This window comes from Marmota monax, unplaced genomic scaffold, assembly GCF_021218885.2.
Source record: "Marmota monax isolate L192 unplaced genomic scaffold, Marmota_monax_Labrador192_F-V1.1 WCK01_AAM20220418_F8-fsc00006, whole genome shotgun sequence".
Classification (NCBI taxonomy): domain Eukaryota; kingdom Metazoa; phylum Chordata; class Mammalia; order Rodentia; family Sciuridae; genus Marmota; species Marmota monax.
Window position 1 is genome coordinate 4,495,114 of NW_026693712.1, and position 288,358 is coordinate 4,783,471.

The 288,358-nt window shown below is 38.6% G+C and overlaps 3 protein-coding genes across 9 annotated transcripts; 1 reads left to right on the forward strand and 2 right to left on the reverse strand.

The window, feature by feature from the left end:
- Positions 1-7,987: 7,987 nt before the first annotated feature.
- On the forward strand, positions 7,988-60,197 carry Lmnb1 (lamin B1). The gene is made up of 11 exons (XM_046460158.2): positions 7,988-8,732; positions 33,877-34,033; positions 34,816-34,941; positions 36,801-36,971; positions 38,505-38,630; positions 45,881-46,101; positions 47,075-47,300; positions 48,904-49,008; positions 52,311-52,430; positions 56,412-56,519; positions 59,355-60,197. The coding sequence occupies exons 1-11, from the start codon at positions 8,374-8,376 to the stop codon at positions 59,394-59,396; spliced, it is 1,761 nt and encodes a 586-aa protein (XP_046316114.1). The 5' UTR covers positions 7,988-8,373; the 3' UTR covers positions 59,397-60,197.
- Positions 60,198-82,515: 22,318 nt separating this feature from the next.
- Marchf3 (membrane associated ring-CH-type finger 3) lies at positions 82,516-239,325 on the reverse strand. The gene is made up of 5 exons (XM_046460159.2): positions 239,104-239,325; positions 120,318-120,561; positions 117,159-117,363; positions 92,256-92,465; positions 82,516-85,970 (listed from the first exon to the last, which is right to left on the reverse strand). The coding sequence occupies exons 2-5, from the start codon at positions 120,503-120,505 to the stop codon at positions 85,812-85,814; spliced, it is 762 nt and encodes a 253-aa protein (XP_046316115.1). The 5' UTR covers positions 120,506-120,561; positions 239,104-239,325; the 3' UTR covers positions 82,516-85,811.
- Positions 239,326-262,200: 22,875 nt separating this feature from the next.
- On the reverse strand, positions 262,201-280,310 carry CUNH5orf63 (chromosome unknown C5orf63 homolog). Of its 7 annotated transcripts, XM_046460450.2 has the most exons (7): positions 280,234-280,310; positions 278,482-278,582; positions 275,071-275,302; positions 274,822-274,911; positions 266,488-266,608; positions 263,479-263,535; positions 262,201-262,848 (listed from the first exon to the last, which is right to left on the reverse strand). In XM_046460450.2, exons 5-7 carry the CDS (start codon positions 266,599-266,601, stop codon positions 262,672-262,674), a joined length of 348 nt encoding a protein of 115 aa, XP_046316406.1. In that variant the 5' UTR covers positions 266,602-266,608; positions 274,822-274,911; positions 275,071-275,302; positions 278,482-278,582; positions 280,234-280,310; the 3' UTR covers positions 262,201-262,671. The 7 variants fall into 7 exon arrangements, with proteins under 7 accessions (XP_046316406.1, XP_046316405.1, XP_058440190.1 ...); XM_046460449.2 differs by lacking the exon at positions 274,822-274,911 and having other exon boundaries at positions 280,234-280,309; XM_058584207.1 differs by lacking the exons at positions 274,822-274,911; positions 280,234-280,310 and adding an exon at positions 280,031-280,223.
- Between the last annotated feature and the right edge of the window lie 8,048 nt (positions 280,311-288,358).

Sequence of the window (288,358 nt, forward strand, 5' to 3'; positions counted from 1 at the left end):
TCTTTTCGGGACCCCTCCTGGAGAGGCCGGAGACTTGCAGAGCCGGAAAGAGGGGAAAGAGAGAGACAGGGGAAGAGGGAGGAAGGGGAAGGTAAGGTTCTCTCTAGCAGCTGAGTCTTGAAGGTGTGAGGACTAGGATTTTAGGAGAGCCACAGAGATGGTGAAGGTCTGGGTGGACTGTGATGTTCAGTTCTCTGTTATGTGTCCCTGGAGGTTACACAGTCCTTGCGGGAGACCTACAAAGCCTATGCTGGTAACTAACAGCCGGGAAGGGAAGGGAATAATTTTGAACCCAGGAGTCTATTCTGCCCTAGGAAGGAGTCCCTGAGGGCCACCGTAGCCTTAAAGGCTGTGGTGGGGTGTTTTCCTCCCCGCAGGTGGGCAAAGAGGTTTGCCGGACAATCAACGGCCAAATCCTCCTGACACCACCATTGGGTTTAGGACTCCAGGAAGGGGAAACTCACCAATCGAAGGCTGGTGGTGGATGGAGTTCTGGCAGTCGAGAAAATGGGTTCAGGCCTGGGTTCAGGCTATCCGGTGAGTGGCACTTCCGAAGGAAGAGGGACCCAAAAGTGGGTTTTAATCCTCTCCCGGGTTTCGGCACCAATGAAAGGAAAGTGACCACAACACTCGGAGCAACCAAAAGATCTTTATTGCAGCAGTGCAACAAAGAGAAAGGAAAGAAGGAAAGAGAGAGAGAGAAAAGAGAAGAGATGAACAGGGAGAGAGCAAGAGCAAGAGAGAAAGAGCAAGAGAGAGGGGGGCCTGGCAGGAGGGAGTTTTTATAGCCCAAATCTAATGGGGCCTCTGGGTCTGCAAGCTGCCTTGTTGGCCCAAGGGGGGGGGGTTAAGTGTTCAGCCTTAAGCAGGGTTGAATGTTCAGACTTGAGGCAAACAGGTGATAAAGGACCAGACAGAGGGGGGTTTGAGTGCGTGGGCTATCTTGCAGCCAATATCTGTTCAGCCTGCCCTGCAGACAACACAGTTCAGCCTGCTCTGCACCCAACAGAGGGAACCAGTTCAGCCAGATTTTTCTTCTTTTCAAATATGTGAAATCTTTTCTTATGACTTTTTTTTTGGTAGTGCTAGGGATTAAACTCCAGATATGAACTTATCATGGTATCTCCCATGCTAGGCAATATAATTGATCCTTTCTTTCTTTTTTATTTTTTAAAATTTTCTTGTAGTTGTAGTTGTAGAGAATGCCTTTATTTTATTTGTTCATTTTTAATGTGGTGCTGAGGATTGAACCCAGTGCCTCACGTATGCTGGGCAAGCACTCTGCCACTGAGCTACAGCCGCAGCCTGGCAATATAATTGATCCTAAAAGTTGAGATTGGTATCTTTAGCCAGGTCCAACAATGCTGTGTGGGAAGAATGGCACCCCAAAGTTGTGGTAAAAAGGAAGAAAAACACACTAACATCTAGTTGAAACTTCATTCTTTTATTTTTGTATATCAATTACACAAATACTATATTTTCTTCCCTCATTTGCTTTTTTTTATTAGTTGATCATGACAATACATTGATCTTGACATATCATACATTTTGAATCAAATGAGGTATAATTTCTCATTTTTCCAAGTGCCTCATTTGCTTCTTGAACTCAGTTGCATGATGTGGAAGAAACACTGTGCTTATCTTTTCAGATTGACCCAAAGTCTTTTTTTTTTTTTTGGTACTGGGGATCGAACTCAGGGGCACTAGACCACTGAGACACATCCCCAGCCCTATTTTGTATTTTATTTATAGACAAGGTCTCACTGTCTCACTGAGTTTCTTAGTGCCTAGATGTTGCTGAGGTTGACTTTGAACTCGCAGTCCTCCTGTTTCAACCTCCTGAATTGCTGGGATTACAGGACTGCACCACCACTCTGGGCTCAAAGACTAAGTCTTAAAGAGAAATTTCATGCAATATGAGAGACGAAGGCTAGTGGGGAAATATTTTATGAAGAGTCTCATTTTTATAGTTGAATAATTAAGGAAATAAATTAAAATATTTCTGTGTAGAAATAACCTATATATCAAGATAAATAAGTGAAGAATGATCATGTAAGAGGAAAGCCTTTAGCCTTCTGTACTGGATCAGATCCCATCAGATTAGAAACAGCTGTATATTACCTGTAAATCTTACACATGATACCAGTCTTTATTATTTTTACTTCAAGTACATTTTTATTAAGGTAGAGATGCAGATTGTAGTTGGAAGGGGTATACCTTTGTAAAATTAAAAAAAACTCAACAACTTAAAAATCAGGCTGGGAGCAGTGGTGCATGCCTGTAATCCCAGTGGCTTGGGAGGCTGAGACAGGAGGATATCGAATTCAAAGCCAGCCTCAGTAAAAGCAAGATGCTAAGCAACTTGGTGAGACCCTGTCTCTAAATAAAATACAAATATGGCTGGGGATGTGTGGCTCAGTGGTTGAGTGCCCCTGAGTTCAATCCCTATTACAAACAAAACAAAACAAAAACCCCCAAAACACAAAATCAGAAGATAAGTGCTAATTTTAGAAATGCTTTAAAGATATCCTTAAAATACTTTAAAGTGTTGTAAATGTTATGACCATATTTTGGCATAAAATAAGACTAAAATGCTAAGAATGCAAACTGCTTTTTTCTTTTTGGTACCAGGGATGGAGCGCAGGCACACAAGAGAAATGAGCCACATTTCCAGCCCTATTTTGTATTGTATTTAGTGACGGGGTTTTACTGAGTTACTTAGCGCCTTGCTTTTTGCTGAGGCTGGCTTTGAACTCACAATCCTCCTGTGATCCACTGGGATTACAGGCATGCTCCACCCTACCCGATGTTGCTTTTCTTTTTGACTAAACTATAGGTAATCAATAAGATGGAACTAAAGGAAGTAACTCAATCAATCCTACTATTGCCAAATATCCAGATCTTAACAAGCATATATGGAAAACATTTTGAGCAGTATGTAAACTTGCAAAGGATGTATTATTAGAACAATATTAAAGATAATATATGTACCATACTTTAAAATTCCTAGGCTCTTTTATTATTATTATTATTATTATTCATAATTTTTTTTTAATTTTAGGTGGACACAATATCTTTATTTTTGTTTTTTTTTTTATGTGGGGTTGAGAATCGAACCCAGTGCCTCATGCATGCTAGGGGAGCACGCTACCACTTGAACCACATCCCCAGCCCCCTAGGCTCTTTTTAAAACACAAAAATAAAAGCAGAGTTGTAAGAGATTTTAGACAGTCATTAGATCTTCTGCAACATGATTTATTCTTACACTTTTTAAAATTAATGTTTAAATTTATATATAACAGCAGAATGCATTACAATTCTTATTACACATATAGAGCACAATTTTTCATATCTCTGGTTGTATACAAAGTATATTCACACGAATTCATATTTTCATACATGTTCTTTGGATAATAATGTCCATCACATTTATTCTTACACTTTTTTATAACTTAAAAAGAATCCATTTTGCAAAGTACATTAAATGAAAAAAACTGGTTCAGTAAAAGACTGTTTTCAACATTCACTCTGCAAATATATATTGAGGAAATACCATTTAGCATTTTTTTTTTTTCATTTTGTATTTCAATCCTGGCTATCTTGTTTATATTGTATACTCAGCTATCTGCCAGCTGTCATTCTCCTGTCCTGTGACAAAAATGGGTTACTTCTAGCCTTCAGTCTCACCTTCCCCTTCCCTATCCTTTCCCTCTCTATCCTAGTCTGGTCCCCTTCCTCTCAGGTCTCTTGGGTATGCTATATATTTCTGTCCCAGATCCAAAAGACATACAGGAAGTAGAGCAAATGTCAAAATAGTTCTCTGTGTGTAGTGAGGTTTGTATATTATAGAAAGAATATGGATGAGGGAAATAATGGCATGCATGTTGAGGCTTGGTGGGGCTTTATGTGACCTAACCAATTATCAGGGTATATGCCCTAACAAGTAAGTAAAAAGTCTATAGGGAAAACAAGACATGGGGGAAATCATGATTATTCATGTAAATTAAGTATTTTCACCAAATTTAAGTAACACTTAGTTTACTGGGGGAAACTTTGGAGACAGTGGGATTCTAAGAATTATTTGAATAAAAAACAGGCTAGTTAAACTTAAGAGTAGGCATTAAGAGTAGGAAAGAAACAGGACATACTCCAGGTACAGAGTTAGGTATGAGTAAAACAGAATAGGGCAAGTGTACATTTAGTACCTGACCAAAAACGTGTGTAGTTGTCTGTATTTCAACTGAAAATCTGTCATTCTTTTTCATTGTTTTTGGAGAGACACAGATTACTCTTGGTAAGAGTTAATGTTAATACTCTATGATGTATTTATTGTTATTTATAGTTAATACTTTATGATGTGTAGAATAGTAGTTCTCAGACTGTGCCTAAACCTGAGTTACTTAATTTTGTAAAGCAGTAGTTTGCCATAAGTTACTCCATTTTGAGTTTAATTTTTTTTTAGAGAATTTTAATATTTATTTTTTAGTTTTCTGCAGACACAACATCTTTATTTGTATGTGGCGCTGAGGATCGAACCCAGGCCACACGCATGCCAGGCGAGTGCGATACCGCTTGAGCCACATCCCCAGCCCTTGAGTTTAATTTTGAGGTGAAATAATTCTACACTTTGTACAAGTAAACAACTACCATCTGGCATAACCATAAATCACAAACTGATAAATTGTGACAATAAAAATGACCACCTGTGAACTTATCAAATTAATCAGAAATGCATGGATTCATGGGCTTATCAAACCCATATAGGAAAAATCAGGCCCATGAGGTTATCAAACACACCAAAACACTGAATGAAGCACTCAAGGCTTATAAAAGGAGGAGCACCTGAAGACTGAATATGGCAGCACCCTGACCCCTTCACCTGGTCACTTGTCAGGAGTCTTGTTTGGGAAAAACCTCACAGAAGAACTTCTGAATCTCTGTCCTTGGGCTTTAGCAGAGCATGGCTTTTCTCCTGCTGGTGATAACCTCACATGTCATACTCCAAAATGACACTGTGAAACTGCCATGTCTGGACCTTGGCCTAGAATAAGTTCCTGCCTTTTGACAGCTCTATACCCTGAACAGTCTTTGACTGGCTCATAATCTTATCTGATGACTTTTGTATCCATATCCGCTCTTCACCTTTGCTGTCAGTTCAGTCTTCTGAACTCCTGTAGTTGCCTTAAACCTTTCTTAGCCTTTCAGTAACACACACACACACACACACACATACACACACACTTCTGTGACTTGAATGTTATATATATTAGAAATTAAGATTGAAATAAAAGAACCTATGATTACCTGGTTTATGACTACCGGGTGACCCACAGTATTTATTGACCTGCCACTGATGAAAGTGTTATAGTACGTGAATTTATTGTTATTGAATAAATTCTAACATCACAGAAAGACACAAACATACTTGGTCTATGTTAATGACAGCACGTTCATTAGAGTTACTACTTAGCCATGACATATTATATGTCCAACCCATTACATGTAATGTTTAATTTGATCTATACATCTTCTCTACAAGGTAGGAATCATTTGCATTTTCCTATGACAAAACCATGAGATAATTTCCTCAAACTTACAGTTACCAGTAGCAAACCCTCAAGTCTTTGAATCATATACATGTTGGTTTCAGGTAACAGAATGTATCTCCTAAAAGAATCTGAGGTTAAGGAACTTCCATCCAGCCATAACTACAAGGTATTGTGAGCAGGATAGATCATAGCCAAAATCAATTCACGTACAGTCAAATGGACAGAAAATAATTTTAAAATCAAAATAAAGGGGAGTAAAGAATGTAAAACATATTTATTTATTTATTTATTTTTTTAATTATTGGCAGACACAACATCTTTGTTGGTATGTGGTGCTGAGGATTGAACCCGGGCCGCACGCATGCCAGACAAGCGTGCTACCACTTGAGCCACATCCCCAGCCCAAGAATGTAAAACATATTATCAATGACTGGATTGACCATACCATCAGAATGGCAAGGACCTCAATCTAGTGAGAGTGGCAAGGGCCTCAATCTAGCCAATCCTGAGTCCACAACTTTGGACTGAGTACTTTCTTTCTTTAGGCCTCCTTTCTTCATTAGTAATTGATTCTTTTTTCCTTTGGTATGGGGGATTAAGCCCAGGGGTGCTTAAACACTAAGCCACATCCCCAACCCTTTTATTTTTTGAGACAGGGTCTTGCTAAGTTTCTTAGGGCCTTGCTAAATTGCTGAGGTTGGCCTTGAACTTGTGATCTTTTTGCCTCAGCTTTCCAGTCACTAGAATTAAACGTGTGCCACCATGCCTGATTAGTAATTTAGATTTTTAAGGTCACTTTTTAAAAATTTATCTAATTACTGAAATATTTACAAATGCCTAACACCAATTGGGCACAGTGGCACCCACAAGTAATCCTAGCTACTAGGAAGGGCAATGGCAAGGCCAATTTCAAGTTTAAGGTCAGCCCGGGCAATTTAATGAAACTTATCTAAAGACAAAAAAAAAAAAAAAAGCTGGGGATGTAAGTAAATGGAACAGTGCTGGCCAAGCTATTTGCAAAGCTCCAGTACTGGAGGAAAAAAAAAGTCTAACATCAACTTTAAAATCTAAGCTTTCCAACTCTACCTTTCAAGGAGGTAAAGGAATGAGATAGTTTAGGTAGTTTAGGTAACAGGGATAAAACTATTAATAAAAAGAGTATCATTCAGAGTTGAGAAATTTACCAACGATGGAATATGTAGTCTGATACCCTTCACTAATTCTATATACAGGACAACACCCTGGTGTGCAGTTCTGCCATTATTAAGGTAACTTGCTGTACTTACTCCATAGATGTGATGTGGTCATCTAAGTTACAGCCAGATTTTGGAGTTAATTAAAACACTGAATTCAAATGAAGTCCTGTTGCCTGCTGAATAGTTAATAATATTTAAATGTATGGATTTTTCAAATAAAAACAATCCAGGTCTCATACCATAGGGAGGGTTATGAGGATGAATGTTCCACGAAAAGCCAGGGTGCATAGTTCCAATATACGCTAACCTAAGTTAAAATATTTCAAAAAGGTTAATAGACTTTGTACTAGAACTAGCTGCTAAGAATATATCGCATGCCCTTTAAAGCAAAAAGTCATTTCGATTTTCCCAAGTTCAGGTTTTTTAGGTATTCTCCTTAAATGGATCACTAAAACAACTTGTGCGTGTTTACTAAAGTCATGCAGGTAATCATCTGCGAGCTTTTTTTTTTTTGTACAAACCTTGTTAGAAGTAGATCAGGGACGGCCCACCAGCATTAGTAACAAGTGATTTAAAATCAGGGTTGCTGTTTTTTTCTGTGATAAATAATCAGTCGCTTTGAAACACACACATCTCAAGTTTCATGGGAGGAGGTATTTCGATAGTTTTCCATCTTATAGGCTTGCATTTGGCCCGCAAGCGGCAGAGAACCTCGGAAGAAAGCGCCCCTTACATAACTCTAAGGCAGCGGAGCCTCCGGCCATTTCCCTCCTGTGGGGCGCGGGTAAGATTACAACGCCCGCGGTCCACCACGCCACGTCCGTGGTAGTTACGGACGTTTACATTTGAATTTCCCTGAACCGCGGGGCGTGGGCGGCTGCACGAACCCGCCCCGGAAATCTCCGGCTCTTTCCCGCCATTCGCAAGGCCAGCCCCTCCAGGGGTCCACAGGGGATGGGGAGAGGCCCGGCGCGCGGTAGGCCCTGAGCCCGGGGGCGGACAGTCCCGGGCGCCCCTCCCCTCCTCTCTCAGTGCAGTCCCGGCCACGCCCAACTTCGCGCTTCAGGTCGACGGTTGCCCCAGGGCCCGATTTTGAATTCACAGGCCCGGCCCCCGAGCCCCAGGAGCGCGCTTCCCGTTCCCCATTGGCCGGCGGCGGTCACGTGCGCGAGCCGCCATGTTGGGGAGTACGGCGTCCCTGCCCGCGCCACCTCCGCCCCCCTCCGCAGCTTGCCGGCCGCCCGCCCCTCGCTGCCCTCCTTCCCCCCCGCCCGCCTCTCCGCGCAGCCAGAGAAGAAACAAAGTGCTGCGGGCGGGAGACTCAGCGGCGGCTGCGCGGACCTGCTCGGTCTCCCGGTCAGCCTCCCCTCCCTCCTTCCCGCGTGTGCGTGTGTGCGTGTTTTCTTACAAAGGACATTTTACGATCGATTGATTCGTAGCGCTTCCCCTTTGCCCTTTGTGCTGTAACCCGCTGCCGCCATCCCAGGTGCTTCTCCCTCCCCACGCCGATCTCTGTACGCGAGTGCGGTTCGCCAGTTTGGGCTTTCTGTCCCGGCTTCGCCGCTGCAGCCTCTTCTTGTGCCGGTGCTGCCCGCTGCCTCATCGCTGTGCTCTCCTCGCCGCTCGCCATGGCGACCGCGACCCCCGTGCCGCCGCGGAGTGGCAGCCGCGCCGGCGCCCCCAGCACGCCGCTGAGTCCCACGCGGCTGTCGCGGCTGCAGGAGAAGGAGGAGCTCCGCGAGCTCAATGACCGACTGGCCGTGTACATCGACAAGGTGCGCAGTCTGGAAACAGAAAACAGCGCGCTACAGCTGCAGGTGACGGAGCGCGAGGAGGTGCGCGGCCGCGAGCTCACCGGACTCAAGGCGCTGTACGAAACCGAGCTGGCTGACGCGCGACGCGCGCTAGACGACACGGCCCGAGAGCGCGCCAAGCTTCAGATTGAGCTGGGCAAGTTCAAGGCCGAGCACGACCAGCTGCTCCTCAAGTGAGTGTTTGCTCGCTGGGGGCCGCGTTAGTTGCGCTGGGAGGGGCGGTTGCGCCTACGGGGTCCACCCCGGGTAGGGATAGCCGAGGCCAAGTGCCCACGCCCTTGGGAAGGGACTGGTCTCTGCCTCCGGAAAGAACTATTCTTGTGTTTTACGGAGGAACAGGGTCGTGGAGGAAGCTCGAGTTATAGTGATGGTGGAGCAGTGATGCTTGTTTCCAGGACGTGGGTACCCAGCATGGTCGGGCGAAGTCAGTGCTTGGGGCTGCCGATGAGTAGTGCGCGGCCTCGAACCCCAAACCTAAGGCCCAGGGATCCAGACTGCTCTTCATGCTGCACGGTGGCCCCGGTAGTCCCAGTGGGGGGAGCTGGCGCAGGGGCGCGCGCTCGAGTGCGCGCCCCGGTTTCCGGCCAGCGCCAGACAAAGCGTCTGGTGGGTTTGCAAGGCTGGGATAGCCGGCCACGGAGTCCTTGCTGCCCGCTACGAGAATGAATGAGCTGTGCGCGGGAGGAGGAAGGGGAGGGACCCGGACCCGCCCGGAGCGTCCGCGTCTCCCGGGGGTGGGTCCTGCTTTGGCGCGCTCAGTCTTGGCCCAGTGACATTTTTGCTAGCGCTCAGTGCCTTCCTTGGACATTCAGGGCGGGGTCTGATTGGCCCGCCTACTGCTAGTCTTGGGCTAGTTGGTTTTACTACCATGTTAGCTTTCTCTGGGGAAAAATGTCCTGCCTTTCAGCGGGGAGAGTTGTGGGCTCTTGGGTGCTTGTGAACTCGAGATTCTTTAAGCTGGGCTTTTGTATTCCACGGCCTTTTGCGAGTGGCGGATCGCTCACTGGTCAGGCAGCAATTCTTTCCCCCCAGATTTTGACTCCTCACGATGTAGTTGGTTTTTCCCTTAGAGACTATGCTAGGATTCCCTACCGTACTCCACTGTCACTGTGGCTGTCAGTAGGCCAGGGCAGGTGAAGGGGTGCTGTGTAAAAATGTTGTTTCAGTGAGGGAGAGCTTGTAATTATTTCATCTAAGGTGGTCTGAGTTTTCACAGATACACTCACAACACCTTTGCTGACTTCTAATTCCCCCCTTCCTCCGAACTGGGAATTGAACCCGGGGGCGCTTTGCTACTGAACTACACTCTCATCCTTTTTATTTTTTATTTTGAGGTAGGGTCTTGTTAAGTTCTCCAGGAGAACTTGCAAGTTGGTCTCCCAACTTGCTATCATCCTGCCTCAGTCTCCGGAGTCACTTGGATTACAGGCGTGCTCCACAGTAACTAGCTTTCCTTGATTTTTCTGATAAGCAAAAAAATGTCATCAGTAGGCAACAAGTGCTGATGTCACACTTTAAAGATTTTTTAAATTTGAGTCTAGTTAATGGTCTCTGCATCCTCACTGTCAGTTGAGAAATTTCTTTTTGACTGTTTATCCTTGAATTTCTTTGTTTCTCTGAATTTTCCTGTCTCAGTTTCTATATATTTTTATGTCTCTCATTAAGTGTTTTTTAAAGAATTTTTTTTTTAATAATTATTTTTTAGTTTTTGGCGGACACAACATCTTTGTATGTGGTGCTGAGGATCGAACACGGGCCGCACGCATGCCAGGCGAGCGCGCTACCGCTTGAGCCACATCCCCAGCCCTCATTAAGTGTTTTAAAACAGTAAATAAAAAAAGTTTTGTGTTTGTGATAAAAATAAAATTCTGCAGACTGACCATAGTGAAACCCTACTCCCCTGTTTAGGGTGTCATTGTGTTGCCAAGGTTGGGCTCTTGAACTCCTGGGCTCTGATACTCATGCCTCAGCCTTCTGAGTAGCTGGGCCTGCTGGCTTTTACTGCCGCCTTTGAGGAGGCAGTTTATATTTTTATTTTTATATCTTTGGGTATTTAGTTCCTAACTGAAAGAAAAAAATAATTCTTAGTAAATCAAAAACAAAACATAAATAAAACTAACTCTTGGGATCAATTTTTGAAATGAAGGATCAAATTCGCTCTTCATCTTCCTCCAATTTTTTTTGATACTGAATTTATTCAAATCTTACATGTCATTGATTTTAAGACTTGCCATTATTAATATGTGCCACTAAAAATGAAAAAAAAAATCAGGGCCAACTGTGTGGAATCCATTTTGTTGCATCTATCCCAATTTCAGAAATGTTAGATTACAACACAGATCAGATATCTCATGTACTAGGCACTGTTTTATATGTGGAGGATAGAGATTTTTAAAAATTAGCAAATATCTTAACATTGTTGAATGCAGTGGGAGTGATATCCAGTAAGCAAAATTGTCTTGTCTGATCTGAGGCATTTTGATGCTGGTTCTTTTATAATCTTTCTGTAAAATATCCATTGAAGATTTTTTACAGTGACAAGGCTGCCACCTGGCTGACAATAGTTGTAAATGTTAGGGATTAGAAAATACATGCTGATTTCAGCAGGATTAAGAAGTGAGAAGAATGTGTGTATTAGAATCAACGTGATATGGTGTGTGCCTCAAAAGCTGTCTTATTGCAAGAAATGAGATAATTAGATTATGATAGTTGTTATCTAATGAATGGATTTATCCATTTGATGGATAATAACATGAATGGATTATTGGGTGGTAACTTTAGATGGATGGGTTATGGCTAGAGGAAGTCAGCAACTGGGGGCATTCCTTGGGGATTATTTGTTTTGTCCCTGACTCTTCCCACTCTATTTCCTGGCCACGATAAGGTTAGCAGCTTCACTCACCATGCACCTCTGCCATGATGCTCTGCCTCATCTCTGGTCCAGAGCAGTGGAGTTGGTGGACTTTGGAACTCTGAAATCTTGAGCCCAAAATAAACTTCCACCTTTGAATTGTTTTTGTCTGGTATTTTGTTCATATCGAGGAAAAGTTGACTACACAACAATATAATGTATATAATGCTAGAGTAATAACATGCTAGGGAAATGAAAAAGCGGGTTGAAGGAATAGTGAGGTGAAGGAAGATCTGTGAAAGGTTGACAATTGAAAATACTCTCTGAGGGGGCTGGGTGTGGTGGCATTGGCCTGTAATCCCAGCAACTCAGGAGGCTGAGGCAAGAGGATCCCAAGTTCAAAGCCAGCCTCAGCAATTTAGTGAGACCCTATTTCTTTCTTTCTTTCTTTCTTTTTTTTTTTTTTAAGAGAGAGGGAGAGAGAGAGAATTTTTTTTAATATTAATTTTTTAGCTTTTCGGCGGGCACAACATCTTTGTTTGTATGTGGTGCTGAGGATCGAACCCGGGCCGCACGCATGCCAGGTGAGCACACTACTGCTTGAGCCACATCCCCAGCCCAGTGAGACCCTATTTCAAAAAATATTAAGGACTGGGGATGAAGTTCAGTGGTAAACTGCCCCTGGGTTTAATACCCTGATTAAACAATATCATCTTAAGATCACCATCATCATATTATCATCATCATCATCTCTGAGTTACCAAGCAGTGTTCTAGAACTCTTTTTCTTAGGTGTGCTACTGTGTGTATTTTCGTAGTGTCAGGATCAGGCATAATATTCTCTTTTATAAAACAAATTACAGTATGCCACATTTTAGATAGCTATTTGAACCATGTCATTTCTTGTAAAAAATTTTTTTGCTTCAGCATATATGCAGACTTTTTGAAGAAATCTAATCATAATATATGAATCTACTTTTCCTTGCATGTTCTGTTCTGAGGTATCTTATGCATTGATACCCTGGAATTTACATGATTTAAAGTCAGTGTCATCCTGGGTAACATATTTTCCTTTTACTTGATTTCTTTATTTTTCTTTGGACAACATCCTGAAGTAACTTAATTCAGAAGGAATGGCAGGAAATAAAACTTTCTGAGTCCTTTTTGTCTGAAAGTAACTAGGTTCATGCTTGATTGATAGTTGGGCTGGGTATAGAATGCTACTTTAACATTTTACGTCAGTGCCTGGAAAGTATCATTTTGGTATTTTCTGTTTCATTGTCTTGTAGCATCCAGTGCTAATTAGTAGTTTTGCTTGTAGTTGCCTTTCCCCACTTCCTGAAAGCTTTTAAGAATTTTTCTTTATCTTAGTTTTTTTTTTTTTTTTTTTTGCATTTAGGAAATGGCTGCAGGCTAAATAATAATTGTAGGGTTGTTTTAACATTCATATTCTTTGGTGTTCAGAGCTAAAATAATAAATGTTGTCAGTTTTGAGATTTTTTTTTTGTACATAGGATGATTAAACGATATCTAGGCTTATATTCTATCCTGCATCCTGGCTTTTAAAAATGGGTCCTTAATTTGAAGGCCTGTGTGTATGTGTTTATCTTGTTTTCTTTTAAATTTAGCTCTGCTTTTTTCCATATCTTTTTCTGTGCTCTTATTGAACCCAGTGTCTTGTTTTTTCCTCTATTTTTCTTTTATATTTGTCCACTTGCCAGCTTAGTAGGGACATTTTAAAAGCAGAAATCATACTTTTAGTCCCATAGAATTCTTTTTTTTTTAACAGATATTTTCCTTTTTAATCTTCTTGCTTATGTTTTTAAGTATCCAGTGTCGTTAAGCTGAAGATAATATTTGGTGTCTTCTCTTTAAACTCCTTTTTTTGCTAGGTGCAGGGACGCATACCTGTAATCCCAGCAACTCAGGAGACTGAAGCAGGACTATCAAAAGTTCAAGACCAGCCTGGACAATTTAGGGAGATCCTCAAATAAAATAAAGAAAGTATTACATTACTGTATGCAATTGTAGTGCTGTCAAAATACAGTCTTGAAGAGGAATGATGCTAACTACCTTCAGTGATTCTGCAAAAATGTTTAGAATAGCTGATCTGGTAAACTTTCGGGAGGAAATTCTAAAATGTTGATTCAGGATATATTTTTTTAATATACTTGTACTAAATATGTCAACATATATTCCATATAACCAAGAAAAAATAAATAAAACAAAAACCAAAAAGTGCTAGGAATATAGCCCAGTGATAGAACATCCCTGTTCAGTACCCAGTACTAACAAACAAAACTAACAAACTTCTGTTAATTGGACTATCTCTGTTTTTATTTTCTGGTCATTTGTGCTTTTTGTTACATTTGTTTTTTCTTGCTACTGATCTTTGTTTATGATCGTAGGCTAGGTAATGGTTATGTGTTACTGCTACTATTATTCTGTTATCTTGCTGTCTTCTAAATGGGAGAATAAATGAGGATCTCTTTATATTTGGAGTGTGCTGTTAGACAACTTGTTAGCACATAAAAAGGATGGTGAGAAAGGCCAAATGCAAAGCTGTTTTTCAGTAAATACCCATCTCAATTTTAGTCCTGCTTCAGTTTCCATATAGCACACTGTGTGCATCTGTGTACTTAAAAAAATAATTTATTTTTAATGGATAACATAAAAACAAAAATAAAACAAGGAGGGCTGGGGCATATATAACTCAGTTGGTAGAGTGTCTTACATGCCCAAGGCCATGGGTTCAATCCCCAGCACCACACACACAAATAAATAAATAAATGAACAAACAAATAAATAAATAAAAATACAGAAATGAAGGACCATGTGATATTTCAATTCATGTATAAACTGTATAATGTTTAATATTAAACATTTGTTTTCTCAAGTGTTTACAGTTTCTTTATGGCAGAAATATTTGAGATATAGGGTATGTAATTATCTCTGATCACTCTACTAGATTGGTGTGCATTAGCATACAAGAACTTAATACCTACTATCTAATGTAATTTAGTGCCCATTGATCAGTCTTTTTCTATCCCTCCCTCCCCTACTCTTCCCAGTATTTGATAACCATTATTCCACTAAACCTTTTTATATTCCGAATGTGAGTGGGATTGCGATGTGTGCTTTTATTTACATTTCATCTTCTAGAAATTTGTTAATGTCTGCTAATAATCCCTTTCCCATTTATTTTGTTGCTGTGGGTTTATTCCATATTGTATATTTTACTTACTTTTTATTTGGGTCTTGAGGGAAGACAAATGCCAGTGTAGTATCAAATCATCTTGTTACTTTTGCGCAATAAGGGAAGTGTAATTGGCAAGATGGAAAGGAAGACTCAATTTACTGTTGGTTTGAGTCCTTTCAGTTCTTGAGTTTGTTTAAAAATAATTTTCTATATATAGTTTTTAATTTGGACCTAATATTTATAATTAAGTGTAATTACCATTTAGGTGGATTTTTTTGTGTGTGTGTGTGGTCCTGGGGATTGAACCCAGTATTGCTTTAGCACTGAACTACATCCTAGTACTTTTTAGTTTTTATTTTGAGATAGGGTCTTGATAAATTGCCCAGGTTGGCCTTGAACTTGGAATCCTCCTGCCTCAGTATCCCAAACTGCTGGGATTATAGGCATATGCCACTGTGTTCAGCTGTCTGTCTTCTCTTTCTCTTTTTCTGTCATAAGGTGGGACTTAAGTGTACACTACTGATCTGGCTTGCTTTTAAATCTTTGAGCCTGTGTTTCCTTACCTATATAATTGGGATAAGGGCTAAGTAATAGTTTTCTAAATCTCAGTAACAGTTAAACCTTTTTTCTAACCTGTCATATGCTCCTCTCCTAGTAATGGGGGAATTTTTATCCAAATTAGCTATTTGAGGAAATCATGAAGCATTCAGGCATGTAAATAATGAATTTTTAAATTATTTTTTAATAGGGATGGGGGTTGTGGCTTGCTATGTATTTGGACTTACATTTACTCTGTTGGCTTTTTACACATTTATGTCATGAATGAATGAAATTTAGGAAATGCCCACAGGTTAAATAATAACAGTAGGGTTGTTTTTAACATTCATATTTTTTTGGTGTTCAGAGCTAAAATAATATATGTTAATCGGTTTTGAGATTTTTTTTGTACATAGGATGATTACACAAAAATTAAAAACTTTCGTTTCATATATTACTGTGTTTTTAGATATCACATTACTATTTTTTCTTTGTTTTTTTCCCTGTTCTTTTTTTGTTGTTGTTGTTGACAGTGTTAGAGATTCAGCCCAGGGCCATGCGCACTCTAGGAATGCACTCTCCCACTGAGTTACATCCCAGCCTCTTTTTTTTTTTTTTTGATGTACCGTTTTGCCCTGGTTGTATGAAGTTGATAACACATTTTGGTCTTAATATAAAAAGCCACAAAACTTCATATTAAATAATACTTTAATTTTCAGGAAAACAGCTTTATGATGCTATAACAGACTATCCGAATTAGTTAACTTACAAGGAGAAATTTTTATTTTGGCACAGAATTTTGAAGTTTCCAGCATATGAAAGATTGGCTCTGTTGTTTTGAGCCAGTGGCAGGTTTGCTCATCAAGATGGAAGTATGTAGTGGAATAAAAACCACTCACAGCTGGGCAATGGTGCTTGCCTGTAATCCCAGCAGGTCAGGAGACAGTTCGCAGCCAGCCTCAGTAAAAGGGAGGTGCTAAGCAACTTGATGGGACCCTGTCTCTATATAAAATACAAAATAGGGCTGGGGATGTGGCTCAGTGGTCCAGTGTCCCTGTGTTCAGTCCCAGTACCCTCCCCAACCCCAAACAAAACAAAACAAAAATCACTCACTTTATGCTCAGGTAGTGAAGAGAAGGAATAGGAAGAAAACAGGGTCCCGCAATCTCTTTTGGGGACATACTCCCCAGTGACCTAAGTATCTCCCACTAGGCCCTATCTCCTATAAGTTTTCTACCTCCAGTAAAGCTCCCCTGGGGGCCAAACATTTAACACATGGGCTTTTGAAGAACATTCATGATTCAAACTACAGCAGGATCAAACCCATAGAATTGGTGTTAAAGTCTTGGTAATAGGTCTTAAGTAATTAAACTGTCATGACATTTCCTTTCTGTGCTTTCAAAGGATGTTTGGTACAGCAAGATAGCTTTTGAAATTGTTTATTTAACTTAGGGGGTAAGACAAGGTAATCTTTTAGTGTACTCAGTTTCAAGGAAGTAAACACACAGAATGAAAGTTAAAGCACTGTAAAAATGTGCTGCCAAGTCTTTCTTTTTCTTGAGCAGTACTGCTTATGTTTATTCTTTATTGCCCAGATTATGTTACCTCGGATAGACCTGCATCAGAAATCCTTAGACTTATACCATCAGTTTGGTCGTATCATGTACACACAGAGAGAAGGAGCCTCAGGTGTCAACTGTATGAGGGAACCTTGTCTGAGTCCCCTAGTTATTTCTAGAATTCAAGAATTCTAAACAAAGTTTTAACCTTCCTTTTCAGTGCACATCTGTGATAAGGAGATTGTACTTTGGTAGTTGTATTTTGGAATTTCAAAAAAATAACTTGTTGATACAAAAATAGAAAATGAGAAAACACAGATAAACAATAAGAAGAAAATAAAAATCACTTAATTCCATCTCCCCAAAATAAAGAGTTTGAAGGTTCATACCCATGTTATTAACAAAAATGGGTTAATGATAAATATTTATAGATGTTCTTTTTTCATGTGACATTTTGTGGACATCTTGTCAATACTTGTGTAGAATATCATTTAACACATTTTAAAGATGTAACAGGATACCCTGTATTGGCCACTAAATTTGCTCTGATCAAGGAAATAAGCTTCACAGTGACTCAATCTAACCAATTTCTCTGAATCCACATGGTTATTTAGGAGCCTTTTTACTGATAATACCAGGTTTTTGTCCCCTAATTAATTCTGGTTAAATGTTATCGAATTTGTTAGTTAAATATTATCCACTGGATAAAGGCAATGCACTTTTACCTTTTTTTATTTTGGTACTGGGGATTTAGCCCAGGGGTGCTTAACCACTGAGCCACATCCCCAGCCCATTGTTTATTTATTTATTTATTTTTAAATCCTATGTATTTTTTAATTTTATTTATTTATTTTTTTTGTAGTTGGACACAATACCTTTATTCCATTCATTCATTTATTTTTTATTTTTTTAAGAGAATTTTTAATATTTATTTTTTAGGTTTTGGCAGACACAACTTCTTTGTTTGTATGTGGACACAACATCTTTGTATGTGGTGCTGAGGATCGAACCCGGGCTGCACACATGCCAGGCGAGCGGGCTACTGCTTGAGCCACATCCCCAGCCCCCCCATTGTTTATTTTGAGACAGGGTCTTGCTAAGTTGCTTAGGGCCTCACTAAGTTGCTGAGGCTGGTTATGATTCTCTAGCCTCAGTCTACTCAGCCACTGGGATTATGGGCATGTGCCACTGTGCCTGGCCACTTTTATCGATTTTTGATGCCATCAGGAATGGGTGAATATCCTTGTCCTGTTTGGAATAGTTTAATATTTTTCTATAGGTTTTTTTTTAAATTGACCATTTAAATTGTTATATTTACATTGCTAATATAAAAGAGAAGATTCTACACTTGGATCACTTGGATCATAATCTTAGGTTTCTGCTGATAGTTTTGGTTTAGACCTGGGTAATAAGCAAGGCTTTCCTTAAATGATATGCTTAGTTGGTCTTTAAAATTTTTGCACTTATTTCATTTTTATTGATCATAGAATTGCAATAGGGGTTTTAGATCATCTGATCTAACCAATTGATTTTATAGATACAGAAAGAGTGGCCTAAACAGATTAAAAAACTTGTGCAAGATGCAGGAGGGAAAAAGAGCAGACATTCGGGGTTAGGAGTGTTGGTCAGTGGTAGAGCACTTGCCTACCATGTGAGAGTCCCTGAGTTCAGTTCCACCCTACCTTCTCCCACACCTTCCAAAGAAAAGCTGACATTTATTTCTTGCCTGTTCTGTTTGCTGCAGTATACTAGAGGCTTTACAGATAATATCTTTTAAGCCTTCTGATAACCTTACTCTGGACGAGGAAATGAAGCTCAGAGAGGTTATTTTTTGTCTGAGACGACTTAGCAGATAAATGAATGGTAGAACAATCTGAATCCTAGCTGTCTCTGTAACATTGTGATAGAGTTTTTACATATATGGACTCATTTAATCCTTATGGCAGTATGGTTCTGCAGGTATGATTCTGGTTTACTGACATGAAGCAGTCTCACAGAACACTGTAACCTGTGTTTGGGACATGGAGGGAGGACATTTGGTTTTCAGGTCCCTTTGGGTACTACTTTTGAAAATGGTATTAAATGTCTGTTTTTCACATTGTTAGTCCATACTCTTCAGAGAGGTAATTTTGGATTTGTCAGGAGGGTGCAGTAATTGAAATGGTGTTTGAAATACTGAGGGAGTCATTTGCTAGTAAGGAACAAGTGAAGATGAATAACTAAAAGAGACTTCTTTTATCTCTTCTTTAAAAAAAATCTCCTTTCCCATTTTATGCCATGCCTTAATTCAAAAGAAATTAAAACCTGTCTATAAATCTTTAATACTCGTGACAGAAATGTTCTTTTATTTTTTTCTTCAACCCATTTGCCAGACCTTGAACCAGATGCTGGGACTACAGAGATGGGACACTCAGATTCCATTATCAGGTTGTTTATCATGGGGGGGGACACAGAAACCTGACCCTACAGTATTGTGGTACTATAGTGCAGTACCTGGGTAGACAGTGTTGCCCCAGGTTTGGAGGAATCTACTCAAGATTAGTGAGTTAGTGGTGTTTGTTGGATTTTATGGTGGAGGTGTCAGCTGGCAATTTGGAGTACTTGCAGACATGGAAAACATAGGGGCTAGATAGAATAAGGAAAATCCACAATGGGGTTGGATGGGATCATGCTAAGTAATAGAGCAGTAGGAAGAGTTGAGTGGGAGAATGAGGAGTTTTTAGTTTTTTAATTTGGTATGACCTAAAAAATACCCATGGTCTATGCCTGGGTGATGATTATTGACTGAGAAGAGCAAAACCACCACCATAATTGAGGGAGAATGAGACGAAAGAGATCTTGTTCAAGAATGTTGCCAGTGAAGGAAAGGAGGTTGGCTTTGAACTTGTGATCCTTCTACTTCAGTCTACTGAGCCACTGGATTACAGGTATGTGCCACTGTGCCCAGCAGCTCTGTTATTTTTTAATATATGCAGAAATACACAACATTAACATAATCTCTAACAGAACTCTGAAATATGACTAGTGTTTCTTCTTACTTTCCATCACCTATGAAAATAGCATTTTTTTATTCCGTTTACTCAGTGTTTTATAATATGGACTTTTTATGCCATTTGTTAAAATATCGGTCATTAAAACTATTAGTTTTAGTTTATTAATGAAATAATTTTTGAAATCTTGTTTTCCTCCCCAGTCTAGTTGCCTTGCAAAAATATTAATTATTTGGGTGTAGAATTCTAGGTTGTGAAGGATACTTTCTTAGGATTTTTGAAGTCATGTTGTATAGTTTTTTAGGTTTTGTTACTGTAGAAGTGGTAATAAGTGAAAAATTTTAAACCTTACAGGATCTTTTGGTGTAGTTTTAAATTTCACAAGGGTATTCTTGTTGTAGATCTTTTTTCATACATTGCTTTGGTTATTTGGCTGAATTTTTTGGATGTGGAAATTCTTGTCCTTCAGTGCTTAAGAATTTTCTTGAATTACTTTATTGATATTTTCTCCTATTTTTATTATATTCTGAGATGCTTATCAGTCAAATGGTGGGCCTTATTGATCTTTTGGTCTCCTTACCTTAAATTTTTTTTCTCTTCTAATAGATGTTCTAAATTTTCCCTTCCAAATTTTACTGTCATTTTAAAAATAGCTTATTACTCGTTTTATATCTCTATATCATCCTGTTCTTATTTAAATTTTATGGATATAGTAGTTTCTCTTGCCTCTTCATAGCCACTGTGTGCTTCAAGTTAATTTCCCTCCTTCCCTCCCTCCCTTCCTTCCTTCCTTCCATAGAGGTTTATTTAACTCATTGTTCTGGAGACTGGGAAGTCTCAGAATATGGCCCTAGCAGCTGTTCAGCATACGGTGAAGGATTTTTTGCTTTTTGATGTCTTTTGATGCATCATAACATGGCAGAGGGCAGCATCACATGGAGAGACAGAGATCCAAGTTAATTTCTTTTTCTGTTTGTTGATCTTTGTAGGTTGAAAACAAATGGTAAACAATATGAAATGTAGGCCCTTAGAAAAAAAATTTTAGAAGGGCTTGAACAGGAATAATGCCTAGAATATTGTATAACTGACCTTTGGGAACTTTTATGTCCAAGTACACCTTGAAACAATTGAATTTCAAAAAACAATGTGTAGCTGTGATTCAGGACTAGGAAGCCACCACTGTTGATACTGGAGAATGGACAGTGGACCCTATTAGAGAAGAATTTTACAGACTATATTCCTTATGAATATAGGTGGAAAATTAAAAAAAAAATACAAGCTGAGTATTCTTAGACTCTGGAAGTCCAAAATCTGAAATATCTGAAATCTGGAACTTTTTGAGTGTAATGGTGCCCAAGAAGTTTTGAATTTTGGAGCATTTCAGATTTTTGGATTTAGAGATTGTCGACCTATAGTTTATGGAAATATTCCAAAATATGAAAAAATTCTAAATCTGGTATTCTTCAGAGTATTTCAGATAAGGGGATACTTTATCTGTACTAGCAAATGAAATCCATTAGCATATAAAAAGAATTATACAGTTATTAAGTAGGATTTATCCTGGAAGTATAAGGTTGCTTCAGTTATGAAAGTCAAAGTAATACACCATATTAATAGAACAGAAACCATATGTTCAAGATGTGGGAAAAACATTTGACCAAGTCCATTATGTTTCATGACTAAAATTTCCAAAGTAGGCATAAAAGGAAACTTTTGCTAAAGAATCTCTATGAAAAAGACAAGTGATATTTTCTGGTAAATATCAAAGGAATAAAACAAGAATGTGTACTCTCATTTCTTCTATTCAACATTGTCCTGAAAGTTTTAACCAGAGATTAAGACTAAAAAGGAAGTAAAAAACCTTTATTTGCAAATAATCTTGTATATAGAAAAATTTAAGGAATCTTTTAAGAGCAAAAACAGAGAGTTAATAAGTTTAGCAATGTCAGTATACCATAGATACATATATATATATATAGTATATATTTTATATAATACAAATATATAATTTATATACATAAAATCAGTTGTATTTGTGTACTCTGGCAGCAAATAATCCAAACATGAAATTAAGAAAGCAATTATAGCATCAAAAGGAATAAATTACTTAGAAATAAATATTATGGGAATGAGAGACTTACACACTAACTAGAAACTTAACATGGCTGAAAAAAATTTTATAAGGTTTAGATAAATGGAAAGACATCCCAGTTCATAGATTGGAATATAATATTAAGGAGGCAGGGGCTGGGGATGTGGCTCAAGCGGTAGCGCGCTCGCCTGGCATGCGTGCGGCCCGGGTTCGATCCTCAGCACCACATACCAACAAAGATGTTGTGTTCGCCTAGAACTGAAAAATAAATTAAAAAAAAATATATTAAGGAGGCAGCTCTCCTCAAATTCTTCTGTAGATTCAGTGTTATATCTTACTAAAATCATAGCTGCCTTTTTTGTTGTTTTGCAGAAATTGATAAGCTGGCTGTAAAATTCATGTGGTAATGCATGGGAACTGCAGTAACCAAAAACCAAAGTTGGAGGACTTACATTTCCTGATTTCAAGACCTAACTAGTTCTACAGTAATATGTGTGATACTGACATAGGAAAAACTTCATGCTTTTCTGTCCTTCATGACTTGTTTGTCAGCAGAAAATTTGATGCAAGGGCCTGGAATGCGATCCCATGCATTTCTATATTGGTCCCGTGCATTCCTGTATTTCTTCTTTGTCGTTTATGTATGAATTTGGTTAGAGAACCTAACTGGCATTCAGCATCATAGCTGCAAGAGAGTCTGGGGGAACTTAGAGAGGTGACTTTCTATTGTATGAAAGTACTACCAGGAGGTTAGAATTGACATTGGTTGAACCAACACACAGTGTCTAGATTTCTGGAGGTTCTTATGAATGAGGTTTCTTGATTATACTTCTTTGAGGTGAAGTATGGCTTCACCCAGTGTCTGGCTTAGGATTCAGCACCCTTGGATTGGTTAAGTTGTTTTTATTCATGATCTGCTTTCTGGCCTTCTAAAATACTGTCACTTCATTTTCAGTTTTTCTCCTCAAGAATTTGTACTTTTTAAAAAATATTAATTTTTAGTTTTAGGTGGATACAATATCTTTATTTTTTATTTTTATGTGGTGCAGAGGATCGAACCCAGTGCTTCACACGTGCTAGGCGAGCGATGTACCACTTGAGCCACAACCCCGGCCCCAGGAATTTGTACTTTTGCTGTTTTAATCAGGTTTCTGAATGGGTAACAGTAGAGTCGGGTTTAATGTGGCATTTGTGTCCCAAAACGACTCATGCGTTATTGAAATACCATGTACTTTTCTTCTCTCTCTCTCTTTTTTTTTTTTTTTTTAAAAAAGCACTCTACTGACTAAGCTATATTCTCAGCCCTGATCTGTAATGTTTTTTTTTAAAATATTTTATTTATATTTTAGTTTTCGGTAGACACATCATCTTTGTTTGTTTGTGGTGCTGAGGATCGAACCCGGGCCGCACCCATGTCAGGCAAGCGCGCTACTGCTTGAGCCACATCCCCAGCCCCACTTTTCTTCTCGTTCCTAGAACTTATCAAGATATTTCCAGACATTTGTTTCATTGATTAGATAATTTTGTGTAAATAATTGATAATTTGGAATCTCTTTGTGGACTGGCTAGTGTCAGATTTTGCTTTCTGTTATAGCTACAAATTCCCCAACACTCTGTAAACTCCCTTAAAAGAATTATTAACAGTAATTTGTAGGAGGCTGTTTTTTGCGGAAGGTTGAGTTCCACACAATCCATCAAGGAGTAGTGAAATTACAATTGATACTAGTATTTATGTTGCTAAATAAAATATAGGCTTGAAAAATGTAAAAATGGCTGTTAATTATAGGCACAGAATTAGTCTTTGTGACCACTATATTCAATCATTATATTCCCCTTCTACACTCCTTATTCTGCTTTATTTTTCTTCCAAATAGTGGTTATTCTTGACATATGTATTCGTGTTTTGTTTTTTTTTCCTTTTTAACTGCTTTATTAACTTTATATGTTTCCATTCAAATGGGTAAAACCCTACTGCTGTCAGAAACTTAGGTTGGGTGCAAAGGCTGTCTTCAACCAGAAGCTGGCAACGCAAGACCCACTCGACACATGGAAATAACATAAGGTTCATAGCAAACAGATCTGTAAAGGCATATCAGGAAAATGCAAGGAAAAGAAAAACAGGGGTATCACAGTATTAATCTCATGGAAAATGGACCAAGTCAAGGCATAAGGCAAAATTCATTATGCTGGTCATGGTGATTAGAGAGCTCTTCCAATAAGAATACATAGACAGTTCCTCAACTGCAGCTCCCTAAGTTTTCTCCTGATTTCTCTCATCTCCTCTCATTTCCATATCATCTCCATCTCTACGCATTCCATTATTGATCTGCCTATTGGGTATGGTGGGCATGTCTCTATTATTTCCTGCCGGCTGGTGGCTTCACCTCTTTCCAAAGGGCGGCCTTCCTCTCCATTGCACAGGCTGCTCCATTTCTTCATTTTCCTGGGCCTATCCTTGTCTTCTCAGACTCCAGATTCTCTCCACCAGGTGCGTTGCCGCTACACTGGGCACCATAGACCTGGGCCCCCCCGCCGTGCACAATGCAGGTAGCCAAGTGATGACTGTGCCCTATGCTGCCTCGCTTTTGTATTTGTGCATTTTGTGACCTTTCTCACAAGAAGTTCCATAAGGGCAGAAATTTCGCATATTTTGTTAACTGCTGGTATCTAAGCTTCTAGGTCAGTGCCTGCACATAGTAGGTAGGTGACCAAATACTGGTAGTGGTTGTTTTTAAATGAATAAGTCATTCGTATTAGTACTTAAAGTGTCTATTCCCCAATTCCTGTGCCTGTTTTTATTAGAGTGAATTTCTTGTTTTCAAAGAAAAGGTTCTGTGGTCTACTTTCAATCTCTTTTACTAGTTTTCCTAATTTTAATCTGGTTTCAGTTAGGGTTTTCCTGATTCTGATAGGGTTGTTGGTTAATTTTGTTGACTGATCAACTACTAGCAATAGCTTTGGAGTTTGTGCAAAAGCCTCTTAGTATTTTTGCATATGCCAGTAGCAATCTTTGTTAATAAGAATTGTGATCACAAGATTATCTGGAAGTTTTGTGTATTACATTTGTTTTAATAACAGGGAAGTTCATTAATTTTCTTTCATGAGAAATGTTGTAGATCAAATCCCCTTTCCCTTTGGAAGGGATGGTAATTGGATACTGTTGAAACTGATCAGGTAATGTTGGAGCAAATGCATATTTAATAGGAACTTTGAGCCTATTATTAAATAAGATTATTTAGTTTTAGGACAGAAGATTTTTCTGTAGGCATATTAATAACCTTTATTTTAAACTCAAAGTTTATTTTTCTTCGAAAAGTTTGGACCATGACTAGATAATAAAGACCACATAGATTCTGAGCTATGGGTATGAAGAGATCACCAGGAACAGATTTGATAGTCACTTGAATAAATGTACTTGTGTTGAGTGGTGTTCAGCTGCCACCAGACAGCTGTTCTAGAGAACCTTATGGTAATATAAAACATGAACAGAGCTCAGACAGCTGTGCCTAATTGGCCTGGCTTTATGTAGAGCATATCTGTTTGAGGAATTTAAAAATCCTTGTTTTGTGGAGATTAGGAATAATTTTGTATAGAATGGTAGCTATTATGTTTTTGTCTGAAAATGAAAAACTGAATCGTATTTCCTTTTCATCCCCCAGAATTTCTTTTTCCAAAGTAGAATTGTCCTAAAGCAAAAAGTAAGGAGTGGAAAAAAAAAAAAAAAGTAAGGAGTGAATGTCAAGTTAAGAAAGGTAGCTAGCGGGCTGGTTGTAGCTCAGTAGTAGCGCGCTTGCCTAGCATGCATGAGGCAATGAGTTCCATTCTCAGCATTGCATACAAATAAATAAAATCAAGGTCCATCAACAACTAAAAAATATTTTTTAAAAAAAGAAAGGTAGCTAAACACAGGCAGAGAAAGCCCATTATTGGCTTGGCATCTGTTTCTCTTTCATCTTCTCTAATAAACTCATTTCCATTCAGGAGATTACAGTATATGCCTCAGAAAATTCTCAATCTGTACATTTGTTGATTCTCTTTTATGTAAGATGACAATCTGTAATAGCTTCTTTTTTAAAAATAAATTTTGTAGTTGTAGGTGGACAGTGTGTCTTTATTTTATTTATTTTTTATGTGGTACTGAGGATCGAACCCAGTGAGTGCCTCACATGCTAGGCAAGTGCTCTGCTACTGAGCTACCGCCCCAGCATGTAATAGTTTCTTAAATGCTAGAAAGTGATGTAAGTAGCCAGAGAGGATTTAGTGGAATTCAAAACTAACTTGAGAGTTGTTTGTTTTCTGGTTTTTCATATTATTGGTTTGTCTGACATATTAAGGCAGGAGTAAAAATCTCAAGTAATTGTATTTCTGTTTTTTATCTTTAGAAACAGGAATGGCTCTTGTCCAGTTTATTTTTTCAACTGTGTAACTTGAAAGTTTATATTCTTAGATCCATCAGTCATTATGTCTTGAATGAATTTTTTTTTTTTTTTCAGGAGAACATATATATCAGTAAGTTTTTTTCACTTAGCAAGCATTTGACGAACACAGATTCTTGACCTTGTCTACTCTTTTGCATATGTGGTACCATAAAAATCTCTGGGAAATTTCATGCACATTTAATATCTAGAAGTTAGCTTTATACTTTATTCTAGGCATGTAATCTGCCAAAAAAGGGACCATTTATAATTTAGGTCTTTGTGTGTGTGTGTGTGTTGCTGGTGATTGAACCCAGGGCCTTGTGCATGTGAGGCAAGCACTCTACCAACTGAGCTATATCCCCAGGTCTTTAATTTTTTAATGTGACTTTTTGCGCATACATTGTTTTTAAATTTTTTTTTAGCTGTCAGTGGGCCTTTATTTATTTTATGTATATGTGGTGCTGAGAATTGAACCCAGCGCCATAGCACTGAGCCACAACCCAGCCCCATAGCACTGAGCCACAACCCAGCCCGCACATACATTTTTGTATATGGAAATCAAAGAACAAGGACAAAAGTACCTGAGGAAAAATGAAATTTATGACTCTTTTAAAATAAGCAAACCAAACTGAAGCATGTCTATAGGTCCTGTCCTAAAAGTGAACAGATTCTTTGCCTACAACTACATTGTGAGTGATTAAGAGAAACGCTCATTCTTTTGTGGTTGTGCTACTGGTCAAACTAGAAATTTCTTTTTTAAAAAATATTTTTATTTTATTTTTATTTTTAGTTGTAATTGGACACATACCTTTACTTATTTATTTATTTATTTTTTATATGGTGCTGAGGAGTGAACCCAGGGCCTCGCACGTGCTAGGCAAGCGCTCTACCACTGAGCCACAACCCCAACCCCCCCCAACTAGAAATTTCATTCAGCTAAGCATTTGTGTCAGGTGTTACACAGTAGGACCAAGAAAATGTTAATAGAACGATGATAATTTGCCAATACCTAATTTAAACTATTTTGTATTGAGCTTCTAATTGTTCTACATATTAGTTCCTACAAGTTTTGTGATTGATTTCTTTTTATTCTCTGTTTAACTGATCTTTTTTTAAAGAGTTTATGGTAATGATATGCTTCTTAATTAATTTTCAAGTAGTTATTGTGTCATAACTTACTAGGTCTTAAATGATTTTCAGCATATTATTATGTATGTGGTATGACTGGGAAAACTTGTTCTCTACAGTTATTTTATATAGTAATTATGTATTTCCCGAAGAGGTTCATCGAACATTTCTAGCAGTTCTGTAACTGGGTGCATTTTCTAACTTCTACTTTCTTAGAGGTAGGACCAGTCTGAGGTACACCTAAACAAATGAAGAACATAAAGAAAGTGAGACTGAGTTTTTCCAACAGAAGGGGTAGTACAGAGGGCAAAGTTTAGACCCTGAGTTCCACAGACAATTACTTAAGTAGAGAAGCCAAGGTTAATGTCAATGTCAAACTATAGATTGAACAACCAATATGGTCAGAGCAGTAAGGTACATGGTATTGATGGTGGTAAGAGATGGCAGGAGAAATTTAGAAAGTGATGGAGTAACCTATTGCATCTGTGTTAGTCTAACAGGACTCTGCAAAGGATAGATATGTGTCCCAGACAGTTAATGGTGCTAGGTCTTATTGGGAAAGTACACCATAGTATATCACTAAAGCCATATCTTACTCTTTAGTCATTACTGGAGAATGTTAACAGGAATGTAAATATATACTTTCTAGCTGCTTATTTCTTTAATGGTCAAATATTTAATTAGAACTGCCTGCTTAATGTGACTAGTGTAATTCAAGCTTATTTGAAATGAAAGCTAACTTTGCTAAGGGAGGGAATTCTTAGGATATAGTTTTATAAAGCTGTTTGTTTTCCTGGTTGTGTGTTGTTGTTTTTTTCTTGTGTAGAATATTTAAAGGAAATGGGAATACTTTATGACTTATTCAGGAGTGCACATATTTGTAGCATTAGATTCACACTGAATTTAAATGAAAACACTAGAAATTCTTTCTCTGGAGGTAGAAATAGTTTAGTCAGGCAGGTCAATGACACTGAACAAAGCCAGTCAGGAAATATAGTCAAAGAAAATATAGTCAAAGAAAAATGTATTCTAACACCTTCAGTAATAACTTCTAATGACTTTGGATCCCTGTTTAAATTGCTTTTTGTTTCATGACACTGTCAGATATCTCTGCATGTAATAGCTTCAGAAAATTAGTATGTGTATGTTTCAGGATGTCAATTCTGCAGGCTTCTGCATTCTGACCAGTTATCTGCTGATAACTACATTTGGGCTGTCCACACTGTATTCGGTGATGAGAAGCAATACAGTTACAAACCTAAAAGATTATGTTCAAAATATTAACTCACTGTATGACCTCCATAATCTTAATCTTGTGGACATAAAACTCATTGATTCAAGGCTATTAATCTGATGGAGACTTGGGTGTAGTCGTGTGTTCGTGTGTGGATTTAACTTAGGGGTGCAATCTTAACTACTGGGCTTCATCCTCAGCCCTTTATATTTTTAATTTTGATATAGAATATTGCTAAATTGCCAAGACTGACCTCAAATTTGTAATCCTCCTGTTTCAGCCTTCCTACTAGTTGATATTACACCATGTCCAGCTTGAGTGTAATCTTAAGAATTTTTTATGATTCATCCATTCTTGGAAATTGGTAGGGTGAGTTGTTAGGGAGGATATTTCAGAATGTGACTAACAGAGAATATATAAGTATCAGTTACTTTTTTTTCCTTGAAAAAGACATGATATTTTACATGGGATGAAAAAAGCAGAAAACGAGGACTGTTGGGATAAACCCTGGAGGGAGCTTTCTAGGAAGGTGTGTGTGGAGGGTTCTTTCTCCCCCCCCCCCTTTTTTTTTTTTGGTGTTGAGAATCAAACCTAGGGTGTCAGAAATGCATGCGCTGTCACTGAGCTGTACCCCCAGCCCCATGTTCTTTTAACAGTTAACAAAATGACAGTAATGTCCAGGCTTTCTGTTTCTGTGTAGAAGATATAGAGATAATAAGAATGGGCCTTCCCCTGAAAGAGTTCTGTCGCTTGGAGTAGTAAAGCACATCCAGAAACATAGGAATTTGTATGATCAGTGTAATTTTAAAGTGTGTGCAAGGTGTAGAAGTAGTAGTCGTCAACTCTCCTCCCTTTATTAGCTTTATGAAACATTAATTTTTCGCCACTGTTAATGTTATGGATTCAAGGAGGAAGAAGAGAAATGTATGTACACAGAATAATTTGTACAGCTGAAGGGTGTTTGGGATGTAAGGACAACTACAAGAACTATTTGCCCTAAGCTCCCTTTGCAGTACCCCTTACAAGTCCTTCCTTATTGCTTTACTTGAGCATCTACAAGATACACCTTTATGTCACCCAGACAGCTAAATACCTAAGTGTAGTGATATAGGCTAGTGTCTGACCTACAGCAGTAGAAAGGTATTCAGGGTCCAGAAAAAGAAAGAAAAATCTCCTAAAATGCAAAGTATACTCCACCAGGAACCCTGTCTTATCTATCTTCCTATCTGGGTAGTACATAGTAGATACTCAATATTTCTTGGATTAAATAAGTAAGTTTTAAAAATTTAGGGCCTAGACTCAGTCCTTCTTTCTCTGCCTTCAAACTCTCTGGTGTACTTGTGTATAAAATATTATTCTGCATTTTGGGAGGGGATTAGAAAAACCAAAAAGTTCACTCACAAAGTTATAGGAGAAGAGACTATAAATTACTTGGCATCACAGAAAGTGGCTTGTGTTGGACAGTATAATGCCTGCTGTCTTTCTGTGCAAGAAGGCCATGGTGGCTTGTAGGGCAGATCTAGGTTGATTGGGGTCAGAATAAGCTTCATCCTCAGTAAACAGAAGATACTTTTCTACTGATAAACTGTTACATTAAATATGACTTTAGGTTTTGCTCTGAACTTTGTATTTGTATTTCTTGCTGTGGTTTGTTGCTTTTTCTTTTTTTCTTTCTTTTTCTTTTTTTTTGGAGCATCTACTCTGAAAGAAGGTGTCCTGTGCATTGTAGTAGAATGTTGAACCAAGTGCAGTGGAATCCAGATGTCTTTTTTTTTTTTTCCTGCTAGGAGAGATAAAGCAAGAAAGCTTTAAAGAAGAGATGATGTTTGTTTGGTCTCAGTTTTGAATGATAGGAGTTAAATGGAGTTAAGAATTAGAATAGATGACACTGGAGTTGGGGAGAATAAGATCCAAAGCCAGAAGGTATTCAAGACTTGTGTCCTGAAGGTCTCTGCAGGTGGCTATGCCATGCTACATACACTAAAGAGCTTGGACATTAGATAATCAGAAGTTTTCAAACCACATGCAGAAAACTAGGACTGTTGGGATAATGATTGATAGGATACCATACCTGCACTCTGTCTTTAATCCTAGCATCTCCATGCATAAACAAACACAAAATAAAACATGCTTTTGAAAGTACTGTTATTGGCTATTAAAAGGTTTTATGTTAGAAGATTTATACTTTTTGAATCATAAAATCTTAAAACCTCAACTCTTTGGCAGGGGGATATCGTGTGTTTTTCATGGTGTTACCTGGTTTAATTTGTTTTTTACTAATCATGTCATGCCTTCTAACAATTTATTAGTTCCAGTTTTCACTGTAGTTGATTTCCATAGTTCAGATTTTGAACGATGAAATCTGAATTGTTGCTGGTCAGAGATTGGCTTCCAGAGTCAGATATTTACCTCTAGTCTAGTTGGATATAAGCAGGCCCTGATAGGAGTTGTGATTGTTGTAGTCCCTCAAGACAAAGGAATTAGGCCAATTTCCAGTTCCTCCGTGGGAACCATTCATTCTTTTCTTGTGTACAAGTGTTCAGAAATATTCTCTGTGTACATTGTGTGTATTGATATATATATACATATATATATACATATATGTATATATATACATATATGTATGTATATACATATATACATACACACACACACAAGATATTTTTTTCCCCACAGAAGGAAATTTAAGAGATGGTTACTTTCCTTTGGAGGCACTTTTCTTTTAAACTGCCCCCCCACCACCATTATTCGAGCTTCTAATCACGTACATGTTTTTAAAAACCTAACAGTTGGTATTCGCTGGGAAGTATACTTCTGTATAGGGGGAAAAAGCCAAATAATAAATTCTTTGCAATTGTAAATACATCTCCAGCCTCTGATTTATATCTACCTAATTTGCTCAGCAAGGTGGAAGAGCTTTAAGGTAGCATTTATAATGGAGCAGTTTATATTTTCATAGACTATCACTGTTTTAAGTGACTAAGAACTTGACATTAAATAGACACTGTCAGCGTTGTATGGCTGAACTTCAAGCTCTTAGAAAGTTTCAACTGCTAGCACTAAGAAACTCAAGGTACTCATCCATTTCAGTCCTCCTCTTCTTACCTTATTTTGTTTTGTGAAAGAACCATATTTTAGTCATCTGGGTGCACTGCCCGATTAATTTTTTGACTTCTTGTATTTTCTACACTGTACAAAATGTTGCACAGTATCTTTTACTTAGTGGAAGATTGAGTCTCAAGCTATATGCATGTACTACCCATAAAATCAGTGTGATTCAATAAGTACATGAAGAAGATACTTCATAAAATATACCCATTTTTACAGAACACTGCAGTAGTCTAATATCATCGTGATATTTTGTTCTCCATCATTCTTGGTAGGCTGTCGGTCCGTGGAAAGCATAGGTTTACTCTGCAGTTATGAAGCACCACATTATCGTCTAAGATTGAAACACTAAATAGCGGTGAAGCAGAGATTTTGTAATTTTTAAATAATTTTGAGCTAGTAGCTTTTGTTAAGTATTGTGCAGTACTCAACAAAATACAGTTTTACTTTAAATCATGTATTATGCTATGTATCCTATTCCAACTCTGGCCACTTTATAGTGGAATAAAATAGTGGCTCCTTCACAAGATGCAATTCTATTTCTGTGGAGAACCCAGTGCTTGAATGAAGTGGTGAATAACCATTATGGCTGTAGGTTATGATTCTGTGGTTTTCTTTAACCTCTTCTAAACTAGTTTTCAGTGAAAGCCTGCCATCTTGTGGCTTTTAGAAATATGGGTTTTAGTAAAAAGATCTGAGATTTTAGTTATATTATGATACCAAAATGTGTAAGAAGTCTTTAAGTTGTATTTTCTTACCATTTGGTTGATTTTTTAAAAATTCATTTTCTTTTAACATTACAAGACTATTTTAATTTTTCTATTAACTAAAAAATTTCTTTTTCAAAAGTCAGTAGTAGAAGTAACTTCTACATTAGCAATTTTACTTAAGAACAGTTATTGAAAATTTGATATTAAGACTTATTATATAACTAATGATAGTTACTTGAATGAGAAAAAAAATCTGTCTTTTAAAATAAAATCATTGGACAAACTGTATCCAAATGAACTTGTAATTTATAATGTAGAACCCAATTTAATAATAATAAAAACTAATACTAAAGAAAAAAAATCTCAATTAAAACGTCATTTTGCCTGGCATGGTGGCACATGCCTGTAATCTCAGTTCTCCAGAGGAGGCCGAGACAGGAGGATCTCAAACCCAGCCTCACAGACCCTGTCTCTAAATAAAATACAAAATTGGGCTGGGGATGTAGCTCAAGTGGTTGAGTGTCCCTGAATTCAATCCCTGGCACCAAGGTCAATCAATCCATCCTAATGTTTTTTTCAATATTTTTTTGTCAGCATTATATGGCTGATTGACCTTTATTTATTCACGTATTTATATGTGGTGCTGAGAATTGAACCCAGTGACTCACACATAGGAGGCAAGTGCTCTACCACTGAGCCACAAAACCTAGCCTTCCATCCTCATTTTTTGGTAGTTAACAATATAAAATAATTTTTCTACAAAATATTAGGAAGGCTCTTATTTGTAGTTAGGGAAATTTCAAATCACTTCATATAAGAAGTGGAAGTTGCTTTTAAGCTTTTGGGGTCAGTTAAATTCTAATTAACATTTACACTCACACACACAGTACACGTGTATCTTAATGTTATACCACCAAGCAAAAAACACATAACAAGAGAATTTCTATATAACTGATACATCATTAAGGTATAAAATTGCTTCTTAAAATAACTTACTTCTGACTGGGGGCTGTAGCTGAGTTTTAGAGTACTTGCCTAGCATGCACATGGCCCTGGGTTTGATCCTTAGTAATACCACCACCAATAACAAAACAAAAACCCACAACCAATACTCACAAAAATAACTTTTCATTCTCAGGTAATTAATCTAATTTTATATCTTGCCTGTCTCCTATATATCTTGCGTTTGTGTTGTTGTATTTAAAATAAACTTCTTTTTTCAAAAAAAAAATCTTTTTTTAATGTGTCTCTTCATAGAAAAGGATGAAATGTGTTCTTATTCAGACAACCAACACTAGTAGTAATGTGACAGTGAAGGAGAATATTGTTATCTACCCAAAACTCTAGATCTAACGCCCTGAATTGCTTTTCTAATAGGTTTGGATAGCCCTTATTTAAACCACCTCTTTTATTTTTCCTTTTAGCAGGCAAGGAGAAGGATTCAAAATCAGGGGTATAATTTGATATCTGTGCTTTTTCAAATGTATTACAGTTATGCTAAGAAAGAATCTGATCTGAATGGTGCCCAGATCAAGCTTCGAGAATATGAAGCAGCACTGAACTCTAAAGATGCAGCTCTGGCTACTGCCCTTGGCGACAAAAAAAGTTTAGAGGCAGATTTAGAGGATCTGAAGGATCAGATTGCCCAGGTAAGGTAAACGCTGTGAGCCATGTTTGGAAGGTTAATTACCATGTGTCTTAATCCTTGGTTTGATTGATTTTGTTTTTAATATTTATTTTTTAGTTTTAGGTGGACACGACATCTTTATTTGTATGTGGTGCTGAGGGTCTAACCCAGCGCCACGCGCATGCCAGGCGAGCACACTACGGCTTGAGCCATATCCCCAGCCCTGATTGATTGATTTTTAAAGGCTATATGTTTATTTTGGAATTTTAGTTTTTTGGGGGGTTTTTTTGGATCAGTTACCTGAAGAAAGTTTTTAGGTATTTTAACATGTAAAGCTCCCTGAAGAAAATTTTTAGGTATCTTAACATGTAAAGCTCAATCACCTCTCAGTCATTCTGTGGGGGTTATATAGATCTTGCCATTCTTTCTTGTGTAGATGCTCTCAGAACCTATTTCACGATTGTACTAAGATGTGAGGTGAGGAAAGAAGATGTTGCAATGCTGTTTCTTGCACACAGGAAAATATCAAAGTGGTTAACTAAAAATCATTGGTTTGATTTTAAAAATAGGAGTGATAGGTTTTTGTTCTGTACTCTATTGGCCATTTTAACAGGTGATCTGTTTGGTACCCTGTAAGTGGGATCAGCAAATGAACCCAAAATTCTGTGGTAAAGGTTAAAATATGGTAATTATACCTTTATAAATGTATAGAAATTGTAATATTTGATTCAATTCATATATATTAAATTCATTGCTAAATGATTGCTGTGTAATTTTATCACATTTTTTTTCCCCTTGTAATAGTTGGAAGCCTCTTTATCTGCTGCCAAAAAACAGTTAGCAGATGAAACTTTACTTAAAGTGGATTTGGAGAATCGATGTCAGAGCCTTACTGAGGACTTGGAGTTTCGTAAAAACATGTATGAAGAGGTAATTATATATAATTTTACTTTTAAGAAAAAAAAACATGTAAAAGTACAAATTATTTAAATATGATTTATTTCCCACAAGAAATCTGGGAAATCTAATGATGAAGGGATAAGATTTGGGAATAGGAGAAATTTTGCAGGCAAACTGTTCAAGTTGTTGATGCCAGAAAGACTGCATCTGGGCTGGGCGTATAGCTTGGAGCACTTGGCTAGGGTGCAGAAGGTTCTGGGTTGGATCCCTAGTACCTCTATAATAAAAAAAGAAAACAAAATACTGTATTGAGGAGCATAAGCTGTTAAGATAAACATATGCTGTCACTTCATCTGAGTTATAAAGGCTTGGTCACAGCTGCTAATTACTGTCAACATGTTAAACATTTGCATTAGTTATCTCTTGCTGCTTAAATAGAGTACTCCAAAATTTAACAATCTAAAACCATGGGCTTAAGTGGTGGTTCTGTTGCAGGGTCTCCTGAGGTGCAGTCAAGCTTTCAACCTGGGCTGGAGAAACTGCTTCCTAGGCAGGAGGTATCAGTTCCTTGCCACTTGGTCTCTATAGGGCTACTCATGATTATGCCTTTCCCCAAGAATGAGCCATGAGAGGGAGAGTAGCATGAGACCAAGAGAGAAGCTTCATTATTTCTGTAACCTACTTGCAACAGTGACAAATGTACCATTTTCACACTGATTAATTGTGAGGAAGGGGATTACATTAGGATGTGAATACCAGGAGGCAGCAATCATGGGGACCCATCTTGAAGTCTAGCTACTCACAGCAATTATAGGTACATATGAGAATTTTTAAATAGCATTTATAATCCTTAGCTTCTGTGTCAAGGGTGGGTAGATGCAACATATGCCAAATAGAGGAAGTAGTAAAATTGAAGAAAGGGAATGTATATTTCCTAAAAATTGAAAAAGGTTGGGATTAGTAGTGTCATTTTGAAAATAGTAACTATCAAAGACTTAAAAATAGGAATTCATGGGCTGGGGATGTGGCTGAAGCGGTAGCGTGCTCGCCTGGCATGCGTGCGGCCTGGGTTCGATCCTCAGCACCACATACAAGAACAAAGATGTTGTGTCCGCCGAAAACTAAAAATAAATATTGAAAAAATTCTCTCTCTCTCTCTGTCTCTAAAAAAAAAAAAAAAAATTATTTTTTAGTTTTCGGCAGACACAACATCTTTGTTTGTATGTGGTGCTGAGGATTGAACCCGGGCCGCACGCATGCCAGGCGAGCACGCTACCGTTTGAGCCACATCCCCAGCCCAATTCTGTTTTTCTTAAATGATTTGCTTAGTCTCCATCAATATAGAAAATGGATATTTTGTAAAATATGGTTTTCTATAACCTATTATTACTAGAAATTTTTAGAAAAAAGTAGGATTGTTTCAATTTTATTAGGGGTAAAAGGTTCTCCTTTTTTGTCCTTTATCACTCATTTCATGTTGTAGTAATAAACTCAAGTGTCTGAAGTATTTTTCTTTCAATTTAGAAAAACAATTACTGTTCAGTGTTTAATATAGTATACTGTCTAGTCATCCATGATTACATGGCACTTTAAAAAACTTTAAAAATCATTCAGGAGGTCATTTCATGCTTTTAGAGAATGTTTTGTTCCTGTGAAGACATAAACAGTTCCTACAGCTTGATGTACTACCATATCTGTTATTAATTCCATCTCAAAAATCTCTCACCTGAAAACTAAGGCAGCAAAGTACATCCACATGCCTGTTCCAGGACAGACTTGAGGAAGTTGGTGTGTAAAACTTCACATGGCTCTAATATCCCTCAGATTGTACCATTGCAGCCATGGTAAATGATTTATTTGATTTTTGTCATTTTTTTTTCTACCCTCAGGAAATTAATGAGACAAGAAGAAAGCACGAAACACGCTTGGTAGAGGTGGATTCTGGACGTCAGATCGAGTATGAATACAAGCTGGCTCAAGCCCTTCATGAGATGAGAGAGCAACATGATGCCCAAGTGAGGCTATATAAGGAAGAGCTTGAGCAGACCTACCATGCCAAAGTGAGCATTCTTCAGAGAGTTTGTTTTAAAATCCAAAGTCAGTACTTGACAGTCACCCTAAAGTGACTGTTGTTTGCTTTGTTCTGTTTTTCTTAAATGATTCACTTAGTCTCCATCAATAAAAAATGGGTATTTTTTTAAACTGTGGTTTTCTATAACCTATTATTACTAGAAATTTTTAGAAAAAGGTAGGATTGTTTTAATTTTATTTTTGTCCCATTTATCACTCATTTCCTGTTGTAGTAGTTGAATGCAAGTGTCTGAAATAATTTTTTTTTCAATCTTTATTTTTATGTTGTGGCTGAGGATTGAACCCAGTGTCTCACACATGCTAGGCGAGCAAGCCCTCTACTTCTGAACCACAAACCCAGCCCTGAAATAATTTTCTTCCAACAACAAAGTACTGATCATGCTGCCCTAACATCCATTTAGTAGTAAATGAATGTTGGACGTCTTCTGCTTCTGATTTCCATACCATTATTATACATAGACTGTGACCACTATACTTTGGCCTTTTTTTGTACAAGGCCAAATAGTCTCTGATATTTCTTCCTCTGTCATTATTATTTATATAAAAGGTATTATAGAAATATTGTACTTCTATTAGCCAAAAATAAAAAAAAAAATAACAATCAGGCTTTGCTGGTAAATGATTTTACCTCATGTATTACTGGGGATATAGCTCAGTTGATAGAGTGTGCCTCAAATACACAAGGCCCTGGTTCAACCTCCCAGCACCAAAAGAAAAGAAAAAAGATTTAATTAAAAATAATTATTAGGGGCAAACTTAGAAAATTAGAGAGATAGAGTCTTTGAAAGTAATTTCCATTGCATGACCTACCAACTGTTCATATTGGGTTTTAGTCATTTTATGAAGTAGCATTTGGCTCATGAAAGAGAATAAAATTGTCCAACAGTTACTGAATGCTGGGCACTGTGCTAGACAGAAAAGGAGCTAAATTAAGGATCAATCAATCACACACTGTGTCTTAAAGGGAGCCAGTGAGGAGATGTAGAAACATGTTCCTGAGACACACACATGCATACATGGTAGAATGTTATGGGCATTTGGAGGAATGGGGTATTTACCTGAGGGACTGTCTTTGCTTCTGAAGGAAGCATTTCTATCTGGTGTGAAATAATCTATTCTGTATTGGATTTGGTGGCTTAGGGATATGTGATATTTTCTTACAAACATCATCACCCTTGCTACTACCCACTTTCTTTATTAGCAGTGTTATCCTTGTCATTAAAGGTTTAGTGGATGAAATATTGAAGTACTGAACTTTGGGGGGCGACCAGATACATTAATATTGTTAAATAAAACTCATATTTTAGGAAGTGAATTCAAAAGTCAGACAGACTTAAGGTAATTCAAACCACGTCAGCAAACTTCATGATGCTTTTCCTGTGTTTCATCAGCCAGTTACCAGCAGGACTTAGGTTTAAAATGTCTTTAGGTGAATTATGCTTCCTCATTTGTTAGTTTTAATTTACTTCTTAAGACTGACTGTGACTTGCTGTGTCTTTTAGCTTGAGAATGCCAGACTGTCCTCAGAGATGAATACTTCTACTGTCAACAGTGCCAGGGAAGAACTGATGGAAAGTCGAATGAGAATTGAAAGCCTTTCATCTCAGCTTTCTAATCTACAGAAAGAGGTAAGTATCTTCCTCTGTGTAAGACCACCTCTACAACAGTGGTCTACCTGCTTTGCCTGCCTTCTCTCTGTTTGTCACACATGATGGTGCTATTTTGCACTCAGGTTTTCATAATTTTCTAGATTTTTTTGTTTTGCTTTGCATAAGCATCCGCTAAGGCAGATGCTACTATTCCAAGTTAACATATTACATGAAGCTAAGGAAATTGCTAGTTTCTTCACTGGACCTAGGACCTAGGACTTGGGTTTTCTGCTGTGTTCAATAGCTTCATCTTTACAGGGTGCTATTCTTGGCACATTTCCCTCTTTTTTTGGTCATGATGAGAAACCACAATGAAGCAAACCATGCAAAAGTGGATAGTGAATGCTTTGTGTTTCTAGACACTCTACTTGTGCTTAAAATACTTAATTAGGATCATGGGAAGTAGCATTAATATCTGTATTGGTGGGGCTGGGGATGTGGCTCAAGTGGTAGCGTGCTCGCCTGGCATGGGTGCGGCCTGGGTTTGATCCTCAGCACCACATACAAACAAAGATGTTGTTTCTGCTGAAAACTAAAATGTAAATAAAATATTAAAAAAATATATCTGTATTGTTTAAAAATTTGGTGGCTTCATTCATTCATTCATTGGTACACACTAATAACATGACTCCATTGCTACTTTGACTCGCTGCCTTCCAGTCCATGGTGATGTGCTTCAGGTACAGTTTTAGCAGGTATGGACATGGCTTTAAGTCACTTCAGGATAGGGTAAAGTCAATATGGATCCAGAGGACATAGACAGCTGTGTAAATATACAGCATGATTTGGTGATTTGTTGCTCACTTTAATCACTTGGGAAGTAACTTCTACTTCCATTTTTCTTAAGGGAGGACATCTTGTTCTGATTTTTCTTTTTTTGGTACTGGGGATTGAACTCAGGGACACGTGATCACTGAGCCACATCCCTAGCCCTGTTTTGTATTTTTTATTTAGAGACAGGGTCTCCCTGAGTTGCTTAGCGCCTCGCTTTTTGCTAAGGCTGGCTTTGAACTCATTATCCTCCTGCCTTAGCCTCCTGAGCTGCTGGGATTACCGGCATGCACCACAATGCCTAGCTTATTTTGAATTTTTTACATAGGAATAAACTTGATTGAACTTTTCTTTTTTCGTCATTTTATTTTTAGTATAAATCTTCTGATTATAAAACTGAGCACATTTATTGTGTGAATTCAGAAAACAGAAGATGAGTTACATAAATTAGGTGATGTAAAAAGTTAACATTAGTTTATATTGTCAGAGATACTTTATTACATAATATAAAATTTTGAATTAATTTAGAACTGTATTCTCCTGGTAGTATTTAAGGGTTTTCATTTAACATTGGAGCTAGAAGGACCTTATAGTTCATTTTGGTTCAACCACAGACCTGGGTAACTTAAGTGACATATTTAAAGGCTGTAGGCTAATGTAGGTTTTTTCTTGGAGTCCCAGTTTTCCCTTTATACCTTGCTTAGATTTTCTTTAAAGAACTTAACAATTTATTTTCCATAATCTGACTTATTCTTTCGTATTGCTACAACAAAATATCATGGGCTTCGTAGCTGGCTTATAAATAGCAGAAATTCGTGGGTTTTTTTTTTTTTTTTTTTTTTTTTTTTACAGTTTAGAAGTCTAGGAAGTTCAAGTCACTGCACAGTAGATATCTGTTTGGGGGCTGTTTGCTGATTCTAATGGTGCTGCCTTCTCTGTATATCCTCAAATGAGCCCCTTTGGGCACATTTTGTGAGGGCCACCCTTCCTAATCAGGAGGGCTCTCTTCTCATGATATAATCACCCCATAGGCTTTATTCTTAATACCACTGCTTTGGAGTTTAAGGTTTTAACGTGCGAGGCAGGGTGATGTAAACATTCTTGGGCTGAGTTGATACTGCTTTTTTTCCATATAATTAATTAAGTTCTAGGTATTGTCTTTTCCTCTGTTTTACTTTTCCTTATTTTTTTGCTTCCTTGCTTGTTGGTCGGTTTGGCTACTGCTTAATCCACTTGATGCTATTTGGCAAAATATAATCAGTTTCTTCTTGAGGTGGATATTCATTGTATAGATGAAGAGACTAAGACTTGTCTGTGGTTAAATAGCAGTAGCCATGTCTGAAACTTGGTAGCCAGTTTCAGACCCAGGCTCAGGGTCTTTTGCCTGTTTGCCTGCTAATTGTGTTCCCATCCTTACAAGTTTTTTTTGTTAAATAATGTCAGGGCAACTGCCTGGCAGTTTCTAGGAGCTAACTCAATAGCAAATAGAGAAGCCACACCCCCAGCCCAGCCCTTTTTATTTTGAGACAGGGTCTCCCTAAGTTGCTGAGCCTGGCTTCGAATTTACGATTCTCCTGCAGCAGCCTTCAGAGTTGCTGAAATTACAGCAATGTTCCATGGCATGTTCCATGGCACCCACCTCAAATAAAAAGTTTCTTGAGTCTTTTTTTCTCTTTTATTATGGGTTGTAGATTTTATGATAAAGAACATATTTTGATGAATGTTTCATTATTTGGAAAGTTTATATTTAGGAAAAAAATCATCCAAAAGAAAAAGTGATCTCTTAATATTTTCTCATTGTTTATCTTAATTGTTTTTGTTGTTGAGTCATTACAGTTTCATCATGCTGTCTGTTGGGCCATAGAGTTTCCTTTTGGTTAGTTATATGACTCATGTTAGTAAAGTACTTCTTGAATTTTACTTAAAAAATGAGATAGCCCTTAAAATATTGGTTTTATAAGATATGTAGATGGTAGCACTTATGTTTTAGAATTAGGAATTTTATACATTGTAGTATTGTAGTATTTGTAGTATTTCTAGATTTCAGATTTCAGTGAAATTAATTGGTTATTCAGAGTATGCTTGCCTTGCAGAAGAGTCTACGATGTCATTTCAAAGACCTCTGTTATTTGTTTTTCTGATACCCATGTTCTGCAGACTTTTATTGCAGCTAGACCAATATAAACCAGAATAATTATGTTATACATTATTTTTTCAAAATCTAAGATCACTAGAAGTCAGTCATAAAATTTTATTGTTAAGAAAGAAGATCTTAGAGATTCTAGTTTGATCCCTTCATTTTATGAATGTGGAAATTGATTTAGTGAGCTCTAGTGATTTAGTGAGAGCTTGCCAAGGTCTCACAGGTAGTATACATGGCTGATTGGGAAAGCATCAGGGTCTAATTACTCATACTCTTCCTTATATTTCCTTTACACAAAGTGTATATGTATATTACACAATAAGTGTAGTATTCAGTGTAGAACTTAACTATTTCTATTTAAAATACAAAAAATTCAGAGTAACTTTAAACTTTGTTACACCTAGATTTTGATTTTTACCTCTTTTTTTCATAATTTTAAAAAATATTTTTTTTTGGTAATTGTGTATGGACAGCATGTCTTTATTTTGTTTATTTTTATGCAGTGCTGAGGACCAAATCTAGTACCTCACACATGCTAGGCAAGCGCTATGCCACTAAGCTGTTCCCCTATTCCTGATTTTTACCTCTTAAGGTCAAAGGTAGTCAAGTATAGTGACGTTTGGGGGTTTGCAAATCTGGGCTCACATTACCTCTGAATCTTGAATAGTTTGTTTCTAGCCAGCTATCCTTGGATTTTACCTTGTGGCCCATTCTGTCCTCTGTCTCCCAAAAGAGTGAAGTAAAGTGAAGAGATTGAATATAAGACCATGGGAGGAGGAATGGATTTCTCATTATGTAGCATGGTTTTTGCATATGCAGTTAAATGCAAGTTCTCTAAGGCATAAGGACTCTTTATAATGTATAGTATCAATCTTTTTTTGCTTTTATTGGTGCATTATAGTTATACATCGTAGTTGGATTCATTTCAACATAATCATACATGCATGAAGTTTAATTTCTCCATTTCAGTTCCTGGTGCCTCCTCTTTCCCTGCCCTTCTCCCTCCTCCATTCCCTTTCCTCTATGCTACTGGTTTTCCATTTATGTATTTATGTATGTATGGACGAACGTACGTACATATGTATTTTTTGTTTAGTACCAGGGATTAAACTCAGGGGTGCTTTACTACTGGGCCAGATCCCCAGCACCATTTATTTTTTGAGACAGGGTCTTGCTCAGTTGCTTAGGACCTCCTTAAGTTGCTGAGGCTGGTCTTGAATTTGCTATCCTCCTTCCTCAGCCTCCTAAGTTGCTGGGATTATAGGTATGTGCTGCCATGCCTGGCTTTATCTATTTATTTTTATTTTTTTTCCTTTTATGGGAAAATGTCAACTTTTTATTTTATTAAAATTGTAAACATTTGAAACCAAAAAGAAAAAGGTGATTTTATGAACTCAGTATCAATTTATTTTTAATTGGTACTTTATATGTATAGTATCAATCTTAAAGGAATTCCTGTTTCTAATATAGAATATCAGATGCTACTCGGAATTTTATTAATTTATTGATCAATTATTTTTTCAAATAGTTTTGTTATTTTGGCCTAATTTTAGATCTACAGAAAAGTTAGATTCATAGTACAGATAGTTCTTGTATATCCCTCATCTGGTTTCTCCCATTGTTAGCATCTTATGTTACCATGAAATGTTAAAGCTAAGAAACCGAGAGTAGTGTGTCAATACTGACTAGACTCCAGACTATTTGAATTTCACCAGTTTTTCTATTATTATCCTCTTTGTGTTCCAGGGTACTTCATGCCTCCCTAGTCTCCCTTGGTTTTGATAATGGCTTTTCTTGTTTTTCATGACCTTGAGTCTTGAGGAGGACTGATCAGTTGTCCTATAGACTCTTATCCAGTCTGGGTTTGTCTGGTGCTTTTCACATGATTAGAACCATGTTATGGGTTTTAAGTGTCGGTCTGGTCACATCATATCAGGGACGATGTGATGATAATCACTGGTAATATATGGTTACAGTAGCATTTGCCAGGTTTTTCCATTGTAAAAAGAGTATTATTCACATTTCATACTCTTCTTGGGAAGCAAGTCACTAAGTCCAGCTCACCCTCAAGGGTGAAGGGCAGGAATTCAGCTGTACATCCTGGTGAAACTCTTATTTATCTTCCTCATTTATTTATGTTTGCTTTTATCGGTATAGACTTAATGGGCATTTATTTTATATTTTGGGTTTTAATTTAATAGTACATTATTTCATTGGTTTAGATTGTTCCACATATGGAAATACTGTCAGGTTAACTATTGTGTACTATTCTCTTTGAATACTTCTTACTGTTTGGCACTATAAAATGTTCTAAGGATCACTGTGTATTTTCTCTGCTTCAGCCGTAGAGTTAGTTATTTGTTTCTCCAAAGAGCCATGGTTCTTTTTATTGGGAAAGGTATTTGACATTAAGATCTGGGCTGAGTGTATACTGGGGTGTCACTGTTTCTGTGTCCTCTCATAGACAGGACTAAGGAATGCATCTATGTATGCTAACCCATGTATTCATATATATCTGTAATTGTTTTTCTGTGTAATATATGTATTTTTATTAAGTGAAACATTTATTTTTATTAAGCTAAGATGTATGTCTTGAATCTATTACCACAGGGTTCAGTTTTGAATTTTTCTTTTGCTTATTTGTAACTTTTCTCTCAGAGTGAGAAACCTGGTTTCTGCCATCTATTTGCTTATTTGTTGAGTTCCACTGTGTAAAACTGTTCAAATTTTTCATCTATACCCTTGTAAGGAATGAATTTACCACCAGGAGTGCAGTATTTATTACAGTGTGTGGGTCCCTTTGTCTCTAGCTTTCCAGATTTAATTTTTGCACAGTAGGTGCCCTTTCTTTCCTGCTGATGCAGCCACTTGTGATTCTGAGATCTGAGCATCACATCAAGTTGATTACCCTTGTCAGTTTTTGAAGCCACTGAGATGAATTCTGTCATGGAGAAGTGCAGGAGAATAATTACCCAGTTGAGTTACAGGTTTATAAGATGAACTTCCTGGTATAGGATATGTGATTTTTTTTCGTTTTTGTACCAAATATAAATTTTCTATATTTACAATAATATTTTACAAATTACCCACTATCGTGTTCTCTGTGTGCTAATTAAGCATGAGATATCATAGAAATTTTTTTGTTATATTTATTTATTTTTTATTTGTTCTACGTCGTTGTACACGACAACAGAATGCATTTTCAATTCATCATACAAAATGACGTGCACCATTCATGCAATCATACGTGTACCTAGGGTAATGATATCCATCTCATTCCACCATCTTTCCTACCCTCATAACCCCTCCCCTCCCCATCCTCCCCTTTGCCCAATCCCAAGATCTTCCATTTTTCCCACCCCCACCCCCATCATAGATCAGCATCCACTAAACAGAAAAAACATTTGGCCTTTAGTTTTTTGGGATTGGCTTACTTCATTTAGCAAAATATTTTCTATCTCCATCCATTTACCTGAAAATGCCACAATTTTATTCTCTTTTAATGCTGAGTAATATTCCATTGTATGTGTGGGTGTGTTTGTGGGGGCAGGGTGTGTGTGTGTGTGTATACATGGTATCACAGTTTCTGTATCCATTCATCTATTGATGTTGGTTCCACAGTTGAGCTATTGTGAATTCAGCTGCTGTAAACTTTGATGTGGTTATGTCACTATAGTATGCTGATTTTTAAGTCCTTTGGGTATAAACCAAGGAGTGGGATAGCTGGGTCAAATGGTGGTTTCATTCCAAGTTTTCTGAGGAATCTCTACACTGCTTTCCAAAGTGGTTGCACCAATTTGCCGTCTCACCAGTAATGCAGCATGAGATACCATAGCAATTCTAAGGAGAAAATGTATAGTGCCTTCTATGTCTTTGGTTTCTAAATATTTCTCAGCAATTATCCAAAACATACTTTCACCCATCTTGAGCTTTATTTTGTGAGTGAATTTTTCTTTTTAGTTCTTTAAAGAATTTATACTTTTGAAAAAGGGCCTTCCCTAAGTCAGACTTGAGATTTTACCAAAATTATAGGTTATATTTTTGTTTGATCAAATACAGAGAAATTGTATATATATTTACAAACTTTCATTTGGGGACTGTTTCTGTTTTGTTAGTTAGCCAAACTCTCTTGAGATTTGTTTTACATTTTAGAAACTGGTTTTTAATTTCTAAAAATCAAAATATCTTAAATTCTAAGGAATTAGAGATTACATGGGGCCGTTTGTTTTCCAAGTCCAGGAAATGTTTAAAATAGCTGCCTTGTGCTAATGTTGGAATGTTCCTAGAAAGTAAATGTGTTCCTTTGAATCTGAAGTCTAGAGCATGTTTGGAAAGGATTCAAGAGTTGGAGGACTTGCTTGCTAAAGAAAGAGACAACTCTCGTCGCATGCTGTCTGACAAAGAGAGAGAGATGGCGGAAATAAGGGATCAGATGCAGCAACAGCTGAATGATTATGAGCAACTTCTTGATGTTAAGCTAGCCTTGGACATGGAAATCAGTGCTTACAGGAAACTCCTAGAAGGCGAAGAAGAGCGGTAAGGAATTCAAAGTTCACCCTGCCTTATAGTCTGTTTTCTGTTCCCATTCTTTTTATTTAAGGAAAAGTAAAATGAGGATTAAAAAAAAAAAAAATTAAGGCAACATAACTTTTTTCTTTCTTTTTTAACACCTAGATATAAAAGGTAGTAATAAATCATATTTTTGCTTTGGCAATAGAACATGCTGATTAAGCAGTCTTGGTTTATTATTATTATTGTTACTTTAAATGTTGGACAGTGTCAGAATAGACTATATCCTTTGTGATTTTAAATGTTTTGGTAACTTAATATGTTGTAGAATGTCATGTATGCTAAAAGAAAGCTTGTACTTGTATTTTAGATCTAGTTTTGTGTGTAAATCCTTCTGGTACCTATTCTCAGAAAAGAGTTTAAAAGAAAGTGGCCAATATAGGTTAAAAAAACCAGTCAATTCGATGTTCTATACATTTTTATGACTACAAAAGAATACAGGTATGAAAAGAAAAAGACATACATTTTATATAACATTGGTGGGGGTTAGATGGGATGACTTTTCCAGGCCCATGTTTTCCACGATTCTTGCATTATGGTTACATTACTTTTTTTCTGAGCAAAAACATTGAAATTATTACTTTTTAAACAAAACTGGGCATCCTAGCATAAATAAATGTTATCTTAGTTAAGATGTTTATATAAGCTTTGTCTAACAGATTGTCAGTAATATTTTACTTTAGAAATCAATGTACAGGATATTAATTGTCCTTTTAAAGTTTTTTTTTTTTAATTTTTTATTGTTGGTTATTCAAAACATTACATAGTTCTTGATATATTGTATTTCACCCTTTGATTCAAGTGGGTTATGAGCTCCCATTTTTACCCCATATACAGATTGCAGAATCACATCAGTTACACATCCATTGCTTTTAAAGTTTTTACTAAAGTAACCAAGGAGCTTGTATCTCATGAAGGGAATATTATTTTTTCCTTTTAGATTGAAGCTCTCGCCAAGCCCTTCTTCCCGTGTGACAGTGTCCCGCGCATCCTCAAGTCGCAGTGTGCGCACAACTAGAGGAAAGCGGAAGAGAGTTGATGTGGAAGAATCCGAGGCCAGCAGTAGTGTCAGCATCTCTCATTCAGCTTCAGCCACCGGGAACGTGTGCATCGAAGAGATAGATGTTGATGGGAAATTTATTCGATTGAAGAATACTTCTGAACAGGTAAAAGAATAGACCCATTTCTTTTTTCCTTTTTCTAGCAAGGCTTTGCAGATAGCTGGGCTGTTGTGCAATTGTAACAGCTCTTCATCTTATATTTGGATTCAGTAAGTCTTCATGGAATGCGGTTTCCCTCCTTTTTTTTTTTTTTTTAAGTTCAGGAAATAAAATAAAAATTACAATGGGAGGCTGAGGAATATAGATGGTGCCTTTTGTTGTTTCAAGCGTTTCTTCATTAACCCTTCTTTACAGAGCCAGGACTTTTTTTTCACAGTTGGTCATTTTGTCACAGTGGTCTTCTCAAGGATGAATTATTTCTCTGCCCTAGCCAGATTTGTGAAAATGCAGGAGGAATTGGGGTGAAAATAGTGGATATTCTTTCACAATATTAATGAAACTTTTTGAAAGAAGGAAGTAGGAGCCCAGGCTCAGATATATTAAATGAGTATTTTTCTCTCTAAATAAATGAATGAATGGATGTTAATGACTTAATTTATATAAAAAAAAATAGTATGAATCCCTATTTTGAAGTTTTGTTTAAAAGTGAACATAAATGTTTTTAGCTAGTAGGATTTCTGAAGTTTAGAGCTGAGGCTTTCAGGAATTCAGTAGTCCCTGGCTTGGGCTGTGAAGGTGTGAGCTTATGTCAGAGTCAGTTAAAGTTTGGGGATGCAGTGGGATGGATGCCACTTCCTGAAGCATGTGTTCAGGGTCATCTAAAAGTCTTTGTAAAAATCACTTTTTCTCACTTGAGATATTTAAGATTTCCTGCATGTAGGTAAATAATTTCACTAAGTAGAAGAGCACTTGCAGTTCCAGTACTAAGGCACTAAGGCTTCCTGATTACAACTTTAAAAGCTAAGAGTAAAGTAGCTTCTGTTGCTTTAAAGAAGTCACTCTACTGTTCTTCACAGGCCATAGCAGCCAGGTATGGAGCTGTTTTGGAAGTGACCGTCAGCCTGGTTTATTCTTACTGATGAGTTTGAGATGAATATACATTTCGCTTCTGCTCCTTTTCTAGTTTGTCAGGCAGCAATGTGTAGCTGGGAGCTGGAGTTATAGCTGTCACTTAGGTCTGGTTCATTGAGTCACAGCCTGAGTTCATTGAGCCCCTTGTGTTTGAGTCACATTGAGTTCATTGAGCCCCTTGTGTTTGAAGGTAAAAGAGCCGACTGTGAGTGGAAGCGGCACAGACAAAATAAAATAGATTTTCTTCTTTCTGTTTCTAAGCTGTGTACTTATTTTAAAAATGTAAAGTCATCAAATATTAGATATTTATAATTGCTATTATTATGGCTAAATTGTACTGTGAATTTAAAAGATCCACCTGGTCTAGCAGGGAATATGACCATTTAATTGGTTGGGTTTACACTTTTCTTCCAGGTTTGTCCTCTTTAAAACCTTCATAGTTAACTACTGTAGCGTCTTTGAAGTTACTGTTGTTGAATGACAAAACTCAATTTCTTTTTGCAATAGGAAAATATGAATCAGAGAAAGACAGCCACAGGGCTGCCTTAGTTTAAAAACCTGTCGATTCATGTATTTGATTATTATGTAACTTTCTGTATATTTGAAATAACCTTGTTATGTTTTGTACTGCGAATAGGATCAACCAATGGGAGGCTGGGAGATGATCAGGAAAATTGGAGACACTTCGGTCAGTTATAAATATACCTCAAGATATGTGCTGAAGGCAGGCCAGACTGTTACAGTAAGTGAATTTAGTCATCATTTAGTTTAACTTCGTTGTCTTACTAGAAAAAGTAGTTCAAAAAATTTGTGGCCTAAACAGAAGTGTTTTAGAAGTGGGCTTTAAAACAGCTTTGAACAGGGAGTTGGGTTGTAGTTCAGTGGTAGAGCACTTGCCTCACATGTGTGAGGCACTGGGTCCAATCCTCAGCGCCACATAAAAATAAATAAATAAATAAATAAAATATTGTGTCCATCTAAACTAAAAAAATATTTTAAGCAGCTTTGACATTATTAGGGCTTTACAAGTGTTAATTAAAGATATTTAAAATTCTGTCTACTGAAAGTGATGAAAAAATTGACCTTTGAATTCTTTTCTCTTGTCTCTTCCAGTAGATATAAAATAGCTGTTTCTCCATGGATACTTACAGCCTTGTGTAATTTAGGAGATATTGTTTGGCCCAGATGGTTGGGAAGTTAAAACAGTAATTGCCTAAAACAGCAATCACCTAAATCACCTTGGACAAGCTTCAGTGTCATCTGAGTAGTATTTTGGTGTCCAGGCTCCACCTAAACCTTAGCTATTCCTGGGGTCCGGGTATGGACTTGTATTTTGAAAAGTACTTCTGTGTTAGACACTCTTGTACAGAATCACTTTGTCATTTTGTTTTTGCATAGTATTAGTGTTTCTAGATTTAGAGTGATATGCTAGTTGATATTCTGACTCTCTTGGTGTGTTCTAATATACTACATCTTTATTGCTCAAATACTATTAGCTCACTTTTTAAAGAAGTGTACATCTTTTGGGTAAACACAGAAGAATCCTTTCCTTTGACTTAGTAAGTAGATTTAACAAACAATAAAATATACTAACTTTGATACAGCAGCCAGAGAGGCACTATTTTCATCCCTAAATAGTGTAAAGGAGTCCCTTTAAAAAATATTTTTTATTTTGTTATTTTATTTATTTATATGTGGTGTTGAGAATTGAACCCAATGCCTCACACATGCTAGGCAAGCACTCTACCACTGAGCTCAGGATCTTTTTTTTTTAAATGGAATTCTCTTTTAAAAAGTTTTAAACAGGGCTGGGGATGTGGCTCAAGCGGTAGCGCGCTCGCCTGGCATGCGTGCGGCCCGGGTTCGATCCTCAGCACCACATACAAAGATGTTGTGTCCGCTGAAAACTAAAAAATAGATATTAAAAGATTCTCTCTCTCTCTCTCTCCTCTCTCCTCTCTCCCTTTAAGAAAAAAAGTTTTAAACATTTGTTTTAAATAACGTTTATATTTTTGATTTATGCAGACCTTAGTGTTGTAGGTCAAAGCCTTAAAATACAGGTTAAAACTGCCCAAAAGATGCCACTTTGAAAATATCAGGTGCTAATTTTGTAATTATGGGTAAAAATCTGAACAAATATTCTAACTATATGATCTTTTCTTATCTTTATTATATTGAGAAAATTGCTCAGTCCTAGGAAAGCTACATAATGTGGTGAAAATAATCTGACAGTTTAATTTAAAGAATTCAGATTTGAATGTTCTCTTCTCTCTAAAATAATATGAAGCTGTTATTCCAATCATTCCCCCCCACCCCCCACTGGGCATACTATCTGATGGACTAACTAGGTAGATCTTATGGGTCTCATGGAGGACTCATTTATCATATCAAGTAATGTACTTTTTTTTTTTTTCCTTCAGTAGCTCCCAAAAAATGAGATAAGAAGCTTTTGGTGACACAGTAGTAATAGGTGATATTTCTATAAAATTGTGCAAGTCTAAAGCAAAGATCAGTTTAAAATTCTAGAATAGAAGCAGGAGAAACCTATGTATAATATCAAATTTTCTTGTAGCCATATTTTTAAAAGTAAATTAATTAGAACTGTTTATTTAACCCAGTATTTCTAAAATACTATTATTTTAATGTGTAATCAATACACATAAAAATTACTGGTAAGGTATGTTACTTTCTTTTTTCTAACTAAAAAAGTTTTTGATGTGTATTTTATTCTTACGGCACATTTCAATTTGTCTAGCCACCTTTCATATACTCAGAAACCCATGTATGGCTACCATATTGTTCTAGGACATACTAGTCTTAGGTTATTACCAACCAGATCACTGAGGTCTTATGATAACTATCGTCATTATTAACACGAAAGCAGCTATGTAATTCTGTATACATTAGTGAAAAGTATTGGAAGAAGTTAGGAAAACACATCTGTATAATCTGAGAGATGGGTCCAAACCAGTTTTTTCATCCCAGTAAATGTTCCTTTGAATGCTAATAGATGCTCTGGAAACTTCAAGTGAGCATCTAAAAGGTAAAGGCTTTTTCCTAATTAGTAATTCATAGATTTTTCTCCCCATAATTAAATATACCTGCCTTTGCCATCTCCAGCTTTCCTCTTGTAATTATAAAGTCTTTTTATGTTATGACAATTTATATATTTAAAATTTTTCTACTTATTTTCATGTGATCTTTATAAAAGATCAGATCTGGTCATATCCCTGTGGCTGAGGACATTGGGGCTGATTGAAATGTAGTGATTTGTCTAGTATTCAAGTCTAGGTTTTCTGACTGCCAAGTTTTCTTCACTCTTCCTATACTTTCCTGCCAACAAATACTTAAAAAGGGGGGTGGGGTGGGATTTTATGCTGATGAGAAGGGAAATATATATTTTTTTTCTTTGTCTATTTCAATAACAGTTATATTTTCCCTTGAACACTAGGGTGATTTATCAATTTTCTGCATTCTTTTTGGAATTCAATCTTCAGATAGTCTGGGGTATTATTATACTGTCTCTGTTTGAGATATATCAGTTTTTATATGAGTATTGTAGATGAGCTGTATGCTACAGAAGGTCTTCTTAATTCCTACTGTTGACAACTGGAGGACACTATAGGAGGGGGTCAGAAGGCTCTCAATGTAAGGATGGCTCATAAACCTGTGGAATAGTAGAATGCTAAGGCTGCTGTTATTAGTGAGCCAGGATCTGTATATGGGTAATCGCTTCCTCTTCATAATAGTCTCACCTATTATAGGTACCATTTATGCCCCATTTTATGGATTTTGTGGTGTGTAGAGTAGGATGGGAATGTTTGGCAGCCTCACTTCACAGACCAGTGAATCAACAAGATCATTTATCATGGAGAGGCTGAGGCCTTTAGAAACTCTGCAAGTTCTGGATACACAAGTAGTTAATATAGCAACTTGGAAGCTGGGGCAGGGTTCTCAGACTTTTAGAAGTAGGAGTTTGTTGCTGTCATTGACATGTGAGAGAGCTGGGGTTCTTCATGTATTTTGATATCTTTTGTCTTCCAGATTTGGGCTGCAAATGCCGGTGTCACAGCCAGTCCTCCCACTGACCTCATCTGGAAGAACCAGAATTCTTGGGGCACTGGTGAAGATGTGAAGGTTATATTGAAAAATTCTCAGGGAGAGGTATGGCCTATACTGCTATAATGTTGGATTTCACCAGAAAGTTTATTGTATGATTCCTTCTCAGAAGTCAGATTGCAAAGTGAAGTTACTGTTGCTTAAATGATACCAGGGCTGCTAAGTAAATCAAAATTACAGATTTTAGAAATAAAATGAGTACATCATAGAGTACCAATTATTATTAGTACATGCTCCAATTGTGTTCCATTTCTGTTGGTCTCTACTGCACAATTGTGTCCCATTTCTGTTGGACTCTGCTGCACATTGGCTTTGTGACATTGAGCAAGTTACCTCACTTCTGAGTTTTCTCACTTTAAAATAGATAATTAATGTGACAGTATAAATGAGATGTTAGTATGAACCAGACAACCTTCAAAAGTGCTTGGAACACTATCTGGCAAGGTACATTCAACTAGTAAGTACTTGATTAACTTTTTTAGTGGCTCTCAGAGTGCTCATGAAACAGTTTGAAGACTGAGAGGTGTACCTGTGATATGCTTTCAGTTCGTCAGTCCTAGAATTCTTATGGAAGAACCTTATCTCCCCACACTGCCTTGTAAACACACACCCCCCCACACACACCCACACACACACACACCCTACTGATGTTACTCTTAGAAATGCTTCTTTATAATAAAGCAGCTGTTGGAGCTGGTAAAGAAAGGCTTCATCCCTGTCTCTACCCAGCTCCCAAGTAGAGGGGACAACAAGAAAGAGTTTGAGGTCGCCATTGTTACCGCCAGAGACTAATGAGGAAGGTGGTACTCAGTCAGCAGGGGCAGATTGTGTAGGTTCTGGTGAGAGATGTAGATCTCACTCTCAGTGCAAGTAGAGGCTTTTTGGAGGGCTTTTAGAATGACATGGTAAGATAAATAAGGAGAAGAAGGAAAATTTGCTGCTGCGCAAGTTGTTAGGAAATCAAAGAGGAAGAAACTGAACAACTAGTGTTATGAGGTTTCAAATTGAAATGTCTAAGGATATATTTTATAAATAAAGTAAGAAAGTAGGATAGGATTTTGATTTGTTGTTGCAGGACTAAAGAAGATTGGTCACTTCCAGTCTCTCAGCCAGAAACTTTTCTGTGCAATCTATCTTAACCTAATTAATAATAATAATAAAGCACATGATTCCTTAGATCCATTATGATTCTTTGAAAGAAGGAGAGATAGAAGCATATAAAACAGAAAAAAGAAAAAAAAAAAAGGTTCTCAAAAAGTTTTCTGAGTACCCATCTTTCCTCAACTCATTTGTCGGTGAGAAAAGAAAGGGGAAGAAAACCCAGTTGCAGACCTGCACACTCAGCTCCCACAGCACGTAGATCCCACATGTAGCACTGGCTCAAAAGGCTCATGATGCATCTCAAGACTATTAACCCCAACAAGAATCTTAGGAAACAGCAACCTGCTCAACATCATTAATTATAAATTACTTCAACACTACTATTTTTAATGTAAGCCTTCTGTTAAGTACTTTTCATTTGATAACATTTAAAAACCAATTAATCCAATGCAGAGCATCAATATGGAATATGAGTGAACTAAACAATCTCTAAAAATCTAGATAGAAAAATAATCAAACAAATAACAATTTAGAACCAAAATGTTGTCGGGAGGTTTAGATACAGGAAATTGTTGTTAGTCAAGATGGTAATGGTTACACCCCAAAAACACGCCCTCAGCAAGGTGCCCAACCCTTATCAAGTAACCTGGACAGACACATAAGCAGTCTTACATGTCTGATTTTACTCCCCTTATAAAATGTATTGCTGGCCTGCATCTGCTCAGCACAGCACACTAATATGTCCAGAGATGCACTGATGTCAGCAGGCAGCAGCTAGCTGTGCTCACCTCCTCACATCTGTGAATTCATTAGAAGCCTGAAAATCAGCCACAGTGAAAGTGTAGGTGAAGAGTTAATTGTCTGTTATCTATTACTTTTCCATGTACATAAATAATCATTTGCATACACAAATTTCAGTCATATCTCTATTGTGGAAGGCACGGGGATTTGCTTTTTTTTTTTTTTTTAAATTTCCCTTATAGAAAACCATCTGATTTTACTGTGGTGACATTCACTGTTTTTAATCACCTGGCACCCCTCCCTCTGTCCAGATAAGAGCCCCCAATTTTATCTGGATGCCCGTCTCCTGTCAAGGAGCACATGTGTCACAAGGAGCCAAGTATTAACTAGTCATAGAAGAGGGAAGAAGGCTCAAGCTCCAACTCCTCCTCCTGTTTAAAAGGAGCATGTAACCCAGATTGGGTCAGTAAGAGGAAAGCCCAGGATGGGAACCTCACAGGAGATGCTCATTCCCACAGAAAGAATGAGCCAGGTATGATAGTACACGCCTGTAATCCCAGAGACTTGAGAGGCTGAGGCAGGAGGACTGCCAAGTTCAAGGCAAGTTTGAGCAATAGCAAGATCCTGTCTCAAAATAAAATATAAGAAGGGCTGGGGTATAGCTCAGTTGTACAGTACCCTGGGTTTAATCCCTAGAACCTCTGAGAGCTGCTGACTGTTATCCTGCATCCTCAAGGTAGGCAATCCAAGGAGAAACAACACAAATCCTTGGGGCACTATGTGAGTCACTAGATCAAGTCCACTATCTCCATCTTTTATTAGGTAAGGCCAAAAATTTCCCATTATTTTAAAGCCAGTTTAACTTGGTTTTCTGATACTACTAATGCCCCAAAACAAGGAAAAAAAATAAACAAACCAATCACCTGTAATCTTATAAAAATGTGGTCTTGTACCTACTAATAAATGTGGTCCTACAGAATTAAATGAATAAATACCAAATGTGTATCTAATGATCACAGAAATAAAAACTATTCACAGTTCTCTCCTCATTTGTGACAGAAATCACTTAATACAGAGCCTAACAAGCAGAAAGTAGTAGACATTTGTTAAAAGAATGAACAAACAAAGCAAATAATACTCAGTGTTTACATTAGGAAGGGAAGCCTAAGTTTGGTTAGCTGTATAGAAATATCATCAATAATACTGTGTTCAAGACATAGTCCATCATGATAACTGCTACTGCACTACAAGTATCCTCCCATATGTCTGTTTCTAACTTGGAACACATTACACATAGGAAAAAAAAAATGGTAGAGATGATGAAGAGATTCCATGGTTCACAAAAGCCTATTCAATCTCCAGGTATGTCTATAAACAGTGCTTTTGGATCTGAGCAAATCATCGCTCTTAACTATGTTTTGAGAGACACATAGTTCAGATGTTCAGGTTGTCCTGTGCTTAAACAGAAACACTGCTGCTTGTGTCCAAGTCAGCATTCTTTACAGGAAAATGATCTGTGTTTGAACAGAAATAGTTGGGAATAGTTGCTTTCTTTTATACCTGTAGCGAAGGATAGATCTATTTCTGTACTATTCTAATTGGGACCTCACTAGTATGTTATTAGTAATTAGTGCTTATTCTTGATTCAGTTTCCTTCAAGAAGAGCCACTTGCTGAAGGGATGAAAAAGGAGCTTGTCCTTTTCATCTCACTACTCGGGTGGTTGTTTTGCTACCATGGTCCCTGAGATCACAACAGTTGGCACCTAGCTTCATTTTATTCAGCATTTATTTAGCATCATCTCTTTGCTAGGAGTTAAGATCTTGAAGCTGAATTTTTGTTGAGTTCTTTAAAGAATTTAGTGTGCCAAATAATTTGCACAGAATTCTTAGTAACAAAATGGGATAAAAAGCATTGGAAACTTCTCAGCAGGTATTTTAAATTGGATACCAGTAGGTCCCCTGAAGGGAAAATTTAAGGTCTAAGAACTGCTATTAATTGTGTAAAAATTCTAGTTCAGTAGCTAACCTCCTAATAGAGTGGTTTTTTTTTTTTTTTTTTTTTTTTTTTGGTTTTTTTTAAAATAAACCTTGATATGGGAATGCTGTTTTTAAGCAAAAAAAAAAAAAGGTGGGGAGGGTTCCTCTTCCCCTGCATCTTTGTGATTAAACTGTCTTGTTTTTAGGAGGTTGCACAAAGAAGTACAGTCTTTAAAACAACCATACCTGAAGAGGAAGAGGAGGAGGAAGAACCAACTGGAGTAGTTGTTGAGGAAGAAATTTTCCACCAGAAGGTATTACTGTAATTTTACATTTAATTTTCATTAATAGAATTACATGAAAGTCTGTTGTGGGTTGCCCCCATTGATAAACCAGAGCAGTGATCTACCAAGTGGGGGTTATACCTCCCGAACTGATGAAAATTCAAGTACTTTAGGTCACCGGTAGAAAATATATTAGCACACTTTTGTTTTTTTCCCTCATTTTCAAATTTTCATCTTGTTTTCTACATATATGATAGGGCATATAAATTACTTATAAATGTATATGTATAAATGGATTGGAGTGCTTGACCTGAAACTTAGGTACTATTGGGTTCTGTGATTGAAAAGTTGAGGTCACTAAATTAGAGCAAGGATCTGCATATAAACTGAAAAAAGAGTAATATTCAGCTTCAGTGTGAAACAAAATTCCTGCTATATTAAGTTTCTAATTATCTAATTGCAAGATAGATTTTGGCTGATGCTAGGGTTTTTGAGAGCCCTTGAAATAAAGAAACTCCAGATTTGGTTTTAATTAATTAAATTGGAATTATTAATAATGAGATTTCAGTTTATATTCTCAAGCTGTTTGAGTCTAAGTTCCTACCCTGAAACTAAGTCTTATCCTGGTAAGACTTCATCTCTGTGTCTCCAAATTTATAATCTAGGTTTGCTTAGTTTCTTTAGCCCAGTCCTACTCTATAAACAAACATTCTCTAATGTGTTTAGTCCCTAAGGTTGGGAACCACTTCAAGTGGGTTATATGAGATAGAATGATTCTTTTTTCCCTAGATTTAAAATGAAGTTTATTCACATGAACTGGTCTGTATAACTGAAGGATCTTAAGGATCATGTTCTCACTTCCTGTTTTCTTTTTTTTTTAATTCTAATTCATTATGTATGACAGCAGAATGCATTACAAAGATTGATTTTTTTTTTTTTTTTAAACCTGGATGCCTTCTTCTATATTTTGGAGCAGTATTTAAGAACAGATGCTTTATAACTTGGCTTTATTAAGGAAACAAACACAAAATCATAATGACTAGACGTAAAATAACATTGTGAGGTGTTTCCAAGTTCCAGCCCAGTGGTCTACATAGGTAGCAGATCAAATACTGAAGAAGGCTCTCTAGGCCACCAGTGTAGTTGAGAACAACACTGGAAAATGGTACTTGTTTGGTATTTTGAAGGATGGAGGGATAATTGTTATAGGAAGAGACAGATGATGGTGTTTTGAGGGTGTTTTTGAACTGTCTGCTGCTACTTATTAACAGACCACCCTAAACTTAGTGATTTAAAAACATTGGTTTCTAATTTCCCATCGTTCTGCTGTGGTTTGACTGGGCTCAGCTGGTAATTCTTCTCTAGGTGGTGGAAGATGAGTATTAATCATCTAGTTGTGTACAGATGGAAGCTTGTGTGGGGTTAGAATATCCTCTGGGGCTCTTTCTGAATGTCTTCTCACGATGCAGTAGTTTGGCCTAAGTTGTTTGAAGTATAGAAGCTGGTTAAGAGGGTGAAAGTGGAGACCACCAGGTGTAGGCCCTGAGCTGGTACAGCTCCCTTCTATCATTCCCTCAAAGTGAACCATAAAACCAGCTGAGATTCATGGGAGGGGTAAATAGTTTCCTCTTATGGGAGGAGCAGCAAAGGCTTTATTGTGATCTTTAATTCATACAGGGAATGTTTTAAAATATATTCACCAAATGTTTCTGTCTATCCAGTTGTATTTTGGGCTTTGTGTATGAGAGAATGTTAGTTGAAATGAAGTTGAAAGGTTGGTGTAAAATTGACATTGTGTGGAATGCTCGGGCATGTAACTTCTGCATAGTTTAGAGCAAAGGAGAAATTGAGACCTATAGTTTAGAATATCACTGGGCAAACAATCAGATACTGACTCTACGAAGGAGATACCACAGACACTCAGGTAGTATGTAAATAGTGATGCATTAAGGTGAAAGAAAAAGTCAAAGATGTGTAACCTTTTTTGTTTGTATGATTATAGAAAATAATGTCAGCAGAACAGCTCTTTTGACTGCACATTGGAGGGTGAATCCAAAAGCCTTTTGAATTTTTGAATTGACTAGAAGGGTTTTGGTGGATTTTTTTTTTTTTTTTTTTGTACAAGAGATTGAACTCAGGGGCACTCAATCACTATTTTGTATTTTTATTTAGAGCAAGGTCTCACTTGAGTTGCTTAGCACCTTGCTTTTGCTGAGGCTGGCTTTGAACTCCCAATCCTCCTGTATCAGCACCTGGAGCTGCTGGGGTTATAGGTTTGCGCCAACTGCGCCCAGGTTTTGGTGACCTTTTAAGAAACCAGTTTTAGTCTAGTCAGTAAGTTTTATTGTGAGGCTGTGAGGAATTAGCAGGTCACAAAGAAATGGATAGGGAAGCCTTTTTGACTTCACTTTTGAGAACAAATCCAGTGTAAATGTTTTGAAATACCGAAGTTCCTGTGAAGCATATCATGCACTGATCTCATTTGCTCATTTTTCAAGGGAGATTATTGTATAGTGATTTTTCAACTTTTAGTTGAATATTAGAATTAATTTACAGCTATATATAGATACCCTTCCTCAGTTAAGTGAGAAATTCTTGTTTAATTGTTCTGAGACTCAAAATCAGTTTTTTGTTTTGTTTTTTGAACTTCTGTGCAACCAGAGTTGGGAATTGCTGTTTTGTAATCTTTTGGCGTATTCTAGAAAAGTTGTTCTTAAGAGAAGGTTATAAAGGTAAGTGAGAAGTGATAAAGGGTCCATTTGAAGTTAGGTAATACAGATTCCTGTAGTTTAAGATTTTTTCTTATTTTAGAATACTGTAATTTGTTTTCTTAGTACTACTTTTTTCTTCTGTTTTTCTTATCAGGGATCCCCAAGATCATCCAATAAAAGCTGTGCAATTATGTGAACTTCTCAAGTCAACTGTCTTCCTCAAGATAAAGAAGTATGGTAATCCTTACCTATATACAGTGCAGAGCCTTCTCAGAAGCACAGAATATTTTTATATTTCCTTTATGTGAATTTTTAAGCTGCGAATCTGATGGCCTTAATTTCCTTTTTGACACTGAAAGTTTTGTAAAAGAAATCATATCCATACATTTTGTTGCAAGATGTGAATTATTGACACTGTACTAACTGTGTACTGTTTGGTAAGGGTCCCTAAAATTTTTGGACTTTTTTTTTTAAAAAACAAAAACCGTTTGTGTGTGTGTGTGTTTCTTTCTTTTTTCTTTTAAAGTTCTTATGAGAAGGGGAGGGGAGGTTAAATAAACCACTGTGTGTCTGGGCATAATTTGAAGATTGCTCCATCTAGATTAGCAATCTGCTCTTGATTATTTTCTGCTATAAATAACGGTGCTGTGAGGGAGGGGGAAAGCATTTTTCAATATATGAACTTTTGTACTGAATTTTTTTGTAATAAGCAATCAAGGTTACAATTTTTTTAAAAAACGGAAAAGAGAAATTTTGTAAGAAGGCAATATTAACATGATCATCATGTAAGCACTCTGGATGAAGGATTCCACAAAACTTTGTTTTATGGTCACTTCTCTTAGATTCTTAATTTCTAAAGGGAATCGGGATGGGGCGGTGGGCTGGGGGGCAGGGCTTCTCTGTTATAATGAATTAGTTGTGTTTTTTAAGATAGTGTAACATGCTTAAATTTCTTATGTGACATTAACAAATAAAAGAAAAGCTGTTTTAATATTAATCTACTGTCCTTATTAACCCTTTAAAAACAGATTTTGAGAAGAGAAGAATGTTCCAGCTTTGCTTTTGTTAAAAAATAGTTTAGTTTATTTGAACTGAACTTTTCTTCTCTTTAAGGCTTTGACAGTTGAGAAAGATACACACAAGTGAGCTATTTTGAGGTCTTCCCCCTTTATAGTACTCTGTTGACGATTATAAAAACAGTAATAACAATGATAGCTAATGTTTCTGAGCTAGACATAGTCAGTGCTTTGTTACGTTTTTTTACTTTATCAACAATAGGCTTTTCAATTTTTCTTTACAAAAATCAAATAGTGACAGTGGGAGAAGAAAATTCCTATTAAAATAAAAATTTAAAAAAGCCTTAGAATCAAGTTTTTACTGTCCTTTAAAATAGGAAAGAAAGAAATTAGTTTTAGAGGATTAACTAACTGCAAATGATAATGAAATACAAGTGTGCTGTGAGAGGTGGTTTTGTGTGGTGATGATTAGGGTGTCATTCATTGTGAGTTTGGATTTTTTTTTTTTTTTGTCTTGATTGCTGTAGCAAGTGAGTTCATCTTGTGGGAAGCAGAATGTCTGGAACCTCTCTAGAATGCACAGATGATATTTCAGAAGCCAACCCAGAGCCAGTGTTTGCTTTCCTCTTAAAATATTCCTGCAGTAAGCTCTGCAAAGACTACCAGCTTTCACTTGAAAATAACTCACAAAGCCCCAAATTACAGTGCTCCACAGATTTACTGCATACTTTGGTGCTGTCGCAGACACAAGATAAATGCTGGGTTAGAAATTCTGTCTGGTGAAGCAGATAAAATGATAACTTCTCAACACAGATTTATCTTCTGAATGAGAATGGTACATGGCCAAACTTGACTGTGAAACATTTTGCCACAAGATGGGGTTCTTGTCATCAAAATATATTCTAGGTGTTTTAATGCTGGGGAAATTTGGTTTTAAAAATAAACACATTAATTAGGCATGAAAAGGAATTGACAGTTTATTGCAGTTGCATAGGTTGTACTCCAGTGAACTTTAGGTTAAAAACCCAGAACTCTTTTAACATAAGTAGTTTGGTGCTCCTGGTGTGTGGCAGTGGATTGTTGAGTCTATGTGGACTGACAAACTCTGAACTAATTGAGGTTTTCTGAAATTGATAAATTGAGCTGCACCTAAAGCCTTTTCCACAGAACATGGAAAGCTAGAGAGCCGGAGGACATGTGGCCTGGACATGAGGCCTCTCTATCCTAAACTTATATCTCTACATCAGTGGTGGTTAGATAGACAGTGGAGATAAAAACATAGTTAGGTATTTAACTCTTATAACAAGCATGAGTTCATTCTGTTCCCTTGATTTGTCTTCTGTATTCCAGTTTCAGCACTGTTTAGATAGATCTTATTTTTAAGCCTTGTATTCAGGTCTCATCTCTATTCTTCACTAAAAAAATCCTGGATATTCTTATTGAATATTTTTTCACTCTTGTTCTCAACAGTTCCTCCCATCTTTTTAGACTTATATTGAACCCATCCTCTTTTGTTAATTCTAGATTTCTTTGTGCTATATTCTTAGTAACTCCTTTGTATTGATTTCACTGATTCTGTTTACGAACCTGTTCTAACTCATCCTTTGACCAGGCCACTGAAGTTATCTTGGTTCCCTATTTTTCTTATTATTCATTCATCATTTATCTATGTATCTATCTATCTATTTATTTTTAGTTGTCGATAGACCTTTATTTATTTATACGTGGTGCTGTGAATCAAACCCAGAGCCTCTTATATTTATTTTACAATCTCAGTAATTCTGTTTTCTTGAGTTTTTAGAGGCTAATTTTACTGTTCTCTGCATCTGGCCACCACTCCCTTTTGGTGGTGCCCTTCCTTGTGGGGTTTTTAGGATTGTGGACACACCTAAAGCAAGGGCTGGGTGTTTCATGATCAATCCATGTCCCCAGGGTTTTATGTGACCCATGGTATATGACTGTAGAGGAATTGGAGGGTTTCTTGTGTCAGAGTCCTGGTAATTGTTATGATGTGGACCATATTTGTTGTTGTTTTCTCACTTCATGTTAGGGTAAATCTACTTGGGTACTTGTGCATGTATGTTCTCTGCTTTTCACAGGTCACTTCTACACGTTGCCCCAAACCCCAGCAGTGCTTGGCCTTTGCTTCAGGCTGGTTGGCATCGTTCTGGTCGCGTGAGGGTGAGGGAGCTTGACCAGGTTCTCTGACTTGTGCAGTCTTACCCTGTTCTCGGTTCTCTCTTTGCCAGAGCCCAAGGCCATGCTTTGCAGCCCCATCCCTTAGCTCCTAAGGCTTATATTTCAAATTTGGAGTTCTTTTTTTATGGCACCTGGATATTTCTAATTGTTTTTAAGCTTGGTTGGTTCTTTATTCAAGCAAACATCTTAGTACTATTTTCTGAGTCCTACAGTGGAAGGAAAGGATTGTCCATGTCAGTGTAGTCTGTCATGTATATCTCTTTTTGATTTCAGTTTCTTACTCGTCACCCTTTTCATCACATCTTAAATTACAAAGAAGTTTATTTGAATACCCCTTCCTTTCCTGGCTAAAATACATTTTAAAGAGAAATTGAAGGTTTTTTAATCTGTATCTTCTGGATCACTGGTATAAATACCAGTATGGTTATGAAGTTTAGGAGGTACCACCAGAGGGGCATGTTTCCTAGGAGTCCAACTTTTGAGTCCTTGAAGCAAGGGTGATATTTACACGACAAAATCCAGAATTTTGAAATTGGGACTCTCACTGCTTACCAAAACAAGGTAGAATCTAGAATTTCATTGGGTGTTTTTTTTTTCCCCTGCTTTCTTGAAGTGACATTCAGAGCCAAATTGATGAGAATGAGGAAAATATTTAGGCAAAATAAACGCAGAATTCACACAAGTCATATTTTGAGTCAGGGACAGAGGCTTCACATTAATAAGCATTGAAATATGGAAAGAATAGTTAATGAATGGGGTATGTTTCTGGGAGTGGATGCTGCTTGGCTGTTTTGGAGGGTCAGAATGAGGGCAGAGAACAGTCATAGACTGGACCAGCAGCCAGTTTGCCTGGGAGACATGTACTGGGCCCAGAGTGTGAAATCTCACTTCCTACCTCCTACTGATCACTTCCACAGTAATCCTTTTTTGTTCACTTTTAACAGCACAGTAAATCCTTCCTCTGGTGACATTTCTCTAGAGACAAAATGCACCTCTCAGTCTAAGGAGACAGCCTGTCCAGTAGTTTAATTAGTTTATAACAATAAAACATGTATTCTCCCAGATTTATTATGTGAGTGCTTCCTCCAGCAGTCTGAATTGGAATTCTAGGTTTAAATGCCAGCCAAGTTTGCTCTTAGAGAATGCAGATCTTGTTCCATTTCAGTGGTTTTTATACCTACTGTGGCTCTGTATTATTTGAAATGAGCTGCAGGCAAGATCCTAAAGATTCATCTGCATTTTTATGTCATTTTCTTAAATATTGGAGTAGTTGTTTTTTTTTTTTTTTTTTTAACAGTCCTCACTTTTTAAGCTTTATTTCACTAGCACTTGCTCATAGCTGGTGGCCCTAACTCTCTTGCCACCTCCCTCCTTGGGTCTGTCTGTGGGGCCAGCCTTATGGGACAATTGCAGTAGAGTAGAGGTATCTTTGCAAGGGCTTGGTTTTCCTCAGTGTTCTGTGACTCACTCTGAATAAGTACTGTTCCATTCACTTGCCTGTTTTCACAGTCCCCTTATGGTCCTGAGTCCCATGACATACGTTTCGTCACAAGGGCTGGCCAGTGTCTGCTGTGAACACATAGAGGGGGACACAGATGTCTCCCTCTGCAGACTGCATGTCACCTCTGACAGAACTGGCTTTCTAGCTTGGCAAGTGAGTGTGGTCCCCAGATGGCTTGTTGCTCAGCCAGCTTCCCAAACTGAGAGCCAGACCACTTGTTTTTCCCTTCTTATTTTCTCTATACTCTCCATTTTTGAGTCAAGGCACCTCCTGGCTCACTGCTCTTGGACAAGCTCTACTTTTTGACTTAGACCCTGGCATGAGCTCTCTCCCAAGGTCGTGACTCAGCCTTCCTCTTGGCCGCCACCTTCCCTTCCTTTGTTTCAGCTGGGCCTGAAATTTTCCTATGAACTATTTTCTTAGCTTCCTAGTCAGCTTCCTCTTTTTAAGTATTCATCCTGCTAAGAGATAAATTGTTGGGAAATTTGTAACTCTGTAAACAAAACAGAGTTAAAAACCATTCTATGTCATAAAAGAGATAGTGGGCCTGGACTCCACCCCAAGAGAAGTTGTCATGTGTCACCAGGAAAAATCATGAGTACCGTCCTCTTGAGAGGCTTGCTGTGGTGTTGAGAGCATTTTGCCAGAAGGAATGGTTGAAAGGTGACGCCATGGAGCCATTAAGATGATGATAATTAAGCTGTGTATAATTGCTGTGACTGGAAGATGCTGGATTGAAACAGGCTGTGTATTCAGTTGTATATAGACCCCTGCTGTCCAGCAATAGGGCGGCTCCTGCTGCCTTGGGTGCCTGCTACTTTTGACTGAGTTTTCCCGGAGTTCTTACGGAGCCGAAGAGAGCTGAGAGAGTTCCCGGGGGGTGCGTGTGGAGTGCCGGTGGAGTTTGGGCAATAAAGGAGTTCCTGGTTGAACCTACAAGTGCCTCGCGGTGGCTCGGTTATTTTGTGCCCAGCCAGACTGCGGCACTGTGGAGAATGTTGGGGTGCCAGAGGCGGCGAATGCTTTGTGTGACTCAGGGTGACCCCATACCAGAAATCCTGAAGGAAGCCTGCAGCAGGGCTCACCATTGTGTTGTGCAGCTGGGGGAACATTGGGAACTCAACTGAGAAATGGCAGGAATGGGTTCTGGAGATGGACCACTATCCTGACACCTGCAGGATGCACAGAGTCACACATTGGTCTTCCCTACACAAGGAACTCCTTGGTTCTCACATAGGAAGGCAGGAAAATAACCTATTAGCCGCCAAGAGGAAGGAGGTGGGTGCTGGGGTTGTGGCTCAGCGGTAGCGCTCGCGTAGCATGTGCAAGGCCCTGGGTTCAATTCTCAGCACCACATAAAAAAATAAATGAACAAAATAAAAGATATTGTGTCCAAGTGCAACTAAGAAATATTAAAAAAAAAATAAAGGAAGGAGGTGGAAAGGGAGAGTGACACAATGTTTACTGAATTCTCACAAGGCCAGGTAGCGTGTCAGGCTTGTCCCTTCAAATGTCACCTTACCTAAAGCTCACAGACCCCCTTAGGTAAGTGATATTATCCTTGTTTTGGGATGGGATAACAGGCCCAGAGGTTGTTATTTATTCACTCATTTACTCATTTATCAACCATTCACTGAGGGGGGCTTTGTTTTGCCAGGCACAGCCTAGCAAGCCTTAAGGAATATCTTGAGGAGAGAGCCAGTTCTGTTCTTGAGGAACTCTGCTTGGTCACACATTGCCATGTCTTGACAGCTCTGCCTCTTTTGCTCCCCCAAGCAATGGTCAGGAAATAATTAACCTAGCTAGTTTTCTAAAGCAAATGGTGCAACTCATTGTCAAAAATGGGTGCCAACGATTCCAACTGTCACATTATCCTCAACTCCCTGTTTGAAATCCATTGTTTCTAATGTTCTAACTAATGGCAAATATAATAAATACTGTTTGCATGGTGCAGTATAGAAAATGTTTTTATGTTATTAGCTGATTTAAACCCAACAGCCCCTGCAGATAGACTTGGAACTGCAAAGGGACTCTCTTTCCACAGCCCAAGTTCTTGCTCAGTCTTTCTTTTGCTGTTGCAGAAAACAGCTTTCAAAAAAGACAAAGCCACAGCTCTGAAGAACTGATGTTTCTCAAATTGGCAGGATACACTGTCCTTGACATCAGGGAGGTAATTAAGCGTTCTGATTTAAGAGGCTGGGGTGCCCAATAAGTAGTTGAAAGTAGTTTGGGTCTCAGTGAAGTAAAGTGTTAATTGTCTATCTGGGAATTGTTGAAAGTAACCCAGAGAGTGTGCAAGTGTTCCCAGTTATCCTCTGGGCAGTAGGGAAAAGTTACGAATAACAAGAATTATTGGAACTGGTGATTCAGCTCTGATTAGAAAGGAGATAAAATTCTTTTTTTAAATTTTTTAAATGTACCAAGTATAGTCCTGGGTGATGTCCCAAATTTGTACTTTCTCAGACAGAGGGCTTCTCCATAGACAAGTTTCAAATAGAATAAGTCTCAGCATTGTTTTTGCCTTTGAACTAGCTCAGGGAATAGAGAACCCCTGACAAAAAGAGCAGTCAGTGACACTAGGTTGCTGTCACTTAGTGGTGTGACCCAGAAAAAGCTAACATTCCTGAATCTCAGTTTCCTTATCTATAAAGTAGGATTAAAAGTCCTATTCTGGCAGGCACAGTGGCACATGCCTGTAATCCCAGCGGCTCAGGAGGGTGAGGCAGGAGGATCAAAGCTAGCCTCAGCAAAAATGAGCACTAAACAACTCACTGAGACCCTGATTCTAAATACAAAAAAGGTCTGGGGATGTGGCTCAGTGGTTGTGCCCCTGAGTTTAATCCCCTGTACCCCCCCCAAAAAAAGTCCTATTCCATAGAGTTAATAGAAATAAATTAGAACATATAAACAGAGCATACCAATGTAGTAAGTTGTTTACAAGTTGGAATATAAAACTGATTAACTTCAGAATTTTTGTTAGGGGAATTAAGATGGGAAGGAAGGTGAGCCTTTTATAAAAGGCAGAGTTGTTAATTACTATTGGTTTGTATAAGTCTGCAAGGGCACAGTGTGTGGGTAATAGTTATTTCTCCTTGAGCTGGTCAATTGTAAGACAAGGGCTGTTGTTGAGAATACCAGAAGTACCACATTTTACTCATTTCATGAATAAATACAAATTCAACAAACAATTAATAAGCACCATGCTGTGAACTGGCAGTACAATGTTGAATAAAAGGAAATCTTGCCCTGACCCTGGTGAAGTTTACAGTTCATTGCAGAGACACATGTTCATCAAATATTCACACAAATATGGAAAACTCCCAACTGTGGGATGTGCTGTTTTGAGAAGGTGCCACACACATCAGGTTGCTGGGGCACTGATCTCATAGGACTGGGCCATTGGGAAGGATTTGTCTAGCAGGAGCTGAAGTTTCAAAGATGACAGTTCTTGTGTTCACAGTCAGGACTAGCCTGACCAGTGTCCTGGAGCCCTGGGCCTGTTTTCCCGATGTCCCATGTTGGTCCTCGCAGTGAAACTCACAGGTTCCAGAACTCTAGGGCCCAGGTCAGTCCAGAAGGCTTTCATGGGGGTAGAGCCTGCCTGGGGTCTGTCACACCTCACCCAGCCAACTGCAGGGGTTCACTGTTCTCCGGGACTTGACTCTTCCTGCCCTAACTGATGGGTTTGGGGTGGGAATATGCCTTAGTAACTTGGGAGTTTGGGGGTCTAGAGCTCCCCAAAGATAGGTTTGGTGTGTTGACTTCAAAGAGAGACCCTTACCTGAGCGGTCTCAACCTTCCCCCTCTCTCACCCTGCACCCAGATGGAAATATGTTAAGGCAGCAATAACTTTGATGAGTAAGATCTGTTTCTTTTTTTCTTCATTTGGAAATTGAGTATATATGAGGGACAATGACTTTTCTAGTTAAATGCTTTCAAAAGTGCACCTGGATTTTTCAATTTTAGACAAATGTCAGCTCACCCACAAAGCAGTCTCCATTGTATTTAATTATTCCAACTCATTTTTCAATGTTGTGATTTCATTTCCCTTTACTTTACACATTTTAATCAGGTGGCTTACTGAGTGGAGGTCCTATTTTTACTAGAGCCTTCTGAATTTCTGGCAAGCAGCCATTTGTGAACACTGTCAACAGTTGTGACAGCTCAGTCACATTGGCACCTTTGCCCCTATTTAATACTAACGCTAACTGACTGTGGAGGTGCCCCCCGTTTGCCCGGGGCTTAAATGGAAAATGGAGAGGATTTCTGGAATATGTTTGGCACTCACTTCCGAGTTTCACATTGAGACCCACATTGGCTCGTGCCAGTTGGCCACCCTCCTCCTTTCGGCACTTCCCAGCACACAGGACCTGCATGTTCTGCCGCTGGAAAATAACTCTGTGCTCCACACACGAGCTGAATACCAGCTCTCCGTCTGATCCGTAGAACTGAGATGACAGGATCTCACCTGTCCACGATGATAGCTTAGTTTTATTTCAGATTTTCATTTAAACAAACAATTTCAGCCTTCGCCTGAGACACAGGATTGAAGTGTCAATAGGCAAAGCCTCTGGCATGCCAAAGCCACATGTGACCCTGTAGCAATCTTCTTTGTTCTCTTCCTTACTCAGGCTGCTAAGAAGAAATGACTATGGGCCTTTGGCAACTCTTTCCCAAAATGCATGATGGAGGGTTGGGAAACACTGAATTATGAAATAAAGGAAAGCAGCTCCTTTCGTCATCCTTGGCACCTGAATTGCAAGCTACAGTAATGACATCGGCTCCTTAATGGGGAAAACAGAGGGTGCCTTGCTCTTCAGCAATTTGTGTTCCCATGTGTGTTCTTGAGCAGCCTGATGGGGATGACTTTGGATGGTCATAACAGGGAAACAAGTTAATGCTCACCGATAATGAGGAAACTGACAGGATTACAGAAGTTGGCTGTCTGCAGAGGCTCTCTGTTCCAAGAAGAGACAGGAGGGGCAGGAAACGCTCGTTCATGGACTTGCATCACATGGCAAATTGTTCCGTCTGGGCTCGGTGACCCCTCTGATATTCAGAAAAGCTAACAAGAGGTGGTGGAGACAGATGTGTGCTTTGCTCAGCTCCAACCGCCAGCCCGGAGGGGTATCCAACCTCTCTCCTGCCTCCCCCACCGTGCGACTTGCTTCACCCACTGCCTTGTTCTTTCCCCTCCTCCAGCCACCCTGTCGCAGGCACTATCTTTAAGCAGCCCTGGCTGATGGAGCCATGTGGAGCTGGGACTGGGAGGGTGGGAGGAGGAAGAAAGTGAAGGGAGGGCTTCACGTTGGGACTGGCTGATACCCACAACCAGTGCTGAGCCGCCCTGGGATTCTGTTAATGCTGTGTATCTGTGTCACAGGTATTTTTAATTTTCCTGGGGTGGGGGTCTTTACTTCAGAATAGCTTCTTAAATTAAAGGAACCCCATTTTTTGTCTTATTAATGCTCTGTGACCCACAAGGCACATAATCTTTGTCCCACATTGGGGTGTATCCCAGAGCTTGCACATGCACTCACTGTGACCCCTCTGCTGGCCACTAGGGTGAGGCTGACACTCTGGGGCTGGGAAAGTTTGCTCAGGGCAGACCTGCCATGTGCACAGTGGCCTGGCATTCTAAGCACCTTCCATACTTCATGTATTAACCTGGTGAATGCTGAGGCCAGCTAAGGCAGCTCACACACATTCAAACTAGGCTGTGTGTGTACTAGTGCATAGACATGCCTTGTGTAGGCAGAGATGGGGCTTCAGGGGATCTTGTGGACATTGTTCCTGTCTGGAGGGGTGGGGTGGCTTGTCTCACCATAGCAAGCTGATTGTGGCAACCTCCTCAGCATCCTCCAATTTCAACAGGACATGGGTTTTGTTGTTGTCGCTGCTGCTGCTGCCACCTACTCCCCACCCCAACCCACCCTGTACTGGGGATTGAACCCAGGGCATTCTATCACGGAGCTACATCCCCAGCCAATTTCATCTTTTAATTTTAAGGCAGGATCTGGCTTCGTTGCTGAGCCTAGCCTTGAACTTGGGATCCTCCTGTCTCAGCTTCCTAAGCAGCTATGATCATGGGTGTGTACCACCATGACCAGCTGGATTTTGTTTTCTAATCAGATGCCCCAAGGTGAGCAGGCCTTCTGTCCCTGACTAAAAGCATTATCCTTGGCATGGAATCTTGAGTCCTCTGATTTCCACTTGCCTTCTCCTCTTGACAATTAATGCACAGTCAGCCCTGACATACTTACACTCCAGTATGACCAACATCAAAATATTCGACATTGGTGCACATAGCATCTCAGCCTAAAATGACCAGCCTTGAATCTACAGCCTGTGATCCAAACCCATCCTTAGTTTCTTGTGCTAATGCAGAAACTCTCAGTCCTCCTGCCTGAGCTGCAGCCCCTCTTCTCAGCAACCTGCTCTCTGCAGATCTCTTTTTTTGGAGAGAGCTTACGTCTGCCAGCTGTGTCCAACTTTTTTTTTTTTAAGTAACATTACAGTAGAAAAGTTTAATCCCATATAAAAGTAGAGAGAATAACAAGTACCAGGTATCTATCACCCACCTAGCTTTGAACAGTTATCCAGACATTGTCAATATTGTTTCATCTCTACTCCCTTTACCCCACCATCCACTGGATTATTTTAAAGTGATTCCCCAACATTTCATTGCTCTTTTTTTAGAGTTTACAATAATAGAGTTTTACTCTTCAAAACATACTAAAAATAATAATACACATATGCAATGTCTGCCACACAGTATACTTTTTCTTTCAACTCTCTAGCTTCATTGAAGTTTAGTTGACAAAAATTTTGTATATTTACAAAGTAAAACAAAGTGATATTTTGATATATGTATTCATTGTAAAATTATTGCATCAAGCTAATTAACATATCCATTGCACATTGTGTGTGTGTGTATGTGTGTGTGTATATGTGTGCGCGCGTGTGCTGCAGGCACAGTTCAGAGGATTGAATTTAGGTGTTCTCTAAAACTGGAATGCATTCCTGGCTCTTATTTATTTTTAAAATTTGAGACAGTGTCTTGCTGAGTCAGTGAGGCAGGCCTTGAACTTCCAGTCCTCCTACCTCAGCCTTCCTAGTAGCTGAGATTATATGTCATTGTGCCTGATTCACATACTCATTTTCTGTGTGTGTGAGAACCTTTAAGATCTATTGTCTTCATCACAATACCTCATCCAAAATTATACTACAGAGCTGTAATAACAAAAACAGCATGGTATTGACATCAAAATAGACATGAAGACCAATGGAACAGAGTAGGAGGCACAGATAAACCCACATATTTAAAACTATCTGATACTTGACACAGGTGTTAGATATTTTTGACATATTTGTTAACCTTTTTAACAAATAGTGCTGGGAAAACTGGTTAGCTATATGTAGAAAAATGAAACTGGATTTCTATCTCTCACCCTGCACAAAAGTCAAATCAAGGGCTGGGGCTCTAAGCTCAGTGTAGCTTGCCTAGCATGTGTGATGCACTGGGTTCAATCCTCAGCACCACCAAAATAAATAAATAAATAAATAAATAAATAAAGGTATTGTGTCCATTTACAACTAAAAAAAAAAGTCAAATTGAAATGGATTGAAGACTTAGGAGTTAGAGCAGAGACTATGCAACTGTTAGGGGAAAAGCAGGGTCAACACTCCATCATATTGGTGCAGGCACTCACTTCCTCAAACAAAACCCCTAAACCCTCAAGAAATAAAACCAAGAATCAATAAACAAAAGCTTCTGCACAATAAAAGAAACAAGAGTTAGAAGAGAGTCTACAGAATGGGAGAAAATCTTTGCCAGCTACTCTACTGATAGGGAATTAATATTCAGAATATATAAAGAACTCAAAAAACTTAACACCAAAAAAACACAAAAACAAAAACCACATTGCCCAATCAATAAATGGGCAAAGGGGACTGGGGTTGTGGCTCAGAGGTAGAGTGCTTGAAAATAAAGACATTGCGTCCACATATAACTAAAAAATAAAATATAAAAAAAATGGGCAAAGGAACTAAACAAACTTCTCAGAAGAAGAAACACAAATGGCCAAAAAATATGTGAAAAACTATTCATTTCTAGCAATCAGGAAAATTAAAATCAAACTACACTAAGATTTCATCTTGCTCCAGTTAGAATGGCAATGACCAAGAATACAAACAATAATAAATGCTGGTGGGGTTGTGGGGAAAAAAGTATGCTTGTACATTGTTGATGGAGCTGCAGACTAGTACAACCACTCTAGAAAGCTGTATGAAGTTTCCTCAAAAAACTAGAAATGAATATGACCTAGCTATTCCACTCCTCGGTATTTTCCCAAAAGAACCAAAATCAGAATACTATAATGACACCATCACCTCAATGTTTATAGCAGCACAATTCACAATAACTAAATTATGGAGTCAACCATATGCCCATCAATAGATGAATAGATTAAGAAACTGTGGTATACATATACAATGGAGTTCTACTCAGCCATAAAGAAGAATGAGTTCATTACATTTGCTGATAAATAGATGGAAATGGAGAACATCATGCTAAGTGAAATGCGCCAGACTCAAAAACTCAAAGGTCAAATATTTACTTCTCATAAGTGGAAGTTAGAGTAAAATAAAGGAGAGAAGGAGGGAAGGACGGGATATCAAAAAAGGAAAACCATGTAGAAGAAGGAGATGGAGAAGCAGAGTGGAGAGATGGAAGAGGGGAGGCAGTGCAGAATGAATTCTTTCAAAAACCATGTTATGTGCACATATAAATATAGGAACTTCACCTTTATGTGTAAGTAAAAAGAACCAATCAAATATAAATAGATGAGCAAAGGAAATCCAGCAGAGTAGAGGAAGGAGAATGAGAGAGGGGAGGGAGGAGAGGAGGGCAAAGTGGGGGAATCATGAACTGATTTAGAATGTACGTATGATTTTGTTGGGTTGAACCAAACACTATGTATGACTACAAAGCTCTAATTAAAAAAACAAAAACAAAAAAACCAAATCCATCCTCTTAGCAACTTTTGAATATTCAATACTTTGTGATTAATTATTCTCCAGGCTGTCCAGTAGATTTCTAGAACTTATTCCTCCCAATCAAGACTGTACCCTTTGACCAATATCTCCCTATCACCCCTTCGGAACTTAATAAAACCCTCAGAATGTGTAAGGAGATGAGAACCTTAAAAAAATGTAATCTTATTCTAAGAGTAATTCCCTAATATTCTCAAATATGTTCAAATTTCCCTAATAGCTTCATGGTGTGATTTTAGACTTTTCTTTTGTTTGAGGATTTAATTCTATAAGTTAAATTGGTTGATGCATTTTAGAGTCTTTGAAATCAATTATCCAGCCCCAAATATTAGTGATGCTACTGTTGAAAAATTCTGCAATGTTATCATTTAATGATAACATTTCTTTCCTTTTTCTTTCTTTTTGGTACTGGGGAATGAACCCAGGGTGCATAACCACTGGGCCACAGCCACAGCACTTTTAATTTTTACTTAGAGACAGGGTCTTACTAAGTTGCTGAGGCTGACTTTGAAGTCAGGTCCTCCTACCTCAGCCTCCCTAGTTGCTGGGATTAAAGACATGCACCACTGCATCTGGCTATCCCTTTATTTTTTAGTTTTTTGGCAAATGAGTAGTTAGCAGCTTAATTAGATGCAGATTCAATTTTTTGGCAACAGCATCCCATTGGTGTTTCTGAGCACTTCCTAGAGTGTCACATCTGGAGGCCCATAATATCACAAAAAAACTTTCCTCGTTTTTTTATGATATTAAGGTTAGTCTGTGGGTTTAAGTGTCAAGGGTAGGTTCCTTCTATTTTCAACTTCTCCATGAGTTACTGCTTTCAGCATTCCTTAATGATCATTAGGAAAATCATTTTTTCATATAGATTCTATTATTATTTTGGTAGTTAGGTGTACTACTTTTCTAAAGAAGAATTTGCTTTCAATATGCCCCCCAATTTTTTTTTTAAAGCAGTTACTAGAATAAGGATCTCATTTTTTAGTATGCTGCAAAGGTGACTGATGAGGTTTGTTTTTTACAGTGTCATTGTGAACGCAGGAGGGTTTTTTTTGTTGTTGTTTTGTTTTGTTTTGAGATGGGGTCTTGCTATGTTTACTGGCTTGGCCTCCAACTCTCAGTTCTCTTGCCTGAGACTCCCAAGTAGCTGGGATTGCCGGCATGAGCCAACACAGATTTAACCTAGATGGTATGTACCAATTCAGTGCATTCCTTATTTCTTTCAGTGTTCATATCATTCCATCTCAGTCTCCTGGGAGGCCATTTATGTTGCCTCCTGTGTCTTTTGGCCAGGACACTCTCAGCTGCAGAACTGAAGGCATCAGATATGATCGGCCCTGATGACTAGGCAGGGGCAGCAAAAGAAAGGTCAGTGATGGGGAAAGTCTGGTGACATTTTGTGCCTTGGCAAAGTTAATTGTGGAGTAAAACACTTGCCTGGGCTTCCTGTTTAGAGAGCAGGCAAACAGTTCCAGCTTTATACTATAAAAGTAATGCAACTCACCCATCATTGGTGATGTCCTCCTTTGTGGCCTCCTTGGCACCGGCTGCTCTGTGATGGGTGTCCCGTGGAGTCACACTCCAGGAGTGTCCTGACATGTTGTCTCACAAGAGTAAGATTGATGTTAAAAATGTCCTCATGTCAGCAGATTTTGAGTCCTCGCAGAGTAAACACAGTTTTTATGTCTTCTAAGTGTTACTTGTTTGCAGCTGGGTGAAAGACCCAGCTGCCTCCTTCTGGCACTATGTAACAGAGGGAAGAGCTGTGTCGTTTCTTCTTTGTGCAGGACCCAGGCAGTGCAGGACTTTCCTACCACGTGCTTCATTACCCTCTGCAATGAATACAGTCTCCAAGAACCAGGGAGCCAGAGGAGGCTGCCCAGAATCTTAAAGGAGAAAGGACTTGGCAGATTTCAACACTATCATTTTCAGCAGCCCAGACCTTTACTTTCCAATGAAATCTAGCCCAGATGTCCCCTCTGTGAAGCAGAGGGAAAGCAGCTGGGGACCACAGCCAAGGTTATTGGTCTTCTCCCCATGACCTGTCTCCTACAACAACTCCAGGGCTCTAAGAAGGAGTTTTTGAGGCATACTGATGCAGAGAGTATATCAAACTCACCCTGACTCTTCACTCCCTCTGCCAGTCAGCCCTAAAAGAGCTGAATAAGTGAGAGAATCGTTTGTGGCTCTAAGAAAACCCAGGGAACACTGGGGCTGCCAGAGGTGTGGGTGAGGAAGGGTGGGATGCCATACCTGGGTGGCAGGCATGGCGGGGAGAGTCGTGTGTTTTCTCTCTACTGTGCTATGCTTATTTCAAGAAAACAGAAAATAGCAGTGTCAGCCCAGTGCCATCAAGTCACTGGGATAATATTAATGCTGCATTCCATGCAAGCTGGGGCAGGTGCATGCAATGTGTGTGGCAGAGGTACAGCTATATGAGTTCCCATTTCCTCTATTCTTCAAAGGAAGCTGATTGCAGTCCATTTAGATGGGACCTAAAAAATAGTGACCAGGATAGAGGTATGCAGAAGCTCCCTGAGGGCACGGTCACATGCTAAGGTGTGGAAGGTAGAGAGTGGCTGAGTCCAAATGGCAACACCAGAGGATCTCCCCACCTAGGTGTGTGCCCATTGTTTCTGCTGACCCACAGGGATTGTGCTCCTCACACCGTAAAACCACATCACTAGCCATGGCTGTCAAGATCCCCAGGAAAACATGATATCATAGGGAAATAAGATGGTAGATTTAAGACCCAACATAATAGCAAAATAAATTTAAACAGATAAATCCACTAATTTAAAGATCCTCAGATTTAATTTAAAAAAAAGAATATTACCAGTATGTTATCTATAGGTTACAAAAATATTTAATATTAGCATCAGATAAAAGAGAACTTCAAAACATCAAAATGAGCTGGATGTGGTATCACATGCCTGTGTGTAATCCCGAAAGGGCTGGGGCTGGGGATGTAGCATAGTTTTAGAGCAGTTGTGTAGTATGTTTTGGGCCCTGGGTTGAATCCCCAGGACCCAAAAGACCAACGACAAAAAATAAACACACACACACAAAACAAAAGAAAGCACCAAAATTGGACCATAGAACACTATATTTTAGTAAGAGGAATACTATATTAAGAAGATACAGTGATGAAGATAAACCTATCAATAGAGACTCAAATATATAAAGCAGCTACTAACAGGACCAAAGGGAGAAATATACAAATCAAAAGTTATCAGAAAATTGCATATTCACCTCTCAGAAACTGATAGATCGAGCATCAAAAACGTGAAGATAAGAAGATGTGAACTGCAAAATAAGTTGTAGCTTATTTACTTATATATACATATATATGTAGCATGTATATTTGCATATATACATAGCACATATGTATATATATTTGCAATAATCAACCATGTGCTAAGTCACCAAAATAATATAATTTCAGACGAAATCATAGTTCTCTGATCATAATATAATAATAATTGAAACACAAAAGAATAGCCCTCCCCACTTCACTACTTTACCATTTGGTGAAAACTAAAAACTCAGTACTAAAGGACTCAAGTTAAAAAAGGAAACAAGGAGGGGCTGGGGTTGTGGTTCAGTGGTAGAACACTCCCCTAGCAAGTGGGAGGCCCTGGGTTCGATCCTCAGCACCACACAAAAATAAATAAAATAAAGGTATTGTGTCCAACTACAACTAAAAAACAAATTAAAAAAAAAGGAAACGAGGAATTTTAAAATAGAACTAAAATTTAAACAAAAAAATTTCAAAAATTGTGGTGGATAAAAATAGGACTTAGAACAAAAATTTAGTTTTAAATCATTTATCCTAAAACAAGCAAGACTGAAACAGGATAAGTGAAAACAATAAGAAGAAGGAAGAAAATAATAAAAATAAGGCTAAAATCAATAAAATAGAGGACAAAAGATGGCTAGAGGAAGAGAAGATTAGGAATGTTCTAAATTTATTCTTCAAAAAGATTACCGAATACACCAATAACCCATTCTGCCAGACGGAAGGCTAGGAGAAGATGGATAGAAATAAGTAGAAGACCAGACGAAAAGGGAAGTAACTGCAGACTGAACGATGGTGCTTCAGAGTCAGACTGGGATCCGGAGGCTGTCCCCATGGAGGGGTGGCCAGGAGTGAGTGTCAGAGCCACAGCGGTGAGGGCGGCTTCCAAGAGGGGAGGGGACGGTGGCTGTGGAGATGGAAGGATGCTTACAGGCAGACGGATTGATTAAATAGGTAAATAAAGCCGGGACAACCAAAGGCAGGCTCCTCACTTTAGCAAAGGGAGATATAAATATGGAAAAGGAAAAGACCAGATTCGACTCCGTGGTATTGGATTGGAATTGGTGGTGTCAGTGTGAAGTCTTGTTTTTCAATATAGACAAAGAAAAATCTTATCTAGGGTTGAAAGAATGGCTGCAACATTTTGTGTCTTACTACATAGGATTAAAAGAGAAAGTCGCAAATTTTTCAATGTTATTAATTACATTTCATTAGTATTATTTAAAGTGCTATTTTAATTTTATTTTAAATAAAAATTTAAAGAACTCAGCATCAGAAATAGAAAGGAAATAGAAAAACTCAATGAAATCATATTTAAAAAGTATAGCAAATATCAAATATAGCAAATATAATAGTGGAGAAACTTTGGACACATCCTTTAAGCCTGGGAAATCAGCAAATACGCCTGCTGACCTGGCTGCACTGGAAGAGGCCTGGAGGGCCTGACACTGCACTAAGACAGGAAAGAACAGACTAGAAGGGGATAAATTGTCAAGATGAACAAACTATGAGAACTAATACAGAGTTCAGCAATGATACAGCATAACTAGTTCTCCCCTACACCAACACTAACCTAATGGAGAACATCACAAAAAATAAAATACCATTTATAATTGTAACACTATCTATGAAATACTTAGGAAATAATTTAATGAGGACAAATATTTTATTGATGATAAAGATTAAAACTCTACTATAGCACCAAAAACTAAACAAACAAACAAAAAACCAGCTTAATAAATTTGTTCTGATCATCATATGGAATCACTACAAACTATGAAGATGGCAGTTTTCATGAATAGTAAATAAATTTACTACAATTCCAATAAAAGTTCTATCAAGACTTTTTGATGACTTACCAATTCTAAATTTCTACCCCAAAACAAAAAACTGGATAACAACTAAGACAGTTTTGAGAAAAAGGAGACTGAAGTTGTCAGGGGATTGTGGGGAGGAGCTACCTGTTCATTCCTATGGATATTGAGACACAGTGGAACCGCAGTAAGAAAGTGAGAGACGGGCATGGTGGCGCACGCCTGTAATCCCAGTGGCTTGGGAGGCTGAGGCAGAAGAATCGCAAATTCAAAGCCAGCCTCAGCAAAATCAAGGATGCTAAGTAACTCAATGAGACCCTGTCTCTAAATAAAATACAAAGTAGGACTGGGGATATAGCTTAATGGTCGAGTGCCCCTGAGTTCAATCCCCAGTACCAAAAAATAAAAAATAAAATAAGTAAGTTAGTGAGGTAATTCAGGAACAGTCATAAATTGAGTACTCAAAAACAGACCATGTTTATGTGGAGCAAAATATATAAGATACAGGTTGACACTATAAATGAATGACCAAATGGGACACTGATGAGCAGATGGTGATGGAAAAATCAGTAGATGGTGAGGGAGATAAAGTTGGGTCCCTATCTTGTATGATAGAGATGCACTCCAGATAGAGTAAAGTTAAAGAAAGAAAATAAGTGGGGAAAAAAACTTTGTGACTTTTGGAATGAGACAGGATGTCTTAAATAAGATCACCCATAGTACAAAAACCAGATTTGACTATGCCAAAATTAAGGATTTCTGTTCAACAAACATAGAGTAGACAAAGTTAAGAGAGATAAACAAATGAGAGAAGACTTTTTAGCACATCAAACTGAAGAGACTAAAAAAGGGAAAGATGGGGAAGCCAACAGGAAATATAAAGAAATGTAAATTTGAACAGACACAAGGAGAAAGACACAGATTCATGCTATCAGGTTGACTAAAATGAATCAAAAACAATAATAGTGTTGGAAAGAATATGGAGAAATGAGAAAATGACCACTATTGGGGGGCATCTAAAGAAGTACAATCCTGGAAAATGATACAAAAACTGTGAATTTAAATATGTCAACATCCATAATCCAGCATCCCCACTCTTGGATGGTAATCCAGAGAACATCTCCCATGGGACCTAGGTAATGTGTATTAGGATGTCCATCCCAGTGTGTTGATTGGGTCAGGGACTTGAAGGTAACATTAAGGGAATGGAAATGGAAAGTGGAATTCCAAATAGTCATCAGAAGCAATGAGCTAGATACACATGCAGTAACATAGCTCAGGAAGCTGAGGCAGGAAGATTGTAAATGCCAGGCCAACCTCAGGAACTTAGCACAGCTCGAAGCAACTTAGTGAGACCCTGTCTCAAAATAAAAAGGGCTGGAGATGTGGATCAATGGTAAGGCACCCCTGGGTTAAATCTCCAGTACAACAAACAATCCCCCCACAAACACAGTTATGATACCTTTTATGCAAATTTAAGATATATGCTCAAAACCAATATATTTTACAGAAATATACAACTGAATACATTAGTTTATGGGCTTCATGGTGGAAGGAGATGAATGTGGAGATTAGGGATGAAAGGGAAAATATTTTATAGCTAGCCACTCAGAAACATGATAGCACAGAGCCTGGACTTCCTCAGCTGATTGCCTGGGTCCAAATCGCAACTTTGCCCCTTACTAGGTTTGCTACTTTGGGCAATTAACTTCTCTCCTTGAACTCCTCCATCCTTAAATTAGTCTGGGTAGATTAGCTTCTGCTCATCCCAGTCTGTGTGAAGCTCCTACCACATCAAGGTCTGTGGTTGCTTTGACCAATAGGATGCAGAGGAAGTGCTGCTCTGGGAGTTCCAAATCCCGGAGTTGAAGCAGGACAGAAATATCTTACCTCTTCTAGACTCGAACAACAATGAGAAAACCCTTAAAACTGAGATGGCACGTGGAAAGTCAGGCCACATGGAAAAGCACCCAGGCCATCTAATGATATAAGACCCCCAGAAGAGGCACTGCCCGGGCGAGTCCAAGCCGACCCATGGAACAGTGAGATGCACTATGGTTGTTTAAACCACTGAATTTTGTTATTATAGCCTTAGGTAAAATTGTTATGAGGATTAAAGTAAGAAATTTTCTAAGTTCTTGGCTCATGACCTGTACGGACAGATGGTGAAAAAAATGTGTCATGGAGCTTCAGATAGCTGAACACATGGGGGTTCCTGCAAGGAGACTCCTTGCTCCTTTCCTCATACCTTGTCCTGTACATCTCTTCATTGGGTATTCATTGTTCTCCTTGGTAATATTCTTTATAATAAACCAGTTAAAAAAAAAAGGCTGTTCTTAGATTTCAGAGTACAAACTGATTGATGCTTCCAAACCAAACTGATACCCTGAAACAAGTCCAAGGCAAGAATGATTCACCTAGCACCCAGGAGCATGGGACATGGAAACATCATTCCCCCATCCACCAGGGATTGAACCCAGGGTTGCTCAACCACTGAGCCACATTCACAGCTCCCTTTTTAAAAATTTGAGACAAGATTTTGCTAAATTTCTGAGGCTGGTTTTGAACTTGTGGTCCTCCTGCCTCAGCCTCCTAAACTGCTGGGATTACAGATGTTCAACATGGTGCCCAGTGGGAACATCTTTCTCAGGTGTGGTAAAGCAAATTGAATGAAAAGTTTATCGCTTTCCATCCTACCACCACAATAAATACATACATACAAGAGAAATTTGTTCTGGACCAAAATGTATATGATTAACTTAATTATTTGTTTATTCATTTCCTTCATAAGGAAACTGTGACCCCGGTAGGTGAAAAGTGTATTTTAAAAACAAAGAAACTGAATCTTACTCTGTTGTCTTTGTGCACAGAATTAGAGCCTCCAAGAAGGCTCAGGATGTGATTTCAGTGACTCATGATCCCTCATTTCTGGGAACCCAGACAACTGATAGACATTTGTTTTTCTCTGTAGTACCAGACCCAGAACTAGCATTTTTTTTTTTTTAATGTGTAATGATTTCTCAATAGCCATAGCCTCCAGTACCAGGAAATGTAAGAAACAACAAAAATATACACATCATTCAAAGATCTCAAGTCAGTAATCTCAACCTCCAGAAGGGTCTTTAATAGTTCTTTTTGCTTTCATGAACAATGCTCAATAAATATTGGTTGATTATTTAAAATTCGTCCCTTTTCTTTTTGAAAAGGGTTTAAAACAATTTGTTTATAGTCTTCAAATTGATTATTAAAATTTTTCTTCGAAAGCCATGCTAGAACAAAATAACCCAGATGGTGGCAACAGTGAGGAAAAGGAGGGAGATGGGAAGGTCTGCCATTCATTTATAAACTATTGGGAGCTAAATTTCACAAATCTTATACAAGGACTGTATGAGGTAGGTAGTATCATCATTTTACAGAGGCAAAATGGAGGCTTTGATGATGGATCACTTTTCCACAATTGGCAGCAGGGACACTAGAGAGTCAGGAGATGAATTTGGGTAGACTGATTCCATAGCTGCTTTTCTTTTTTACCCCATCACATTGGGAAGCAGAGTCGGAATCACCCTGGAATGACTAAAAGAGCGGGAAAGGCAGGATGTCCTAAAGTCAGCTCCTAGACACAAACTATTGTGAAGCCAAGAAGGTGGATGAAAAAGCCCATATTTCTGCAGAACTGACACATTTTGAGGGAGATAGCAGTTGCCAAGGCATCACTACCCAGGTGCCAATTTCTTATGACTCTAATAACCTCGTAGGCACCAGGCTTCATGCAGTCAGTCTGCCAGTCAATAGATCCTCTGTGTGCTTGGCCAGGAAGGGCGGCGTCAAGCCAGGCTGTCATGGTGCCAAACTTCTTTCTTCCTAAAAATCATTCTGAACCCTGTCCCCTCCCACTGGCCCAAGTCCCATCCCACATCAGTCTTCAGATTCACAACTCTACATTTCTCATCTAGCACTAGGGACTACAAGCTGTGTGGGTGATCTTTAGGCAGTTTCCAGGAACGCTCTGGATTGAAGTAGAAAGGAAGCATTTCCTGATTTCAATTCCTAGCTGTCTTTCCTCCTTGGGTTCTTTTGGCCTTGGACATTCCCTAGTATGGGCAACTCTGTAAGGTGTGTAGAGTGTTAGGGAAAGCCAAGGGCATTCAAGTATGAGGGAAAGACACAAGGCGCAGGTGCAGACCCAGAGATGGCCAATGACATTGCCCGGTGGGGAACAAAGAAAACCCCTGGAGGACAAGGAACCTGTAGCCAGCTGCTTGCCCAAGTATGGTGTTGCCTGAGCTGTGGTTTCACTTCCATTTCCTCCAGGCCCCAGATGAGTACTTTCACTGAAAATGAAAAGACTGTGGCTACAGTCCAGATGAAAGACAATCTGTGGCAAAGCCCCAGCACTTGGGGCAGGAGGGACCAAGACAACAAAAGACAAATCAGAGTAATTTCCAAATGGTGCCATTTATTTATTCTCAATTGAATTTTCAGCTCATCTCAGTGTCTGCTCTCACAGTTCTCTGAGGAACTGTAGAACTTCTGTGGATGCTCCTCCCCTGAGACAAGCACAGAAACAGGCACAAACTTGGGGGGGGGCATGAGCATACCAGGCATGTTTTAGTTGTCAATTGCCCTCTCTGGCTTTACTGTGATGCACATTTGTCTTCACATGACAGTCTCAAGAAAAATGAGTAGGATGGTACCACAGCAAGGAGTATGGAAGAGATGCAGTGAGACACCAGGGTACTTACCTGCCCCCACTCCTTGTCCCTTCCTCTGCTTCATTTTTTTTTTTTTTTAAACATTGCCAGGGATTGAACCCAGGGCCTCACACATGCTAGGCAGGTGCCCTGCCACTGAGCTGCATCCCCAGTTCTTTCTATTTATTTTGAGACAGCATCTCACTAAGTTGCCCAGGCTGGCCTCAAACTCAATCCTCCTGTCTCAGCCTTCCTAGTAGCTAGGATTGCAGGTGCACATCACCAAACCTGTCTTTCTGCTTCATTCTTTTTTTTATTTTTTGAGAGAGAATTTTTAAATATTTATTTTTTAGTTTTCGGCGGACATAACATCTTTGTTTGTATGTGGTGCTGAGGATCGAACCTGGGCCACACGCATGCTAGGCGAGCGCGCTACCGCTTGAGCCACATCCCCAGCCCTCTGCTTCATTCTTGATCTTTCAAAAATAAAGAAGCAAAGGAAGAGAACAAGTTAGCAAGGATGTTGACATTCTACTAGCAACTTTGTGATAATTAGCAAAAGGCACCCCCTTTTCCTGGCACATGCAGCCCTTCTATGCAGCAGGGCATGAAGGCAGCCCCCTCCCACGCTGTGTTGGCTAGGTACCTTTGTGCCTATGCTGCAATTCCCTAAACTCTCCCACCTTGAACAACCTCAGGGTTAAAAGACCAAGAAGAGATTGAATGCCACCCAGTAGTCTTCAGAATTCCAGATGGGCCCTGGTATTGATGGAGATCAGAGCCTCTCACTAGGAGGTCCAGGATGGTGACCTGAGAAAAAATGTGCTGATGCTATTCCTGGCTGCCAGGGGTGTCCTGCCCACCACCCCACAAGCAACCTACCCCTTCCCCCTTGGACTCTGCTTTACTTCCCAGGATGGGGATGCATCTATAGGGAAAAGAGGCATGGCCAAATATAGGATTAATGTGCTACCCTTTTCAGCACAGGAACCCCAGAAAATTGGCTGCCTACCTGTGATAGTGGTTCTCTGCAGCCAGCCTCAACAGATATGGATTCTGATCCATGGATTCCTTAATTCTTGGAAGAAGCAGGGAAGAGGCAGGGTATGGTACTCTAGGGAAGGTTGCCATTTGGTTGAGAGGTTGCCACTAGTAGAGCACAGAACGAGGCTGGGTGACCGTCATTTATGTATTACGGTGCCACAATTACAGGCTACCAAGTTGCACTTTTTGCTCTGGAAATTTAATGTGTGACAGCTGCGTGCAGCCAGTGGTGTCCAGCATTTTTAAAAGGTCAATTAAGAAACGGTTGATGGTGCCGCAGCTAATGACAGCCCAGAGGGGTGAGCAGGGCCGCGTAAACAGAAGGGCCGAGATGTATTTTACTGGAATTGAAGTGTCGAAGTGAAGCGTAGTGGGGAGGAAATCTATTGTCACAAGCCATAAAGCACATCTGAGGTTTGCGGGGGTGAGCAGTACAGCTGTTTTCCCCGGGCAGCCCGGGGAGCAGCCTGTGAATGGAGGGCTCCGTCCGACAAAGGGGACACCTGCATCAGCTCCATCAATCTCCAGGCAAAAATCATTATCCTCGCTGCTGCATGTTCCTTTGCACTTTTCGCTCTCCCACTTGGGAGCATAAGGCGGACGCTGCATTGATACTCAGAATGTGGGTCATGTTCTAGAAATCCATATTTTAAGCGTGCCCGGAAGCTGGTCCCGCCCTCTCTTCGCGGCGCGCGTGGGTGGCGGACAGCCCTGCAAGAGCCTCTGCAGCCAGTATCCTCCTCGGAAGACACGTCCGCTGCCTGGCTTCAGCACACACAAAGCAGGCTAAGCGTCAGACCCTCTGAGCTGAGATGGATGAAAGGGTGAAGCCCTTAGAAAAAGTCTGTTTCGGCCTGTGACAGAATTGGCTCATGGTTAGGAAAGGCACTGTGTGGGGTTTAAAAAAACATCAGACAAAGGGGTCTTAGACTCAGTGCACCGCTGCTAGGACAGGCTTTTTTGTCACATCTACCTGTCAAGCTACAAATTCAATACAGCAATGAGAATGCTAATTGATATGCAAAACAGGTCTAGGGTTCCTAGAAATGTCTAATGATCCACCAATTCATTAGGAATGCAGAATTAAGACATGCACTCAATGAAAGGGGAGGGATAACACCAATCTTTTTGCTTTTCCTTTTTTTTTTTTTTCTTTTTTAAACCTACTTTGGGGAAACTTAACAGGTTTTACGATTTAAAAAAAGAGTATTGCAATCAGTAGGGTTTGTCTTTCACACACTGGATATTTATTATTAGAAAATAGCTTCTATGAGCTGTCAGTACCAAACAGGTTGAAAGGAGGTGCTTCTCACCATAATTTTTTTTTTCTTCTTAATGATATTTAAATAAACAGCTCACTGTGTGGAGAGTTGCCACGCCTTTTTTCCCTTTAAAAACTGAATAATTAAATGAGGTTTAGTACAAAACATCCTTTAAACATATGACCTGTTCTGTAGTCATTATGGTGTCTCTTTGAGTAAGAGACATGAAAGAGATGAAAAATACCACTCAAGCTATCAAATTACCCCCAAAGAGTCCACAGTAGAAACCGGGAAACAAACTAACCCAAATGAAACCCATCCAAACCAAGAAACCAGTTTTTACATTGGCTTTTTGATTTTGATTATCATCTAAGTTTAATATATATTTTTATATATATTTTGAAATAGTAATAAAAAAGGAAGAATTGAATTGCATCCTTAGCAGGACAACCTTCCTCACATGTTAAAGAGGTGTTCAGAAAATTCCATAGAGTATCTGCTAAATAAACATGTTTGGCAGCTTAGCAAATATCATATGATTGCAGCATCCACGATTTGAAGAAAAACAGCATTTGCCTTCTTCTGGCAGAGTTCATTGCTCGGGCGATGTGCTAACACAGCTCTGGATGTTCTTAGACCCACAAGGTTAAGGAAGGGCTTGGAGGTGGCTCAGTGCATGGCCCCAGTGCAGAAACTTCCAAACCCAAAACACGAATCAACCAACCAACACAAACATCAAACAATTGTCTCCTTTGAGTTCCTCTTGACCGAGTGGAGGCCCAGCAAGGACTGCTGGTTAGAAGGTACGTTGACAGACTTTGGGATGAGGAGAATCACCCTCTGATTGGTCCGACGCCATTCGTTGTACAATCGACAGTGGTACCTAAATGACACCTGGATATGGGAGAGGAAAAATAAGAGAAGGTATACAGGTAGGCAGAAGTTGATAATCAATCCAAGAAATAATATTGCCACATAAAGCCGCTTCAGAGGCTTGCAGCCTTGCAGTGGGGCAAGAACTCTGGGCACAACAGCTCCAGCAAGTAGTTGAGTGCTGGGATATTAATGGCCATCAACCAAAGTGCTCCATGTATGAACATGACAGGGCTTACATGATGGCTTCCCTTTTCTCTCCACATAGCTAATCAGGATATGAACAGGAAAATAAAGCTCTTTCTGAGTTTGGATTTATTTCGGGGCCCCCCAGACCTTAGTTGTGAAAAAGGTTTGCTGGAGGCAGCAGGACAGACTAGGTACACCACCAGCCCTTGTCCAGCTGTGTGACATGGTCAGTGTACCTATCTGCTCCACCAGCTTCCTCTGTTAAATGGGTAATACTAGGGATTAATATAGTTTCCTGCAGGTTAGACATGCACTACAAAGGATCCCATTTGCACTGTGATACAAAGGACATCCTCTGTACTGGGCTGTGGACAAACTGTAACAACTGTACTTGGTGGCCCTGAACATGGCATGGAGCACTCTATGTGCTGTGCTTGTTTTTCTCTCCCTGTGCAGCAGGAGCAACTTGATAGAAGGCTCTGTGTTGCATGCCCAGCACCTATCACAGTATCCGACATTTATATTGCTCAAGAGAGTTTGCTGAAAATGAATGAATAAATGAATAAAGATCTTAATATTTCTGATTGCAACACAGCTTCAAACTAAAGCCTTTCTTACATTATACCTGATAGTGTAAGCAGTGAGTCCTAAGGTCAATTGTGACATAACTATACCACAAAGCACTTGCTTTTTATGTAAAAAAGCTGGAATGACAAACTTTGACTTGTTTGTTTTGGAGAAGGCTGGCATAAACTGATGGCCTGCCCAGGAAATTCAAAGTCTATACTTTTGAAGAAGTATTTTAAAAATGGGAGTAGATTCCAGTTTGAGTGCATCCAGATGCCTAGTAGGTGCTAGCAAGGAAGGTGTCCATGGATTCAGGGTGACCAGTCACTCAGGCCTGGACTATGTAATTGTCTTAGGGTAGGTGGGTTGTGTAGACTCTCAGTATGGGTCCATGGGAGTCAGAAAGTGGGCTGAACTGATGGTTTAAGCTCAGCATTTGTAGAAGTAGAACAGAGAGTAGACTTCCATCAGAGGGGCTTGGCCTTCATGGCTGAACTATGAAATTCAAGGCTACTCGCTCAAACCTGAGGCAAGGAAGCAGAAGACATAAGCCGAGAGCCAGAGAGATTGGGTATGAACATGTATGCTCTTAAACTCACACAGATGTCTTTTTCCAAAAGCCCTGAACATTCTAAAGTAAATCAGTTTTTTCTTTTTTTGTTAGGCTTGAGTCTCTCAACTCTGTCCTGCTGCTATTCATGAGTGTAAGAGGGGAAGCTCGGAAACCCTGCTTTCAGGGCCAAGTGCAGGAAGGAGATGGAATGAAGACAAGTGCTAATGAAGTCTGAAATCTGGAAATATTAAAGAAAAGCTGGGTTTCAAATCAAGAGGCCCTTCTTTACCCTGCTAAGATTCTCTGCATACTGGGCATTAGTAATCTGAGAAGCTGTGGGTACATGCAGGAAGCAGGCCTCAGATTCTGAGGCCTGATACACAGAGCTGGAATCCTCATTCTCCATCTAGTGGCTGCCTGACTTCGTGGAGTTATTTGTCATCAACAAGCTTTAGTGTCTTTTTTTTTTTTTTTTTTTTTTTGTAAAATGTGAATAACGACATCTGAGATAAAGCATGTAACACACTTAGACAGCCTTGCACATGTGGTGGTGTTCTGGACCTGAAAAAGATGATGACAATTTTGTGACTCTTCTTTAGACACAGAGAAACTGAAAAGAGAGAGATTGAGCTGTTTCCTCTTAGGCCTTACTTTGAGTTGTGGTCATGGGCCAGCAATAGGTTGCATCTCCTGGGAGCTTATTAGATTATCAGAATTTTGGGCCCCACCCAGACCAAAGGAATAAGAGAGCGCATTTTAACAAGATCCCATGGTGATTGGCATGTACATTCAAGTCTAAGAAGCGCTGCTTCAAGTATTATTGAGATTCAAGGACTTAGCAGGTTTCCCTGTTCCTTGGCCAAGATTAAAAAAAAAAAAAAGAAGAAGAAGAAGAAATAAAGGAGGAAAGAAAGAAAGAAAGTGGCTGGGGCTGTCACTCAGTTTTAGAGCACTTGCCAGCACACATGAAGCACTAGGTTCCATTCTCAGCACTACATAAAAATAATAAATAAATAAAATAAAGGGATGTGTCCATCTACAACTAAAATATTTAAAAAGAAAAAGAAAGAAAGCCACTTGTATCAACAACCAAATGAGATCTTAATAAGCTATTTAATTGCTATTAACTACCACAGTCTGCAGGCAAATTCAGTCACTGAAGAAAGCATCATATGAAGACTAATTCTTATCAGGGAAAATAAAGGAAGTTGAGCACAAGGCAGAGGAGACCACAGGTCTGCATTGCCCTGGGTTGATGGCTGTCCCTGTCTCTAGATGCTCCCCCACTCCCTCCCTACAATGCAATATCATAGGCAAAAAGGAGGCTTAATGTAGAGAAATAAAGAAGCAGTAAAGAAAAAATAAACAACATAAAATTTAAAAAGACACTACAGGGCTGAGGTTGTAGCTCAGTGGTAGAGTGCTTGCTTAGCATGTGTGAGGCCTTGGGTTTGATTCTCAGCACTGCATATAAATAAACGAATAACATAAAGGTCCATCAACATCTAAAAAACATTTTAAAAAAGACACTACAAACAAAATGTTAGGAGTTTTAAAAGATAGTTTTGAATTTTCTGAGTTTTTTTTTTTTTTTTTTTTAGGAGAGAAGAGAAAGAAAGGGTATAGGGCCATCATTTTAAAAATGTTACGTCTTATAGGATGGATTTCCTCAAGTTTATTCATGTTTGTATCTAAAGGATAGTTACCAACTTCCTATCATGGGAGAGTCTGTTTACAACGAGTTGCAACTACTATGAATGGCAGAAGGGATAGGAAATGTTAATATCCATCTTTCCCCATTAGAGAGGTGACTAAGGCTGTGGTGAAGGTTTGCTGTGAAGTCACAGCCAACTTTGGGAAATCTAATTACATTTTTCGATTCTGCCCTTTCTCTCGAAAGTTATGATATAACTTAAGTATATGGATGGGGCTGGGGTTTTAGTTATTTGCCTTCCCTGCCATGGGCCCAGCTTGCTTCTCTCCTACTATATTGTGGAAGAGAAGAAGACTGGTAGTAAATTTACCATGGAGAAATACTACCAAACCTTCTCTGGCTACCTGTAGGAGATGTGTCGAAACCACAGTGAGGCTTGTTGGGACAGTGTTCTACTGGATGTTTCCCCCTTCACAATAGGAACTTAAAGGAGTTAAGGGACCAGCAGTCTGCCTTTGAGGAACCAGGCCATCCATTCATTTTGGTCCATGCTGGGTACTGTCGGCGTCAGTGGTGTGACAGAAACACTTTGGGCCCCATGGTGCATTGACTTGCAGCCCTATACTGGGGCCAACACCATGTCCATCAGTGTTATCATGCTAGCATGGACTCGGTTCCCAGTAAACTCTTTCTGTGTCTGTTCATGGACTTCAGGTCATTTGTTACAGGAACAGTGATGTTTCTGGGACACTCTACCCTGAGCTCACAGGGTAGAAATGGGTGAGGGCCAGGCCTCCTGGGTTCCAGGTATGCTTCTGGAACACCAAGTTTGCATCAAGATGGGTCCTGATGGCCACATGACAAAGTCCAAAGGCACTTGGAGGCATGTGGCATGACCACTTGTCCCTCTTCACAGCACAGGGTGGCAAGGCCCTTCAAGGAATTGCTCCTCTGAGGAGCCTGGCTTGGACTGACACTGTGTTTGTTTATCTAAGACATTGTCAGAGCATATTCTCCTTAAGCTTGACAGCTTGTTTACAATGGGTTTCTGCCGGAGGGCAGTTTCCAAGTGCTGTCAGCTTCTGAATTACGGCTCTTGCCAGGGCTGCTCAGTACAGCATTTATCTGGGAAGGAATTATTCTTTAGTAACCTATTGCTGAGCTGACTCCACAGCACGATTTTCACACCAGTCAAAGGGGAGAAATGCCTTTCTTTCCCTCCTGCTACTTTGCATTTTATAGAGGGCTGGGGAAAGGTAGGAGTGGGGGGGTGGGGAGGGAAGTCACAGGGTGACAACCCCGAGCCAGCACTATGTTAGGTGCTTGGATATATGTTCTCAGGTGTTACCCCACTTAATCTTCATGATAACCACTGATCCAGGGGTTATCAATTATTTCTTCCTTTTTTTTTTTTGTATAAGAGGAAGGATGAGAGGTTAAATATCCTATTTGAGTTACTAAGATATTAGGATGCTAAATCTTAGATTTAAACACGGAGCCTCTGGATTCTAAATGCATGCCTTTTTTACTATGCAGCACCATCTCTCAGACACATTTCTGAAATGAAGTATGTTCTTCTAAGGCAGCCTAGTCTAAGTACCTTTTCCACCCAAACCTTCCTTTCACCTGAGATAGGAGATGAAATAGGTTCACATCCATTGTTCCCTGCCTTCCCACTTTTCCTTCTTGTTAGGAAAGTGTGTGGCTTTATAAAGCAAGTTTTCAAAAAGACCTTAAATTGGTTTTGAAAGCCCAGCATGTAGGTCTCACCTTCATCCATCCTTCATCACAGGAAATCTTCTAAGAAAAATTACAGAGCAGAAAAAGTCTAAATATGGCAAAAACTTATACATAATTATTATTTCCCAAAGTATTTTCCTATGTATTCTTCCATTTCAATCTTACAACATGAGGGGAAGTTGGCCATATGGTCATTACTGCCACCCCCACTTTATAGAAGGGGCCCCTTAAATTCAGAGAGGTAAAATGACTTTCCCAAGATGGTGTAGTCAATGGAAAGATAGATGTATTTAGACTATTTAATTTCTTATTTCTAACCATTCTTTCATCACAATAGAAGCTTCTGGATCAGCTTCATTGCTTGATTCACAATGAAGTAGGACACTTCGGAGCATGGACTTTTAAGGGAGGGAATAACAGTGTCATTTGGGATTTCATTAACCTGGAAACAGGATATCTAAGTTAACTGGAAGACTCAGGTAAGTTCTTTGCATTAGAAAACTCCCAGCTTACCAAGGCTCAAGTCATGTCCCTCTTCCTGAGACTAAAATGTGTCCTCTTGCTGTCTGAACACTCTCCTGGGAGGGGCCAGACAAGGCTGGCAGTACCACATGATGAGTAAGAGGGAAATGAGAAGGGTCCTTGGAGTAGCAGCTGATGGAGACACAGGGAGGGAGGAAGTGTGAGCCTGAGAAGCAGCTTCCACATGCTGACACCGTGCTATGGGATATGGCAAGGTACACTTTAGACAGGAAACACCGATTGAATAACAAAGGAACGTGCTCAGATTAGAAATGAGCGGGCACAGGAGAGTAATGCCAGGAAGCAGGGCACCAGGTTTCTGAAAACATTCAAGAGGAAAGTGACGTCCTTCCCGCAGCTCCCACAGGGAAGCATTAAGAGAGAGCAAATGTTGTACTTTGTGGGTGCTGCCAACTGTGCCTGAGCCATCAACTTACTGCATAAAGTTAAAAGAATGAAAAAAAAAAGATGTTTAAAAATTCTTCCTCATATACAGCAGGAACACTTATTGGGAAATGGCTTTTCTTTGGTGGCAGCTTCTCAGCTAGATAAATTAGTGCTTTTATGGGCAGCAGAGTAAATATCCCAACACAGGGAATAATCATCAGGCAAAGTGCAGCTCCACGCCCAACAAAGACTTTAGGCTGTGTTGGGACATAAGAAGAAAATAATCAGCAGGGAGGATTCATGATCTGTGCAGGCGGGGGCAGCAACAGCGGCCAAGTGCATCATTCACAATATACTACAATCCCAGCAAAAGTGAGAAACATAAACAAGAGAAGGAAAGTGCCATTTTTCATAACAGGAGGAGTCCGAGACTACTGGAGGAGAGAAATGTCCTAGGTGCGTGTCTTTGATTGATGGATGCTCAGAAGTTGGGCTTTTTCTTTATTTGTTCTGTTCTTCCTTGTGGTGCAAACCCACGCATACATGCATATACACTCACATGCAGAAATACATCAAATCACACACTTTGTTCAGCATTTGAAGGTCTGTGCTCTACTGGGCAGGTGAGATATGCTACAGCTGGGAGGCTGGCAGCTCCAGCTGGCCTGAACCCCCAGTCATGGGCCATACTTACTAGTGTCCAAAAGAGGTAAATAGTGAAGAGTGCGACAGTGAGTGCAATCAGTCCGACGGCCTCCAGCCGACTACTAAAGTGCAGGTGGTCCACGGCGCCCCGCAGGCACAGCCAGCCTGAGATGGTGGCTAGTGGGGTAATAAACAAGAAGCACACCATGTCTCCAAACAGAGTCCGCTTCTCATGCTGGGGGCCAGGGTTTCTGAGCCACTGCCAGAAAAAGGGAGACAGAGAAAAGCAAGGGAGAAGGTTAATGCCAGTGTAGAGTGGGGACACACTGTTCTGAATTGTTTTTGCCCTCAGAATCTGGGAAAAGGCACTTCTGACCTGTTCTGAGATAAGAAGGAAACATTAAGAGCTCATTGTCATGCCTCTTCCCCTTGAATAATAATTATTATGGTAATAATAACAATGATAGTTTACAATGTTCTTTTTGTAGCTGACTTGCTTTTTGTGAAAGAAATTCAAAGGCTACTATTCTGAATCATAGTGATCACCTGTGGAAGGCAAGGTGGAGAAGGTGTACTCTCTGAAGGTGCTGTGGTTTGGATGAGTGTCCCCAAAGGATCAGATATAAAGGTTTGGTCCCCGGGTGGAGGGTTGGAGAGGTGCTTGAACCTTCAGGAGGTGAGGCCTAGTGGGAGGTGGTTAGGTCATTGAGGATACGCCCTCGAAGGGGACTGTGGGACTCCAGTCTGATTTTTGTCTGCTTCCTGGCTCAAGATGTGACCACTTAGGTAGGCACAGTGGCACATGCCTGTAATCCCAATGGCTCAGGAGGTGGAGGCAGGAGGAATGTGAGATCAAAGCCAGCCTCAGCAACAGTGAGTGAGGTGCTAAGCAACTCAGTGAGACCCTTTCTCTAAATAAAATACGAAATAGGGCTGGGGATGTGGCTAAGTGGCCAAGTACCCCTGAGTTCAGTGCCTGGTACCAAAAAACAAAACAAAACAAAACAAAAAACAATGTGACCATTCATTCTGATGCATGCTCCTGCCATGACATGCCACCCTCATCGGAAAAACAAACTGATGGACAGGATCTTGGACTTGAACCTCTAGAACCATTATCCAAAATAAATTGTTTTTCTTAGTAAGTTAATTGCCTCAGGTATTTCATTGTAGTAATATAAAGCTGACTAATACAGAAGGTGAGGGAGGCTGGCAGCCTCAGATGAGGGTTAAGAAATTTGGTCATAGGGCCAAAGCCTTGACTCTGGGACTATGTGCAGAGAAAGGTTAACTCAGCAGGCCTGGGTTGTTCAAACTCTGCAAATCCCCAAGAAAGGCTTGGTTCTGGAATGGCTCCTAAGAAAAGAACATTGAGTCTTTGTAATTTCTGCCCAATGAGAGCTTAAGGCCTTGAGCCACACAATACCAGTTTGATCAGAAAGTTCTACTAATAATGTGATTTAAGTTGAATGGCTGTTTTTGTCTTAGGGGTCAGGAATCTCAGCACCTGTGGTCCGTATGGGTATTGTGTGCTATGGGACTAACCCAATAAAAAGCCTGGATACCAGGGCTCAGGTGAGCTTCTTTACCTGTACTATCACAAATTGTTGCTAGAAAAATTAAGTATTTCCATGTGATTCCACTAGGAAATGACAAATGGAAATTTGTGCTGGTTTCTCTCAGACTTTGCTCCAGGCACTTTCTTCTTCCTTTGCTGCTTTTAATTTGTGTCCTTTTGTTGTAATAAACAATAACCATGAGTATAACAGCTCTTCTAAATCTTATGAGTTCTAGAGAATCTTGAGCCTAAGGGTGGTCTTGGGGGGCCTCACACAGAATGAGACTCACCTGACTCCATGAACTCAGTAATGCCCCTTTCTTGACTTCTAGGACCCTGAGCCTCCTCAATTAGGAACCCCTCTGACATCCTGATAGTGCTACCATCTTGAATGAACCAACCCCAAAGAGGATGAGGAAAACTGCATGACTGTTGAAAGACCAGAGATGAGAATTTCTGTAGGAAGGGAAACAGAGTTGTTGTCTTCCCACTTGGTAACTGCTGAAATGCTTCCCTTGATCAATTTCTACAATGGATTACAATGTTATCCAAAGCTTACATATTATTGTCAGTACAAACTAATAATAGCCTTGTGACTTTTCCTTAGATTTGTGTTAACATACAACCCCAGATAACTGGTATCACTATTGTACTGTCCATGTAGTAATGGCAGAGCCCCCAAAGTCCTGAGAAGATATGAGATCAAACAGATGATGGGGTGGGGTGGGACCCATTGTTGGTGCCCAATGGGAGCATGACAGGCTGCTAGAGGAGACACACCAAGTAGGCAGGGCAGCAACTCCTGCAAAACCATTGGTGGGAGGGAAAGGACAATGATGGGCATGACAAGGGCAAGTGGACCAACTGGAAAGGGAAGGGATCATGATTCTCAAGGACATAAAGAGGAAACAGAAGAGCAGCAAAGAGGGCAAACAAGTTGAGGAAGGGTTGATGGAAGCCTCATGAAACGAGCAGAAGAGAGAGGAGGTAAAATGCTCAGAAGCAAGTTGGCTGGGCAGGATCCTTCCCCGGATGTTTGGATCCCCAACATACCAACTTCCAGGAATAACCTACCAAAGATGGGCCAAAGAAGTCAATTTCAGCTCAAAACTGTACATGAATAAATATTAAGACACAGATAAGCAGCTGTTGACATGTTTGTGAATGTAAATACAGCATTGTAAGTATTTAATATAAATACAAAAATTACCAAGTACAAATATATTGACCTTGCCCTGTGTTGTCACACTGCCTCAGAGATTTCAGCAGCTTCAAAGAAATTCAGAGAGCTGTTATTAATTAACATTTTTCTTGACTAAATACAAGGAATAGCGCCATGAAGTGAAGAGCAGAAATAGGGGCATTATTATCCCAATTTTACAGAGACTCAGCAAGGTTAAATGATTGCTCCAGGTGATTCAGAGGCTGAACTGAGGAGAGGATTAGGATCTCTCTATTCTTATTCAGATGTAGTATTAGTGAAATATTTGAAAACTGAAATTGCAAGACATTAAAATTCTTAAAATGAAGGTGCCCAAATTGTAGCAATTCAGTTCCCTCAGAGTTTGAATTTTCCTTGGAGGCAGAAGGAAGTTCAGGCTACTCACCACTGTGCCTCCATTTTATAGAACACAGTAGGTTCTTAATAAATATGCCACATATGTGCACAGACACACTAACCTTCTGGGCTACAGCTTCCGTTCTTTTTCTTTCTCCTTTTTTTTTTTTTGGTGGTACTGGAGATTGAAACTAGGGGTGATTTACTACTGAGCCACATCCCTACTTTCCCCTTTTTAAATTATGAGACAGGGTCTCACTAAATTGCCAAGGCTGGCCTTGAACTTGCCATCTCATACCTTAGCCTCCTGAGTCACTTGGATCACAGGCATGTGCACCAAACCGGCCCTTCCTTTCTTTTGCTTGGGAATTTGGGACACATTTTATTAACACCAATGCAATACTTATCTGTATTACTTATCTTGACAGGGCCCAATGCAATGATTCAGTTATGGAAGGAGATAATTATGAATCACTATTTACTCCCATGTAAAATAAATGTGCAGAGGCTGGGGGTGTAGCTCAATGGTACAGTGCATGTTTAGTATATATGAGGTTCTGGGTTCGATATTCAGCAGACCCCAAAATAAATGTGCAAAAGACAAGCTAGAAATTACAATAGCTTGTTCCAACTTTCTGATTGTTTTCTATTGGGGGCAGCTTACTCCTTTTGTTGTTTGTTGCTAGTCAAGTTTAGGTATGGTGTTCCTAGATACTATTATATGAAATCTGTATTTTCTTCAGAAGCCTATATGTTACTTATTTCTCATACAAATGCAGGCCTGTGAACAATCAGAGGTAATAATTGATTTCTGCACTGTTAGTAGGATTGTAAATTAGTATTAACCACTATGGAAATCATAGTGGTTGTACTAATTTAAGTTCCTTAAAAGCCTAGGCACAGAACCACTATATGATCTAGACATACCACTCTTCAGCATTTATTCTAAAGAATTAAAGTCATCATACTATAGTCATCCATGCATACCCATGTTTGTAGCAACATAATTCACAATAGCCAAACTATGGGACCAGCCTAGGTGTCCATCAATGGATAGATGGATAAAGATAATGTGATACACACACACACACACACACACACACAATGGAGTTTTATTTAGCCATAAAGAAGAATAAAATGATGTCTTTTACAGGAAAATGGATGGAACTTGAAAACGTTATGTTACGTGAAAAAAGCCAAACTCAGATAGTCAAGTGTTGTTTGTTTTCTCTCATATGTGGAAACTAGAGAGGAAAAAGAAAAAGAAAAGTGGGGTGAGACAGGGATCTCAAGAAAATCAAAGGGAGATGAGTAGAGTAGAGGAAAGGGACCAGGAGGAGAAAGGAAGGGAGGAAAAGGGAAAATACTGGGGAATGACATTGGTCAAATTATATTGTTATATCATGTGTATGTATGGATATATAGCAATGAATCTCATCACTATGCACCAATAAAAAATAAGGAAAAATAATCTCTTGTTAAGAAAAAACATTGTCCTGAGCCATGGTAAGGACTACTGACAAAGTACCTAAATACCTTGGATACAGGATATTTATTAAAGTAGAGTAAATTTGATTACAGTTTCAATTTCTAACAATATGAAATTATCTGAATAAATTATGAAATTTACTTTAACTAGAATACCATATAGTAATTTCAAGTGATAATGCGCATTTAATATTTATTAACAAGATATATTGCTGAGTAGAAAATAAATTCTTCTGGACAGAATGTGTACTTTGATCCTGTGTATTTAATGATATATTTACACAGACATAGAAATTTATATTTACATAGATGTAATATATTTACATAGACAACAACCAGGGAATACTTGGCAAAATAGTGGCTATTTTTGGTGGTGGTGAAGTTATGAGTATACTTTAACTTTTTTGGTATGTATCTTCTTATTTTTCTCAAATGAACATGAATAATTTGTGTAAATATGTGTGTGTGTGTGTGTGTGTGTGTGTACACCCTTCGTCTATGTAAATCAGTAATTTTATAAAATTTTCTTAGGCTGCTGTTCTGTTCTTTGTTAATTCCTTTACCAAACTACAATGAGGTCTAATTTCTGGGTACTTAATCTCAGGTACATTATCACACATTTTGTCCTAATTAGTAATAAAAAATTGATTTCTTCAATTACTTTTCTATTACATTTCTGGTTATTATATGTCTTCTGCCTCTCTTATTGGTTATACTTAATTATTCAATGAGTATCATAGCTGTTCTGTAGTAGTCCCCATCTCCTGAGTTCTCAGTAAAGGGCAGGCACAGGTAGAAGGTCAGCTCATTTGTGTCTTCCTGTTGGGCCCCACCTGTATAACAGTGGTGTCCAGTATCGCACCTGCTGAATGGATGACAACAGCCTGTTTCCTCAGCCCTTAGTATATGCCAAGAATTATCTTACATGCTATATGTAATAATTTATTTACTCCTCCTCCATAATCTTTAAAAGGGGTATTATTATTAGCATCATTTTATAAATAGGGAAAATAAGGCCCAGGGAAGTTAAATAATTTGTATAAGATTGGCCTTGGCTTTGGTCTAGATAGTTCAGCTCCAAAGACTGTGTTCTTAACCACTATAGTACATTATCATTTTTAGTAAAAAATGGGATGGTGGGTAGGTGGAGGGAGAAGGGATGATCATGTTCTTCACTGTTCTTATCCCTAGGAGAATTTTGACTTACTGTGGTTCTCTTAGGATGATACCAATTATTTCATCCTGCCCCTTGTGCATAGCCATTGCAACTAAAATGCCACTCTTAAAGAGCCTTTTAGTTTAACCTCAGTCCTCATCTTATACTTGGTAGTTGGCTGTATTTTAAAAGCCAAGATCACTGATTAAGAATATAAATTTGTATGGCATCATTCACCAGGCAGGCCCACCCATGTGGCTGCCAGGGCTCTGTGGGCAGCCCAGGCCATCCTTCCTGCCTCTTATTCTCTTGTTCATCAAAAACATGAAGCAGACAAAGATCATGCTGTTGAAAGCTCTGGCAGTGAGCTGCCTATTTTTCTATAGAGGTTTCATTCCAATCACTAACTTGTTCCTGAACAAGGAGGTTGATCTATTCTTGGAAATAAGTTCAACAACCAACCAACCAAACCAAACAAAAGCCCCAATATAATTAGCAGGGCCTGAACCAGTTGAGGGAATTAAAGCAGCATTCTACCACCAATGACACAGCATCATTCACTGGCTGTAAATGTGCATTCAAGGTGAGCAGGCACCAGCCAGAGACTGCTTTCGGGGTGGGTTGATTGTGGCTTCCATCTAATTACAGTGTCAATATGTTAAATCCCTTACTGGAGGGTCAGGTTGTGTGGGGTGGTAGTGGTGGTGGTGTGGTGCTACAGGACATTAGATTCTGCCTTCCAGACTCTGAGTCAATCAGTTTAAATCCCTCAGGTGGACAGGACATCATGCAGGCCAGTTTGCACTAGAACCAGATTATACTCTGGTGGCTAATAGCTCTCATCGATTATATCCTTCCCCATGAATCTCCTTAATGAGAAACCATCATGAGAATGAAAGAAACTGATAAAAGGGAAACCATAACAAATTTATGGAGCTGGAATTAAAAAAAGAGAAGGTATGGCCTCACGGTGTTTACTCACTTGGGTTTATCTGCCTGAGTGTCTCCTGTTAACCAGACACTGGCAGAGTTATTAACAAGCACTTGCCTTTCTTGGGCTGGGTCTTATTCTGGAAGCCCAACACATTCTGCACTAACTTGCATTGCTTGTCTGCAGTGCTGGGATATGAAGAGGGCAGTGTGATGATCAGGAGGAAGTGATAGGTTCTTACATGATTTGAAACAATGCTTTTTCAGTTAACTGAAACAGAGCACAGAACAAAACCAAACTCCTCCCAGTGTTTAAATCCCTGAATTCCACAGTCTGTCAGTGAGCTTCCAGGACAGCTAGAGTCACACAGAAAGAGATTCTGACTCCAGGGGATCTCAGGAGATGCTTGCTCTAGATATCCATCAAACCCTGCTTGAAGCAATGCACCTCACATGAAAACTACCAGAGGATCTGCTCATGCACTGGCCTTGCTCCAAAGCTTTAGATGTGCATATCCAATAGCCCATTCAACATCCTCATTTAGATGACTAATAGACTACTCAAAATAAATCTGCCCAACACAGAGCTCTCGATGTAGCATGTAACTCACAACCCTTAATTTCCAAATCTACTCCATATCAGTGACAATGACAACTCCACCCTCCCATATGCCCAGGCATTCCTGTTTCTTTTCAGTCTTACCCCACACCTCAGTAAGTCCTGCTGGCACGACCTTCAACACACATCTGCAGTTCATGTACTTTTCTCCCACTGCTACCATTCCTGTCTAGGTCACCATCATCTCTTACCTGGAGGCAACAGGTTCCCTGCTCCCATCCTGGTCTCCCTACAGTTCAATCCTAAACCAACAGTCAGAGTGAACTTGTAGAAATAGAAATCACATGCTGTTCCTTCTTTGATCAAAATTCCCCAATGGTTAGAATAAAGTCCAAAGTCTGGACTGACTCTGGACTGGCCTGACCTCATTCCTTCCCACCACTCTAATCATGCCTCCTACTAGCTTTCCCTTCTTTTTTTTTTTTTTTTTTGGTACTGAGGATTGAACTCAGGGGTGCTTAACCACTGAGCCACATCCTCGGCCCTTTTTATATTTTATTTAGAGACAGGGTCTCACTGAGTTGCTAAATGCCTTGCTAAGTTGCTGAGGCTGGCTTTGAACCTACAATCCTCCTGCCTTAGCTTCCTAAGCTGCTGGGATTACAGATGTGTACCACCAAGCCTGGCTTCCTTCGTTTTTGACTGGTACCTGTGGCTGTTGCCATATGGAGAACAGGCTTTGCCCATGTTCTTGTACAGCTAGCTCCTCATCATTTAGGTCTCAGCTCAAATAGCCCCTTCTCCCTGAAAGTGCTCCTTACACTTTGAACACCACCCAGCTGTATTTTCTCCAGTGCACACACTATTCTCTGAGAGGATGCCATTCATTTGTCTGTTCACTTGTCTGCTTACTGTTATCAGAAAGCATCACAACAGCAGGGGCTTCATTCTTGCTCAGCTTTCTTTGCCTTGACCTAGGAACAATGCTGGAACACAGTAGATGCTTAATGAAAATGAATGAATAAACAACTGAGTTGCTAGCGGCCCTGGCCAGAAATGATCTTATAGTATTACTTAGATGAATTAAATTGATCGGAAAGGAGAGATTGCTGGTGTGTAAACACCAAGTTATCAAGTTCATTGCTTTTAGCTTTCTAGACTAGAGAAAGCATTCCACATATATATTTGTTTTCCAAGAGAAGAATCTATACATTGTTTTGTTGCTACTAGGTGAAAAGCCTTTAATTTCTATTTTTTTTTCTTGAATAAAAAGGACTGTGGCATACTATCTTTCCTTCCATAGGTCATGAAATTGCCTGAGAAATCTAGTAAATTTCTAAGAACCTTTGACTGTTTCAGTTACTATTTTTTTTTCCCCTAGAAGAAAATTACCCTGAAATATTTGAGGAAAATACCAAATGTCCTTTTTAAAAATTATGCAACTCTGGTTTCACCAAAAATCATGTGTCCAGGGCTTATCATATGCTAGTTTTACTGAATTTAAAAACCTCAGATAGTGTTATTATTCCCATTGGATCAGGATATTAAGGCCCAGGGAGGTTAACAATACTTTGTTCAAGGTTCCATGGTGGAAGAACCAGTATTTGAAACCCTCAGCCTAATCTCTTTCAGGGTTTCCTTCAGTTTCTTTTGTACTACCTAAAATCATTTTTTTTTTTAAAGAGAGAATGAGAGAGAGAGAGAGAGGGAGACAATTTTTTTAATATTTATTTTTTAGTTTTTCGGCGGACACAACATCTTTGTTTGTATGTGGTGCTGAGGATCGAACCCGGGCCGCACGCATGCCAGGCGAGCGTGCTACCGCTTGAGCCACATCCCCAGCCCCTAAAATCTTAGTCTTAGATAAATTTGGTGAAGTTGCTTTGTGCAGGGAATAAACATGGGTTTGGAAGCAGGAGATGGGACACAGTTTCCAATTGCTGGTTCTCCCAAATGCTATGTGGCCTTTATCAAGTTCTTTCATCTCTGTAGGGGAGTTAAAAAAAAAAAAAGAGATAGTTTCCTTGAAGTGAGGAAGGTACAGCTTTGAGGGAGGTGTGAAGGACCCTCTCTAATTGTCAGAGTGATGCCACAGAGCTCTTGAGTTTCCCTTTCAGCTCAAAACATCAGTTCAAATACAGAGTACATGTATCATCCTTCAGACCAACCCTCTTCAAGCCCGAGGCTTGTGGACCTACTTGCTTACTTGACATCTCTCCATGTGCACAATACACAGCTCAGACTTTACAAGGTCCACGATGGAACACTGGATCCACCATCCACCAAACCTATTCCTCTCCTGGGTGGGGCCATACCTGCATGTGGCTACAGGAACACCTTGTGGCTCTTATAAACAAACTTAGTACTATCCTTACTTCTCCCTTTCCACATCCCTCTGCCCCCAATATTCAAGCAATCAGCAATTCCTATCATTCTTCCAGCATATCTTGAATATGTTCACATCTCTCCAATCCCATCACTCTTTTCCAAGAACCCCTCAACTTTCATCTGAACCACATAATATTCTCCTTACTTTCTCACTCTTCCATTCCTGTTACCCTAAGGCCAGTTTCAATAAAGCAGCAAGATACACCATTTCTCTTGCTTATAGTTCCACATTTTCTACAAAGCCCTGGATGATTCAGTCTTAGGTATTTATTTGTACCCTGTAGTCCACAGAGCTCTAAGGGATCCATGGTAGGAGACATAGAATTTGTAATTTTGGATGAGATAAGAAAAAAAAAAATCTCATTCTTATTATCCCCACTTCGAACTGAAATTTAGCATTCATGGGAGTTGGGGAAGGGAAGAATAAAGGTTCACTGTATGTATTAGCCTGGTGAGGTGGTGCACACCTGTAATCCCAGTGGCTTGGGAGGCTGAAGCAGGAAGATTGCGAGTTCAAAGCCATCCTCAGCAACTCAGCAAGGCATTAAGCAACTTAGTGAGACCCTGTCTCTAAATAAAATACAAAATAGGGCTGGGGATGTGGCTCAGTGTTTGAGTGCCCCTGAGTTCAATTCCTGGTGCCCCCCCACCCAAAAATAGTTCATTGGATTAGACAAAAGGTAAATGAAGGGAAAGGAGAGGGGGATAGAAATAGGAAAGACAGTGAAATGAATCAGACATAATTTTCCTATGTTCATATATGAATACATGACCAATATAACTCTACATCATGTTCAACCAGAGGAATGGGATCCTAATTACAATAAGTTATATTCCATGTATGTATAATATGTCAAAATATATCTACTATCATATATATTTAAAAGAACAAATTAAAAAATGATCTAAGAAAAAAAAGAAAGAAATTTAGCATTCCATTGAGTTATGAAGAAAATCTCAGTGAAGTTAGCAGTTCCTGTGACTCTGTCACTAATAATCACATATATTCTATATCACATTATTACTGTTACGGATATTTTGAAATCTTGCTACTTCAAAGTTGGGTATTATATTGGCCACAAAATATGTTAATAATGAAGCACTTATATTTTATACTGAAACTTTGTCTTTTAAATATTTTGATATTTATTTTAATGTAATTGATTTCCTTTTGTGTTCCTATGCATTTTATTTTATGCAATTAAAAATATGATTCTGAGAAGGGCTCCAGAGGCTTCGATAGACTGCCAAAGGGTCCATGACAGAAAAGTTTTAAGCACCTCAAATCCTGCTCCTTTGATCTCTCACACTCATCTGCAGTGTTTCTTCCTGTTTCAGAATACCTAAGTAGTTCCTGCCTCAGAGCCTTTGTGGAGGCTGCTCCCTCTGCTTGGAACTCTCACCATGACTGGTTCCTCCTCCTGGGTCATATTTCCACTTTCTATCACTTCTTCACAGGGGCCTTCACAAATCACCAGACATATAACCTTGCCCCAGTCATTCTTTACCACAACAACTTGCTTTAGTTCCTTTATAATTTTAACTACTGTCAGACATGATCTTGCTTGTTTATTTACTTATTCCTTTTTTGCCTTCCTCCTTAGCAGATAAACTCTATTAGAACATGACATTCATCTGGCCTGTCTATAGCTACATTCCCATTTCTAAAAATATTGAATTTATGCTTGATAAAAATTAGCTGAAGAAACAAATCCTTTCAAACCAGAGAATCACTTTGGGCAGAACTCAGATGAGTATAACTGAAAAACATACATATGTATGTAAGATCATGCACCCATACTCTTCCCAGAAAATATACTAAAGTACTTTTTGCTACCTGCGCATACATTGCAGTTGCTCTGGCATTCACAGTTGTGATTTGGCTGAAGCATAAGTCATATTCAAGAGCACCCTGGAGACTTGTGACACTCCCTGGAGAACTCAGGCCAATAAGCCAATTAATGGTCTATAATGTGTCAGATATACTGTATTTGTGACTGGAAACATTATAATATGGCTCTAGCATTATTTAAACAAGCACTACACACATCTACACCAATGGTTTGAAATTTTTCAAAGATTAGATTAGCGGCACAGCAGGATTAGATGGCAAAATAATTTCACATATTCACTTGCAGTTTCAGATATAAGCAAAATGGGAATCATCTCTATTTTAGATCATCACTGTGTAGAAGTGATCACAGCCAAATGGAGGTTGCTTATCTGAAATATGAGAATATAGTGCAGAATTATGTGGCATATGTGATCAACGTAATGCCGGAAATATAAGAGGAGATAAACAGCCAAGCGAGGATGAACAAGAAAATACAAATTTCCATGAGAAAATTGATAAGAAAATGTACAGTGCCAAAGTAGAAATTACTATTTACTTTAGGAACAGTGGATTCATACTGTGTAGTCTTTTATAATCACAAGTAAAAGCTCCCACTCCCCAATCCTGCTTCACCTTTACCCTTATTAGCCCCCTGACCATCCAGACCACACAATTACTGGTGTTCATTGTCCACTCTGCTGGCCTGTTGTTGGAGCTCAGGCTTCTGAAAATCTAATTACCTCCAGCAGAAGCATGGATTGTGGGGTTAAGGTACCAGGGCAGTGTACCAAGTGATAGCCCTATATGGAACACTGCACAAAAGATAAGAGATAAGAAATGACACAAAAAGGATAACAAATTCTTATTTTGATAATTGAGGATGAATACAGGAATAGAGAAGCAGAAATAAAATTCAAAGCCAGGTCCTCAAAATGCAGGACCTGCATTAAAAATCTATGTCCCTCAGGAATAGTGAGAATGTAATAAAACTATCCAAGTAGAATGTGGTAGAAAGATTCAATGAAATACATGTGTAAGCTAGAGGACAGATGAGGCTTTCCCTCCACAAACTCCCAAAGTAAGCAAGAATGAGAGGATGGGCTATAATTTCTGCTAGATGGAAAGGACCAAAAGAACAGGGAACTTTGAGTTTCATGACTTCTCTGGTTCATTTTTCTGCCAAAAAGATACACAAATATATGAGAGGGTCTTGTGGACACTGGACACATCCTAGCAATGAGTAGATTTGCACTCTCTCAAGGCTCCACTTAAGGCCATGACTTTAGTTCATGAGCTATGGCAGTGGTGGCACCTCTTTATTTTTGTTTGAAACTCTGTCCTCAAATTCAAAGGGAGCTTTTCCATCACACAAACAATTTGGAACATGCTATGTATTCTATACTCACATTGTCTAAGCTGCTCATGATTTTCAAGATTTCAGACACACCTATCATTAGCTTCCTCAGATCTAGGTTAAAGAATCTCTTAGGGCTGGGGCTGGGGCTCAGTGGTAGCCACCTGCCTGGTATGTGTGAGGCACTGGGTTCGATTCTCAGTACCACATATAAATAAATAAAAGTAAAAATCTATCATCAACTAAATATATATATATATATATATATATATATATATATATATATTTTTTTTTTTTTTTTTTTTAAAGAAGAATCTCTTTCTTCCTGTCTAGCCATCCACTTTCACTGCTTCTCTGGAGTTCCTGGATATCTTTATTGGGTATGGTACCCAGAACAGCAGACGACTAGGGGAAGATAAATCCTTCTATTACAGGACAGGATAACACTATTTCCATCATATTTCTTATCTTGATTATGTTCTATGTGGTTCAGTGGTTGAGTGCCCCTGAGTTTAATCCCCGGTACCAAAAAAAAAAAAAAGTTCATTGGATTAGACAAAGGGGAATGAAGGGAAGGGAGGGTGGGGGTTAGAAATAAGAAAGACAGTAAAATGAATCAGACATAAGTTTCCTATGTTCATCTATTCCTGAGGTCACAGCCCTCATGATACAGTCACTTCTCAAAGCCCCCACCTCTGAACACTGCTGCACTGGGGACCTAGCCTTTAATATATGAGCTTTTGGGAGACACCTAAGATCCAAAGCCTAACAACATTCTTAAGAGGTAAGCGGTAACAGCTCAAATGACATTAGTCATGACATGGGGAACTGGTACTTTCAGAGGGACATGCAGGAGACTGGCTGGATGAACAGTTGCTGTCTGTGGGAAAGTTCTACTCCAGCTGGGAGACACAGAGATATTTTGAGCTTGAGTGATTCTGAAACATACACCCTCCAGGTGTCTCCATGACAAAACCAAGCCAACCATGAAAGAACTCAAGTTAATAACTAGCCCAGTCTCTGTATATGTGCATAACTGAATCACCGAATCTTCCTTTAAGACTAGCAAATCACACTCTTTGTCATGGTGCACATAGAAGTATAATGTAGTCTTCTCATGGAAGAGGGAATTGGCAATGAAGTGATGATAGCTTCTCTTACTTTTCAAGCTTAAGATATATTAGAGCATAGAAAACACTTTTTAAAAAAGTCTCATGTCCCTTTATAGTTATGTAACTATTTTTCTAGATCAGGGGTCCTTGATGTAGGGTGTAGGGCTTCAGAAGACCTGACACCCCCCTACCCCTCTGAACCTGTATTTGACCACTGTTATGTCTGCATTTCAAGGGGAGGGAGTTCAAACTTTTATCAGATTCTCAAGCATATCTGAGACCCCGGAAAGGGTAACAGTCACTGTTTCAGAGCATTTCTGAAATAGCTGAGGATATTCCTTGGTCCATCACAACTCTGAGGTTTGATGAATTTGAGAATATGGGCAATAGGACTTGATTGCCTTCTGTGAATCATTATTTTTCCTTAGACCCTGTTCACCACCCCACCTGAAGTAGAAAATCAGTCAGGAATAAAATGTAAGATTAAAAAAAATTAACTGTATAGTTTAGATGGTATAGGACAGTAGAATGAAATTAAAGTAATGGGCCTAAAGGAAGAAAAGGGTCCTTGTTGAATAAGAAGGGCAAAAATTCAGATAATATTAAAAAAATCAATGTACAAATGGTTTTACATAAAGAGTAAAAAATGAACATGGTTTCATTACATAAACTGTGATAGGGAGAAAGCCAAACCTCAAGAGGGGCAGAAACCATAGACATCCCTGTGCTAGTTTCCTCATTTCTAAAATGGAGATGTTTGTACCTATGAAAAGGAGAGCATTACTGAGCAAAGAACAGCAGCACAGGTGAAGGCCTCAGGAGGTAATAAATGGTAGTTGTAGGAGGTGTATGTTAAAGTAAATAGAAGGTATCATTATAAAAAGTATAATTGTATTAATGAAGGTTAGGATACATTTTCTATAAAACCTGAGACTGGAGCTTGCAAACTCTATGTTAAATGAAAGAGGCAAACTGCAAAGAACCACATACTTTGGTTCTTCTTTACGGGAAGTGTCATGAACAGGTAAATCCACAGAGATTGAAAGTAGATTAATGGTTGCCCAGGGATGGGGGTAGGAAAATGGAGAATAAAAGCTGAGGTGTGTGAGGTTTCTTTTCAGGCTGATGAAAATGTTCTAAAATTGATTCTGATATGATTGTACAGCTCTGAATACACCAAATGCCACTGAGTTGTACACTTAAAATGGGGAGTTGTGTGATATGGTAATTATTATATCTTAATAAAGCTGTTAAAAAAAACAACAACCTGACTCTGGAAAAGCCTTTGGTTAAAAAAACATATGAAGCATCCTGTCAATTTTCCTAGGGACCACCCCGCCCTTTCATCTTGCACAAATTCCCTTATACAGGTATTTCCTTTTGCTTTGCCACATCTTCATCTAACAGGGTGATTTTTCAGATATGTACCAGGTGTGTCTTACAAGCAGCTGACAATGCGTATATCCTGATAAATGAATGACTTCTGGGGTTCAACATTAAAGTCATAGATTTTAAGGAGATGAGTCAGTGTTCAGAAAAATATTGGAGCCATTTATTACTTCCATCTCTTATGACTTTACTCCCATCACTGCTGGCTGTGTAAAGTAAACAGCAAGCCTTTGCAACTAGGCGGATTGTGAGGAAGAGCTGCATTATTTTCTAAGATGGTGGCTATTTTCCCTTCATCTCCCAATTTCTGCTTTTACTGATTCTTCTAAGATTGAAGTCCTTAAATGTCTATAAATTCTATTTTACAACTTTCCTGCTGCTCCTACTTGCCCAGATTTCATATTAACTATATTAGCCATTTTTCCTCAAAGCCCTAAAAGATTTTGAACCTCACTACTTGTTCCAACTTTCTATTTCTAACAGCATTGCTGGAGGTGAAGCAATGACAAAATAACAAGTATAAAATATTTGTTTTCTTCTCCTAATCTGACCTCAATTGTCACAAACAGATCCTTATACATTTTCATAAGCAGCACATCTAAGGATTAAATTTATTTTTCAGAATCCCAAACTAAACCCTTAAGAAGTCCTCCCCTTTTCGCATTATAAAAGCACAACATAACTTTCTTCTCACATATCCTTCACAGTGTAAATCTATCTCCCTAACTCAGTAATAATGGATTGCAAAGAAACAGTTTTATCCGAGACAATCTCACAGGGCCCCTATCTCTTCAACAGTGGAGGGAGGCAGTGACCAAGCATGGCACCCAAATATATGATGGGGGGGTGGGGGAATGAAAAGGAAGACAAAGCTGGAGGACTCAGAGATCTGATGGAGTCTCTTCTTATTTTTCCGCAAATCTGCTGCATCTGTCAAAGACAGCAAAGCAAAGAATGGAGACAGTTATACAAATAATTCAAAGGAAAAATCAGTGTTGTCCTTCATGGGTTACAAAACAAGGATTACCAATCTGAATGACTTCAATGACAGTCTTTAAAGAAATGTACCTCACAAGTGTGTTCAGCCACATTATGAGTGATTAACCTTTCCAACCGTTCATGAAGGAGTGACAAGGCTCTTAACAACTTTTGAGTTCACCAGGCTTCCTAATAACATCTCTCCTTTGGGAGAATCTCAGAAGATATTGGTGACATAATGACCCAGTAAAATAAAAACTCAAATGCAGAGAAAGAGTAACTGACAAGAAGACAAAAAGAAAGGATGGGTAAAGTCTCTTGGAAACTAAGAAAGATTTTTGGTTTATCATAGGCTGTTGTAGCCCAAAGTTTTTTTTCCAGTTATACTACAGTATAAAGAGAATCATTATATCTTTTTAGAGCACTTTTTATTTGCAGCAAAACTGAATGGAAAGTACAGTTTCCATAGGCTCCTTGCCCCTATCTTGAGTATCTTCCATTCAAATATCACCCCACCAGAGTGGTACACATGATACAACTGATGAACTTATGTTGATATCATACTGAATAGTGTCAACTGCCCTAAAAACCTTCTGTGTCCCACCTATCTATCCTTTCCTCCTCCCTAACAGCTCTGGAGTTAGTAGACAAAATCAATGCCAAGAGGAAACCTGGGCTTTCATCTTAACTTTTTTCACTCTCCTCTTCCTGACATACATCTTGTCCTGTGGAAAGGCTGGTAGTTGGTAAAGAAGTCCTTGGCTCTGTGTGTGCACACATGTGTCAATAAGCAAAGGAAGGAAGAAAAACCAAGAGGCAGAAAGGATGAAGCTAAGTTCTGTGTTCTGAATGTTTGTGTCCCCCAAACTCACATGTTAAAATCCTGTCAGCTGATAATATCAGGAGTTAGGGTCTTGGAGAAGTGATTAGGTCTTGGGGTGGAGCCCTTATGATTGGGATAAGTGCCCTTATAAAGGAGACCCTAGAAAGCTAGCCTTTCATTCCAACACACGAGGACATAGCCAGATGTCAGCAGCCTGCAGCACTGAAGAGACCTCACCAGAACTGGACTGTTCTCACACCCTGATCTTGGACTTTCCAGCCTCCAGAACTGTGAGAAGTAAGTTTCTACTGCTTGTAGCTGCACAGTTTATAGTATTTTGTCATAGCAGCCCAACTGGACTAAGATGCCAGGGAGAGTAGGAAGAATGTGGACCCTGGAGCCACACAGATCTGGATTCTTTTTCTGCCTGTCCTTTACTAGTTTTAAGGCCAAAAGCATTTAAGATTTCTAAAGTGTGACTTTAATATGTCAAAATCATAGCTTTCTTATCTACAAAATGGGACTTCTTTGTCCTTATAGGGATACTTGAGACAGTGAAGTAAGGTGATTACATGAAGTGTACAGCATGTAATATTTCCCTTTTGCCTACGAAATGGGTAAACATAAAATTCAAGAAAAAAATAGGGTATGAACATCTTAAAGCTAAAAATAGATGGATTCAAAGTAAATTAATGCCACAGGATTAGAGTCAAGATCCATGACTATTGTGGAAAATGAAATTCTTAGCACAAAAGGTGATAGCAGGGTGCCATTCATAAAGGACCACTGACCTCCCACTGAAAATACTTCTCCATGTCACTAATTTATACAGCAATACAAATGACCACATTCATATTGGCAATATCTATTGCATAATAATAACTATTAGGCAGAATTGAACTACAATGATGTACTGTTCACAGTAACTCACAGTATTATTTTTTTAAGACTGTATGTTCTTTCTTCAGAGTTAAAAGTTACTCGTTGACAAAACTGAAACAGGTAACTTTTAAAGAAAAGAAACTCTTAACATGGAGTGCTATGTATATTCTATAACTTTGCTTCAGAAATGAGTACAGGGCTCCTGCAATTTATGTCTCCCTTTGGTTCCATGAGGTGCCTGCACCTTGCACAGGGCAATTTCTGAGGGTTAATTGTGCCTTGCTATTTTAGCGGGATTCAGGAAAAAGATGATTACCAGTGGTAGTCAGTCAGTGACATTTCACTGCTTTTTCCAACTGCCCTTTACAAAGCTCTTCTGCCATCAGCCCAGGGACACCATCACCTCCTCCACCCAACTCCCAAGTAATATCTTTTAATTGCCTTTCAAAGACACGAACCCCTTGACAGTCAACATTTGCTGCACTATTTATTCTTACACTTGGCATTAACTAAAAGGGTCCAGAATCTTTCAAGATTGCCTGTTTTATTTTATTGACTTCCTCTTATTCTTGGCCAAGAAGATATGCTTAAAGAAAACCTGGGTAAATTTTATCTCATATTTGAGAATGTGTAAGGAATTACTGAGTTTCAGAGACATGTTTTCTCTGCCCACCAAGAAGCTGTCCTATGAAAGGTCTGAGGCTCACAAAATGCTAACATTTGCTAGTTCTCAGTATGAGGAAACACACCTATTTGTCCTCTATTTTTTGAAACATAGAATAATTAAAATAAAGTCATGTGTAACAACTCTCAGTGTTTGGTGTCTTTGTAATTGTGTGTGATTTTATGTGTGTGTGTGTGTGTGTTTTGTCTTTGCAGGAGTTCTCAGCTGGGGCAACAAAGAGAGCAGCTACTGACTGAATCACATCCTCTTGAGAATGTGGATTCTAATGCATGTTTCAACCCAAGTTAACTGCAAGGATCAGTACAATTGAAAATAAAAGAACCTGCTCATGTAATTCTTTTTATGCAGGGAACTGAATTTTTCCCTCCAAATTAATCCTTTACCAGCAATGGATAGGCTGCAAACACAGGCTCCGAGCAGACAGCTCACTTCCATCTGGCACGGCCATGTGAACACTTCGGTTGGCTTGCTTTTTTAATGAAGTGATTTTTAATGAAGCAAGCTGTGAATTTAATAGATACCTTACAACTGCTTCTTTGTAGCTAAGCTTTAAGTAACGAAGCAACTGCCAAATTAGACACCAAAACCAAGAGAAAAATTCAAGGCTGAACAACTGCAGGATCAAGGATTGCTGGGGTTCGGTCATCACTTGTGTCACCTCAACTGCTGACACAAAGGCTGGTGCCACAAGTCCATATGGAGGTAGTGTGCTCTGATGGAAACCCACTCAGTGACCTTGTCAGAGGTCAAGGAAACACTTGGCTAGCACCAGAGCACACTCAAGTGCAAGGTAGAGTAATCATAGTTATTCCTACCAATGTCCATGTGAGTACACTGTCTCTTACATTTACCTTGATTTTATTTATTTATTTATTTTTACCTTGATTTTAAATCAACCCTTTCAGCTTCTTGTAATGTGGGGGATAACAAGAAGGAGATCATTAGGTTCCATCTATAATTCTCTAAAAGAAAAATTTTTTAGAAAGAAATGCACAGAGAACTCCTTTAAAGGTGGGAGAAATTATGCAATTCAGGAGTCTCACAGGTCAATAGTAGGCAGTGGGAGCCAGGGAAGAGGGCTGAGGGTGGGGTGAGCAGCAGGCAAGGCCTTGAAGGATGGAGGAGTGCACGAACCACCTAATGGTCTTCTCATTCTTTAGTTAAAAGAAGTATCCACCCAATAAAACACATCTATCACATGCTACGATCATGGTCTAGCCACCTTATTTGCTAGGCTGTACTCACAGGTTGGAGTGAAAAAAGAAGCTTATTTGCCTTCCTATGAGGAATGCAATAGTGGGCCTCACGCCTGTGCATCTCCTTGAATCAGTTGATATCCTTTATGGTATAATTCCCTAATCACCCCAGTGCTGTGAGAGTTTGTTGATGAAAGTGAATACTCTAAAACAAAAAGTTCACGTTTTTACTTGGATGAATATTAAATTCAAAACCAAACACGTGAATTCCAGTGTATGTACCCATAAATATGTAACAAATGTGTCGGGTATGCATGTATGCATATGCCTCAATCTTTCTAATAACTTGGTGTCAAATCACCCAGTCTCAGAGAGGATAACACCCACACAGAAAGGTTTCTTCAAAGTTACCAATTTCTGGTCCCAGACTGACTCCAGAATGGCAGGCAACTGTCATCAAACAAGGAAATGAGTCAAATGACCTTGAGAAGGTGTGAGGTGCTCTATAAGATTTAGGGCCTCGCCTACAAAAACTTCACCCAAACGGTCACTGTGGTGAAATTTTCATTGCACAAATGGAATGTGACAATTTTCAGAGTTAATGATGATTAAACAAGTTGAAAGTGAAAGGCAAACTTCTCAGGCTGGGGGAGGCTGGCTGTTTGATCATCCCATGGTGAAATGAACTTGCTGTTTGACCACAAGCAATAAAAAGTTGTCTTTGGTTTCTGGGCTGTAGGACAAATGAGAACCAGGTGTGGGCAGATTTTTAAATGACTGACATGACTAATTGACTTTTCCCTTCTTACCAAAGGGCAGGCTTATTTGTAGTGAGCATTGCTTCTCAATATTTTTACCCTGAGATAAACATGCATCTTTTTTTTAAAAGTATATCAGTCAAACCTGCCTATTTGGGTTAAGGATTAGGAGTATCGCTACTTTATTTCTCATTTTTACTCTTTTAATTGCTTTAATCATTACTTTGTTTACCAGCTGTATCTGCCTTCTCATTAAAGCAAGAAAATTCCATAACATTTAATTTCAAAATCGATGTGACAATAACAGCTCTTGTTGCTAGAGGAAGCAGTTTTAAAAGTCATTTATAAATTTTATTTGTCAGCATCTAGATGCTAACATTGGTTGGAATTACTTTAACACCTCCAACTCGCACTTTTCAGCAAACCCTTTCAGCCCTCTGTTCACACAGCCCTTGGATCCCCTTTACTTACTTTCCTAAGGCACTCCTTGTCTGTACTCTGCAGCCAGTTGTTGGATTTTAACTGATGAGGAACACGGGGCTGTTGCATATACACAAGCTGCCAAGGTTAGTCTTTTCCCCCCAACACGGTTGAGTTTCTATTCATATGGCCAAATCAATGGGCTGGTTTTATAAGAATCTCCATACTGGATATCCCCTCCCCACTTTGCCACTGACCATCTGTGTGTCTCAGTTAGTTTCTCTGAGCTTCACTTTGGAAGAGGGCAAGCAAGAAGCTCTCCATGACTTCTTCTGGGTCCTATAAGGCTAGAAGTTCTTGTTTAAAAAAAAAAACAAACAAAAAAAACTACATTTAGCCAGCACAGTGGCATATGCCTATAATCCCAGTGATTTCAGAGGCTGAGGCAGGAGGATGGTAAGTTTGAGGCCAGTTTCAGCAACTTTTTGAGACCTGTCTCAAAATAAAAACATGAATAGGGTTGGGGATGTAGCTCAGTGGTAAAGCACCCCTGGGTTCAATCCCAAGTATGCCCCTCAAAAAGAAATCTACACTTTAAATAGGTACCTTGTATGGTATGTAATTTATATCTCAATAAGTTGATTTTATGTCTGTCTGCTTACCTCTCTACCTACTTACCTACCTTGCCTGCTAACGCATATGGCCAGGATGTTTTTAGTCTCTTTTGGTGGTTGCATACAAATTTTATACCCTAAATAGTTTCTTGCTGCAACATAAGCTGGTAAAACAAGAGCTGGTTTCAACCCAAGAGAGCTACGCAGCAGTCATCTAGTTTAGTCAGATGTGGATGAATTTCTGTCCTAGTCCAACTAATGCAAATCTCATAAGGTCTGTGTCCAATCATGCAAAGCCTGAAAGCATTCAAAACGTACACAGCGAAAAGGAAGAGCAGTTAAAACAGACATGCATTTCTTACCTCCACAGCTAGCTTCTCTCGTGAAGGCTACGTGGTTTTTGTTGATGATGGAAAATTGCACCCTGTGGCAATTTGTAAGATGAATTATCCCCAAGAATAATGACCCACTAGAACATAGTAAATAGATATCCACTAACCATAAAAGGATTCACTGAATGACCGGCCTGGGTGGTTTTATGGTCTCCTTCCTGCTCATTTTTAGTTTTCTCATTTCTCTCTGTAAGGTGAACTCTGATACCATTCTTTTATAACAAATGGTAAAATATGGCAAACCAATAAAAATACCAAGATTCATCCCCCAAAATGTGTGTCCCAACTACAGCCTATTGCCATGATTGCATTTCTGATTGACCAGTTTGCAAAGAACCTCATCTTGCTATGTGCAAATAGCATGCTGGTAACATTTCTTTCTAGTGATGGGATAGTGCCACTAGGCTTCCTTGAGACACGAGTCGGTAGCTTAGTAGCCTGGCCCAGAAAACCCATGAAGTTATAGATCAGCTCAACAATGTTGTGATTAAAATGAAACAGCCAGGAAACAGTGAAAATCTGGAAAGCAGGCTTTATAGGCTCTGATCTTCCTCTGATGAGGGAGACATGGTGATTTTTCACAGAGGGGGTGATTAGATTTCCGTATTCCTATTTCCTTTACACAGACCCAGCTGATTGATAAGAATTATATGAACAATTTAAAAGCTGTTCTCTGTGAGTCAGAGGTTTAGCTAAATTGAAACCAAGTGTTTTCACACGTATCAGTTACCCAGAATAATAGGATGTAAAGCCAGGGAGATGAGGATTAAGGATTTTCCCTAACTTTTTTTTATTTATGAATTTTTTGAAGTCACTAGAAGAAAATAGTTGTGAAGTGTGCCCTGGATTCAGTATAATCTCCAGCTACACAACAGAGAGAAAGTGCCCATGAAGCAGAGAGAACTGCACACAAAGAAACCACTTGACACTTGCTATTTAATAGATTCTAGACTTCACTTAACTCCTAATATAGCTATATAGATAAAGATGTAGAGATAGAGATATATAGATAGGTATTGGATGTAGGTCAGGAACTCTTACATATTTATGGGTACATACACTGGAATTTTTTGTTTTTTTGTATCGGGGATTGAACACAGGGGCATTTAACCTCTGAACCACATCCCACCTTTTTTTGTTTTTTATTTAGAGACAGGGTTGTTTATTTATTTAGAGACTGAGTTGTTTAGGGCCTCGCTAAGTTGCTGAGGCTGGTTTTGAATTCGTGATCCTCCTGCCTCAGCCTCTCGAGCTGCTGGGATTACAGGCATACACTGGAATTTTTATCAAGTGAAAATAAAAGTCTTCACTGGAGAGGGACCAGTAAAGAAGACCTCTGGATGCAATCCATTTAAAAGGATTTCCTCACTCTGGGAAGCCAGCTGCCCTAGAGAGGCTGCAATATCGAATTGGGAAGATTCCAAGAAGCTTCTGGAAAGGAGAAATAGACTTCTTTTTACTTTTGCCATTGGGCTTAAGAAATTATCACCCTATTTGTTTATTTTTATTCAATTACATTTCCCCTCTGCAGAAGGGGTTCTGAAATGTTAACTCCCAGTGAATCTGGAATGGGGTCAAACTCCTGATGGAAAATTTACAAATATGAATTTCTGAAAGTGGATGTCAAGTGGCAAGATGGCTAAATTTAGAGGTCATTTGATCCAGCATTTGCTGGGGCAAGTCAAATAAATTTTGTGCTGTTTGGCAAGTAACTCATAGCTAAAACAAGCCCCAGTTGCAAATCCTGATTAAAATTTCAAGGTCAAAACCAAGAGATGTATACACAGAGCTCTCTAGAGCTTTTCAGGTGCCTTGGTGCCAATACACTTATTTAGCGGTCTCTAAGAATGGCTTCTTGATCTCTAGTTCTAGTTCTAATTTCAGGGGTCCACTGGGTTAGCTGCTGAAATAATATTATGAGCTCGTCTGGATCATAGACACAATGTCTTAACCCCTTTCAGCTAGCTCTGCCTCACAATGCACTAAAATATTTAATATTGCTAATATCCAGCCTTTAATTTAGTACCTGAATTTGGGGGTAGGAGGGAGGGCAGAAATAGTATATATTTTTTTCTACTTCTCTGATTAAATTCAGATAAGACCTTCAAGAATAGTCCTGTGCCTCCAAAAACACAGAAAAGAATGTCTTGTCATTTTAATGGCTGCTGGGTTGATAGCATCACTTTTAAGAAAAGCAATTCCAATACTAGGTTATTAGCTGAAAAAAGCTTATGCATGATATCCCAGGAAGGACATTTTTATTCAAACACTTGAATATGTGCCCTGAGTTATTAAGTGTTTTATACATATTAGCTCCTTTCATTCTTATGGCAAAAACAAGGGATATGGTAACTTACCCAAGGCCAAAGAACCCAGGAAGTGTGGGTCTAACTCCATTGTAAATGCAGCTATATTTTCTCCTGAAGACCTGTTGGGATATGCAACCTGAATGCCCATTTATCTATTGCTCCACGTTGGTCAGAGGGTGTGCAGAGAGGTGTTCAATTTGTTTGTTCCACTTCATAGGTATTGAAAAACGGAGACCATGTCACTGAACGTTCCCTTTCTCCTTACACTAATTTCCTCTATTTTTGGGTCCACTTTTGTGGAGGTCACCCTTCTACTGCTGGCTCCCAGTAGAATGAACTGACAAGTTGTCCCTCCCTGTCTGCTTCTCTCTCTCTCTCTCTCTCTCACACACACACACACACACACACACTCTCTCTCTTTCTCTCTCTCACACACACACACACATACACTCACACAAGAGCTATTACTGTGCTTCAGTGAAGCTGTACAGGGTTTGTGATCCAGGCATAAAAGCAGACATCATTTGCTCATTAGAGCTAAGTTTTCAGGACGTGCCCCACTTACTGACCTCCACTAACGGCCTGGGTTTGCGCTCGACTGCAAACCTGAAGTGGCAGAGTTCACAGTAGCTGGTGTTTGAGGACGACAGCCAGTGCTCCAGGCAGCTCCGATGAATTGTCCCCAAGGTCCCCGTACATTCACATGGAGAGAGCAAGTCTTCTTGGCTGCTGCCCTCATGGCAGATCCTGCACATTGGCCGGTCATTGAAGGGGCTGCAAGAGAAGGAGGGGCACCTGCTGGTCACTGGGCTGTGACCCACTGCCATGTGGATGGCCTCTAGCTCTGTGTTGTTCGGGCCCTTCCCAGTGGCAACTGCTCAAAACAGATACTTGCTTTAAGACCCTTTAGATTTTTACACTTGACCTTGGCAATGGGGCCAGTGGTCTTAGGTACTCCAGAGTACTCAGGCCATCTACTTTTACCAATATAAAATTAGCCAGTATATAAATATAAAAATATATAAATATAAAGGCCAATATCAAAGAAGCCAGGTGTGGCCTAGGGCCAAAAATGAGTGAAAATGAACAACATGTTATTTTTGTCTTGAACATAGATGAAGTTCAGGCAAACTACCAATCAAAAAATAAAAATCATTCCTCACCATAAAGAACAGAAATGGTTTTGAAATGATATCAATTGTAGTTTCTAGACAAATTACATCTTTTGAACCGGCCAGGACACTTTTATATACCCAGAGGTTCCTTTTGTTTCTCTTTTTAATGATGTGGGAGAATGAGAGGAGCAAAGTGAGCTGGCAACAAACCCTGAAGCCGCCACAGAGAAACGTGGACAAAGTAGAGTGGTGGGTGGCCCTTTGAGCTTTTGGAAAATGATCTCTGGGATGCCAAACACACTGAACTGAAATAGAGTAATGAGTATGTCCTACCAAGGAGGCCTGTGCATAGAGTGCTGCCTTTACTTTTGGAAAAACCATTCCTGCATGGTGTGTGAAGGCAGTATAGTACAGTTAGTTGTCTCCAGTGCAGGCTCTGCAACCCAACTGCCTGGGCTAAGACCCCAGTTCAGAGGCTTATGGCCAGCTCACTTTGGGCAGGAAACTTCATCTTCCTGTACTTCCGTTTCCTTATCTCTAAAATGGGCACTAAGAATGACGCCTTCCCTGTGTGGTGATTTTGAGGATAAGAAAAGATAGTGCAGATTAGAAACTTAAAATAGGGACCAGCATATATTAAGGCCTAGTTGATGCTAGCTAGTGTCACTCATGGAAAAACTCAGGCCCAAATGAAATAACATGGCTGCACCATGAAGTCAGTGCCAGTGAAAGGATCAAAGTCAGATAGCTTCACTTCTCAGTGGGTATTTTGTCCTCTGAGAAGTCTCTGATCCATGTTTTCTTCTCTCTCTCTCTCTCTCTCTCTCTCTCTCTCTCTCTGAAGTTCTGCCTCACAAATGCTAAGCAAGTGCTCTACCAGTGAGCCCACATCCATATCTTCCTATGTTGCTTGTGCTATGCTTTGTTGGGCTTTAGACTTTAAAATATTATCATATATGTGACAACCCTAGAGCCAGCCTCCTTGCTCAATTCCCTGTCTCTCCCACATACTCCAAAGATGACAGGACCAAGGCCTATGCCACATCATTCTCTTCAATATAATTTTTGATCCAATGGAAAACAGCCATGGAAACAATGCTGTTTCCCAAAGGTCTTCTGGGAATGATTCTGAGAATACGTGAAGAAAAAGACCTCCCTCCAACTTGCATGGAAGACCCACTTGTGCTGGGGGGAGAAGAAAGGTGTCAGAGTTGACTTTTTCCTCCTGTTCTCCTTCATTCAATTTGTGCCATGTACATGCAAAGCTCTGCAGCCCTCTTGTTTGCGTTGCCATATAAAGAGAGAGCAGGGATGCCTGACGGACAGAAACACACTCATTGGCTCACAGGTCTCAGTCATTTCACCTGTAGCCTGCTCCTCCTGATCAACCAAGGTGACTGATGGCTGCCAGGGTGACTGGTGCACACCCAGTGATCCAGTCTCACTTCACTCCATCCTGTTCTGAGTCTTAATCAATTGTTGGAAATTTTCCAAGTAGTGGAAAAAATGTCTATTCAATATGTTTCTATTTCTTTGCTTTGTGACAACTGCATAGATTTTAAATAGAAGGTTTTCAGACATTTACAGCATGCATGGGTGTGATTCCATGTGTGAGGGCTGTGGTGCTACCAGTAGTCCTACTGCAGGTACATATATGGTCCTGTGGATCTGTGCCTGCACCAGAGGGGCAGTCTTATCTCTCTGTCTGAGGCAAATGGTTAAGTGTGAATAACTGGTCCTAGGTTTCAGGGTTAGAAGTGTGAGCACTGGCATTAGTGGGCAAGTCTGGTGGTGACATACACTTGACATTCATAGGTCAAAAGCCTATGAATTTAACCATTCTGAAAGAAATTTGGAGAAGTCAAGGTGCACCCATCAGCCTGGGAACCCACGGCTTCCAATCTGCCTTTGGTCAATTGCAGCACAAGAATAGCCCCCAGGGTCAAAGTGCCGGCCTGTATAAGCAGTCTCTTGAGTTGTTCAGAACTTTCATTCACCCTTGCTTTGGTTCATCATAGGGAAAATAGCCGTGGAGGTTTTAACAATAGCACTCCACATCAGATTGTATGTGAAGGGTTGGGGACCACAGGAGCAAAGGAGGGGACAAAAGAAGAGGTCCCCACATCCAGAGAGTAAACCTGCATAGTGTGTCCACCCGGCAGTGCTGATCTGCATCATGCACCCTAGGAATGTCATTTCAAAAGTTGTGCCCACAAATCCGATGACTGGCTTAGTCACCTGAAATCAGATGCCTTGTTCATTCTATTCTAACAAAGGGCTTCTGAAGACAGTAAGAGCATAATTACCATAGCAATGTCAAAATAATAAATGTAAACAAGCAACCCTGCATCTTGTGGGATCCTTTCCTGCCTGGCTCTCTGCAAGTGTGACTTTAAGCAAAACACTAGACAACGTGAATCTCTGCTTTATATCTGATTGCTATAGAAACAGCGATGACAGAACTTGTGTAGTCTTTTTTTTTTTTTTTAACTAGTACCTCCTCTCACCTGACACAAAGACCTGAGCACTATTTACATTCCCTTTAGCATTTTCCATCTGACAAACAGTTCTCCAGATCAATTACAGATTCATTTATTTTAATTGTGGTACTACCTCTGGGTGGCAAGAGTCCGCACTACTGTTGACAGCAGCTGCCCGTCCTTGGCTGAAACTTGCATGACATACTGTGGCTGCCCATTCACTAGGCTGCCACAATCCTCCACAGTCTTCACCACGGGTGCAGCCGAGCTGGTGCAGTCTGGCAGGACTTCAGGCAGGTGACTGCAGCGGCTGGTTGTCATGGCAACAGACAGCAATTACTCTGCTAATGGCTTCCACATTCATAGAGGATTTCCATCTAAGAGAGATCAGAAAACAGTTTACTTGGGCAGGGTGGTTAATAGAAAATGGAGAATTATGGGTCACCAACATCATCATGTCATTATTTAATATAAATAACAGGGCATCCCAGATGTGGCACTTATCTTATTGCCCTTTAATACAAGTGTGCATGCATGTGCATACATGTACACACACACGGCCCACAAGTGGATATGGTTATAAACAAGACAAAAAGCAAGGTGGTGTATACAAACATTCAGCAACCCTGTTTTCCATGAAGTGACAGATGATGGCTCTGAAGCCCAGATTTGAAGAGAAGATAGCAATTCCCTCGCTCTACCAGAGAAGCAATAAAGTCTTTGTTGACACTCTCTAAAAGTTGCTAGAATCATTATTAAGACTGTGTGCAACTATTTTTTCTTGTAAGCAATTTATCTCCATGCAGCTTCATTCTAAGATACTAGGGTTAAAAATAGAGAAAGAAAAAAAGGAAAAAGCAAATTTGGCTAAGTAGCACATCTAGAACACTGCTTGTCAAACATAAATCATTCAATTATTGTATCACCTTTCTGACTTTTGTCAAATCCATGTCCCATAATTCAATATCTACTTAAAATTAAAACTTGAAAATTAACTTCATTTAAAAATTTAACTCTTAAAGTTACTCATGATATGATTTGCTTATTTTATCTTTTTTCAAATGGATGTTAAAATAAATGCATTAGCATTGATTTTTCTGTTTGTGTACTTCCTAAAATTGAGGGGTACATGCATCATAAGAAAGTACATGGAAGAACATAAGAAGGTGATAAATGAGCTCTTATCACCAATTATAAATAATCTATTATTAATAAGGGCTTTACCTCCCCAGTAGACTCTCTCATATAAACTATAAGGAATTCTGTTCCTGAACTGTGTGGTGCAGGGCATGGGTCATGACCTCAAGTTCAAAGTGTTAAGACCCCCAGGGGTGAGGAATTCCACTGCATTCAATAATAGGTCAGCATGTGATGTATAAGAAATGGGGGCTTCCGAAGAAACTTGCTGGAGGAATTGTGTCCAAAGGTGAGATGACACAATGTCAGGGCTATGCATGCCCTTTCTGCCAGCCTGCTCACCTCATGCTCCATATGGCCTGGGCTCAGTAACAGTGGCAGGATTGGTTGATGGACTGAGTGCTTGTCAATAACTAGCCTATGTGGTCAAAGCCCTGAATCTAACTAACTAAAAATCTTGTCTTCCCCCACTCCCTAGCCCCAAGGGGATATTTGGAATTCCTCCATGGGTAGTTTCCTCCCAGATATCTGTCTCTACTTATTACATTTTATTTGATTCCTACAGGTCCAGAAAACAGGATCTCTCCAACTTCCAGAACAATGTGCATCAACTAGATGTTCTCAGGGCGATGAACTTGAGTGGACAGTTTCCCTCCCAACAAGCACATGTCAGGCAGGCTGGACTTCTGGAGATGACTGGATATGAGCATAAACCTCCTGCTGATGCTGAGGTATCTGGCCAGCATCACTCTAGCAGCTTCCTTTTCTGGTCCTCCCTGCTGCCAGAGTCCTTTCAGGGTGAGTGTTTTCCCCAGCCCAGCAGCCTTTGGAACTGGCAAAAAAGTGGGGAGAGAACTGTAGCTACTGGTCTTGGTTGAGGCCTGTTGCAGGGGCACAGGCAGGATCACCCTGCCCATGACATTTTTACAAACCCAATACTGAACACCCAGAGAAATACAATCGGTTAGCTGGGATAGAGTAGGGTTTTGTTTTTTAAATAAGATTTGCTGCTTTATATTACATTGCAAATTCAAGAAGTATGCAATATAGAAAATACAGAAAAGCACAAAGAAAACAATGAAATTCACCCATAATCCCATCATTTGGATAAACAGTACCTTTTTTGGGTGGATGTCTTTTTATATTTTTGGCAGAATCGGAAGGGTGAACTTTATTTGTAGTTGGGGTCAGAGAGTCTTTTTTTTTTTTTTTTAATGAACTATGGTAGCTCTCAGGCCAACAAACAAAAGGATGTTAAAAGATGGCACTCTTCTAAAACCGTGTATAATTCTCCTCCTCCGGCCTACCCTGACAAAACCCCATTGACATGATTTTAAATTCTCAAAATGCCTCACAGTCACAAAGTGTAGCTTCCTGGCACAGCTCTCTTGCTGCACAAGGCAGCCATAGATTAAGAGCCAGAGCGTGTTGGCAGGAAAAGCAGACACAGTGACCTTCTTGCCGAATGGAATCACTATGTCTGGGCGCATTCTGAGAGTCTATATTCAGGTTTTGCATATCTCCGGCTCAGAGGGCCAAGTGCTCCCTCCCTATTCCCAGTGGAACTAGAAGTGGGTAGAGGGGGTGCCCAGTGTGTCAGTGGGACCCAGGGCTGTCAGCAGTCAGGCTACCCTAATCATATACATTCATTCACCTGTAACCTAGATTAAGTCCTCATCAAAGAAAGTAGTTTTAAATGTGTGGCCAAAATTCACAATAAAATGCCCTTTAAATATTCCAGAGGCAGAGTTTCTCTTAAGCTAATTTTATATCTGTAATGTCACTTATGTATGCTATATTTCATTTCACTTCTCAGAGAGGCAAAAGGGATATTATTAGCTACTGATCAGTTTATTCCATTTGTGGTGGGTACCAGGCACTGAGTTCAGCATAAAGGGACACAGGGCATCACTATCTTGCCTTCTCTTCCAAGAAAACCCCACCTCTTCTTCTGTGCTGTGTCTGCAGAATGCTGCACCCAAGATCCTCTAAGTCTTCACTCAACTTAGGGTCTAACCGAAGTGATATTCCAGTTCAGCACTCCCTGAAGAACTTGCCAGCATGTCTGCTGTATACCACACACCAGAGTAACCTTGAGATACAAAGGCTGGTGTGCCAGCAATGAGTCCCAATAGTCCTAAAAGACCATGCTTTGAATTTAAAACACATGGGAGGGATTACATAGAACATGACACTCTTGGTCACAGTGAGAATGGACGAGTTGATTCTAATCCCAGGAGAACAGATTTAGTCACCTACTCAGGTGGAGTCAGAGGGAAGGGAACACTTTGTGCTGTGATCTCAGTGAAAGGGAAGCCCAGAGACTGAGATGCAGGCAAGGGGCAGGCAGGAGTGGGCCTGCAGGCTGCATGCACCAATTGGCATGCATATGTTGCACCTGGGGCAGTGACAAATGGGCCACTGCATATTCCTGTCTCATTCAGAGCCACCTGGGAAAACAGCAGGCTGTTGCCTTGGATGCTAAAAAGAGCTGAGCTGTCAGTTTGCAGTCCAGCACTGGTCTTCATTGAGTTTTCTGCAAAATTTCAAGCACCTTTCGATTGCTTTCTTATCAATACTAGTGTATTACTGCTCTTGTGGGAAAGCAGCCTCCTAGTTCACTCAAGAATACTTCTCTCTGGGATTCCTCAGGATAAAAACACAGTGCTGGGAGAAAGTAGTATATGTATAAACTTAAAACCTCAAACCACACTGGCAGGACAGGTCCTTTGTTGGCCAAGTTGACACCTTGTACAATTTCTTTCTCAGACTGAGAATAAAACATGATTTGGCATTGGCCAAACTCAACTGCACAACAATGGGAAATGTGGGAGTAGGTGGATGAGAGGGAGACAGTGAAAACAGAGGGAGTGGCTAAACAAATGAAAGCCTGAACAGAGGATTGTTAAAGACTTGTCTGTTAAACTGTGACCCCTCAAAAAACTGAGTACAGGTTTCACAAAAGGAAGAGATTAACTAGGCTGCAGCTAATAATTGCCTAGTTTCTGGAACAGGCTGCCACTGGTGATTTCCATGGCAATGTGGCTGGCATCATGAGGACATGTTCTCAGGACATGGAGGGAAGGGAAAGAAAGCACTTGAGAAAGCATGCCCTGCTAACCTCTGCAGACCCTAGGCCTCAGCAACCTTGAACTTCCATGATGATCATGAAGTTAAGGGAAAAGCTCTGCTTTTAGAGGCATAACCCCCAAACCTTTACCCTGGTTCACTACTCACCAGGGTAAGTCATTCTGCCTCTCAGACTTTTCTGAGCCATCCCACCTGGTTGCTTGTAAAGCCTAAAACAATATGTATTAGTCAGTTTTCCATTGCTATGTCAAAATAACTTATAAAGAGGTAACTTATAAAGAAAAGTATCTGGCTCAGTTTTGGAGGCTGAAAATCCCAACAGCATGGTACCAGCTCTCACAAGGGCCTCCATAGCTGCATTACATCATGGTAGATGGCATCAAGGTGCAAAAGAGAATGATCACATGGCAAGAAAGGAAGCCAGAGAACTTTTGGGGGACAGTCAGGCTCACTCTTTTATGATAACTTACTCGTGTAGGAACTGAAATCCTATGAGAACTTGTCTGATTCCTTCTGAAGGCAGGACCTCCAATGACCTAATTACCTCCCATGAGGCTCCTCTTCTTTTTTTCTTTGCAGTACTAGGATTGAACCCAGAATCTTGCATATGCTAGGCAAGTGCTCTACCACTGAGATATATTCCCAGTCCTTTGTAAATTTTGAGATAGGTTCTTGCTAAGATGCCATGTATTTTAGTAGCTTTTTTTGTTGCTGTGACCAAAAGACCTGACAACAACAATTTTAAGGAGGAAAAGTTTATTTGGTGGCTCATGGTTTCAGAGGTCTCTGTCCATAGCCAGCTGACTTCATTCCTCAGGGCTTAAGGTAAGGCTGAACATCATGATGGAAGAGTGTGGTGGAGGGAAGCAGCTCACATGATGATCAGGTAGCAGAAAGAGACTCCACTCACCCAAAGGCATGCCTACAATGCCTACCTTCTCCAGCCACACCCTACCCATCTTCAGTTACCATTCAGTTAGAATCAGGGGATTAATTCACTGATGGGGTTAAGGCTCTCATAACGCAGTCATCTCTCCTCTATGCCTTCTTGTATTGTCTCACACATGAGCTTTTGAGGGATACCTCATATCTAAACCATAATACCCAGAATGGCCTTGAACTTTTGATCCTTCTGTCTTAGATTTCTGTAGGCTCTACTACCTCAACATCATTGCCATCCTGAGGACCAAGTTTCCAACACATGATTCCTTGGGGGACAAACATATCCAAACCACAGCATAAGATAATATGTGTGAACATGCTTTGTAACTTGGAATGTGCTATGCATGCATAAGTTTGTATTTTATGCTACATTAATTGAGATTCCTGCTCTTTTTCTAGCTGCCATCTCATTTCTATCCTTTTTTTGGGGGGGAGGGGCGGGGGTGCTGGGGATTGAACCCAAAGCCTCATGCTTGCTGAGCAAACACTCTACAACTGAGCTACATCTCCAGCCCTCATTTCTATCTTTTAAAACCATCTTCCTGCATGGTGGTCAACCTATCCCACACTGCACCTTTTGTGCCACACTCGAACTCCAACATTGTACCACTTCATCTCTTAGCTAGGGAGCCTCATCCTCTCATCCTTGTTTACTCAGTTCTCATTCTCTCCAGCCCCATTTCCTTTAGATCTGAAACACAGGTTTCATGCATCCAGAAATTAATAAAGATTAAAAAAGCTTAATAAAGACATATGATAAAAACTTCTATGATGTTGGAGATACTTATAGCAGCTACCTTCATCTTTACTAACCTTGCAAAGGATACCACCATTAGCTTACTAATCTTTCATGTGATGAATACACTAGAAAATAAAGTGTAAGCCACTCTCAATTTCTTTTTCAGGTCTACTTGTATTAGAACAGCATTTTTAGTGCCAAATGAACTTTATTCTCTTTGTTGCAGTTACAGAGGGGAAGTCTGTTATCCTGGTACCTCTGTTTGGGTATAAATTTACCCAAAAGGTTTAAAGGTGGCAGCACAAGCATGTGTGAGTGATGGCTGGCACTAATCTGGTCACAGGAGACACCTGGGTGGTGGTCTGAGCAGGCCCATGCTTGTAGTGGCAGTATAGAGCAAGACAGGCCCTCTAAGTTCAACTTTACTCTCCAATTCCAGAGGTTTTAAGAAATGTTGATGAACTATAGAAATGGCCCCTAAAGTAATAAGGAATTACTAATCAAGAGGCATAGGATTTCAGTTTAGTAAGATAAATAAGGCCTAGAGATCACCATAACCATAATTAACAATAATTATTATACACTTAAAAATCTGTTAGGAGAGGAAAAAAAAAACTCTGTTAGGAGAGTAGATCTCATGTTAAGTGTTCTTACATAATAAAATACAATTTAAGAAAAAAGATGAACACTCCTCAGGTCCAAATATGTCTTGGAAGGGTCCTCTGTTGTCTCTACAACCAGGGTTGGTCAATAAAGCAAAGAGGCAAATTCATTTATTCACTCTTCCAACTAAATACATCTTCAAAAAAATGCTTTTGGGAACTTACTACTATTTCTAGTGGTACAGGGTCTAGCCATCTCAAATCCTACTTTATATTTCAAAGGGAAAAGTGCAGGTTACCAATCTTGTGTTCCCCCAGACCTCTTCTGGGGGTACAGAGCCATGTGGACCTGATACCTCTCCAGATGAGATCTTGATAACTCAAGGAAAACCATGGGATGCTCCAAGTTTGGGGGGAATGACAGTGCAGAGCTGTGGAATGGCTGGGTGTCTTTGTGCTCCCACAGAGTTCTGGGTCACTAACACTGGTCCAGGATTCAGAAGCTTGGCCTTAGCTTCACATCAGTGGATCTGCTTCAGAAAAGAGCTGTGCATTGTTCCCTTGCTTTCTGGGAGGGACAGCAACACAAGAAGCACAGCTTCCTCCAATGAGACCAATGAGTAGGTAACACAAGGCAGTCAATGATGGAAATGGGGAAAAAAAATGTGATAATGGCCTGCCCAGGAATTTTCTCAGGCAAGTTAAGATTTGCAGACTTTGAATTTTAAGAACAATCTCTGAGACTAGGAAGGCTCTTTGATAGAACATTTCCTTGATTCTCAGGCAATGTTAAAACCAGACAGTGCATTGCATGGCTGATGAACCAAGAGTGTCCTGACTGTTCAGAGCAAATGAGAAGAGGCAGGAAATACACAGTGACCTTCCTTTCCAGTGAAAATAGAACAAATGACTAATTTCAAAACCATTAACATGTAAAAGTGGCATATTTCTTTTGAGAACAGGACACAAAGGCTCTCCAAGGAGATTGCTGGGACATGATTATCAGCAACATTGAAGTTTTCAAAAACACACCAAGGAGGCTATTCACTGAGAATGTGTAGCGGCAAAGTAGCTGCTTCATTAAACTTAAATAGCCATGGCAGGGCTGTGCTTACAGACCCACGCTTCCAAATTATACGATTCTTTCCTGGATGCTTCACTGACCTTATTATGTAGAGCACAGAGTTTGTCATTCCAAATAAAATGACCATCCAAGTCTTTATAAACATGTCCATCAGGCTCTTGATGAGTCTGAGGAGGGAAACACTGGATGGGCCAATGAATTAAAAAAAAAAAAAAAAAAAAACTTCTCTTTTGGTTGTCTCATTATTTTCTGCTATGTGCTTGTTGCCACATTTATAGTGCATAGTGAGCAGGTGAAATGCCCCCTTTGAGCATGAAGAAAGTTTTGAGTGGGGGTAATGGCATTTCTTGAGGAATATGCAAATACCAAAGATGAGCCACAGAAAGGGGGAAAAAAACAAAAAATAAAACCAAAAACCAGACCAGCATAAGGCAACTTGGATACAGAGGAAATTCCCAAAACATATATCCAGTGTACTATTTTGAAGTTATATTCAGTTTATTATCATTTCCCCTCCATATAATTAATTTTGATTCTCAGCCATAAGAACTTTTAGAAACATCAGACAACTCTTTTTTTTCCCCATTTAAAATTACTATATTTTCTCTTCATCCAGGTAAAATCCTCTAGTTCTGCTGAAGGCAAATCAAGTACCAATTATCATATTTATACACATTTTTTTCCCCTGAAGAAGTACTCATGAAATTAATTCAGATTTTGGAGGCTATCCATTTTTTTCCATTTAATTTTAATTAGATAGATGAAAATGGCAATTAAAAAATCCCACAACAACTCTGTGTGTTCAAAGATATAGTGACAGCTGAATTACACTTGTAAATAACAACTGGCTCCTACACACAGAGCCCCACTGAGCCAGGGGAGGGGGATGAAGTGGAACCACATGCAAGAGTGCTGGGGGCACATCAGAAGGTTTAAATATCCAGTTAAAAAATATCAAGGCAAGCAGGAAAAACAGAATGAGATATTCATGGGACATCACTTAGGAGATAAATAAAAGTACACTCTTCAAACGATACTCCGAGAACCCAGTGCCAATTAACAGTTCCTTGTCCAGTGTGTGCAAGGAAAGGTAGGCAAGGTACAGGACGCTCGACAGGGTACCTGATCATGCAAGAGAAAGACATCTCATCGACAATGAGACGAAACACACTCTAAGAACTGGGAGTTCCTAATTTGTTGTTAGGCTCATGCATATGATCTATCAGCATGCAGATGAATGCCTACCGCTAAGGAAGTTGATCTGGGACTCGTCAAGTTGTACCTCACCTTCCTCTGCATAAGCAACCCAGTATTAGCTGCACAGACGTGCTAACTCCACACTCCAGGACAGAAACGGCTGCCGGCTGATTTTTAGCCAGGGTTCCTGGGAGCTTTTCTCGTCCTTATTTCACTGAGACCATGGGGAGGTTGCAATCCCAGACTTTCACAGATCAGTGTCTACTCCACTAGGGTTGGATGGCCAGGCCTCTCTGTGTGTTCCCTGAAGTGCTCTCAGAGTCTCCAGGATCCTTGAGACATTTGGCTGCAATCCTCTGCACTCATGCAGGAGGTGATCATGGCTACGCAGCTTGCCAAGGAGCATTACAGCAAGGGCAGAGTGAAGAGCTCTCTTGATTTTGCTTTTTACCCTGTCCTCGGCATAACAGATTATAGATGGACTCGCTATCATATACTTCACATTACCACAAGCCCTCAAATCATCAGTTGTTCTCCCATGTGTGCTCTGAAGATAGACCTGTCTGAGTCTCTGGGTGTTCCTCCCTTGCCTTTTTATATATTTCTCTGTTTTGACTCAGAAGCTTTCTGGGAATCTTGGGAGGAGACAGCACAGAGCTCCAGTTATGAATCAAGGAGTCCTGGCTTTGAACTGCCACCCAGCTGCTTATCAACAAGAGGCAGTTATTTGATGCTCCGACTATTTCCCCTGACACTGAGGACCTGAGGGAGGTATTTGCCTGGCATACAGGGGGCTCTCTGTAATGGGCAGCGCTTATGACTACAGTGCAACAGGGTTGTCTCACAATAGTGGGGGCCAGGGCAGGAGCCTCCAGATTCCACCTCTAGGTTGCCTCACCTAACTCACATGTCTCTGCCATCCTCCTCACTCACTGTTACAGTCCCAAAAAAACATCTGGGGGAGGGAGGTCCAGAACCATTAATATTTGCTTGGACAGTCTTGTACAAATATAGATTAAAAAATAAAATCACAGAAATGTCCTCTGGGACATTTCTTGGTCTTAGAAACTGGTCTCCTCTCCACATACACACACAAAGAATCAGATTTTCTTTTTTCTGGGATTTCTAAAATGGGTACAGTCTTTTTTTTTCAATTTTAATTTTTTTTTTTAGTTATAGTTGGGCACAATACTCTTATTTTATTTATTTATTTTTATGTGGGGCTGAGGATGGAACCCAGTGCCTTGCTAGGTGAGCGCTCTACCCCTGAGCCGCAACCCCAGCCCCAGGTCCAATCTTTTTAAATAATCAAGATACCAGCAAGTACAAGAATACAATAACACCTAGTCAATAACCCAGTTACCTGAGGTCACTTCATCACTTGATCTCTTCACAATTTGTAACTTGGATTCTTATGGACCATGAAATTGGCAAATAGGGTCTCTTTCTGGATTATGATACTTATTTCCTACTCATCTCAATGCAAAGCACTTACTAATCTCTTCAAAGGAACCTCCAAGGCATTCTATGGCTGGACCTGTCTGCCTCTATCTGCATTATTCCCCTGCACCCTGGTAGAGTGGCCTCTCTTACACAGACCCCACCTGTGGACTTGTGGAGGGTGGGCTCCATCTGGACTTCCTTAACCTGAGGATTGGCGAGCTCTCTCCCCATCCTCCAGGGAATCCAAGCGTGTAAGCCTGTTAGAAATGCTCCAGTGTGTCAGCTTACATAGTGGGCTGTATTCACATCAGAAGGTCCCCTAAAACCTCTTGGCCTTGCAGAGAAAGGTACTGAATCAAATATCTGGTCTATTCCTTTCCCTATATATCCAGTCCTGCCAAAAATAATAGGTGGGCTTCTTAAAACTCAATTCAGCCTGTTTGACAGAAACAAAATAACTTGATATTGACACTGAACTACGTAATTATCCAAGACAAAACAACTAAATAATACACAGAGGTCTACACTTTTAAATTTTCACTAATGGTAGTTTTCCTTCAGAAACAGAAAAAAAAAATTACACTATTAATGGCAATAGTGTGAGTGTATTTTACTATTTTCATGGCACTATTCATTTTCCATTTTCTAAGCACTTAATAAATACAGTGGGTTTTTACTGCCTTCTAGGGTGAAAATAACAGTTCTACCCCCATGGAACTCATTCATTTGCTTTATGGGCTAAAAAATCTCTGGCGTGTCACAAATTAACACAATGTTCCTGAGGACTGTGTTTTATTCTTGAATCTCCAATTTCACTAATAAATGTGAAAAACACATGTAGTCCCTAGAGACCAGCCACTGCAGATGCTGAAGAAAGCAAGTTATTCCAGCTAAGATCAGCACTAACTTTAACACTAGAGACAATTTGTTTCCCACGTTCTCTTTCAAGTGCCTGATATCAGGCAATGAATTCATTTATAGTGACAACCCTGCCCCCCAAATAAATAAAATCAACAGAGCTAGTTTTGTCCTTTTTTTTAAACACAGGGATCTTCAAAACCTAAAGAAAAAAAAATTGAATCACAGAAAGTGACCTTTTTTTGATCACAGCTCCTATGTTGTCTAAAGGCAATTGGGCTCCTGCTACAATCCCGAAGAAAGATTTGCTGTTTCTCTCTTTAATATTTTTGTCATGCAAAATGTCAAACAGAATACTATAGAAAACCCACATATGCCCATTATCCCTCCCTAATTTTTTAAATTTATTTTTTGGGTACTGGGGATTGAACTCAGGGATACTTTTCCACTAAGCTACATCCCTAGCTGATTTTTTTTTTTTTTTTTTGGAGACAGGGTGCTAAGTTGCTAAGGCTGGACTTGAACCTGTGATACCTCCTGTGTCAGCCCCCTGAGTTGCTGGGATTACAGGTATACGCCATTGCACTTAGCTGCCACTCGTTTTATCTTTCTTTCCTTCTAAAAAGATTCTTAAGTAAATCTCAGAAATAATGTCATTTCACCTCTACACACTTCAATATGAATTTCTAAAAATATGGGCGTTTCCTATATATGTCATTATATTATTATGCCTAACTTAAACTAACTATTATCTAACTATTACTTAATACCCAGACTGTATTCAAATTTCCTTGACTGTCTTGAAAAATTTTGTATTGGTAGTTTGTTTAAATGACTCAAACAAGTTGTGTATGCATCACATTTGGATTTATATATCCCAAGACTCTCACATTTCATGTTGAAGAAATTCATACATGGCTCCTCCAGAACTCTGTCCCAATATCCATTCTTGATTTGTCCACTTACTTGTGGTACCATTTAACTAGTTCCTCCATTTCCTGAATGTTCTGAAACTGTGTGGATCATATTGATTGATGTCAGGTTCAACCTATAATGTTTCATAGGTGGTGGACATCAGGAGGCAAGTAAAGTATGGTCATCTCACTTTTAGTGGGCTCAGGGAAGTTTCCATTTTGACATTTCTAAAGATTTGCATCCATTGATGACAGCTGTCTGAATCAATAATTTCACTTGTGGGCTATAGAAATATGCTTTTCCAATTCTAACTTCCCTTCCACACTTAGTAGCTGGAATTCTTTTGTAAAGAAGAATTTTCCTTCATCAACCTGTGCAATGTGGTTATCCTGAATTGCAAATTGTGCGAAAAAGGCATAATCACTGCTTAATTCTTTCCTATGATTGCCAGTCTTCAGAGTGAAAAATTGGTGTCTTACTTACATCCAATGTTAATTGAATTGTTTTTATTATTATTAAATGTCCACCTGCTTTATTGAAAAAAAAATTAAACCACTACTTTTATAATGAAGCCCTCTTGTTGAGTATAGAGAACTGATTTGTGATTTCAAGAAGTGCAAAATGAGGCGAGGGCATGGTCCCTGCCATCTCACAGAAGGCTTGGTTGGCAGTTGGTGCCATTTTCTGTAGCTGCTTTGGTATCTAAGACTCTTGTCTCCCTGGTTGACACAGTCTTCTCTTAGAGACTTCTGTATTTAGGGATTCCTTAGGAATAATAAGAACAATTCTAAAACATCCCTTCTTTTGCTTCTTGCACAGAACTTTGGTGTCCCTTGCCTCCATAGATCTCTGTTTTCATATTATTTACTAGATACACTTGGAGGCTTGGCCTAAGCTCACGGAAGGGGGTCAGCAGCACTAATGCCTCTGTAGACTCATAGGCAAGGCCACCCTGCCGGGATTGCTTAGGCTTTGTCTGTGATTCACCAGGAAGCCAATCCTGCACAATGAAGCCTACAGGTGCCATCTGGCAGGGCCACACCCCGTGCCAGCACCATGATGGTGACACATTAACATGCTAGTCAAGCTTCTACCTGGGTAAGAATCTGTACATATATGAGAAACGTCTCACTTTTCTTCTTCGTATTAATAAGGGTACAAACATTTAGGCTGTTCAAAGGTGTTAACCACAGAGGCATTCATAAGCTGTCCTTAAGGACGGCTGACAAGCATGTCTGAGACTGACAGAAATCCAGGGTCTTTCTTTTCTGTTTTCTAAGAGCAGAGAATTTTTTCTTGGGGGTACATTATCACCTTGTTTTACAGACAGGCATCTGTCAGTTAGACATTAAAACAGAATGATAATGGGAAGATAATGTGCTGGTTCTGTCCACACATTTCAAGAGGGAAGCACTTGTGAAAATGTGTATTTTGGGAAACTGAGATGCTCATGCCCATCTGCATTTTTACTGAACTTGAAACTGAATGAAGAATAGAAAAGCAGTGAAAAAAGGAAGAGCAGAGGGATGGAAGAGGAGATGTCTACAGGTCCATCACCTGTGGGGTCCCTGATCTAAGGGCAACACGTGCCAGCGAAGTTGGAAAAGAGGGAAGTCCTTTTTTCTGTCTTCACTAGAACTCACTGAGAGCTGCTTAAACACCTTCCAAGGTTCTGGAAGTGGAGGACTTGCACGCGTTATGAAAAAGCACAAATACTTTCCTTTGAAACAGAGGCTAAAGAGAAGTGCAAACTTTAAATAAACTGCCCAAAGCAATTTGGTTTTTACTGAGAATCTTTCTTGTGAATGGTTCTGTATTGAAAAGTAATACTGTTTCTTAGATATTTGGATCTTAAGTCTCATTTTCAGGTCATGTCCTGACTTCTTGACTAATGAAAGAAAAAAAAAAAAAAGCACCCTCCAATCCCACCCCATCATAGTCCCTAGGTAAAGCCATCTTTATGCTAATAATTTACTACAAAATCATACCATACTAGAACTAACCACTGAACCTAGGGACAAACTGAAGTGTTATCCTAACTGCACTATGAACACAATGGAGGAAAATAGGTGCCACTGTATTAGGTGGGAATCATCCACTTGACTGGGGTAGAAGCCACAAATCACTAGCTTCAGCAGCAAGAAGTGATACATTTTCCCTTTTAAAAACAAAGTGGGAGAAAGCTATTTGGTACAACGATTGGGCATGTAAGCCCTGGAGTCAGACATCTTGGGTTTGAATCCCTTTGATTTTCCATCTATCATTTTCCTCTAGCTGGGGATAAAATGATGCCCATCTGAGATTTGATGACCAGGTGAAATAATGCATATGAAGTTCCTTGCATAGAGGTTGGCACACAGCAAACACTGCTGACTGCAATTACTGTGCTAGGGCTATAGCAACCTCCAACGTCTCCAGGGTACCCTGTTGCTTTCAGTATTTCTGTGTAAGCCAACAAACATTTATCACAACACTGACATCTATACGGGAGGCAACACAGTACTTTGAGAGGCAGAATGAAGGAACAGAAAGAAACATGTTTAGGATTAGGCATACTAAGCTTCCACCACCTCAATCTTGGATAAGTTACTTCTCTGCATATCAATTTGCCTATCTGTGAATAAGGAGAAAGTGTCGTCTTTACAGTCCTTGTGCAATTATCCCACAGTGTATTTAAAGTGTCTTGGTGCTGGGTGAATGGTAGCTCTCATTATTAGAATATTATATAAGGAACAGGAGAAGGACAGAGGTGGGCCTGACGAATCCTGCTGCTAGATGGTGTGATCCTGGGCTGGAGAATACTGGGGTGAACCTGAGTACACATACCCAAGCACACTGGGAGCCTAAAGAAATCAGGTGTTACTGAAAGGTGAAAAATGTAGAGAATATTATCTTGAAACACAGCATCTGTACAATGCAGAAGAGAAAATGGTCTCCTTTTGCTTTTGCCTTTGAGGGTATACATAAAGCTTGGGGGAGCCCAGATGCACCACTGTAGCTCCTGGAGCTTTCTCTTTATCCTGAGTTTGACCAAAGCCAGTTACCATTCTGGCCCCAGTTACTCTGAAGCATTTAGTACAGATACAGAGGAATAAATGACCCTGTTCTTTTCAGGGAAGGAGGTGTCTTTGCACTTTTCTAACAACAAAGGGGAGAATCAAACTCTGCTTTCATCTGTTGATATCAACATTTCTAGAAACCAAGTACTCCCTTCATCTTGTTTACACAGTGACAGAGAAACGTGTGGCTTTTAAAAACAAAACAAGGATTTGCTCAATTTACAACTGCTGGATATCTGGGTCATAAGTACCTGGATGCTTGAAAGAGGCTAGAATACACTACATCCTGATTTTTATTAAGTTCTATTTTCAAGGTGACATGAAATATGCATCCTGTCTGCTAGGGGAGAGAATGCAACCAAAGCTTAATCCACAGTAACAGTGCAGATGCATGCAAACGAAGCTTGCTGATTTCTCCAGCTTGGTCTATTCACAAATTGGACTCATTTCTTAGATTTACAAATGATGATCACTATGGTAAATTCGATAACAGAATTTTCTGCTGTAAACATGGTATTCTCTACAGTACCTTTTTAGAGTCCTTAAGTGGTTTTGATGTACATGAAACTAAAAGCTGGGAGAATTAAAAATTACACAAATAATGAAGATGAGTTCCTAGGTGAATTACCCATTACTGGGGAGGTTTTTGGATATTTTCATTAAAAAGAGTAAAGATGCCATCTAAAGATACTTGTGTTATCTACAAATGATTGTAAAGTCATTCTCTTTATTTCTTTCTAACTCCCATAAGCCTCTTTTATTAGTTGCAAGGAATAAAGCTCCAGTCTGCTTCAGTAAACTGCATTATTTTTTAAACTGCAGAAACATACGTGGTTTCTTTACATGAGCAATCTTCTCTAATGGCAATGCAGTCATCGAGAGACTGCACTAAAAGGCACATTTCCCAGAACTTCCCTCCACCTGACAGCCCCTCTCTACCTTCTTTTCCTATGATATGAGGACCTACTTTTTTTCATGAGTGCCTTTTTTTCATGGCATATAATGGACACTTTAAAATTTTTGCTGACTCACTGAATGAATAAATGAATTCACCAACTTGATGTCAAATTTTGGATCTAGATTCAGTCACAAATAGGGGTAATACAGACTCTCTATTTAGAAATATTCTTCTATCTGACTTAACTTTTAAGCAGTTTAGCATCCCCTCTGCTGTTTGATGGCTGCCTATTTTTTTCCCTTAAACCTCTGGTGCCCTGATTCAAAACTCACTGCTGTATTTTCGCACTGTGGGTAAAATGGTTGGTTAGAGTTGGAATGGTATCATTACTTCCATATTCAGAAATACTATGAGTGACTGGGCTTTTATGAACTGGTTTTAGAATCTAAACACCACATAACCCAGTTTCTATTTATGTAAGAACTACTTTCTGTTTCTGAATGATGTGCAGTGGTGGCAAAATCATCAGAAATGGCTAATATTTGAAGGAAAATATTTTTGTTGTTGTCATTTCAAATAGTCATTTGTAGATGCTGGTTGGGATAGACAGGCCAAGCAAAGGTGGCACAATGGTGCGGGTATGATGAACAATTTAATGTGTCATCTTGACTAGATCACAAGCTCCCTAGATATTTGGCCAACTATTATTCTGGGTAGTTCTATGAGGGTATTTCTGGATGAGTTCAAAGTCTAACCCTTAAATTGATAGACTGAGTAAAGCAGATTGCTATTCCTAATGTGGGGAGTCCTCATCCAATCAATTGAAGGCCTGAGCAGAACAAAAAGGCTAAGCCTCCCCTGAAGACGGAACTCCTCCTGACTGCCTGCCTGCCTTATACCTGGGACATCAGCTGTTACCTTCCTTTGAGCTCAAACAGAAGTATGGGCCCTTCTTGAGCCCTAAGCCAGCTGGCTTTCATACTAGAATCACATCAATGACTTCTTAGGATCCATGCTTGCTGGCAACAGAGCTTGGGATATATCAGTCTCAATCACATGAGCCAATTCTTTATTTTATATCCATATATATATATATATATATATATATATATATATTAAATATATGTATGTGTGTGTGTGTGTGTGTGCGTGCGCGCGCATGCACAAGCATGTGCATACTCTTATTGATTCTGTTTCTCTGGAGGAATAACAAAGAGCTAATAATCTAAAAAGTACATATGTACATATGGCATATGTGGGTATGTGTATGCATATATGTATATATATATACACATATAAAATACATACATACATACACATAGTCATGTGTTACTTAACAATGGGGACACGTTGTGAGAAATGTGTTGTTATGCAGTTTTGTCAATGTGTGAACATCATAGAGTATATTTACCGGGGATATAATCATATGGAACCACTGTTGCATATATAGTTCATTGGTGACCAAAATATTGGTAAGCTAAACAAAACTTTACATGCATATATAGCTTTAAATTTCATAAATGTAAGCAAATTCCTAATTATCTTCTTGGTGATGCCCAGGTTATGTTAAAAGTAATCTTTTTATACACTAAGAAGAGTAGATGACTGGGGTATGATGAGCAGAGGTGACACAACTTCTTCTGAGCATGAGTGATGAACTCTTACACATATGTCTGGTGATATCAAAAACCTCAACATGGACATTCATTTCATTTCAGGAACTAACTTACTTTCCTTCCTGCCTCCCTTCCTTCCTTCCTTCTTTCCTTCTGCACTACTGGGATTGAACCCAGGGGTGGTCTTCCACTGAGCTACATCCCCAGCCTTTTTAATTTTGAGACAGGATCTTGACATATTGCTCAGGCTGGCCTTGAACCTGTGATCCTCTCGCGTCAGCCTCCTGAGTCACTGGGATAACAGGTATGCCACCTTGTCTAGCATTAACAATCTATTTTTAGGACATAACATTTGAGTTTTTTTTTGAAGGAATCTATTTTAGGAACATGATCAGAAATGCATACAGAACTTATGTGCAATTGGCAGTGCTTTTTTATACTCTGCAGTGTTTCTTTCTCGTAGCACAACATTACCCAACAGTTGGAGAAAGGTTAAATAAAATAGTATATCCATATCATGGATTATTAGTAGGCTAATAATATTGCTTTTGTAATAAATGTTTAATGTTTCTGGAAAATACCATATAAGGCCATGTGAAAAAAAGGACATACCCCCCAAAAAAAAAGGGGGGGGGACATACAAGTACTAATCCTTATAATTTCAACTGTAATTTGCCAAAGAGAGAAAGATGGTATACCGGTATATGAGCAGTGGCTCTCCCTAGATAATACATGAGAATTATTTTACTTTTATTGTTTATGCTTTTTGCATTTTTAAAATTTTCTGAAATAAAATATATTTTTTACTACATTGAGAAAAAAAAGGTTGAACAAATAACATTTTATAACCCTTAAGAAGGGAAGCATATTAAACCACTTCCAGAGAAAACAAACAATAAATACAGAAATCGAACCCAAACAAGCCCAACCCAACCACAAAAAGCACATACCCTCATCATAAATAAGAGCGTACTACAGGGATACTGCTACATGGATGTTCATAGCAGCACAATTCACAATCGCTAGACTGTGGAACCAACCCAGATGCCCTTCAATAGATGAATGGATAAAAAAAATGTGGCATTTATACACAATGGAGTATTATACAGCACTAAAAAATGACAAAATCATGGAATTTGCAGGGAAATGGATGGCACTAGAGCAGATTATGCTTAGTGAAGCTAGCCAATCCCTAAAAAACAAATACCAAATGTCTTCTTTGATATAATGAGAGCAACTAAGAACAAAGCAGGGAGGAAGAGCAGGAAGAAAAGATTAACATTAAACATATACATGAGGTGGGAGGGAAAGGGAGAGAAAAGGGAAATTGCATGGTAATGGAGGGAGATCCTCATTGTTACACAAAATTACATATAAGAGGTTGTGAGGGGAATGGGAAAATAAATAAGGAGAGAAATGAATTACAGTAGATGGGGTAGAGAGAGAAGATGGGAGGGGAGGGGAGGGGAGATAGTAGAGGATAGGAAAGGTAGCAGAATACAACAGTTACTAATAGGGCATTATGTAAAAATGTAGATGTGTAACCGACGTGATTCTGCAATCTGTATTTGGGGTAAAATTGGGAGTTCAAAACCCACCTGAATCAAATGTATGAAATATGATATGTCAAGAGCTTTGTAATGTTTTGAACAACCAATTAAAAAAAAAGTTATTCTTAGAATCAATGAAAAATAAATAAATAAATAAATAATCCAAAAGGCAATCAGAGGATTTCCTTTATTCTGTAGGTGCAGAAAGGACATTACAGATCTTCAGGGAAGGAAATTCAACAACCTCTCCTCACAATAGCCTGCTTCAGGAAACAACTGGGTGAGTAGGGAGACCCGTGGGTCAGGCCCCAGAGGCCCCAGGTTCTTGGATGCTGACTGGCCATGGGATCACCCATGTGTCATTTAATCTCCTTCAGCTTCAGGTCTTTCATCAAGAACACATGAGAATCAGTCTCTGAGCTACAGTGGGTGTTGTCAGAATAAAATGAAGCAGCAAATTCACAAGTACCCCCAAGAGCAGAGCACTATGGCAATTTAACAACTGGTTACCAGTGGTCACCACAGGTCATGGCTGAATCCTCCAGTGACTCCTCTTCCTTCCTTGGTAGCAGCCACAGATATCAACAGTAGAAAGACAAAATGACCCAGCCAGGATACTCCCTCTTTTCTTCCCTATATAGTTCAATATGCCTAAATTAACATTTGGTGGTAGTTGTTGTTTTTTTCCTTCTTAACCAGAAATATGCCAACTTAAATTAAAAATCCATATACTTAACAGGAGTCGTATTCTTGCTAGAGAAGACAAATCTATACACAGGACCTAGCTACAATAATCTGCCAAGCTTTTATAAAGCACCATTTATCATCTGTGTTTAGAATTTATACATCCAAATTGCCTGGCCAGATATTGTATATCTAAACACGTGGCCTTTTGAAAACTGGTATGTAGTATCACCTTGCTTGTTTCATAGTGAGGAAACCAAAGCAAAGGAATCTAATGATTTTCTTAGCACCCTAAATTACTGGAAGAACAGGATGAACTCTACTTCTGACCCCAATTTCTCTGACTTGCTACCATTATTATTATTTAGTACTGATTAAATGCCAGGGGGCTCTTAGTCATTCTTTTTGGGGTAGTGTGAGAAGGAAGAGTAGGCCAAGAGGAACAAAGAAATAAAAACCTTCCCTCAATAGGTTAGAGTTAACAAAGTAGGTTATTTATCCAGCAATGACAAACATATACCACAAAAAAGCTTCCCGAGTTTCCTAATCACACTGAGTAGGACTGTAGCCTTAAGGGAAAATACAGGCCTTTTTTTCCTTTTCTCCTTTTGGCAGTACTGGAGGTTGAACCCAGGAGTGTTCTAATTCTGAGCTACATCTCTGGTCCTTTTTAATTTTGTTTTGAGACAAGGTCTCTTGATAAGACTCAAATTTTGAAATAGGAAGAATCTTGGTATTTAACGCTTGGGCAAGACAGAGTGTAAAGGTTGCAGGATTTCATGATTAAATTTTATAATATATCATTGTAGCAGGTACCACTGACATTGATGAGCACCTCAGCTTTTTTCAATCCACATTTTGCTAACTTAGAGGAGAATATAACTCTCAGCTCTGCTGGGCTGATTCTATATAATTTCATTTTTGTGTTTTTGAGAGTTAACAGGTAGGGCAAAGAAGTAGAAAATCATATTAAGAAATCCCTTAAAGCTGACTCACTCTCCTTCACATTCCCAAAGTCCCATGCTGTGTGTGCAACTTCATATCTTTGAGCCATCACACATTTTTCTAGGCAGCACAACTCACTCATTTCCCATCTTCTGCAATGATTTAATCACCCGCACCCCCCCCCCCCCCCCGCCAGCACTTTAGAACTGTAGGCAAGAAAGTTCTGCGAGCTGTCCTACTGAATTACAGAAAATTAGAATCTGATTCAAGGGAAATAACTTCACATGCGCATTACAATGAAGAAAATGTGATATTTCCTCAGTTTTGCAGAAGCCAAAATAAATAATTTTCCTTACCTCTTACACATAACAAGAAAATCTATATCATTTCCTTCAGCTATTAAAATAAGGTATTTTGGAGTAAAAAGGGGAGTCTAAGATTGTCCTCTCATTTAATGAAAATGAATCCTGTGGATATATGAACCTCTAAGGTTGCAAATGACTATTTTTCTTAGAAAACCTTACAAAGGTTGCCAGAAGTTTCTCCTTTCTTCGTTACTATGTAATAATAGCATGTGTACAAATTCCTGTTAGCATTGATTCTACAATAAGTATAACCTTGTGCTAGGGTTGGTTTAAACAGGTGACCCACCAGTTAAACACTGGTATTATTATTTATTCATTGACAGCTTCCTCCCCTTGGGTATATCTTCCCTATGTGAAAAGGTTACCATCAGCATCTCACTCCCATAATACTTTTCTTCGTGCCCTTTCATTTGAAAGAAAGGATTCCCTAGGTGGCATAAACTTTGGCCAGGGCTGTCAAAAGGTCTAGGAGTGCATGGGATGGGAGAACACATACTACACCCCTGGCTACTACTCATTCTTCATTTATTTCTCACCCCTACCCTTCCTATCATCTGTGCTGGATGATCAACCTTCACTTTGATTCCTTTTGCTACACGGTAGGGTATTAACAAATAAAACTGAGAAATATAGTATCTTGGAAGAACTGAAAAATTACTGTTAGCGATTCTGGGAAATAATTTGTTATAATTTTAACACCAGAGATTCTTCAGGATTAAAAATACGTCCCAACTCTTAAAACTTCAGTAGAAAGGAAATCCAAATACTGTAGATTTTGTTATTCATGATAGCGTTCAATAAATTGCTACAAACATTGGATGAGTGAAAACTAAGCATTGCTCTTAGAGGAAATACAGGGTTAGGTTCCTGTGAGCCACTGGACAGCAATCCAATGATCAACACATAACCTTGTTTTATGTGGGTCCCTGCTTGAACACACTTTATTTAACGCACGTTGATTCATTATCATTGTACTCACAGCCAACAGCACTGTAACTTGTGGCTGGACAAAGTTTATCTAACACATGGATTCTCTCTGTGAGGCACTTCACACAGCCTTCTTGAACTCATGAACACTGGACAGTGCTTTAGCACTGCCCTCGGAAATCACCAACCAAAGCACAAAACGTGAAACCTGTGGCAGTGAATGGACTACAAAAAGTTTTTTTTAACCTAACAAAGATAAAACGAGAAGGCAGAGTGTTGCTAGAATGTCCATGTGGGATGGCTCCAATTTTTGCAACTTTGTGGATGTCCACAAATGACTGTGAAACTGTTTTGAGTATTGATTTGGGGGTTATAAATACATTTTAGCAAGTAAGGATATTTGCAAATATGGAATCCATGAATAATGAGGATTCTACCTTTATCCAATAGCACATGATGCTTTGTTTATCCCCCTTTGTCCTAAATTCTCTCCTATTCTCCTTTTCTCTTAATGGCCTCAATCAATCTTCTATGATGAGCACTGAGAAATATTTTTATGCTACATAGTTATCATAATTACAGTGCAACTGTATATTATTTTTTCAAGTAAATAGAAGTTAGAAGCTTTGATTTTTCAAAAATTAATTAATGGAATATGGGTGTAGAAATACATAACACGAGTTCACAAAATTTCCTCCATTTTCCTGTCTTAAAAAATGGGAAAAGTTTTGAGTCTGAGTTAGCACTAAAAAAAATTCAAAAGTTACTTTTATAATCCAGGTAAAACTACCATTAAATGCATTATAACTTACTCAGCTTCAGAAAAGGGTCTATTCAGAATTTAATACAATGATGAACAATTACTAAGAACTCTAGAAAAGGAAAGGTGCTAAATGGAATATATGCAAAACATATGTCCCTGTCCTTTTAAATGCTTTTGTGCTGAATTGCATTTCAGGAGCTTTCCAACACTGCAGGTAAGATCAGAAGTTCAAATCAGGTTTTTAAAAGTTGTTGACTTCTCTAAACTGTGGTGGAAAATCTTGACACCATTTACCCAACAAGGAGGTGTAATAAATAGAAAAAACTAAACTAGGTGGGAAGATTCACACTTGTTAGAAACAGTTTTCAGAATTGTGCTTGGGTTTTCAAAACTTAAGCCAAAGTATGTTATACATGCTAATAGTGCCCCAAGGAGTAGAATCTGAATGAGGCAGGACTGATTTGTACTTAAGTCTAGAGCAACATTAAAATAAGATTCTGGCAGGATGACTGTTCATGTTTGGACCTGACCCCTGGAAAGTATACTCATTCATTCATTCACTCATTTATTTGTCAGTTTGTAAGCAAGCTCATCATGCAAGTGTGTGCCTGGGGCCCTTCTGCTGTTAGAACTGCTATCATGTACCTTGATCCCATTGCTACCATTGCTTCCATCTAAGTCAGACATTCCAGCATTCAGCCTGTGGAAGAGGTGTTGGAGGGAGATGAGAGCTGATCCTGTGAGGTATATGCATACAGTGTAGGTATCTCATATCCAATGATACTAAACAGTTCATCTCAGTTACTTGAAGCAGCTCTGTGCAGTATATTATTATTCCTGGTTTATACAATGGTGGTGCTGTCTAGAATCAAGGTGCCATCTTCCTGCTTAGTGCTTCCTACCTAAAATTAACTCATAACCCCACCACAGCTATCTTGGAGACTGAAAAGAAGCACTCTTGAGCATTCTAGCTAATCATATTGTGGCTTTAAAAAATGGTATTGCAACAATTTCCAGCATTCCCCACATGGTTTAAGAAGCAATAAAAACCTTGAAAGCCTTCGCATAGCCACTGTAGCATTTACTGATTAAATACTAACTCTTTAGGGGATCTATCTATTAGTTATTCTAGGCAGAAGTCAGCAAATCTTTTCTGTAATGGGACAGATAGTAAATATTTTAGGTCTTGTGACTATATGGTCTCTGTCACAACCACTCAACTCTGCTATTGTAGCATGGAAACAGCTCCAGGCATTAAACAAATGAGCACAGCTGTATTTCAATAAACTTTTAATTTTGGACACTGAAATTCAAATTTTATGTAATTTTCATGTGTCATAAAATACTAGTCTTCCTTTTAGTTTTGTTTAAAAAAATTTAGGAATGTAAAAGTAATTATCTTGGTCTGAAACTGCATATATAGTGCCTGCCCTATGGGAATTTACCATTTAAAGCAATGAACATTGATGCAAACATGCAAACACAATCCGGAGAAATAACTACACCTGACACTGTAAGATGATGGGTTAAGGTAAATCTCTGATGCTAGATTTTTAATATCCTTATAAGTTTTTATTGATGACTGTATTTTGCAAGGGATGTTTTAGGCCATTTAAAGTCACTGGTGAATTTACATAAAGAAGAAAAATCATCAGAGTTCTTGTCATCTCTCATTATTAACTGTACTATCTTGGGGCAGTTTTCTGACAACTGTTTGGAAATTTCTTCAGAAACACTGCTTACTAAAACATTCCCAAACTCAAATGCTAGATAGCATCGTATCCCCTACTGTATTAACAGCACTGTTGGCTAGGTTTTCCTTTCCTAGGGTTTACATCAAACAAGGATGTTAAAATGCCTCAGTGTCTTTTTCTTTTCTTTTCTTTTTTTTAGTGGTCCTGGCAATCGAACCCAGGAGCTTGTGAATGCCAGGCAAGAACTCTACCAACTGAGCTATATCCCTAGCCGCCTTAGTGTCTTGTTGAGAAAAAACCAGAAAGTTATTAAAGAACATAAAGACAATATTGAGTGTTCGCTATATGACAAGCTATGATCATAGCATTTAGCCTGTACCTTCTCATTTAATTCTTATAATGATTCCTTGAGACAGAGACTATTTTTTTTCATTGTTATTTCTGTATAAGTAGGAAATTACAGCACAAAGGGGTTAAGTTTCTTACCCATGGTCATATATCAGAATTTAAACCTAAGCAATGAATTCACATCTCTGATCTTTACCACCCAACATGCATTATATCCATAAAGTATTCAGCCTTCCCTGCATCTTTCCCCTCCATCTTTCAGTTTTTTCATGTGTCCAACTATCTGCTTTTATACTCTGAGTAGGTATGTGGTTATGGGGAGCTGTCCTGACTAGTAAAGGAAGGTGGGGCTGGAACTTAGGAGTCCTTGGTCTCAGTTCAGGGGTGAGCTGTGTGGCCCTGGATAGATCACTTGACCTCTGGGAGGCCTAGTTTCTTCGTCTGCAAAACAACACTGACCTCCTTACGGATGTGACCAAATAATACAATGTATGTAGAAGTATCATTATCTATAAGGAATGAGTAATTGTTGATCTTTATTTTTATTACATGGTATTTTCCTTGCCTTTTTCATTCTGTCCACACTTTTTATGAAAAAGCAATACATTTGACTTTATATCTTACACACCTTTCTGTTGCCTGATGCTTCTTTTCCCATTTCTCCTTTCTTTTTATTCACTAAGGAGATATACAATGTTCAGCAAAGCAAGATGACCCCTCCTTTTCACTGTACTCCCAACAGAGATGACAAGACGTACAGTGGTGCAGGAGTCAGCTGGTACTGTCTCATCCTTCTCTTCCCTACTCTGCATTCAGTGAAGCCAAATTGATGGCTCAGAATTGGCAATAGTGAGAGTATTTATGTTATGGAACCGGAAAATGTTATAAATTACTTCCCTTCTCTTCCATCCAGAGAACTGGTTATTAAATATTTACCAGCACACCTCTTGGATTTGGAAATAAAATAATAAAGTATCACAAATGTTAAGAAGGAGATAGTCCATAGTGGCCTGGAAGCATGAGAGATCATTTACCATAGTTATGGCATGTAGGCAGTGGCATTCAGAAGTGTCCTGGAAGAAATGAATCTTAAGCTGAGATGTCAATGATGAAAGGAGTCAGGCAGGTAAAGAGGAGGGAGAAGAGAGTTCCAGGTAGAGGTAACCACAGGTGCAGAGACCCAGAGTGTTAGAGAAACAGCAGGCAATTTCTTATGGCTGTGGTGCACAGTAGAAGGGAGGAGAGAAGAATGAGGCCCAAGAGGTAAGAAGTGCAATTTGACCCTGAGGACAGTGGGTGGCTACCAGTGGGCTTTGAGCAGGCAGGTTAAGTGTGGGGTTCAGAGTCAGAGAGATGGCATTTGAATTCTGGCTCTTCATCTGGGTGACCTCAGGGGAGCCTCTGGCCTCAGATGACAGCTAAGCCTCCCTGTAAAGTGGGGGTAATTGTAGCACTCACACCTCCTGGGGTGGTTGTGAAGGTGGAGGTAAAGATCTCCTCACATGCCTGGCTCCTCAGTTGTCCCGGAGGCATCTGAGCACAGAGCACTAACCAGGAAGCAGAAGCACATGTTCTGCAGGGGTGGGGACTTGTCTGCTGCCTTAAAACTCTGCTTGTCTACTGGTCCAGGTCAGTTTCTCACATTCTGGATGCTGACCCATTAGTTAGCGTTGAAATCTAAGTTTAGTAAGTCTTGAGCAGCACTTCAAAAATGGAGTAAAATTGAATAAAAATCACCAGAGTCCACTGTACGTTTTAAGTGTAAGTTTTATGGAAGTGTGAGATGGCTTGCCTTGAGAAATATATTCCTGAGGACCGGCGTTAAGAAGTGTGAAAACCCCTGCTTCAACAGGAAACCTCCTACAAACTCTGGGGGCTGGAAGAGGACAAGACAAGCAGAGCCAGCCTGCCCTTTCCCAACCTCAGGAGCCAGAAACATCTCAGTTAGGGATTCTTTCCTCTGGGTTTCCAGGACTTTTTGGTTTCCAATTAAAATAAATCGATCCTACCTCCACCAGGTAAAAGCCTAGGCTTTATCTGTCCCCTCTAAAACCAAGAAAGAGGAAAGCTCATAGAAGTGGCCCCAAAGGCCAGAGAGGGAGAGGGCTTCTTCTACATAGGGGTGCGCATGTTTGGGGGATGGGAACTAAGGACTTGCAACTCCCCTGTTTGGACTAATACTAGACCCCATTGTGAGTCAAAGTCAGTTACTGGAACCATGAAAGGCAAGTTGCTGCCCAACCACTTGGCACACAAAGGAACTAAGCATGTGAAATTGACTTTTAGTTTGGTGTCTCCCAGAAAGATAATTCTATATGTGAACAGATTTTAGAATAATTTATTTTCAACATATGTCAAAACATATCCAGTTTGCCCTTTGGAGTTGCAAAAATTGTTTGGTATTTCTTTTTTTCCTTTTCAGTTTAAAAAGTGGAAAGTAATGGCAGAGTCCTGGTCAGTGTTTGGCAGAAAAAAACAAGCACCCCATGATGATTTAGTTTCCTCAGTCACCACAGGGCTCACTCCCCAGGCATATGCAATTGACACTAGATTAGCTGCCGACATTTATTGACAAAGGAATTAATCTTCACCAATGATGTTTTTTTTAAAGCCCATTCTTTACAGGGAGCTGTGACAGACATCAGGGCTCCTTTACTTTCCTCTTTTCCCTCCTGATAAAAGTGGCTAAAAATAACCTCTTAAACCCTTGCTTGATTCCACTGTGGAAGGTGCAGGAGAAAAGAACAAAAGAACATGGCAGGAGGAGGGGTGGGAGCAGGCAGAGCATAGAGGATTTTTAGGGCAGTGAAACTATTCCAAATGGTACTATATGATGGACTCATTACACATTTGTCCAACTCCAGAGAGTGCACAACACCACAAGCAAGCCCTAATGTGAACTATGGGATTCAGGTGATGATGATGATGTGTCAGAGTGGGTCCATCAATTGTATGCATGTGCCCATCCATTGGGGGATGTTGATGATGTGGGTGACTGTGTGTACGTGTGTGGGGTTATAGTTATATGAGAAATCTCTGTACCCAACTCTCAATTTTTCTCAATTTTCAAATCCTTTAAGAAAAAAGTTTTTAGTTTTAAAAAACTAACCCAAATAAATTGAATATATTCACGGAAAAGCTTTTCCGTGGTGAGGGATCTCACGTGCCAATTCAAAATCACAGGCATTGAGACCACCCTTACACAGGGTGTGGGAGTGTGGGAATGGGGCAGCCTAAGAACAGGACCTCTTTTTAATGATCTGCAGGTACCCAATTCCTGGCTTAACTTCTTTTTCCTACCATACTTTCCCCTCATCAAAAGCAACTTTTAGTGGAGGGAAAAACGCAATATATACTTTCTAGTCAATGAAACAGTGCCAAGGTAGGAACTGCCCACTCCTTTTTCCCAGACCTTATCAGGAGCCTTTCTTATCCCAACCCCCGATAGGCCCCGGTCAGGCTCCACTGGGTACCTCAGTGGGACTGCCCATTTTCATAGTCTGTTAATAATTCCTATTTGAACATCAGTGCGTGAATCACACAAAGGAAAAAGAAAGCTTTACCCCTGATAAACTTCCATGCTCCATGGAGAAACAATACATAGAATGAAAATGCATGGGAGAACCAAAAGCTAAAAGTAACCTCCTGTTGTGGCCCTGGAGTCTCTGTTACATGAAGTTCTGTATGATCTTTCAGCTAGATCTTAGGGGAATTATTTCTTAAGTGCCCATGGATTCATCAACTCTGTGTCAAGGAACTTGGTGATAATTATAGAAAGACTGGTGTACAAACAGGACAGAAGCCACAAGGAACTCAGAATTGTGGGTGTACCCTCCATGGGTTGGTGCTGTTGTGATGTTATAAAGGATAGCTTAAATATCTCCATCAGGCAGAAGTGAGCTAAGAAAGGTGTCATGGTGAGAGCAGGCTTCTTGGACAGGTGGCAATTGTGTGCATTTTTCTAAGTGGGCCTTTGTCGGCTTACAGCTGTGGAGGTGGGGAAGATGAACAATAAGGGCAGCTAGACAGGACAGAGGATTCTTCCCATCCTGAAGAATAATCTTGGTAATTAACAAGGCTTATGATATAAGCATAAAATTTTTTGAACAGAATTTTAGCTTTATTCAAAGGAAATCCCAGTGGAGGAAATACCTTAAAAAACATTGCTTAGGAGGTAAACATAGTTACAAATGCTTTCACTCCTACATGAACATATGTTAAAGAAAACAAGGCACTTGCAAGATAATAAATGATGTGGAATCTCAAATTAATCCTCCCTAGAGGATTTAATTATCTTATGAAACTGATTTCCCATTAAAGATTATAACACACAATCATTTGAACCAAGAAAAGTATGGGGACATTGCAATGATTGGTGTATTTACAAATAGTGTTTAGAGTGGTACTGATGGAACAGAAAATATAGAATGTTTTCTAGGACAGATCACATTCAACACTGTGAGCATCCTATTCTTTGATCTCCACTCCTACCTTTCCAGTTCATTCCCTCAAGTATCCCAACTCCAAAGGTTGAACTATATCCCTTTGCAGTCCTGGGTCAGGGAGTTGGACCTAAGCTGTGAAAGGGAAATACTTTACCTCCCTCCCTTCTAGCCACCCTTCATCTATTACCCAGCTACTGACACAGGGGAGTACCTCTCAGGAGGTCCTGAAGGGACAGACACATGGCAAGCACATGCATTACCCCTCACTTCCCTTCTGGTTGCCAAAGGAATCATAGAATTCCCAGTATGATTCAAGGGCAGATGTTGTCAGGGAGTTGAGATCAGACAAGCAAAGGAAATACTCTTAAAGCATTTCCTTCCTTAGTTACAGAGAACAGTTAGGTTGGGGTTAGGTGATCTGAGAAGGGTTGCAAAAATTCCTGGGACCTCAGGGAGAAACAGCAATGGGCAAGAAATAGCCATGGCAGAAGTAATGGAGATAGCTTTTGTGATCCTACTGTCATCTCTTAGGAAGGGATCCTAACTGGGTAGACATAATTTGTATATCTATATAATGTGACACTATATTATGCATCCTATTCTTTGACCTCCTCTCCTGCCTTTCCAGTTCATTCCCTCAAGTATCCCAACTCCAAAAATCTTTTTCTTTTTTTTTTTTTTTTTGTACCAGGGATTGAATCCAGGGCACTTAACCCCTGAGCCACATCCCCAGCACTTTAAAAAAAAATTTTTATTTTGGTACTGGGGGTAAAACTCAGGGGCACTCTATCAGTGAGCCATATCCCAGCCCTATTTTCTTTCTTTTTTCTTTTTTTTTTTTTAATATTTTTTAGTTGTCAATGGACCTTTATTTATTTATATGTGGTACTGAGACTTGAACCTAGTGCCTCACACATTCTAAGCAAGTGCTCTACCACTGAGCCACACCCCAGCCCCCTCAGCCCTATTTTCTATTTTATTTAGAGACCGAGTCTCACTGAGTTGCTTAGTGCCTTGCTTTTGCTGAGGCTGGCTTTGAACTCACGATCCTCCTGCCTCAGCCTCTTGAACTGCTGGGATTATAGGGTGTGTGCCACTGTGCCCAGTTCCCAGCCCTTTTTAATTTTTATTTTGAGGCAGGGTCTTGCTAAGTTGCTGAGGCTGGTTTTGAACTTGTGATCCTCTGCCTCTGCCTCCCAAGTTGCTGAGAATACAGGGGTGCCCCACCACATCTAGCTCCAACAATCTTTCGACTCGCTGGGACCTTTGATCAAGTGATCCATTGATTTTCATTTTCTCTGCACCCCTTTATGTAACCTCTATTCCCTTCTGACTCAGTTTAATCAAGTGGTCCATAATTACAGTCAATCTCTTACATGTACTGTCTAGTCTTGGCAAAACTATGATCCAACTCTATCACACCTATGCTTGCACTCGTGCTACTGAACACCGCTAGAGAAAAACAGACTGTGTTTAACAGATGTGCTTTCAATTCATGACTCGGGGATTCATGCTGCCAGCAATCACTCCTCACTCCATTCATTTACACATTCTCACTCTCCTTGAAAAGTTCACAAAGACCTTTCTCCCCTCAAACCTCAACCTCTTCTCCCCATCCTCACTGGAAGCTGATAACCTGGCTTCCCACTTCATGGAGAAAGTGAAGCAATCCAAAGAGAACTTCCACAGACCCCACCCATAACCCCTCACCTTCATAGATTCTATACCTCCACCTGTGACCACATGTGAATCATTGTGCTCCTCCTCCATTTCTGTGCTAGATCCCATCCCCCTATATGGCTGTGTACAGGACTCTAGCAGCTCTCAATCTTTTCAACACAATCAAATTTCTCCCTTTTGGGACTATTTTTCATACCATATAAATATGTGGTTATTCCTCCCATCCGAGAGAGAGAGAGAGAGAAAGAGAGAGAGAGAGAGAGAGAGAGAGAGAGAGAGAGAGAGAGAGAGATTCTTCTTTTGCCTCATGTATTCTGTAGCTAATCACCTAATTTTTTTTTTTTTGCTCCCCTTGGAAAAAATATCTCCTTAAAAGACAGAGTTTCTCCATTTCTTTCCTCTTTTTAAGTTTTATTGAGGTACAAATGAAATACTCTAAAGTGCACAAACTGAAAATATATAATGTGATCAGTTTTGACATCTGTATATGTCATAAGACCACAACCACAATCAAGAAAATAAATCTTTCTATCACACTCCAGAATTTCTTTCTGCATCTTTCCCTTCTCTCTTATACCCATTCCAATCAAGCTTCTGGCATGGACATGCACTGAAACCACGCATCAAAGTCATGGGTTATCTCACATTGCTAAATCCAAGAGCCAGCCCTTGGTTCTCATCTTATTTGACCTCTTCACAGCATGCCACCTAATTGTTTTCTCCTTCCACTGTGGAATACTTTCTTCACTTGACTTCTGGGACATTACACTTGATTGGTTTTCCCCCTACCTCTCACCCATGCTGCTCACTAGTGTCTCCCCTTCTTACTAATCATCTTACACTGGAGAGCCCCATGATCCTCTTCTCTCCATCTACACTAACTCCTTTAATGATCCTCAGCCAGTAGCATGGTTAACTCCAAATTTATATCTCTATCCCAGACCTCTCTCCTCTACTTCATACTCATATGCCCAGCTGCCTATTTAATATCTCCATATTGCTGAATAGAGTCCTCTCAAATATGACAAAAGTAGAACTCCTGAATCCACCATCCCCAACAAAAAATTGTTCCACTTGTAGGTATTTTCATCTCAATTGATGGCATTTCCATCCTTCCAAAAGACCAGGCTATCAGAGACTTAGTTATTCATGATTAGTTTCTTTCATCCCTGCCACCAAAATTCCATCAGAAAATCTAGGTGGCCCTATTTGTAAAACATATCTAAAATCTAATCACTTTTACTACCTCCATTGCTTCCACCCTGGTCTTAGCCACTGTCATCTCTTGCTTGGATCATCATAATGGTCTCTGAATCTTCTTTCCCCTAATATCCATTCTTCATATGGAAGCCATATTGATTCTTGAAAAAAAAAATCATCCTTCTGTTCCAAATCTTCCAATGGATCCACTTAGAATAAAAGCCATAGTTGCTATTATGGCATAAAAGGATGTACATATTCTAGCCCTTCCCTCATTATGCCTTTATGTCTGACTCACTGGCTCCACTCTGTTTCCTGGTTTCCCTGGTATGCTTTTGCACTGGCTGCTTAAAGTGCTTTCTCCCTGGTGCAGTCACTTTGGAAAAACATCTGGTAAGAAATTAAACACAGAGTTACTACGTGACCTAACAATTCCACTCCTATTTATATATGCAAGACAAGTGAAAACATATGTTCCCATAAGAACTTGTCTGTGAATGTTCATAGCAATATCGTTCATGATAGCCCCAAAGTGGAAACAACACAAATGCTCATTGACTGATGGATAATCAATATGTGGTATATCCACACAATGGAACGAATTATACTGATACATGCTATGACATGGATGAAACTTGAAGGCATTATACTAAGCAAAAGAAGCCATGCACACAAGGCCACACATTGTGTAATTCCATTTACATTAAGTGTCCAGAACAGGCAAAGCCTTAGAGACAGAAAATTGGTTAGTGCTTGCCAGAGATTGGGTAGAAGGGGCAACGGGACATGACTGATAATAGATACAGGATATTTTTTGGGAGGTGGTACAGGAGAGGAGATGATATTTTAGAATTAGTGATAAAGGTTGCATAACTTTGTGAACATGCCAAAATCCACTGAATTATATACTGTAGGAGGATGAATTTTGTGGTATGTGAATTACATCTCAATTGTACAAACTCTTTCTCTTCAGATATCTGCCTGGATTACTCCTTTAGCTCCCTCAAGGCTTTATTTCATCCAACTAGCAAATCTCTCCACCCTACTACCATATTTCTCCATCCCTTATATCCTTTTGCATCTTTTAAGTCACTTAGTATGTACCAGCTTCCAACATATGTGCTTCACTTAAGATGTTTATTGTTATTTATTCCCATACATTTGTTCAACAAACATATGAAAAAATGTTTAACATCTCTATTAGTTAGAAAAATGCAAATCAAAACTACTCTAAGACTTCATCTCACTCCAGTCAGAATGGCAATCATCAAGAATACAGGCAACAATAAATGTTGGCGAGGATGTGGGGGAAAAGGCATACTCATACATTGCTGGTGGTGGGCCTGCAAATTGGTATAACCAATCTGGAAAGCAGCATGGAGATTCCTTAGAAAACTCGGAATGGAACCACCATTTGACCCAGCTGTCCCACTCCTCAGTCTATACCCAAAGGACTTAAAATCAGCATACTATAGTGATACAGCCACGTTAATGTTTATAGCAGCTCAATTCACAATAGCTAAACTGTGGAAGCAACCTAGATGCCCTTCAATAGATGAATGGATAAAGAAACTGTGGTATATATACACAATGGAATATTACTCAGCGTTAAAAGAGAATAAAATTATGGCATTTGCAGATAAATGGATGGAGTTGGAGAATATCATGCTAAGTGAAGTAAGCCAATCCCCCCAAATCAAAGGCTTCTCTGTTGATGCTGATCAAAAACAGGAAGGGGGGAGGAATGGGAAAAATGGAGGAACTTTGAGCAAAGGGGAGGGAGGGGAGGGAGGATGCATGGGAGCAGAAAAGATGGTGGAATGAGATGGACATCATTACCCTAGGTTCAAGTACGACTGCACACAGGGTGTGATGCTACATCATGTACAACCAGAGAAATGAAAAGATGTGCTGCAATTGTGTACAATGAATCAAAATGCAGAATTAATACCAATACTTTTCAAGTTATTTCAGGAAATAGAAAAAGACGGAGCTCTGCCAAATTCATTCTATGAGGCCAACATCACCCTGATTCCGAAACCAGACAAAGACACTTCAAAGAAAGAAAACTACAGACCAATATCTCTGATGAACCTAGATGCAAAAATCCTCAATAAAATTCTGGCAAATCGGATACAAAGGCACATCAAAAAAATTGTGCACCATGATCAAGTAGGATTCATCCCTGGGATGCAAGGATGGTTCAATATAAGGAAATCAATAAATGTTATTCACCACATCAATAGACTTAAAGATAAGAACCATATGATCATCTTGATAGACACAGAAAAAGCATTCGACAAAGTACAGCATCCCTTTATGTTCAAAACTCTAGAAAAACTAGGGATAACAGGAACTTACCTCGACATTGTAAAAGCTATCTATGCTAAGCCTCAGGCTAGCATCATTCTGAATGGAGAAAAATTGAAGGCATTCCCTCTAAAATCTGGAACAAGACAGGGATGCCCTCTATCACCACTTCTATTCAATATAGTTCTCGAAACACTAGCCAGAGCAATTAGACAGACGAAAGAAATTAAAGGCATAAAAATAGGAAAAGAAGAACTTAAATTATCACTATTTGCAGATGACATGATTCTATACCTAGAAGACCCAAAAGGGTCTACAAAAAAACTACTAGAACTAATAAATGAATTCAGCAAAGTGGCAGGATATAAAATCAACATGCATAAATCAAAGGCATTTCTGTATATCAGCGACAAAACTTCTGAAACGGAAATGAGGAAAAACACTCCATTCACAATATCCTCAAAAAAAAAAAATACTTGGGAATCAACCTAACAAAAGAGGTGAAAGATTTATACAATGAAAACTACAGAACCCTAAAAAGAGAAGTAGAAGAAGATCTTAGAAGATGGAAAAATATACCCTGTTCATGGATAGGCAGAACTAACATCATCAAAATGGCGATATTACCAAAAGTTCTCTATAGGTTTAATGCAATGCCAATCAAAATCCCAACGACATTTCTTGTAGAAATAGATAAAGCAATCATGAAATTCATATGGAAAAATAAAAGATCCAGAATAGCAAAAGCAATTCTAAGCAGGAAGTGTGAATCGGGAGGTATAGCGATACCAGATTTCAAACTATATTACAGAGCAATAGTAACAAAAACAGCATGGTACTGGTACCAAAACAGGCGGGTGGACCAATGGTACAGAATAGAGGACACAGAGACTAATCCACAAAGCTACAACTATCTTATATTTGATAAAGGAGCTAAAAGCATGCAATGGAGGAAGGATAGCATCTTCAACAAATGGTGTTGGGAAAACTGGAAATCCATATGCAACAAAATGAAACTGAATCCCCTCCTCTCGCCATGCACAAAAGTTAACTCAAAGTGGATCAAGGAGCTAGATATCAAATCAGAGACTCTGCGTCTGATAGAAGAAAAAGTTGGCTCCGATCTACATATTGTGGGGTCGGGCTCCAAATTCCTTAATAGGACACCCATAGCACAAGAGTTAATAACAAGAATCAACAAATGGGACTTACTTAAACTGAAGAGTTTTTTATCAGCAAGAGAAACAATAAGAGAGGTAAATAGGGAGCCTACATCATGGGAACAAATTTTTACTCCTCACACTTCAGATAGAGCCCTAATATCCAGAGTATACAAAGAACTCAAAAAATTAGACAATAAGATAACAAATAACCCTATCAACAAATGGGCCAAGGACCTGAACAGACACTTCTCAGAGGAGGACATACGATCAATCAACAAGTACATGAAAAAATGCTCACCATCTCTAGCAGTCAGAGAAATGCAAATCAAAACCACCCTAAGATACCATCTCACTCCAGTAAGATTGGCAGCCATTATGAAGTCAAACAACAACAAGTGCTGGCGAGGCTGTGGGGAAAAGGGTACTCTTGTACATTGCTGGTGGGACTGCAAACTGGTGCGGCCAATTTGGAAAGCAGTATGGAGATTCCTGGGAAAGCTGGGAATGGAACCACCATTTGACCCAGCTATTGCCCTTCTCGGACTTTTCCCTGAAGACCTTAAAAGAGTGTAGTACAGGGATACTGCCACATCGATGTTCATAGCAGCACAATTCACAATTGCTAGACTGTGGAACCAACCCAGATGCCCTTCAATAGATGAATGGATAAAAAAAATATGGCATTTATACACCATGGAGTATTACGCAGCACTAAAAAATGACAAAATCATGGAATTTGCAGGTAAATGGATGGCACTAGAGCAGATTATGCTTAGTGAAGCTAGCCAATCCCTAAAAAACAAATACCAAATGTCTTCTTTGATATAATGAGAGCAACTAAGAACAGAGCAGGGAGGAAAAGCAGGAAGAAAAGATTAACATTAAACAGAGACATGAGGTGGGAGGGAAAGGGAGAGAAAAGGGAAATTGCATGGTAATGGAGGGAGACCCTCATTGTTATACAAAATTACATATAAGAGGTTGTGAGGGGAATGGGAAAATAAACAAGGAGAGAAATGAATTACAGTAGATGGGGTAGAGAGAGAAGACGGAAGGGGAGGGGAGGGGGGATAGTAGAGGATAGGAAAGGTAGCAGAATACAACAGTTACTAATAGGGCATTATGTAAAAATGTGGATGTGTAACCGATGTGATTCTGCAATCTGTATTTGGGGTAAAATTGGGAGTTCATAACCAACTTGAATCTAATGTATGAAATATGATATGTCAAGAGCTTTGTAATGTTTTGAACAACCAATAAAAAATGCATTTTGCTGTCATATATACCTAATTAAAATAAATAAAGAAATAAATTTTTAAAATGTGTTCATGTTTTCTAAACTCACACGTTTTGGATTTAGGCAGATTTGGGATCTAATTTTTGTTCCATGTCTGACTGGCTTTGCAAGCCTGGGCCAATTTTTTAACTTAAATGACTCTATTTAACTTAGATGACTCCATTTCTTTTTCTTTTTCTTTCTTTTCTTTTCTTTTTTTTTAATATGGGCATCCTAACAGTTTCTTTGGATACCTTTGAAGATTAAATGAAATAATATACGTAAAGCATCAGCACAGTATCAGGCATGTACTAAGCACTCAGTAAAGTGTTAGTTATTAGTATTATTCTTTTATAATAAACATGGAGTTAAAAGTACCAAATTATATGTAGTACTACTTGCAAAATTTTTTTTCATGAAATATTTTGAGACATTCTTTGACAAAAGTAACTTCCTTCAAATGAACAATGAACTTGAGTGGACAACCTCATCTTGGTTATTATACCACTCCTCGCCTCACCCAAACCATTCTGAGCCCACTTATTTCTCTGTTGTCTATGTTTACAGGATTCATCTCTTCCCTGCTAATTTTGGACCATGTTTGATGCATCTGGTTAAGAGTAGATTAGATGTACACAATAGTTCTGTCTGTAAGGCATTGACCTTTAATGTTTCCATTTGAGTTTTTTCGATATTTTTCTCCATTGTTCAGCATTTCCTCTAGATTTTTCTGTTTTGGCACAACTGTGAACCAGAATCCCAACTCTCTAAGAAGGATACAAATGTTACTCAACAGCTTCCCAGCAAGTCAACATTTTTTCCAGTAGGACTTTTCATTGCAGGTGGAGAGAAGAGAGAGAACCAAGATGGGAAGTGGACCTTAAATTTTTAAAAATCCCCCTATCAAAATTTGTTACTGAAGCAGTCTATACTCATGATAATGTAAATCCAATCCTCAAAGGGGGAAATAGTGAAGGCTTGGCATCTCCAGTTCACATACCATCCCTAGTCCCAGTAATTTCAAAATAATTCTTAGTTTTAGTTCTTCTCTTAATGCTTCTAAATCCTCTCTTGATTTAGTGACTTTACATGGTATCTATTAACCTATGTTAAAAAAAATTAGAAACTTAGCTCTTACTTTTGTTCCTTTCTTTCTCAATTCCCATATTTTTTCTTTTAAGTTCTTTGCTATATTGGTCAGATTTCTTTTGTGACAAAAGACCACAGATAATCAATTTAAAGAAGGAAAAGTTTATTTGGATCACAGTTTCAGAGGTTTCAGTCCATTGTCACTGGCTATGTTGCTTTTGCCTGTGGTAACAATTACATCTTGGCAGGGGAGTGCAGGGAGGAGAAAAGCTATTCAACTCATGGCAGCCAGGAAGCAAAGAGAAAGTCAGGGAGGGGCCTGGGTCCTAATATACTTTTCAAGGGCATTCTCCCACTAACCTTACTCTCTAGGTCATTGGGTCACAGGCTCCACAACAGTATCACTGGCTGGCATGCACACCTTTAACAGGTGAGTCTTTTGGGGTCATGTATGATCAAAACTATAATGTAACTTTACAACTTTAAATAATATGCCTACATATTTATTTCTTAATTTTCCATCAATTTAGGGAAATATCTCTTAACCATCTCCAAATTTTTGTGCAAATTGAGGAAACAGGCACTTTTTTCCATTGCTCCTTTCTTCTCCCAGCACCCAGATTCTCTCAGCCATATAATCAATTTTACATTCTTAAAATTTATAACTTGAGTTGTTTGTAATCATAATTGTCTTCCAAAGATTCTTGAGAAAAAAACAATTCCAGAAATGAAAGAACATTTCAATATTATGCTTCTAAAGGTATTATTTACTTGAGGACCAAGTACTGTGGTTGAACCCTAGGAGAGAGACTCTGGGCTCTTTAACTACACTTGAAAGGGAATGCTCCAATCCTCAAGGTCAAGCCTTTTTAATTTTATTTGACCAATTCTTCAAAATCAAAATATACTTCCATTTGCTTCATAGTTGGACTTTGTATTTCTTATGGAAGATTTTGTTTTTCCTGACAGTTCTCATTGCCTTTGTTTTCTTTCCCCTTGTTGATGAGAGAAACTGTTTGCCTGAATGCTAAGATCACAGCTACAATCAAATCATTGTGGGAAATCCAGATTCTTCTTGATGACATGTTCCTGCTGCTTTCTGACTTTGTGTTGTAATTCAGATATGTTGCTTTCTAAACCTGCCAGTACCCTACAATTTTTTTTCATTGTTCTTTGAGATTAGGTTCAATATTTTCTTGAATGATGTTTCTTCTCTCTTTTAGTTTCCCTGTTTCTTTTGCTAGAGAACATTCTCAATTGTTTTTTTTTTCAGAAATCATTATTCCAAAGATATTAAAAAATCTTTATTTTGGCTTTATATTAACTAATAGCTTGATAGTATATAAATTCTATGTTCAAAATAATTTTCTCTCAGAATTTTAGAGTTATTCTTTAAATGTCATATTGCTATAAAATTTGGAAGTAAAACACCAGTTTGATTATTTTTTTCAATTCCTTCAGTCTCCTCAAATTTTTTTTGGCATTTAAAATTTCATGAAGATTTTCCCTTATAATCTGAAGGCTCTGCCCCCTCTTCAGTTAAGGGACATGTTCTGTTATCTCTTTAATTGCTATTTCTTTTCCTAGTCTTTGTTCAATTTTCCTGTATCTCTTAGTAACCAGATGTTAGACTTCTAGGACTGGATATCTATGACCATTAAATTTAAATTTTCTCTTGTATATTCTCTCTTTTTATCATTTTCCTATGGTTCAAGAGATTTTTTACTTTATTTTAGATCTAGTAAATGGATTTTAAATTTCACCCATTATATTTTAAATTTCTACTGTTTTTTATTGCTTATTCCCATTTACATAGAGAATTAAAAAATAAATTTTTCTTATTTTATGGAAAAAATCTTCTTATTTAAAAATTTATTAAGTAGAGAAGATAATATATTTAAACTCTGAATATTTATAAAGTTTACATTTCAAAATTTGTGCTTCAGGCGAATTTTCTTATTCTTATTAAAAGAAATAAGGCCATTATTTTAGTCAGCTTTCTAAAGTCACTATGACAAAATACCTAAGAAAACTCATCTTAAAAGAGGAAATGATTTATTTTGGTTCATGATTTCAAAGGTTTCAGTCCATGGTTGGCTGGTTCCACTGCTTTTGGGCCTGGGGTGAGGGAGAACATCATGGTGAGGAGCAGTGGAGCAAAGCTACTCCCATCATAGAGGCCACGAAGAAAAGCGAGGGAGAGAAAGAGAGAGGTGGTGGTGAGGGAAGAGCCAAGATCCCTACCCTTCAAGGGTACATTGCAAATGCCATAAGCCAACTCCTAAGGATTCTACCACCTCCCAACAGCGTCATCAGCTGGGACCAAGCCTTCAACAGATGAGCTTTTGGAGACTTTCAAGATCCAAACTATAATAGCCACAGATGTAAACCAAGTCTTCCTTTTGTTTCTTAGCTTCCTTCTTTCCTTCCCTTCCTTTATCTTTCTCCTTCCTTCTTTCTCTTTCTTACCATTCTTTCTTCTCTTCCCAGAAGCAATCACCATTGTAAACTTTGGTTTATTTCCAGTCCATGTTTTAATATTTTTACCACTTATACAAGTAGCTATAAACAATATATAAGATTGTTTTATGTGTATTAAAATTGTACCATAACATACATATTCCCAAAGCATTTTGTTTCCCAAAGTTTCTGAAATTCATCCATGTTGATACATACAAATCTATTTGAGTGTTCCATCATATTCGTTCATTCAACAAATGTTTATGTGAATCAGCAATGTTCTAGGAACTGTTCTGGTGGCAGAAGACACAGCAACGAAGAACACACACACACACACACACACACACACAAAATGTGAACATGCTCTAAGGTTATCTTACTTCCATTAAGAGACATTAAGTTTTGCCATGACCGGAAAAAAAAAAAAAAAAAAAAAGCTTTGCTGAATGTTCTTGTACAGGCCTTCTTTTACACAAGTGCTTTTCTAAGGGCTATTTCTAGGGGTAAATCTGCTGAGTCATAGATAACATTTTGAATTTACCAGGCTTTGCCCATTAGCTATCTTTCTGAGGTGGTGAACCAGGGCACATGCCCAGCAAGCCCAGAAAATTCTCCATTCAACTCATCCTGCCCAACAATTGAACAGTTTTGCCTCCTATTTTTGCCATTATGATGGGCGAGGAGGGGTACGTTTTTGTTTTAGCAGGCATTTCTCTTAATTGTTAGCAAGGTTCAGTATCATTTCTCACTCATATTTATTGGTCCTTTAAATCTCCTTCTCTGCGTATTACCTGAAGGTATCTTTTGCTACCCATTTTCATAGTCAGTTGTTTCTTTTTCATAGTGATTTGTAAGGATTCCCCATCTATATAGTCTGAAATGAACATATTTTCTGCTTTATGTGTTAAAAATACATTTTTCTAGTCCAAGGTTTGTCTCTTAGTTTTATTTATGAGGACTTTGCATAAGAGTTTTACTTCTTAATGTAATCTTTTCCTTTATGAACTATCCTTTTTGTGTACTGAATGAGAAATAATCTCTTCCCTGCAGTCATAAAGATATTCTCCTGAATTTCCTTCTAATAATTTTAAAGTTTTATTGTCCACATTCAGGCCCTTAATACATCTAAGATTGTATCCATCTGTATGAGATGAGACTATTCTTTTTCATTATGAGAGATAAATCATTTATTAATGAATCTTTTCTCACCTATTTTTTCTACATTTTTTATTAGTGTATTACAGTTGTTCCACCCACTTTTAATGGCTAGTCTATTCTATATCATGTTCCTCTATATATTTTGGTGGATTGTCCCTGGGGGTTTCTACACTGTTACAATGAATAGTACTCAGATTTTTGTCAGAATCTTTTTTAAAAAACAATTTTCTTATGTTCTCTAAATTGCCCATCTTTTCCCCAAATTTAGGACACCTCTTAACTTCCACTGACCATATTTTTCAACCAAACCTCTTTGTTCACAGATGAAGAAATGAAGGTACAGAATCTTACACTTCCCGTGTAGGTCCATACAATAAGGCAGCTGGAAAGCTTGGACTAGGGCCTTAATCTACATTCTAGTCCTCTCTCCCTCCACTGTCACCCCCCTCCCAAAAAGTATCCATTTTCTATCAAATTTTTATTTCTACTAGTAGTTGAATGAAACTGCCCATTTCACCAAATCTTTGCCAAGACTGGGTTTTGTCATTTAAAACATCTCTACAAATTGGCAGACTAAGGCTATTTTATTATTACAGCTTCTGGACATAAACACTTAAATAAGTATTAAATAACAAAATTTTTTTAGAACTTCATTATGTGTTTCTTGGCCATAGTATTTAGTTTTTATGATTTGTCTAGACATGTCTTTTTTCCATAGTTTTCTATTTTGTTGCCGTTTTCTTAGTAATGTTTAAGAATTACCTGTGTATATATTAAGGATAGTAACCCTTTGTCATGTATTTTTAGCTTTAAAAAATTCCCGTCATTTGTTTTCTAATTTCGTTTATCATCTACTTGACAAACAGGTTATAGAAGTTAAGCCTATTGATAATTTTCTTTTCATTCTTTTCTTTTGTTCTTATGATTGCAGGTGCCAGTAAACAATCACCCTAGATTTTCTGTAGGTTTTATGATTTCATAAATTCTTTAGTCTATTTATAATTTATTTTGGGGTATTATGTGATGTTAAAGTTGATACTGTGTTTTAAATGGGTTAACCTAAATAATAATATAGAAAAAAGTAGACCTTGAAAATATTTAGTTTTCTCATCTAGGAACATAGTATTTTTTCAAATTTTCTTTTGTTTGCTCAATAAAGTATGTTAGTTTTCCAAATATAGATTTATTACTGAATACCTTAGACTCATGTAAAGGGATATTTCCATTATGCTTTGTAATTACTCATTGCCCAAAGGCAGGAAAACTATTGATTATAGTTTATTTTGTATATAGATTTTTTTATTTTATCAAATTTTTATTTATTACATTACTTTCTATTAACTATTTTAAGTTTCTAGGTAAACTGAAATATAACATAAAAGTCATATTATCTTTCTCCTCCTTTCCCCTGATTTTTGTTTCTTAGATGGGCTGTAGCTTCAGGATAATAATGAATGGTCTTGATGAAAAGTGACTTCTGTATCTTTGTTTTGTTTATGATTTTAATGAGGTGCCTCTGGTTTACCATTAAGATGCTCTATGTTGTTTCTCTGACTGAGGCATTCTTGATTTTATTAAAAAGTTAGTTTAATAGATGGTCTAATTCATTTACTTTTCTTGAATTTTATTTTATTTTTTTTTTATTATTTTTTTTTTTAAATTTTTTTTTATTGGTTGTTCAAAACATTATAAAGCTCTTCACATATCATATTTCATACATTAGATTCAAGTTGGTTATGAACTCCCAATTTTACCCCGAATACAGATTGCAGAATCACATCGGTTACACATCCACATTTTTACATAATGCCCTATTAGTAACTGTTGTATTCTGCTACCTTTCCTATCCTCTACCATCCCCCCTCCCTCCCCTCCCATCTTCTCTCTCTACCCCATCCACTGTAATTCATATCTCTCCTTGTTTATTTTCCCATTCCCCTCACAACCTCTTATATGTAATTTTGTATAACAATGAGGGTCTCCCTCCATTACCATGCAATTTCCCTTTTCTCTCCCTTTCCATCCCACCTCATGTATCTGTTTAATGTTAATCTTTTCTTCCTGCTCTTCCTCCCTGCTCTGTTCTTAGTTGCTCTCATTATATCAAAGAAGACATTTGGTATTTGTTTTTTAGGGATTGGCTAGCTTCACCAAGCATAATCTGCTCTAGTGCCATCCATTTCCCTGCAAATTCTATGATTTTGTCATTTTTTAGTGCTGCGTAATACTCCATGGTGTATAAATGCCACATTTTTTTTATCCATTCATCTATTGAAGGGCATCTGGGTTGGTTCCACAGTCTAGCAATTGTGAATTGTGCTGCTATGAACATCGATGTAGCAGTATCCCTGTAGTACGCTCTTTTAAGGTCTTCAGGGAAAAGTCCAAGAAGGGCAATAGCTGGGTCAAATGGTGGTTCCATTCCCAGCTTTCCCAGGAGTCTCCATACTGTTTTCCAGATTGGCCGCACCAGTTTGCAGTCCCACCAGCAATGTACAAGAGTACCCTTTTCCCCACATCCTCTCCAGCACTTGTTGTTGTTTGACTTCATAATGGCTGCCAATCTTACTGGAGTGAGATGGTATCTTAGGGTGGTTTTGATTTGCATTTCTCTGACTGCTAGAGATGGTGAGCATTTTTTCATGTACTTGTTGATTGATTGTACGTCCTCCTCTGAGAAGTGTCTGTTCAGGTCTTTGGCCCATTTGTTGATTGGGTTATTTGTTTTCTTATTGTTTAATTTTTTGAGTTCTTTGTATACTCTGGATATTAGGGCTCTATCTGAAGTGTGAGGAGTAAAAATTTGTTCCCATGATGTAGGCTCCCTATTTACCTCTTTTATTGTTTCTCTTGCTGAGAGAAAACTTTTCAGTTTAAGTAAGTCCCATTTGTTGATTTTTGTTATCAACTTTTGTGCTATGGGTGTCCTATTAAGGAATTTGGAGCCCGACCCTACAATATGTAGATCGGAGCCAACTTTTTCTTCTATCAGACGCAGAGTCTCTGATTTGATATCTAGCTCCTTGATCCACTTTGAGTTAACTTTTGTGCATGGCGAGAGGAGGGGATTCAGTTTCATTTTGTTGCATATGGATTTCCAGTTTTCCCAGCACCATTTGTTGAAGATGCTATCCTCCCTCCATTGCATGCTTTTAGCTCCTTTATCAAATATAAGATAGTTGTAGCTTTGTGGATTAGTCTCTGTGTCCTCTATTCTGTACCATTGGTCCACCCTCCTGTTTTGGTACCAGTACCATGCTGTTTTTGTTACTATTGCTCTGTAATATAGTTTTAAGTCTGGTATCGCTATACCGCCTGATTCACACTTCCTGCTTAGAATTGCTTTTGCTATTCTGGGTCTTTTATTTTTCCATATGAATTTCATGATTGCTTTATCCATTTCTACAAGAAATGCCGTTGGGATTTTGATTGGCATTGCATTAAACCTATAGAGAACTTTTGGTAATATCGCCATTTTGATGATGTTAGTTCTGCCTATCCATGAACAGGGTATATTTTTCCATCTTCTAAGATCTTCTTCTACTTCTCTTTTTAGGGTTTTGTAGTTTTCATTATATAAATCTTTCACCTCTCTTGTTAGGTTGATTCCCAAGTATTTTATTTTTTTTGAGGATATTGTGAATGGAGTGTTTTTCCTCATTTCCGTTTCAGAAGTTTTGTCGCTGATATACAGAAATGCCTTTGATTTATGCGTGTTGATTTTATATCCTGCCACTTTGCTGAATTCATTTATTAGTTCTAGTAGTTTTTTTGTAGACCCTTTTGGGTCTTCTAGGTATAGAATCATGTCATCTGCAAATAGTGATAATTTAAGTTCTTCCTTTCCTATTTTTATGCCTTTAATTTCTTTCGTCTGTCTAATTGCTCTGGCCAGTGTTTCGAGAACTATATTGAATAGAAGTGGTGATAGAGGGCATCCCTGTCTTGTTCCAGATTTTAGGGGGAATGCCTTCAATTTTTCTCCATTGAGAATGATGCTAGCCTGAGGCTTAGCATAGATAGCTTTTACAATGTTGAGGTAAGTTCCTGTTATCCCTAGTTTTTCTAATGTTTTGAACATAAAGGGATGCTGTACTTTGTCGAATGCTTTTTCTGCGTCTATTGAGATGATCATATGGTTCTTATTTTTAAGTCTATTGATGTGGTGAATAACATTTATTGATTTCCGTATATTGAACCATCCTTGCATCCCAGGGATGAATCCAACTTGATCATGGTGCACAATTTTTTTGATGTGCCTTTGTATCCGGTTTGCCAGAATTTTATTGAGGATTTTTGCATCTAGGTTCATCAGAGATATTGGTCTGTAGTTTTCTTTCTTTGAGGTGTCTTTGTCTGGTTTCGGAATCAGGGTGATGTTGGCCTCATAGAATGAATTTGGCAGAGCTCCTTCTTTTTCTATTTCCTGAAATAACTTGAAAAGTATTGGTATTAATTCTTCCTTAAAGGTTTTGTAAAACTCCGCTGTATACCCATCCGGTCCTGGGCTTTTCTTGGTTGGAAGTCTTTTGATTGCTTCTTCTATTTCATCTATTGTTATTGGTCTGTTTAAGTTGTGAGTATCCTCCTGACTCAGTCTGGGCAAATCATATGACTTAAGGAATTTATCAATGTCTTCACTATCTTCTATTTTATTGGAATATAGGTTTTCAAAATAATTTCTAATTGTCTTCTGTATTTCTGTAGTGTCTGTTGTGATATTGCCTTTTTCATCCCGTATGTTAGTGATTTGAGTTCTCTCTCTTCTTCTCTTCGTTAGCATGGCTAAGGGTCTGTCGATCTTATTTATTTTTTCAAAGAACCAACTTTTAGTTTTGTTAATTTTTTCAATAGTTTCTTTTGTTTCAATTTCATTGATTTCCGCTCTGATTTTAATTATTTCTTGCCTTCTGCTACATTTGCTGTTGTTTTGCTCTTCCTTTTCTAGGGCTTTGAGATGAAGTGTGAGCTCATTTATTTGTTGGTTTTTCCTTTTTTTGAGGAATGACCTCCAAGCGATGAATTTCCCTCTTAAAACTGCTTTCATTGTGTCCCATAGATTCCGATATGTTGTGTCTGTATTTTCATTTATCTCTAAGAATTTTTTGATTTCTTCCTTTATGTCTTCTGTAACCCATTGATCATTCAGTAACATATTGTTCATTTTCCATGTGATGTAGGATTTTTCCTTCCATCTTTTATCATTGATTTCCAGTTTCATTCCATTATGATCAGATAAAATGCATGGTATTATCTCCACCCCTGTATATTTACTGAGGGTTGCCCTATGGCATAATATATGGTCTATTTTTGAGGAGGATCCATGTGCTGCTGAGAAAAAAGTATATCCACTTGATGATGGTTGATATATTCTATATATGTCAGTTAAGTCTAGCTTTTCTTGAATTTTAAAAAACAGATTTCACTTTTTTATTTCCAATAGCCCATTGCTTTTATAGTATCTATTTTTTTTTGTTTTTCATCATCTAATTCTTCATATTCATGCTACCTCCCTAGCTAATTCTGATTGAATTTGTTCATCACTGATGTTAAAATAACTAATCTTTGAATCCAAAAAGAGTATAAGAACTGGTATTATATTGAAAAAGAAAAACTAATGGTACTGAATAGTATCTGAATAATCAAATATGACTTGATTTTAAAATGCCACTTATTCACTGGAATAGGAGAAAAGTTTGAGTGTTCGGTGCAATATACAATTAACTTAAAGACAATCATTAAAATAAAACAAAACAAAAAACCCAACCCCATAATGATGAAACTATTTATTTTTTTTTTTTTTTTTTTTTTTTATGATGAAACTATTTAAAGGGACACAGGATCCAAGTGAATGAGCACCCAATTGCCAAGGACAGAGCGAGCAACAACAAAATAAAGTAGCATTACATTATAGCCCAAAGTATAAATAAATACCCATTAGTTCATACTGATTCAAATAAATGATTTCATAAATAAGGGGAAGAAGACAAATCTCTTGTGTAGAAGAAATCCAGATAATTTATGTATATACTTTGACTTCAAGGAGGTAGAGCACAACTCCCCGTTCCTTCTCCCTGTTCCTTAAGTGTGGGCTGGGCATGACTTCCTTTAAAAGTGTTTGCAGTGGGAAAAAGAATAACCTTACCCAAAGGGGAATGAAGGTAAGGAAGGGGAGATAGAAATAGGAAAAGACAGTGGAATGAATCTGACACAATTTTCCTATGTACATATATGAATACACCACAGTGAATCTCCACATCATGTACAACCACAAGATTGGGATACTAATTAGAATAAGATATACCCCATGTTTGAATAAATATGTCAAAATATATTCTACTGTCATATATATCTAAAAAGAACAAATAAAATTAAAAAAAGAATAACCTTACTATGGAGGAACCTGACAAAACTCTACCTCAGCCAGGTGATCAAGGTCAACCTCAACAATAAATCATGTTGATAGTATGTTTCTTTGATGTGATGTGATGAAAATGGTACTTTTACTTATCCCTTCCCAATTCCATAACCCCAGTCTATTTATGAAAAAAAAATACCAGAAAAGTCCCAATTTGGGGACATTCTACAAAATACTTGATTAGTACTTTTGAAACTGTTAATCAACCTCATTAAAAACAAGGAAGGAGCTGGTCACAAGGAGCTGGTCACGGTGGTGCACACTTGTAATTCCAGTGGTTTGGGAGGCTGAGGTGGGAGGATTTCGAGTTCAAAGCCAGCCTCAGCAATAGAGAGATGCCAAACAACTCAGTGAGATCCTGTCTCTAAATAAAATACAAAATAGGGCTGGGGATGTGGCTCAGTGGTTGAGTGCCCTTGAGTTCAGTCTCGGTACCCAAAAAACAAACAAATAAATAAATAAATAAATAAATAAAAAACAAGGAGTGTGTGAGAAACTATCACAGCCAAGAGAAGCCTAAGGAGAAACTGTACCATAAGATCTTGGATGGAATCCTGGCTCAGAAAAAGAATGTTTGGTAAAAATTAAGGAAATTTGATTTGAGGAAGTAAATGTTTACCCTGATTGAACATTGCACAATGTATATCTGTATTGAAATATCACGTGATACTTACAAAATATATACACTTTTTTACGGTATGAGCTTAGAAATTCAATTTAAATTAAAAAAAAAACTAAGGAAATCTGAATTAAGCATGGTCTTTAAAAAAATGATGAATAAAAAAAGTATGGTCTTATTAAAAATAATGCCTTAATCTTGGTTCATTAGTTCTAACAAATGTCTGATTTTAATAATAAGGGAAACTAGGCCAGGTGTGGTAGCGCACACCTGTAATCCCAGCTGCTTGGGAGGCAGAGGCAGGAGGACCTTGAGTTCAAAACCAGCCTCAGCAAAAGCAAGATGCTAAGCAACTCAGTGAGACCCTGTCTCTAATAAAATACAAAACAGGGCTGGGGATGTGGCTCAGTGGTTGAGTGCCCCTGAGTTCAATCCCCGGTTACCCCGCCCCTCCAAAAAAAAATAAGGGAAACTAATAGTTAATAATGTCAACTCCCTGTACTATCCTTGACATTCTTTTTTCTGTAAATACAAAACTGTCCTAAAAATGAGTTTATTTAAAAGTCACACCTTAAGTGGTCATAGTCAATAATTCCTGTGCATCCTTAGAGCTGTGATTACTTCATCTCCATGGAAAACGACTCAGTGAACAGCCAGTCAGCTCTGCTTGGTATTCCAACCAGCATTGCTTCCTGGACTAATTACCGGTGTACCTTTGTCTTCTAGGTTATTGCTTAGCTATGGTTCCACAGGGGGCACTCGGTTATACTGTAAGAGGTCCTCTGAGAAAACAGCAAGAAAATGGATAGAAATCTAAGCAGAGTGTTTGAGTTAGAGTTGCGCTTCGCTGTGCTATGAAGCTAGCTATGTGATATTCCTTGCTGATTACCTTTTAAAGTGTGAGTTGACCAAACGATGATTTGGTCCAGCCTAAATTTAGCCCTTCCTGGAGTAAATCTGGCAAGAAAGTGAATTTCTACAGTTTCTAGACAGTCCTGATAATTTTCATATTCCAAATAGAAATTTTCCATAAACAAAAAGTTGACATAAGTGGTAACCATTTACCTAAAAATTATTCATCCAATTGTTCACATTCTCTACAATACTCTTCATTGACATATGATTTATTAATTTTGTTCTAGAGATTTGAGTTCAAGCTGTATAAGCCATGAATAAAGATTAGTTTAATAGTCACAATGCCCCCTGGGACAACATTTCAAGTGAAGAAAACTCAAATTGTCGCAATGTGAAAATAATATGACAGTTGTATCAATATTTGCAAATTGAAATGATATTCAATACCCTTACAGAGACAGAGCATAAATCTTATTCCCGCTTATTTTATGCAAGCCCTAAAACTTTTCTTTTTAATTTTTTATTAATGTTGATTAATATTTTCCCCTGTGAAAATGTCTTGAAATATAAATCTAAGATCTTCCTAATCTGCCTCCAGCTATTAAGCAACACTAGACACTGACCTCTTGCTACTGTTTTGATGACTTAAATACTTAGAAAAGCAATATATTACCAGGTCTCCACGCCATTTATAGCAATGATATTTTGCTATTTCTCATGCATTAAAAAAGAGAAGACTATCTGGCACTTTGGCAAATACTATAGTATTCAAAAATCTATCACCTTGTTTCCCTTGGATTGTTTTTTGTAACACGTTAACTCTTATGACTGTAATTGTTCACATATTCAAATATGCAACTGTAATATAGAAAAATGACCAGACAGTAAATACCCTTGTGAAGAGCTAAGTACTCATTAGCATGAATTAAAAGTGGCTAAGACTAAGGAGAAACAGCTCGTTATGTGGGTAACTCAATGTTTATATTATTTATGTTAATCTCATGAAGCTCATGGTATGGTTAGCACAGATAAGATAATGTGTTAGTGGCAATTCCAGCTATGACTTCATATATTCAATGACACCCCTTGTAATATTTATTTCAAACATCTGAATCCCGGATGTGCTGGATGAAGAAAAGAGAAATACAGCAAGCAGAACCAAAGAAACCAAAATCCTTCACATGAAACTCCTTCCCCACTTCACTAATGATATTTTATTGGAAAGCTTTCAACATGTTCTTTTTAAATTTTTTTTTTAGTTATACATGGACACAATATCTTTATTTTATTTATTCATTTTTATGTGGTGCTGAGGATCTAACCCAGTGCCTCACATGTGTGAGGCAAGTGCTCTGCTACTGAGCCACAACCCCAGCCCTCAACATATTCTCTTTGTCAGAAACAGGGAACATTGATCTACATGCAGAGTTTGCGTAGAGGTTATCAAAACAAAATTTTAGAGAACTGTCAGAAGGCAGAATATGGTGCATTAAATCCAGAGATGCCAAAACTCAGAGAGAGACATCTGTCTTTCAGAAGTGACCAAACACAAGGCTGATGAAAGAGAGTTCATGGAAAGGTCAGAAAAAAATGCCAACAATTACACTTCTATTATAAAAAATATTTATGATAAGCAATATAATTTGTTCTTGTTTTTTGTCGCATATTGTCCTCCATTCGCTTGTATAACTACAGTACTGAATTTATTTCATTAGCTAGTGCTTGGGAATGAACGAAACTTGATTAAAATTCAAATTATAATTCCATCACAATGTAGTCTGCCCTAGTATTCTCTGGATCTAATAAGAAATTATGCCTCATCAAACATATATAATTTGGCTTGAAGTGGTAATAGTAGGAAGCCAAATTTATAGTCATAATGAAGTTGTTTAAGCTGGATATTTTCATTGCAGAGTGTAATCGCATTGGGCAACCTGTCCCCAGGCAATCATTGAGTCATTTGTGCTTGCTCTGGGTGGAGCTTGTTTACATTCTATAATCACACCATTAACAGTCATGGCTAAATATAAACACAAAGAAGAATATTATTAGTTGTTTTACAACCCCAGTGACACCACTACAGAATTACATGGACAGGCCTGTGAGTGATAATGCTGAAGCTACCATGGTTGCCCATTCACAACAAAACCAAAAGGCATCTGATCCAGACTGAACACGAATATGCAGTACATGCCCTTGACCTACAGAGTTAGGGAGGAAGCATCATGTGAAGGCACAAGTATGGGTCCATGACATTAACTTGATAGTTTGCTACATGAGAACTCAGGGAAGGAAGTTTTGGCCAAATTGCTGATGTTCAGGGAACTTGTGTTCAAAGCAGGCACAGGATATACATCTGCTGATTGATCCTGAAATTCAATGAACTAGTTGTGTCCCTAGTTGTCCCTAAATGTAGGTGAATCATTTTACTTCTGTAGTCCTTAATTCCTTCATTTGGAAAATGGGGATATCAGATGTTCCATAGTGGTTCCCTTCCAGTCTAAGATTATGTAACAATAATCATGTGTATATGTGTGTATATGTATGTATAACTATATGCTTCCAATAACAGCAACAAAACAAAACTAATATGTATTTGTGATTCTGTAACTTGCTACAGAATCCATTTTATTATTTTTTAAATAACAAAATATTTTCTTTCCATGTAACAATGGACAAATTGATATTCTTTCAGTTTTGGTTTCCTTATATGCAAAATTAAAGTAATGGTGGCTCCTGGGGCTGGGGGATGTGGCTCAAGCGGTAGCGCGCTCGCCTGGGATGTGTGTGGCCTGGGTTCGATCCTCAGCACCACATACAAACAAAGATGTTGTGTCCGCCGAAAACTAAAAAATAAATATTAAAAATTAAAAAAAAAAAAGTAATGGTGGCTCCTATCATTGTTTAAAACATGTTGTAAGCATTACCTAGATAATGTAGGTACATTTAGTGCCAGCAGGCACTCAGTAGCCTTTTTCTGTTATGTTTATTATAATATAATCATCTTTATTTTTCTTATGAAACAAGTGAGCAAAGAATTACTAGTCTTATGGTTGTCTCCTTGAAAGGAAAACTATTTTTATGAATTATTACAAAAATATTTTTGATGAATTAGAGTTAAAGAAACATTTGAATTTTAGTGATACATTTTTTCAACAAAAAAGAGAGAATCCTAAAATAATACAATTCCTTTTTTAAAGATAAACTAATTATACGTCATGTTTGTATTTTGCAGGAAAAACCCAGACAGCATTAATTATAATACCCACATACACCAAAATAGAAGATCTGAACAGTCTTAAGTAACTTGTCACAAGTTCCAAAGGAAAAAAAAATCCTTAGAAATTTAAGGTTGAATAGTAAAAAAGTAAAAGGAAACGTTGCATGTAAAAAGAAAACTAAAAAGGAAACCAAATCAAGCATCCACATCTTCCTCTTTGCTATGTCTCATCCTTGCCCTGAAGATGAGACTAACTGCATAAATCAAAAAACATAGCATACATACAGGTAAGAATAATAAGAATGGAACTGATGAGGGTTCAGGTGGAGAGTCTGACATGATGAGTGCATCAGAGAGTGTCTCTGGATGCTTCATTTGCTAGAGATTGATCTATCTGGTATGATTCACTCACTTCCTTATAGACTTCAATTTCTACAGATTCAGTAGCTGGGGAAATGCAATGCTGGTTACTCTGTAAAGGCCCTAAGTGCAAGGGCCAAGAGAAGCATTTACAAAATGGTCTTTAAATGGGAAGGCTGAGACTGGGCAATTTTTCTTCCTTATGGCACATATCTTTGGAAAATTAAGAACCATTTTCTGGAATTTTAAGATGTGAATTCAGTGAACGTTTTCCTATTTTCTACCATGGTTGTTTTTCAAGAGAAAGAGATAAGAGAGATTCCATAGTTAGTCTGGGTCCACATAGCTGATACATTTTTTTCATAACTTTATTTTATTTATTTATATGTAGTGCTGAGGATTGAACCCTTGCATGTGTGAGGCGAGCGCTCTACTGCTGAGCCATAACCCAGCCCTGAGCTGATGCATCTTAATCTCTCAGTCCATTGATTTTTTTGTTTTTTTAAGATTCTTAAGTATGTGGGACATCAAGGCCAACTTGTGAAAGGAAGCAGGATGTTTCAGTGTGAGATGAGTCAAAATAGGTGAGGCAGAGAGCAACCATGTTTCATGTACAGGCCACTGAACAACTGAACTAGACTGGAACCTGGTGAGAGAAGGATCACACTTCCTTCTCATACTGAACAGCGGGCAGGAGTGGACATTGGGGAGGGAATAATCTTGAAGAAGACTGGGCTTATTAGAAGCTGATGGAATGGGAGCTTCCTGACTTTAAAGGGGAGAGGGAACATGTTCCAGGTCAAAGCAGAAAGAAGAGGGAATTTAATCCTTGAACACATCCTCTATGTTTCTTATGATGACCTTGCTTCAATCATATTGGAACATGTCTTCTTTTAAAACATCCATTTGCTGAGCAATAAATATGACCAGGAACACTGCCAAAGGCTTTACATAAATGAGATCACTGTCTTTACAACAATCATATGAGATATAGATAATTATGGCCCCTACAACCTAGATTACAGATGAGGAAACCAAGGTTGTATAAGTTACAAAATTGGTTCATGGAAAGAAGCCAAGGTTCTCACACCTTGGCTTTGAAGAGACTTTGATTACCTCTTCAAGCTGGGCTCTTTGTCCCTACACTGAACTGCTCCTCTTTCTTGAACAGAGGTGCTGACTTCCATAGGAAGTCAACATTCAAAATGGTAGGCCACAAAAGCTGCCAAGATACTGAATAGTTCAAAACTTACTCACATTCATTGCCTACTTACTAGAAAGGAACATAAATAAATGTCCTTTTAGAAACAGTTTTCTAGCTATTGGTGTTTGGAAAAAATAAATTGTGCTTAAGACTTTAGTGGAGCTGATATTAATGCTTGATTGAAGCTTAAGAAGGGTTTAGAAAAACAAATGCCAAATGTCTTCTTTGATATAAGGAGAGTAACTAAGAATAGAGTAGGGTCGAAGAGCATGAGAAGAAGATTAACATTAAACAGGGATGAGAGGTGGGAGGGAAAGGGAGAGAGAAGGGAAATTGCATGGAAATGGAAGGAGACCCTCAGGGTTATACAAAATTACATACAAGAGGAAGTGAGGGGAAAGGGAAAAATAATACAAGGGGGAGAAATGAATGACAGTAGAGGGGGTAGAGAGAGAAGAGGGGAGGGGAGGGGAGGGGGGATAGTAGAGGATAGGAAAGGCAGCAGAACACAACAGACACTAGTATGGCAATATGTAAATCAATGGATGTGCAACTGATGTGATTCTGCAATCTGTATACGGGGTAAAAATGGGAGTTCATAACCCACTTGAATCAAAGTGTGAAATATGATATATCAAGAACTATGTAATGTTTTGAACAACAATAAAAAATTTAAAAAAAAAGAAGGGTTTAGAACCATATCAGTGAGGTTTTACATATATACAAGGTGAAACTCTTAAAAAATAGTGAATAATAAAAAAAGAACTTAGAAATACTTCTGTTTGCTATTTTTTAGGTCAAGGTTATGGGCTTTAACTGGCAATCTTATTCATTGAATAGTGGGAGTATTAAATGATGAAATTACTTGGGAAAAGAGTTTGACAGTTTCTTAAAAAGTTAAACATATATTTAATATATGACCTTGCATTGAGCATTTACCCAAGAAAAATGAAAACATATCCCCCCAAATAGTTATGCATTATTATTCATACAAACAGAAACAACAAGAGAATGGATAAATAATCTGAGGTATATTCACTTAATGACTGATGTGCAGCAATAAAATGAAATGAACAACTTATAACATGCAACAACATGGATGCAGCCCATAGGTATGGTGAAGCAAAGAAGCTGGACACTAGCACACACAGTTTGAATTTGTTTATATAAAATTCTTGGGGCAAAACTAATCATTGGTGACAGAAATCCCTTCAGTGGTTTCCAAGGGCAAAATAGGTGTTGGGGGGAAGACTGAATGCAAAGGGGCACAGAATCTGGGGATGTTCTACATATTGACCTGGATGGTGATTACAAAAGAGTATATACATTTGTCAGGAGTATTCAGCTGATATACATAAAGTATTTTATTACATGTAAATTTTATCTCAATAAAGTTGATTTAAAAAAGATTGTGGCTTAGAAGAGAGTATTCATTAAAAGCAAAATCAAAAACTCTTCCATCTCAGTTTTTCTTCTTCAAAATGTTTTCCATATTCAGGGCTTGTTTCAGAAAGGAAGTTTATATTCTGTTATTTTTCCTTAGTCGCAAGGTAGATTTTTGTTTATAAATGTCAACTGGAAAAATTAGAAGACCTTGAAATAAAGCTATTAAGGATTTTTAAACCATTTTTTTTTTCCTGGCTAATCAGATGTCCTAAATGTTTGAGGTTTTAAGAATGTAGTTTTCTTAAAATACTATTTTCTGAAATAAGCATTTACCTCCATAAGGCTTAAACAACATTTACTGGACATAATTCAATCCTCTCTGAATGCCTCCAGGTCATCATTATGAAGATAAAAAGACATGCTATTTTGTAAACAGTGATGATTTAAAAGTTTGTTATGGCACATAGGGCTGTTTGCTTCTATGCTAAGTGGTCCCAGAATACTGAATTTCTAAAGTTCTTGTATTTGTGACTTATTCTTTTCAATTTCTCTTTTGTTGAGCTGTTAACATCCTCCCTCCACCTCACCCCCACCCCACTTCCTATTGCCTATTTGTCTCACATTGGAGTTGGCTTTCCTTTTTTCTAAACTGCTAAGACAATCAAGTTAACAGAACTATATAGAGAGCAGTGATTTATATTGATTTTCAAACCAGCAATTTATTGGTTTCAAAAGAACCAGAAACCTGTTAAAATGACAGATGTGTAGGCCTCAACCTTGGTGATTCTAATATCTACTCAGTGAGCATCATACATGATTTTATGTATGTATGTGTGTGTGTATGTGTGCATGGGACTGAGGATTCAAACTAGGGCCTTGCCCATTCTAGGTAAGCTTTCTACCACTGAGCTATGTTCCTAGTTCCCTACCACCTTTTAAATTTCATTTTAAGACAGGGTCTAAGTTGCTGAGGATAGCCTCAAACCCAGGATCTCCTGCCTCAGCTTCCTAAGCAGCTGGGATTATAGGTATGCACCACCATATCCAGCCATACGTGATTTGTAAATTATAGAAATATGTTTGTATATACTGGACATATACAAAAGTAGAGAAAATAGTATAATGAACCACCATATACATATCATCCAGCTTCAAGAATATTCAATATCTCATCAATCTTTTTCAATTATCTGCCCCCTGCTCTTTTTTTCCCCCCACTAGAACTAAGGGTGGCAATCCACCACCCCACAAAACAGGTTCAATCTGCTGCCTAATTTTAAAAATTGAGACATAATCCTTATGCCATAAAATTCATTCTCTTAAAGTGTACAATTCATTGGTTTTTTGCATTTCACAATGTTGTATAAAGATCAGCATAATTATACAATGAAAACTACAGAACCCTAAAGAGAGAGATAGAAGAAGATCTTAGAAGATGGAAAAATGTACCCTGTTCATGAATAGGCAGAACCAACATCATCAAAATGGCGATATTACCCAAAGTTCTCTACAGGTTCAATGCAATGCCAATCAAAATCCCAACGGCATTTCTTGTAGAAACAGATAAAGCTATCATGAAATTCATATGGAAAAACAAAAGACCCAGAATAGCAAAAGCAATTCTAAGCAGGAAGTGTGAATCGGGAGGTATAGCGATACCAGATTTCAAACTGTACTACAGAGCAATAGTAACAAAAACAGCATGGTACTGGTACCAAAACAGGCAGGTGGACCAATGGTACAGAATAGAGGACACAGAGACCAATCCACAAAATTACAACTTTCTTATATTTGATAAAGGCGCTAAAAGCATGCAATGGAGAAAGGATAGCATCTTCAACAAATGGTGCTGGGAAAACTGGAAATCCATATGCAACAAAATGAAGCTGAACCCCTTTCTCTCACCATGCACAAAAGTTAATTCAAAATGGATCAAAGAGCTTGATATCAAATCAGAGACTCTGCATCTGATAGAAGAAAAAGTTGGCTCCGATCTACATATTGTGGGGTCGGGCTCCAAATTCCTTAATAGGACACCCATAGCACAAGAGTTAATAACAAGAATCAACAAATGGGACTTACTTAAACTGAAGAGTTTTTTATCAGCAAGAGAAACAATAAGAGAGGTAAATAGAGAACCTACATCCTGGGAACAAATTTTTACTCCTCACACCTCAGATAGAGCCCTAATATCCAGAATATACAAAGAATTCAAAAAATTAGACAATAAGATAACAAATAACCCTATCAACAAATGGGCCAAGGACCTGAACAGACACTTCTCAGAGGAGGACATACGATCAATCAACAAGTACATGAAAAAATGCTCACCATCTCTAGCAGTCAGAGAAATGCAAATCAAAACCACCCTAAGATACCATCTCACTCTAGTAAGATTGGCAGCCATTATGAAGTCAAACAACAATAAGTGCTGGCGAGGATGTGGGGAAAAGGGTACACTTGTACATTGATGGTGGGACTGCAAATTGGTGCAGCCAATTTGGAAAGCAGTATGGAGATTCCTGGGAAAGCTGGGAATGGAACCACCATTTGACCCAGCTATCGCCCTTCTCGGTCTATTCCCTGAGGACCTTAAAAGAGCATACTATAGGGATACTGCCACATCAATGATCATAGCAGCACAATTCACAATAGCTAGACTCTTGAATCAACCTAGATGCCCTTCAATAGATGAATGGATAAAAAAAATGTGGCATTTATACACAATGGAGTATTACGCAGCACTAAAAAACGACAAAATCATAGATTTTGCAGGGAAATGGATGGCATTAGAGCAGATTATGCTAAGTGAAGCTAGCCAATCCTTAAAAAACAAATGCCAAATGTCTTCTTTGATATAAAGAGAGCAACTAAGAACAGAACAGGGAAGAAGAGCATGAGGAAAAGATTAACATTAAACAGAGACGAGTGGGGGGAGAGAAAGGGAGAGAGAAGGGAAACTGTATGGAAATGGAAGGAGACCCTCATTGTTACACAAAATTACATATAAGAGTTTGTGAGGGGTAAGGGGAAAAAAAAACAAGGGAGAGAATTAAACAACAGCAGATGGGGTAGAGAGGGAAGATGAGAGGGAAGGGGAGGGGGGATAATAGGGGATAGGAAAGGGAGCAGAATACAACAGTCATTAATATGGTAGTATGTAAAAATGTGGATGTGTAACCGATGTGATTCTGCAACTTGTATTTGGGGCAAAAATGGGAGTTCATAACCCACTTGAATCAAATGTATGAAAGATGATATGTCATGAGCTTTGTAATGTTTTGAACAACCAATTAAAAAAAATATCAGCATAATTGAATTCTAAGGCATTGTCCTCACTCCAAAAGAAACCCAACACTCATCAGCAGTCACTCATTTTCCACCTTTGCAGCCCTTAAAAATTGTTAACCAACTTTCTGCCTCTATGGCTTTGCCTATTCTAGACATTTCATGTAAATGCAGTCATGCATTATGTGGCTTTTTCTGTCCTGTTTCTTTCAAATACATTAATGGTTTCTTGGTTCACCTATGTTATAACATAAATCAGCACTTTATTCCTTTCTATGAGTAAATAATATCATGCTGTAAAAATATATACATTTTGTTTTTCCATTAATCAACTGGATAGTTGTATTGTTTACACTTTTTAGTTATTATTAACAATGCTGCTGTGAACATTCATGTATGAGTTTTAGTAGGAATATGTTTTGTTTCCATTGTGTTCATACTTCTTACTGAATTTTAGTTCAGTCAAATAGCTGGATCATATAGTCACCACTGTTCAAATTTTTGAAGAAGTGCCCAACTGTTCTCCAAAGTGGTTATGCCATGTTATATTTCCACCAACAATGTATGAAGGGTCCAGTTTTCCCAAATTCTCATCAACACTTGTTATCATTCATCTTTTTTATTCTAGTCATCCTAGTGGGTGTGAAGTAGCATCTCATTGTGGTTTTGATTTGCATTTCATTAATGACTAATGGTGTGGCACATCTTTCCATGTGCACGTTGACTATTTGTATATCTTTGGAGAATATCTAATCAAATATTTCACCACTTTTTAATTGGGTTATCTGTTTTTGTTGTTGTTTGTTTGTTTTACTGTTGGGATGAAAGAGTTTTAAAAAATATGTTCTGGATACTAAACTCTTTTCAGATAAGTGATATGCAAAAATTTCTTTCCAATCCATGGATTGCAGTTTTTTTCCCCCCCACTTTCTATCTTGATAATGTCCTTTGAAGTGCAAAAGGTTTTCGTTTTTTGCTTTTGGTGCACTGCTAGGAAAGGACTCTTCCAGTCCTCAAAACTTTTTAATTTCAATTTTTTTCTTTTATTGTTTGAGATTATATATCTAAGAAACTATTACCTAATCCAATGTCATCCAATGTTTTCTTCTAAGAGTTTTATAGCCGTATATCTTAAACTTAAGTCTTCTGCATCTAAACTTTTAAACTCATGTACTTTAATAGCAAACCAGTTTGGGAAAGAAAGAGCAAGTAGATTTTGATAGCCTCCTAGAGTTCAGAAAAAAAGTATCAATTTTGGTGCGGGATTTGTGAAACATATGTCGAATGATCAGAGACCTATTTTGATCTACTTTCTGTTTTTTTGTTTTCCTTTTTCCTATTTTGCAGATGGTTAAAAAGTCCACAGGTATTTGCAGATGATTCTAGAAAGGTGTACTATTGTTTATGTATATGGTCAACTCGTAGTACTAACAAAACAAATTAGTATAAACTTGTTTAGGAAAAGCTCCTTACAGTTTCAAATTTAAAAATACAAACTGTTGTTATAAAATATTTTCAACATACGGTGCCCCACAGTTCTGATCCAGGTATTGGGAGATGCTGTAGAGAAAAGGATGCAAATATTAGCATCTGGGACCTGGTTTCCAACCAAGAAAGTATGGCATGTTTAGGCACATTTCTTTCATTGGCAGAAAGAAGACATTGAGGCACAACCACCAACATCAACTGCTGGTTGACGGTTTGTTCCAGAAATAAAGAGGGCAGTGGCTCTCAAATTTGAATCAGAATCAGTTTGAGTGCTTGTAAAATCATAATGCAAGAAAGTGTAAATTGGATTATGAGAGTTTTAATCAATGCATTACTCCCCTGAAATGGATTAATTAGGTAATAACTGTAGGCAGGTAGGGTGTGGTGGAGGAGGTGGGACATTGGGGTGTGCCTTTGGGGTATAGTATATATTTAGTTGCTGGTGAGAGGAGAAGTCTTTGCTTCCTGGTGGTCATGTCCTGAACCACTTTCTTCTATCATACACTTCCATCATGATGCTCTCTCACATCTTGGGCCCAGAACAATGAAGCCAGCCATCTGTGGACTGAGACTTCTGAAACTATGAACCCCAAATAAACTTTTCCTCCTCTAATATTGTTCTTGTCAGGTCTTTTGGTCATAGCGGCAAAAAAGCTGATAAAACACTATTTATCCCTACCATTGGTCACTTCAAGTCTTTTAGTTTGGTATTAAAATTTTTATATGGTTTCTTAGGGTTAGTGTTTCTCTGATATGCATTTTTTTCTGTCTCTTTAGTTTTGGCCTTTCAGGTTTCCCTGTCTTTTCTAATTAGAAAACAAAAAGTTTTCCTTTTAATCTGGGATTTTATATCTTGTAACAGATAAATTTAATCTAATTACATTTATTATGATTATTAATATATTTGAATTTAAGTCTTTCATCTTATTTTGTGTTTTCCACAATTTGAATTGGACCTCAAGTTCAAAGAGGTGAGCTAATCATACATTTTCAGTTTATAGCAATTTATCCTTAGTTTTGCACTTTTTATTTTTTTGTTTTCCATTTTCCTCCTTCATATCACTCACTTCACTCACTATCAGGTGATTGGAATACATTTTTAATGTCTAATGTGTTTATAACAATTGGTAATTGTGTTTAAATGTGCACTTTGCTAATTTAAATAAACATTATATTTAAATTAAGAAAAAAAAAGATTTTTGGGCCCCATACCATGAATTTGCCTCTTCAATGGGCTTTCAGATGATGCTGATGACGATACTGTCCCTGAAACCATACTTTCAGCAGATATACGGACTGAGTCTCCTGCCCTGGTGCTTACTGAACATGGAGTAAACATTAGGTCAAGAGATTCATCTGGTAATCCTGCCTGGTGATGAATATGCCAGCAGTATACTAAAGAAGTCAAGAGGCTCTAAGTATGGTTTCTAAATTTGGTTAAAATTTCTAATCACTAATAGTCATATTTCATGTTCTAGGATTATGATCTTTTCCCAAATGCCATTTAGTCACTTAGGAAAGCATCTTGATTTCGATAAAATCATCAGAGATGATCTAAATGGTTTTTGTTTTTCAGATATTTTTTGGTATTTGATGTTGCTAAATGCATGTGGTCACTGGCTGTGGGTTAGGAATGCTATTCAGGAACATCCACTGTGTTTGTGATAATGTATTTGACCTGTGGCCAAATGGTACTCTTGAGAGATGTGGCTGTGACTTTGACAGATTGAGCCAAAGTTAAATCCTGATGAAGTGCAAAGGAATTTTATCAGTCCCAGGATGGTTGCCAGCTGAGTTGGGTAAAAGGGTGACTTTCCAAAAATGTCCAGAGCAATCTGCATTTATTCTGTCACCTCTACATCCAATTTTCTCAAAGCCTGGCTAAAAACTTCATTTTCCTACTTTCTGCCATTTCCAAGACCATAAGCTTATACATGAAAACCAAATGTTAAGCAATGTTCCTGCCTCTTTACAAATCAGCAAAACTAGAGTCCAGCAAGCAGAAGGGAGTTGACAGTTTTGCTGATGTCACATGAAGAAGAATGAGACCTTAGCTCATTTGGCTCTTCAGTAAAGAAGATAAGTAGAAAATTTGTTTCTGTTGGTAAATTGAGGAGTTTCAAAAATAGACAGAATTTTAACAGGCTGGCCACAAAAAGTCATTTTTGTATTTATACTCTTATAGCCATACCTAAAGTCAATTAATTGTTTGAAGGAAAATAGAACATTTCCTTCAAGAAGAAAATACAAGTTCTATGCCAACCCTGTCTCCAACCTCCTCATAGCATGTCCACCTGTGGCTTCAATTCTGCTCTTCATCTCCCCTGTGGCGCTCTGCCTCCCAGATCACACGGGAGGACTTCAGAGTCTATCAAAGGGAAGTCCTTGCAATGCTCCAAGGAGAAAGTATTTTTTAAAAAAATTTTTAGATGTATGGACCTTTATTTTATTTGTTTATTTATATGTGGTGCTGAGAATCGAACCCAGTGCCTCACACATGCTAGGCAAGCGCTGTACCACTGAGCCACAGCATCAGCCCCGAGAAAGTATCTTTTTATTTTATTTTTTCCCATATTCTTATTGGTGCATTATAGTTGTACATATTGATGGGATTTATTGGTACATAGTTGTACATGCATGCAGAAAGTATCTTTTAAACAGACTGCAATAAGACCCAAAGGAAAGCCAGTTATCTTAGTACACATATGTCCACCAGAGGAAAATATATGTAGTGTTTTTATCCCAGTGAGTGATAACAGTCACTGGGCTTCTAAGAAATTTGACACTGTTATTCCTCCCCTACTTTTCTAAATTACAATGACAGTAACTGCATTTGTACTGAAATCGCCCTAACTGGCTAGCTACTTCATTAAATTACTGTATGATTCCTATTTTATGGGTACAAAATAGTTGATCTCAGTGAACTGGCAACTTAGAAACTTAGGAGGCAAATTAGAGCAATTACTAATAAATTATACATGTGGGAACTAACAATTTGTCTATCACTGAGAAATATGAGGGAAAACTGCCAGACTCCCTGGCTCTGCAATTCTGAACAGGTCTTTTCATTTCTTCCTTTCCCAGACCAAAAGCTTTCATTATCCACACTGGTTACACCATTATTGTTGCTGCTTTCACAGAGTCCAACGTTTATAATACAAAGTTAGAAATATAATGGATAGGATTTGCACTCCTTTTGGAACAGAGGATTTGACTGCTTAAAATTAAAGGACTAAAAAACAAAAAATTTTATTCTAAAAAACTGACATCCCCTCCTGCCCCCACCCAAGGAGTCAGTAACATGTCAGCTTTCTCTTAAGTAAAGTTATAGAGGAAATAATGGCAAGAAGTGGGGGCAAAGTATCTCTCCATTCATTATCATAATTCATAATCACTGCTGTGTCCTCTCTGGGTGAGGCAGTCTGATGAATTAAAGGAAGTTCTGTGTTACAAGTCTCCTGTAGTTACAGGGAGGAGGTGAGATTAGGACAATTAACAAGATAGGATCTCCCTCTTCCTGCTTGTCTCACCTAGGCACCAGGTGCGCCATTCAACATGAAAGGTGTTGATGCCATTCTTCAACCCAGGGCCAGATTCCTCCATCAGCATATTCCTCCCACCTGGGATTGCCTTACCACCATCCACCATCCATTTACGTGCCTGGTAGGTTTTGTTTTGTGTGGTTGCTTGTCAAAAGCTAAGTGAAGGAAGAGAGAGGCTTTTATAATTGTATGCATGAATTTATTCTCATTGGTCTCTTGTTCAAATGGGAAAAAAAAAAAGTATACAGAGCTTGGGGGAGGGGACCAAATGTCTATAGATGTTGAAACTGGATATAAAACACACACACACACACACACATACATACACACAAAACCCTCATTAGAGTTTTGATATCAGTCCCAAATACCCTCCATCTATGGAGAAATTTTTTTTCATAATTTATATATAGCATTTTCCCCAATACCCAACAGAAATTATATACCTATTTCTCTACATTACTTGATACCTAATCAGTTTGAAAATATTTTCTCTCTTTTTTTCTTTTTGCCTTGATTACAAATGATCCCTTTGTTCATAATCTTATAGTATCACATTTTACCTTTCTTACAATTTCAGTATTTTTTCCCCATTCTCTTCGTTATTTTTGCCATACACCTGGTTACAGGACCTAGTTTCATGTCACCACATCTCCCTGGAGAATCACATAGCAGATATCTCCCTTGAGAATCACCAAAGTTAAAATAAAAGTGTAATCAACACTCATTGTTTTCTATTGGTGCCATGAGCATTATTTAAAACAAAACCAATCTCTTCATGAATTCCAAATGCCCTTCTAAATCACTCTGGGTGCTCTTTCAAAATCTGACCTGCATAGTTCCTGTGGGCTGCTGTGGGAGTTGTACTTACCCTGTGTTCACATGTTTGTGTGCTGGGTCACACTAACCCAGTAAACACACTCTGCAGCAGCCTGTGGTTTGTGGATACCTGAGCACAACATGTGGAATTCCACCCTTCTGGGCTCCCTCTAGTTGGAACAAACCTAGAGTAAGGGGATACACCTGCGGGAGATGCATCTGCAACCCTGGCAGTCCTGAGGTCACACCTCTTGATTCATGCTACAACTGAGTCTCTCTCGAATACTTAGATGCTAAAGCACGTGCAGGAGTACAGAAGGTAGTAATGTAAATAGGGAATAGGGGGCAGTGGGTAATTCTCAACTCTCACACCACTCCCCTTTGCTTAAATACATGTAAATGACTCCATCTAGTTCCATAGTACTAGAAAACAAGTTTGTGTGTGGATTACTGCTTCTAAGCAATTATAAATCAGTAAATTATCTGTTAGAACATATGTGATATACATTTTTGTAGCTCATCACTATAAAGTGATGGCATAAAAAGACATTATTTTAAAACATTAATTATTATTTGGGGGATGAAGGATGTCTTAGGGAAACTATGTACTTCATATCTATAACACCAAGTAAAAGCTATTTTTCAAGCTGGGGAGCCCAGAATGAAGGAAAGATGGAAGGAAACCCTCCATTCCCCAGGAGAGTCTGGTTGCTGGGAACCATGGTCCAGGCCCTTGGTTCTTACCTTCCCCTGTCAGAGCTACACCTCATTAAGGGAAAACAATACTGGAGAAAACCACAGTAGGAGGGAGAAGCCTCCCCAGTGGGTTCTACTCTGACTTCTGTTCTTTGAATCAAAAGAGCCCTCTGCTCACCTCCGCTATATTTTGGCATTATTCTCTGGGTAATCAAAGGCGGAAGGAAAAATAAATAACCTTTGCAGAATACTCTTACCCTTGTGTTTTGTTCAAAATTCTGTGTCACCAAGGAAATAATTAAGAACATCAATTGGAGATTTTTAAATTAAAATCATTACATTGATCAAAGGTAGGACTTATAGCACTGTTCAACAGATGAACTCATTTTAAAATAGCTTTCAAGTGTTGGCCAAGATTTCAGAACACCAGATTAAAGTTGTAGACACGATGGCTAGTTAGACAATAAGAAAATGGCCCTCTTTTTGTAAGCTAAGATGCATTTCTTAGTAAGTTTGTACATATTCAATCATGCTCTGATCATTACTTTTTTTCCAATAAATTAATTTTATCTCTGACTTAAAAGTCTAACAAAAAGTTTTGTAAGTTACATGTGCCAGCTGAAGTCATTTGGCTAACATTCCTTCTTAAATCTATTTTAAAGTAGAATATGGTATTCTAATGTTGACATTTTATTATTATATTTCATAGTTTTCCCACATTTAAATTCAAATTATTTTTTAACTTTTATACATTCTGGCAAAACAGCCTGTCTTGGGGGTCTATGTCCATAATGGCAATGTTCTGCCAATGCTATGGGCCAGATGCCTAGGGAAGCACTTCACTGCCATCTGGGAGGATGCAGAAGGTGAGGAGAAGGAATCTACCAGGTAGAGCAAAGGCAGAATCTAATGGCTCTCAGAAGGGCAGTAGGTAGTAGACCAGGATCTACGTAGGGGAGGCGAAAAGCCAGAACTGTACTGGCTAAAACTCAGGATGATTCAAAACTTAAACCTTCCCATGGATACACCCAAAAGAATCTAGGAAACTGAAAGCCTTTTGAATACATCAATCTTCTTTAACTAGAAAATGTACCTCATTTTCTTCCCTTGCCATATCATTTCCCCAGTAAGCCTGTCTCTTTTGGTTTCTTTTACTTTCCTTGTAGCTGCCTGCTGTTCTTTCCTGCCTGTCTCTTGTGGCTCCCCAGGGTGATGCTCAAAAAAGCTCCTTTGATCAGGTTTCCACTGTCTTTTTTCCCTTGGGATTACTTTCTCCTACTATCACCCAGGAAATGACAAAGGGGGATATTTCTCTTTCTATGTTAATGGGACTGAGGTACATGTTTTTAACGCTTTTTTGACCTTGTTCGTGATATATTCATAATGTCATGTCCTTTCTAGGATGTGTCTGGGTGTCCATACTACAGTATGGAATACCTTGAGGGTAAAATTCTTAGGGGTGTCTGGAGACAAAATCTCCTATGACTCAATCAATTTTGCCATCCCTAACCCTAGGAGTCACATACTTTTCTTATTAGTTTGCTCTGATTTCAGATTCAGATCCAAGTCTGCTCTCTCAGTTCCTTTGCTACTTGATGTCCAGCTCCACTGCTTCTGCTTCAGGCCAAATGGCTTCCTTGCAAGTCACGTGACCCTTTGCCAGAGCATTCAGGCTATCTGTGAAGCTGAGCCCTGTGCTCTTTTTTATCTATCTAGACCTCCTTACATCCTTGACTGCACCCGGCCCACCCCACATCAGAGCAGCTGATTAGCTCACTCTCCCCACCCAGCTCAACTCACTCTGGCTTCCTCCTGACAACTCTTTCTGAAGTTAGGAATTAAAATGCCCCAAACTTCTTTGGGAGGCCACTCCTCAGCATATAGAGTTGCATTGGTGGTCCCTCATGCTTCACTTTTTCTGGAGATGCTTGCCCTAATTTTGGACAGCAGGGAGGGCACACCCCTCTGGCACTCTGCCTGCTGGCCTGGCAGGAAGCTCACATCCTGCCTGGTGTGGTCCTGACCTGGTTTCCAGGTTCCTATCCCATATTTGCTTCTGGTCCCATACTACAAGGCAATTCCTAGAAGCTTTTAGGAGAAAGGAAGGTCTAAGTGTAGAAGTGATGACGTGTCCTGCCATCTGGCCCCACTGGGGGTTAGAGTGTTGGCTTATCAGTCTTGGCCAGGATGTTCTCCGTCCGACAGTATTAGCATGTGTGCGTGACTGAAGACAGGCTCTGCTCTCTGGGAACAAGTTTTGGGTTCGAGGCAAATGGGCAGATACAGAGGTGTGGAGGGCTTCACAGTTCACACTACTAATGACATCATCACACTGCCCAAAGTCCTTTTTATGAGGTCCCAAGACATGGCTTTGTCTTTAGCAATAGAATCCATTATTATCAGTTTCTCTTCTTTACAATGGCTGCAAGAAAGCTTAGTACTAAACCTGAAAGTTGCCTAGGGCTTAGAATGAATTTGAGTGAATTTTTAAAATAATCTTAATCACTACTCCATTTTATGTCCTTACTTTTATTTTCGACCTTTCCTTCCCATCTACCTCTAATTTATATTTCCTTGCCAGCCACCTTAAGCCCTTCCTGAATCAAGGTGGGACATAAACAAACAGACATATAAAACAAGGTAAGTTATGAAAAATCGAAATAGCATCTTGCTTATACAGTTGGTTAGAATATAAATTTCTGGAGAGCAATATCTAGTAAATGTTACAATGTACAATATTCATGACACCAAAATACCAATTCCAGAAATTTATCCTATAGTCACACTCACATGAGTGTGCACTATCTATTTGATCATAACATTGTTTTTAATAGAAAAATAAAATAAGATAAATGTCTAGGAATGGCTAAATACATCATGTTGTATGTATCCAAGGGAACACTATGCAGCCATTCAAAAATGAGAGATGAACGTATATGTCCAAACATCAAGGATGCCTCTAGTGTATTCAGTGAATAATAAGGAAACTGATGGTTGAGTTTGGGAGAGTGGATATATTTTTTATTTAAATCTCTTGCCAATCCCACCACAAATAGCGCAAGTACTAAGGATGGCTTATGTGCATTTTGGAATACTAATGAATTGTCGTGCTCGGCCCAGTCTTTCCCCTAATTCAAAGCATTATTAAATGACAGGCATGAGAAAGCAAAGGGGGCTACCTTCTATGATTGGAGAGCACAAGCTACAGAGCACAGTTGCAGGAGGATGGTAGTAAAGTCAAAAGGTGTGGAGGCTGGCCTTTGAAGAGAAAGGCCTTGGCAGTTGAGGGTTGCACAATGGGGATTTTGTGATATTTTTTCTATATATGGGGAGTTCTTCAAATTGCCTCCCAAACTCTCAGTAAAACCTACCTTATTTCCCAATACTTTTGCAGTTGGGTTTGTTTTGAAGGGAATGTGATAAAGTGTTGCATATGACCTAAAGGTCAGAGAGGGTCAAGGATATAGGCTGCCCAGAGGGCCCAGACCATCCGGGTCACCACAGATAATCAGGTCCCATGTGGAGTCAGTTCTGCACATATTGGGAATTGAAAGTCAAAACTAGGAAGACTGGAGTATGAGGGAAAAGAGCAAATAAGCCAAATCGAAATCCACATGCAGAAGCAATGGTCTGGCTTAATAAATATTGAGACTCCTTTTCAAAATACCCAGATGGCAGGTGGTAATTTAGGAAAAGGTTGATAGGGTCACAGGAGAGAAGATAATTCCAGAATTTAACATGAGTCAGAGTGGCCATAATTATGCACATGGCAGATATACCAAGTGCTAGCTCTGACTACATTATTTGTTACAGGAATATCTGCTTTATCTAGAAAAAAAAAATGGAAACTGTTTCTCATTAAAAAATCCCTCTCATGGGCCACTTTGCCTCTGTGTACCCAGTCCTTTGCCTGCACACAGAACCACTCTCTGTAACTTCTTTCTTTGTAACTGAGACCCTCTTCTGGAACCTGCTTCTGCATTCTGTGCATATATGTACACACCCTATAAGCATATACGTACATATCCCTAAAGGCCGGCGCTGCACATGAAACTGTCCTTAATTTAATATGATGTTGCAACAGGCGGTGAGCTCACCCACCTATTAATGTTTCAGTAATAGTGCAGTCATTCTGAGGAGCTTTTCTTTTTTTTTATTTATTTTTTTTTTAGTAATTTGTTTGTTGGCTTTTTTTTTTTTTAAAGAATTTTTTTTAATATTTATTTTTTAGTTTTCGGCGGACACAACATCTTTGTTTGTATGTGGTGCTGAGGATCAAACCCGGGCCGCACACATGCCAGGCGAGCGCGCTACCGCTTGAGCCACATCCCCAGCCCAGTGAGGAGCTTTTCTTTAGGTCACTGACTCCACTTGCTAGCCCAGAATTTTTTCCCTCAACTATGCTGAAGCTCTTTAAGACATTGAGCTCATGTCTTTATATTGTATTTCCAAAGCCTAGCATAAAGCTTGACAAACAGTTGGTACTTGATAAATAATGAAAGTTCACAATGACAGTCTTCAGAGTACACTAGACACCGAGGTGTTTATTATTATGATTCTTATTTTATAGATGAGGCAAATGAAGTCTAAGTGCAGATCTAAGTTTGGAAGATTCTGAACCCTCATTGTCAACAGCTCTCTGTAAATTCTGTTGAATGAATGAATGCAGAATGAGGTGATAGGTGATGGTTATTAACCCTTTCCATCATGTGGATAAAGAAACTAGGTAACAGCAATGGGGAGGATATTGCATCAGAAACTCTAGTTACTTGTCTTTCACATAAGTTTGTTCTTCTTTGTTTTCCTAACTTTGTTTGAAATTGTCTTTATTTCTCATTGGAAATGGAAGTAAAACCCTGTATACTAAATTGAACTTGTTCAACTATCTCTGATTCTAGCACTCTGGCATAGGAGAATCTTGTTCATTAGTAGATCAAATTGAAATTTGATTGACAGGAGCTTGCCACCATGGACATCTAGAATGAAAGCAAATCTTTCTTTTTCTGAGCTCCTTTTCTTGTTGGAGTCCTCAAACTCTGATGTTACAGGGTTTAATAGGGAATAGAAGTAAAATGAATGCTCCTGGGAAGCAGGATGACCAGAAGGGGAGCCTGCATCCATTCTGGAGGAAAGAGCTGTCTCTTGGCCTCACTGTGTCATTGTCATTTGAGAGTGTGGGCCCAAGGTGACTGGATTTTCAGAATTGTAAGAGAAGCCAGAAATGTAGATTGTATATAGAACTTCCTGAATTTTAGATGCTAACAACTCACTCAAATACTTTTTTTTTTTTAAAGAGAGAGTGAGGAGAGAGAGAGAATTTTAATATTTATTTTTTAGTTATCAGCGGACACAACATCTTTGCTTGTATGTGGTGCTGAGGATCGAACCCGGGCCGCACGCATGCCAGGCTAGCGTGCTACCGCTTGAGCCACATCCCCAGCCCCTCAAATACTTTTTGAAAACCAGTGAAACACATCACATATGGCTGGGTGAACCTGTGGGTCACCAGTTTGCAAATGTGGGGAATATTCAGAGCCATTTTCTGCCCAGTCTGGCAGATTGAGGGTAAGGAGAAAGGTGAGATCAATGATTTCAGTTTTGCTACTTGTTAGCATCTTTCCTGATGGGTTTGTTGGGGGAAAATGGTTGAGAGAGGGACTAAAATTGCTTTCAGACTATCTGTGGATTTGAAATATGCTGTCCATGGCACCAGACCCAGTGTCAAGAGGGGGTGGTACTATTGTGTATGACTTTCTCCCATAAGCTACCAGTCAAACTTTGTGCTGCAAAACGAATTGGCCTGGTGTGCACTGACACATGACTTCAGCATTCTTCAAGCTGATTGTTAGTGCATAGCACTCTGCTGAATCTACAAAAAATATCCACAACCTGCTGCATGTCTTCTTATATTGCATGTACTTCAGGGGCAGCAAATCAGCCTACAGCAGTGAACAATGACTGCTTTCAGGGCATCTGTGGACAGACACTGACCAGAAAGGAAGAAAAGCTTCTCTGAAGAATGGACCTCTGGTAACAAGAGGACCGTACTTCTCCTTTTACCCAGGCAAGGCTGTGCAAAACACCAAATAAATCTGCATCCACTCAGGGATCTACTATTCTGGCATATGAGTACTCAGGCCCTCTGCCTACTTCTTGGACAGCATAATCTCTGTGGCTTTCATAGAGGAAGCCATGCAAAAGCACAATTCAGAAAGATGAGACTTCTGAGACCTTTAGGAATTAGTTTCTGCTGCAGATCTAAGAATGTATTTGGAAAAAGCTTCCTTGAGCCTTATTTTCTTTAAATACATTAGTGAGATGGATGCAGAATATTAATGAACTTTGCAAGGTTGGGGAAATAATACTAAATACACTTACTTTTCAAACTGGAGATGTTTAGTGGAAAGGATTTCTGTTTGTGTGTGTACCAGATATCCCTCCCTCCAATATAGTACCATCAAATTGAGAATGACCCAACCTTTTTTCTGTAAACAAGAGAGAATCCCAAGCCAAAATCAATAGAGTACTGAAGTATGAACAATATCAAATATATTTGGAATAAAACGTGGCTTTTCATTGGCTGTCAGGCATGTTCCTTTTAATTTTAGAAGAAGAATACATTACTTGACTACTATGGCATTTAGAATCCCTGTACTGGAGTAGTCACAAGGGTTTGGTGTGCGTGTGTGTGTGTGTGTGTGTGTGTGTATGTGAAATATCTAAGGCTGTTTCCAAAAGGCATTTTCCACTTTTGTTAACAACTTCCTTTTCTAATATGTTAACTTGGTACATTGTGACTTTCTAATTTCAGGCCTTCTCAGACTTTCCAATGCCCAGTTCCAGCATGCTATGAGGATGACCCAGTGATGATGAAACCTGGTTCCATGGCTAAATGTTTGTGCTTCTCATGCTGATAATTTGTAGACCTAGGTCATATTTCAATGCAAGTCCCACAAAAGAACCTGTGTTCAATCTCTCCTTTTTATGCTACTTTTTTCAATTCCTAGATATACAAGAACCTGTATGTTAAAAAGAGACCAAACAAGAATTGGTTTTCACAAGGATCAAGCAATACAACAAACAAGAGTTTTCTCTTTCTCCAATAAATGTGGTCTTGAAATGGAGAATTTAATCATTCCTTAAGCTGATTTCCCTCTCCCCAGTTGTTTCTCATGCTGACAGTTAAGGTAATCTACCAAGGGTAGCTGAATAAAGAGGTATATCTTCTCTGCAGAAGGAGTCTAGGTACCTAATATATTTGAGAACCAAAGGTTAGATATAATTTAGAAATTAGTTTGTTTGGATTTTATTTTCATTAAGTAAATAATGACAACTTGAGCAGGATATATATATATATATATATATATATATATATATATATACACACACACACACACACACACATATATACACACATACATACATACACACACATACATACATATTCTTATTTTTAAATTTTAAATTTCAGACATTATTTACAAAAATTCACTCAGTGAATTTTAGTACATTTACAGAGTTGTGCAACCATCACCAATGTTGATTTAAAAAATCTTCATCACCCCAAAAGAAACTTGTTTTGGTCCGTTTTTTCACTGCTGTGACCAAAAGACTTGACAAGAACAATTTTAGAGAGGAAAATTTTATTTGGGGGATCATGGTTTCATGGTCTCAGTCCAAAGACAACCATCTCCATTCCTCAGGGCTCAAGGTGAGGCAGAACATCATGGTGGAAAGGTATAGCTCAGAACATGGCACCAGGAAGAAGAGAGAGAGCTCCCCTTACCACAGACGAAATATATACCCCAAGGGAACAGCCCCTTTACCCACCTCCTCCAGTCACACTCCACCTGCCTACGGTTACCATCTGGTTAATCCCTGTGGAGAGATGAATGCACTGATTAGGTTAAGATTCTCCTAACCCAATCATTTCACCTCTATGCTTTCTTGCATCGTCTTAACATGAGCTTTTAGGGGGATCTCTAATATCTAAACCATAACAAAACTGCATACCCCTCAGTAGTCACTCTTCACTCATTCATCCCCCAGCCCTTGGCAATCACTGATCTACTTTTTGTCTTTACAAGTTTATCTATTCTAGATATTTTGTATAAATAGTATCATACAATATGTGGCCTTTTGGTTCTGGTGTTTTTCACTTAGCATTATGTTTTCGAGGTTCAACCATGTTCACCTGTATTTAAATTAAGTGCCAGAGGTACACAAGGACATTGTCTGAATGTGCCATAAGGACATGGGCAGCCTGTTCTTACTGTTTGCTTTCTCACCCTCTTTGGACTATTTGCATCACTGCTTGATGCATTTGAGCCACTCAGAAAGTCTGTCTCTCAACTAAAATTTTCACTTGCTGGTAGACATCTTATTGTTAGGTCCTGTTGCCCTGAAGCTTCTGTGAACATGTTAATCTCACCATTTTCCCTCTCCAAACTCAATATTTATCTTCAATGTACTCATTTTCATTAACTGTAGAACCATCTGTCCACCAGAACTTTAAAACCTAGTCATTTTTACTTCATTCAAACCTAATTCATCCATCACTATGCTGGAACTGTTGTTCTTTGGCCTCCAAACAATGTCTTGAATACATCCTCAGAGATACTCCCTGACCCAGTCCCTCTTCATGACTGCTCCTGTCTCTCCCTGCATCAATCTTCCCTCAACCAAGGCTGAGTTCTGCACTGGATGAACTTCAGCAAATAGCTCAGTCTTGAAGGCAGACATGGGGCAGGAACCACAGGAGAGCTGGTGGTTTTGCTTGGACCCACATTAGGACACATATGATTGATGGAAAGAAAGCCAGGCTGTCCTATCAGGGCAGAAGAGTAAGCTGACCTGCTCACATCTCTTTCCTAGGTGGCATAGGTTCCACTTGCAGAGATTCTGAATTATTTTCAGACCACCCTGCCACGATTCTAAGGTACAGCCCCAGGGTCTACCAGACTGTCAGGATGACACGGTGCAGTAAGACAAGTGAAGGATCTAGAGGGTCAAACCTAGGTTTACCAAAGGCTAGATGTGATATCTAGGACACATTAACTCTACCTTCAATTTTCTCATCTGCAACATGGGATAAATATACCCTAACAGAAATGCTCTGGGTATTAATTAGGTCAGATGTGAAATACAAAATAGAGTGCCAGGCACATAAAAGGCACTTGGAGCGGGAGAGCAGAGTGAAGTATAGATGTCTTGTTCTGAATTGTCTTCATCACAGTTAATATGGCTGAAGGACAACTGTTTTGTTTGTCTCTCACAAGGCCCCACATTCGGGTGACTCCTTTGATGAAAGGGAAATGGTTCAGCTGACTTATGCTCGAGCATACTTGGGACCTGACAACTAATCCTGGCACAGGTGCACAGATATCCCAACACTGTATGTTGTTTTAATTTCTTCAAAGGTGAGAGGAGCTGAGGTGCATGGAGGCAGTGTGGAGTCAGCTGTCTGCTTCTCTTTGTGCTCTGTCTTCCTGCTGCAGAAGAAGCACTGGATTAAGAGATGTGTGGAAGACTCACATAACTGCATGGCACTACTGCTCCAACAGCCGCCATAGGCCCCAAAAGGGAGTTGGCTTTGGCTTCATAAAAATGCTGCTTACTTTTCAGTTAATGAAGGGACAAATAATCTCTTCTGAAAAGTCAGCTTCAGAAGGGAAAGGAAGAGAATGGGTGGGAGGGCAAGTGATCTGGTGGTGCCTCCAGCCCTATCTGAGGATGGGAACCAACTAGGTCTCTGCCCTTGACTGAGCTTTGCTGTGAGTCAAAAAGGCCACAGTCTAGTCACTTCCTTAGCAGAGGATCCTGTATCAGACTAAACAGCTCAGAACTCTGACTTAGAGCAGGAATCTAAATATGGCAAGGCTGGAATTCTCTCCTTTGGATATCAGCAAAGGCTATCCGAAGTGTCAGCAGGCTCAGAATGCAAACCTCACTGGCAGCTAACTTTGGACTGGAATGGCAGTTTGCTGAGGGCCCCAAATCTACCCTTGCTGCCAACTTATGATTTATGATACTGGGCTCAGTCCACTAAGACTCACAGGGCCAAAGAGCCAGATCCCTCAACTTACTTTCTAACTGCACCCTTTCTGCTCTCAGATGCAAATCAGAAGGAGCACAGGACAAAAAGGATTCTCTCAGAAATGGCCCCAAGCAAAGACCTACACCAAAAGAAACCACTGAAAGTCTGTTTTCCTGTACCTTTCCTTTTTCTCTTTAGTTTCCTTCATTTTATTTTCATATTTAATCACATTAAGTGGAATAATATGGCTATTCTCCCCTCCCAATTTCATCATTGAGAAATTAACTAGAAAATGTAGAAACTACTATCAAAGGACTAAGAGAGAGAGCAGTTGTTAGTTCAGGTTGTAGAAAGGCAAACTGGCTTTTGGTCTCAGCTAGCTCTAGGCTGGAGTGGAGGAATAGCATCTAATGCTGACATGGGATCTTGCAATCTTAGGGAGCTGGGAGCAAAGATAATGCCAGGATTTCTCAGGGCATTGGATGTTAGTGTCTTTTTGAGACACATCATTCCCTGAGAAGGTAATATGCCATCTCTGAAGAGGACAATGGTTCTGGAATGGGCCAGGTGTACTGATGAGGGGTAGGAACTGAAAAGAAAACAAAAACTTCGAGTGATACTCTATATTCAGAAAAGAAACTCTGGGGTAGACGAATACAGAGTAAAGGTGCTTGGGAAATAAGACAGAAACACCTTCTGAAGTGGGTCAGTGGGCTGTGGAAAGGAATAAGGAGAGTCAGGCAGGTTAAGTCCAGTGAAGGGGACAGCATTCTGGAGAAAGACTAGAGGAGGCACAACCCTGCAGGTCAGATGAGGTGAGATTGACAGGGCAATCAGCAGGAAATAATCTGTTGCTCTAGGGCCTATGGCATCACTGTCAGAGCCCAGCCTAGGGCTTAAGTGGATATAGAAGGAGCTGGTGAGCAGGGGCGCCCAGAGTGCCTCTGAGAGCAGCCATGCTTCTTCAACATTTTGGGGTCATGGATGTCTTTTAGGATCTAAGGAAAACCTCAGAGCCAATTCCCAAGAAAATCCACCAATACCCACATATTCTACCTTTCACTTCTGGGGATTTACAGGTCCCCAAAAGCCAGGGCACAGACCCAAGGTTATGAACCCCAGGCCTGGAGGATGTGTCTATGCTCAGAAAGAAGAGGAGGGATAACAGGAAATACTTGAAGGATTGTTTAATCCTTTAAACCTCTGGCAAACTAAGTGGAATAATATGAAGCCTGGCCTGAAACCAGTGTGAATAATACATAATTTGCAGCAAAGATTAGTTAGGCACTTAAGCTGACAGTGTGGGCCTGATTCCAGGGGAAAGGTGGGGGCTGGGAGGGTGGCAGGGAGGTCTCAGAGGCAGCCCTGGAAGAAAAGAGAAATATAGTATAATTGAAAAAACAAAGTTGGTGGGTGATGGTGAGAAAACTGTGCTCCTATTCACGGCAGGTGATAATTCTGAACATCGATAGAGGGTCCTGACGCTGGGACTCTACTTTTGGGAACTACTCTTAGCTTTTGTAGCATATATTTTGTAGTACATTAAGGCGCATAGCATTTCTAAAACAAAGAAACATAAAAAGTATTTATACAAAAATACATACTGAAATGATGCCTTTCTCTCTCTCTCTCTCTTTCTCTCAATATAGGCATTGTTACATTTCATCTGGTTGTTGATGATAACCACAATTTGACTCTTGAAAGATACAACTTGGGAGGTATGGGCAGGAGAGAGGAACAGCTACATGTGCTATTAGTGAATTATGCAATTGATTTAATTTGGTGTTTTATATCAATATTAGAGCACGTTTTTTAGTATGTGTTGTTTTTTTTTTTTTTCCAGTACTGGGGAGAAAACCCAGGGCTTTGCACAAGCTAGGCAAGTGCTCTGCTGCTGAGTTACATCCCCAGCCTTGTATGGATGAGTTTTCAGGAGTGATGGAAAAGCTCTGGTTCTGAAAATATACAGTAGATTTTGATTCTTAAACACACTTTTGCTGAAAGAAAACTGACCTTGGGAGCACTTTTCATGCATGACTTGAATTGGTCCCTGGGTATGCAACATGCATAGGACACAGTGGGGTAGAATGATTGTCCAAGGAAACTTAGATTCTCACGAAAGAGATTGTTTAAATTATAAGCAGAACACGTCCTATGTGAGTCCACTGCCAACCTACCTAAAGGTACTAGGATTTACAGAAATATGCTCCTTGTCAAATGTTCCCCAAGGATATGTACAGTATATTGAAACATATGCAAAATAAAGAGCACAGAATTAGGAGTCAGAAGACCTGGAGTATGTAATAGACTTGAGACAAAGGCATATGACCTCAGGCAAATTATAGAACATTTCAGACACAGCCCAAATATTCTACCTACAAAATGAGATTAAATATGCCTGCCACCTCCTTCCTCACAAGCAGTCATCAAATGTGAACAGCAGAGGATGTAGCTCAGTGGTAGAGTGCTTGCCTAGCATGTGCAAGATCATGGGTTCAATCCTCAGCATCAAAATAAATAAATAAATAAATAAATAAATAAATAAATAAACAAATACCAAAGAACAAAAAATATGAGCAATAAATCAAATATCAGAAATTAAACACTTGAAATCTCTAAAGTGACATATTAAATTATGCCATTATTATATAAAGATAAAGAATTTTTAGAAAACTTAAATGTATTAAAAAAAACTTTCAGTGCCTAATTTGAACAAAGTATTGCTCTAGCAAATAAGCCCTTCAAATATCTATTTATTTTACAACCAAACTCATATTATGAAGATTTTTAAAAACATTTCAAATTGGGTGGACTTAGGTCCAAAAAAGAAGCCAGTTCCATTTATATAAGTTATAGTAAATAAAAGGAGTATGTGAAAAATATCAAACAATTACAATGTAATAAATGTCTAAGAATCAACATTGCTGAGCTTGTCTGGAGTATATGTAAAGCAAGTGAATTTTTAATCTCAAGAAGACTGCTGGCCTATGCCTATGTTTAGAAGGGGCACCTGGAAACAACTGGGTTCTCTTTAACAACTGAACTTTGGTTTTAGTAGAAGGTAAAATGAGTACTAGGCTTAGTCTCTTAATACTCATATACAATGATACTAAAAGGGAAGGATGTGACATTGAAGAAACTGGGAGAGGAACATCAGGGAAAGAGAGAGCAAACAGAATTCTGGAGGTCAGGAAGAATAGTTTTATGTATCACCTCAGCTGGGCTACAGTGTCTAGGTGTTCAGTTAGAGGTTAGATACAAGTCTAGATATTGCTGTGAAGGTATAGGTGCAGGGAGGTGGCTATCTCTATCCACTGTCTTCAAGTTGAGCAGACTACCCTCCATAATATGGGTAGGCCTCATCCAATCAGCTGAGGCCTGAAGGGCAAAAACTGAGGTTTCCTGGGGAAGGAATTCTCCTGAAGACTGCAGCATAGAAAACAGGATTGTGCTCTATATGTGTACTATGAATTGAAATGCTGTCATATATAACAAATTAGAATAAATAAATAAAATTTCCAACAACATGAATATTCCTTAGATATCTGTTGTGCAGTGTTGTACCTATAACCATAACAGTAGTGTATTGTGTACTGAAAAAATTTATCAAGAGGGTAGCTCTCATGTTGCATTTTTTCAATAATAATAATAATAATAATGGTAATAATTTGAAATAGAAATCCTGCCTGGTGTTCAGTCTGCTTGCTTGCCCTATGGCGTCAGGACTCAAAACTGCAACATCAACTCTTTTTTAAAAAATATTTTTAGTTGTCAATGGATCTTTATTTATTTTTATGTGGTGCTGAGAATTGAACCATGTGCCTCACACATGCTAGGCAAGCTCTCTGCCACTGAGCCACAACCCCAGCCGCAATATCAACTCTTACCTGAATTTTTGGAATGTCTGCCTGCCCTGTGGATCTTGGTCTATGCAGCACCCACTATTGGGTAAACCAGAAGCAAATATTTTTATCTCTCTTTCTTTCTGTTTTCCTCTCTCCTATTTTGTTTCTCTCTGTGGAGAAAACTGACTGACACAGAAAGAGTATATAAAAGCCTCAAATACCCAGGAAAAAACTAGGAAGGTGGGAGGGTGGGAGTGAGCTGTATGGCCAAATTCCTCTAAAATTCCAAGCTCACTGCCCGAAGCAATGGAAACTGGGATTTCAAACTGGGGTGGAAAAGATAGAAGGGACTTGAAGGCTGCCTGAGGTTCACTGGCCTGGGGCACCCCCCATTCTCCTCCCTACAACACTGGCCTTAGCTGCCTTAGGTTCCTGCACGGTGATGGGAACACACAATTGCACTTGCTGCAGAAATATCAGAGGACTTTTTATCTATAAAGAAATTTAAAAACTGCTTGGAAATTTTACGGTAGGTAAGACATTAATATAAGGGGAACCTGGGTGAGGTATATACAAAAACTCTGTACTTTGTAACTTGTCTCTATGTCTAAAATTAGATCAAAATAAAAAGTGAAAACTGGAGAGAACTAGGAGGGCCAGAGTCAACACTCCAGAGTGAAACATCCCCTCCTTGATATCTGCCCTGCTCCCCACACCCACATAAACCTCTGACTAAAATCCTGCCTACTCTCAGTTGATCCTAAAGCGAAACTACTAGGAGATGGCCCCCCACACCCATCAAGGTTCCACAAAGACTTCCTATTCATGGGCAGCAATAACAGGAAATCAGATCTACATACAGAACAGCAGGGGAAATCCACACCATCTATTAAGAAAAATAAGACCCAGCCCTTTGTTCTTAAATATGGATGGATAACCAAACCTCACTACCCATATTTAAAAACAAAATGCAAGCATCAAAGAGAAAAGTCAAGTAATTAAACATGACATCTGATTCTCAAAGAAACAGACAATTCAGAAAGCATGAGAAATTTAAAGAGAACTCAGACTCCATTTCCACAGGGATTATTGATATTTTCATCTAAGAGACTGGAGAGTTGAGAGAAATTACATATATCAACAGGACAAATAATGGAGGCTTAAAACTATTATTTTTAAGATACCAAGATCATCATCATTTTTAAGATACCAAGATTAAAATAACAACTAGCAACTTAAGGACAAGGGTAATGTAAGTGAACAAACAGCAAAAAGGCAGCAGTATGTAAGATTATTATTATTATTATCAACCCATTAAGCCAGTCACTCATTGCCTGAACATCTGCTCCCAAAAGAAATTTTGTCCTGGGAAAGGGAAACATGATTTTTCATTATAAGCATTTATGTGCTGTTTTATTTCTTAACCTATGCATATATTTTCACAAAAACTTAAAGGGAAGAAATTTCTTCAGAAATATTCTATCAGATATGAAAAAGGAGATTTTTAAATGTAAGTAACTCCCACAGACATCACCAACACACTTGATAGAAGAAGAAAAACATCTATAATGATAGGACTAAAGGGGAATAATTTCAAAAGCAGATTCAGGGGCTCTAGCAGCAGGACAATTTGGGAATTTCTACACTGACCTCTTTGTCAGAAAGCAAAGAAAGGTTTTTTGTTGTCGTTGTTTTGTTTTTAAAATATTTTTAGTTGTAGATGAACACTATTTATTTATTTATTTATTATTTGGTGCTGAGAATCGAACCCAGTGCCTCACACATGCTAGGCAAGTTCTCTACCACTGAGCTACAACCACAGCCCCCAAAAAAGATTTTTTAAAGAAGAAAAGTAATCAACAATTTACTTGCCCTCTTCTTTCCCCTGTGGCAATCTCATCAGTATTATGAGTGCAATTCATTGTAAATCCAAATGCAAAAATGGACCAATAACTTTACAAGCTGGGGCACAGATTCATCTTGATGCCTTTCTTTGGTTGAGTGAGATTTGTGGAGTGTTCTGTGATCAGTTCTGTGATGTAGCAAACCATAAATTGTAAGGCTTGTAGAAAAAGGGAATGTTTCACTGATAGTAATAATATGAATATATTAATTATAATGCTTAAAGCACATCAATGATAATTATGAACAGCTTCCTATTATATTATGCACTGATCCTTGGTGTCTTCTGCAATCATATCAACTTGCCTTTATTAAGAAGTGGCATGCAGGCTTCTTTCATTACTGCATTTCTCCTCCCTGCATCCATTATCACTGCATTCTTTTCCTTGGCAACTGTATTCCTGAGCCTGATCAAATGTCTGGCTTTATGAACTCCCCATATGCCTAGCAAGAATGCTCAAAGATATTTCCATTCACTTACTGCCTTTCTGAATTGATCTATAGGTTCTGTTTAGTGGATCTTCTTCAGGCCACGTGGAATATACAATGTTGAACAATTCACTCGGGCTGCACTCACTAGCAGTCTGGGAAAATAATTTACTGGGCGATAAAAGGGAAAGACATCCTGTGGGCTTGGTTAATGCCAAGTGAACAGTTACAAAACTGCTGGGTGCTCCAGGGTATTTGGTACAATCAAAAACTGTGATTGTTTTCCCCCAGCTTCTCTTTGCTCTCATATTCTGACAGTTCAGCTCTAAAAAGTTCACCTGCAGTCAAATCTGTAGCTGGAAACAAAATAAACTTCTTCATCTCCAGACCACAGGATATCAGACTTCTTAGTCTTTACCACCCTATCCAAAGTGACATTCATAAGAATGTCAATCAACCTGCAACACATGCACCCCTTGATGATACTGCAAAGGCTCCTTCAAGAAGACAGCCCAAGGAGGGAAGCAGGAGCACTGTGACTGATAGGCAGGCGCCTGAACGGACATTCCCGAAGCATAATCACACAGAAAATAATCATTTTCCATTTGTTTTCTCATCTGCTTCCTATTTTATTAAAGCAGAGTTGTGAGTGAAACACAAAAAATCCACTGGGTTTCTGGTGCCCTTGGCTGAATGTTTTCCTTAGTCAGGATCCTTCAGTTAATTCCTGCTTAATCGCTGAGTTACCGCTTCCAGGAGGTTACTGCCCAGATTTCCAGGCGGGGGTGCTGATACAGTTACCATAGAACTCTGAAGGTTACCAAGGGACATCAGAGGTCCACAAGTTACTGGTTCTTTTTTCTTCCTGTTTTTTGACAGCCATCTGATTGGATTCTAAAGCAGATCGCCATGACCCATAACAGGCCACAGACAGATGAGGCCTTCACCACATAGCCTTTGCACTGATTTCTCTGTTCAGTACAAAAGATGCTGACGGCAGCAATAGCCAGGCAGTACACAGACACATCCCTTTGGAATTAGGGCCAAAGTTCCAAGGCCAGGTGTAGAAGCCAAGTCTATAATCCCCTATTTCAACCACATAAAATTTAGATGATAAGAAGCCTTACAAGCAAAGCGTCTCCAGTGGTCAGAATCTGAAAACATTCAGACAAGGAGCTAAAGGAAGCAGCTACTGAGCAATTGAGAATTTGAATAAAACTTGGAAATACTGTATAAGTAAAGATATGTCCATCTTCAAGTTTCCAATACACAACATTATCAGATGCCATCAACACTGGGTGTTGCCTGAAGGGCCTGGGAAATCACTGTGTGGCCCAGTAGATTTTCTGAGCTTATCTGCAAAGCTGCTCTAATCGCCCCTGAATATCAGGGCAGACACTTGCCAAGCAGCCAAATACTCACTTTAATCATTTTCAGGCAAGAAAAGAAATATTTCTGTATATAAATAAAAAGCTTAACCCATTGAGATAGGGTCTACATCCCTATTCCACATCTCTCCCTTCCTCTTAATCACCTGCAGTCGAGGCAGAACAACCCAATCAAAACCTTTAACTGACTTTCAAGCTACCTAAAGCATGTAATCTTATTGAAAGGATCTAAAATGGTATTGATGTAACGTTAATTCTAGACCTTTAAATTCTTATGAATATTACAGGAATGCAAAATAGTTCAGCAATTTGTAAAATGATTCAATAGTTTCTTATAAAAATTGAACATACATCTGTCATTCTACCCAGTAATCTCATGCTTTGGTACATAGGTATGAGAAATGAAAATATAAGTTCACACAAAAACAGTATACAAATATTTACAGTGGATTTATTCATGATGACCCAAATCTGGAAACAATTCAAATAGAAACAAATGCTGGAATTCAAACAATTAAAATTAGCTGGTGATTAAATCAATTGCACATACACCAAGGAATACTACTACTCAGCAATAAAAAGCAACTTTTTTTTAAACTAGTGATATATACATCAATATAGACAGATCTCAAATAGCTATATATTATTCCATTTATGTAACATACTAAAAAAGGCAAAACTATAAGGTCAGAAATCAGGTCAGTGTGGGCAGAGGCTATGGGTGGAGGAAGAGTTGACTACAAAAGGACACCAGAGAATTTTGGGGAGTGAAGGCACTGTTCCATACCTTGACTGTGGTGGTAGTTACATTTATTTGTCAAAATGCACAGCATTGTATGTAACAAATTTTACAATAGGTAAGTTGTATCTCAAAAACTCTAACTTAAAAGCAAAATCTATGTAAAATATTCAATGTAAGAAACAGACTTCAAGCTGGGTGTGATGGTGCACACTTCTAATCCTGGCCATTGGGGAGGCTGTGGCAGGATGAATTTAAGTTCAAGGCTGCTAGTTCAAGGCCACAGGTTCAAGGCCAGCCCTAGCAACTTAATAAGATCCTATCTCAAAATAATTTAAATAATAGGCTGGTGTAGCTTATTGTAAAGAGTGACCCTGGGTTAAATTTCTAGTACTGAAAAACAAAAAACACCAAAAAAAAAAAAAAAAGACCAGATTAATTTACCAATTCTGTCAAGACCTGGAGGCTTTCTCCTGGGCTGGGTCTGGCAACACTCCAGAAACACATGCCCCTTTACTTTAGGACACAGTTTAAATAAAGCACTAATATGTAAATCAGTTGCACCTGTATCACTATGATATTTGATGTTTTTAAGCCTGTTCTTCATGAAAGCTTCTAATATTCTGATAGTAAAGTCTCATTTGTTTTGCAGATTGCTGCGCATGTTCCTGCCTGGAGTTCTAACTACCTGGATACCACTGGTATCATAATCATGGAATCAAAAAAGTATTTCAGATTGAGAATCTGAGCCAGTCAAGTGTGTTTTCCATGATGAAGCAAATTAATCTTTATTATTCTGACAGGACATAACACAAAGTAAGGGACTTCCTTAATTCAGTAATATTTTCATAGATGACTTCTACAAAATTATTTTTGGCTGAAAAAATATCCAGGTCTTGGACAATCAAAGGTTTTAGTTTAATATTCTATTGGATGCTGTTATGATTTGAATCTAGAATATCTTCCAAAGGCATACATGTCGAAGACTTGGTGCCCAACATTTAGAGTTTGGAGGTTTGTTTAGAGGTAGAACTTTGGGGAAAAGGCATGAGATCATGAGGGCTCTGATAGCGTCAGTGGATTAATCCACTGATGGAATCATAATTTGAGGACCTTATTGGAAGGTATAGGAGGCAGGATTTAGTTGGAGAAAGTAGGTCACCTGGGATATACCCAGAAGAATATTTCTTGTCCCCAGACCCTCCCCAACCCCTCTGCTTCCTGGCTGCCATGAGTTGAGTAGTTTTCCTCCACCATGCCCTTCTGTCATGATATTCTGCCTCACCTCAGGCCCAAAGCAATGGAGCCAGATAACCATGAACTCAAACCTCTGAAACCAGGAGCCAAAATAAATATTCACTCCTCTAAGATGTTTATCTCAGGTATTTTGTCACAGCAACAGGAATGTGACTAACACAGATGCCAAGACCATAATATTCCACCTCCATTTCGAATGGCTGTGACATGAAACTAATATCTCCAATGGAAGGCAGTATGTGGTGTGTTATAAGCAGAGGCATAAATATACTGCTCAGGCAGCAAGGAGGGAAGATTGGAACAATCTAGGAAGATGGAATTTAAGCTGGATCCTTGAAGGATGCATAAGATGTGAGACTCTAGATATTCTAGACTAAGAGAATACTTTACATACTTTCAGTTCACATTTATTTGTATCAGTCACTATTTGCTAGTATGGTGAAGCCTGAAAGCCAAGGGCACTCAAATTATTTATTTATTTATTTAGTCAAATTCAGTGTCTTCAGGCCTCAGGCCCCTCCGGTTCTCCATAAAGACTACTGTATCCTAAGAGAGCACTAGGTGGGGATAGTAATAGTTCTGAATGTTGTAGCATATTGCCTGCAGAATAGAACCAATCATCTGAGTTGATTAAGAAATCATGAAGCAGCTTTGACAGGAAAATTTATTTTAGCAGACAGTGGGCACAGGATCTGGTGAGGTCCTCTTACTTGCTATAGCTTCACATATTTCAGTCACCACCTGGTCCATTAAGGCATTTTAGCATGGACCCTGGTTTAAACATATTGATGGGTCAAGCACAGGATTGTAGAGAGGGGAGTGTGAGAAAGAACAGAAAAAGGAAAAGAGGCCACACTGGGTGCAGGCTTCAAGAGAGGCAGCAGTACTTGCTCTCCTCCAGTGCAGTATGCACCCAGGATCTTTAATCCCCTCAGGGAATGTATTGACGAAAAGAACTAATAATATATGCAGGAAAACTATTGCTGCAGTATTATCATTTTTAATGAAAAACTGGAAATCACCTAAATGTTCATCAACAGAGAACTACTTAAATCAATAAATGATTATGTGTGCATGGCATACAATGAAGCCAGTAAGGAAAAAAAATAAGTGTGAAAAGAAAGACCTCTATAATAAATTATTTAAAAATCAGTGTAGAAGAGTATGTAAGTCTTCTATATATGTTTTCATTTGTATACAAATTTATGGAAGGTCACATAAAAATTATTAATGATGGTAATATCTGGGGAATGTAAACTGAGGGAAGGAGAAAGAAAACTCCGCTGTTCAGCTTATACCCTTTTGTAACTATTTATCTACTTAATAAAAGCAATCCCACATAATTTATTTTCATCTGGTGGGTAATCAAAACAATATGAACAGGGGGCTGGGGTTGTGGCTCAGCGGTAGAGCACTCGCCTCGTACATGTGAGACCCTGGGTTCGATCCTCACCACCACATAAAAATAAATAAGCGAAATGAAGGTATTATATCCAACTACAACTAAAAAATAAATATTAAAAAAATATGAACAAATGTTTGAAAAGTGTACTCCTAACAAAGGGCACCTAAAAAACAAACCAACAAACAAATCTGTGTTGTCTTCTTAACAATTTCTCACTTCATTGAACATTTCTAGTTGGAGACACTTTGTAGCAGAGTATTATCATCTCCTTTTAGCATGATCTGCCCCAGTTAGTTCTGAGAATTTTTTTTAAGAATGAATCCTCTGCATCATCTAATACAAGGTTCATGTACTCATTAAAAACAATAATACAGCCCTCCATCTGCATGTTCCCTTGTTCATAGAGCCACACCTGCATCCTGCATCTATTTTGTAAATATCTGAAAATGAGTCTGATCGGGTATACCAACACTTGTAATTTTTTGGCCCTGGTTATATAGTATGCCATTGTGGAATCTCACAAAGATCACATTGACAAGAGCTTGTTTATTTTCAACCCTGCAGATGTTGTTGATGATGATGATGAAGACAACGACAACAACATTAAGTATTAAAGAATACTTCCTGGGGTTGGCCTGAGATATAGTATAAAAACAGTGGCTACTGTTGTAAAAGGACCAATGAGCACTAGAAGTTAAATTTAGCAACTATTAAAAAAGTTTAACTTAATAGGTAGTCACTGGGAATATTATTGTCCAATCTTCAAGCAGCTGACAATAGGGCATGGCAAAAAGATAAGACAAAGAGAAAGTCATCAGATGTGATGTGAATTTCTATTTCCTAGCACGGGAAAGCCAGGCAGTCAGAGAAGACTTCCTGGTGGGGCTGAGGATTATGTTTGAATTGATGAGGTAGAAGAAACGCAGAGTAAGCAACAAAATGAGAAGGCAAGAAAAAACAAAACAAAAACATGGTGAGCTTTTCACCTGACAAAGAGGGAAGTCAACGTGGTGAGAACTCACCTCAGAAGGGAAAGTGAAAGGGTGCCCCTTACTGCACTCCTGGACCACTCAGCACCGCGCTTGTGTGGCTGGGAACCACTGACCCAGAATAGGGGTTAAGAAACTAGATAGCTCAGTATTAATCAGTATGTACCAAGATGAGATTGGTGACAAGGAGAGGCCTCTGAATGCATTAGCACTGCCTAGAGCCTGGGAAATTTGTATAACTGATGTAGAGGAAAGAGACATCAACAAAGGCAAACTGAGCCAGCACAGAAGATTAGGTGCTGGAGGGTGGAGGATGGGAAAGGCAGCGGAGCACAACAGACACTAGTATGGCAATATGTAAATCAATGGATGCGTAACTGATGTGATTCTGCAATCTGTGTATGGGGTGAAGGTGGGAGTTCATAACCCACTTGAATCAAAGTGTGGAATATGATATGTCAAGAAATTTGTAATGTTTTGAACAACCAACAATAAAAAATTAAAAAAAAAAAAGAAGATTAGGTGCTTTCAGTGTGATGTAAGCTGATTATTATTTTTAAAAGGATGGAATGTTTCTCATCCCCCTGAGTTTGGGGATTAAAATACATACCCTTTCCAGTGGGTTGCCCAAACTGAGTCTGCTTGATGTATTCCTGGGGAGTGCTCTAAAAGTCCTGATCCTATCCAGCCTAGTCTCTGAGGATATGACTCTAAACAAAAAGGCACTTGCCTTTTCTCAATTCTTTTTCAGATCCAATTAGTACTGGAAGCAAAAAAGAATCCCCAAACCTGAATATCTCAATCCCTCTCAACAGAAAACAGATACCTTTCCAAAAAAGACTCCAAAGACTGAACCAAAGTGGATCAAGACTCATGAATTTGACTTAATAATGGGAAAACACTAAGAATTCCTGCCCTCATGCATGCCTTAACAAGTACAAATGCATTTTAAAGCAAATTCTGATTTTTTTCTTTGCTAAACATAGAAGCTTTGCCACATATTTAAAGTAATATTTGATGAGAGCTCAATCCTGACAGTCTCCTTGAGAAACACTGTCCCATTTTTGCAAATGTTGGGGATGGGAGTAAGTCTTCAGATTAGAGAAAACCACCTCCCTAATCAGTAGGCTTGCTGTCTCTCATCATCCCAGATACCAAGGATAACTAATTCAGTTTATTTCTCTAAATTCCAAGTTTACCCATGTTGACTGGATACTTTTTAAATCAGATTATCCTTTTTTTTTCCCCCAAATTTCCCCCCCTTTTTCTCTTGAGAAATTATGTTAGGTCTGTAATAATTCTCTTTGTCCATTTGGTACATTTAGTCAAGCCAGGCTTGACTGCTACCACCCTTGAGGAATTATTTGTGCTATAGTATCAACAAAGCAAAGAAACACTGCCAGTTATTTTGGAAAATGATCATAATAAAAATGCTGATTATTTATCACTAGAAAGAGAATACTGAAGCACTTTTCTTATGAAAACTATTGGAGGCTATAGGCAGTTTAAGAACAACTGAGGAAATATTAAGAGAAAAAAAAAAGGAATATTACCCTGTTTCTAAAAACTCTCCTGGCTGGAATCATAAAACAACTTTTTCAACAGCAAGAAATAATATATCTCACAACATGGGAAATCTTAGGTCTTGGTGGATTTTTTTCTTTTAATTTTTTGTAGGTCACAAAGTAAATTAGAAAACTCCATGTGCAGGGGGAAGGAGGGGTTGGGGAAGCACAAACCACTTCCAAGTGGTCCATGTGGCAGCCAGAGAGCTGCCTAACCCAGAATTAAATGGGCCCGTCTGCTGATCAGAAAACAGCAAATGCTGAATTAGTCTAGATCAGAATTATGCTCTAGTAGCTAAGAATAAAGCACAAAGTTCCTGGTTTCATTTCAAGCCACTCCTTGGCTTTCTCCAACTTTGAGAATGTACCCCAGCTTGGATCAAGAGTGAAACCAGAGAAGCTACACTAGATGGGCATTGGCCTCTCTCCAACACGCTTATTCCTAGATTCAGCTACTAGCAAACCCTATGCAAACATTCAGCATTCCACAGCTGAGGCCACACACACCATCAGGTGGACATGCCACCAATGTACATTCTCACACAGAGAAAACAGATAGGGAGATAGGGAGGGAGAAGGTCAAGAAGAGGGTGAGGAGGAGGATGCCTCATGAATGTTTTAAAAGCCATCTAAGAGAGACAACTCATGGATATTTCTGTGGATGTCAACCTGAGAAAAGCCATTTTAAAGCAACTCACTCATTCCCCTGTTCCACTCCCTCCCTGTCAATCCCCAGAACCATGCCACAACAAACTGAGAAGCTGTAAAGATTTGTGGATGAAAGAAAAAGCTCCAAAATATCTGCAAATGTTACCTGAAGAAGATCTAAAATGATGGATTAAAGTAAAAAACTGCGACTTAGAACTGGAAGAAATATCAGCACATGCCACAAGACATCAGGAGGAAAGCATATGTGCCAAAAATCTAGAGAGGCTCCCAGAAAGTTCCTTCTCAGCAACCCCTCTCAAGGAGAACAAGCATATTGTACTTTTCACATAATTGCTTTTCAGGTCTGCCTCCCAAATAATTCCTCAGTGAATACCTAAGTCAGCAAAATAACAGGAATTTTTATATTGATCCTATAGTACTGGCAGGTCTGTGAGATACAGGACTCAATCTGGTCAAACACATGAAATATTGCCAACCTGCAAAAGAAGTTTTTATTTAATGTAGATGATGCAGAAAATGTGTCCATTTTATTCCTTTTTCCAGATGGCAGACTTCTTTTTTCTTATACAATGCCCATTTTTATGACAATTATGCCCAGACTGGCGTTCAATGAGTCCATTAGAGCTAGGCAGGTCAGCATAACTTCCTAGGCAGTCTGACCCCTGGGGTCTGGGAGTCTGTCTGTAAACAAGGTCCTGGATAGGCTGACCTGCATCCTGTACCTCCAAGGTTACTCTCTCCCTGAATTTCAGATTTGACCCCCACTGTTCTATTCCTAGGCATACATTTACCTAACTTCCATTACTATTTCACCAGCCCATCAGCCACTTTGCAGTAATGTCTCCCACCTAACCTGGTCCCTGGTACTGTGGCACCTGACCACTTCAGAGGGGAGTACTACTACCCCTTACAGAGTGATATATTTTCAAAAACGTTATTTGCTTTCGGATTATAAAAATTCTCCAGAAATCAAATATAACTTGTTCAACAAACATACTAAACATCTCTTATTGAAAGATTGTTAGTGCCAAAGATATAATTAATAAGGCACTCTTCTGGTCCTCAGAGCACTTACCTATTATTAATATACCACACTGGATAGAAATCAGCCAATCCCAGCAAAGTCATATTATGGAACCAAAGCAAAATAATACTACCACTTCAGATTCATTTTAAACTTTATAGTTTTCACAGGGATCATATGTGTGTGTGTATAAACATACATATATATATATGTGTGTATATATATATATATGTGTGTGTGTATATATATATATATGTTAATGATCGTGTGTGTGTATAAATATACATATATATATGTGTGTGTATATATATATATGTATATGTTAATGATCTCAGGTCAAATTATTCTAGTGAATTGAAAGAGGCCCACCCTTAACATCATTTAACCAACCTTATTTGTGCTACCTCTATTCCTATCCATTTTAGCATATCTTCCTCATAAATCTCCCTCTCTCTATAGCCTCAATAAGAATATTTTAGAAACATGTTTCCTAATTCTGGGTTATCTATTTAATGCCTGGTCTCTCACTCTGCCTCTCAATGCTAGAAGAAACAAAATTTGGGAGCCCAAAATGACATGACAGATCAGATCTAGGTTGAAGAGTTCAACAAGCCCGGGGTGGCTAAGTGAGTTATATGGCAGCAGAGCCAAAGGATCTTGGGTCTTTCAATCATCTCTATACCTCCAAACAACCTAACAGTATCAAGTCACCTACTGAAAGGAGTTAACAGGTAGGACCAAGCAGAAATAAATACTGCTTGAATGATCCTCAGTCCACACACTCCCACGAGCAAAGAACACTTGATAGTTCATTTGACTTGAATTCACCAACAAGGCAGAACAAAAGGGAGTTTGGATAGATGAGGTAATGATTTATGACTCTTGAGTTTGCACTTTTTAGAAGTTCTACTGGTAGAATTTTAGAAGCTTTTTAATATTGTTGACAAAAAAATGTAGAAATTTGGTAATCCAGTTTTACTCCTGCCACTTTATAATAATAGGTCAAAAAGATTCTTTTTTCACATATCATAGCCTAAGTATTCTGATCTAATTCTATTTAGAATTGAACTTCACCATTGTCTATAAAATGCCACTTAATGTAGCCAATAACTCTTGATTCCACATATGAAAACCTGCCTCTCTTCTATGATGCTACTATCTACCCAGATGCTCGGCCCCCAAACTTGGGCATCATCTTTGCTTCCTTACAATTCCTCATTCTACATACCCGATTCATTATCAAGTCCTATTTGTTCTGCCACCTGGAAATCACACCCTTCTCTCCAAGTTCACTGCTATCACCTTACCCAAATCATCATCAGGTCTCTTCTGAGATACTGTGGTAACCTCCTAACTTTTTACCTTGCTTCCACTTTTGTTCCTGTACAATCTATTCTCCACAAAGCAGCTAATGATCAGAGTGCTCATAGCATGCAAGTAAGTCATGGTAAATTTGGTCCCAACAAATTTGACATTGTGTGCTGGGCAGTGATATAACATACAGGAGGATGAGGGGTAATTTGAATCTGTCAGAGCTGGTGATCTCATGGCATCATTACACTTGAAAAAGGCAAGAATGAATTACTTCATGTAGGACTGAAGTAAGACAGCTGTAATCAATTGGATGCATGCCACTTAGAACACTACAGAATGGACACTACACATAGTGACACATTCCAGAGGGTATGGAATGAGAAACAGGGAAAGACGGAGGATGAATCGAATAGACTTAGTGAAGAATGACAAGGCATGAAAGGATTTAAAGAATGAAGCCGGGAAACCAATGATACCCAGGAAGACGTTACTCTATCACTAGTGATCAAACTGGTTAAGAATTCCAGCCTAACAACACAGCCTTTAAGGGAAAAGATCTTGCATTATCTCAGCCTTGGTACCATTTGTCTGGTGATTACCAGAAGACTGAGCAATAGAGATGAGGGTTATATTTAAATGTTTGTTAGCTTTCAAGTTCCTTCCCCACCACTTAAGTCTGGCCTATATACAACTGGCATAGTTTTGTGACTGTGAAAGATTTATCTATCTGCCTGTCTCTATTCTTGGTGGCTCTCTTACTGAAAAAAGAAACACACACACACACACACACACACACAAACAAAAAACAAAAAACTGATGCCTGTTGTATTTGAATGGACAGAGAAACTTGAACACATAAAAGATCTAAAGGGAAGAAATGGGCATAGAGATGAAAAGCAATTTCACTAGCCACAAACTAGAATAAACAGTTACCATGGCTAACGGGGGTTGGTTTGTTTTCTGTACTGATTTAAAAATGCTTAGCTATTTCGGTGCTGCACTGGCACTAAGATGACCATGTCAGAGGGTAAACTGTCAAAAAGCCATTTGCTGTGGCCAGGACCACTTTGCTCTCAGGTGAAACAGCATCACTGCAGGTTTCCAAAGGTAGCCAGGCGTTTTGCATCTCTTGGGCATTTTACAGAGAATCCAACCCTTTCTCATACCATTTTTCTGGGAGGGTGAGCCCCTTTCTAAAGCCCAGATCCTTCCATAAATCAGACATAACAAGGGGTTTAAGATGGAATTAATTTCTACCGGGCTACTGCTTAGCTGTTGTTGCAATGGAGTGTGCTGGCAGAAACTCTGCCTGGAGGGAGCAATCGATAAGCAGAGTAGAGAAGAAAGCAGAGAAATGACCGCAGGTCTCACTGGACTGAGCAACTTGGGAACAGAGATTCTGTCTTATTTATCTCTTTAGCCCCAGAACCTAACAGGTGCCCAGCATTCACAAAATGCTTGTTGAACTGACAACAACTATAAGAAAAGGAGAAAAAAAGAAAAAGAAAAGGCTAAGAGGTAGAAGCTTGGAGAGTGGGGTGGGAAACTGAAGGAAATTAAGGGTTTGAGAGTACTGGAGGAGTAAACAACTTTGGGACCAGAGGAATAGAGAGAAAAAATTACAAAAATTTACCCCCCAAAATTGATGGAGAATTAAATTTAAAAAGCATTCCATAAAAACAGGACAATTATACACAGGTGTGCACATACACACATTTGTCACACATGTGTGCACACACAGAATAAATAACAATGGGGAATTAGAACTCACTAGAAGGATGAAAGGCAGAGGGCTCTGGGAGGCACTCTGGGTTGGTTTTAGCGCCCAGGACAGGGAAGCAAGGTGGTTGAGGAGGCTGGGGGCGTCAGTGAGGACAAACACCAACTGGAGGTGGAATTCGGCAGGGAGGCACATCCACCAGCAAGGCAGCTCCAGGTACTTAACTCCAGGCTCTTTCCTTTGTTCCACAGAAACCCCATGGATGAGCCCTTTCACTCATTCCCAGGGAGATCCCTTCTAGTTCTATTTCCTGATATGAACCAAAATTTACCTGACAATCCACCTTGTTTTTACCATCTATATATAGCAAAGAATGATCTTCTCTCTATAAATAGGTTGCGAAACTGAGCTGTGCCTTTTGCAAACATTAAAGTAGAAATAGCCCTCACAGAGATCAATAATGCCTGCCCATTTCCCCATGCTGCTCTGTTGATTTTTAGCCCCCTACACAGAGTCCAATGTTTAGGAAAAACTCCATATCACCTTCAGGAATACCACCAACTAAAGACCAAAGCAGAAAAATTTTAATTTATTTTTACATTCTTTTTTTGTAGAAATAAATTCAGACTCAGCAGGCACTTATTCTACTACCTCATTACATAGATTCAGGCCTTTGGGGAAGGAGATCATGAAGCTTATAAAATTCCACACCTTCTTTATTACTCCCTGTTTTCTTCCATTTGCCAATTTATCTAAGAGTTCAGTTCTTTATCCCACAGGCAAAAAAAAAAAAAAAAGTACATGTCAACCCACATAAACCCAAAGAGAGAGCTTTGGGTTGCTCAGAAATAGAAAGGAATCTGACTTTCTGCCTCACCTTCTTTTACATATACATCATCATTTATGCAAGAGAAAAATTGCTGCAAAATATCAATGAGGACTGCCATGAGGATCCCCAATATAAAAGGCCTATTAGAAAAAGCCACACTGTAACATATTTTGCCAAATAAAGTAATTGGGACCTGATTCTCTACAGAGGTTGCCTTATTCGTTTCTGTAATTCCCAGGATTTTAGCAAAATACCCTCACACAGTTGGTGTCCGCTGATGCCCAAGAGAAAAACAAGTTTCTTTTAAACACAAGTCTATTGTGATTATTTGTTGAATCTGAAGTCCCGACTGGACTTGCGAACTTTGGGAGGGATCTGAAAGTTCCATCCTCATGTTTGCATCCTCAGTAGCCAGACCAAAGCCTGGGATGTTACACATGCTCAGGAAGTCTTGATCAAAAGATACGATTATGTCACTATACGACCCTGGCTATGTTACACAGGTATTCATGTCCTCATGAAGGGGATTTAACTAGAGACCATGACAGCAGCCAATAGTGAGCATATGATCACCCTGAAATTCTGGGCAAAATTTTATTTGGCAGAATATGTATAGTTTTTCTGAAGGTACATGTCTTTTATTATCTCAAAGTAGTTTAAATAATTATTCTCTGGACCCACAAGTTTAAGAATCTTTAAAACTAAAGCTAAAAAAGAAAATTATTGAATTTTGAATCTTAATATGAAAATTATTGGATTATAAATCCAAACACTGATAAACTTTTGGGTATGAATATCTGTTGGTGTACTAGATATGCATTCATGTGCCATACTATGTACACTGTAAAACAAACATTGAAATTATAAACCATGATATAAATATTAAATAAATACTTTAAAATATTTTCTTTAAATATCTCTAACAGTACACATTCTTTTTTTATCTTACTAAATAATCATTTTAATCAAGAGGAATGTGACTAGAATATGCTTCATTGTGTTTGAAACTCTAGGTCTAATTATTTGTGATATGTTAATTTGAAAGTGTTGTTCTAAGTTCAATTTATTTTATAATAGCTGGATTTTAGTGGCTGTCATAGTTTAAAGCAATAAAGTCACACATAATATAAACATTTCTAAGAGCTGTTTTTCATAATATTCTCTCTCAACACAGTTGAGAAACTCAGTTTCTTTATAGTTCAGTTATTTTCTTATCATTTTAAAAATGACACATTTATCTTGAAAGAACAGATTCATTACATTAAGTTTTTTTACTGCTAGGTAGCACACTATTGAAGTTGTGGTTATCACAGAAATGGTCAACAAAATATGGGACGATTTCCTTTTATAATAAGAAAAATGAATATAACTTATCTGAAAGGTTTACAACTATTTGTCAAATAAAAAAGATACTTAGCAAACCTCTGTGAGGTAAAAAGATTTTCATGGATCCTCTTACAGATATTGTAGGCCTCTACTACATTGTATATTAAAGGTTTTTTTGTTGTTGTTGTTTTGTTTTTTTGACTATATTAGCAAAATTGACAAACAGTTGCACTAAAAAGAAAGACGACTCAAAATCAGAAATGTAAAAAGAAATTATATCTGATGCTACAGAAGTACAAATCATAATAAGATACTATTGTGAATAATTAAATACAAATTAATTGGAAAATCTAGAAGAATTGGATAAATTCCTGGGTGCACACAACTTACCAAAATTGAACTAGAGACTAATAGAAAATTTGATTCAACCAATAATGAAGCTGTATAAGTAGTAAAAAGCCTTCCATCAAAGAGAATATTTGGAGATGGTAAAGGTTTGTTTTTATAAAATTAATCTCATTAGTAACATCTGTAACATTTCCTGTACTTTGGGTATCAACATCTTGGCTGCACTAGGTTGCTAATTAACGATACACTGAATAAACTTATCTCTTGTAACTTTACCCTGGAATCTTTCTCTAAGAAACAGCTGCTTCTTAAGAGAAAAAGCTATGCAGGCCCCCCCCCCCCCCCCGCCCCATAAAACGTTTTCATAAACATTGTAAGCTAATCTCTAGTGGTAATTCATCAAAAAACAGCTCTTGGTATATTTTCATCAGTGAAATAGAAATTAACAAGCTCAATAGGTCAGATCTAACATCTTCCAAAGGTAGAGCAAGACTTTGGCCTACTGTGATCTGTTCTCATATGGTTTCTTCAAGATTTTGGCAACATTTTCACCAATTCCTTCAAAGGCCTTTGCTGACAAAGAAACTCATTTTAGATTGTGTTTTTTCAACATATTATCTTATCTTGTTTTAGGACAAGAACAAGGAGGAAGGACAAAAGTTAGGGCCAGAACAAGTGTCTTGAAAGATAGCTTCTATATTTTTGCATATGAGTATAAAATTTCAAGAGAGGATTCGAAACGATTGCCATTTAGTTTAGTGAATTTTTATTCACATAATTAGGTAAGGGGCCTGGGGTGCCGCTCAATGGTGGAGCACAAGCTGAACGTGTGCGAGGGCCTGGATTCAGTCTCCAGCATTCTCTATCCAATACACACTCATGGATTAGTAGGTGAATTAGACATGAAGGAAAAATTGTAGAGGTTATTCTCTGTTTTTCTAATCATGACATCTTCATATTATCATTAGGAAATTTTTCAGAGCAAAGTATACCCTTCCTTTCAACATGCTCATTATTAATGATAGTAGATATAAATCTATTTTAATTAGTTATCTCAATTTTGAGATCAGAGGGCCAACTTATAAGACTTGATGGATTGTTATTGTTTTTAACCCATAACTTGGCTAATAACTTAGTCAAGTGTCAACTTTTCCATTTTTTATTTGTTCATTTGTGCTTGTTGGCACAAACAATGAGAGCTTCAATCATACTTGGTGTTTGCTTTCATTCCTCCCACCCCACCCCCAGAATTCTTGTTCTGTTGTTGGTGGTGAGGTCTGGTGTCACTGGTTTTGAGGTCTGAAAATAACTAATCTTCTGAAAACTGACTTACCTGAGCACATATAAATACAAGGCAACTTGCTGCCCACGCGAGAGGGAACAACAGTGGAGGTCTCCAAGTAAGAGAAATGCACTCCCTTCTCATGGCACTGCCTATATCCTATTTAACACATGGCTTTCTGACCTAAAGAACAGGAGTGGGTGCCTATGTTGATTCACATGTTGTAGATAGTAAAATGTAACCTTTCTTATTTTTTGAATATAAAAAAATTAAAGTTCTAGTATTTTCTCCCATACTCCAAGTAGTTAATCTTGCAAACTCCACTCTGGAGACCTAGTTTAGATAATCCCGAATGCCATTTTCAACTCATAAATGAAGTCAATGGAGGTTATGCCAGAACACAGGCCCTCGTTGTCTGACTATTGGAAGAACACCTGTGTAATCCCCAAATTCATGTTTCCACTTATTGGCTCCAGAGAAACCCTCCATTCAGAAGCCCACTCTGTAAAGAATGAAGGAAGGTTGATAGGTGAGTTTTCTCCTATAGTCACTCAGCTCTGAGTGGTGAATCCTCTCAGAGTTGGGAGAAGAACTGAGAAATGTCAACAAGTCTCTCTCAAAACAAAATTATTCACTGGATACAAATTGTATTTGGAAGACTTAACAGCTGCAAATGGTGGGAGGGATGTGATGGGATCATGTATTTGCATGGCTTTTCTTCTGGACAGTTCTATTTTGTATGGGAAGAAGAAATTGACCCTATTTTATTATGTAGAAAGTAAAAGTTTTCTAAATCTAGTCTTTACCACTTGGATTATTTGCTTTAAACAAAGTTTTCTGCATGTGGTATGCCAAGGGGCAGGAGCTCAGGAAGTCCAATGTGTACCATTAAAGGTAGGGGGAATGAAGCTATACACCATCAGTAGGCTGCAACCTGGTCCAGTGGGCAAAGCCAATATTAAGAGTCTGAAAAGACAGTTATAAACATTGAGGAGAAATCATTTCTATAGCAGCAAGAACTAGTCACCCATAAGTAAAGTCTCTTAAGATCCTAATTTACAATAACAAAGGTAAGTTTTAAAAGAAAGAAAGTATAAGCCATGCCCTTTAAAATCTGTCTGGTCAAATTTTCTCCATGAAAATGAACTTCTGTCTTGTTCTTACTTATTCTTCAATTCCTTCCAGGGGTTAATCACTCTCCTAACCGGAGTGCTTCATAAAAGATAAGAATAATTTGCCCTTAGGAAAATGGTTGATTGGCTATGTCTGTGTTTGAGGACAGGAAGGTAGATACAATGTAGATGCCATTTGGTACTTTTTTGTTTGGAAAAAAGTTTTGTTAACTAAATGACAAAAGAAAGAAACAGTCCTAGATTGTTTTTTTGCTGTTTTAGAGATTCAACCAACATTATCTATCATCAGAGAGTCTAAGTAAAAGAAAGGGTTGTTTGTATCTTATTTAAAGTTATAATACCCCTTCTATTAGGTCTTTTAGAAAGTGACGAGATGGCTCTTATAAATGGCACTTTTATTTGTACTTCATCTTTACACATAGGTTTATAAGCACTGGTATTGCATTTCCTCCATGAAGGGACAGAGATTATTAAATACTTGCATCCTCACTGGGTTCCTGTTACATGTTTGCATATTGGATTCCCCCTCTTTATTTTACCATGAAACTAGACCCTCCATACTCAGCCAACCCCAACCACCCCACTCTGTTTAGAAAAGATCTTGCTTCTCTTTGCATCAAAATATGCAGCCTGCTGGTTTCTCTTACTTATAATGTGTAATCAGACACACTTACTTGAACTATTCCATACAACACAGATTAAAGAAACAGTCACAAGAGCAACTTCAGCAGCCAGTCAGTAACCTGGGGAGTATTGTCTTTACAATAAAAGTCACTAATTAGATACCAAGTTTACATGTTTCCACTTACAAAAAGGAAAAATAGCCCAACATGGTGGTGCATGTCTGTAATTCCAGCAGCTCAGGAGGCTGAGGCAAGAAGACCACAAGTTCAAAGCCAGCTTCAGCAACTTAGCGAGTCCCTAAGAAACTTAGTGAGACCCTGTCTCAAAATAAAAAGTGAAACAATGGGCTAGGGATGTGGCTCAGTGGTAAGGTAAGTGAATTGAATTCAATATCTAGTTACCCCACCCCCCCAAAAAAAAAAGGGAAAAATCAACATCAACAGACTTGAAAGATGAATGAAATCATATAGTATTAAAAACCAGAACAAGTCTACAGCAGTGACCCAGTTTTCTTTCCTTTCCTAGAAGAACATAAGGCCCAGGAAGGAGCCTGGCGACTCTCTACATCCATCTCCAGTCAGAAGCACAGCCAGGGCTGGGATTCAGGGCTCCAACTGGGGAGGAAGCAGAATCGGGGACATGGCCATCTGATCATTTACACTGACTTTACAGAGAGAGAGAGAGAGAGAGAGAGAGAGAGAGAGAGAGAGAGAGAGAGAGATCTCATAGCAGCAACCAAAATTAAGTAACTAAATTCATAAAGTGGTAAGGAGTTCCATCAGGCACATCAAGATTTAAATATTTATTAGTTACTCATACATTCTTGAAACTAGAAAGGGGAACCAAAATCTAAACCTTCTTTTCAAATCAAAAATATATTTCAGACACTTTTAGATATTTTATAGCATGGTCCCATCAAACTGTCAGCCCACATTCCCTGACAGAGGCCTAGGCAATAAGCTAACTCCTTAGCTTCCAACCATCTCCTCCATCATGGCTGATAACCAGGCACACAACATGAACCAGGCCCAGCTGACACATCAACTGTCACACTTCTTGTGTATTCTCCAACCAGAAGCCAACAGACAGATCTCTTACTGCCACTCCGAAACCATTCCCAGAATTTTCATTCTGAAGAACCATCTGAGAGGGTTGTGCTTCCAACCAACCCTTTCTCAATATACTATACCTGGATCAGGCATGAAAATATAGGCTCAATGTTTAAAATGGAGAAGTAATAAACACTAAAAACACTGTTGTAATTCTTTTCCACCTGAGGAATATGATTCTGCTTCAATAAGGAAGGAAATTCTGACATGTGCTATTAACACGTCAGATCCTTGACAACATTATGCTAAGTGAAATAAGCCAGTCACAAAAGGAAAATATATATAATTCAACTTATATGAGATGGAGTAGTCAAAATAATAAAGACAGAAAGGAGCACAATGGTTGCCAAGGGCCAGGGAAGGAGAGAACAGGAGTTACTGTTTAAAGAGTTTTAGTTTTACAAAGGATAAAAAAAGTTCTGGAGATGGTTGTACATCATCATGAATGGATTGATATCACTGAGCTGTATGCCTTAAAATGGTTAAGATGGTTAAATTTTATGTTATATTTGTATTTTACCACCATAAAATAATACATTTTTAAAAGTACTTTTTTCCATTGAGACTTCACACAACTCACCTCTCCTCTTAAAAGTTATAACCTACACAAAATAATACTAGCTCAAAGTAGAGTGTTTCAATCTGCATTAATAACCTTTGAAAAAGTGAGCCTAGGAAGGCCTCTGAGATTCAAGCAATAAAACTAGCCACTCAAAGTTCACTGAATCCATAAGCCAGGGTACTTCTGTGAAGGACTCTGTGCTGGAAATGAATGAATAAGGCTCTAACGACAGATCCAAATTCAATCAACACGGCATGCCTCTATCTACTCATCCAAATAACTGCAGGCTCTTTGAGCATGTGTTCAACTGCTTAATCTAGCATAAGGGGATGGCTATGCTCAGAATCCAAGGAACCATCTTGATTTGAGCCCAAGAATGTGGTATTAACTCTCATCAGAGCAGAGCCAGGAGAGCACTGTTTTTTTTTTTTCCTAGCCTTTTGCTTAAAAATTAGTACATGCAAGTATGCTTACAAACATCAAATACCTTCTGTGATGAAAAATTCCAACATATGAATAATAAATCTCCCTCTTATTGCCCCCCTCAAAAAGGAAAAGTTTACGGCATTCCCTAAAAGTGTACTCCTTCCATTCTCCCCTATACTACCACACCTTCAAATAAAAAGATAAATGAGATTTTTAACATAATTCACATTTAACTGATTGGTTATTCCCTAAAAAACAGTTTCAAATACCAGGTAAATCCACAGATGTAATTGTACATAACTGATTATTGCTTTCCATGTATACTTTTAGAATGTCAAGGCTGCCATTCTAATTGGCATCAGAGATCTGTCAATGTGCAAACCCAGGCAGCTCAATTATTTTGCCCAACTGGAGAAGTGAGTTATCTAGAAACAAATGGGAATGACAGATTAAAAGGCAACCCTTGCTAATACTTTCAAATTGGGCTAAAGTTAGTTATACCCTGTCGAGTCCTTCTACTTCTTTGGACGACCAATGCAGCAAGCATGGCGAGACATATTGCTTGGGCCTCTAATCTTAGCTCTGACATTTCCTGTCTCATGTTCTACCATCAATAGTGACCTACTTGCTATACCACGCGGTTTTCCAACTGGGGCTTTTGATGCTCACACATGGGCAACACAATTATTTTTATATTTAGCACAAATGTAGCCATGAAACATTTCAGATGATTTCCAGCTCAAGATATCCACACTAATCTTGTTTTGTGGTAATCTTTTTTTTTTTTTTGCTTTGTCATTTAGAAACACAATAGTTATCATCCGTTAAAAAAAAAGAAACCTTCACATTCATTTTAAAGGAACCTGTAAAAATGCTAAATTATATCGGTATCTAATAAATTGAAAACAAACTAGAAAAAAGTCAATCATATCCTAGTTATTTATTATCTCATTTGAAGAATTGATCACAAATGACCTTTGTTGAAAGTGATTGATAGGAAACAATATTGCTAGTATCATTTAGGTCTAAAATCCTTAGAAAAGAGAAAATAACTTCATAATGACAAAAAAGAGTAGACAAAAACTAATACTGAGAGATGGAATAGAAATATAGATAAAGATTTACACTTTTCCTTAGGTAAAACTGTGGGGAAAAAAATGAAAAACTCACTGAAAAATAATGCTCCAGTAGTTACAAATATATAACAAGAAAGATTTCCAATGCAACAAAATATGCCTGAAGGTATCTCAGTAATGTTTTACTAGGCAAAGTAAAACTGCTATTCATAGTTTTTAAAATTAGGAAGGCCATCCTTGCAGATGTATGTAACACAGTAAATGACTCTTCTAAATTCTGTCTTTTTGTTAGCTTTGATCCACAAATCCTAAAGAAACAAGCAAAGGGTTCAATGAAGGATACTTGTTCTATGTCACTTGTGAATAAGCAAGTTCCTAAAACCCAACCAAATCTCCAGAACAGATGTCGGGAGTCTGCAATACACCTATTTAAATGAATCTCCAAAACTCCATAACTACACCAACTCAAAAGCAGCTGCTTTTGTGAATCATAAAAGGACCTTTCAAATCACAGTATTCACACATGGAAAAGCACATGTTCTACTTTGCCTCAGCCAAAGAAACCTCACTGCCTTCCCCCAAAGTACTTGGGAAATATTCCAGCAATGTGTGTGTACCCATTATGAATTCGTTCTCATTGCTACAGCTTTTGCTATACATTTTCTATAGTGTCATGCTGTTTTTCACCCACATAGAAAAGAAAAAAAAAAGAAAAGAAAAAAAAGGTGGGGGGAACTTCAGTTGATCCATAAAAGGGCCAATCTATTGTATATGAAAACTGCACTGTCAAAGGCAGGCTGTCAAGAGCTTACATAGATCGTACACCTGTTGAACTTAAATAATAATGGTTCATGGACTAAGTCCTTTAATTATTGATCTCATTTTCACCTGGATCCCTGATAAATTCACACAATTATACATCCAACTATACTCAGGTTATAAAATGAGAACAAAGTGAGGAAGAAAGTAGTCCCAGCTAGCATACATAGTATCAGGCAAACAGCATAATATCCTGTTCCCTTTCTTTCCCCTCCATTTTTTATGACTTGTTTCTGAGGCATAACCTAAAAACAATCTGCAAGAACTGGATTAAAAATGACTCTAAATACAGATGTGTTTTTACTTACCATAAAATTTAGATCTGTTTTTGGAAATCCGATATGGGGAGTTTAGCTCAGAAGTATATATCATTGTAAGTGACTCTAACAGGTTTTTCTGATAGTGGGTACATCAGGAGACAGAAAACGACGACAAAAGGATTTAGAATGATATGATGTGCAGAACCACCAGAGCTTGTGAGAGCGCCTGGGGAGAGCCTCAGGAAGATAAACAGGGAGGAGGAGAATGCAAAGTTCTTATCAAAGTCAAATGAGTCTCAGACACTCACACTGCAAGTCTCAAAAATAATGCCATAGTTAGCAAATAGCACCACAACCCAAAGAGAAACAGTTAAAGAAGAAGAACAACATACCACAAAATAACTACGTTAGTGGGGAAGGTGAAAGCCAGAGAAAAGGGACTTTGCAAAGAAGCACCCTATTTTATTTCTGTTGATCCCTTGGAAATTAATATGTAAGGTAAAGCTAGTTTTCAATTTGCACCTTCATAATTACTTCAAAATAATTAAGAATACAGTTCTGAGAAGAAATCACTTTAGCAGATACATGAGTTCAAATGAAAAATTATGTATATGCCAAGAAAACAATTTTATTTTGTTTACGTGAATCTGCCATCACAAATGATGCAATTAAAATTTCTCCCAGTTTACAACTCAGCCTTAGAAGTAACTTCATTTTTTAAGGGCTTATGCCAAAATAAAAGTGTTGGTGATATCCTTAAAACTATAATAAATTTTTAAAAACCTAGAGAGTATGACTCAAATTCCCTCTTGTTCTAGGCTCTCTCAAAACTCCCACATAATACTACGATAGTAAGTATATCTTCTCTAAAGAATTTTGATATCCATATCTATTTTTGCCCTCAAACATAATGAAATATAAGTTTTGTTAGTCCTCAAATTTTATAGGGAAAAATCTGAGATGGAAATATTCAAGTTTAAATGACAACTGACATCTTACCTTATTCTTAGGGAAGGCAATAAAGATTGACAGTGGATTATTAGAAATCAAAACTTATAAATATTCATTAATTAACTTATTCACTTGTTTTTTCACTCATTTTACTGTAAGTTTCAGCCCTCATGGAACTTATATTCTAGTGGAGGAGACGGATAAAAATAAGAGGTACCTGTGAAGAGGAGACATTTAAAGGCCTGAAGGGGAAGATGTAGCTGTAAGAACCAAATACATGTGATTTAAGCAGAGGGAAGAGCAAATGCAAAGGGTCACACGTGGGAAAGAGTCTGGCTTATTAGACTAACGAGGAAGACATATGGTTGGCAAACTGAGTGAGGGCAACAGGGTAAGTAATAAGGTCACAGTTTTTGAAGTTTGGTCAGGGCCTTATCACCTAATACCTTGCAGATCATGGTAGACCCGGGACTGTTTTCCAAGTGAAGGGAAGCCATGGAGAGTAGGAAGGGTTAGGCAGATGAACCCAAGTCCAAATCCTAGCTTAGCCACTTACATGTTGTGTGACAAAAGCAAATTACCAGCTCTTCTTGGATGCTAAAATCCTAATTTATGAAAGGGCCCTCAACAATAGTCACTTGTAATCATCAGTCTTATTAACACTATGATATAGAAATAAAGTTAATAAAAAAGTTTACATTTAAATAGGCTTACAATGCAAAATAACATACTGGAAATACAGAATTATTGACAAATAAATAAGTTATTTTAATCTCTTTTTATTCAGTAAAGATCATACATTTATTGAGGATTAAAATACAACCGACACTAGTATGGCAATATGTAAATCAGTGGATGTGTAACCGATGTGATTCTGCAATCTGTATACGGGGTAAAAATGGGAGTTCATAACCCACTTGAATCAAAGTGTGAAATATGATATGTCAAGAACTATGTAATGTTTTGTAGCAGCACAGTTCACAATAGCAAGACTGTGGAACCAACCTAGATGCCCTTCAATAGACGAATGGATAAAAAAAATGTGGCATTTATACACAATGGAGTATTACTCTGCATTAAAAAATGACAAAATCATAGAATTTACAGGGAAATGGATGGCATTAGAGCAGATTATGCTAAGTGAAGCTAGCCAATCCCTAAAAAACAAATGCCAAATGTCTTCTTTGATATAAGGAAAGTAACTAAGAACAGAGTAGGGACGAAGAACAGGAGAAGAAGATTAACATTTAACAGGGATGAGAGGTGGGAGGGAAAGGGAGAGAGAAGGGAAATTGCACGGTAATGGAAGGAGACCCTCAGGGTTATACAGTGGAGGGGGTAGAGAGAGAGGAGGGGAGGGGAGGGGAGAGGTGGGGAGGGGGGAGGGTGGATGATGGGAAAGGCAGCGGAGCACAACAGACACTAGTATGGCAATTTGTAAATCAATGGATGTGTAACTGATGTGAATCTGCAATCTGTGTATGGGGTGAAGGTGGGAGTTCATAACCCACTAGAATCAAAGTGTGGAATATGATATGTCAAGAAATTTGTAATGTTTTGAACAACCCACAATAAAAAATTAAAAAAAAAAAAAAAAAGAACTATGTAATGTTTTGAACAATCAACAATAAAAATTAAAAAAAAAGACATAAATTAGTTCATTCAAATTCAGTGGGGTTTATTGTGATTCCAATCAGGACAATTATTGATTCTGGATCATATCTCCTTTAATTGGTCTGTATTGTGGCTTTTTTTTTTTTTTTTGTCTGTCTACCTAGGTCTTGCCCTTTTGTGTCCAGAAACGTGTAGCCATTCAGTGGTACCTACCAACTATACAGCAGTCCAGAAGGGAATTTCAGTTATTTTCCAAGTCACAACAAGACACAGATACCCGAGTAATCTACCTTCCCCACCTCCCCTCCCCCAACACACATACACCATACATCTTTTTTGCTAAAAGAATCCTAAGTTTGTTCACATCCATCTTCTCTCTCAGGCAATGATTCCCTGCTAGTGACTGACTGAGAGATGAGGATATGAACCAATTCTAATCAATGAGTGAGAGGCCCTCTGGGAATCTTCTTAATAATGTTTTCATAGTCTTTAAAAGGAAACCTTGAAATGCAGTCGGTTGCTTCATCTTCTGTGCTCTAGATATTGTCGTGCTGCAAGAGACATTTGAACTGCTGTAGCCATCTTGCGAGTATGAGAAGGACTAGTCCTAGCGTGAACCAGTCCCCAAGGACAACAGAGGCAGAGAGAAGAAACGGACCTGTATCCTTGATGATGACATTGTGTAAGTAGATCAACCAATCCTGTCATCTGCTCAGTTTCTCACATAGGATAATGCATTGCCTTACTGTGTATGCCAATTTAAGCTGGAGTCTTTTGTTTTATATGTAGAAGATCTCAGCAAGTGGACTCTATTACCTCTCCATGTGGACAGTTCCATTCTTGGGGGAAAAAATGACTCATTTCTCTGACTCTGAAAAGGTCTAGGATTGGAATGAGGACTCTGATTCTAGTTCACTGAATTCCAAGAACACTAAGTTATGGGATAAGAGCATCTTAATTTGTAACACTGGGATAGTCAACCAGAAAATCCCAAGGGGAAACACTCTAGAAATCAAAACAAAAAAATGGGTAGCCAGGACCAAATAGTCTGTGGCTTTCCCTACTTGTTTAAAACATTTACTTTTGCCTCCCACCCATTTGGGACATCAGTTCTTCTCCCAAGAAGCATACTTTTCATGAATCTTTTATTCTTTAAGGCTGCCAACTCCATCTTTATCTAATTATAAGAGTTTCAAAAGAGATCACATGGACTATCATAGACCCAGGCACAGGTCAGAAGTTAAGGAATCAAAAGAAGCTTTATACTTTGCAGACATGAGGCCTAGGTGGGAGAAGTACTCCAGAGAAGACGTAGAGTGCTGGGATTTCTAGTCAGGAGGTAGACTTATCTGAAAAGGAAGGAAAAAAACACCCTAACTATATACTATGGTAGGAATATTTGCATCCCCTGCAAATTTCATACATTGAAATCTAATTCCCGAATGTAACAGTATTAGAAAGGGGGACCTTTGGGAAGTTATTAGGTCATGAGGGCTCTGCCTTCATGGTTCCCTTATGGCAGCCCAAACAAACTAAGACACCATCAAATGATATGTGGAATTTTTAAAAAATGAAAATATCAGGGACCAGTAAAATTTATTTTGTGAAAAAAGCATAGATGAAATAGGTGAAGGAAAGAGCTGGAGGAGGACTACTGCTTGGGGAGCTGATGGTGGGGATTGAGAATGAAGTCAATAAAAGATTACATAAATGTCTAAGGGTTCATAACAAGCAAAAACAAAACAAAACAAAAAAAACAGCATGGCTGGAAATCAAATTAACCATTCCAGTCTAATAAGCATTTTTTCTAAAAGAAAATTATAGAATTATAAATTTAGCACATAATGGAGAGCAGAAAATGTAATGCATACAGATTTTATAATTTCATACAGTATTTAGAAACATTACTTGGAAAATGGAGTGAACATTATAACTGGCGAAAATTTGCTAAGAGACCATAATTAAAGTAGAATAGTAAATGGTGTCTTAGTTCTTGAAAGGGTCACTATCAGGATTCCATTTAATGTCTTCATTACTAATCTGCAGCAAAAGTGGAAATTCATTCAATGTGACGAGAGTATCTAACTGTGAGATATTGCCAGGGGCAGGAAAGTGGTAGAAAAATATATGATGTGAAACAACACAACTGAATTAGATAAGTAAGGAAAAACAACCTGAAACACCAGAAATGAAAACTAAGTAAAAAACAAATGAAGAAGAGAAAACTAAAGTTCACTGGCAATAATTCTGAAAGGGAAGAAAAAGTAACAACTGTTGACATTGGGTACAAAGTAATTAACATCCCAGCCTTAAAGAGAAATAGGCTATGACTAGTGAACAAGAAGTTAAGAATTGGAGAAGAGTCACATCAGTCTACACATCCTGTTTTTAAAGAAATCAAGGCAGGCTTACCATTATTCTCCCTATTCAGTGTGTATCTCTTTGGGTTTTGTACAAAGTTTCATCTCCTTGGTTGTAATAAACATGTCTGTTGCCAGTGAAGCTTTATGATCTTGCTCCTTAATGACAGGTAAGTGAGCAGAAGTTGGTAAGAGTGATTAGGCAGGTAGAGGGTATCACTGGTAAGGATGTTAACATTGGTAAAAACTGAGGTTTTGTGGGCTAATCACTTTTGCACCATATGAGGCTGTCGGGGCATGCAATATCCCATCAGAAATATACACTGGAGTGCTCTAAGAAGTCCTCTGATAATGGTCAAGAATGTAGTTACTCTGGCAGGGAAAAGATCAATGGTGACACTGATTGTAGTAGGGCTTTTATGAAGTGGAGTTCTACCTGAAGAGAAGGGAAAGGAGAGTATCAAAGAAATGAAAACATTATTGGAGGGTGGGGACTGAATTAAGGAGAGAAGTTGAAATCAGGGATACTTAAAGATTAAGGAATAACAACTTTCTGACTGAGAACCTCTGTTTGTACTGCATATATACAAAGTGGAAAAGGAAGATTCAATATCTAAGACAAGAAAAGCAGATTTGAGAAAATGCAAAGCAAAACACCACAAGGAGAATATTCACTCATTGCAGAGAAGGGAATAGTTGATTGTCCCACAGATGTTGGTCTCTACACCCTTACTTGAAGTCTCCCTGGGGTCCTGTCCTGCCAGGCCCCCACCTTAAAAGATTAAAGGAAAGTCCTGCATGTGCAGGGACAGGTGCTCCTGACTTATAAGATCCAAATGAAACCAGTGTTTGAGCCTAGAACCTAATCTAGGGTTGTTCCTCTTCTCTATGGCCTTGAATATCTAGATATCTTCTGATGTAATCATTCATTTTTCTAATATCTTCTTGGCAGGTATGAGAAAAAAGTACCTATATTAAGTGAGACTCAATCTCCCAGATGAGAGAGATAATTGGAGTCTTTGATCTCCTATATCCTCTAAAGACCCATAAGATCTAATATAAAATGCTAAACCCAAGGCCAGCATCATTCTAAATAGAGAAAAATTGAAAGCATTCCCTCTAAAAACTGGAAGAAGCCAAAGATGTCCTCTTTCACCATTTCTATTCAACATCATCCCTGAAACTCTAGCCAGAGCAATTAGACAAAAGAAAGAAATTAAAGAGATACAGATAGGTAAAGAAGAATTCAAACTATCATTGTTTGCTGGTGACATGATTCTATATTTAGAAGATCCAAAAAAATTCCACCAGAAAACTTCTAGAACTAATAAATGAATTCAGCAAAGTAGGCGGATATAAAATCAACACCAATAAATCAAACACATTCCTATATATTAGCGATGAGTCCACTGAAAGAGAAATTAGGAAAACTACCCCATTCACAATAGCCTAAAAAAAAAAAAAATGCCTGGGAATCAATCTAACAAAAGAGGTGAAAGACCTCTACAATGAAAACTACAGAACACTAAAGAAAGAAATTGAAGAAAACCCCAGAAGATGGAAAGCTCTCCCATGTTCCTGGATAGGCAGAATTAATATTGTCAAAATGGCCATATTACCAAAAGCATTAAGCAGATTTAATGCAATTCCTATTAAAATCCCAATGACATTCTTCATAGAAATAGGAAAAGCAATCATAAAATTTATTTGAAAAATAAGAGACCCAGAATAGCTAAAGCAATCCTTAGCAAGAAAAGTGAAGCAGGAGGTATCACAATACCAGAACTTAAACTATACAACAGAGCTATAGTAAAAAAACAGCATGGTATTGTCAAGAACATAGATTTGGAGACCAATGGTACAGAATAGAGGACACAGAGACAAACCCACATAAATATAGTTTTGTCATACTAGACAAAGTGTCAAAAACATTCACTGGAGAAAAGATAGCCTATTCAACAAATGGTGCTGGCAAAACTGGAAATCCATATGTAGCAAAATGAAATTAAACCTCTATCTCTCATCTTGCACAAAAATCAACTCAAAGTGGATCAAAGACTTAGGCACTAGAACAGAGACCCTGTGCCTAATGGAAGAAAAAGTAGGCCCAAATCACCATGTCAGCCTAGGATATGATTTCCTTAAAAAGACTCCTAAAGCACAAGAAGTAAAATCAAGAATCAATAAATGGGATGGATTCAAATTATAAAGCTTCTTCTCAGCAAAGGAAACAATCAATACCATGAGGAGAGAGCCTACAGATGGGGAGAAAATCTTTACCACATGCACCTCATATAAAGTATTAATCTCAAGGATATATAAAGAACTCAAGAAACTTAACACCAAAAATACAAATAACCCAATCAATAAATGGGCTAAGAAACTGAATAGACACTTCAAAGAAGAAGAAATACAATCAACAAATACATGAAAAAGTGTTCAACATCTCTAGCAATCAGAGAAACGCAAATCAAAACTACACTAAGATTTCATCTCCTGTCAGAATGGCAATCATCAAGAATACAGAAAACAATAAGTGTTGGTGAGGATGTGGAAAAAAGGGTACACTCATACATTGCTGGTGGGCCTGCAAACTGGTACAACCACTATGGAAAGCAGTATAGAGATTCCTCAGAAAACTGGGAATGGACCCACCATTTAAAAAATTTTTTTGTTTTAGTTGTTGATAGACTTTTATTTTATTTATGTATTTATATGTGGTGCTGAGAATCGAACCCTGGGCCTAACACATGCCAGACAAGTGTGCTACTACTGAGCCACAGTCACAGCCATCCCACTCCTTGGTTTATACCCAAAGGACTTATAGTCAGCATACTACAGTAATGCAGCCACATCAATGTTTATAGCAGCTCAATTCACAATAGCTAAATTATGGAACCAACCTAAGTGTCCCTCAATAGATGAATGGATAAAGAAAATGTGGTATATATACTCAATGGAATATTACTCAGCTTTAAAGAAGAGTGAAATTATGGCATTCTCCAGTAAATGGATGGAGTTGGAGAATATCATGCTAAGTGAAATAAATCAATCCCACAAAATAAAGGCCAAATGTTTTCTCTCATATGCAGATGCTAATTCACAATAAGGCAGGAGGCACTAGAGAAGAACAGCATTACCTTAGATTAGGTAGAGGGAAGTGATGGGGGAGAGGGGTGGGGAAGTGGGAATAAGAAAGATAGTAGAATGAAACAGATATTATTACTTTATAGTATATATGTGACTACATCACCAATATGATTCTGCAACATGTACACTCAGAAAAATGAGAAATTATATCCCATCTATGTATATCAAAATGCATAAATGCATTCTACTGTCATGTATAACTAATTAAAACAAATTTAAAAAATTAATTAAAAATATTGCTTCAAAAAAAGAGATCTAATATAAAAGGGATATCCTAATGGTCTTTATTTCAGGCAGTTAAGCTTAATTCAGTTAAACCATAAATTCCACCTGGACCATGGTCTATAAACAACCTCAAAAATACAGCTCCCAGGAGTAGTGTTCACGTAAGCCAAAAGATTGTGTCACAAAAATGATCATGTTGAGGATGTATCCTGAAGAAAGGAAGATTTATAAATGAAAACTATTAAAAAAGAAAAAAAAAACCTTCCCTATAACATTGAGCTTTGGACACCAGCTGCCTCTAGGCACAGTACCATCTTGCTCCTCAAAGGTCTCCCAAACCCATGGTCAAAGCTACCTAGTAACCTGCATCTGATGGCCCAAGGAACCAAAACATCTGAAACTTTACAGGACAGGAAAGGCTATTCCAAATCTCAAAGCATGACCCACAAATCAACCACCTTTCAAGATATAACAAGGGACATGCAAACAAAAGAGGAGCCAGGAGAGGAGATGGCCTAGACAGGGATTGTGACATCCTTGAAGACACACAGGAATGAGAGGAGGCAGTGAGACAGGAATGAAGCAAAGGGACTTTGAAGATGGGTGAGGCAGGAATAGGTGATCTTGTGTGAAGTACTGAGAGTGGTACTAAAGCTGACAGCAGAGCCCTACAATTGCACATCTTTTGAAGGTCTTAGATGTTCACTTATAATTCTTCGTAGCCTTTAGTGCACCTAGCAACTACTTTTTCTTTTTTTTAAGTAAACTTTCTCGAGAAACTACAAGATGAAAAGTGTGATCCCTGCCCTCAAGAGGCTCCCAGTCTGGAGGGCAGAATACAGAAGATAAGGGCTTTTCCCAAAGAGGATACTGGGCCAAAGGGGAACAAGGAAAATCTTCCCAAAGCCACTAATAGTTGAACTGAATTTTGAATTAGCTAAGCAAAGAAGGGATACTACCCGTGATGGGTATTCAATAATATTTGTTAATTAATTTCAGTTCATTTTTGTTTGTACTGAGTACCTGGAAGATCACTTAAGGACTTGGAGCTAGTTTTTATCGCCTTTTTTTTTCCTTTGTTTTTATTATTGTCCATTTAAAAAACAAATCTATCAATTTTAGCAGTCAATAATAATAATCTGAAAAAATATTGCATCTTATCTTTAGCTGGGGTGGGAAAGTACACTCATAATTTGTCCAATTGCAAGGCATCTTCTTCTTGTATTTATTTCATAGCAAAAAGTTTTTTAAACCTTCAAAAAAGAACACATTTTGCTCACTTGAAATATGTGTGTATATTTTAGCATAAAATACACTTGGCAGCTCCTAACATAATTGCATGGCTACGCCTTGCAAAAACTTGATTTCTTTTTAATCAAATTTCTAGACCCATACTGGATTTCTTGCCAGTGCTGCAATAGTAAGCAATAAATACATCATTAGACCAATGGTGGTCCGATGATAGATTACTCAAAAGATAGTTCCAGCCAAGAAGAATAAGACCAGAAGTCTCATTGTACAAAGATTAATAAAATATCGTTTAAAACATAGATACCAAGTTAATATAACAGGAAAGAAAACACTACAAAATAGAACAGAATGGCTCTGGGTTTATGATGTAGTGATATTGATCATGGATTTTCCTAAGTACTCAAGAGCAGCCACACTATTATATATGCCTCTGATTAGACCCGGAGATGAGAAGGAAGAAGTTATATAAAAAAAGGAACTAACCAGGGGAAGGCCTTCTGCTATAATAAATTATTTAAAGCAAGCAGGGTGAGTGGGTTGTGAAGACAGTATAAAACAGAATCAATGCCCCCAAGAAACCCCAAACCATTTTGCACCTCTATAAATTTCTTACTGCCCTGCCTGGCTTTTTAATAGAGGTATTTCTTTCCCACATGTTCCCCATCCCATCCCCATTCCTGACCCTTTACTTTTGGCCCAATTCTTTTTCAGAGCTTAACATTTGTTTTTCTTGTGTAACCCTGGATCTGCTGTCTTCAGTTATTTTTTTCAGCTTGTGTTAGGAGTGTCTGTAAGGCCACAGATGAGAGCATCTGTCACTTCATTCTTCTGGATCTTAAATTTCCCACTGACACTATAAGCTGGGATATCTAATATGACACACATATCAACATGACTTCAATATCATCCTTGACTTTTTTCTTTTTCTTTTTCTTTTTTTGTTTTTTAAACCGCTGTTTCATTAAATCCACAAAGCTAAAGCTAAAGTAAAACTTCTCTAGCTCAAATATATGCACTGTTAGGAGATATTAGTAGACCCAAAAATTCACAGCAAAGGTAGGAGCTTGAAGGAATGTTTTGGAGACATGTTAGTTAAAATATCTAACATTTAAGTATTAGTAGAAGTTAAAAGAACAGATTAACTTGAAAAGTGGATTTTTTACAAGTTGACTTCACCATGGGAATAAGGATAAGGAAAGAAGGGTCAAAAACTTGAAAAGAGTTTGTCAAAGTTAGATGCCAGAAGTATGCCATGGCCAAAAAAAAAAAAAAGTTAAAATTGTTACATAGAAACAATGACCTATGGCCTAGTTTTAAGAAAAACAGCAATTCACTGAAGTTTTGTTTTTGTTTTTAAATTAGGCTCAAACCAGGGCCATTGTATGGTCAGGGACTGTGGTATACCTCAGGCTTTTCAACTTTTGTTAGTCCATCAAATCATGCAGAAGCTGGGCAAATAAAATATAAGTAATTCTATTTTGCAAGTTTAAAAACATTCTGGGTAGCATGACATGACAATAGACAAACCAGCACAAGGTTAAAATACAGGCCCAAAGAATTCACATAGGCTTTGCTCCGTTGGGCTCTGGGAACTTTAGCAAATTATTTGCCTCTCTAGGTCAAGGTTGGCTGATTAAGGTCAGGATTATTGAACCAATTATCATATATGATGTTAACTTTATAAAGAAAACTGTTATAATGTCACATTAAGTATGAAAAGATTAAAAGAAAAGAATAAAAAAATAGATATATGGTATAAATGACTAAGCATAACCCTATCTTATCACCACAATGCTAAATAAAAACAGTTCAAAACATAAGGCCAGCTTCTCAGCTATTGGTGTCATATTTGACTATGAAAGACAGGATCTAAATATTATCCTTTTGTGGCTGCTGTTTGCTCATCTGGAACAAAGTGGGAAAAAATCAGTGTCCTCAAAGGATTGTTAAGATAAGTGACCTATCAACATGCTTGCCAAGTGCTTCTTTAAACAGAAATTGCTCCATAAAATCCCAGTGATGATCCAATGGTCTGGAACAATCCAAGTTCAATGCTCTGGCCCACGTCCTTTTGTCATCAGGGAAGTAAATATTCTGAGCACTTTTGACCTCTGAGAAGTCATTTAGTATTTTAAGTACTAGAATGGTAGAAAAAGGGAAGGGCAGCTTTAATAGATTCATTCTCTTTCATATCTTATTTAGGAGTCTTTTATGGAAAATTATATATATATATATATATTCTGAAATGGTAAAACAGAATCCAGATGTCAGTATCAAATGATAAATAAAAAACTAATTGACAATAATTAATAAATCAAAATCCACAATAATTTTAGTGAAAAGAGAAGTAACAACCAATTCTCAATGCATCTCTCTCTGATAAAATGAAAATTCACCTAATTAATTAGACAAATACTTTAAGATTCTTCTAAGGTGACTTTCAGAAGCTGAGTATCCCTGTCAGGATGCAGTGATGCACACCTGTAATCCCAGCAGCTTGGGAGGCTGAAGTAGGAGGAGGATCATGAGTTCAAAGCTAGCCTCAGCAACTTAGCAAGGCCCTAAGCCCTAATCAACTCAGTGAGACCAAAAAGGGCTGGGGATATGGTTTAGTGGTTAAGTGGTCCTGAGTTCAATCCCTGGTGCCAAAAACAACAACAACAACAACAACAACAACAACAACAAAAACATGGGCTCATGAGTGGGTGGCCTAGGACAGTCTGCTGGCTAACAACAGAGCAGTGAAACTTCCCAAGGAGACCCCTGATATATAAGTCTGTATTAGCTCAGCTGAAGTGTGCACTTTGGTTCTAGCTTCCATCCTGAAATGTCTTTTAGAAAGAAGAAAGGTGTCTCCTCTCCTAACCTCCAGGGAGAAATGCCCAACAATGTGTACTAGGGCTGGCCAAATCAACTCACAGCTTCCCAGGAACCAGGAGTGGGAGTGGGTGGTAGAAGGAATAAGATTAGGCAGGGGTCTTAAACTACCTTGCTTCCTAAGACAAACTTCCTTAGAATTGGGCCCAACCTGCAATAGGAATAGCTGAAGATTCCAAAACAACTCTAAACACTGGACAAAAGGGACCCATTGTTGAGGAAAGAGTGTTAATGCATTACCTATAAATTTCACAAGGCCAGTAAATGCCACCTGGAAATTTCTGAACAATTATTTGTTAAATCAGTTCACAGCCTATGTCCTTTTATATCGCAAAACACCATTCCAGTGTTTCTTGATTTCCCTGAGGGAATCCCTGGTATTAGAATCATTTAGGTGTAATTGTTGAAAATTCAGATTCCTAAGCACCACCCTAGACCCCAGAATTGAATCCCTAGGACTAGAGTCCATCCTAAAAACTAAATTTCTAAGGAGCAACCCAGTTGATTTGGACGGTTCGTATTAAGGCAGGAGAATTACTGTATCTATATAGCTCTTAGAAATTTAGACATGCAAATATTAGGGATTTGTATATTTGCCCCAAAATGTTTATATATACCATAGAAGTGAAGACAATACTTCTTGTGGTGAGTTCCCAAAACCATTCTAGTTTATTCTGCCCACATATAATGAAAACCATTATTAAAATGTAAATATGAGCATAAAATTATTGTGAAAATATCAACTATGCTTTTAAAAAATACTGCCTTTATTGTCACCCAAATGCTATTAAAGGAATTTATAGTTTTAAAAAATATCAGTCATTTGGCTTCAGGAACTTATTAAGCTGCTGTACTCCTCCCATACCCTTTTAGTCATCAGAATTTTTGTGATAAAGCCTTTTTATTATTTTTAAACTATAAATTGTGAAACATTGCTACTAGTGTTTAGGCTGAATATGAATTTATGTCCAAGTTATAAATTCCTTAAAAGCATGTTTCATTAAAATTACTAAGACAGTCTTAACTCCAGTCTGTGCAATAAAGCTCTATTTATTTATATTAAAGTGTCTTTTTGTGGGGTACAAATAATTCAGTTTCAATGCATTCTCTTAAGAAAAAGAAAACAGTTTCTGATATACACACTACTGCAAAGCAGTAAACCAGTGTTGCATGGTGATGTGACAAGCACCACATTCCTTTTTCTAGAGGGATTATTTTTTCTCCATTAAGCTCTCCCTCCCTGAAATCATGGCTACAATTATTTCACAAAATACAATTTGTGACTTCTAGAGACAATATTCCCTTTTTTCCTTTCTCCCTCACTAAAACTGCAAGTTCAGGACAAACAATGAATGAAAATAGAACTTGAGAGGCAGGCTTTGTTTGTAGCACGTTAGTTCTGCTAAAGGGTTGCCCCCTATTCACCCTCCACTCCAGTTCTCTGACTCAAGTATACACATTATGTTTTAACAGATGGGAAGGCTGGCGGCTGCTGGGCTATAAAGCAGGAAGGCGGAATCTGCACCTAGTGGTATTTAACTGAATGCTCGTAAAGTTCATGGACATAACACTGACCCAGACTAGGCAGATGCAGACATGCTTACACATATACACTCACCATACACTCCACAGCTCAAAGGGCTCATCTCTGTGACCCAGGGAAAGTTCAAGGCTGTTTCCCCTTCATATATTTTTACCTCATCTACCTATCAATTTCACACATACATATACATACGAGTATGTGTATATGTATGTATATATATGTGTGTGAATACATATATATGTACATCCACATATGCATACATACATACACACATATAACTATGTATGTCAACATTTTATGTATTTTTCAAAGATCTATTCCCAAATTCTGGACCCAAGTCTCTTTCAATAAGCTCTCATTCATTTCAAATGAGAATGAGAAGAAAATATTGTACTGGATACTATTTAGTAAACACATAACATAAACTTCATGTATGTAATTGCCCTCAGATAAACAAGCTGCATTAAAAGACAAAAAGGAAATCTAATCCAGACCGAGTCAAAAAGTGTCAGGTTTAACCTTGACTCCTCTGTTGTCAGTTCTTGCCACAACTTCATCCCTTAAACACACAGGTGCTCAAACAAACGCCACCGGACCAGCTGGCGGTCCCTTTCGCAGTCTTGCCTTGGTCTCTCCCGGGCTGAGGCAGTGTTAGACACAGCAGCTCCCCCACCCCCACCCCGCTCCTAATTAAGTCCCTCAGACACATCTTGAGGGTAGATGTCTCGGAGGTTGGAGCCCCTCAAGAGGGGAGCGGATTCAACTGCTGATAGGAAGTAATTACTTTACAAAGTTTAACGTCCAGCAGCGCTGTCAATTCCTTTCCATCTGCAAAGCACTGAAGCCCCCGCTGTGGTGCCCACCCGGCTGGCCAATTTCTGGCGGCTGAAGACCCACCCAGAACACGAACGCTCGCTCAGCCCACGGGTTCAGATGCCGACTCCGGGTTACCGCACCGCACCGGCTGGGACGCCGGTTAATGTTTGAGGCACCCGTCCGCACGTCATCTAGGAACTGCTGTCCGCACACCGGAGGGCACGGTAGCCGACCCCCTGCGCGATGTCGCCACCGCAGAGGGACAGGGGACGCGTCCGGACCTAATAATGGCAATTACGCCAAGTTGGTGCGTACACCGAATCGCGTTCGGGGCCGAGTTGGGATGCTTTGAAAACAAGTTCGGGAGTGGGCATATTGGCACTGAGTAAATTTCGCCCATCTGACCTCCCACAGCGGCCACGCTCTGACTGACCGACAGACTAACGCCAGGAAGCGTCCGGTCTCTCGGTTCGCCGGCCGCGGAACGGCGCTGAGAGGAGCCGCTCGCCCTGCGCGCGGCCACTCACCCTCCTTGCCGAGTCCCGATCACAGACCGACGCCCCTTCTGCAGGTTCTCAGTTCCAAGTTGCCCCGAACCGGTTGTTTCCCAAGCCCCGGCGGGCCAGGACACACTGAATCTGACCCGCACCTCGAAGGGAGCACCGCAAGCCAGGCGGCCGCCCCGGCTCAGCAGTCTCCGGAGCGCGCTGACAATTCGCGGACCTGATCAGCGAATGAGGCGGAACGCCGGGCTGAGCAGATCAAGCTCCGGAGGGAGGCGGGACCGGACGGCGAGGGGGGCGGAGCCAGACCCGGGCCGGCCTCGAGGGGCGGGGCGTCAATCAACCCGTGACTGATGGAGCCGACAGCCAATCGTGGTGGCGCCAGCACCTTCGACGACCGCGGGCTGTGCTTAGCACCGGTTCCCGCCCCGCAGACACTATCCAATCGCGTGCGGCCAAGGACTGGCTCGGGGTATTCTCTGGCGGCGGCGAAGTTGGCTGCTGCAAAGTGTGGTGGCTGCTGGCGGGTTCTGCATGGCTTGCTGCAGTGGGACCTGGACGCTTCAGGAGGGAGGCGGCGGCCCCTGAAGCCCCCTAGCCGAGAGAGGTCGGGAGGCCCCAGAGCCATCACGTGTGGGCGTACTGTGGGGCTAGAAGCCCAACCGCAGCGCAGGCAGAGACCCGGTTGACTACGCTTGTATCTGGAACCTGCCAGAGGCGCGGAACGTGGCTGCTCCAAAGGAGCCCCCGCCGTCGGAGGAAGCAGAGGACCCAAAGAAGGTGAGGCCCAGGACCCAGCCACCAGTGGAAGACTGGGCCAGAGACTGAGAGCCCCGGACTCCCTGGAAAACGTCCTGATCTTGATCTAAAGATTATCATCACCGAAACAAAACACGGGCTCCAGAAACCTCACGAAAAGTTCAGTACAGGCCCCCCTCCTCACTCTTGCCCTCCACACCACTGTCTTAGGAAACCTTACAGGTGCCTAGGTCCCTTCTTCCCTACACATGACGTCCGGGGCACTAGCTCAGAGCCGTGACCAGGAGTAGGCACCAGTGCTGGAAGGCGCCAGAATCTGCAAGACCCTCCCCCTCTCAGGCGGGCTGACCTTCAGAGTAGCATCCTCAGGGGTGGCTTCTGTGACTGTCTTCTGGGTCTACCAGGATTCTCGAGGGACCAAGATCATCTATCTTTGTGGTCAGGAAGCTGCTGAGGAGCCATATCTGTCCCACTATGTGTTTCCACCTCCCAGGCTGGGAGGGAGACATGGAGCCATCTCAGAAATATCAATAAGAGGGCATCAGTAGCCTGAGCTATCCGGATCACTTATCGCAGAACAGCTCTGGAATATGGCTTTGTGGATTTAGCCCACCTAGCTGTCCGGGTCACTGCTGCTTCTCATTTTAAGCCCTCATCCTGGGTATAACACACACATACACGTGCAAATGTATTATCAAAAGCAGAGGGTTGGGTGCTCTTACTTTCCATCTAAGGCCTATAATGTAAGTGAGCCCTAGACTGCTCCAGGTGGGAGGAGCCTCTGCCTAAAACTGCACCTGACATAGATAGGCACCCAACCCATGTTAGTAGGAATATAGGAATGCAAGACAAGAAAGAGACCAAACTTCCTAGCACCCTGACACCTGCAGAGACAACCCCCCACCCCTTCCCCATCCTTTTGCTTCTAGCTCAAGCCCTTGAGAGCATTGTCTCTCTTGAATTCCATAAGTCCTTTAGAATTTAGTCTCTCAGTGTAAGGAACTATTAATATGTGAGGGAGCCTCAGGAATTATTTTAATGGCCATCCATAAGGTCCTGCATCACAGCTGACCTCTCACAAGAAGGTTCTAATGAGGTCACTAGGGAAAAGAAAGGCAAAGGACTGGCCTGTGACTGGAAAGCAGATGGCCCTGTGGTAGGGAAGGCTGCAGCTCTTTGATGAGCTCTCTGCTGGGTTGAGTTTCAATGAGTCTCCTCAGATCCCCTTCTCAGTGGGGGAAGGTTCATAGGTAGGCTATCAAAAGGGCAAGAATAGGGCCTGGACAGTACTTAGCAGCCCTAAAAAAATTGGTAAGTGATGCCTAAATGGTACATATTTAAACCCCTACTTACCTAGTGAACAGGAGGTCTGGTACAGATGAGGAAGACCATCCTTATTAATTTCTAGGGATTACTCAGTATGCTGCTGCATGACTGAGGAGAATGACACTTGTCCACAAAGAATTAGATGTAGACCACATGAATGAAATACACATTAAGTATCTGCCAACGTTGGGATGAGTGGGGGGTGTGGTAACAGGGCTGGAGGTGCCAGACAGAACAAGGGAAGGCTTAGGAGAAGATGTTACTTCCTATCCTGGTTCTAGCAGTATGTTCGCTGTTCATCACTGTGACAAAATTTTATCTGGGAAAATCAACTTTAAGGAAGAAAGGTTTATTTTGGCTTGCACCTTCAGAGGTTTCAGTCCATTATTACTTGACCTCTTTTGGTCAGTAGCAGCAGAGTACTTCATGGTGGGAGCATGGGATAGAACAAGGCTGCTCACCTTATGGTGTCCAGGAGGCAAAGAGAGAGGAAGAGATCGGCTTCCCAATATCCCCTTCAAGAGCACAATCTCCAATGGAATAAGCTTCTTAAAGTAGGCCCTACCTTCTACCATCTTTCAGTAGTGCCACAGGCTGGGGAATGACCTTTTTATACATGGGCCTTTAGGGGATGTTAAAAATCTATAGCAAGCAGAAAAACTTCACTTTGATCATTTTTTAAAAATTGCGCTCTTCTGTTTGTTTTCATAAACCTCTGTAAGCTTTTCATTGAAACCCACCATGAAGCATCATCCTTGATTGGAATTCTCAGGGGAAAGAATATATTTCTTTGGATTTTCCTCCCTACACTCCTGAGTCACCAAACAAAAACTAAGAGACAAAGTCTGCCAAAAGTGCTTATCATTTTCACATCCTGTGAAGGTGTTTCACAGATACTGATTATTTTTCAAATCACCTGGTTAATAGGAGCCAAGGACTGGCTGGTGACTAAACTTACCAAAGTATTTATGTTAGATGATGGAAAAAGGAAATTTCCTTTGTGAAATAAGTTAGAATTAGGTAACTTTCATGTCCCAATTTCTAAGTTTTTTCATTTGTTTCATACAGACAGGTCTGTCCATGGTTCTTTGTCAAGTAGCAGATTTCATTTTCTCTTTTAGAGTACATGACAGAAAAGAGCATATTTGGGCTACATTCATATTTCTACAATTTATTTTGTTATAATTGGTTTTCAACAAAAGCTCATCACTTGAACACAAGACTTACATTTATTTTTTTCAAGACCCAGGACGGAACCCAGCACTTTATGCATGCTAGGCAAGAACTCTGCCACTAAGCTAAATCCCTAACCCCAGCTGTAATCTTTTGAGTTTGGGTGAGCTTGATATTCTACAAAGGAAAATGAGATCTGTTCCTGAGAACTCACACTAATATGTATGAAACAAACAGAAAACCATTAAAAAATGATGTGGAGGGGCTGGGAATGTGGCTCAAGCGGTAACGCGCTTGCCTGGCTTTCGCGGGGCGCTGGGTTTGATCCTCAGCACCACATAAAATAAAATAAAGATGTTGTGTCCAATGAAAACTGAAAAATAAATATTAAAAAATTATCTCTCTCTCTGTCTCTTCTCTCTTCTCTCTGTCTTTAAAAAAAAATGATGTGGAAGTTATTTTCTTACTTCCAACCTTTTGCATGAAAGGAAATTTATTTCACTTAAAGGAATCAGGAAGTTTCTGGAATGACTTGAGGATGAGAAGACTCATGTGGAATCATGGAAATAGGGCTGGTTCCTTTGTGAATGATAAAGTTATCTTCAGGTATTATCATCCCTCTCTGACACTAAAACAATATTTTCGAACCTTCTCAATTTGATGGCTTCTAATCTGAGTGGCTTTAGTGGTAAGCATTTCTGATAACCTCCTTTTCCCCATGCTTCCTTGGTCAACAATGGTGGCAGAATTTGCCTACTTTGTTTAGTTGCTCAAGGGGGACTCCATGACAATGGTTACAAAGACTAAGTGCATTGTGCTTATAATAAAACTGATTTTTGAAAAGGAGGAGAAAGTGAGGTTGAGATGGGAAAACAGAGTACTCTGAACAGTTCTTTATACACTAAATTTCTATCTATTTCAGTCATTAGATTCTTGACCTTCCATAAATGGAAATGAGGGGAAAAGGCCCTTTACCATCTTTCTTCAATTACCACATGGAAGCTGTAAATGGGAATGGGTCACCAAACAAAAAGCAAACCTAGAGTTGAGGAAAATTTTACATAAGTGAATAGTATTTTTCCCTCTTTTCCATTCCTATCATCTCTCTCAACATAGATTTGCTTTTAAAATTGTTTACATCTTGAACAGTTTGCATTAAAGATCTTGTCAAAGAAATGCAGAAATTTCTACATTTTTGCCTGGATGTGGTGGCATATGTGGTGACAATTCCAGCAACTCAGGAGGCTGAGGCAGGAGGATCACAAATTTGAGGCCAGCCTCATCAAACTTGGCAAGACCCAGTCTCAAAATAAAATGAGCTTGGTTGTGGCTCAATGGTAGAGGACTTCTAGGTTCAATCACCAGTAGGATGGGATGATATAAATCCCAGGAAATTACTGAAGGAAGGAAAGAAGGAGGGAAGGAGGAAGGGAAGGAAGGAAGAAAGGAAAGAAAGGAGGAATGAGGAAGGAAGGGAGGGAAGGAAGGAAAGAAGGGAGGAAGGAGGGAAGGAAGGAAGGAGGGAGGGAGGGAAGGAGGGAAGGGAGGAAGGAGGGAGGGAAGGGCGAGGAAGGAGGGAAGGAAGGAAGGAAGGTGGGTAGGGGAAGGGGAAGGAGGAAAGAAAGAAAAAGAAGTTTATTTCTAAATTCCTATCATAAGCTACAGGTTCTAATACCAGCTCCGCTATGAATTCATTCCGAGACCTTGCCCAGGTCATTTATCTTTCATATTTAGTTTCCCATCTATGACACTGCAGTGATACTTCTGACCAATTTTGGAGATGGGAGAGATAACTAATAAAAAGGGCACTTTGAAATATTAATTGATGAATAGACTACAAAATACCATGTAGGTATTTTGGGCAAACTAAATGGTGTTGGTTTGTATACAGCAACTAGGAGATATTTTTATAACAGAGAAATTTTTCTGGCATGGTATCTGTAGCAAGTATGATACCACCTACCAAACAATGCTATTTCATTACATTTGAAAGCCAAAGCAACTTCCCCATTGAGAGTTATATTGCCACAGGTCCAACTAAGCTAAAATGTGCTAACAGAAATGAGTAGGGAAGGGAAATTTTTCCACAAAAATTTTGGATTTTATCATACATTCCCTGGAAGAAAAACTACATTGAACTTCTTAAGAATTGATGCCACGGAAGACAATTGATAGGAGACTACAATGACTTTGGAATGATAGCTGGATATAAAACTAGACAGACTGTCCAGAACTCCACCACAAGAGACTTCAAAAAATACTCCTAGTTTTAAAACTTAGTAATAAAATGAATAGCCCTAATGGACTAGACAGCCATTTGGAAATGGAGGATTATGTGCCATGTGTGGAGGTCAGGGTGGAAGGAGGTCACAGGGGTGTTAAGAAGAGACTCTTATTAGTGGGGTTCTCCAGAAAACAAGGAATAGGATATACATACACATATATATGTATACACATACACACACACACACACACACAGTTTTGCAAAGAAAAGTCCCAGAATCTGCTGTCTACAACCTGAGACCCTTCAGTGATTTAACACTAGTCCAAGTGAGAAGGCCTGAGAACCAGGTGAGCAGATAGGATGGTATAAATCCCAGGAAATTACTGATGTCCCAGTCAAGCAGACAGAAAGGAAGCAAAGGGTTGAATTCCTACTTCCTCTGCCTTTTTGTTTTATTAAAGGCCGAAGTAAATTGAATGATGCCCACCTAAATTGGGGAAGGCAATCTATGTTACTGATTCCACCTGTTTAAATGTTAATCTCATTCAGAAACACGCACACACCCAGAAATAATATTTAATCTAAACGCTCCATGGCATAGTCAAGTTGACACATAAAATTAACAATCACAAATACAATAAAAACAGGAGGAAGTTCTCCATGTGTGAAGAGTATGGGCTTTGGACAAGTGAGATCTTGGGCAAGTGACTTAGCTTCTCTAAACCAAATGGAGTGGATGTGGAGGTGATTTGGTTTGTCTCATGAGGTTGTTTTGAAGTTCAAATGAGAGCCTAGCACAGGGCCTATCTCTACTGATAATAATTCTTCGTATTTATTACTAGGTGTTATGCTCTTTTTAAACTTCTACATCTAATGACTTAATTGATCCTCATGATAAGCTTATAATATTGCTGCCATCTCCTCTTCCTTAGAGTTCCTATCTAAGTTGAAGGACTATTCAAGGAATAATATCCTGCTATGTACTAAAAATAAAAATCCTCTTTTTATAGGAATTAGAGATATTCTAGGAAAATTTATTTTTCTATGGACATCATCTTTCTTGAACATATTAAAGATGAAAATACCATCTTAAACTAGCATTGCCTTGCTTTCATATGGAAAGAGCTAATTTACCCCTTCCCCGATACCTCAGAAGCCAAGTTGCAATGGTTGCACATGTATCACAATAAAGCAACATAGGGACTTAGAATTTAGGACAAAAAGAGTGATAGAAAATGAGTGGTACTTTAAAACCCCAAATCATTTTCCAAGTCTCATTGTAAGCTCCTAAAATATTTGGGCTTCTAAACCATGTACTCATCAACTGGATTTTAGACTTTGTGGGAATTAGTTCCCTTGAGGAAGCAATATTGGAATAACTGACCAGCCAAACAGTGAAAAAAATGGATTATCCTTTTGAAATGAATCATATCATTAGTTATTATGAATACCCCAATTATGACAGATTCACATGTAAGCATGCCAGGGAAAAGTATAATACACAAAATTGTTTATTACCCAAGAGAATCTAGGTGCTAATGTGAATGGTATTGCATCTGTGAAATTCTGAAACCCACAAAAGATTTGAATATATAAAGCCAAATAAAACATAATACAGATGAAAATGATTTTGATTATGTAAAATTTATATATAGCATTTCATTTTACATTTTCAAATTGCTTTCCAGTCATTGGTTTATTCTTCACACACACCTGAGGAGTACATCCATGCTGTTATCCTCTGTTCATAGCTGAGGCAACTGAGACTGAAAGAGGCAAGGTGTTTAGTCCAAGAGCACCATAGGGGCAGGGTGAGAAATCATTCATTCATTCAATCTATTCAGCACCACTCTTGGCAGAGCACCAGCATCTATGTGGTGGCAGTGCACACAGATGGGTACTCTCTACTTGACCTCTGCCTGGCAGAACTTGCTGTCTGCTGGTGCAATAAGTGGTTTATCATTTAGGAACATTCCAGACACCAAGGACAAAGATTTAAAGAAAGTGAGAGTTTGATAAGCTTCCTGAAGACAGTGGGATTCAAGACCCTTTGAAGATGCGTATAAATGGAGGTCATGGAAGGTGGGAATGACACAGAGACATGAAGGTAGGCAAATTCAAGACATCCTGGAGAATGTCTGACTATAGCACAGCAGTTACGGGGAAAGGGCTGGAGAGTAAGAGGAGGAGCAGCTTTTCCAGGTCACTGAATGCCCCGCAAAAATATATGGATTTCAGCTTGTGGGTACTGGGGATTGGACTCATCTTCTGACTTCTCACATTCACTCATTATTCTACATGTGTTAGACAAAGTGCTAATATATGCTTAGTCTACAGTATTTTCCCACACATTGGCTTTTTAAAACTTTACATCATTCCAAAAAGATACATGTTATAACTCCTCTTTTAGTGGATAAACAAAGCTGATATACTTGAAGGTTGAGACTTGTGCACAAGATCATATGGCTTAGGGCTGAGGCTGTAGCTCAGTGATAAAGTGCTTGCCTCACATGTGTGAGGCACTGGGTTCAATCCTCAGCACCACATAAAAGTAAATAAATATACTGTGTGTTCATCTACAACTAAGTTAAAAAAATCGTATGGCTCATAACTGACAGATGTGTTATTCATAAACTTCTACAGAGAATGGAAATAACAGATGCAGATTCTGAATAAGATATTCAGGATAGCCATCCAATAATGTGCCCCTCACTACAGCTAACTATCTTCCCAGAATTAGTGAGGAACATAAAGGGAAATAAAATTAATTCCTTAACATGTAGGTTATTTTATGTCTAAAGGCAGTTCTGGGTTAAAAAGAAAGACAAAGGATATTTGCCCTTATTTTTCTGGCCTACAACAAATATTGTCATTTTGATGATGTTGGTCTTATGGGTATCTTTGATACATTCTGCTTTCAGTCTTTCCACTAAGACAGACTCTTTCTCTGGAGTTAGTCAATTTGGTCCCTAAAACTTTCGCCTTAGCCCTGCAACCTAACCCATTTATCTTAGTGCTCTATAAGGTACCCATGCCAGCTTGAAGTGTTGCCCATCAAGAAATAGCTTTTGGTACAGGCTACTAATTTGCATTTTTTAATGTTTAATCATAAAACTAAAATCCAAGTGACAGGAGTACTATCTATCATTAAACCAAAAAATATTTAGAATGAAAACAGATTGCTTATTTAAATATATCCATAAGAAAATAAAGAGAGGCTCTGAGGAGGTGGGTGGTTACTTAGGTGACATAAAAATTAAAACAGAAAAATTTAACATTTGTTAATAGGGTGCTTCTCATTGATCAGGTTTTGAGGAATAATATTTTTGGAAAATTCCTGTCTATGATCAGTGAGAAAAGTCTTTCTCTAAAGCAAATATTTACCACAAGTGTTGGGCTATTGTTGACCTTCTACATAGAGAAAATTGGGAAACCATCAAAATGTGGAAATTTGAAATCTTTAATTCAATATGCAACATTCTCCTTATCGCTCAACCCTCCAGTGCCTTGTTTAGCAGACTGTACTTTCTAATCCAAGTTATGGAGACTCGCAAGTAAATGGTTGAGTGTTTTTTTCTTCTTTTTATTTTATTTTTTAGGAAATTGAAAGAAAGCAAAGTTAACATGCAAGTGTGATTAAGTTTCAGATAAGAGCCTAAGGTTCCCCCTTGAAAGATGAAAAACAAGCTTTAGGCCAAAAAAAAAAAAAAAAAAAAAAAAAAATGAACCTATTGCTGCCCTATCTTTCAAATCCCATGACCCTTTTCTCTGATTTCAAGGAGGGCAATGAGGTAAACACAGGTGGACTGTGTTTCACTGAGGAAAAAGATGGAATGAATTAATGATTCCTCAACTTCTAGATCTGTAAAGCAAATGAACATTTACCTTGAGATATAGGGAAGACAAAATTTTGAAAATCTCAAAAGAAATCATATAACTTATTGTAATCATTTTCATATCTTTACAGGGGAAAAATCCACCATGCACACTTCTAGGTATTTTCCATATTAATGGACGAAAGTGTTAAGAATACTTAAGTGAATCCCATTGAAAAGGCTGTATTAGTATTAATTTCTTCGAACTACTGAAATGAAGCCTATGTGGCTCTTTCTCCCACTCAGAAGTTCAGCAAAAATGCTGAGATTCTCAAAGATTACTGAGGTAGAAATATGCTGGAATTAACCTATTTTTAAAACAATAACTGTGCATAATAGATAATTTCCCCAACCAATGTGGCTCACTGCATTGAAGCTCTTTCCACCAGAGCTTCTGAATTCTGATCAGGGTCTAATAGCTGTCGCAAGCAGGAAAATGTTGTGTGAGAAGTAAAAATGGCATTTTAATTTGCCAGCTGCTGAAAGCCAGACTAGGAGTCTCTAGGAAACTAGTATGTCAGCTGACCAAACCCTGGGAGTCTATGGAGAGGTTGACGGCTTGCCCTGACTCAGGGAACCCACGGCAACAACATAGGCATCTCAAGGGACTACTGGCAGCCTCCACAGCAAGCACTAGAGTTTTATCCACAAAGACTAGTATTAAATAATAATAATTATATATATATAATGTATATATATAGAATTTAGTTATTAGCAAGCCCTGAGCTTAAACAAAGAAGTCAGTTGCCTTGGGACTATAATCTAAACCCTGAGGGACCCAAAGAGGAAAGAGCATGGTCAAAGTCAAGTGGCCCAGAAAGAAACTTGCTTATGGTTCATGGCTCACATCAGCTACTGGGAGGGCACTAATTCTCATTCAGAGTCACAGAAACCATTTAATTGTAAATGAATTGACATACCTAAAATGGACCTGGCACTTTGAAATATGTGACCCTTTCACAGCAAAATGGGAAAGAAGAAAAAACATATTTGTTTTCTGCCTCATTTTTTCAAGAAGCTGAGTATGTAGCACAAATGTGCAATTAGTTGTGGGTCAACATTGTTATGAGACCTGCCCTTAATTCCAAGGTTAGATATTCTTTCCCTATATCTGCCTTCTCACCCTTTCCCAATGTGAAAGAGTTGTGAAGGTGTCATTTTGACCACATATTCTTTCAATCAAATAGAAGAAATGAGAAAAAGCTCAATATTACTATACAGGACTTATCAATAAACTAGAAAACAACTCAGGCTTAACATCAAGAGTCAGTGAGTAGTGTCAGCTTAAACACTTTTGTGAACATGAATATATGCTTTCTAAGAATATTTTTCAGATGAGTATATTTATAGGTATAATCTCTAATTGCATTAAAAATGATAAATAGCAGAATAGCACATTTATTTCAGGGCTATTTTATGTACTTATTTATTGCCATGATTGGACATGTCTTTCCTATGACTGCACACTGTATCTGCTTATTAGTCTTGGTGGTGAAGAAGAATTACTGTACTTTGGTGTTAGGAAAAGATCTTTGAAATGATGAGGAAGGTTACAGGAAAGCCTATGAAGTGTTTATTTTGATATTTGTCTCATTTTAAAAGGCTGTGACTAGAACTTCATACCTGTCTAATAAGCATTCATGTAACATTTTTATGTTTGCTGAATGATTTACAATCCCCTATTAGTCTTTATAATCACCCTTTGAGGGTGGGTCAGTATTACTGCCTACAGTTTACATATGAGGAAATTTAAGACACAAAGGGATTATGTGATTTGTACAAGGTCACCCAGCATACAAGCCTAGATAATAAAAGATGACTGCAAAGCTCTTTCCAAATAAAAAGTGCTTATAAATGTTAGGTGGTATTAGTGGGTATGATCCTAGGATGGGTAAAACATTCTCCAGGAGTAAGGTCTCATATATACTCTATAAGATTAATTTTTTTAACCGCACAGTGACTTTTGAAATAGTTATTCTTGAACCTGGCTATATATGAGAAATGTCTGCAAAGTTTTTAGAACATGAGAGTACCTGGGCCTTAATGCAGCCCACAAAATCATAATCTGGGTAATGGGGCCTAGATCATCTGTGCCTTAAAAAGCTCCATGGAGGATTCTGATCCTCAGTCAGAATCAAGAGCCACTACTCTAGACTACAGTAATAACCCTGGTTAGGCCAAGAGCAACTACAAACATGGTTTTGAGTTATTTCTGGGTCCACTTTAAAGTTTTAATTCTGAGTATCTTGTATTTATTTATAATCCACATAGTAAGAACCTATAGTACATGCCCATTCACCCATCTGTCAAACATGGTTGAATACCTGCTATGTGGAGATTTCAGAGTAAAAATAATGATCTTTGCCACAAGGAGTTTATAATCAAGTGGCAAAACCAACCAACCAACCAAATACATATTAAATTATAATCAAAATGTAAAACCAAAGTGTTAGGCATTATTTATGTAAGTGGAAACAACTCAAATGTTTATCAACTAATAAATGAATAAATGTGGTAAAACCATGCAATGAACAACTATGCAACAATAAAATGGAATGAAGCACTCATACATATGCTACAATTGGATGAACCTTAAAATCATTATGCTAAGTGAAAGAAACCAGTCACAAAGGGCGGGCCACATATTATGTGATTCCACTTTTATTAAATGTCCTGAACAGGGACATCTACAGAGAAAGAAAATAGATTAGAGGTTGCTGGGGGCTGGATAAGTTTGAAAGAAAATGGGGAGTGACTTTTAAAGTAACTGGTTTCTTTTTGGGGTGATGAAAATGTTCAAAATTAATTGTAATAATTGCATAGCTCTGCTGACTATACTAAGAATTGTTAAGTCGTGCACTTCAAATGAGTAAATCATTTTGTCTGGGAATTATGTCTCTCAATAAGATAGATAGATAGATAGATAGATAGATAGATAAACAGATCTAACTATACAAACTTGGAGGAAGGAGTCACTAATTAATTTGAATTTTTTAAAAAAGTGGCATAAAATTTCCTGAAGGAACTAGCCTTTGAGCTGAGTCAAAAAAGTGATTTTTTTTTTTTAAGGTGCCCAGGGTGGAAGGAGAAAAGTCATGCTCAAAGACATAGTCAGTGATGGTGCCTTCATGCAAGGGCAAATTATCTGGAATAGAGATACAGTTTAGGATACATAAAGGATGCAGTACATGGGGTTAGATGTAGGACTTTTACTGCTGAAGGTTGTTTTTCATTTCTGTAGGCATGGAATGCCTTAAGTGATTATGAATGGCCTGATCAGGAAGGGTAATTAGAGATGGTCATGAGGTAGATAGAAGAGGGTATGGAAGGGCAGTGAGCAAGAAAGACCACTTAGGAAGCAAGGCTATTGAAATGTGTAGGTGAGAGATAATGAAGCCTCAAGTATGACAATAGCAGTGAGGATACAAACAGGAGACAGAAAACAGTTAAGAAGTAGAATCATAGAACATTGATAATGGAGAGGAGGCGAGAAAATACAGGGTATATATAACCCAGTTTGAGACCACATAATGGCTTAGGTCCTTTTTTGATTTGCTATTTAGTATCCTAACACAGCCAGGCATGATGGCACACACCTATTATCTCAGTAGCTTGGTAGACTGAGGCAGGAGGATTACAAGTTTGAGGCCAGCCTTAGCAACTTAGCCAGACCCTGTCTCAAAATAAAAAATAAAAATGACTGGGGATGTAGCTCAGTGGTAAAGCACTCCTGGATTCTACCTCTGGTACAAACACACACACACCTCATAATGCAAATACTATTATTTAAATGACATCTAACAGCCAGATCATAGCTCTTTAATATCTTGTTGACAAGGATTTGATTACAGAGAGCCTTAGTTTCTTAACAAAGGAATGTGTATTGTGAATCAAGGGTGGACTGAAGAGGGAAATACTATCCTATCATTCTGTGAGTACTCTCATAGCAGAGCCTCCCTTGTTGGAGATGAAACATTAATTTATGGCCTTTTCTAAACAACTAAGTATTTACCTCTTGCTCAGACAGCTTCCCTAGAAACACTTCCTTTGGTGTGAGCAACTTGGATTTACTGCCAGGGCAACACCTCCTATCCAACGCCCACACTGCCTCTTGGCTTGGTCCTCACCAGCAGGTGTTCATAAATAGCATTTTGTTTTGATTCTAAAAAGAGTACAGGCTTTGAAAAGTATAGGTTGATTGTATCATACATTTTAACTTTCACTTACAAGTGTTCTGATAGGTAAGATCTGAAACCATGGAATCTCAAGGATGAGGGAGACAAAGACGCCTTTTCTCTTAATCATGTAAGGTCACACCTATGTTTCCCATTAGAAGGAGGGGCAGCCAGACCCTGGGCAAGGTCAAAATAGAAATAGCCTCTTCCAGGGCACAGTAGTATACTCCCTGAGGATCTGTTAAGGCCTCCTTTGTGAGCTTTGGAAAGTGTTGCAATGACACTGCCTGCTGCTAGCAGAATTTGAGAACAGTGTCCCTGGCAAGTGCCTTATAGGAGTTTACCAAGCAGATAACACCATTTAGAGCACCACTTACTGAGATGTGCTTATCTGTGCCTGTCAGTAAATAATGACTATGACATGGTTCAATCACAGTTGTTAGTGGAGCTAATTACAATAGTCTCAAGTGGGAAAAAGCCCAGTAGCCACCTTCAAGGAACTTGCATCACAGGCTTAAACAGGGTAAGCAGTGAAAACCCACCTGTTGGAGGAACTTTAAACATTACTCTGCAACTCTGAACATGGATTCATCTCCTTCCACAGTTGGTGAGGGATCAGGTTTAAAGAGAACCACCAAAGGGAGAAGGAAAGGGATGCTTAAAGCCAGAATGGTAAATGTTTTTGATTAAATAAGAGCACAAATGGTTATTTATTTTCCCTTGGGCTGTCTTTGACTCAATGCATGACCTTGTAAATTTCATTTCACTTTGCTGAGCTTCACTGTTTTCATCTCACAATTAAGGATAATAATGCCAACTGTCTTATATCATGGGATTGCTGAAAGAGTAAAATAAAAAATTATATTTAAAAATAGAGATGGGGAAAATAGAAAACGTATATACAATTTTGTGTAGTATAACTGTCATTTCTTTTTTATTACACCTTTTACTTAAACATAATGACAAATAATAACAAAAACACTGGTACTATAGTAGAATTTCAAACTTAATTTTCAGATACTTCTGAATAGTTTCATGGTTTGGCCATTGCTATAGTTTGGGTCTGAAATGTCCTCCAAATGCATGTGTTAAAGGTTTCCTCACCAGCCCATGACACTATTGGGAGGTGTAGAAACTTGAAGAAGTAGGGCCTATGCTGGGAAGGATATTGACCAAATTATATTGTTAAATTGTGTGCAGGTACAAACGTTTAACAATGAATCCCACTATTATGTATGATTATAATGCACCCCCAACAAAAAAAGAGATGGGGCCTAGTGACAGGAAGTTAGGGTATGGGGGGTGGTCAGGCTCCTGGAGGAGCCATTGATAGTTCAGCCTGTCCCTGTCTTTCTTTGTTCCCTAACTGTCATGAAGCAAGCAGCTTCCTCTGCCATGATGTGTGACCTTGTTACAGGACCAAAAGCAATAGGGCCAAGCAACCATGGATTGAAACCTCTAAAACTGTGAGCCAAAATAAACATTTCCTCTTTGAAGTTAGTTATCTCAGGTATTTGTTACAGTAATGAAAAGCTGGACTCACCTTCAGATTTGCCTTCCCTCCCCAGTTTGTTCTGAGCACCTATTCAAGTATAAACTTATTTCCAGTGTGAGGGATGAGGGAAGCCCAGAGGAATCTGAAAAGGCCAAGCCCCTGTATTCATCTAGTTTCCTGTCATTTTATCTCCTGCTGTAGCTCACATCGTGAAGATTTTATCTCTCTTTTCTGTAGGACACTTGATTTGGAAGAATGTTGGCCCTTGAATAAGCATTCCCATCATCAAATTGGGACTTAAGAGGATACCTCTAAAACAATTAAAAAGAATCTGTAACCATGTGTGCTGAGCATGTCTTAATCTGGGTCTATAACTACATTCTTGTTCCTGCTGAAAATTACAGTACACTTCTAACCAAGCAAGGCACGTCCACTTATCTGATGCTGCTGTCAGTGATAGAAAAGGATCATATTATGGATTTGGCAGGGAGGAAAAGGAAGATTTATTTCCAAGGCTTGAAGATTTATCTTTTCCAGATATGCAAAAACCAGTCACAGCATTAAAAAAATATCAATGAAAAGTGATCATGTTTTGTGAAGAGAAGGAACCATTCTTGACTTCAAAATAAATGAAGATTTATAAGGATCCCAAATCCATGGTTTTAAAAAAAAGTGATTTAATAATAGCATGCTAGGGGGACTACCAGATCCTTAACTGCCCCCTTACAGTGAGGCAATGTCTCCATTTAAATGAACATTTATGTTGATTGTTTAAATTTCCCCCTTTCTCTTTTCTCCTCCCACCATTTAGTTTTTTCAACGTTCAGCATAGCTAAAAAGTCTAAGTAGGGAATTGCACATAATTACAGGCTCTGCACCAGTGGCAAAGTGATGTTTCTTCCTAAGTATTTGTAATCATCTGTTCTACTCTTCCTTCCTTCTCTGGACAATTTAGTTAGAATGTCAGCAGTGTCCTTTATTCTCTTGAAGTCATCATTGGGTTTCACTACGGGGGCAGTTAATAAAACATATAAAGAAGTACAATATTATGTTTTCCATAAATAGAAAAACACCACAATATATGAATAGAGTTAAAGGGGGACATATCTAAATTAAGTTTATCCACTAAAGTTATTTGGTAAGTTGAGGAGATTTGAAAGACTAAATCAAAGGTCATGACCACCCTGAATGTGTCAGCCTGCACCTGCCAGCTGAGCGGTTGTCTTGTGCTGTTAGGTGAGGATTCAGTGGCATCCTCTGCCCTGGCAACCTTTTCTTTATTACTGACTTTGAGAAATCTGACATTGCTAAAACCCTTAACTTGAATATGCTTCACAGAGCAGGATTCTTGCCAAATTCACAGCTCTTGTTAGTTTGCAAGACAAGCTACCATGCTGAACAAGAGACTGATACTAGAAGCCAGCAATCACAATGGGAATAAATCCCACAATCTGTGGTTTCTAAATGTCTTAATCTACACGGATATTGAGAGTGATACGGGTTTAATTTTGAGAATAATTTTACAAAGAAAATATAGGGGGACATGGAGTTAAATTCCCAAATTTCATTCCTCTGGCAGTTCTTTCCTAACTTCCAAAGTCTTTTTATTCACCAGGTTATGAATCAATGCCCATTTTCTCTTCTTAGCATTAAATTCATAACCAAGAACATATATCAGTACCTCATTTACATAGTCAAGAAAAGCTGCCTTGGATAAAGGAGATTCCAGTTGTCACTTAACATAGTCCCATAATATTGTACATTTAAACCCATTTTTGAGGGAAGTGTTTTCCAAACATCGTTTTCCTTTCTCCTGTCTCAGTGACCTTGTCATGAAGACTTGGGATGGTTGCAGGGCCTTCTGTGCAGTGCAATTCTGCACCTAGGCTGTCATGATTTCTGAGGGGAGTCAGGTCCTATTGGTGCATTGCAAGGAGCACAGTGAGGTCACAGGCTCAACTTGCCTGTATCTCCTGTCCTCTCTACTTTCTGGTGATCCCAATCATTAAGAAAAGTTGTAATTGATAGTAAATTTTCTATCAGGAATAGTTCAAATAAAGTATTTCAACTCGAGGAAGGGATGCTTTTGACTGTCAGTATGAGTCTATGGCGGGATTTCTTCTTATTGTCTCTAATTTATTGGCTGGAACTGCTCCTATATGCTGCTATTCTCTATATTTTCTATAATTATGTTTCCCTTTTCCTGAAGATTTATACCTTCTAGGTTTTAAAATTTAGACATTTAGCTTTGGAGTCATTTTTTTAAAAAAATTTTTGAGAGGAGTGGTAAAATGCAAAAATTTAGTGCCTAAACCAAATTTATCACATGAGGTCATTCTGTTATCTTTGCCTCTGTGGTCAGCATGGATTTCTGTCATATCCTGAAGGTTATAATATATAAAACTTCCTAGCAGATGGATACCTTCTAAATCTTTCACTTATCAACCTACTACAATTTTCTTTCAGTCTCTTTCTCTTCTTCCTACCAAAATTGTTCTCACTAAGGTCAACATTTTTTATTAGTTTCCTATTGTTGCTGTATCAATTATCATAAACGTGATAGCTTAAAATAATATAAATTTATTTTCTTATAGTTCTGTAGGGTTCACCTCAAGAGCCTTAACTGCAAAGTTCCCTTTGCATATAAATAATATTCACAGGTTCTGGGGATTAGAACCTGAATATCTTTGGGGGCTATTATTCAGCCTATAGCAGACTGATTTCTTAGTTTCAAACCCAGTGTCTTTTCCGTCCCTATCCTAACTCCTTGGATATTTGAGGCTTTCAGTTACTCTAGGAAAAGCGTCTCCCCCGAATTTCAAGATACAGTTATTTTCTATTGATGTGATATCTTTGTCTCTACTTCTAGAATGTAGGTCTCTGAGAGTAGGAACTCTGGCTATCTTTTTTATTGCTCTATTCCTAGTGCACTGAGTGTGCCTGCTACTATCAAATCACCAAAGTCATCATCTAATAGAAATTGGATGAGCTTCTCTCATTTTCAGTTCCATCATATCTCACTCTCTTTTTCCTTCACTGGAAACTTCCTCTGTTCCCATGGGTCAAGATTAGTATTCCCCCGGGCTTAGTGCTAGCCTGCTTTTTTCTCCTAATATGCTAGGTGGATACAGTTCCAGTTAAATTCTGTAGGCTCTCATACATGCACTCAAGCCCAAACCTGTTTTGCATTTCCAACTTTTATCTTTGCCTGGATGTCCCACAGCATGGCAAATTCACTATGTCTTATCTTTCATATCCACCAAGCACAACCAAAACCAAATTTTCTTTCTCTAATTCTCTATCAGTGAGCAAGTACTAGGTTTTACCCAATAGCCAGAGCAAGAAGAGTGGGAGTCATCCCAGACTTCATGCTTTCTATTTCCTCCACCACCATCCTCTCCTCAGTCCAGTCTATGAACTTCTGTCAAACTCAGATTTAAAAACTACTTATAGTTCTAACTTCTTGGTTCAAATCCTCATTATTTCCATGGATAGGATATAAGTGAACTTACCACTCTGTTCTCAACTTCTCTCAAATATGTTAGAATGACACACTCAAAATTTTGGATGTATACCAGGTTACTGATTGTTGCCTGCCCGGCTTCCAGTCTCTGATGAATGGGCAGTGATTATGTTCTGCATCCTTCATTATCTTGGCACTCATAGCCAACTGGGCCAGGAATTGGCATTTGTCCCAATTCTTCCATAGGTTTGGTCAGCCAATCTATAACTTGGATGACTGGTTGTTAAATAGAAGCTGAGTAAAATTTTCCTTTTGGAATTTTTGAATAGAGAAGCTGAGAGAAGCTAGTCTGAAGCTGTTCAGACCATTGTTTTGCTAAAAACAAAGTTCAGGCATGAGCAGGCTGCAATTATGGGGATGTGGATATTGTGTGAGCGGGGGAGCTGGAAGCCCAGAGAGAACAGGATAAGAAAGAAGTTGTGAAAAGGATGTCTCAGTGTCTGATGGTTCTTTAGCTGTACTTTCTGAAGCCTAATCACATTGTGTTTTCTACTTCACATGTTCATAAGATTGTTGCGCAATTAAAACAAAATATAACCAAAAGCTCTAGTCTGAGTGAACCCCTATTTCCTGCAATAAACTAACAATTATATGTTCCAGTAAGCCCTTATAATGTTATGATGAGACATCTGGAAGAAAGAAGCAATGTGATGATGCTAAGGGCAGCAAAATGAAGTCCCAAACTCACTGTTTATTCCAGTTCTTAAAGCATTAGCTTAAGGGGGAAGAAAGAAAGGTTAATAATGAGTTTCTGATGTGAAACTTAATCTTTATGTAAGAACAAATTGATCCCTTGTAAACATAATTTCAGAAAGGGAAAATAGTCTCAGCTACAAATACCACACGCAAATTATTGCAGTAACTGATATAACATTTTTCTAATATTTGTTAATAGTGGGATAATCAAACTACCTTTTAGATGCCATGATTTGAGATACTTGTCTTTCCTTTTGCCAGTGATGGGGACTAGAGGAAATGCTGAAGATCTCCAGGATTCTTAGTCACATCACCATATTCCTTTCTCAAATAAGTAAATTTATTGAAGATTAATAGGTTAAAAAGAATATTAGGCATATTTAATCAATATTCTGAATATGAGATACTATCAGAAAGCATCTTAGGTCTCTCATTATCTCTATATATTTATTCAGATTATTTTTTTTTTCCTGTTTAGAATGTTTTTTTAGAAACCCAGTCAATGTCAGGACTCTTCAGAATTCTTATGCAACAGAAGGTCCCACAGTCACTTCCAACCATGTTTAGTGCATCTGATTTCATGTCATAATAAAAACTTAGGACTTGATTGAAAATTAAGTCTTAACAGTTTCCCCATGAGAAGCCATGTGTAAGTGCAAAGCTGAGGAAGAGGAAGGTCCTTCTCTGCTTGCTCCTGGAAACTTTTGATCCTTCCAGGGTAGGATGGGAGAAGGAAAGAGAAATGGGAAGCGGTGGGAATATTCTTATCTGAACACTGGAGCTATAAGCTGTCTTCCTCTTTCCTGGACCTGTTAAATGTTTAAAGATCATATTTTGTATAGGTTGTTGCGGTTTTTGGGAGATTGCAGCCATTGCTAGTGGTGTCTTGCCCATTGTTCCTTTTGTGCAAATGTGTTCCAGTGAAGCAAACTTCTCAGCCCAGTTACCTGGTGTTTCCCTTCTGCTTCTCCTCTTCTGAGGCCTGCCTGCACTGAAGGAGCCCTCCCTCATGGTTGGCCCACATACAATCCAGGAGGAAACCCCCCCTCCCCCCACTACACACACACACACACACACACACACACTTCCCCTGGACAATCTTGAAGCAATAACAGCTGCCTGAACTATACTGAAGATGCTTGCTAGCCCACTTTTTGTGTGATTGCTCAAGATAAAGTCAGACCACTGTGTTTTCTACCCAGGGACATACATCCAGCTTTCTGATGAGACCCACTTATATCCCTCTGTCTTGGTGTGAGGTGACTCCCAACCTTTCACTTTGGTGGGAACTGAGAGCACATATTTCTTTACACAAATTAAAAACCCTCTCAATATCCTTTCCCCAATCTCTAACACTCCTTGAGGAGACACAGTGTTTCCTGGAAAGTATCACACATTATTTCTTGGTGCTTTAACCAATACTTTAGTTTGAACATCCTGTAAGAAAATGTGTGAATGGCAGAATTTTATTGTTTGGAATGAAGTACTACTCTACTTTTTGTCTCTGTATTTCCTATACACTGTAACCACATGGTTACACTCAGAAAAGTAGTGCCCAAGAAGAACAAACCTCCAGCTAGCTCTGCTTTTTGAATGGATTCTTCCCCTCTTCCCTGAGGAGACAAACTATTAGGACTTTCCCAAGGGGGGCCCAAGAGAAGGATCAGAAACCCTAGGACCCAGGGTCCACATAACTCTCACCCTGCCTGGAGAAGGCTGTAAAGAACGCAGATTACCTAGACTCACATGTGAGGGACCTTGTTTATGGTGCCTTCTGATTCTACTGAGTGGATAACTGTCCTGCAGAGCTACTACAGGGTACTGTTGCACTCAGTGTGCTAAATGATTGAAAGAAGGACTGCAATAGATTGGGCTAGAGAACTCAGCTATCCACAGGAATCAGGAACTGGGAGGGCTGACTCTGGTTGAAGGCAGGAAGCAATGGCAGATCTGCTGGGAAAAAAGCATAGTAGCTCAGGTCTTCACAATGCAGAGCCCAATTCATCTTGCAGTTTCTTCTTCCTAACTCCCTTCTCCTTCATTTCTGTCATAAAAAGCCACTTCCCATTTCCTGACTGTGCCATGCCCTTCCACACCTCCAGAGTTTACCTATGTTCCTCCCTCAGGATGGAAGACACTCCCTACTTTCCCTACACCAGAGCCTCCTACAAAGCTTCTGTACAGCTATCAAGACTCAGCTTAAGTCTAATTTCCTGTGAAGCTTTCTTGCTACTTTCCTAATCCACTGTACCATTTTCCATGTGTCAGTTTCAGCCCTCACTGCACTATGTTGCTGTGCTTTATCAATTTGTTTCTCCCTGCTTCAGACAGTGAGTGCCTCAAACACAAGGAAGGTCTGTGCCTTTTTCACTGCTGCTCTCACCACCCAACACTGTACTTCAATGTTGTAAGGACATGTTACACAGAAAATTACCATACGTGTATTAGCTTACAGCTTCTGTGGATCAAAAGTCTAGGCATGTGGCTGGATTCTCTGATTAGAGCCTCACTAAGCTGAAATTAAGACATTGGCCATGGCAGTAGTTCCCATCTGGCACTCAGGGTTCTCTTCTAAGCTTATTGATTACTGACAGAATTCACTGTCTCAAAACTGTAGGACTGATATCCCCATTTTCCTATTGGCTGTTGTTCAAGAACTACTCAGTTCCTAGAGGCCACCCACAGTTTCTTGCCATGGGGCCCCACTAGGCAGTAATGGATGTTTGCTTGTTTTCAGGTTAGCTGGAGCACATTCTGTTTTCCTCTTTGAAACCACCTGGCCAGCACTCTCTGCTTCTAAAAGTTCACCTAACTAGATCAGGCCCACCCAGGATAATTTTCCTTTCACCATATAATGTAACATAATCACAGCAGAAATATTTCCACCCACACTTAAAGGGAAGGGAATTATATAAGAGCAAGGTCACTAGGGTCATTAGAATTCTGCCTACTACAGAGCTCAACAAATATTTATAATCTCTAAATGTGTTCCACAAACTTGTAAATTATAAACATCTCTATTTAAGATTTTTTTTTCTATTGTCACTTTGGAGGACTTAAATTGTTTGCAAATTTATGTTGGATCCAGAGTGGTTAGGGATGCTGTATTGAAATAACACAACGAGACCCCTGCAGAGAGTTCAGCTGGTATTCAGGACTATGAGGCAAGACCCAGCCCACCAGCTAACTGGCTGGGTGACCAATCTTAGGCTAAGTCTTTGATGAATTTTAGGTTCCTCCTCATGTATAAAATGAAGACAATATCTAAGATTTGTTAGCTCCAGTATTCTATAATTTCTAAGACTAAATCATAGTGATCAAATTAAAATCTAGTGGTCGATAATGTCCAAATTTATCCAACTAGTTCATGAAAGAATTTCATTACAGATGGAATTGCAGTGACGTGATTTTAAAAGAAAAAGGGAAGTTTTGTTTTTATGTGAATTCATTTCTAGATTGGCTGGATTTGACAAAATGTAAATACAGGTATAAAACTCCACTTTTAATTCTTTATATAGAATGGTGAAGGAGTGTTTTGTTTTTAAATGACTTTTCTATTCAGTTATGATTAGAAGTGAATTTTCCCTAATATATTAAAAAGTGACAAAACTACTGTCTTTTAAGTTGAATTAACTTAATTGATGATAACTGAATAACTATCAAAGGCAGTTCTCAATATTACCGATCAATTCTCTGAGTATGTGCAAAGCATGCTAGGTTCTTCTATACATTTTGGGGTTTTAAGTCTTTCTTTTGTCTCTATGAAATGACGTCTCTTTGGCTAGTATAATTATTCTTTTCTACCCAACAAAAATGAACTCTAAATTTAAACAGGTATTATTAAATCCCACTGAAATAGGCTTCATGCAGATGTATTCGTTAAAACATCCCTTTATTGACTGTGCACAGTTATTAACAATTCACATTTCACTTTATCTACTGAGTGGAAGAGCATTTATTCTTTCATTAAAAAGTTAAGCCCTCCAGGGCAGCAGCAGGAATGCAAAGCCTTCTTCCTATAAACAGCACTGTCCAGTTCATGTGAAGTGCTTCCATATTAATACAAAAGGGAAAAATAAGTAAGACAAATGAATTTCTCCCTCCTTCCATCATCCCCCTCCCTGTCAATATACTCCTCTTATTTTACAAAATGCCCACAAGTAAACAGTTCCCACATGGGTAACTTCCATCAATCAGAAGAGGAATGGCAACATTTATGTGGCACCACTGAGTTCAAAACAGCCTTAGGGCTCTGTGAAAAGTGACAAAAGGAGTATGAGGCCATGGTCATTTCCTTAGGAAGATGCATTATGGACACAGAGGGTAGAAAACCATGAAGGCATTAGTCAGTCTGTAGCACCTTGCTGCTCAAATTTCAGAAGTTGTTTCTCAAGTTTTGAGGTGTTTACTCGATGCTTCATTAGAAACTGGTCATTCAAATGAAAGACGGGAATGTCAAATTTATACCTTTCATACCAAGCAGAATTTTCTGGAAGTGTGATGTCCACCTCCTGTAAAATAAACTGAAGCACAGACAGGCTAAAGCTCTATATTTTAGAGACTAAGAACAATGCAAATTTGCAGTTTCTAATGCTGAGAGGTTTTGGTCATTTGTTTTAGGTCCACTTTGTTCTAATGCCCCTAGTTTCCAAAATGACTGGTTTCATTATACCATATTCCCTACCTACAGATCTTGCTACTTTTCTGTTACACCTGTTACATTCAGCATCACACTCCTGCTCAGTTCTGATGAAATAAGACACATCCCAGCTGGGGAGCTGCCTAGGAAAGAAGTGTTTTGGTTGTAAAATGGTAAAGGTGTGATGGTTTGGCTACATGACAACATTTCCATGGAAGTTATGAAATACGATAAAAGAAATGGGGACAAAGGTTTAAAGAAAACATGAATATTGCACCTGCTAGTTAACTTTGACTCATATTAAGAGTCAGAGTAAGAAAATCAGTACTGTTCAGAGAAAAACACTTAGGGGTAATGAGTTTTATGGAAATCAGCACTAAACTCTCTCTCTGAAGAATAGAAAGAAAATTTAAATGAAAAATTATTTAATCTCTTTTCCTAAAAAAAGGATGGAGATAGATACTTTATACCACATACAATATCCATTCCACATTCATAAAAGCCACACTATTACCCTGTTTTTATAAGGCTTGAGTACTTCCTTGGCTTCATCACAGAGTGGGCATGGATCCTACAGGAAGGAAAAAAATAAAGCTGTTAAACCTAAAGAATGATCTTCAGCCTAACCAAAAACCCACAGGTTTTATTTACTTTAAAGGACAGTTTTCTGCCATGTTAATTAGACTGTTTTATTCTCAAAGCTAAACACTACCATAGAATCTTAAAAAAAAAAAAAAAAAAAGCTACTATTCCATGATAGGTGAGCTCTCTGTACCTTTTGGTTTTGTGTTTTGATTTTTCATATATATATATATATATATATATATCACCCTATATACATGGGTGTATGGATTTATGATAAATTTAGATGTTTATTATTTGTTTCTCTGATCTATCTACCAGAGAGGCTCCTTGAGTTGAGGAGCACCTCTGTGGCCTGGCTGCCACCAGCAGAATGGCTTATAGTCTGTTCTGACTGGGAAACGCTGAATTTTGCTGGCCTATTTTTCATGATCAGTCTGCAGGAATAAACCCCTCATGACACAGTTAGTTATTGTTCCATCTTTTAAAATGATGATACCAATTTGTATTATTTTACCCATTTTCTTGTATAAGTAGTATTAGCAACAGGTATTCTAATGCTAATACTCTACTTGAAAGGCAAGAAGTTTTAGCATCCATTGTTGTTTGTAACAAACTCTTCAACCATACCATGGAAAAGTATGTTGAGAACACTATTGATCATCAGCGGATTTTAAAGGATTCTCAGCCAGTCAGTCTAAGAAAAGGGACTAGCTATAGGTTCTCTTGTAGGAGCTCAAGATAGATACAACATTACTGATGTTTATATAAAATCTACATTTTAACACATCAGGAAGGGATGAGCTACTATGTTAAAAAGAGACCCTTCCTCCAGTTTAACTCACAGCATGTTTTATATAAGGACAGAGATCTTTCTGGGTCTTTTTGGCCCTACTCTCCTGGGTCAGAGAATGAGACTTACCAAATTGTTATTAGCATCAACAACAGATTATAGTTTAAGTCAATCATGCTGAAATTTTCTGACAAAGTATGAAAAAAGTTAACCTAAGACCTTAAAAGCAGAAACAAAACACAAACATACTAATTTTCAAAAGTATCAAATGTATTAAGATTTTGCTTTTATATTAAAAACTTCATTAAGATGTCTTTATTATGTGCCTCATGGGTTTAGTACCTATATTGAGTTAAATGGACTGTTGGTTTTTGTTGGTCTTGTTTTATAAATGTTTTTGACTCTCAACTGTTAGCAAGCTGAAAAACAGTGCAGAACAGTAGGCCAAATGAGTACAATTAGCCTTAGGGATTATTTATTTTTGTGGTTAATTTTCACATGCATTTGCCATCATAGATTCTCATATGATGAAATAATTTTTATTCCTTAATTCCCAAGAGTGCAATATATATTCATGGATATAAAAAGTAGTACAAATTAAATATTCTCAACAAAAATTCATTCAAAAACACTACTTCAGTTTTGTTATTTGATAACTGCTAGATTTTTTCAAATTGTTAAAATGTTTGAAATCTATTTTAAAAAACTATTAAGAGCCCCTTTTTATTTGAATTGCAGAATTATTCACAAAAGTTGCTTCTATTACTCTGCACTTTCTTTTTTTTGAGAGAGAGAGAAAATTTTTTCATATTTTATTTTTTAGTTTTCAGTAGACACAACTTCTTTATTTTATTTTTATGTGGTGCTGAGGATCGAACCCAGCACCCTGCGCATGCCAGGCGAGCACACTACCGCTTGAGCCACATCCCTAGCCCCATCCGCACTTTCTTTTTTGATTATAAATTGCACAAACTGATGTAAACTAGCAAAAAGAAATCATTAATGTTTGGTCATAAATTTCAAGTAGAAAATCTCATTAAAAATTTTAAACTAACCAGGTGCAATGGCGCACGCCTGTAATTCCAGAGGTTGCAGAGGCCGAAGCAGGAGGATACCAAGTTTCAGGCCAGCCTCAGCAACTTAGAGAGGCCCTAAGCAACTAAGTGAAACCTGCCTTAAAATAAAAAATACAAAGGGCTGGGGATGTAGCTCAGTGGCAATGTGTCTCTGGTTTCTATCCCTAGTACTGGGGGCGGGGGGGTATGTAGTATCAGGGATAAGAAAAAGAAATACATTCAATCTTCATTATTCATGAATTCCATATTTGTGAACTTGCCTACTTGCTAAAACTTACTGAAACCCTCAAATTGATACTTGAAACACTTTTGCAGTTATTTATGTACATGAACATGCAGACAGTGATAAAAAATTCAAGTTGCCAAAGCACTTGTTATAAACTGAGGTCTAACAGTAATGCTCTGCCTTTCATTAAAATAAAAATATGCCTATTTTCAGAAATACCAAATGTAATAAAAATTTTGCTTTTGTATTAAAAACTATACATAAGGTTATATATTTGGTCATTTGAAAAAAATACTGTGACCAGAGGCTCATGGGAACCTAATCCTGTATTTTCTCTAGGAGTAATGATTCAGTATTTGCTAATTCTGTGTTTGTGGTGATTTTATAGAATATAACTACCACAAACTGACTTATTTCCAAATGATACTTTTTTTTTTTTTTTGGTACCAGGGACCGAATCCAGTGATGCTTAACCACTGAGTCACATCCTCAACCCTTTTATTTATTATTTTAAATTTTGAGACAGGGTCTTGCTAAGTTGCTTAAAGCCTTACTAAAATTGCAAATGATACATTTTTAAACATAATATAATCTATACTTTTTTAACATAGGGGTCAGATGTCAATTAAATATATTAATTTACTCTTTGATAACTGTGAAGTGTCTGGGGAGGAAACAGTTACTGCTACTGTGCTGAGAGAGAAATTGGAGAGCAGGTTTGAAAAGAGTTTATTCCACTGTCTTCCTTTCAGATTTGTCCTGTATTTGTAAATGTACAACTGTATGCACCAAAAATCTTAATATTTTATATTTTTAAAGTAGTAATTTTATTTTTTCACTCTGTACCTTTGTGAATAAGGTCAGCACAGGCAAAGTTGTCTTAGAGGCAGAGAGATTTCTCAAGAAGAGTCCAAAGGAGGATTTAGCAAGTTGCATGCTATTTCCTTGAAACCAGAACATCTTAATTCTGCCAAAAGAAAAATAAACCAGTAAACTTCTGTGCCTTAGATTTTTACCCTTTACAATACAAATAGTTAAGCTGCAAGCTTATGATGGAATTTGAAGGCTTCAGAACTGCTCCTTGGAGTCCAGGAGTGCCCAGATGTTTGGCAAGTCTCCATAATGCTTCAACATTCATTGTATTCCAAACAGAACAGAATGGGGAAAAAAATCACATTATGGCTTAGTTGTGTGCCTAGTTATTTTTTGTAAGTTAATTCCATGAGCTTATTAATTTGAATACAAATCACCTGCAGATTTTTGCCGGTATCCTGATAATTTCCTAAAATTAGAGGTATCTTGAGATAGTCACAGGGATTGCTTATTTATTTATTTTTTTTAAGTAAACTTTCTTATTCCAATCAGTCCTTAAAAACATCTTTTTGGTGCACAGTAATTATATATAACAGGGGGATTCATTGTGACATATTTGTACATGCACATAACATAATCTGATCAATTTCATTTCACCAAGAGATAGCTTATCTTACTGACAGACAAGCATTCAGCTACCATCACAGTAAGGGAAATAATAAGCAAATGAAAAGCACAAGTCCCCACTAAAGGTGCTGGCTATCTTTTTAGAGATCCATGCTACTCCAAAGCAAGAGGTGGGGAAACATAAAACTGTAGTTAAAGGAACTACAGAGGAGAATCAGACTCAGTTAACTTGTCAGAAAAAAGAAAAAAATAAATTTCTGCTCAACTCCTTAAGAAGTATTTTAAAAGGAGATTGCCATAATTTTCAATAACTTCATACACAAATGTACTAGTGTTTCTACTGGAGAGATTCCAAGAACAGCTTAATAGCAGCATGTCAAACAGTAGGCTTTGAAGCTCCCTCATCCTGCTTTGCTTGACATAAGACACCCTATTATTTCTAGATATTCTATTGAGACTCCAGCTTTGTCTTTAAAACTACAAATATTATAATTTCACTTTTAAAACACATGTGCACTGTTGGCTTTATCAATATTCCCAAGATGAACTCATTCCTGGGGTCACAATTTCTTAACTTCACTTTACTCTAACTTCATCTATCACTTTTCCTTCTCTTCCCTTGGTGAATTGCAGCTGCAAAAGTTCTCTTCTAGTCCTTGAATACCCAGAGATCATTTTTTCATCAGGATTTTTGTACATGCTTCCCCTCTGCATGAAAATCTCCTAAGTGGCTTCTACTCATTTGGCCCGGGTATCCTGTCATCTACTTTGAAAACGTCTTAGTGACCACCTTACCAATGCTAGCCAGTTCATAATTCTCCATCCTCATACCTTGAAATACCTTTCTTTTGTCCTTTGTTATCTAAACTGAATTCTGTTCCCTCTACTACAAGGTGAATTCTGTTAGAGCAGGTATTTGTTCAACCCTCTATCTCTAAGCACCCACAATCAACCTGGCATTTAATAAATGCTTAAATATGGGTTTGAATGTTTTAAAAAAGTATTGGAATAAGGTTTCCCCACTCTCACCTTTAACCCTCTTCAATCATTCAGTATGTATAGCAGTTACTATTTAGTCCTACCTTATAACTAAACGTTAATACTCCTCAGGGTGTCCACAGATTTTGGGCTGGGGTGCTGCAACTCGTTCTAACATCTTCACTGACACCAGCTTGAATCACCTGCTGATCTGCTCCACAGAGCATGACTGCATTAATTGTTAAACTTTACTAGCAATCAGACTCCTCAGTGTAAGATTAGCTTTAAACTCATTTCAAACAGAATGATATGACTTTAGAGAAAACCACTAACCTATATCAAACTATGGTAAAGACCACAGGAAAAAAAAATCAGATAATGATCCACGATAACAGTAATTTTGCCTTCACTGTTAAGGCTTTCTTACTCTTCTACTTTTAGCAGATCACTTGGCTAACTAACTGATCTTGATAATGCATAAAAAAAAGGAATGTGATAAGAATTTTGCAAGGATGTGCTATCCAGAGTTACTCCAAGATGGAAAGTGGATCTAAACAATTTCCAATATTCTGTTCTACTTTCTACTAAATGTTAAGCCCTGGTATCAACATTCTCTGTAAATTCAGCAAAATCAACAACTCCAATAAGTAATTGTTGTTGGAGACACAGCTTCTAAAAACAGCCTTTGTCTTACACAGGACATAAATGAAGAGAAAAAATAGAATTTAGCCATGTTCATATTATGTAGAAATTTCTAAGTCACTGGACTTGGAAAGGCTCTATGTTACCAGTGGCATGCTGGATGTAGTGTCAAAGAAGTTATACAATATATGAAGAAGAAATAAAATAGGAAATTAACCTTATAAAAGACAGAAACACAGCCTTTGAAAATCAGAAGGATCTGGTCATCTATGGTGGTGACCTAAGACTAATAATCAGAATGGTGAACCATAGCTACATGCTGTTAGTGGAGGGACTGAAGATTTATTGATGTATGGCCAGTAAGGGAAGTAAAACTTATTGCTTTTACCTAGCTGAGTTGAGGCTGAGGTGTTAAGGCTTTAAAAAAATTCACTTGCACAATGAAAATCTGCTTCAGTATTTCCAACATGACAAAACACAGCATGTGGTCTTGGCTGCACCCAAGACAAATAAAACCTGTCATAGTAAACAGAGTTGCTATTCATTCCAGATTTGCTGGAATATTTGTTAAACCAACACAGAGAGTTAAGTCAAGTCTTCAGTGATGCTACAACCATTCTGTATACAACTCCCTCTTTTTTCCAATTATTCTCCATTTCTACTTTTTTATGCATTTTTAAACAATGAATCATAAAACATTTGTTTACCAGGTAATGTATCCATGCTATGCAATTTTACAACCTGCGTATTTTTTAAATGCTCAAGGCATATTCATTTCACTATAGCGTTCAAATGACTTATTTCTTTGGAAGTATCATATTATAAAACTATTATTAGAGTCTGATATAAAGGAAAAAACTCCCTATCCCTCTCTTAGGCAGACAGTAAGGCTAAAATTCCTTAATTTGTGGAGTCCACTTTGTATTAGAAAAAATAAAATGCAACATGACACACTTCCATAGGAACTCTTTAATTATCTTCTTAGAACATCTTACTAAAAAACTGTCAACCCTAACACCACTGCTGTCAATGTCACATTCACCATATAGAGCCTTCTTGAAGTAAAATCTTAGTATGGGTTACTTTGTCAATGTGACATTTTCACTAGTTCAATTATTTTTGAACGGTATCTTCTTAGTACTATTAAAAAAAAAAATCCTAAGGGGCTGGAATTGTGACTCAGTGGTACACTGCTTGCCTGGCATGCATCAGACCCTGGGTTCAATCCTCAGCACTGCATATAAATAAAAAAGATCCATTGACAACTAAAAAAAATTAAAAATTAAAAAATCATGAAAAGTGGTCTCTGCTTATTAGTTCATGGCTGAGAAAACAACTTTTTTGATTATGTCATTGAATTTAGTCATGAAATGTGGCCCTATTACACAGAGACACAATTTTATCCTTTGTATTTTGTTATATGTCTCTGTGATATGAGCAAAAAGAGCTGTGTTCATAATATCAAAGAGGTACAATTGGGTCACCTTTGTCACAGACTTACAAAAAAAAAAAAAAAAGAAGAAGCAAAAGGTATAAGATTAGATTTAGAATGTGCTTAAAACAAATTCCACAGCCTAACAATAAAGATGGTGACTCCTGCTGTTTTAAGTCCAGTGCTGCTCAGAGGTATAGATCCCACTGAAAGAGAAAGGGAATGCTGGCCTTTCAACAAAACTCAGGCTGACTTCAGTGGTCTTTATGGTAGAATCAAACACAATATTAGGGAGGGAGTCGACTGGACAGCCCTCCTTGAAACAAGATAGGGAAGATAACTTAACTTTATAGCAATTTCCCTGCAAAGCACTGAAGGGCATACCATTAAAGCAACGATTACAGTACAGAAAGAAGCCAGGGTTGTTTGAACCTTTATTAAGGATTATTCATTTCTTGCATGAGGAGCTGCCCAGGCTATGGCTGCACATCATTTATGCAGGGCTCCTGGATTTTTCTAACACTGTGTGTATCTGATTAGGAGGGAAACAACATTGTTCTTGCTTGAGTAGAGAAACTGACCTTCACTGACCAGAATTTTATTCATACAAAGAGTCTTTGGCACACCAAAGCTCCAAGCTCACATGATCCTTCATCAGCAAGCTGCAGTGTTAATTCACGTGCAAAATCAAAAAGTCTACATAAACCCAGGTACCGCCTTGGTTATTAACAGATAATGCTGGAGCTTCTTCACAAGAGCATAATGTACATTTAATGTTGAGCTGACATTAACCAAACACTATTACCATAGCTCTTGCTGAACCTGTGTTCCATAAAGAGAGCTCAGGGCTTCCGTTTAGTCATTTGTGCCATATGAGAAGTTAAGTGCTCCATTTCACATTTATTATCATCTAAGTATAACATTCCTATTTTTACTGGAATGAACAGAAACAGACACTGATACACACCTCTTTGGGGGAACAAATCCCATTATTTTGGATCACCAGAAGTTTATGTAATGAAGTGAGGTTCTCTAAAGGGACTCCTCTGGGTCATGGGTCTCTACCTAATTCAGGGAAATAGGGATAAATGCCTCTCCAGTGTTACTGTATTTCTGATCAGTCATGTCTGTCTGACCCTCATTTCCTCCTGAACAAGTGGCAGTCTACACTGGGATTTTGTGCACAAGGACAAGAGAGAAAGAGAGTATGGCCCTTGTGAAGCCAAGAGTGACAAGGAAAGGCACTATATAGAGACAAATCCAAAACTGAAAACTGAACAGCTACTGTGAGGTGTCAATTCCAGGGGGCTAAAATGGGGGTGGAAATGAGGGTACAGAACAGAAAATATGGAATGGGTTGGGGGTAGAAGCTCCAACCTGAAATGGGCCCCTAATTCACCTGGCCAGGGAAACTACTAAGAAGGTGGTGCCAATTCAGATAAGATTTTGCAACAAAGATCCTGAGCTAACTATCCACCTGTGGGTCTGTTGCACAAGGCATCCTGTTCAGCTTTGTTCTGATTAGGCAATCTGGATATCTGCTTAGCTTCTACACAACACATTAAACCACAAGTAGGCCTATTTCATGACCCAGGCCTGGGTAGGCAAGGAGCAGCTCCTTATACCACACTCCCTCCCTGCAGTTTCTACATCAGATCTCAGTGCCAATGGTTTCTCCACACAGGGAACTAGAGAACTAGTAGAGAATCAGAGTCCAGAAAGGACTGATTGATCACATGAGTGCTCACAGACAAAACCCTTTTAATTTCCCTTCAAATTATTACCATGACCATGGGATTTCCAAGGATCTGGATGTCTCTATTCCACTGTTTGGACTCAATGGGTGCTACATTCATTTGTATTCACGCACATCTAATTTGCAAGTACTCTGTGAAAAAGTTCTTTAGCTGTTTGAAGTGTGGGTTCTGCCTATCCAATAAATTGATTTCACTAAAAACATATGACATTTATGTGTCCACCGTTTAATATATGCATACTGCCTTTACCTCCTTCTAATTCTCTGTAAAACTAAGCAAGCCATTAAATTTTTTTTTCTATCCTGCTTGTTGTTTAGTCAATCTTTTTCCCTCCTAAAATTCTTGAGTAGTCAACTTCACACACTAGATATGAGCAACAAGAATTCTAGCTGTATTTTAGTGGGTTGAAGAGAAGGGAGTTAAATTTTTAAATGAAACAAGAAATTATGATAGCCTTCTCAGTAATCAGTAAACTAATGATATCATTTATTCATTTATTCTACAAGTGGAGAGGGAAAAAAAGGATTGAGAGTGAATAAGAGAATCCTCACCCATGAAGAGTTAAAAAATCTGGTTGGAAGGTAAGACATGTACCAATATACAGGTAAATTATAAAAACAGGAAACTAACAACAGAGACATATAAAAGGTGATTTTAAATGCCATAAGAGAACGGGAAAGAAGAGTACAATGGGTTGAGACTGGAGGTGGTTTCACAAAAGAAAGATTTTAAATCATTTAGGATTTGGATATACAGATAAAAGGAAAAGCATTTCAAATTTAGGGATAGATACAAAGGTGTTGAGGTAGGAATGCCATGGATATTGAATGGGGGAAAGCTAAATGGAGGTCAGTTTGATAATCCAGGTGTGGGATGAGAGTCACTGATGTATTTGTTCATTTAACAATTACCTACATTTCTCCATGTACCAGATATTACTATATGTGCTGGTGTATGTACAGTGGTGAACAAGAAAGCCAGGCACCTTGCCCTCGTGAGGTGCACATTCTAGCAAAGAGACTCCTATGAGTCTAATTATGTCTTACTGTATCAGACAGTGATGTGTACAGGAAGGAGATTCAAATGTAATGGTGACTAAGGGAGGTTCTTTAAATAAGGTATTCTCTGTGCAGATATAGTTCGAACCAAAACTAAAGGATGAGACAGTGTAAAGATCTGAAAGAGGAATACTTCAGGAAGAGAAAATAGTAAATGAAAAGGCTCCAAGTGAAGAGCAAAGATGGAATCAGAGACCTAGTTAACAGGTGACTATAGCAGTTTGAGAGAGGATGGTGGCATGGACTAGAATAAAACGCTGGCAAGGCTAGTTTTATTTATAAAGTGTTTCTAGAAAGAGGGAGAGGTTCATTTTCAAACAGAGTGATGAAGACTTGCCCAGAATAGGGGCAAACAAATAACCTACACCATCTAGAAGAGATATGTCCGATGTGGCTCCAAAGGAGTTAATTCTTTCAATAAATGCCTACCCCTAAAACAAACTATCTTGACTGGTTCTTACCTAGTTTAACATCTTAACTAAAGAGAGAGATTTTGGGTAGGGATAGCGATAGTGAGTTGGGGGAGAAGAGTGAAGGCAAAAGTTGACTGAGTACCTTAAAAAGGGATAAAAATGTAAAAACCTTTGCGTAAGTCATAAAACAAAATAGAGAAGACTATTGGTTAATAAATCATTCTAAGGCATTTTATGAATAACAATAATAATAATGATTCTACAAAAAAGAAATGTGCTTTTATTGGCCTCAAATGGAAAACTTAAATCTCAGAAATCACAGCAATCTCAGAAATGGGGAATTATAAAACTGAAAATATTTCTAACAGAAATGGCTGAAAAATTGATTGTAAAAATTACTTAAGTATGAAACTCTCAGACATGACATGAATGATCAAAGATCCAATATGTTTATCTGCTATTAAGGAAGTCACTAAATCTAGGTAAGACCGACCAGCTAATATCTTGGTATGAGGTATTGGCTTAGTTCACTCAGATTTCACAAAATATCAAAACAGCACACTGAAATTGAACTTTTCAGGAATCAAAGTTAACCCCAATAGCTTTTAAAACAAAGGCCAGTCCCTTTCCACTTGCTCTTTTCTAGTACTTGCCTTTATTTTTTCAAATATGTAAAAATTCAGAATCTTACTACTTTACCAATGTTATTCTTGATCCATGAATGTCAAAACAGAAGCTGCCTATGTAATGGTAAAGTTGGACTTTATTAATACCTTTAAATATAACTTGTCCCAAGCAGTACTAAATAAACTATCTAGAAGGGTCAAAATAATGTAAATGAACATCGTTCTTGTTAACTCATCAGTCAGAGAAAGTAAGCATAAATGGTATAATACTTCATTTAGAACTTTAAAGTTATTCTTCATGTGCCATTTCAGTTGGAATTCTACATTTGAGTTCTCTGAATGCACTTTTAAGGTGATGATTACATAAATATATACTTCATAGAGAAAGGTAGCTAATTAGGAGACATTGGGCAAATCCTCATTGTTTTTTTTTTTGGAGGGGGTGTACCAGGGATTGAACTCAGGGGCACTCGCCAACTGAGCTACATCCCCAGCCCTATTTTGTATTATATTTAGAGACAGGGTCTCACTGAGTTGCTTAGCATCTCACTTTTGCTGAGGCTGGCTTTGGACTCACAAATCCTCAACTCTTTAGTCTCTAGTCTCATCAACTGTAAAACAAAAATTCTACCATTTGTTCTCCCATTTTCCAGAGGAACTATGCCCTCAGGCTTTGGGTGTCAAACTTCTTCCTGATCTGAGAAGAGGAAATCTCATGCTGAAGAAACTCCATGGCAAAAGCCTACGACTGCATAAGGCCTTGAACAGAGTATCTGAAGTAGTCTGAAGGAAACTAAAATACTTGGCCCTTTAAAGAGGACCAAAATTACTTACAGATCCAGGGAGATGTAAAGGCATTTTTTTCATTGCCCACTCTTTTTTCATTCTTCAATCATAACTGAGAATCCTTGGTGTCAGAAAAGACTGTCAGGGAATGGGGGAGGGGACATTAGAATACCTGGGCACCCATCTTGAAACTGTCTAAGCACCTGAGATGGAAAAGCTTTCTATAAAAAGAATGCATTTTCTCTCTTACTATTAGATAAATTTTAATGAATTTTTTAAATGACAGATGCTCTTTACCTTGGTATGCTCTTCCATGCACAGAAACACTGCTGTCTTTGCCTTGGACTATAGCAAGCTGACAAATGTGGAGTGGAAAGGGAGAGGAATCTTCAGTGTAAGTAAGAGTTTGTTTTAGGATTTTCAGACCTTAGCAGCCACTCTTTCCAGATTGTTGCTTCAGAAGAGTCTACTTGTTAATGAGTTGGTTCTCATGACAATGTCAGAGAAAGGTTTCCAAGAAAACATTCAGCTGAGAAAAATAAAATGATGATGCTAATCAAGAACAGTAATGTATTCTCATGATACACTCCCTCTAGTACCCAAGAGTTCAAAGAGTACTCTGGACTAATTTATGTTAACACATCTTTAACACAGAGGCCCAACCTCCATCCTCAACCCTAAAGGTACTGACTCAGCAACTGGTCAAGAGCCAGAGAAGCATATTCCAAATTCAAAGTGTGAAACAATGTTCAGTTCAATTATGACATAATGGCTGCAAAGCTGTTCCTGAAAGCCAAGAAAACCTGAATAATGTGGTTGGATTATATCATATATGAGAGCTTAATTGAGTTTAAAAACCAATTTTAAAATTCCTTCATTCCATAAAGGTAGCATTAAGATGAGGGCAAATTCATCTAGTTCAAGGAATGGGAACAAAGTGCATAGGAATTATTCAGACTCCTTTCCACATTATCCTTCTTAACCAACATGACCCATTACCTTTGAAGATGTCTCTGATATTTCATACTGACCCAGAAAGAAGGTAATTTTATTAAACATCTTAGTTTTATTGTCTCCAGCTTGTAATACTAGTTTCCTTGGTATTGAAAAGCACATAAACTCAATCCTAAAAACTGTTTTCAATTAAAAATCCATCTACTCAGGCAGTGTCATCCATTTGTCACTAATATTCTACCCATTTCCATTGCTTCTTGATGAAGAGGTAATATTATCCTTATGACTACAAAAGACCTGAAAGATATTTCATTAATTTCTAGCCATTATGTTGCAAATGGCTTTGGACATATGAAATGTTAAATATACACTCCACTAAACTTTTGATATCAACAAGACCTAGGCTCACAGAAGTATAATGCCAAATCTGAACGTTGGGAATCATCCACTGCTGAAGTCAAGCCCTGGCAATCCTCCATTGGTGAGATTCTACAATCTTCTAAGTCCTATTCTATTCTTTAACAGTCACCATTGATGGAATATTTCAATATTTTAGAATTGGGAAATGTCTTTGGAAATTCTGCTTGCTTTATGGATAAGACTTGTTTAACCAAATCTTTTATACAATCTTTCTTCATTTCTTTATATTTTCTCCTTGAACAATGGCATATTTTTATATATAATAAGACCAACATAAAATTTCAGAACTAGAAGATAACTCTAAGTTCAGCCCCCTTTCTTCTAAAAATCTCTAAAAGTCTTATATATTAATTCTCAGTGTATATCAAGTAACAGACACCATATTTTGTTTAAGGCTTATTTTAAGGTTGGAAAGAAGAAAAGACTCAGTTTCACATGGAAAAATTCTTTTACTATAGAATGAGGTTCTGATCTCTAACTCTTAAGAAGATCCACATTAATTTCATTTTAAACCTAGAGAAACAGCCTAATTTAGATCTCTTTTTTCCAGGCATATGTCTCAAATTGCCTCATCTGACTGAATTTCTATTAAGTAACAGTATCCTTTTTTTTTTTTTTACTGAATACAAAGATTATATGTTTTAAGAAGAGTTTTTTTTAAAAAATCATATAATTCAATGTCATGTCCTTTCTTTCTGACTAAGCTAAAAACCATTTCCCTACTATTTCATTATTAATATGAAAAAATACTGAACAATTGGAGGAAGTTCATTTGTTTACAATTGCAACATTAATTTCTGCTGCAATTTCACTGGCAACCGAAGGAAGCAGCATTTAACCCATGACTACCCTTTTACCACAGAAAACGCTATCAACTTTGAACTCTTTGGAATGTTGTTAATAAAGGAGAAAAGACAAGTGTGAATTTTTCTTAATATTATTTAAGAAACCTAGATTTAAAATAGTGATTAAATATAAGTCCTCTACTCTTAATGCAGAGCCAAGCAAAATACTGGTGCTGTATGTAAGGTAATAATTTAGTGTACCTTCACGGACACACTTCACACATTTGCCAAATAGGTATTTTAGTTAAGAGTTGAGCATGGCAGGCCTGGAGGGAGTGTGGAGACAGGGCTGGTGAGGCCTTTCAGCTTGTATATGCCATTCAACACAACAAAGGCTCCGCAACTGGCCAGGCAGAAATCCTTGGAAGGCAGTCTGGTAACCATCTGTAGATTCTCAAATATGCCCTTCACTGCTCCAAGCTGTTAATCAAAGCATTACTTCTATCCAGTAAATTCGTAGAAGGAGACTATTATTTCATATTCTTTTCTCTGCCTTGCTATACCATCCTAGTGATGTTTTCACGCCCCTTATAGATTCAGCTTCCCTTCCGGGATACTGCCCTTTCATTTCTATAGCAATGTAGTGTTTGCAATGTGCCAGGTATTATGCCAGGTACTATAAATATAAACAATTAAAATATTGTCCCTGTCCTTAAAGAACTCATACCTTGGGCAGAGGAAAGATGGATAATACAATACCACAGTCATAAAGGCTATAGCAATAAAATGGCTGTTACTTGATTTTACTGGTTTCTATGGTTTAGATATGATTTGAGTGTACTCCTCAAAGATTCATGTGCTGAAAGATTTGTCCCCAGTGTGGCACTGTTGAGGTGGCTGAATCTTTAAGAGGTTTTGTCTAGTGGGAGGTAATCCATAGGGATTGAGGACTGCCTTCAGAAGGGATTAATGTTGGTCTCTTAGAGTGAATTAGTTCTCTTGAGAGTAGGTGTAATAAAAGCAAGGTCACCCCACGTTTTGCCCCTTTAGCACATGTCTATTTTCCTTTCTGTTTCTCCACCACAATGTGACTTGGCTGAAGGCCCTTGCTAGGACCACAGTGACATAGTGCTTGGATCCTCTGGCTATGAGAATTATAAATCAGATAAACCTTTTCACTCTATAAATTACCCAGCTTAAAGCATTTTGTTATAGCAACAGAAGAAGGAATAAGATACTAATGAAATGTTCTGAAATTCTTGAAGATGGATACTTTCTAGAAACATAGATCCTTTGAACTTTGCCTCTATCTTTATAAGTTAATTCTTAATTAAGAATTGGAATAAAAAGAGTAGTGTTTTCACCCCTGTGTCTATACTGGAATAGTGAGTTAGAGATATGGAATCATATACCTATGCTAAACTGAGCTACAACTTTTTTTTTTCATATTCTTTTCCAAATGAGTTTGTCCTTAGAATTTGCTATGTGATAAAAAGGGAATGATTGTGGATACTCACGCAGTCATTGCTACCTGTGTAGCTAAACATACCTGATACAGATGGTTTCTCCCCTTCAAAATAATTGCAAACAAGATTAAAATCGCATTTAGGGGCTATTCCAGCTGGCTTTTGGCTTCTTCTGATGTATGCCCTGAATAAAGCAGTGGCAAAAATTAGATTTTAAATAAAAAACTTACTACATATACTAGAGCACTTCAAGGTCTTGCTATGTTTGAAACCCCAAGCCCTAGTATTAGAGTGACTGAATGTATCAGCCAGCTCGAGTATATACAAGTCATGAAATACAAAATTTTTAATTAAAAAACAAACTTATTTTGAAGGCACTGCCTCTAGGTACTTCAGAGTATGAATATAGCCAGGCATCTGGAACAAGACAGAAACATAATCCAATAAATTTAAAGTTGGAAAATCCTCATTTCTATTACAGATGAATAGTCCAATAAAACTATATAATGATATATTCCTCTGGTAAGGAAACAAAAATATTGGTCCTTTCTTGGCAAATGGCTATTACCAGAAAGCTGGGAAGAGAGAAAATCTGGAATGTGCCTAAAGTGCCAACCTTACAAATCTTAATTTTTATAACTGGGCCTTTCTGGTTCCACACAATTCCTTAGCAGAGCAGGACCTAGGTTATTAGGCTATAACATCTCACATAGATCCATGATTAGTTCTGCCTTGTCCTGTTACAATAATCACTCTGTATTGCCAGGGTTCACTTAGTTCTCCAAATTTTAAATCTGTTATTTACCTATAAGGCATCTCAATGTATATGGTTCTGAATATTGGTAGAGAGCTTCAATTGCATTTTACAAGCTATTCCACAGATTATTACTAATTGAGAAGACTATGGCCTCTATAGCCACCACAGTTTGCTCACTGACACACAGCTCGAGTGACTAGTTAACCAAGTGTGTAGTTTTGGGAAGCCTGGCTTTTTGTTGGGAAATGTTCTTGAGAAGCTGAGAATTTTGGGGTCATGCTGGCCATATTAAAATATAAAGTACTATATAAACACTATCTGTTTAGAAACAAGAATAAAGATCACCCAGGCAGAAAATTCCTTGCTAAAGACAGCCCTAGAAACAATCACATGCCTATTCATGTAAGTAACAATTTAGGGGGGAACTTTTCTACCCTTCGACTTATTAAAAAATTGTATGAGCTGATATTTGTCAGGGCATTTGCTGGGAATTGTACAGTCGCTGATTTATTCTCTCATTGTGTCGTGCCCAGAAGACTGCTTCTGCCCCGTAAAGCAGAGAAAGGGTGCAGGCAGCTGATCCAGAGGGCCCTAGCTCTCGCAATGTTCTTTCCTGCACTTTTCAACCTTTTAACCCCAATTAAAGGTCAATATGGCTGCTCAAAAATATTTATTTAAAGGCAGTCATCTCAGCAGGCTGCCAAGTGTGATTATATTGCCACTTCATAGAATTCAATTAAACCCGGGACTGGGGCATCTGTGAATCACTGGAAGCATTGAGTTGAGATGTTTTCTGCCTTCTCTTAAAAAGTTGCCTTTTCCCTGCCGTCATTTATTCATTTCCCAGAACGCCATCACAACACATACACACGCACGCTTATAATCTCTCTCGGTGGTTCATGGACTTATAGCTCCCGGCTTAATTAAATTCCCTCTAACGGACAATCGAAATTGTCAGCGTAAGGCACAGCAAACGGCTCACGGGCCTCCCTCTGCGGCCGGCGCGCCGGCAACGAACCGCAGCTCCGCACCGCAGTCCGCCAGCGCACGCCGCCGGATCCCGGGCGCAGACACCCACCTCAGCCTCGCGCCGCCTGCGTCGCCGCTTCCGCCCGAGCTGGCGCTTCCGCCCGCGGCGGCCCCAGACTCCGCACTTCCGCCCCGCGCCCGCCGCCCTGCTGGCGGGTCTCGCTTATCTCGGATCCGGCCGGGTCTCCGCTCGCAGGGAAAGTGGCGCCTGAGCTTGTAATGAAAATCCGCAGAAAAGTGACCCCGCATGTTTGGGAACCATTTAGTAACCAACTTTTTCAAGACTACAGTCCAGACCGTTTTAACTCCTCACTGCATGCGTTCATTCTTTGATTAAAGTAATATTTACTGTCCTCGGGTTCTGAGCTGAACTAGGTTATGGAGAACAGGACAAGCAAAACTGGCAGCCATACCCTCCCCAAACTTAAAATGGTGTAGGCAAGGCAGACATTAGCAAATTACCCTATAAGTAGGTCATGAATTTATTAAACTAAGAGCTTTGAGGGGTAGGCATATGACCTATGAAATGTTGAAGAGGTAGCTTTGGGGCTGCAATGTGAAGGGCCGGGGACCAGGACAGCCTTCCAGGTTGAGAGAGCACAGCATGGGCCTTGTACAGAAGACTAAGCAGTATGGCTGAGGCACAAAGAAAATGGGGGAGAGAGTGAGATGGAGCCAGGCCAGGTGGCCAAGCAGAGTCTTTCAAGTTTGTGCGAAGGACAGCTGGAGGACTTTACATTTGACTCTTAATGCCCTTATGTGGGAGGGAGGTTGGGACTGATCACTTTTCCTTTCTGAAAGGATCTCGGCTTCAGGAAGGAGATAAGCGTTTAGAATAGGCAAGAGTGGAACAAGAAGGGAAGTCCGGAAATGACTAGTAGTCGGGGTGTCAAGTTTGGTGGCCTGAATGGTGATACCTTAATAGAGAGAAAATGATGGTTGATAATTATAGTAATATTCAAAGCTAATATTTATTGATTGCTCATCCAAAGCTTTACACTCATTAACTTGTTTAATCCTGTGAACAATCCTATTAAGTATTATTAGTACCATTTTACAGATGAAGAAATGGAGGCTTATAACTTGCCCAAATTCTCACAGCTTGAAAACGGCAGTTGAAATTCCACGTCATGCTGTCTGCTGCCAATCTTCATGAACTTGCCAGTGTACACTCAATGTGTATTCAGTGACTTTTAAAAAGATTTGAAGCAAACCAAGGTCAGGAATGAATCCCTTAAGCAAACCACACTGATTATATGCCATGGCTACAGGACACATTTAGGAAGCAGAATTTTCAAGTTCATATTTTATTGCTTCTGCATTTCATAGTAGGTAATAGAGGGGATTTTGTGACTGTAAATAGACTACCTGTGGTTGTTTTTAAGTTGATACATTCTGATAAGTGTATCAGAGTATCAACCTAGGAGTTGATCTTTCTGGGGAAAAAATAATAGTTGCTGATAGGATATCTTTAAAGAAGTAATCTTGGGTCCAGTTATAAACATGTTGGTAGAACATGCACAGCTTGCATTTCGTGGAGTGATAGAAAAGCTTCCTAGAAATATAACTCCAGATCAGCTTCCAAATCTTATTTCTTGTTGAAAAAATGAAGCTTCGTAAAATAAATTAGATTTATGAAACCTGATTTCACAAATTGAAGGAGAAGGATGGCTTCGCGAAAGGCTAACAGTGAAGGCTTCTTAGCATTGGTTATGAGCAAATTCCTCTAAGGAGTCAAAAGTTCACTCATTTCCAGAATTTGTGTTTAATTTTTAAGAATTAATTTCTTGGGTTTTAAGTGATGGAACCACCTCTTTATCCTTTCAGTTGAGGGTGGCTGGGAATCTCCGACGCACTATGGTTGGTACCCAGTCAATCTGGGAGTTCCCGACTGAGGGCCAGTTTTCCAGATGATCAGTTTAACCTCTAGGTCCAGGATTTCCAGTGCTGGGCATAGAGCTTTGCTTGGGAAAATGTCTGGTATCTGACCAGGAAAAATGATTGTCTCCAAGAAAAAAAGAAAAAAGAACAGCCAAAGCAAAATTAATAAACATTTATTCAGTGGTCACAAAATAGAACATTGTGTCAGCTTAATTGCTAGATTTAGCATTCATAACAACTTCATCACATTTGAAAACAGTTTTTTAAATGAGATGCTCTCACCAAGTGAGAATTCCTAAATGTATGTGATAATAGCATTACAGCATACTAGTTACTTTAGACAAATAATGTAAAAGTAAAATCTATAAAAATTCTTTTATAGAAAAATTATTATATGTGGGCTATGTACAGCTTTTAATGTTCAGGTGATGTGAAAATAAGAGTGAAGATCTTAAAATGGCACTGAGTCTTATACAATTTTGTTCATTCAGACATGCTTGTCATAGGCATTTGACCTGCATTTTGTCCTCTTAAGTCTGGACCCAATTCTAAGTCATGACCTGGGAATCTGGATAGGACTGGAGCAGGAGTCTCTGAATTCTGGATTATTAGTTCAGAACTCACCTGGGTTGAGTTGTTCTCTTACATCTCTGGCCCTGTCAGCTCAGTGGCTGGCTCTGAGTCCAAAAAGCCTACTCTAGAGAATGGCCAGAATGGACAGTCTGGTCTGTAACTCCTGAGATCAGTCATGAATACTTTACAGGACACATTATCTGTTCTTCCAGAGATGACTTGGAACGAACCTTTCTCTTTAAGTCCTCCTTAAGTCTAGACATGCGGGTTTGGAGAGAGGCAGCTTTATTTCTGCTCCCTTGGTTTTGCCTCTGGGAAAGCAGGAGTAAAGATGTGGCCTTTGATGTCAAGCCTTTCCCTTCAGAATAGCTTAGAAAAATAGCATTTTGGCAGACAGTGACTATCATGCCGTCTCTATTTTACAGTAACTTGGCTCTAGGCTGTCACTCAAACAACATGTGATCTGAACTTTGACTAGGAGGAGCAATCCCAGTAGTTGCCACAATTGGGTGATGTAATCGTGATGAAGGTATTCAGAAACCTAGTAGGATTTTTTCCCCTTGTGTTTTTCTGGTATGTAGAGTGAGCATATTTGTTTATCTTATGAATCTGTCATCCCTAGTACTGAAAACTCTACAGCAAACAATCTGTAAGAATTAGATATTGTGTTATGTTTAAGACCATGGAGAAAAACAGTGGCAACCTCCCAAGGAAAAGACATCCTTCTGAATCTGGGATATCACTGGGGTCACTGTTGACTCCCCCCAGGCCAACCACTGTAGGAAACAGAATTATAAGCCTCTCCCACCAGGGGAGAATAGACCTCAGAAAACTGATTTCTGTATCCCCTTGATATTTTTAAAACTCCGCTCTAGTGCCAGACATTTAGAGGAGAGTGAAAAAAATTTCAAAGGAGAAAAATGTTTATTTGTTGTAAGGCTTGCTCACTAATCCACTTATGCCATTTACATTAGTTAAACAACCTTTCTGTGTAAACACCATTAATTATGTAGTGTAAGAGCCAAATAAAAATGCTAAAAAATAAAAGTAATTGTAGAATAAATTAGTATAGCTTGGGTGCCCATACATTATATAGAGGCTGTAGACTTTTATATTTCACTGAGGGAGGTAATATGTGATTTTTCTATTGTTTGAGCTACTAGGATGGAACCAACAGAAATGACATTTTTACAGATGGATACCAAAGCTGTTAAAGTTTAAGCCTATACTGGTGATGAAATTATGTTTTCACAGGAACCTTGACTCATGCCTCTTTATATATCTTAAAAAGACTTTGGGGTGAGCTAGGGGTTCAGTATCTTGTAGATCTCCCCAGAAGGTTTGTTGGAGCAAGACCATTGTTGTCTACTCCAAGCTCAGTACCCTCCATTCTTCTTTCATGTGTAATAACAGAGGATTGCTTGTGTCTGTGCTGAAGGCAATGAATCTTGTGCAGCCTGCCAGACACAAGAAGTGCAGGGACTGAAGCTGTTAAGGAAAAATGGTGTAGGGGACCTTGGAGTATCAACAATATTCATTTGTATCACCCTTTGTAGTATTTCAGGGGTTTTCATACTTATTAGTTAAGTTGATCCCTGACAATAATTCTGTAAGATAGGTAGGGCATATATTTTTATCAATCCCATTTTATAGACAAGGAAATTAAAGCTTAGGGAGGGAGATCACAATGAAGCAGGGATTGGAAAGCATTTTCTAACTCCTATATTTTTTCCACTACCTCATTCATAATTCTTTTTAAATGCCAATGAAAAGAAATATGGTTTAGGTTGCAGCAATATTTTGTGCTATGTAGGATCTTTTAAGAATATTTGAGCACATTTACATCATTTCCTTAGGGAAAGTTTTGTTTTACCTAGGGAGGAGGAAATGGATTTGAAATGGGAAAAGTTTTTCATTTTTATGGATTAAACCCATCTGTTATGTTCACTAAGACTGGATGATGGAGGAGGATAGATTTTTTTCACAGCATAAAGAGGAGAGAAGAGTGTAAAGCACCTCCTTGGTTCCCTGGTCAGATCCACATCTATCCAGCGAGCCCTGGTCAGGCAAAACCAGGCAGCTATCAGAGAGAAAAGGAATGCTGTCCTCAAACATACCCCTGTCACAGGACAAGAGATGTCTCCAGAGAAGGGTCTGAGGAGTTCCCAGATGAGAGGGGAGAACTCAAGTCAGGACCAGTGGGTTTCTTGGCATATGTGACAGAAAAGAATTTCAGCACAAGCCAGAAAAAGGCATGAACGGGTTTATTTAGGAAGGTAGATTGACATTCAAGGGAGAATGCAAGCTGTTTTGAGCATGAGAAGCAGACTTGACTTGGGCTAGGGGTCCAATATTTATAGCAGGGCTATATCAGGGGCCAGGCTGAAGGTGGATCCAGGGTGGAGCTGTACAATTCGACACTAGTTTTCCTGCACTTGTGTATTTCCCTCATTTTACAAGAGCATGGGCCAAGGTTTACAACTGTGTTTTTTGCATCTCAGTTGTTCGAGGGTGTTTCCCTTAATATTCTGTGTTTCTCTGTTCTTATTGTAAGTCCCTGTTTACCCCCACAACTTACTGAATAATCTTCCACATCTTTGAAGTTAACATTTATTGCTTAGAATTTTGAAGGAAATATATTTATTTACTTTACAGATTTGAACCTCCTTCAGAGAAATGTGCTTAAATATTTGACCATATCATCTGCTATGTCTACATAGCACAAAACAAAGGAAAATTATCTTTCATTTATTTATTTAGAGTAATGCTTACTGATTACCTATTATGTCTCAGCATTAAACACTGGAATTCCAGGGTTAAAAAAAACACATAGGGTTCTTCTTATAGAACTCAGTCAAGTAAGGGAGATAATCAAATGATGACATTAATAAGTATTTGCTATATAAGTCTCTTTTCCCAATGAGAATAGAAATTCTAGTTAATAGCTAGTTAATTGGAAAATGTGAAATAGAAAATCAAATATATTTATATTTAAACATTATATTTTTTACTTAAGACACAAAGGTCAACATCCAATTGCCAAATTTGATAGATCCAAGATTCTTTCTTAGAGGACCTGTGCAGTAATTGAAATTTTTATATCATCTTTCTCACATGAAGCTTGCTCAAAATGATCCAATATATATTATTATCTACAATTTCCAGTTTCAGATTCTTTAAAATGGAGAAAGAACTAATTTGAATTCATTTAGATTTTAAGTTTTTTCTACAAATCTTTTACACTTGTCTTACCTTCAACTAATTTAAGAGCAATTTTCCCCCAGCGTTTCCAGGTCTTTCCAAAGCATTTAACTTAGCTTTCATGGAAACAGCAACTCTCTTTTTATGTTCATATTTGAATAGTTTATATGACATTTAATTAAACTATGTAATTATAGTAATCAAGCACAACTGCCATAAACAGGTTTGGGAACAAAAACAACCCACTCTTAGTAAGCATGGAACTCAGCTGGTGGGAGTGGATGTGATGAGGGTACTGGGCGGGGAACAGAAGCTAGGAGCATTTATCGTGCTCTGGGCAATCAGTCAATACATCTTACTAAAGGATTTGAAAACATCAGTTAAGTCCCTAAGGAGTGCAATTAAAAGAGCTTCTATTGTAATTAAAAACTAATAAGCATTTCTAAGGAAAAGCAATGGATGCCATAAAGGTATTTAATTGAGGGATATGCCTTTGTCCTGAGAAGCCAGGAAAGATACTTCAGAGGACCTCACAGTTGAACTGAGATCAGAAGTCATTAGAGTTAATTCAGAAGGGCTGGAGCAGGAGCCTAGAGAAAGAAAGCTCTAGGCAGCCACACAGGGTCAATGGTGTGAGGCCTAAGGAAGTATATGTTGAAAATGAGCTGGAAGCCAGTGTGGATGGACCAGAGAGTAGTCAAGGATGAAGCAGAGGGGAGGTCATGTCCACTGCTTTCTAAGCATGGAGGTCTTCATCCCTGTTGACAATGGGATGCTGCCCATGAATGTGAAGCAATGCAATTTCAATAATAGCCAACTGGTAAAGTTTAGACCTTCATATTTTCAGTCTAAACAGGTGGTGGAGGAAAAAAAATATTTTCTTAACTTCTGGCCCTGGGATTTCTCTTGGGGAGGGAATAGTCCTTATTCAGGAAATTGCATTCACCAGCAGCTTGTGGGTCAAAGATGAGGATCTGAGGGTAAGTGTCAAGATAATAAAAGAGATGCTAAATATCTCTGTTGAGAAAAATAAGAGGGAGGGAGCGAGAAAGAAGGGGGCTTTTGTATTAATTTCCTAAGGTGGCAATAATAAAGTCCTAAAAACAGGTGGCTTAAAATAACAGACATTTATTCTCTCTGTTTTGGAGGCTGGAAGTTTGAAATCAATGTAGCAGCATAAGCTCTGCAGAGAATCGTTCCTCACTTTTTCTAGCTTCTGTTGGTGGCTGGCAATATTTGGTGTTCCTTGATTTACAGCTGTATCCATCCAACCCTGCTTCTGCTGCCCCCTTCCCAGTCTCTTTTTCTTCTAAAGATGCCAGTCACATTGGATTAAGATCACCATAATGACTTCATCTTGACTTGCTTACAGCTGTAAAGACTATCTCAAAATAAAGTCACATTTACAGGTACTGGAGTTCAGGACTTTTATTTGGGGAAACAATTCAAGCTATAGTAGGCATGAGGGAGAGAGGGGAAGAGGATCTGAAAACTCATGGGAGTTTAAGTACGTAGAGTGGCAACAACCAGTAAGAAATTGCCAGGGCAGGATGCCTGAAAGAACTAATAAGCAGTTTTAAAGTGCTTTTATCCCCACTGCACTAATTGTGTGACTTATACCTTTTCAGTAAAGTTCTTTCTATGCTTGTGTTAATCTTTTGATGGTGGAGATGAGGGTCAAGTGATAAGTGAAGTCACAGAGAAGCTCTTGGGTCCTGACTTAGGGTCACTAACATAAAGGGTGTCATCCACCACCTGAGAGCAATTCAATAGAGGCTAGAAAGCTGGAGGGAAAAAAGGTAATTCTGTTAGCCAATAACCCCCTGCCCCCCATATACATGCCTACACACTACACCACCACCATATACTCAGATATTCAGAGGAATGTAAGATCTTCCCAGTCTCTAGCAAGGGCCTTTGACCACCTTCTCTCCATCTTGCTAGACTGGATTTCCAATATGATTATGAAAAATGTTCAGCTTTGCTGGGGCTGTCAGCCTTTTCAGGGTACCATGCAGGATTTTAGCTATATTAGGAATGCTTGTGAACTTAAAAAGAAAAATCCTGCATCTCTTGTCCTACCATTTTCTAAATATAAAAATTGGAAATAGCCTATCGCTTTGGTGGTAGGAGGCTGCTCTCTGAAGTTCAATTTTCATTTCTTGTTGATCTCCTTGCTTACTCATAGTAAAGCTTTGTGTTTTATTTCTGGATTGGTGATTGAGGTGCTGGAGCTCTTACACACCTTTCACTCAGTGGGTGCCTCTACTCAAAACAGAGGAAACGATTTCCTGTAGTGAGTCCAGATGTTTATGTTCAGCATTATTGCTATTAGCCATCAAGTCTGAGTTGTACAAAATTAGATCCGTCCTTGAGGCCTGAAGGGAAGACAATCTTAATAATGGTTTAATGTCCTCAGAGTGAAATAGCCTGAAGTGTGTGTGTGGGGGGGGGGAAACTACCATCTCCATGAACTACAATCCTCCACTACAGCATTTCTGCTCATTTCTGCGGTTCAT

What these genes read in the sequence shown, in the direction of transcription:
- Marchf3 (XM_046460159.2), bottom strand. Translation starts at nt 120,505, where the DNA reads ATGACAACCAGCCGCTGCAGTCACCTGCCTGAAGTCCTGCCAGACTGC. An exon ending in AACCCAGGCCGTTAGTGGAG is followed by an intron (nt 92,466 to 117,158) that starts GTCAGTAAGTGG and finishes TTTTTCTGGCAG; the next exon opens with TGGCTCAGAAACCCTGGCCC. An exon ending in TTTACCTCTTTTGGACACTA is followed by an intron (nt 85,971 to 92,255) that starts GTAAGTATGGCC and finishes TCCCATATCCAG; the next exon opens with GTGTCATTTAGGTACCACTG.
- CUNH5orf63 (XM_046460450.2), bottom strand. Translation starts at nt 266,601, where the DNA reads ATGTTCTGGTTTCAAGGAAATAGCATGCAACTTGCTAAATCCTCCTTT. An exon ending in TGCTGACCTTATTCACAAAG is followed by an intron (nt 263,536 to 266,487) that starts GTACAGAGTGAA and finishes TCCTTCCTGTAG; the next exon opens with GATCCATGCCCACTCTGTGA. An exon ending in TCAAGCCTTATAAAAACAGG is followed by an intron (nt 262,849 to 263,478) that starts GTAATAGTGTGG and finishes TCTGTGCTTCAG; the next exon opens with TTTATTTTACAGGAGGTGGA.
- Lmnb1 (XM_046460158.2), top strand. Translation starts at nt 8,374, where the DNA reads ATGGCGACCGCGACCCCCGTGCCGCCGCGGAGTGGCAGCCGCGCCGGC. An exon ending in TTTCTAATCTACAGAAAGAG is followed by an intron (nt 38,631 to 45,880) that starts GTAAGTATCTTC and finishes TTGAATCTGAAG; the next exon opens with TCTAGAGCATGTTTGGAAAG. An exon ending in CTAGAAGGCGAAGAAGAGCG is followed by an intron (nt 46,102 to 47,074) that starts GTAAGGAATTCA and finishes TTTTCCTTTTAG; the next exon opens with ATTGAAGCTCTCGCCAAGCC.